Source organism: Martes martes (assembly GCF_963455335.1).
Source record: "Martes martes genome assembly, chromosome: 7".
NCBI classification, from domain to species: Eukaryota; Metazoa; Chordata; class Mammalia; order Carnivora; family Mustelidae; genus Martes; species Martes martes.
The window spans coordinates 69,257,722-69,486,526 of NC_137894.1; the positions used below are offsets into that span (position 1 = coordinate 69,257,722).

Genomic DNA, 228,805 nt, shown 5'->3' on the forward strand with positions numbered 1-228,805 from the left:
AGGTTTTAGGGCAATACTGGGAGCTTAATATCTTGTTTCCCCTGATATTGGGATTTTAGTTTTATGGGGACCCTGTGGTAGTTGTCCTCTCACGCTTTCGGGGGCTTTCTGGAGGAGGGGGCTGCTGCATTGCTTTTCAGTCAGTCTGGCTTGGGTTGAGTCCTTCTTCCCCCATCAAGGGGCTGGGCTCTGTGGAAACTGGTCTTTTAGGCTTTTGTTCTCTGGAGGTTTTTTCCCTTTGGAAGCTTTTTGTGGCTTTTCAAAGGTTTAGAGGAAAGCAAACTGCACACAGACCTCCCTCTGCTCCCCTCTGGGTGGTCCAGAACACACAGACTCCCCCTCTGCAAACGCCACTGAGCTGTGCAACCTCCTACAGGCAGTGCACGTCCCCAGCCACCATCTCAGTATCACCCGAAAAGCGCCTGCTTGTCTCTGCACCCCTGGGCCACTAAAACCATGAGCGATATTGGTCCAGGCAGCCCGTTTCCAGTGGCTGCCTTTGCTGGGACAGCTGTTTGGGGTCCAGACTGTCCGAGAGATCCCAACCAGAGATAGTGTGCTGAGATTTTCAAGCCTGGGCTGGGAGTGTTCAGACTCTAGGCCAGTCCTAGAGAAACCCCGGCTAGTGCCCACATGGAGCTCTCTCAGAGGAGGGTAGGGATTGCAGTTCAGGCCCCGACTGCACAGTGCATGTGCAGAGTGCAAAAGGCTGTGGTTCTAGAGAGCAACAGCTGGTGTCCACATCAGACTCTCACACCAGCTCGCGGGAAGTGTGCCTAGCCCAGCGCTGGGTGGAACGTTGGGGGCTCAGGGACCACAGCCTGGAATCTTCGCAGCACTCTCTCTGGCACAGGTGGTCACTGATGGTGGCCATCCTGGGTCTGTGGGCTTATGCCCTTGCCCATGACGGCCTATTCCTCCAGTTGCCTCTTAAGATCCTTTGCTCTTTTTGAGTGCTTTTAACCAGACTCCAAGTTAATGCTGGTCCCCAGTCACAGGGCACTCTCGTATTGGGGTATTACTTTCCAATGGGTCACTTCTGGTGGCTCCCTCTGCCTTCTGTTTACCCTCCGATATCAGTCCAATCGTACCCAGTATGCTTTACCTCTTCACTGGAGTCTTCTGTCCCCCGTAAATATCCAGAAGTGTATAATCCTACATCTCAGGCGATTTCATGGGTGTTTAGAGTGTTCTCATAGATTATTAGCTCACTTTAGGGGACTGGTTGAAACAGGGTCTCCTACTTCTCTGCCATCTTGCCCCCCTCCTGTCCTTTCTTTTATTAATGTATTGTATCACATTGATTGATTTTGTGGATGTTGAACCAAACTTGCAGCCCAGGAATAAATCCCACTTGGTCATGATGAATAATCTTTTAATGTACTGTTGGATCCTATTGGCTAGTATTTTGCTGAGAATTTTTGCATCCACATAATTCTCCTTTTTGGTGGGGTCTTTGGTTTGGGGATCAAGGTGATGCTGGCCTCATAAAATGAGTTTGGCAGTTTTCCTTCCAGTTCTATTTTTTGGAACAGTTTCAGGAGAATAGGTATTAATTCTTCTTTAAATGGTTGGTAGAATTCCCCTGGGAAGCCGTCTGGCCCTGGGCTCTTGTTTGTTGGGAGATTTTTGATGATTGCTTCAATCTCCTTGCTGGTTATGGGTCTGATCAGGTTTTCTATTTCTTCCTGGTTCAGTTTTGGTTGTTTATATGTCTCTAGGAATGCATCCATTTCTTCCAGATTGTCTAATTTGTTGGCATATAGTTGCTCATAATATGTTCTTATAATGTTTGAATTTTTTTGGTGTTGGTTGTGATCCCTCCTCTTTCATTCATGATTTTATTTATTTGGGTCCTTTCTCTTTTCTTTTTGATAAGTCTGGCCAGGGGTTTATCAGTCTTATTAATTCTTTCAAAGAACCAGCTCCTAGTTTCTTTGATTTGTTCTACTGTTCTTTGGTTTCTATTTCATTGATATCTGCTCTGATCTTTATGATTTCTCCTGCTGGGTTTAGGCTTTCTTTGCTGTTCTTTCTCTAGTTCCTTTAGGTGCGGGGTTAGGTTGTATACTTGAGATCTTTCTTGTTTCTTGAAAGAGACTTGTATTGCTATATACTTACATCTTAGGACCACCTTTGCTGCATCCCAAAGGGTTTGAACAGTTGTGTTTTCATTTTCATTTGTTTCCATGCATTTTATTTTTTTTTTTTAAAGATTTTATTTATTTGTCAGAGAGAGACACAGCAAAAGAGGGAACACAAGCAGGGGGAATGGGAGAGGGAGAAGCAGGCTTCCTGCTGAGCATGCAGCCCAATGTGGGGCATGATCCCAGAACCCTGGGATCATGACCTCTGCCAAAAACAGATGCTTAATGATTGAGTCACCCAGGGGCCCCTGTTTCCATGAATTTTTTTTAGTTCTTTAATTTTCTGGTTGACCCATTCATTCTTTAGTAGGATGCTCTTTAGCCTCCATATATTTGAGTTCTTTCCAACTTTCTTCTTTTGATTGAGTTCTGGTTTCAAAGCATTATGTTCTGAAAATAAGCAGGGAATGATCCCAGTCTTTTGGTATTGATTGAGACCTGATTTTTGACCCAGTATGTGATCTATTCTGGAGAATGTTCCATGTGCATTAGAGAAGAATGTGTATTCTGTTGCTTTGGGATGGAATGTTCTGAATATATCTGTGAAGTCCATCTGGTCCAGTGTGTCATTTAAAGTCCTTATTTCCTTGTTGATCTTTTGCTTAGATGATCTGTCCATTTCAGCGAAGGGATTGTTAAAGTTCCCTACTATTATTGTATTATTGCTGACGTGTTTCTTTGATTTGGGTATTAATTGATTTATATAATTGGCTGCTCCCATGTTAGGGGCACAGATATTTAAAATTGATAGATCTTGTTGGATCCTTTAAGTATGATATAGTGCCCTTCCTCATCTCTTAATTTAGTCTTTGGCTTAAAAATCTAATTTGTCTGATAAAAGGTTGCCTCTCCAGCTTTCTTTAGTTGCCCATTAGCATGGTAAATGGTCCCTCCCACCCCACTTTAAATCTGGAGGTGTCTTTGGGTCTAAAATGAGTCTCTTATAGGTAGCATATTGATGGTCTTGGTTTTTTTATCCAATCTTATACCCTGTATCTTTTTATTGGGATATTTAGCCCATTTACATTCAGGATAACTATTGAAAGATATAAATGTATTGCTATTGCATTGCTTGTAAGGTGACTGATACCGCATATTGTCTCTGTTGTCTATGTTACCTTTGAGTCCTCTCTTTCCTTAGAGGATCCCTTTCAATATTTTTTGTAGGACTGGTTTGGTGATTGCAAATTCTTTTAGTTTCTGTTTGTTCTAGAAGCTTTTTATTTATTCTTCTATTTTCAGTGACAGCCTAGCTAGATGAAGTATTCTTGGCTGCATATTTTTCTCATTTATTACCCTCCTTTCGGCACTTTGCATATACCATGCAATTCCCTTCTGGCCTGCAAAGTTTCTGCTGCAAAATTGCCTCCTAGCCTTATGGGTTTTCCTTTCTATGGACCTGTCTTCTTTTCTCTTGATGCTTTTAGTATTTTTTTTTTAATCATTACTTTCTGCCATTTTAATTACTATGTGTCTTGGTGTGGCACTCCTGAGCTGATTTTGTATGGGGTTGGGGAATCTATTTGCCTCCTAGATCTGGATAACTATTTCCTTACTTAGATTAGCAAAGTTTTCAGCTACTATTTCTTTAATCTTCTATCCCTTTTCTCTCTCTTTTTCTGGCATCACTATAATGTGAATGTTATTATATTTAATGGAGTCACTGAATTTCCTGTCTATTCTTGTTTTGCATAATTCTTTTTTCTCCCATTTGCTTAGCTTGATTAATTTCCATTACTCTGTCTTCCAGGTCATGAATTCATTTCTCTACTTCATCTAGCCTGCTATTTATTCCATCAAGTGTATTTTTAATTTCATATTGTGTTTTTCATCTCTGATTGGTTCTTTTTTTATCTCTTTGTTAAGGGTCTCACTGATGTCCTCCAGTATTTTTCTCAAGGCCAGTGAGTATTTTTATGGTCATTACTTTAAATTCTTTATCAGGCAATATTTACTTATAACTGTTTCACTTAGGTCTCTTTCTATGGTTTTGTCCTTTTCTTTCATTGGGACAAATTTTTTTGTCTCTTCATTTTGTCTCTGTGTCTGTTTCTGTGTGTTATGAAAGTTAGCTAAGTCTCCTGCTCTTAAAGTTTAATGCTCTTATGAAGAAGAAGTCCTATGGTGTCCTGCAGTGCAGTGTCTCCTGTTTTCCAGGGACTGGTGTTTCAGGAAGTGTTTCCTATGTTAGTGTCGCATGTGATGTGCTGTTGAGTCCTGGCTGCTTTTTCCTTTAGTCCAGTCATCTGCAGAGGTTCTCTTTGCCTGTTGTAGGCAGTGTTTGGTCTCTGGCCAGGTGAGGTGTATTTTAATAAGGTGTGTACTTGAAAAATGAGATCAAAGTGCAGGTTAGAGAGGTAGGGCTTGGTGTAAGCAAGGTGGTGAACTTTGATGCTGTGCTAGTACCAGCAGGTGACTATTTATGCTGGGGGACAAGGGAGGGAAATTATGCATCCAGCTCCTTTGTTCCTGGAGGGGTCTCCTTGTGATTCCTGCCTCTTGGGACCACATTCTGAGGTGAATAAATCGCTGCCCCTCCCTTCTGCCCTCAGCATATTTCAATCTGCTGCTTCCAGGTTGAATTTTCACTACTGTTTATTGTGTTGTCCCTTTAAGTGCAGGGACTCCACTTCCTAAATGCCTTTGGGGCTCTCCCAGATCTGAGCCTGATTTTTAAAATTCCAGGCTTTAAATCCCACAGTTGTAAGAACTTGCAAGATTTGGCCTCTCTCATTTTCAAAGCCAAATGAAATCAGAATTTGTCTTCCCAGTGTGATAGTCTATTTATCAGCCTTCTCTGCTCCACCAGCATCCTTGAGATGGATGGCCACGGTCTGTTTCACTCCCAAACTGCATCTTTGCCCTCCCTACCTTCTTTGATGTGGTCTCTTCTCTACCTTTAGTTGTGGAGTTTGTTCTACCAGTCTTCTCATCATTTTCTGGATTATTTATGCTGATGTGAGTGTTACCTAGTTGCATCCATGGGATGAGGTGAGCTTAGGGTCCTCCTACTCCACCATCTGCCCTTAGGATCCCAGACTTTAATTATATTTTTTACTCTCATTCTGTGTAAGAACCACAGAACACATATATTGAGTGGCTTAATGGTTTTCTTTAACTCACTGAGGCTGTTTACTTGGTTCCAGTGTTCATTTCCTTTGGGAATTTCTAATATATTTTCACATTCAGTACTGTTTTCTTCTGCAATGCTTAATCTGTGAATCCCATCCAGTGTGTTTTCCATCTCAGGCATTGTAGTCTGTAGTTCATTTCTAGAAGCTTCGATTTTTAAAACATGCTTTATTCTGTCCAGTTAACCTGTCCAAAGCTCTTCTTGCACATACAGTATGTATTTAAAACAACTAACTTATTACTCTTTTCTGTCACCTGTGTTATTTCTGGACCATTTTCTGATGGATTGAATTTGCTCAGTTGGCTCATATTATCCTACTTCTTTTCATGCTTGGTAATTTTTATCAAATGTCAAACATTTGAATTTTACCCTGCTGGTTCTTGTATTACTATAAATATTCTGGGACTGTGTTCTGAGTTTTAGTTTATTTGGAAATTGCTTAACCCTTTCCTTCTAGATTTCTTGGGTGGGACTGCAGCGATGTCTTTCACTAATTTTGTCCCATTACTGCAGCAAAACTCTTATGAGTACCTAATGCCCTAAGAATTATGAGGTTTGTTGGTTGGTTATAGAGTATGAGCTATTTCTAGTTTAGTGTGATTTGATTGTTTCTCTCATCCCGTCTGGTGGTTCTTTGCCTGACCACCAGTAGTTTTCTCCTACAGATGGCACTGATTCATGTTCAGCTGAATACACGAAAAGGCATTTCTGAGACCTCTCTCGCCCTCTTCTCAGCCCACTCTATCTTGTGTTCCCCAGATGTCGCAGTTCTATTTGGTAACTCAGAGAGACCATCAAGCTTTGCCTGGTTTTCTCTCCTTGTTTGTGGCCTGGACAATTTCCTCAGGTAATAAGTTGGGACTATAATAATGCTCACCTCTGAGGGATCCTTGTCCTCCACTGCCTGATGTCCTATGTCTTGAGAACTATTGTTTTGTACCTACTTACCAAGTAAGCAGGTAAATCTTACTGCTTTGACAGTAGAAAGTTCCCTTTTTGAAATCTCTCAGAGCACTTAGGCTTGAAATCTCCTACCCTGGGTGGGTAGTTGGGTCAGTGTTGTTTTGTTTTGTTTTGTTTTGTTTTGTTTAGGGATTGGGGTAATAAAATCTCACAAGCTTTTTCCCTTTTCCCTCTGGCTCTTATCATTGTGTATATTCTCCTTTACTCTGGAGCAACATAGGAGCCAGGACTCGGATTTGAGTTGTGGGTAAGAAGTCAGTCAAAGGTTTTTGTTTTGTTTTTTGTCTGCTTCAAGTGTTAAGCTTTTGTGTACACATAGCTTAAGTTAAAGAATCTCCCGTGAAGTTCAAAGATCCGCCAGGTAATATATGCCTAGCTTATGTTTCTGTGAGGAGCTACAGAGAATCTGTGGAGAGGACTGCAGGACATCTGTGGGGCATGTTTACAATACAATGTAGGGTTAAGTGGGTGTGAACTCTGGAGTCAAACTAATTTAGAATCCTTATACTGCTGAGTAATATTATTTCTTTAAGTCTCAACTATTTTTCATTTGAAAAATAGGGATTTTTAAAAATGCATTATTTCTAACAAGGGACACAATGCCTCATAGGTTTGTTTTGGGAGTGAGATAATCTCTATGTAAGTTGCTTAGCCCAGGGCTAGTGTACAGTAAATAATCCATAAACAATCATTTCCCTGGAGAAAGTACCATCATAACTGCATCACAATAGCCTCTAAAAGCTCCAGAGGAGCCTAAATAAGTACTCAGGGTACATAACATTGACTCATGCAAATTTAACTTTATATAAATTATACCATGGCACAGTAAAATTTTAGTTATAGAAACAGTTTGTCATTTATAGAAACACAAAGTAGAACTTCCAGTTTCAGCCTGAATGTATAGAGCTTGGAAGTCATCATTCCTGTCCTTATCTTAGGAAAAAAGCACAGAATATAAAAATCAACATATTTTCTTAGATCCATTAGAGGATGTGAAAGCCCAGGGAAAACTACCACTCCAAACACTGAAGAGACCTGCAGATACAGGTAATGACAGCCAACTTCGAGGAGAAGCTGCTAGAGCCAGTCACTGGTAGGAACACTTAAAAGGTAATGAAGAAATTCCTGGAGACTGAGTGGGGACCAGCTTGCAAGCTAAAAACTCCTGGAGCCCAGTCTTAAGGGACTCCACGTTTGTGGGTTTTGCCACCAGAAGCCCATCAACTTCTTAAGGTAAGGAGAGGAACAAGAATAAGACTGTGTTATACTTCTTTTCGGAACCATGGACAGAAGAAAGGAGTGGAGTGAAATATTTAAAGCGTTGGGGCAGTGGGGGGGTGGAATTCTGTAGAATTCTGTATCCCATAAAGTTATCCTTCCAAAGTGAAGTAAGGAATTCCTCAGATCAGTAAAAACAGACTCTTTCGCCAGCAGGCCTGCCTTACAAGAAATGTTAAAAGAAGTTCTTCAGAGAGATGGAAAATTATATGGGTCAGAAACATCTGTATCAAGAATGAAAGAGCATTAGAAAAGATATAAGTGAAGGTAAAATGAAATTTTTCCTTTTCATGTTCATAATTGATCTAATAGGTAACTTTTCGAAGTAATAATGGTGGCAATGTACTGGGATTATAGACAAGGAAATAAATGACAGCAGTGTTAGAGTGATGGGAGGGAGCAACTGGGAATACTGTGTTATAATGTATCTGCACTCTGTGATGCGTAAGGTGACCTGAAAGTAGCTCAAGTTAGTTTTAGAAGTACACTGCAAACTCTAGGGCAACCGCTTAAAGTACTTCTTAAAAAGTGTAATTGATACAATAATAGAAAATAAAAATGGAATAATGTAAAATGTTCAAAATCAGAAGGCAAAAAGAATGATGAAAGAGCAACAAAGAAACTTATGAACATAGTAGATGTTAATACAACTATATCAATAATCACTTTAAATGCAAACAGTGTAAATAAACCAGTAAGACAGTCAGCTAGGATTAAACAAACACCAACATCCACTTAAAATATAAATCATAGATCAATTAAAAGAAATAGAAAACAGAACCATGTTAACACCAATCAAAAGAAAGCTAAAGCAGCTTTATTAATTTCAGACAAAGCTGACTTTATAACAAGTAAAATGATAAGAATAAAGAGAAACATGACATGCTAAAGGAGTCCATAATCCTTTATGAATGTGCCTAACAGCACAGCATCTAAATATAGGAGGCAAAAAATAACTGGAGGGAAAGGAGAAATTGCTAAATCCATGACTAAATTAGAAGCTTCACCCTTTTATCAGTAAGTGACAGAAAATCAGTAAGAATAGAGTTGAACTTAACAGCACCACCAATACTGGATCTAATTGACACTTAAAAATTAAATTACCTAATAGGGCGACTGGGTGGCTCAGTGGGTTAAAGCCTCTGCCTTCGGATCAGGTCATGATCCCAGGGTCCTGGGATCAACGCCTGCATCCAGCTCTCTGCTCGGCCAGGAGCCTGCTTCCTCCTCTCTCTACCTGCCTCTCTGCCTACTTGTGATCCCTATCTGTCAAATGAATAAATAAAATCTTTAAAAAAAAATTAAATTACCTAACAACAGAATACACATTCTTTTCAAGTAAGTATGGAACATTTACTAAGATAAATTTTGGTTTGTAAATCACACCTTAATAAATGGCAGCGTACAGGGGCACCTGGGTGGCTCAGTGGGTTAAAGCCTCTGTCTTCGGCTCAGGTCATGATCCCAGGGTCCTGGGATTGAGCCCCTCATCGGGCTCTCTGCTCAGCGGGGAGCCTGCTCCCCCGCCCCTCTGCCTGCATCTCTGCCTACTTGTGATCTCTGCCTGTCCAAAAAAAAAAAAAAAAAAAACTTAAAAAAAATAAATAAATGGCAGCATACAGAGATCAAGCAGAGGATGCTCTCAGACTAAAATGAAGTTAGATTACAAGTCAGTGACAAAGACAGCTGAGAAATTCTAACATATTTGAGTTTAAACACACTTCTAAATTCCACAAGTCAATGAAGTCTCAAAAGAGAGTAAATAATTTTGAACTCAATGAAAATGAAAACACAATTTATCAAACTTTGTGGGGCTTGGCAAAAGCACTGTTTTTAGAGAGAAATTTACATACTGAATGTATTTATTAAAAAGAAGAAAGATCTAAGATCAATTATCTAAGTTTCTACTTTAGGAAACTACAATAAGAACAAATCAAAAGTAGCAGAAAAATAAAAATTTGCATAGAAGTCAATGAAATTAAACAGGAAATCAACAGAGAAAGTAAAATCAAAAGCTGGCTCTTTGAAAAGTTTAGTTAAAATGATAAGCCTGTAGGGGCACCTGGCTGGCTCAGTGGAGTGTGCAACTCTTGATCTTGGAGTTTCATGACTCCAAGTCCCAGGTCAGGTGTAGAGATTACTTTAAAAAATCTTTTTTTAAAAGAAAATGATAAACCTGCACTAGGCTAACCAAGAAAATTAAAAAGACATAAACTACTAATATCAGAAACAAGAAAGGGGTCATCATTACTCATCCCATGTACATTAAAAATAATTTTAATAACCTATGCCCACAAATTTGATAATTTAGATGAAATGGACCAATTCTTTGAAAGATATGATATGCCAGAACTCATAAAATGATAAAGAAGTATCTATTTAATAGGCTTATATCTATTAAAGAAATAGAATCAACAATAACCTTCCAAAAGGAGGCCCCAGGCTCAGATGGTTTCATTGGTGAATACTACCAAATATTTGAAGAAATGAGACCTATATAAAATCATTGAGAAAACTGAAGTAGAGTTAGTTCCTAACTCATTCTATGAACCCAGTCTTAACCTAATACCAAAACCAGCTAAAGATATTACAAGACAGGAAAACTACAGACTGATTTCTCTATTTAGCAGAGAGGCAAAAAATCTTCAATAAAATATTAGCAAACTGAATCCAGAAAGGGATACAAAGAATTATAAACTATGGTTGAGATTTCTTCTAGTTTTTTGTAAGACTGGTTCAATGTTTAAAAATCAATTAATGTAATCTATCATATTAGTAGGCTAAAGAAGAAAGATCACAGATAAATCAGTAGGTGCAGAAAATGCTTCAAGGTTTACCATAAAGCAACAGTAATCAAGACCATATGGTACCAGCAAAAGAACAGACGAACAGATCAGTGGATTAGAGTCTAGAAATGGGTCTACACCAATGTAGTCAACTGATCTTTGACAAAGGAGCAAAGATAATTCAGTGGAGAAAGATTAGTCTTTCCAAAAAATAGTGTGAGAACAATTGGACATTCAGAAGCAGAAAAATCAATTTAGACACAGGTCTTTAGCAACAGTTAATTCAAAATGGATCATAGACCTAAATATAAAATCTGAAACTCTGGAAGATGAGAAAGCAGGGAATCTCGTTGACATTTTTTTATGCGTTTTTACACATAACAGCAAAAGTACAATCCATGAAAGCAAAACATGAGTTGGAATTTATTAAAATTAAAAGCTTATGCTCTGCAAAAGACCCCATTCGGGGAATGAAAAACTAAGCCCCAGACTGGAAGAAAATACAGGCTAAACACATATCTGGTAAAATAACTTGCATTCTAGATACAGACAACTCTTCAAAACTCAGTAGTAAGAGAACCACCCAATTGAAAAGTGGGCAAAAGAGCTAAAGAGACACCTCGTCAAAGAAAATATACAGATGAGAAAAAGTTTAACATCCTGTATCATTAGGGAATCGCAAATTGAAACAATGAGATGCCGGCTAAAATCCCAGACACTGACAATACCAAATACAGATGATGTCAAACAGGACCTCTCAGAATTCAGGAACTCCCAACGGAATTCCTTCACTGCTGGTAAGAATACAAATTGGTGCAGTCACTTTGGGAAGTGTCTTACCATAAGATCAAGCAATCTCTTGGGTATTTACCCAACAAAGTTAAAAACTTAGGTCTACACACAAACCTGCAGGCAAATATCTATAGCTCCCTTATTCATTAACTGCGAAAGACTGGAAGCAATCAAGATGTCCTTGAAAGGTGAAAGGACAAACCAGGATATTCATAGATGGAATATTCAGTGACTTTAAAAAAATGAGTTAGCAAGCAAAAAAAAAAGATATAAAAGAACTTTAATGCACATTGCGCAGTGAAAGAGGACAATCTGAAATGGCTGCATCGAGTAGGATTCCAACTATAGGACATTCCAGGGAAGGCAGTAGAAAGATCCGTGGTTACCAGGGATTGGGGGAAACGGGAAGAAAGAATAGGTGAACACAGGGGACTTGCGGGGCAACAAGACTATTCTGTATGATTCTGTAATGGACACACAAATCTGCTAAAACCCACTGACTGGTACAGCACAAAGGTGAAGTGTAATATAATCCACAGACTTTAGTGAATGCATCAGTACTGGTTCATTAGTAGGAACAAATATCACACGAATGCAAAATGTTAGTAAGGGAAACGGAGTGGGGAAGGGAGTAATGGAAACTCTAGTATTGATTGGCTCACTTTTTTTTTTTTTGGAAACCTAAAACTTGTAAAAATGTATTAGAAACTTTTTAAAAACTAAAAATTGTGACGTATGGCAGATGACTGTAAAGCAATAGCTCAAAGAAGGTGGCAGCTACTGCAAAAGTCTGAATTTCAGTTTCAGAATTCTATTCTCTTGCAGATGGACTGAATTGGCTGGTACTACTTTAGGAAAACAGATACAAAGGTGGAGAAGAGGCAACACGCACAGGATACCATATACTAACTATATACACTGTGGTAAGTGTATGTATATATTTGCAATTTTTATCAAATTTGTGTTTCTATGTATGCAGACATCTTCCTTCCCTCACCTTGACTCCACTTAAGCACTATTCCCAGCTCAGCTCCTTCACCGGGGTCAGCAGCAAAATCATCATTTAATTCAGTAAGCGAGAAAAGGTACGGTCACGTTAGCTCTTACCCAACTACATCCCAATGCTGAGTGCCTTCTGTCAGGCTCACCACTGTGTCCCATTTTCTAGAATGATTTCAGCTACAGAAAAGTACTCAGTAAATATCTGTGAATAAAGGAACAGCCTAGTGTCTTAAAAATTCTTTTAACAGGGGCGCCTGGGTGGCTCAGTCGTTAAGCGTCTGCCTTCAGCTCGGGTCATGATCCCAGGGTCCTGGGATCGAGCCCCACATGGGGCTCCCTGCTCAGCGGGAAGCCTGCTTCTCCCTCTTTCACTCCCGTGCTTGTGTTCCCTCTCTCGCTGTCTCTCCCTCTCTCTCTGATAAATAAATAAAATCTTAAAAAAAAAAAATTCTTTTAACGGTCAAACATTTACTCACATTTAAAGTAAGTGGTTAAAAATACTGTTAAAGAAGGCCAGACCAAACTAAGGTAAAACTCTAACAAATAACATTTATTTTTCTTTTACATATGTATTTCACAGCCCAAACATCACATCGCCTCCAGAGAAAGGTGCTTTTATGCCATTATATTTTTACTATTTACCACACAGGCATTAAACATTCTCATTAACATGATGAGATAATTTGCTGGTAAACATTTAAACACACAGACATTGGTTTCAATATCTCAAGAACATTTTTTGGTCATAACCAAGGAGGTACATCAAAATATGACAACATTGGCTAATAATTTATAAGCAAATAATATTTTAACTCTGCATAGTTTATACAATAGGCTGTGGTAATAAATAATATCACCGATCTCATCAACTATTAACTGGCCACAAAAAGCCTAACATTCATTTAAATTATGATATGAAATGCTCTATTGGTGTAGTTTCAACATAGCCTTAAATGTGGGGGGTGTTTAACCCTGAAAGAAAAAGTACTAAACTGGTATGTTCGGTCAACTACAAATATGTCATGTTCACATATTACATTCCTAACATGAAGGCAGATATTTAAATAGAAAAACTAGCAGTCCAAAAAATGTGAGTGTGCAAATCGTAAGGAAAAACGTTGCATTTAAATTTGCACTCATTTGCAAGTTACAGTACTAGCTCAGTAAAAACACTAACAGGAAAAATAATCAGCAGGAAAGAATGGAAATGACCTCTCCCAGCACAGAACTGGTCCCTGCACGCTGCGCCACAGCTCAGAAAGGGCTTCTGGTGATCTAGACCTTCTCACACCCTGTGACTATCCTTCCCTGAACACAGGAGCCTGCGGGCATGCTTTCATCAGTGGTAAGACTAGGAAGAAAAACCTGAATCAGCAACATTTTCCTCCTCAATTTGGTATAAAGGTCCTTTCCATTATTATAACTTACTAACATGCTTTCTAACCTCAAATGCTTTCTGAATCAGGTTTACTAAATGCTGTAAAGAATAGCTACCCTTCATACAACACTAGGGTTTTGTTTTGTTTTAAAGTATGTCAGCGTGAAAATAAGGTACATGCAGTCAGTCTACCAACCTGTATGGGCAACTCTCAGCTGGGGTCAGTCTCAGATTCTACAACAGGGATTCTCTCCATTGTTTTCAGTGTGTGAACAGCTGCTTAAGAAGCAGAAATGCCTATTCGTTAAGACAGTGTATTTTCATTGAAATGTTCATAAAGCCCCAACCTTTAAGTCTACAGAATGTCGAGAATTCTGTTGGGGATGTTAAAAGCATTGGGCAACACCCTGGTTTTTAGCGTGCCATCGGCCCCACAGGAGAAGATCCGGTTGCCTGGGATGATGTCGATCTGCATGACGCCAGCCCCGAGGTTTCTGAATATGGACTGCTTAGCGTGCTCATTTTTGAACGAATGAATCAGGCCATGGCCTGTCAGTCTCCAAACCTGGTGGAAAGGATAGTAAAAACACAAAGGGTAAGGTCGCTAGATAAGAGAAAGAAAGAGACGAAAGATCAACTAGTGCAGTGGGGTTTCTGTTCCCCAGTCTTGACAGCACACCTAGATAATATCCAGCACCTTCCAACTTCTTGTACTGACTCACCTTTATGTTACCTTCTGCTGACCCTGTAGTAAAATACTCCTCACAGGGGTCCAGAGCCAGAGCCTTAATAGCGGAGTCATGTGCCTGGAATGTGTGAATCAGCTGTCTCTGCCTGATGTCAAAAATGCAGATGCAGCCTTTCCTACCTCCAGAGATTAGGAGCTGCTGCTTGGGCGCATACTGAAGGACCGTGGCGCCATGATCGTGGCATGTGAAACCTGAAGAAGGAAAACACCAGATGTCTTGCCCAGACAACGGCTATCCTGACAATTCTGGTAATGTTTAAATGCACATTTAAGTAACACAGAAATTACTGTCAAATTTTTCATTTCAATTTCTGTAATCATGACCCAAGTATTAAAAAAGATCCAATGACAGAAAAAAAAAAGGTTCTTATCCATAATCTCAATATGAAAACACATGCAGGAAGTTTAAAGGTTACGCTGCCTTGCAAGAAGCCTGTAGAAGCGAAAAGTGCAGAGGAGACCAAACTTCTCAATGATCCACTCAGCCCCACCTTAATGCCCACCAGAACAGGTTTCTGTCCTCTCCCGGTTCCTGTCCATACAGCCTCATCAGAAGTTCTTGTCAGGTAAGTCACAAATTCAACCACAGTTATGTGAAAATGACCAGCTACAAGGTAAGGAGTTAGCCTTCCCAGGATTCTCTGCATTTCAATGCCATTAAAGCCTTAAACCCAGTATGTGGTACACCTTGAACTGTTATTCAAAGAAAAACCATTTGCAGAGAAATAACTATACTTATTTCAAAAGACTGAAAAATCTTTCTATAAAAGAATCCACCTAGCTATGTTTAGCCGAAATATACTGGAGTGTGGAGCCTTCTCTCAAGACCACTGTTGAAAAAGGGATCTTTGGGACACCAGCTGGGAAAATTGTCTTAAAGGATGTATTTAAATGGCATAGTTTGCATTTCTTGTTCTTGTAAGGTTAGCTTTTATTTTATAGTTAGGTGTAATTCTTTAAAATACCTCCTTCCTTTCTACTGAGCTCAACTTTACAACTAATTGCTTAAAAGCCTTGTTAGTAGCGCCAATCTCCATATAATATTTTCCAAATAGAATATAAAGACTATTCTATGCTAGCTGGATAGTTACCTCAGCAAAATAGCCAGATATTCATTTATAACCCATGAGTAAACACTCACTGGTTGGAATAAAACCGGGAAAGCATTCCTTCATAGTGTATTAAAAATCATAGACCTTAACTCACTTACCATGAATGAGGCTGTTTCCAGGGGATATCAATGTGTCCCACAGGCATACATTTCTTACAAAGAAAACACAACAATGGTTTATGATGTGCTTTTTGTTACTGGCTTCAAGTCAAATATTTTTACTCATTGCATCTTACTATCTTTTTTGTTCACTCATATTTAGAAAGCAATGATTCTCAGCTAGGATGAGGGCAGAAGCTGGGGATACCTCTCTTCTAACATTTTATCCTTTTTGAACCGCACATTTCTGTCTCACATGGCCCCACGTGTCTCTGCCATCTCATCCCCCAAACCCTCATCTTTTCCATTACCACTCTTAATGCTATCTCTAATGCTTCTGACCCCCAGGGGTAACCACGCCAGGAAATGACAGGTGTTATTCATGGCATGTGTTGCCAATGAAAGCAGTGTCAGGTCCAAGACAGTATCTAGCGTGGTGATGGTTACAGAGTCTCAATAACCTGACCTGAGAACAGGGAGTGGGGGGGAAGCTTTACCATAAATACACCTGCTTATTGAGAGCCTAAATTACAAGTACTTGTTTTTCTCTTCTTGATAAGGAAAACTACTGAGATAAGAATTATGTAACAAAGTTTTGTATTTATGAGGTAGAAAAACCCAGTACTAAGTAAAAAAGACCATACTTTGCAGCAAGAATACCTTTCTGCTTAAAATGTGCTTATTTCTTATTATGATTCTGTCAACCTACCTATTATCATTGGACTGTCCAGATGTGGCAACTAGACTTGAAGAGGTAATAAATGCGAAGTCACTTGTGGCTTTACTGTGGCACTGCCAACTCTACAAGAAACAAAGGGCAAGTGATATTACCTAGAAGCCCAGACAAGCTGGAACCATGCACACACACAGTTCTGCTAGCAGTAGATGCGTGAACTAAGAACTGTTGTTAAACATCCAGAATAGAGAGTATGTGATAAGAAAATTAGCTATTATTTGCATATTATTTAGCTAATACCCAGTATTAGCTAAATATTTATATTTTAAAACTAGAGTAGTAAAAACATGGAATTAAAAGTTTTTTTATTTTTAGATTATCTAACAAAGGATAGGATGAACTTAACTAAGCATTTAATTACATTAAGGGCCCAAACTCAGTGTTAATGATTTCAAATACCTTTAATAAGCTTTACTTAATAATATAAATCATAATAAACAATAATAACCCAAGGAGGAAAATTCCTACATGCCCATCTTGTGGTCTTAGACTATAGTGTGAAGAACTCAAGTCCAATTAACTTTGTAACCTAAATGCAAACAATGACCTTTCCTTACCATCTCTTTCTTTCCACATGAAGACCTTTAGCAATAATAAAAAGGTCAAAAGTGGTCCTGCAAATTATCTACAGAGTTAGGGCTGCCCCAAACCACTCCTAAGGATGTTCCACAGCCGTAGGAAATGATTTATGGAGCCAGGGAGGACTCTGCTTGTTGGATCAAGTGAATGAATGGAAATTTGGAGGCAAAGACCCAGGAGAGTGTCCAGGTATGAGTGAAGCTGATTCAAAATCCCTTCCATTTTTATAAAGATGTTATGATAGTCTACAGGGCACTAATTTAAGAGAAATATCTTGTATACATATTTAAAAACATATATAGTCTAGAAAACTAAAACCAACAGACATGAAGCCTAAAGTTCTGCACAAGACAGCACTACCTCCCAGCCCTACCTGAGCCCCCACCAAGTGAAGATATGTTTTGTCTGCATCAACAGATGTTTTAATAGGGTTTGGATTAATGAATGAAGTGACCTATTGGGATTGGTTAATTTAGTAAGAAAAATGCTGGAGCAAATTAGAATACACAGTACCTGTTAGCATTTCATGTTGATTCATTTTAGGTACTACATTAAAAACCTATCAAGAAGTTAGAGTTTTCAAAGAAGTAGGACCACGTACAGGAAAGCCCTTGAACATTTTCAAATATAATGGTTATCCTTCAAGTTCTGAAAAAGCAATCTTTTCAGTTTAAATGAGGGCAATAATAGGTGCTGAGTTGTGCTGCTGGGCAGAGATGCCCCCTTCTCAACAGATCCAATGAGGGAATGTCCAATGAGATTTAGTGTCTGAAACAGACACTTTACAACAAAGCAACCTCTTTACATGCTCTGGGAATGCTGAATGTACTCACCATGTAAGGCTTAGGATTTGATGCCGTCTGGTTTACTTGCCAGATACTCAGAAAACCCTCTCCGTCCGCAACACCACACTGTAAGAATGGCATAAATGTTAAACACAGCTCCTGAGTGAGCAAACCGAAGGTGAAGTCATTGATGAAGTCACTCAAACCTCACTTAACATTCTGCCTACACCTGTTTCTATTACTGTAGTTTCTACGCAAGTCAGGCACTATAAATATCCTACAACCTTTTAAATGCTTTTCCATACCTATTTCATTTTCCTCCAAACGTCTCTAAGATAATTTAGTAAGAAACTGGAAGGTTTCTCTCAGGTGCTTGACTGTGCTTATACGTACCACCAGCACACACACTCAACAGAAAGCGCTCTTTATCATCACGGTGTTCGGTATCTTTAAATGGATAACTGATCCATACACAATTCTGAAGACCTGTGCTTTACTGGGAGCTGAGAGGGGTGTCCAAGCAGACACCAATCAACTGCCTGCCCAGCTTAAATCCAGGTCACTGGTTTGCAGGTGTAGTTTTACTAACCATCTACTCATAAATATCTTTTTCAGATGAATTTAGGAGTGAGCCCCACGAGCCAACCTTGTTGCCTTGTGAATTAAAATATAATCTGGTAACTCTTGCATTGCCCGCCTGGCGGAAACAGACAAGTTGCTGAGGTCGGGTCCACTCAAACATTCGCACACTGCCATCCTGAGCTCCTGTGAGATCTGAAACACAAAAAGAAAAGCAGAAAATAATAAATGAAAAAGCTACAGAGTTCCAACATTTCCCATTCTATTAATGAATTTCCAAATGATAGAGGCCATTTACAATGCTCTGGGTCACAAGTAAAACACTTACAGTACTGATGGACTGGGTGGGAGGTCATTCTCTTAACATTATGTAGATTCCTTTTCATAAGCTTTAAAAGAAGATAAAAGACAAATTCATTGTGTGCATCAGAGAAGAGGACACGGGAGAAGATGCTTCAGCCCAACTCTAATTCTCATAACCTTTACTCTCTTACGGCTGGATTATTACTAACATACACCCTGGACCACTTCACATAGGACAATTGTCTGAACAGGCTGCGGAAGCAGTCCCTCACTGGCATACAAACCAGGCAGATACCAAGCAGCTTCACTGAGTGATTAAGGAACTCTTCTCCAAGTGTCCTCCCTGAGCACAATGAGGAATATCTGCAGATTCTTTGGGGCAAAACATGAGAACGGGACCCTTCAACTACAGTGACTAGCAAAAACGTGATAGACACATTTCTTCAAACACCTGCAGTAGACATAACTCCTCTTTGTCTCTGCTTCACCCCTTGGTGCTGTTTGCTCATCTATAAAATGATAATGGGAGACGACAAAAGCACCACCATATAGGGTTGCTACAACAGAAGGCACGTACCTGACACAAGAGAGTCATGCTATCTTAGCTACTATTATTACAGGGTGCTAACTAGTCACTGTCCCTGATCTTTAGGATTGTTCTTAGGTCAGAGTGATTTTAACTTACTTTTGGGTGAGTCCATATCCGGAAACCATCCCTAATGGTGAATAACTTACCACACCAGCTCCAGTGCTGGTCTGCCCACTGCCCAGCCAGGGCAGAGATGATGGTGGGTGCGCCTGACTTGCTGAGTAGGACGTTGCACTGGGTTGATAAAGCGTTGTTGTGGAACCACGATAATCAATATCATCTGAACTGTGAAAGACATTCGTGCGTTACTGTGCAAGTCCCATTTTCTCTTAAGCATCTCTGTAATTGGAATTTGTGTTATGTACCCACAGGTCTTCACTTAAAAGAGTGAATAAATATCCATAAGAAAAATGTAGGTGTAATTCCTAACCCTAGGCTACTTTAGTACTGATCAGTTTCTTCCCTCTAGACAAAATGTATAAATTTAATGTTGTCTGGGGGCAATTTTACTGCTGCACAAGTTGGAACAAATGTATGTTTTGAAAGATTTAAACACAAATATTCTTTTTATCACGTATAGAAAAAATAAGGTCTTTCTAATACAGTTATCCCATGTATCAGAGTCTATATTTTAAAGAAATCTCAGTTTCAAGATTTCTTCAAGTGAGGTATTAGTGATCATCACATAAAAATGTTAAAGTAATTTTTATGATGGACTGTATCATATTACATGGTTACATCAACTCTGTAGTAATATAAGCTGACCTCAACTCTGTAGTAATATCATATGCTAACAAAACAGAAAACCCAACACAACAAGGAAAGAGGCTGTGATGCACCATTTCCCAACCACATAAAATGTCCAAGAGTCTGGAGAAAAGCAAGAGGGAGGGCAAACATGGAGGAGAAACCCCAAAATAGGACAGTGTTGCACAACACTGATGGTGCAGTATCTATAGTGTCACTGAAAAGTAAAGTTGTCTATATTGTTATCTGTAAAAATTTGCTTGTCAGGTGATAAGAAACACTAATCAGTCTAATTAATATATTGGTATATTCTACTTTTTGCTTGAATTGTCCAAATCAGCCAAATTTACTGAATACTATGTAGTTCCTGACATTTCTTGGGGGTTAAATGTCAAAGCTGTAGTTATGGCATTAGGCTTTGGAAGGGGGGAATATTCTGACTCCAACACTATGAAGAGTTCCATGTCTAATGGAAGAAGTATGGGTAATTTGTTCATTGATGTAAGAATTTTATTGGCAGCTAAACCAATTATGTCTCCTACCCAAATAAAGGGAGAGACATATATACTTTTGAAGATAATTCAAATCATGTGCATAACCATTTAATGGGTTCTTAAAACCTCTTTTTAAATGGACTACACAAGACAGACTAACCTTTTGGATTCTCTGTCATATTCTTCTCCAATCCATATATATGACTGACAGGCCAACAGAGAGGTAACATCGAGTTCTTGTACATCATGTGTTGAAGCCAAGACAATTTCATTACAGTTCGCCTGTAAAGCAGAGTCAGTAATTTAAGCAATTTCACTAAAAAAAAAAAAAAAAAGTACAATCTTTATAATGACTAATAAATGACTTTATAATGACTTTTACCTTATTAATGGAAAATGCCATGATCATATCCGATTCCTTATGAATGATTTTCGCCTTCCCACCTGGATAGCCCAGATCAGCTTCAACCTACAAAATGTTTATCAGCAGTTTCAGCTGTCATGTAGCAATGTGTGACACACACACACATTCCACAAAATTTAAAAGGACAAGAAGAAAATGTAACAGCAGCAGTAGCAAGAAAAAAGGTACCAGTAATTTTAGTATGTTGAGACTTAGCTTTGCAATTAGCTTAAATTCTCTGATGTCCTGTAATCACCCCAATTAAAAGATGTGATAAGAGGATGATACTGATTAACGGCCATCACGAAAGATGGGTAGCATAGTTTTCATTAGTATTTGTAAGAGTAGTATGCCACTTGCGTCTCTTCCAAAAGTGTGCGGACGCTGCGGTAAGAATGTGCATGCATCAGCAGGCACAGAGTGGAGGAAAAAGACAGTAAGATAAAGGAGTCATGTAAGAAATAAACATTTTAAAATAGGGTGCTAAGACAGGAATAAGGAAAGTTGGAAAGAACAGTTAGAAAGGGACAAAGGAGATGGATGAGAAGAAGGTGCGCTGGCTTAGGGTCAAAGGTGAGGGGCAGGAAAGAAGATGCAGACGCAGAAGGTCCTCCTTTCAAGGAGGAAAGATAAAACCACCATGTCTAAGAACAGATGGAAAGGGGAAGATGTGAAGATGCAGCGGGAAGGAAAGAGAAGCATCAATGCTTAGGAAGAGCAAGTTGGGGACGGTGGAGAATTTCCTACCCGAGGCCACTGAGGTGTATGGGAGCATTGAGTATTCTGATTAGCCAACATGGTTAGTATTAGAGATGAAGGTTAGCTCCTTGAACTCTGAGAACGAGTGAGGTCCAAGAGCATTGGATACTACCTTGCTGCGGGAATCTTCCACTATGCAGTTTTGTTTGACCTGTTCCACATGTTCTTCTACAGACTAAGTAACACCACACCGTCACAAACACAAAACACATGCATGAAACGAAATCATAAAGAGAATGAAAAATTTCACATTGAAATGGTCAATCCATAACTTAAAGATGGTAAAAAATTAATGTGTAAACTTTCCTTTTAAAAGCACAAAATCAAGAAAGAAAAACTGAGTGAATTTAGAATTTTTAGGATTAGCTTGTCAATTCATGGAATTTATCAAATTCACAAGTACCAAAGTCCTATTTAGTGATTTAAAAAGATGAACCACTCTTACTGAGTGGACAGTTTTGATAATTGTTCCATATTTCTGAACTCAGTGACCAGTTTTTATTTTGTCTGAACAGCTTTAACACTTTTTCAATTTTTTCCTTTAATGAAAAATTTTCAGCAGATGTGTGCTATTCAGTACAACAGCCATTAACCATATATGACCATTTAAAGAAAATTCAGTCACACTAGGTGCATTTCAATTGCCCCATAACCACATGTGGCTGCTATTATATAAAACAAAAATTTTCATTATCACAGAAAGTTCTATTGGATAGCACTGGACAAGATAGTAATTCCATTCAGTAATTTGAAATTCAAAAGGTACAAAAGGGTACACAATAAAAATTCTTCCTCCCATTCCAACTCCCACCATGTACTTCCCATCTGTGGAGCCAACAAATGCTTACACAGCATTTTAAGAAATGTTCAATTTATCTTTATCCCATCCCCCTCTTCATGGAGATCCTCCCTCTGCTGGTAGAAAATTTGAAAACACACAGCGTGGGCTGCTGATCCCAAAAACACAGAGACAAAGGGGCATAAAGAGGGAGAGGCTTAGTTGAAAAAGAGAAACCTGAGAGAACAGATCTTGAAGGACAAAACTGAGGGTCCCGGCAACCTAGACCCCTGGCTTCCCACAGCACTCCAGGCTCTGAGAATACAACCAAACCACCACTACAAACCATATGAAAATTAAAATATATTTTCAGTGAAACATTACATTTTATCATTTGAAGAACTAAACACTCAAAAAAAATTGATCCTTCAGTGAACTGGCTTTCTGGGAATAAATAAGAGAGTCCTAACTGAGCAAGTGTCTTTTATGTTAAATCTATTTTTTAGATTTCTAGATCTTATTCTATGGAATTTGGACTCAGCATCACTACAAGAAATACTGTAAACAGTAGACTGAATGAAAGAGAAGAATTTGGTTCTGTGATTTCTTAACAAACCCTAATAAACACACCAATGATTTCAATATCATCTGGATCTTGTTATCAAAAAAAGCTTCTAAGACTCCAAAGAATTACCACAGCTCATTTCCCCTACTTCTTCATTTAGGTACATAATTTTAAATCCATACAGAAAATAAATGACTATTCACAAGGGCTGACCACAATTACCATCTAGATATGGGCGACTCATGAAAACAATGAGTTGGGTAGGTTCTGCCAATCCAAGTACGGGGGGAAAACAGAGACACAGTTATACATTTTAACTTGGGAAAATGAACCATGTAAGTTTTTGCTTTCCTAAGTGAAATATAATTCACTACTCTTTTCTCAGAGATTTTATTTGCCAAATCTTTAATCTCATTTGATACTCTACTCTGAGCACTGACTTTCACCTCACTGAGTAGCCAAATGGACTGATATGCTCATATAACAGATCTGTGCACCCCTCATTTTATAAGGAAGAGATAACTTTAGGTTCTCAAGTTCCAGGCTCTCAAATTCCTGATTCGTCTTGAACTCTGTATTGCATTACATTGTTAATTTATAATTAGCCTAAAAATCGCTGTGCAATGCAGGACCTCTGCCTCACTTTGTAAAAGCAAATTTCCTTCATCTCTGTATTTTTGTAGTTTATTCTCTGTCACAAAATTATTCTGAATTTCTTGCTTCTAAAGTTTATCCTGTTCATTTCTAAGTGCTAAATATGTTAGATGCTTTTAAAGGGCTATGTTAGCTTTCCAATTAAATGATATTCAAAAATTATAATATAGGGTATAGTCATTTATATATTAAATTACTCAAATCATCCATCACAATATTTATTATTTGTAAACACCCAACAGCAAGTATTGCACAGGAAGGACCAATTTTCACTTGGTTATACATGATTTACCAAGGGACCCATGTTGCTTCACTGTTCTAAAATGAAAATTATAAGATTTTATCTTGTAAAAGAAAGACACTGTAGTTTGGCAAACTATTACCCATAAGGTATGAAAGATAATATGTTCCAACCAAAAAGTAAATCAAGCACTGACTTCATTAGAAACGTTAAAACTAAACAAAAACTACAACAGAAAATTTTTTTTTCAAAATACCTCACTCTGTTTTCTTTTCTTCGTGAAAATATATCTAATAAATGTCTCTTGAAGGACTTCTTGTTTAACAAGGAAATGCCAGAGTCGTTTGACTGGGAGTGCAGAAGAATCCCGGGATCTATTAGAAAAAATTTACATATTTTCTTTTACTCTGTAGAAAATATTCTTCATATTTACAGAAACTTAAAAAAAAAAACCCTCCACTATCTATTGCAAATAAGTTCTATCGCTAAGCTCAACAAAGTTTCATAATTTATTTCTCTTAATTTTTAGTTCTTTTATTTTTTTTATTTTAGTTTTTTAAAAGATTTTATTTATTTACTTGACAGGTGGAGATCACAAGTAGGCAGGAAAGCAGGCAGAGAGAGAGGGAGAAGCAGGCTCCCCGCTGAGCAGAGAGCCCGATGTGGGGCTCGATCCTAGGACCCTGGGATCATGACCTGAGCCGAAGGCAGAGGCTTTAACCCATTGAACCACCCAGGTGCCCCAATTTTTAGTTCTTTTAAAAATCATTCCTTCGGGGCGCCTGGGTGGCTCAGTGGGTTAAAGCCTCTGCCTTCAACTCGGGTCATGATCCCAGGGTCCTGGGATCGAGCCCCACATCGGGCTCTCTGCTCAGCGGGCTTCCTCCTCTCTCTCTGCCTGCCTCTCTGCCTACTTGTGATCTCTGTCTGTCAAATAAATAAATAAAATCTAAAAAAAAAAAATCATTCCTTCATCTAGCAATTAATTCTCTAATTACAGTTTCTCTGAATGAACAGGTTGAGCTGAGAGTCAAAAGAAGTTCTTATTATTCTCTTTTTAAATTATACTGTAGGGTTGGTTCTGTTGGTTACATAAATCACCAATAAATATAAAGTCATAGATTTCATTTTTAATAGTCCAACTGAAAAACCTTGCTCTTTCAAGCTTATCAGCAATACTCTGAATTATGGGACAGGTGCCTCACAAAAAGCATGCTGCTTCTCCAAAGGACAGGCAGGAGGGCAGGTAGAAGTTCAAAACATCAGTAAAAAACCTTAATGTATTTACTGTTAAATTACTGCCAAAATGTCAGTAGCACCTTGTTTGTATATGGGGATTATTATTCCAAAATATTTCCATAAAAGTTCTTAAAATAATGGCAAAAATATAATAAATGGTTTTTTTCTGATTATAAAAGCAATAAGTCTATTGAATTCACAGGTAATGCTGTGAAAAATATTTCTATCCAGATTTCTAATGTTTTCCTTATCACATACTGCTAGAAAGAGAACTGCAGTTTCAGAGTTATGGATGTTTTTATATAAACATAATATGGGTACATTTTGCCAAACTATCTTTTGGGCAAGTTAAACCAGGCTATATTCTCATGAGTATTATGACAGTACCCTTACTTGAATGGAGTATTTTCCGGCTCTAGCATTGCTTTATTTCGAAGAACAGCTGGTCCGGCTCCCACTGAAAGGTCAGTTGGGTATGTGTTGATATAGTTAGGGGGTGGACCTTCAAACTGATCCATTTTCTCTTGCAAGATCTGTTCCCAGTTCTCCAAGTTTTTAATCACAGCAATACCTAATGGTGATGTCACAGGCAACTCTAAAAGGTGATAGAAAATGTCATCTTATTTTGATTTAAAAAAATGGTGACTGTCATCCACATATTTTAAAAATCTGAATTTTTAGAGCCAACACCTCTGAAAACACAAATAAACCTGAAAATGTTAATCTTATACCATTTGGACTCTTAGTGCTTTTAACAAAACAGAAGGCCCACTCTCTAAAATGAACTGAGAAAATGCGTAGCTTCTCTAGTCTGATTTCTTGTTTTTTCTTTCAATCCTATGGGTAAACAGTGGTTCTTGCTATGAATTAAAATCATAGACTGGGGTCTAAGAAACACAAGACCTCATAAAATCTTTAATTTTTAGTACCTAATGCTCTTTTATGTAGATTTTCATGAAGAGAAACTTGATGCTACTTTATTATATTTAAGAATATTAATTACTTACCAGAGAATTCCAACCCAGCAATGGGAAAGAAATTCTTGACATTGTGAAGTACTAGCTTAACCATTGTCAAATGCAGAAGAGCCCAGCTGTTCAAGGAAAACAAACAAACAAACAAATTCTCCTTCACTGAAAATAACACCGAGAAGCACAGTAATGATTCCTGTCAATTGTTTAGCCCAATCTCCAACCCAGAAAAAAAAAGCTGTTTTTTTTTCTGACAACTTGAACCTTTGTAGTCTCCGAAAATAGAAAATATTAACAATATATCACACTTACAATATCTGAAAATTACCTAATGGAAAAAGATTTACCACACAGTCACATGGAATCTAAGAGCATATCAATGAATATATATTAAGGTCTAATAGCACAGAGACAAATTATGTATTTTTCTCACTAAAAGTGTTTGTTTCCACTCTATATAGAAGCTACTCTTTAAAACTAGATGTTAAAGAAATACTCTATTGTTGAGAAATTTACCTCAAAGATACAGAATTAGTAACCTGAAAATATTAGTCAGTTCTTATATAAATTCATGAAAATATTACTTAAAATTACGAACATCAGGATTTTTTTATTAAAAAAAAGAGTGAACCTTTTTTTACCTATAAGAATTTGGATCTTGGTGCTCTTGTATTTGTGTATCTGAGAAAAAAGCATCATCTTCTTCTTCATCACTATGAATGCTTTCATCAGAATCATATATAACACCGCTATCAGACAAAGGGAGAAATGGCTGCAAGAAAAGGTAAAGTTATTTTTAAATATATAGTTGGGTTGTCTTTGCCCTAACCTAATATTGAATATTTTAAGTGCTCTCTAAGCAAATATTTCCTTTCACAAGTGATACTAGACCTAGAGAGGTCAAGAAAACTAGGCAAAACTCTCAGATTCCATAAAATAACTGACAGCTAGCTACACAGAAATACTTCTACAGGGGTGCCTGGGTGGCTCAGTGGGTTAAAACCTCTGCCTTTGGCTCGGGTCATGGTCTCAGGGTCCTGGGATTGAGCCCCGCATCGGGCTCTCTGCTCAGCAGGGGGCCTGCTTTCTCCTCTCTCTCCGCCTGCCTCTCTACTTGTGATCTGTCAAATAAATAAATAAAATCTTTAAAAAAAAAGAAATTCTTCTACAGTATTAATTATAATAGCCAGGTTATGCAAGCAACCTCAATGTCACTGATAGATGAATATATAAAGAAGATATGCACACACAGAGAGAAATATTACTCAGACATGAAAAAGAATGAGATCTTGCCAGTTGTGACAACATGGATGACCTGCAGGACATTATGCTAAGTGAAATGAATCAGAGAAAACAAATACTAGATGATTCATTTATATATAGAATCTAAAAAACAAACTGGGGTGCTGGGTGGCTCAGAGAGTTAAGTGGCTGACTTGGGCTCAGGTCATGATCTCAGGGTCCTCCGCTTGAGCCCCACTCAGCAGGGAGTCTGCTTCTCCCTCTGCCCCTCCCTCTGCTCATGTGCACTTTCATTCTCTCTCTAAAATAAATAAAATCTTTTTAAAAAAATAAATAAAAATAAAAAACAAATGAAGAACAGAAACAGAATCATACAGAGAAAAAAACTGGTGGTTGCCAGAGGGGTGGGAGATGGGCAACATAGGTGAGGGGTAAAGAGGTACAAACTTCCAGTTATAAAATAAATAATACACAGGGATGAAAAGTGCACCATAAGGGAATATAGTCAAAATACTGTAAAAATGTGTATGGTGACAGCTGATGACTATACTTACTGCGGTGAGCACAACACAGTGTGTACAACTGCGGAATCACTGTGTTGCACACCTGAAACTAGTATAACATCCTATGTCAACTACACTTCAATAAAAAATAAGACGCATGTCACAGAAATATTAAAAATCAAGTGTTTTTCTTAAGTATCAACATAACTAGTTAGAAAAGTCTAAAGAAACATAAATACCAAAGGAGAAACTTTATGAAAACTGTCAGAGAGCTATAGTGAAGGAAATCTAATTCTAAATTCTAAAAGCTATATATGGACACTGAGACATGTAAAACTATAATTCATAAAAAAAAACTATAATTCTTTACAAAGCAATTTATAGGTTTTAAGTTAATTGTAATAAAAATCTCCCTGGGGGGGGGGGCACCTGGGTGGCTCAGTTGGTTAAGCATCTGCCTTTGGCTCAGGTCATGATCCCAGGGTCCTGGGATCGAGTCCCGGATGGGGCTCCTTGCTCAGTGGGAAGATTGCTTCTTCCTCTGCCCCCTCCCCACACTTGTGCTTGTTCTGTCTGATGAAAAAAATCTTTAAAAAATAAAAAAATTTAAAAAAATCCACCCACCTCCTCTTGCTCTAATTTCATGGTGACTAAAAGAACTACTGATAATGACATGAAAGGAACCTAGATGGCAGATACAAGTACTCCAGTCACTAGAAAACCATGACGCTGATTACATGTTAATAAATCTGACTTCTTTTTATTTTTTTTTAAGATTTTATTTATTTATTTGACAGACAGAGATCACAAGTAGGCAGAGAGGCAGGCAGAGAGAGAGGAGGAAGCAGGCTCCCTGTTGAGCAGAGAGCCCAATGCGGGACTCGATCCCAGGACCCTGGGATCATGACCTGAGCCAAAAGCAGAAGCTTTAACCCACTGAGCCACCCAGGTTCCCAATAAATCTGACTTCTGTTTTAGACCTAAATCCCATATAATTTTCATTTGTTTCATCCATATCAAGTATTTGATCATCATCAAGTATCTGATCATCTCTGAATGACTATTCAGTTTCTGGACTTGAGAAATTAAATATCCCAATTATAGTTGTTCAGGGCGCCTGGCTGGCTCAGTCGGTTAAGCATCTGCCTTTGGTGCAGGTCATGATCCTCGGGTCCTGTGATTGAGTCCTGCATCAGGCTCTGCACTCAGTGGCAAGTCTGCTACTCCCTCTCTCTCTGCCCCTCTCCTCCCACTCATGCTCTCTTGCTGGCTGCTCTCTCTCAAATAAAAAAAATCTTTGAAAAAACAGAAATAAAAAGCAGTATTCAAACCACAAGCTGCCTCGTCATTCCTATGTGGTGCTTACATAAGAATTAATATAATAAACACATACAAAGCTTGTGCTCCTCACACCCCTTACCTTTGCAACAAAATAATCCCACATACTAAGTTCAGGAGGAATAAATTTTTCTTTGTAAGATGGTCTCTCTGCAGGCACTGGTGGTGGGGTAGCATCTTTTACAGGTCTTCCAGGGACAAGCATTCGCATGTTAAATCTCCTACGGTGTTTATCTATGTCTTCAGAAGGAACAGGAGGTGCTGAATAAAGACAGAAGAGGAAAAAAACCCAGCATTTATTTTCCCATTATTAATTCAAAGAGTTAATGTCCACTTTTCAGCCTACTCTTGCGATGTTTTAATTTAGACTAAATGACTTCTATCTGTGCTTCTGAACTTTCTATTTTCCAGCCATCATGGCAGAGATGCAGAGGAAGGCAGAGCATCAAAGGATATCTTGCCATGAAGCAGCCTGTGCGCTGCACAAAATAGGGATTAAAGTATTTGTATGTACAATGCATCAAATAAATGGCATATTCATTAATGCTGGAGAGATTATTTCTGGCCATGCTGTTCAAGAAAGATTCACTGAAGATGTAGGGTGTAAAGCACGCCTTTAAAAAAGAAGGCAGAAGCTCAATGTGAAAAGAAGGAACAACAGAAACCAGTGACTAAAGGTTTGGATGAATGAGGATAACAGAGAATAAACTAGAGTAAGCACTATAAAGAAAGTTATTTAAAATGGAGCCAGGAGGACACTGAGGAAGTGGGGTTTATGCATGTCCTGCCCCCAGTTCTCATAACTGCCAGTGAACTCCACTAAAAGTCAAGGCATCTGCTGCATTTAGAATGGACATAAATGGACTTTTCACGTAGCATTAGTCCTAGCAACTAATCACCTACATATTAGGGTAACGTAGCTTTACCAGCACCAATCACATCTCCTTCAAAACAACTTATGTACATTCCCTCTTTCCTCCTTAAAAACTGTAGCCCCCTTGTCCTCCAGAGCATGTTTTCAATTTCGGTCAACTCTGTGTCTCCCAGACTACAATTCCAAAGAACAGAAATAAACGCACACATTTTATTTTGCAGCTTGCAATTCTGTCTTTCTTTTTTACCTAGTTGACAAGAAGTAAACTACTTTTGCCCAACAGGCAGTGGGGAGGGGAATAACAAGAACAGTCAGAGTCAGGACAGACCAGGGCTGCGGATGTGAAGCTGGGAGCTTATTCTATGGGCGATCCTCACTAACACTTCCTGAGCTAGTCAGAGGGTGAGGCACGGTTTGCTCCGTCAACCAGAGAGAAGATGGAGGATGATCACCTCAGGAGGGCGAACTAGTACGGTGGGCGGTCAAGACTGAGAAGCGTTAGATAAAAGGAACACATAAAGCAAACACCTAATTGTACAGGGGAAGGCCAGAAAGTAGAAGTCAACCCACTCCTCTCTTAAAACTCATTACAGGAAATCATAATTCTAAAATATTTTATTTATTTGAGAGAGAGAGAGAACACACAAGTAGTGGGGAGGGGCAGAGGGAGAATCAGAGTCCTCCTTGATGAGTAGGGTGTCTGGCTTCTTTCACTTAGCGTATTTTTGAGCTTCCTGCTGGTTGTAGCATATATGAGTGCTTTGCTCCTTTTTAATGGCTGAGTAACACTCCATTTCTGTATATACCACACCTGGTGTATCCACTCATTCTGATGGTAACCCACAACTATCTTTCAAGTGGACTACTTCAATAGCCCCCCTCTTTTATTCTTGTTGTATAGTCTGTTCTCTATACAGCAACCAGAGTAGGCCCAGTGAAAATTTAAATCAGATTAGGTCACTCCTGCCAGTAATTTCCTATCTTTCTTTAAAACAACAACTGAAGTCTTTACCATCATCCACGAAATCCTAAATGACCTTGCCTCCAGCTTGTTGTGTTACCCTATCTCTGTCCAAATTCCCCCAGCTCAAGACAGCCACTCTGGCCTCCTCTGTAGTTCCTGGAAAAGGCCAAACTCATTCATTCCTCCCTTAACCATCTGCCTGAAAGGCTCTGGCCCCTGATACCTGTCTGGCATGATCCCTGACTTCCCCAGAACTCTGCTCAGTCATCAGAAACGTGTTTTATGACCACTCCAGGCTGTTCTTACGTGCTTTACTTCATCACTTGCCACCTACTCTGCTGTATTTTTATCAAAGTTCTTATCATAACTGAAATATTATTTATTTGTTAATTTTCTTACTGTGAATTTCCTTCCACTAGATGTAAGCTCCAAGAAGGTAAGGGATTTGTCTGTGTTATTCACCCCAAAGCCTAGAACACTGCTTGGTATGCAGTAGGTTTTAAGTGAATGCACATAATGTGCACTCAGAGGTTTTAAGTATTAATTCATTCGATGAATGAATTACCATGAAAAAATAATAGAAAATTCAGGAAGAGAAAGAAGTGATTTAAGGGGAAAACTTTCAAATCCAAGGTAGACTATAACAAGGTAGGAAAACTAGATAAAGATGAAGAGTCACCCTCATAAAAATAGTGGGAGTGAAAGCAATGAAAGTGGGTAAGATCTTCCATACTTTGACTTACAGACTTACATTTAATTCAACATTGGGCAGGGGCACCTGGGTGGCTCAGCTGGTTAAGCATCTGACTTTTGATTTTGGCTCAGGTCATGATCTCAAGGTTCGTGAAATCGAGCCCTGCATCAGGCTCCATGCTCAGCATGGGGTCTGCTCAAGATTCTCTGTCCCCCCCCCCCTTCCCCTGTCCCCACACCTCCCCCTTGCTTCGGCACACACATTCTCTCAAACAAAAGAATAAATAAATAAATAAATAAATAAATAAATAAATAAATTTTTAAATAATATTCAACCTTGGGCAGTAAGGACACAGATTAGAACCGTGCCCTTTAAACTCTGTGTCACTGATTCCTCATCTGTAACAGGACAATTTCAAAGGATAAATTGAGATGTTTCAGCACCAAGACGGAAACCTTTCCCATGGCATCGGTCTATACCTCACCATATTCTACCATCTTAAAAAGGGGAATGAAAAATACATTCTAGTACATGAGAGAAGAAAAAAAAGACAGAAAATGGAACTTCAAAAACCATATGCATGACTGGAAAGGCTATGGAAAGGCTATCTTACGCATGACCGTGAACCTAACCTGCAGCAACTGCTGGTATAGTCCATAAAAATTATGAGGATTTATTTAAATCTTCCTTCTCTAAAAACTATCCTTTCCCTTTCTATTCCTTAACAGTCTCCTCACTTACCCTTACTTGTCCTCTATTTCTTTCTTATCTACCTCAAATGTGTCCTGGTTTATCAAAAAATGTTAAACTGAAACTGTATTTTTTATTCAAATATTGAGTTTAGTTATTTACTATTCTAACCAGAGTGATTATAATTTAAACATCACTAAAAAAAAAAAAAAATTCTGGGGGGGGGGAATTAAACATTACTGATTTTCAAAATAAAAATTCTTAAAACATTAAAAAATAATTTACTTTAACACTGGAAATTATTTACATTTATATACATTGTTTGTGTCAAATTTATCTTACCTGAAATATTTTCTGATTGCCTTTGAGGTTTCACAACAAGTTTCACACCCCCTCCAAAAACAGCAGCCCACATTCGATTATTTAATGGGTGGGCTGCAAGTCGAAACAGTTCATTGGAAGAATTTGTAGCTAGAGCATGTATCAATAAACTTAAGTAAACAGCAACAACAGCTTCACACAACAAAATGTTCAATTTTGGCTGATCTTCATCTTGAGCTGAACTCAAGAGATTAATGAGTGAGCTCACACCTGTTAGGGTATATAATAAGAAGTATATCAGCAGAAAGCTCCAGAAGAAAAAAATCCAAATTCGTAACTTAACCAAAATTATGTATCTATATTACATAATATTTATCATATCCATAAACTGAGCAACAAAATAAATGACAGAAATGGATTATAGCCTATGGAATGAGATAAGACCCATTAAGTTTATACTAATAAATGAGTGAATAAATAAAAAGGAGAGAAAGAAAAGCTCTTCCTTATAGTACAATTTCAACTAAAAGTGGAAGGAATGATATAAAATCAGAAAAAATCACCATCCAGTTATCCCCACAGTAATACCTGATTCAGGCAAGAATCATCACTGGATGCTAAAATTAGTGGTAAAAGTATAATATTTTACACAGTCTAAAACTATCTCTTCAAAAGAAACTTATTAATTGCAATGAAAAAGGAGTAGCTTAACAAGTGAGAAATCTGGCAAAAACTACCTTAACAAGTGGTCAAAGTTAACAGCGCCAGTAATGGAACCAATTGACATCACGTGCCTCTTGCTCTTCTGCACTAAGGGCACATAATCTCTTTTGTGCTATCCTTGCTAAAAATACATAACCTGAGTCTAATATTAATAAAAGGCCAGGAAAACCCAAATTGAGGGACATTCTAAAACATAACTGGCTAGTACTCTTCAAAATTGTCAGTCATGAAAGACAAAAAAAAAAAAAAAGAATGAAGAACTAGTTGATATCAGAGGAGACTCATGAGACATTACAAATAAATGTTATAGGGAAGACATGAGTGGGACAACTGGGAAAATTTCTGAAAGATCTATGGTTTAGAAGGACAATACTGTATCAATGTGAAGATGCTGAATTTAAAAACTGTGCTATGGTTATGCAAGAGAATGTCTGTTTTTAGGAAAGATACATTGATATATTGAGATGTAAAAGGGTATCATGTCTGCAACTTACTCTCAAATACTTCAGAAAAAATACATATGTACACACAGTGAGAGAGAGGGATGAATGGTAAACAAGGTACAGCAAAATACTAACATTGGAGAATCTGGGTGAAAGCTATACAAAAATTAAAATGAAGACAATGTTTGCAGAAACTTATGCATAAGTGGATATTAAATACACACTTTGTCACTTATTTCTACTGCCACTCTTCACAACAATCAGTTATAAAGCAAGGAGAGTAAAAACTAAATGACAGAGCAGACCAGGAAAAGGTTTGAAGAAGTGGAGAGAAGGTGTGAATTAACTGATGTGGAGAATGAGAAGGAGAGCTAACCAGAGAAGAGAAGGATTGACAGACAGCATGACAGAAGTGCCACGGAATGGTCATTCTTATCCCCACATAAAAATTTATACTCCAGAATAACTGTAGTCCTTCTGGTACATCTGTGAAAATATCTCTGTGACACTGCTCCCTAATTTAGGATTTCTACGGATAAGGAAGAGGATGTGCTCACCCTTAGGAAAGATGTTAAACCTTGCTTTTTTATGCTGGTCAACACAGCTGGGTTTTGAAGCCTTAACTTTCTGAGTCTTCAGACAACATTACAGTACTTAAGAATTCCTAATCCATGGCAGAAAACATCATCAAAAACAAATAAAAAACCATTCACCAAATCCACAAAGAACAACAATCAGGAAACCAGTTAATAACTTTTAAAAATGGAATTACCAAATAGTAGATTTAAAAAACAAAAACAAACAAACAAGAACACTTAAACTCTCACCAGGCCATTGAGCAGGAGAAGAATTTGGTGTTGCGTGCTCTTCAATACTTTCTGTCCTCAGCCTTCGGCGATCACTTAAAAGAAGGCCCTGATAAGCCATTCCTGTAAACTGGTTTCCTTCTGTTTGACTGCTGATACAAATAAGGTTCAGTAATTTAGCATTCTACCGAAGGTAAAAAAGCAACTGCACTTTATATATATTTCTCTTAAATGATTATAATGACATTTAGTCATTTTTTTTCATGTTTTAAGTTTTTATTTAAATTCTAGTTAGTTGAGGGGCACCTGGCTGGCTCAGTTGATAGAACATCGATTCTTTCCTTTACTTTTTTATTTTAAAGATTTTATTTATTTATTTGACCGACAGAGATCACAAGTAGACAGAGAGGCAGGCAGAGAGAGAGGAAGGGAAGCAGGCTCCACGCTGAGCAGAGAGCCTGACGTGGGGCTCGATCCCAGGACCCTGGGATCATGACCTGAGCCGAGGGCAGAGGCTTTAACCCACTGAGCCACCCAGGCGCCCCGAACATCGATTCTTGATCTCAGTGTCATGAGTTCAAGACCCAGATGGTTGGGCATAGAGGTTACTTTAAGAGGTAAAAAAAGAAGAAGAAGGAGAAAAGAAAAAATTCTAAACAGTTAACACACATTGTGATATTGGTTTGAGGAATATGACCTTCAGTCTTTTAAAAATCTTTTTTTAGATGTCACTTAATAATTGAAAATCTTTTCTAAATTCACCCATTTTTTTTAAACAAAGAAGGAATCTGAGAGTAAGAAGACTACAGTTGGTACTAGACTCCATTAGGAAGTTTCAGGGTACTACTTTCTTGCATTTCTTAGCTCAGCAAAGTTGTGCGAGCTTAACCTTGAATTAAAATATGAACTAAAATCTGGAGACATCATACCTCAGAAGTATCTAGTCCTAAAGCCAAATGTGCCTCAATATTTATTTCCCTCATCTTTGTGGAGCTGGGGAAAATATAAAAGCAAAAAGTAAAGCTAACTCCTTTAAGAGTCAATCATAGCCTAAGGATGAGAAAATACACATTTTAAAAATATTTATTTGAATTCTCATTTGGTGCCATTTTAACCAGTGACTGATATCAAACAAGTTGTTTTTGATCACTGAGATGATCATAGTCAATTAAATAAACTCTTTTTTCCTTATTTACATGCCCAAGTCTTTGTAGTTATTTAGAGGGGTCCTCATTAGACTAAAAGCTGAGTACAGGCCATTTTAAGGGAGTAATACCTTTTGCAATACCAAGTCTTCTCACAAAAAGCTGCTAAATTTACAAGAAAAAATAGAGACTTTTGTTTAATATAAATTTAATGTGATTCTATTTACATTACAAACTTTTCATTTAATATAATTCATTTAAAGCAAGGTTATCCTTCCAAGTCATTCAATCTCTTACTACTTACATTGCCCTCATCATTAAAACGCACAGTATATACTGATAAAGGTAATATGACCTTTAGGAAAATTTTAACCATTACCTCTCATTAATATCAATTCCAAAGACTTTTATATTATATGCAAGTGGGTAAGTGAAACTGATTTTAATAATTCTATGTAAGAAATGTACTTTTGAGTTTTTTTTAAAGTGTTTCCTCTTTAGACTGAAAACCAATTAAACAAATAGGAGCTAATCCAATTCTAAAAGAAATGGTTCTTAAGGAAAAAAATTAGAAAACTTCATATTATAAATTATTTTGAAGAAAAAAGGAAAAATATTAGAAAACTTCATATTATAAATTATTTTGAAGAGAAAAAATTCCTTTAAAATCAAAAAAGACAGTGATGATGATAATTGCCGTTTACTATTTGTAATTTTTTATATGCCTCTGTTGTTACTAGGTGACAGCTAAATTTTTTTCTTAAGATTTTATTCATTTGACAGACAGAGATCACAAGCAGGCAGAGAGGCAGGCAGGGGGCGGGTGGTGGGGGAAGCAGGCTCCCTGCTGAGCAGAGAGCCCGATGTGGGGCTCGATCCCAGGACCCTGAGATCATGACCTGAGCTGAGGGCAGAGGCTTAACCCACTGAGCCACCCAGGTGCCCAGGTGACAGCTAAATTAAACAAAGTTATTTTATTTCTCATTCTCTCTCACCTATTAGAGTATACATGGCAGTCATATTTTGTTTTTTTAACTACCTATTTATTTGTCAGAGAGAGAGCACAAGCAAGGGGAGCAGCAGGCAGAGGGAGAAGGAGGCTCTTCACTGAGCAGGGAGCCCGACGTGGGACTCAATCCCAGGACCCTGAGATCATGACCCGAGCCCAAGGCAGACACTCAACTGACTGAGCCACCCAGGCATCCCCATGGCAGTCATATTTGAGGATTTTTCCATCCCTAGGAAATAGAACTTTGATATAACTCTAGCACAGTTGAATGCTTTTGCTGTATTAATAACTTAGCATGATTTTTTTTTTTTACCTGTAGCTATGACTGTCACATAATGCCTGGTAAATTGATGCAGAAAGTGATGCTGCTAGTGAATGAAGTGTGTGCACCTGAAACCAAACAGCCACAATTACGTTTCATACAGACATTTCTATATAACAGTAATATCTTACCTATTAGAAAATACCCAGCAAACTAGCAATATTATAAATAAGACTAGATCCTAGACTATTAACTCTACTTTAAACCTTCTAAAATAACACTCACCCAACTAAATATGCATGCCCACAACAAAGCTAACTGATTCAGACACATCTTTATCAAATATTTACTCACTGTGAGCCTGAGCAAAGTGCCAATATTCATCTATTACTGGGACTGCTCTACCTGGTAATGGTTAGCTTAAAGATTAATATTCCAAAAAAGCAGAACCAAAATACTACACAATTTTCTGAGCTTTTACTTAAACTGCCTTATAAAATTGCCCTTGATGAAAATAAATACTTGATCTTATCAATAAGATTGAATTAAATGTTTAGATATATCAATCACTGTGTGAAATGGCTGATTTTTCAGAGAGTAAGTAGCTTACTCAGTACTTATGACTAGTGCATACTCTTAGAATTTTAAATTTAGAAAGTTTAAAAATCATCAGTATAAAAACTACATCCTAAAAAATAAACATACTGAATCAACATTTTCAGACTCATAAAGTCTTAAATTTTATGGGACCTGAGAAATAGTTTCATCCTCTTTGAAAGCCTTATCCAAATTTCTAGGAGATGGAAATGTTTACTTAGAATTTATATGTATTTAATGCCTTTTCCATGTGTCCATATTCACCTAACAAATAATTTAAGTAATCTCTGCTAAAACACTAATACAGAATAATTCACGCTATGGATTAGAAGTCTCTAATAGGCTGATGTAACAAAAAAATTGGGGGTCCTTCAGAAGAATGCACTACCAGAGGTCAAACATGCCTTTTAAACAAGAGAAGTAAATACCAAAAATGTTGGGGACTGGAAATGACATCAGCCACTGGAACTGGAAAAGCGTAGCACCAATACACACAGGGTAGCACAGAGGTAGTCTGATCAGTTCCAAATCCTCCCAAGCTTCCTAGCGTTTTCTTCGAATCTACCTGTTCTTGAGTTTTCAGCATAGGGTATGGGGTTTCATTTGGGGGTAGTAAGTCTGTCAAACCCGTTTGCCCCAATAACAGCAGAGCCTCCAACACACATAATTGTCAGGCAAATAGTAGTGAGGATACTTTCTCTGGGATATTTCTGATCAGTCATGGTTCTGCCAAAGATACTCCCCGAGCTTATATTCTCATAATATCCTGGCATACAGTCATTAATATTTCTATATTAATGGTTCATTTAAGAGAAATGGAAGATTTAAAGGAATATTAAGAGGCAAGAATATGGTCTAGAAAACCTTTTAATCAAAAAGTATTTGCCTGTCTCAAATTACTTTTCCATAAAGTCTTCCACTGCCCAGGATTGGGGAAGTAGAAGATGAGGAGCACTTTAAGAAACTTCCTCCAAGTTCAAACCAGAAGACGAGTTTAACATATTTACCTTCTCAGTGCATACAGTATCAACCGATCATAAACTTTACATTACCTTTACATCTCCAACACTGGGATGAGGTGGTGTTTTCATCTGAACAATAGTGTAAAGTATATCGTGGATGTGATTATTTAGGTATAATACAGGGTTAGCTATGACTGTTTTTGTTGAAGCAATACTTGCTGAAAGCAGAGGTAGGGTGGTGGGCAACGGAAGTGGAGACTGGAGTTGCTTCACTGTGGTCTCCTGTGGGTTACAGTGGGTTATTTTTTTTCAGTGCAGTTAAAATGGAGAAAAAAAAATCAGTTAGTAGTTACATGATAAAAATATTGGTGATGAACAACTGAATAAAAGCTGTATGTATTTATTCACTCATTCTACAAAAATTTATTGAGCACCCAACCTGTACCAGTTGCTCTGCGAGATGCAGAAGATAGAAAGATGAGTAGGATACAGCTGTGCTCTCAACTGTTAAACCTACTCATAATCACCAAAGCTCTGATCTCCACAGACCCATACAGAGCATAAACATCCTCCTCCTACGAACCAAGGGGCTAGACATATTTAGGCTAACTGGTATAAAGAGCCATTAAAATCATTAAAATAACCAAGATTGAAAACAAACGTGAAGTTCATACCTGTTGTGATTCTTGTAGCAAAAATTTGAGTTCCATCCTTACCGAGGCCAGACCACCACCCTGGGCCCCGTGAAGGCTACAGTAACTAAGAAACACTCTCAGGAGATCTTGGTTTTTCTGTAACCACAACTTCCGTCTTTCTGCATGTTCCCGTTTTGCCTGCAATCTCCGTCTTTCTATTTGGTGGCGCTCATAGGAACCTATATCTGGTTTTTCCATCATCTCTTCCTGGTCCAGAAGATCGCTCTCTACCTTGGGATGTGTTTTCCTGGCATATTCTTTAATAACTGATTCATGGTTACATATCTCATGCAAGGCAGCGATTTCCTTTTCAAGCCAGTTATAGAGCTGAAATCTGAGTTTTCCACCATCTACTTCATAACCTGTAGCCAGTGTTCTTAGCTCAGTCATAAGGATCTTTAAACAAGCTCTGAATTTTAATTGCTCAGCAATCACGTCGACTTCAGTATCACCTTCCAGACAGTCCTCTTCCTGAGGAGTCAGTAATACATTAGGGTCTGAGGCTTTCTGATCTTGTCTGTCTGTCTCCCTGGCACCTGCACTTTTCATTATTAAACCAGCAGCATCTTCTTCCTCTTCTTCTAAGGCACTGTCATGCTCTTCACCCCAATCAAGATTAAGAGGCTCCTCATCCACTTTTAGTATTGGCTGGCTCCAGTCAAACTGTGAAGAAGTTACACCAGACCAGTCAATGCCAGAACGTCCACTGTCATCACTCATAGTCTTTGATTCTGAAGGTTCACCATCTGTCTTTTTAGGAAACAAGTCAGGCTGACCTTTTTTCGAAGGTAAGGCAGATATTTTGGTAACTTTTGGAATTTTGGAAAGTACCTCCAAGGCTAGAACAGGGCATCCAACTTTAAAATGAGCATTGGCGGTGGTAAAGAATAATTTCCTTTCTATAAGGTTAATTTTATCAACGAAGTTTTTTTCAGTTTTGAGACCTAAGGTTGCCAAAGTTCCTTCAGGGGAGGCAAGGTTTCTTCGAATAAGCAAAGGATGCGTTCGAAGGTAGTTGTAGAAACTAAACACCACTGGGTTACAAGATTTGATGATAACTACAGAAGTAAAACATACAATCACAAGGTATTATGTTAATTTGTACTTAAATTATTAAAGAATAAATATGTCAGCATTTCCTCAAAATAAAGGATACTTAAATATTATTTATATGTTTATTTTTAATATTGCTTCTATTTTTTAAATGGAAAGAAAACACCCCTCCCAAAAAATGTTTAGCTTGTTCCCTAAAAAGGGAGGGAAGAATAGGAATGGAGAGATCAGATTCCAGTAGGAATGGAAAGAAGCTAGATCCCTCTGAAAATACCATGGTTTTATATATTTTATTTCAAAGCCATGTCAATACTTTATATAATTTTCTTTTTAAAGATTTTATTTATTTATTTGATAGGCAGAGATCACAAGTAGGCAGAGAGGCAGGCAGAGAGAGAGGAGGAAGCAGGCTGAGCAGAGAGCCTGATGAAGAGCTCGATCTCAGGAGCCTGGGATCATGACCTGAGCCGAAGGCAGAGGCTTTAACCCACTGAGCCACCCAGGTGCCCCAACATTTTATATAATTTTAACAGAAAAATTAAATTTGAAAAAATCACAAAAAAGCATCAGCAAAATTAAATAAGTGATTCTGTATGTCAAGCTGGTTGCACAACCACACAAAGAGGTACTATAATGTGACTTTAGAATAAGTAATCTGGCTGCACATCCTTACTGGGATATACCATAAAAACAAAAATCACAGCTTAAACTGTCCTCAGTAATCATGTTGCTATGAAAAATTTTTGCATCATTATTCTTAACCTATCATATACATATAACAAATATGTTAAGGCTGTGAGAATTCAAGTTTTTCATTTTAAGACACAAATATGAAATTCAAAAAGAAATCTGTAATCAATGCTGAAATAAAAATTTCAATGTGAACTCACGAATTCTCTGGTTAAAAAAAAAAAATCCTGGCTCCATTCATGAAAACAGCCTAGACACAATGACCAAACCGACAGCAAATGAGGATCTGTATGCCCAGGATGAAGTCTCTGTTATTCCCCATTCAAAGGAACAAGGATTCTTAGAGAGAATGGCCATTTCCAGTCCTGGGGCATGAGATGTACAAGAGGAGCCTAAAACAGCATGCCCTAACAGAAAGCAAAGAAACTATCAAGGAATAACATCAAAAGGATTCAAGAACTTGTAGAGGCTCCCACTGGTTAAAAGAGAGATAATCTGAGCATCCACAATAATAAACCACAATGGATTCAAACACAAGTCTATCTAAATCTGTGAGTTCAAATAACTCAAATAAATATAAAGGCTAATTAGCTGCCTTTGTAGTATGTTAGTGAACCAAATTATTATTTTGAAAACTGATAAAGTAAAAGAATCAAACACTGATGTTTCCTTCACGACGTATACTACTGGATTTTAGAGTAATCAAAGAGCTAAGGGAGACTGTACTTCTAGAGAAGTATTCCAACTCATAAAGAAAGAATAAAATGACACAATTAGAATATCATCATTTTATAAACATTAATGAAATAAAGGATCTATGCAGTGATAACTGATGGCTGTTAATGCAACAAAAAGCAAAACAAGCAAACAATATGTGTTCCCTGACAGAAGTACTCCACACCACCATAAAATATTTCTGCCAAAAATCTAATAAAAGCATCTAGAATCTTAACTACCAATTTGTAGGACATATAGAGAACATGGGGGAGGAGACACATGAAGTGCCACAAAAGGGACAAAACCAACAAATTCTAAAAAGTGAGAAACCATAAAGTAAACATTCTTTAACAAATGTATTACAAGGAACAAGAAAAAGGAAGAAGGGAAAACTGTACATTAAAGTAGACAAAAGAGGGCACCTGGGTGGCTCCATCAGTTAAGCATCTACTTTCAGCTCAGGTCATAATCCTGGTATTGAGTCCCGTGCGGGGCTCCCTGTTCAGCGGGGAGTCTGTTTCTCCCTCTACCACACCCCCTCCCGCTTGGGCTCTCACTCAAATAATATCAATACAATTTTAAAAGAAAATAAAACAAAATAGATAAAAGAGGCACCTCAATCCATTGTAGAATATATGCCTCATCTGAATCTTGATTCAAACAAATTAATTGTATAAGATTTTATGAGACAACCAGGAAAATCTGAACACTGCCCATTTCATGATTACTAATCAAATTTTGTTACAGTGACATGTGTTGTTCTAAGAGTCCTCCTTACATTTTAGAGATTCATTTGAAATATTTATAAAAGAAATGATATGCTGAAATTTGCTTCAAAATAAATCTATGTTGAGAATGGGAGGAGGTAAAAAGGATGGTGTATATATGACACAAAGTCGGTCTAAGTTGATAGCTACTGAAGTTGGGTGATGGATTCACAGACTTTCAGTATATATTATTCACTCTTTTACATATATTTGCAGTTTCCACAATAACTAGTTTTTAAAAATTAACCTAGAAAACAGAAATAAAAAGAACCTTCCTTCTATAAAAATATGCACATTTTATTAAAATTACCTGGGAAACTCAGATACTTATTTTTCTTCTAAAGGTTTAATATCCTTTCCTCTAAAATTTTAATACTATTTATTAAAATATTTCTTCTTTATAAAGAAGAAAGTAAAAATGGGTCCCTAATCTCTTTATCCATGTAGGGGTTTTTTGCATTTAAAAATAATACATAACAAAAATTTTTTTTCAAGTTTTTATTTATATTCTAGTTAACATATAGGGTAATACTGGTTTCAGGAGTAGAATTCAGTGATTCATCACTTATATGTAACACCCAGTGCTTATCACAAGTGCCCTCCAAGTACTAATACTCATCATCCAATTATAACTCAGCAAGGAAAATGCTTGTATGCATTTTGCTTGTATGCAAGGAAAATGCAAAGTAAAAGCTTGAATCTCCCCACACCTATTCTCCAACGGTAACCAGTAACCAGTATTCAGTTCCTTTTTTATTTTTATTTTTATTTTTTTTCAAGAGAGAACTAGAATGAGCATGAGTCAGGAGGGGGGTGGGGGAGAGACAGAGAATCTTAAGCAGGTTCTTAAGCAGCACTGAGCCCAGCACGGGGTTGGATCCCATAACCCTGAGGTCATCATCTGAGCACTTAACTGACTGAGCCACCCAGGCACCCCTGTATGCAGTTTCTTTTGATTTATTCCAGAAAACAACAAAGGGAGAGGAAGAAAGAGAGTAGACCCGGTAGGTAAACACACACACGATTGCGACATGCATATGTAAATAAAATGCAACAAGAATTACGCCACTCTGCATCTCACTTGTTTCACTAAATACTACAGCACATATTAACACATCAATCTGCCTCATTTCTAATGGCATGTTATTTCTGTAGTATGGGTATACTATAATTCATTTGACTATTCTATTGACAAACACTTAGAATATTCCATTTTTAAAAAATTATTGCAAGGAGTGCTAATAAATGCCCTCCAGATGCTTCAAAAAAATCTAAATTATTTGGGATAACTAGAAGTAAAGAAAGCTTATCACACAAGAATAAAGGTCTATGCACTAAACGAGTGCATGCAAAATTTCTACTTAAGAAACAAAACAGGGGAGGAGTCAAGATGGCGGAGAAGTAGCAGCCTGAGACTACATCAGGTAGCAGGAGATCAGCTAGATAGCTTATCAAACCACTGCAAACAACTTCAAATCCAACAAGAGATCAAAGAGAAGAAGAACAGCAATTCTAGAAACAGAAAATCGACCACTTTCTGAAAGGTAGGACCAGTGGAGAAGTGAATCCAAAGCAACAAGAAGGTAGACCACGGGGGAGGGGCCGGCTTCTGGCAAGTGGCGGAGCAACGGAGCACAAAATCGGGACTTTTAAAAGTCTGCTCCACTGAGGGACGTCACTCCAGAGGCTAAACCGGGGTGAAGCCTATGCGGGGTCAGCGTGGCCCCAGGTCCCACAGGGTCACAGAAGGATTGGGGGTGTCTGAGTCCCGCAGAGCTCACAGGTATTAGAGCGGGGAAGCCGGCTACAGAGACAGAGTCGAGGAGTGAGCTCACAACTCGGGGTTACCTTGAGCCGGTCACAGGCTGGGTGAGCTCAGAGTGCAGCCAGAGGCCAGGGAGATGGGAGTGATTGGGCGCTTTTCTCTGAGGGTGCACTGAGGAGTGGGGCCCGAGCTCTCGGCTCCTCCGGACCAGAGATTGGGAGGCCGCCATCTTCATTCCCGTCCTCCCGAACTCTACGGAGAGCGCTCAGGGAACAAAAGCTCCCTAAAGCGAACCCGAGCAGATTACTTAGCCTGGCTCCTGGTAAGGGCGGTGCAATTCTGCCTGCGGCAAAGACACTTCAGAATCACTACAACAGGCCCCTCCCCCAGAAGATCAACAAGAAATCCAGCCAAGACCAAGTTTGCTTACCAAGGAGAGCAGCGGAATTCCAGAGGAGGAGAAAGCAAAGCACGGAACTCAAGGCTTTCTCCCCATGATTCTTTAGTCTTGTAGTTAATTTAATTTTCTTTTTAATTTTCTTTTTTTCTTCAGCTCAATTTTTTTTAACTTTTACCTTTTTCTTTTTTAATGTTTTTTAACTAGTTTATCTTAACAATACCTTTCATAAAAAAATAATCTTTTTGAACCTTCATTATTATAGTCATATTTTATCCTTCATTGTATTTTTTATTTTTTGTATACACATAGGGTTTTTTCTTCTAAAAAATTTGGGGTACAACATCTTCTAATAGATCAAAATATACCCTAAATCTAGCTGCGGGCTTGTTCTAGTATCCAGCCTGAGCAAATTCTCTCAACTTTCTTTTTCTTTATTCTCCCAACCAACTTACTTTATCAACTCCTTTTTTAGAAATTAAAATAATAAATATATTTTTTTCATCTTTATAGGAATATTCCATCCCTTCATTGTGTTTACCCTTATATACGTTTTTCATTCTTTGAAATTTTGGGAGGTAGTTTCTTCTAAGAGACCAAAATACTCCCCAAATTAAGTGGGTGACCCTGTTCTAGTCACCAGTCTAATATATATATATTTTTTTTTCTTTTTTATATTTTTTCTTTATTTTTTTTTCTTTTTTCTGAACTTCTGTTTATCCCCTTTCTCCCTCCGCCCCCCACGATTTGGGGTCTCTTCTGATTTGGTTAAAGCGCATTTTCCTGGGGTCTTTGCCACCCCTTTAGTATTTTATTTGCTCCTTCATATACTCTTATCTGGACAAAATGACAAGGCAGAAAAACTCACCACAAAAAAAAGAACAAGAGGTAGTACCAAAGGCTAGGGACCTAATCAATACGGACATTGGTAATATGTCAGATCTAGAGTTCAGAATGATGATTCTCAAGGTTCTAGCCGGGCTCGAAAAAGGCATGGAAGATATTAGAGAAACCTCTCTGGAGATATAAAAGCCCTTTCTGGAGAAATAAAAGAACTAAAATCTAACCAAGTTGAAATTTAAAAAGCTACTAATGAGGTGCAATCAAAAATGGAGGCTCTTACTGCTAGGATAAATGAGGCAGAAGAAAGAATTAGTGACATAGAAGACCAAATGACAGAGAATAAAGAAGCTGAGCAAAAGAGGGACAAACAGCTACTGGACCATCAGGGGAGAATTCGAGAGATAAGTGACACCATAAGACGAAACAACATTAGAATAATTGGGATTCCAGAAGAAGAAGAAAGAGAGAGGGGAGCAGAAGGTATATTGGAGAGAATTATTGTAGAGAATTTCCCTAATATGGCAAAGGGAACAAGCATCAAAATCCAGGAGGTGCAGAGAACCCCCCTCAAAATCAACAAGAATAGGTCCACACCCCGTCACCTAATAGTAAAATTTACAAGTCTTAGTGGCAAAGAGAAAATCCTGAAAGCAGCCTGGGACAAGAAGTCTGTAACATACAATGGTAAAAATATTAGATTGGCAGCAGACTTATCCACAGAGACCTGGCAGGCCAGAAAGAACTGGCATGATATATTCAGAGTACTAAACGAGAAAAACATGCAGCCAAGAATACTCTATCCAGATAGGCTATCACTGAAAATAGAAGGAGAGATAAAAAGCTTCCAGGACAAACAAAAACTGAAAGAATTTGCAAACACCAAACCAGCTCTACAGGAAATATTGAAAGGGGTCCTCTAAGCAAAGAGAGAGCCTAAAAGTAGTAGAAAGGAACAGAGACAATATAGAGTAATAGTCACCTTACAGGCAATACAATGGCACTAAATTCCTATCTCTCAATACTTACCCTGAATGTTAATGGGCTAAATGCCCCAATCAAAAGACACAGGGTATCAGAATGGATAAAAAAACAAAACCCATCAACATGCTGCCTACAAGAAACTCATTTTAGACCTGAAGACACCTCCAGATTTAAAGTGAGGGGGTGGAAAACAATTTACCATGCTAATGGATATCAGAAGAAAGCTGGGATGGCAATCCTTATATCAGATCAATTAGATTTTATGCCAAAGACTATAATAAGAGATGAGGAAGGACACTATATCATACTCAAAGGGTCTGTCCAACAAGAAGATCTAACAATTTTAAATATCTATGCCCCTAACGGGGGAGCAGCCAACTATATAAACCAATTAATAACAAAATCAAAGAAACACATCAACAATAATACAATAATAGTAGGGGACTTTAACACTCCCCTCACTGAAATGGACAGATCATCCAAGCAAAAGATCAACAAGGAAATAAAGGCCTTAAATGACACACTGGACCAGATGGACATCACAGATATATTCAGAACATTTCATCCCAAAGCAACAGAATACACATTCTTCTCTAGTGCACAGGGAACATTCTCCAGAATAGATCACATCCTGGGTCATAAATCAGGTCTCAACCAATATCAAAAGATTGGGATCATTCCCTGCATATTTTCAGACCACAGTGCTCTGAAGCTAGAACTCAATCACAAGAGGAAATTTGGAAAGAACCCAAACACATGGAGACTAAACAGCATCCTTCTAAAGAATGAATGAGTCAACCAGGAAATTAAAGAAGAATTGAAAAAATTCATGGAAACAAATGATAATGAAAACACAACGGTTCAAAATCTGTGGGACACAGCAAAGGCAGTCCTGAGAGGAAAATATATAGCGGTACAAGCCTTTCTCAAGAAACAAGAAAGGTCTCAAATACACAACCTAACCCTACACCCAAAGGAGCTGGAGAAACAACAAGAAAGAAAGCCTAAACCCAGCAGGAGAAGAGAAATCATAAAGATCAGAGCAGAAATCAATGAAATAGAAACCAAAAAAACAATAGAACAAATCAACGAAACTAGGAGCTGGTTCTTTGAAAGAATTAATAAGATTGATAAACCTTTGGCCAGACTTATCAAAAAGAAAAGAGAAAGGACCCAAATAAATAAAATCATGAATGAAAGATGAAAGATCACAACCAACACCAAAGAAATACAATTATAAGAACATATTATGAGCAACTCTACACCAACAAATTTGACAATCTGGAAGAAATGGATGCATTCCTAGAGACATATAAACTACCACAACTGAACCAGCAAGAAATAGAAAACCTGAACAGACCCATAACCAGTAAGGAGATTGAAACAGTCATCAAAAATCTCCAAACAAACAAAAGCCCCGGGCCAGACGGTTTCCCGGGGGAATTCTAACAAACATTTAAAGAAGAATTAATTCCTATTCTCCTGAAACTGTTCCAAAAAATAGAAATGGAAGGAAAACTTCCAAACTCATTTTATGAGGCCAGCATCACCTTGATCCCAAAACCAGACAAGGATCCCATCAAAAAAGAGAATTACAGACCAATATCCTTGATGAACACAGATGCAAAAATTCTCACCAAAATACTAGCCAATAGGATTCAACAGTACATTAAAAGGATTATTCACCACGACCAAGTGGGATTTATTCCAGGGCTGCAAGGTTGGTTCGACATCCACAAATCAATCAATGTGATACAACACATTAATAAAAGAAAGAACAAGAACCATATGATACTCTCAATAGATGCTGAAAAAGCATTTGACAAAGTACAGCATCCCTTCCTGATCAAAACTCTTCAAAGTGTAGGGATAGAGGGCACATACCTCAATATTATCAAAGCCATCTATGAAAAACCCACAGCAAATATCATTCTCAATGGAGAAAAACTGAAAGCTTTTCTGCTAAGGTCAGGAACACGGCAGGGATGTCCGTTAACACCACTGCTGTTCAGCATAGTACTAGAAGTCCTAGCCTCAGCAATCAGACAACAAAAAGAAATTAAAGGCATCCAAATCGGCAAAGAAGTCAAACTATCACTCTTTGCAGATGATATGATACTATATGTGGAAAACCCAAAAGACTCCACTCCAAAACTGCTAGAACTTGTACAGAAATTCAGTGACGTGTCAGGATATAAAATCAATGCACAGAAATCAGTTGCATTTCTCTATACCAACAACAAGACAGAAGAAAGAGAAATTAAGGAGTCAATCTCATTTACAATTGCACCCAAAACCATAAGATACCTAGGAATAAACCTAACCAAAGAGGCTAAGAATCTATACTCAGAAAACTATAAAGTACTCACGAAAGAAATTGAGGAAGACACAAAGAAATGGAAAAATGTTCCATGCTCCTGGATTGGAAGAACAAATATTGTGAAAATGTCTATGCTACCAAACGCAATCTACACATTTAATGCAATCCCTATCAAAATCCCACCCATTTTTTTCAAAGAAGTGGAACAAATAATCCTAAAATTTATATGGAACCAGAAAAGACCTCGAATAGCCAAAGGAATACTGAAAAAGAAAGCCAAAGTGGGTGGCATCACAATTCCAGACTTCAAGCTCTATTACAAAGCTGTCATCATCAAGACAGTATGGTACTGGCACAAAAACAGACACATAGATCAATGGAACAGAATAGAGAGCCCAGAAATAGACCCTCAACTCTATGGTCAACTAATCTTCAACAAAGCAGGAAAGAATGTCCAATGGAAAAAAGACAGCCTCTTCAATAAATGGAGTTGGGAAAATTGGACAGTCACATGCAGAAGAATGAAATTGGACCATTTCCTTACACCACACACGAAAATAGACTCAAAATGGATGAAGGACCTCAATGTGAGAAAGGAATCCATCAAAATCCTTGAGGAGAACACAGGCAGCAACCTCTTCGACTTCAGCCGTAGCAACTTCTTCCTAGGAACATTGCCAAAGGCAAGGGAAGCAAGGGCAAAAATGAACTATTGGGATTTCATCAAGATCAAAAGCTTTTGCACAGCAAAGGAAACAGTTAACAAAACCAAAAGACGACTGACAGAATGGGAGAAGATATTTGCAAACAACATATCAGATAAAGGGCTAGTGTCCAAAATCTATAGAGAACTTAGCAAACTCAACACCCAAAGAACAAATAATCCAATCAAGAAACAGGCAGAGGACATGAATAGACATTTCTGCAAAGAAGACATCCAGATGGCCAACAGACACATGAAAAAGTGCTCCACATCACTCGGCATCAGGGAAATACAAATCAAAACCACAATGAGATATCACCTCACACCAGTCAGAATGACTAAAATTAACAAGTCAGGAAATGACAGATGCTGGTGAGGCTGCGGAGACAGGGGAACCCTCCTACACTGTTGGTGGGAATGCAAGCTGGTGCAACCACTCTGGAAAACAGCATGGAGATTCCTCAAAAAGTTGTAAATAGAACTACCCTATGACCCAGCGATTGCACTACTGGGTATTTACCCTAAAGATACAAACGTAGTGATCTGAAGGGGCACGTGCACCCGAATGTTTATAGCAGCAATGTCTACAATAGCCAAACTATGGAAGGAACCTAGATGTCCATCAACAGATGAATGGATAAAGAAGATGTGGTATATATACACAATGGAATACTATGCAGCCATCAAAAGAAATGAAACCTTGCCATTTGTGACAACGTGGATGGAACTAGAGGGTACCATGCTTAGTGAAATAAGTCAGTTGGAGAAAGACAACTATCATATGATCTCCCTGATATGAGGAAGTGGAGATGCAACATGGGGGGTTTGGGGGGTAGGAAAAGAATAAATGAAACAAGATGGGATCGGGAGGGAGACAAACCATAAGTGACTCTTAATCTCACAAAACAAACTGAGGGCTGCTGAGGGGAGGGGGCTTGGGAAAGGGGGGTGGGGTGGTAGACACTGGGGACGGTATGTGCTATGGTGAGTGCTGTGAAATGTGTAAACCTGGTGATTCACAGACCTGTACCCCTGGGGATAAAAATTCATTATATGTTTATAAAAAAAACAAAACAAAACAAAAAAAAACACCAGCTGTATGATTATATGGAAAGAGTGAAACAATATGTAAACATTATGTATGCTTAAGTTCAATATAATTGGTTTTTGTTCTGTATTTTTTTTCCTAAATAAACATTCAAGTTCAGAAACAGCCTTCTTTTAAAAAAGAAAAAGAGGGGCACTTGGCTGGCTCAGTTGATAGCATATGACTCTTTTCATATGTGTGAACCCCACCCTGGATGTAGAAATTACTTAAAAATAATATCCTAAAAAAAAAAAAGAGAAACCCAGAAATGTCCTACCTTGATGTTCATCATCCTCCTTTGGGGTCTGCTCCAATAATGTGTCCAAAGCTCGGGTATAATCTTTCATTACCCAATAGGCAAGACTACGCAGGAAAGGATCAGGATGTAATCTTTTGCAATCGAATCCTGAGCCATCCTTCTGGCAACCCAGAATCTTCTGATTTAGGATGGATATATAAGTGGATGACGTCTCAAATTCAGATTCATACAAACGGGCAATAACCATGGCTAGCTGAATATCTTCCATTTTTTCAAGACATACCTATAAATTCAAATATTAGGAAATACTTATTTAATAATAATTACTTAGCAATATGGAATACTCCACTGATATCCTGAAATCTACCATTTATACTCTTACAGTGGTGGGAGGGGTACAGAGGTAGAGACAGTGATTCAAGCAAATGACTACCTGATAGGAGATTAAAGAATAGCTATAAAAAGAATAAGAAGCTAGAACTCAGCAGTTTCTGGCCTAGAAAGATCATTTATAAAATAAGCATAAGACCAATATCAACATCACCTCAGACTTAGGTCAATTTAAATTAATAATACTAATTTAAAATTAAATATACTTATGACATTTTAATTTGTATATTTCAGTTCCTCTTAATTCCCAAATGTCCACATAAACACAACTATTACTATTTTAAAAGAACCTTCTAATTAAGTAACAAATAACATATGAAATAAAGCCATATATTCTATTTTTACTCTGATTTATACTCTAATGTAATTACTCATATAGAAAATTTGATGTCATTCAGGCAATAAAAGCATCTCTCAATCAACATTTCTCTTCTTCTCCTGATTACCTGGAACTTCCTGTTTCAAAATCATAAATATGTGTTATTTTAAAAAATCATACACCAGAGATAATTTTTGAAAATGTGACTAATTCTAAATGTAGAGAATTTCTTTTTGTTGGATATTTCCTTTTTCTTCTATCATGTATTACTTCCAATTATTTCTATTTTTCCCTCACTGGTATGGATTGTTCATAATGACAGTAAGTATCTTAGGGGGAAGATCTCAAAAGTAAACGGTAACATTCATAATTTCTCTCTCTTTTTTAAAGATTTATTTATTTATGAGCGAGAATAAGCGAGCGGGGAAAGGGGGAGGAGGGTCAGAGGGAGGACAATCTCAAGCTGACTGTCCACTGATCATGGAGCCTAACGTGGGACTCGATCTCAGGACCCTGAGATCATGACCTGAACCTAAATCAAGAGCCAGACGCTCAACCAGCTGGGCCACCCAGGTGCCCCTATAACTTCTCTCATAATCAACTGCCAGGTGTATGTATCAAAAAATGCAGTTTTACCTCTTCATTCATTTTTCAATACCTAAGACAACTACATTACAAAACAATACAAATAGCAATTTCAGTTCCTTATCTATGAATTCCATTTAGAAAAAAAAGAACTTAAAGTGGCTGCCTATCTACCCCAGAGAAGGAGCTTGTGACCTATACACACTTCAAATAGTTCAGAATCGTAAGATGGCTAGGAAGAAAATATTCGTTAGTCATTTTTTGATATACATATGCTTGAAATACAATATTCTCTATATAAAAATTTTTGGTTTATGTTTCACCCCTGAATTGATTTATAATTTCGTTTATCACTATACCACTATTTCAGTTCTCTGTATTCTCTGTCTTTATAAACATAGGACAGAAAATTACAATCCAACTGAACATAATTTTTTTTAAAAAAGGCAATTCAGGGCGCCTGGGTGGCTCAGTTGGGTAAGCGACTGCCTTTGGCTCAGGTCATGATTCTGGAGTCCCAGGATTCATGCTCTCTCTTACTCACTCGCTCTCTCAAAATAAATAAATAAAATCTTTTAAAAACAAAAAGGCAATTCAGTATGTAGAATTACATTATAATGAGCTTTACAAATCTGTAACCTAATTTATTACACACAAGTTTTCTGATTTAAAAAAATTTAATTTAGGGGCGCTTCGGTGGCTCAGTAGGTTAAGCCTCTGCCTTCCGCTCAGGTCATGATCCCAGGGTCCTGGGATCGAGCCCCTCATCGGGCTCTCTGTAGTGGGGAGCCTGCTTCTCCCTCTCTCTCTGCCTGCCTGTCTACTTGTGATCTGTCAAATAAACAAATAAAATCTTTTAAAAAATTTAGTTTATAATCCAAGTAGTAAAATAAATTTCAGTATCACAAACTAAAAAAAAAGAAAGAAAGAAAGAAAATCAGTCTACTTTATAACGTGTTCAGGTTTTCAATCTCCTACAAGTATCTCACAGCATGTTTTCTTATTTGTACCTCTATGGCATCTTTCAATGAACCAGCTAACAAGAAAAAAGCAGCAGATTGTTCAAAGCGTTGTTTTCCAAGTAAAGAGAAAGCATTTTTCAAAGCAGCTTTACGCCACCTATCTTCATTAAAGTTGTGGCTAAAAAATGTTGTCATCTTTTCATCATGCTGTGATCTGGAAACAAGAACACAAGTATCAGTGGTTAAGCGAAATCTAAAATATTTTGAATCCTTTGCAGAACATGTGAAAATAACCTCAAACACCCATCTAAAATAACTTCAGTAATAGGTATCTCTTACCAAGCTTCTCTTCACTTGTGGTAAGGAAAGCTCAAACTCCTTGCATATACATAAACAGGACACACTGTTTACTTTTCAAAGTGCTTTTATCAACTTTTTTTTTTTACAACATCCCACCCTTTAGGTTATACTGAACCAATATTATACCCATTTTTTGCAGATAAAGGAACCAGGATACAGAAAAGTAAGCTGATCTGATCACACTCATGTATCTAAGTACTTTCAAAAGCACTGGCATCAGAATATCTGCGCACAATCTTCATCCAGTCAATCATGTTCATTGTTGAGGGAACTTACCTAAACAGACCCCACACTACTGCTTTCTTCTTCATGGAAAGGTAGAACAGCGCAGCGTCCAAAGCATCATTGTTCCTCTGGAAAGAAGCTTTGGCAACCTAAATGGTAAATAAAATAATCTATTAAATTAACTATTTGATAAAAGAATTACAGCCAATTAACCAACAGTTAATGCTTCCCTGCTCTTACATCGCTGATAGTAACCATGGAGATGAGAAAAGTTGGCTCTATTCCACAATCTCCAGTAGCTCTGAGAAACAACTATTTGTATGCCAGTAATTATAATAAAAATAATAATAGCAACTAGCAATTTACTAATTACTTCCACGTACCAGGCACCAGTCTAAGTTCCTTTTATTTATCTTATTAAATTACCACAATCCATGAGGATTATCCCCATTTTACAAAGGCAGCAATGGAGACACAGAGAGGTTAAGTGATCTGCCTAAGGTCACACAGTAAGGGGTAGAAAAGGTATTAGAACCCAGGTAGTAAAAAAAACTGTCTACCACATGAAACAAAAAAGAAGGCAGAATATTCAACAGATGTGATCTTCTTCTTGAAAATTAAATGTTATATTTCTTAATGTTTTATAAAAGCTAAAATGCTAACTTCCATAGTCAATGTGATTTCACAATTTAAAGCTCTCTCAACTCATACTGATACAGACATCTGTGAATAAATAATTATATACACACACGTAAATAACTATAGACAAAAATAAGTGAGTGTTCCAGTGTTTTTTTAAACATACTTTTTTTTTTTAAAGATTTTATTTATTTATTTGACAGAGAGAGCTCACAAGTAGACAGAGAGGCAGGCAGAGAGAGAGAGAGGAGGGAAGCAGGCTCCCCGCTGAGCAGAGAGCCCGATGTGGGGCTTGATCCCAGGACCCCGGGATCATGACCTGAGCCGAAAGCAGAGGCCTTAACCCACTGAGCCACCCAGGCGCCCCTTAAACATACTTTTTAAAGAAACATTCTTTTCTGGTATTTTTCCAATCAAATTTTGACTATTCTAAAGACTGACACCTTTTTTCTGGCATGTAATTAACACAGAAGGTTGAAGCTCCGTTATTTTCAAGAGCTTACAAATTTCAATTCTTAGAAATTCCATGACAAAGAGTCTTAATGAGCACATGATTCATTAATCTCCTCAGAGCTCATAGCCAAAGTTGCTGAATTCATGCAGAACCAATCAACTCAGTGTTAAGTTTAAAAATTAAGCCAATAACATTATTATACATAATTATACTGTTTTGAACACAATTACCATACAGACAGTATATTAATTTTTCAAGGACACTTAGATAACTTCTGCAACTCACTAAGCTGAGAGATAGAACAATAAAAAACAACAGATGTTTTATTAGTTCACAGTGACTAATGGTGAAGCAGAAAACTACCAAGGAATGGGAGACGGGGAAACTGCATCATGAAAATGCTGTATTCTCAATACCTGTTTATTTCCCTTCTTTTTAAATATTTTCTCTGTCTTCAATCATTTAACTTAGTATTTTGATGTTTAATAATTTTTAGAGAAATTTTTATTCATGTTTCGCTAAAGATTTATAATACATATCTCAAGGCAAAAAGTTCATGTATCCCTTTGATGCAATTTTAAGAGATACTTTTCTTGTGGAATTAAATCCTATGTACATATCAGAAATATATGACACAACTGACAGCTGACAATAAATTAAGGAGATCTTTGTAGCCAAAAATCTGAAACATTTCAGAGAAAATATGTCCTCTTTTTTCCATTGCTTCAGAATATAAAAAATTTAATGTAGATACTGTGTCATTTATATGCTGTAACAATTAACTTTCCCTATACACCTGAAGCTACATTACTTGGTTGGTATGAGAATAAATTCCTTCTTACATTTGTGCCTATTTTGAGGAGAGAAACACTGATTATCTTATTGGCAACTTTGCATGTAACAGGAAAATGACACTTCTGTGCTCTCATTTCAAACTGATCCGAGGGCCACAATGAACACCAGAATCTCAGGATGCTGAGATGAAGACTGCACATCGCTAGCTACGCTCAACCTACCAAATGAAAATTGGCCTGGAGGATATGCATTTTAAGTGAGTTTGCCAGATGATTCTTCTGACAATAAAATCTGATGACTACTACTGTAGAGGAATGAATTTCTCTTGGGAGAAATAAACCTGTACTTCACAAATGTAGTATCATTAATTGTACTTCTGGGAATTTTGATGAGCTCCTACAAGTAAATAATGAGAATTCCACCTTTCTAACCCCAGTAGAGTAGAACAGGCACAGACTCAGTCTAACACTTACAAATGCCAGGAGCTTGGGTGGGTTACCTCACCTCTCTAGCCCTAGTCCATCAGGTAGAAATGGAGATGGCCACGCAGGGCCAGTAAGATGATTATATGAAATAAGTTGTGAAGAGCAACTACCACCAACCTGGCACACAGCAGGTGCTCAATAACGGTTTGTTTCTGCAACACTGAAGGAATTTTCAGCTTCCACCAGCAAATTATTGAACAAATTTTTTCTAAAGGGAATCTACCAAGAAAGATTCCAAAAGCCTGTCATAAAAAATTTTATAGCATGTTCAATTTGCTGCCATAGATACATTCTTCAAGTGAACACAAATCAAAACCTTTTATTGAATGGTATTTTAAGTGTACAGAGGAAGTTTGCTATTTATTAACCTAGCCATACAGAGAATCCTTTATATAAGAAATAATTTTTGTATCTATAATGTACCTATCTGATAAGAACTGAAGTTTGTTTTCTAAATTTAGATTTTTGTATTTTCTTTTGTAAATATTGTTACTGAAATACAATCAATATACAGTGTTAAAGCAGTTTCAGGTGTATTAACAGTGATTCGACAATACTACACATTATATAATGCTCACCACAGTAAATGCAGTCACCATCTGTCACAATATAATGCTATTATAATCTTACTGACTATATTCCCTGTGCTGTACTTTTCACATCCATTGCAAACTTCAAGTAATTAAAAAAAAAGATTTTTGAATTTTCTCCAACTAGTTGACACACTTCAACTGAAAAAATATGCGACTCCATAAATATTATAAACTCAGTATATATGGCAAAAGGCAACTGATATACTACACAGGCATTTTATAAAGGTCAAGTTTTTGGAATCTCCAAAAATTATTATATAAGAAATTCTCAAGATCTCAAGATGTGCAAACTAATTCCCCACTACATATTTTCTGGAAGATAATATCTTTTATCCTTTAAAGATTTTTTTTTTAATTGAGCTTCCAATGAAGTAAAGTTACCTTTTCAATACATCTTCGAAGAGTGTTAATATTCCTGACCCACCAACCTATTCCCATAGCTCTTAACTCAGACCACTGAGGGTCCCCTCTCTGAATTGCCGGAATCATATTTATCAGTTCTTCTTCAGCCTCAGAATGAAAAGCCCAGGCAAAATGGCAGGTAGACACACCTAAATTAGAAATACAAAATAATAACCTTTTCAGAACTCTACCAAAAAAGAACAAAACAATTTTTCACATAGTCATGTATTTATTCTTTCATTCTGGAAAGAATTTTCAAGCAGAAAAAAAAAAGTAAAAGAAAGTCATCATTCAAGGACTTTACACTATAAGCTTCTAAATACAAGAGCAATGGCAGAACACACAAAACCAAAAAATCTCTTTTTTCCCAAAGTATTTACTTTTTTTCTCTGCAAAAATATAGACACTAAAACTTAATCACAGGAAAGATATTAGCACATCAAGTCATTTATACGTACACACACCAAACTTATCAACAGTGAAAGCTCTGGTCAAGTCAAAATATCTTGGCCTGTGTCCTTGGGTATTTTTTCACAGCAATGCAGGCCATATCCTCCAGCACTGAAAAGTGAAAACTGCCCCATTCATCCCTCTGGCCAAGGAGCTAAATATCATTTCACAGTAAGGTCTAACCTTCAAGATAGTTGCAGGGAATAACAACAGCCAGGAGACAACATTCCTTTGCCTTTGGCATCTTGGTTAAAAGTAGTTTACAGCTGCCTAATACTGATGGTATATGGCAAATTCTTTTTGTTCTGGTAGAAGACTGACAGGAATCTAGGTTGTATTTAGAGGCAACGCCATCAGACTTGGAAGTACAAGGGAGTTTATCGACAGTTTAACTACTGATAACACTTTGTTCCACTTAGAGCAGGTGGAGAGGAAACACGAGGGAAATGACACACACAAATTGATGACAGATAGTGGGAATGCCAGGAAGTACCCAGAGGAGACTAGAAAAGAGGCCAGACTGTTCAAAGTAGCCATCTGTATGGACCCATTTTGTACCTCATGTCTGAAGTCAATGATAGTCACGTTACAGCACAGGCTTCTCAAGGCTAGAAGACCATCAGTGTTACCACATGTAATTTTTTCATTAACAACTACTATATAGACTTCCAATATAGTTAAAGATTTTCTAATCACTACTGCTTCACAACAGTTCCTTTAGAAGGTATAAAAGGAAAAACTATTATGACCATTTTGAATAATAATCTTAAGTTTTTTTAAATTTCCCATTGCTAACATTTCTATACAATTGTGCCTGAAATCAGAGCATTAAAAAAAAAAAAAAATCAGTGCCACAAGCCTTGACTGCCACCATAAATTTAAGGAAAAATGGTCAAAATTTACTAACACCAATTAGTAGTTTTTCATAACCTAAAAGGCAGATTAATTTTTAAATCTTTGCCTGATTTAAGAAATAATCACTACATCAAATAACTGACACTTTGCTTTAGAAGTTGCTATTACATAGCAATGCACACAGTATACCTTTGCTAAAAGCACATTTATAATATAAAGAATAATATAAAATATATTACATTCTGTATCCTTAAATGAAATGTGATTAAATTTTTGGTATGATTAAGCAGAAACAGAAAACAAACAGGTATGTCAGGGGAATTAGGTTCAGAAGCTTAAAAGAGCAGTGAATGTATTTGGAAGCCTAACTATTTATGTTTATTTTAATATAAGCATTGCATTGTAAGTCATGTACTCACAAGTAAAGCTGATGTTTCGGGAATATGTGCCAGATAATCCAGTAGATTTGCATACTTGTAGCGTACTGCCACACACCCTGATTTGAGATACAAGGATTTATATCAGCCCCCTATTTTACAGATTAAAAAATCATAACTACAGAGTTTAAGGTGACCTGCTCCATAGCTTAATACAAAAAAAAAATACATACATATATATATATATGTATATGTATTAAGGAAAAAAATAACAGGGTGCCTGGGTGGCTCAACGGGTTAAGCCTCTTGCTTTCAGCTCAGGTCATGATCTCAGGGTCTTGGGATTGAGCCCCCACACTGGGCTCCCTGCTCAAGCAGGGAGCCTGCTTCCCGTCCCCCCAGCCTCTCTGCCTACTTGTGATCTCTATCAAATAAATAAAATCTTCAAAAAAAAAAAAAAAAGAAGAAGAAGAAGAAAAAGAACAGGGGCACCAACAGATAGTTATTTACTTATTTATTTTTTGCCTACTAGTAACAGGCTATTCTTTGCAGTTTTCCTCTGTTCTTCTTAGCCTTTCTATCTGTATCCCATCTACTGAACTTTTCCCCTGAAAACTCTTCCTAAGATCATCATTTATAATAGCAGTCACTTATGCCCAGTGTTTTAACTGTTATCAAAGGGAAAATGGAATTTTCAATTCCACAATTGTCAATAAGTGATTCAGTACCATCTATTATTTAAAACTAAAGTTTTAGATACCATTTTTTTAAACCTAACCTCTAGATACCATTTTTTTTAAACCTAACCAAATGGCACAGATTGTTTAAAATGGTAATATCAAGTCCACAATGGGTTAGGTTTTGGAACCATCGAACACTATTTCCAGGAATGTAAATGAGTACAGTGTTTCTGTCTGGGGCAATACTCATCAAGCCTTAGGAAATTTCACTCTTAAATATAGTGAACTGGTGGTTGCTGGAGGGGAGGTGGATGGGCAGATGGGAGAAACAGGACAGGGATTAAGAGTACATTTATCTTGATGAACACTGAAAAATGTACAGAATTGATGATTCATTGTATTGTACACTTGAAACTACACTGTATATTAATTATACTTGAATAAAAAAATACTAAGATACAGTTATGTTCAGAATTTAGAATATTGATCTGGCAACCAAGTGTTGACTGAAACATTAAAAATAAAAACAAACAACTACCTCAAAAAAAAAGAGTTAATAAGAACTTTCAAGCCCTCTGACTCATTAATTCCACTGTTGGAAAAGTAATATGAGGAAATAATCAGATATATACATGAATATTTGTATGCAGAGTTATAAGGTCATTCATTACAGTGATCATTCAAATAGAAAACCAGCCAAATCTGTTTCACAAATAAAGGACTAGATAGATGAAACATAGTTTAGAAACATGATAGAATATCAGACAGCTGTTTAGAATTTTATTTTCAAAGAACATTTATGAGGGTGAAGGGTAAGTGCTATGGGTAAGAACAACAAATTATAAAGCCTGGTATTCTAGTTCCTACAATACTAAAGCATTATTTATGAGGCTGTGTCCAGGAGCCTGGTTTCAAAAGGAACATAGTCTAATGAAGACTGCACTGGACTGGGATTCTAATGCCAACTTATATTAATAAATAGCCCTATATCTTGGGCAGGTCACTTTATAGTTTCAGTTTTTCACTATTTTATTTTTTAAAGGATTTTATTTATTTATTCACAATAGACAGCTCAAGAGAAACAGACAGGGAGGCAGGAAGAGGCAGAGGGAGAAGTAGGCTTCCCACAGAGCAGGGAGCCCGATGTGGGGCTTGATCCCAGGACTCTGGGATCATGACCTGAGTGAAAAGCAGCACTTAACCAACTGAGCCACCCAGGTGTCCCTAGTTTCAGTTTTTTAATCTGTAAATCAGGGGGCTGACATAAATCCTTACACCGCAAATCAGCATGTGTGTCAGTATGCTACAAGTATGCAAATCTACTGGATTGCTATCTGGCACATATTCCCAAAACATCAGCTTTACTTGTGAGTACAGGACTTATAATGCTTATATTAAAATAAACAGAAATAATAAAACATAGGGCAAAATTCACATAATTTTTTTAAAAAAGATATCAGATGTCAAAGAAATTCAGGGCCACTTTTATGGCCTTAGGCATACCAGGTTTACTCCTAAACTACTGCGACTTTAGTGAGTAAAGTCTGAGAAACAGAGAAAAGAGCCAAAGTCACAGAATAGAGCTGAAAGAGGCACAGAAGAAGGGTAAGTGGGCACCATGTGACAGGAAGGTCTTAAGACTAATGATAAGAATGCATACAATGACTTAGCTAATTCTTCTACCCAAATATACATACAAATATTTCATTTCAATATGAAATAAAAATCTTGCAAAGTTTCAAACAAGCAGTTAAATACCTTGATGAAGTAGCTGTACTCGGTATAAAGGAGGCAGCGATGTCAAAAGGCATGTGTGCAAACGCATAGCTAGTAAGTATCTCAAACCACACTCGTCTAGTGTGTCTCTTCCTGCAAAGCAAACAGAAAATATGTTTCAGGAAAAAGGTCACAAACCAATAAAAAATTAGGAAATAAGCATTAAATTCAACAATAACAATTTACACAAAATATACATTTGAGTGTATTCCTTTGTCAACACTTGAATATCTTTATTAAAAAAATGTCTTTGCAAAAAATATTTGTAAATACTAAAACTCCCAAATGAAAAATGAGGAAAATATACAGGTAACAACAGTACTTACAGCTACTCATAATAAATGAAATCTTGAAATCCAATAAAAAAATATATTAACTACAGTGAGCTAGGTACAATCTTAAGAAGTATTTCCTATTTGAAGTCAGACAGATTTAAAACACAGGAATTACATATATAAAATGAAATCACTTGCTTATTATTATTATTAATAAAAAAGATAATATTTTCTAGTCTGGTTAGCTCAACTGATATACAGTACTATGAAAGATTTAAAATCCAATTCCCTAGGCTAGTTTTACAAAGCTAAGTTTGAACCTTAACCTAATTTCACAAACTCACTCCTATTTAAAAGTTGTGCAAAGGTATGAAGTGTGGTGAGTTTAATTAAAATTATAGCCACTGTTGGAGGAAAGCAATCCAAAAGTCTGAACAGCACCCAGCACAGTAACTGCCACTTAGGAAGTACTAAGAATGTTAAATCAAATAATATTTTCTAGAAGAAAACAAAATGTTTTAAATTCTCAAATTATGCCGGGCATAAATTTGGAAAAACGAACATTCCACACAGAGGAAACAAAATGTGCGAAGACCTTGAGACAGGAATGTGTCCAGGGTCTTTCTGGGACACAAGGAGGTCAGTGAAAATGAACGGAGATCACATGGTGCCTGGTGGACCTCCGTAGGGGTCTGGCTTCTACTCTAAAGTGAGATAGTAAGCCACTGGTGTAGGTGGGAGAACAGACTGAGGTGACCAGAACCAAGCAGTGTTGGAGACTTTGTCTATAACCAGGCAGGAAGGGACAGTGACCTGACTGGAATGGCCATAGGAGGAGCGGTGGGTCTGGCTTCTACTCTAAAGTGAGATAGTAAGCCACTGGTGTAGGTGGGAGAACAGACTGAGGTGACCAGAACCAAGCAGTGTTGGAGACTTTGTCTATAACCAGGCAGGAAGGGACAGTGACCTGACTGGAATGGCCATAGGAGGAGCGGTGAGAAATGACTGGATCCTGGATATGGGAGAACTGGTAGCATGTGTCCAAAGACTGGAATATGGGGTGCGAGAGAAAGCAGAGTCAGGAAAGCCTTTAATTCCACTGGGAAGAATTCATTTACTTAGAATCCACTATACTCTGGTTTCTCTTCAGATCACATAAATCTTTCGCCTTTTACTTAGAATCCACTGACTGAGACGTGCAACATACTTAAACTCGGAGCTTCAGTTTCCCACCTGTGAAATGGAGACATTAATTCCTGCCTTAGCCATCTCATGAAAGGGCACCGCGACCAGGATGAGCCATTTTGATACTGCCCTGCCAATCATATAGTTCTGAATCAGAAAGTTTAAAACATTTTTCATGGATTGTGGCCTATTTTCTTGATACCTCAGAGTAAAAACTCTAAAGTTTTCAACAAAGGCTTCATTAAGACTATTATGGGGAGAATCCTGCTCTACTGAATACGCCACCTCATAATCATTAGGATTTGTTTTAATTAACATGTTTGGAAAATAGGTCACAGTCAAAAGCTTCTGAAGTCTCTAGTTATTTTAATCTACAAAGAGAAAATCTGGGGGATATATTTTAAGGATAGAAATCTATATGAAGAGATACATTCCAGCTAGCTTTGAGGAATAGTCTTTTCCCCTCAAATTTAGAAATCTTGTGAAATAGTGAGAGTACGGGTTGGGAGGCAATGAGGTATCCACATAGGAACCCCAGTTCTGCCACTTACTACCTACATGACCTTGTATGTCACTTAATCTCCCTAAGGATCAGTGTCTTCATCTATAAAATTTAGTATAATAACAGCTACCTACCTAGATTGTTGTGACAATTAAGTATGATAAAGTACATAAAGTGCCTGGCATATAGCAACTGTTCACTCCTCCACAATATTTACTGAATGAATGAATGATCAATAATTTTCAGTTTCCTTGGCTAATGCCATCATTTACAAGCAACACCATTACCTTCAACTATCTGCATAAAAGAAAATGGAATCTAGTTTAAGGAGACAGCCAAAAATGTTCTGGTTATAGAGCAAATTAATCAAGACACACATTATAGTAAAATGTATTAAAACCTCTTCCTCAAGAGACGTTTCAGAGAAAATTAGGTAATTGTAAAAAAAAAAAAATTTATATCTACAATGGGAAGATGAACAAGTTGAGATCATGAGATCCCTATAAGCCTCATGGTTCAATAGTAAAATTATCAAGTGAGCCACTATTATTACTAAAAGTAAAATAAAAACTAAAATAAGCCATAGGAGTCACTATGTTTGAAAAAACAAGACTACATAGATCTAAAGTAACACAAAGCTTTCAGTGTAAAATCTCATGTGAGAACGCACACAGATATCACAAATCCATGACGTCATATGTGCAAGTCATAGCCTATCCCAACGGTCTTTTCTTTCACAATTAATCATATTATGATTGTAATTATCTACAAACAGTAATTGTCTACTAGAGAGTTCTTTTCACTGCAAGGTTTCAAGAAAGACTGCAACTTAATATGTGAGTCATTGCATACATTATACAAATGGTTCTATGCATGGTAACCTTGTAAATTTCAGTGGGAATATTTACCTGAGTAACTCTTATCTCTGTTTTCGTCAAGCTCTGTGCTGGTGGTGGCCACAGTATCAGCCAAAGCCACGAGGAACATCTGCTCCAAACGGGTAAGGCCTGGTAGACTTGAGTGCATAAGGTGACTTGAAAGAACCCTAGCATGTTCTTGGCCAAAGTAAGCAGGTCCATACTGAGAAAGATTTATTACTTTTGATTTGCTTTCTCTCTGTTCTGGCTCTAAATCTATATCATCTGTGGTTATATCCTGGATTTGGAACAGCTCTGAATACTGATCTTCTGGTTCACTTTTGGTATGATCTTCAAAGCTCTGGGGTATTTTCGTACTCTCTTCTGAAATTCTGTAGGTTGTGTCCTGATCCGCAGCAAGCAGTGCATATAATGGTAGCGGAGGAATAGAATCTATTTCGGTATAATCTCGAGTGCCATCCTTTCCTATGGTGACCGTATCCTTCGCCGTACTGCCACTTACACTAATGGTTCGGGAAAGATGTCGCTTAGTCCCTTCTCCAGCATCAGCGTCTCTAACTATTGCAACTTCACCTGCAATGCATTTCACTAAATGAGAGAGAATAGCTTTAGCCCTTCGAACTTTCCCTAAATCCATCAATTCTAACAGCTGAGTTGGATGATACTGAGGGAGAGTAGGGGAAAGTACATGTGCGGCCTCAAATAAGCCGCCATCCTGAACCACAGTTGGTGAGCAAAACACATCATCAGCAATAGCTGTGCCTTCAACAATACTTTTTCTTGATAACATATTAGATTTAAAGGCAGAATGATCTTGTATTGCTGTCTCTTCTGCATCAGGACTATCAGCTTCAATGTCTCCAAATTTGACCGCGTGCTTCCACTGTGCATACACGTGCATTTCACAATCCATGCCCACCACCAATATCCCGTCTCTCACCCAGGAGAGAGAAACAGGCAGCGAAGGTGTACCATCCACAGATGACACCAAGTCTATAGATCGAAGAAGAACCCATCTTGACCTAACTCCTTGCTTGATACTACCACCTAGTGGTAAAGTAATGACAGCCACTCCATCCTTACTATTGATTTGCTCAGTCACAATTCCTGAGAGCCGTCCATACATGAAGATATTAGCACCAACCCCCACTGTGAGAATGTGGGAGCCATCTTCTTTTGAAACCCAGTCCAAATGTACTAAATGTTTGATATTTGGAATAAGGTATCTATCCTTGCTCAAAAGCGCATCTGATTTGCTGTACACAAACAGATTACTGTCAACACTGACCCTCGAATCAAGTACACTGCCAACCTTGACCAAATCATCAAGATGAATTGTTTGCTCTAAAACCCATTCTGATCCTCCCGTAGATTCACATTCAAAGATGCAAACATGCATGGAAAATTCTTTAGAAACAAAACCATTGTGGTGGACAGGTTGTTTGTAAGCCACAGCAAGGCGGCCTGTGTATGAACAGCTAACAGCAACGGGTCTTCCCACAATGCTCACTGTACTGCTGTTATCTTCTCCTTCATCATTCATCAAGGGCCATCTCCTCCAATGGTAAGTTTCCTTCTCATCGCTTTGGCACTGCAGGTTGGTTTCCATACTACACTTCCAGAAGCGTACTTTATTGTCAGAACAAGTTGTAACCACTAAATAAGGGGCAAGGCACACCGGATAAATCGAAGAAGAACTCAGATGGCCTTAAAAAAGAAAAAGCAGATAGTCATGATAACAACCACAAAATAAAATGTTAACAATTAAGTTTTACAATGTGATTAAATCCAAAGCCACTATAAGCTTCTTTATTATAATTCTGCAAACCCCCCTTAACTACTGCTTTACACTAAGCATCCATTGGCCAAGATATTATCTATACAAGCTCTGAACAGCCCATTGGTGGAATCAAAATATGCAGTAATAATCACTTAATTGGTTTTTAGGTGATTAAGTTTAAATGAGGTGACTATTCCATGAAATAAAACTCAAACACAGTAAAACAAGGCAACCCGTTATCCCTAAATCTGTTACCTGTTGTAACTTACATATGTCTTCACCACATGCCTCACTGGACTTACAGTCTCCACTTGTCATGACTTTCATCAGAGATGCTTAAGTTTTCACTATAGTTTCCCATTCAAATTCCCCTAACCCGCCCCTGAATAATTCAGACCCTAAATCTGCCCCTACCATCAAAATGTTTTCAGAGAGCTAAACAAACTACTAAGTCTCACCATTTTTAATAAGGGTAATTCAAATACTCATATTTATTCCTGACTGCCAAAGACTGCTCACCAACTATCAACTATAACTCATCCACTGTCAACTATAACGTGAGGAGTAACAGCGATTAGGACTGGGGTCAGAAGACCTGGATTCAGGTTCTAGTCCATTAATAACTCCATAACACTGGGAAAGCCACTTCCACATCTCATCATTTTCCATCTAAATATTAGGGACCATGTTACTACTTCCCTTGGAGTGTTACTGTCAAGTAAAGTATGTACAAAGCCTCTGCAATATATAATTTATTATATATATAATTTATTATATATATAATATATAAACAATATATTATATTATTATATATTATATTATATATTATATATTATATAATTTATTTTATATATATATATACACACATATATATATATTTCTGATAAACCTGGGTATATCTCAAACTTTCCAAACACTTTGAAAGACTAAAAACTCGCCCAGATCTGCACCTGCCTCAAAAGCCCAGAGTAAACGATTAATGTGATCTTTCCAACTCTGAGTTCAAACCTATCTTGCAGATGAATAAAAGAAGCCTCATACTGAAAATCATTCACCAGTCTTGAAGCTACAATTTCATTTCCCAAAAATACTATTCCAGGAACTCTTTAATTATAGTTCTGTAAGTGACAGATCATTTTAAATACAACTGCTCTCCCAACGATCTTACCTGCCTTGTTAAATTCAGTACCATTTAGGCTAGCCAAACTATAATCTTGTATCTTACGTATTTTCCCCACAGTACCTGCCAACTCCTGCTCAAACATATTTAATAAACGTAATATGGGATTAGTACAAAGTGGATGAACTGCCTCAACTTAAAAAAAACTTGAGTGATTTGCCAATGAACACATCTGTTCTTTGCAATTGTACTGCCATATTATTCCTATTTATAAGAAATCATAGTGCAGGCAAGAAACTTCACATTAAAACATATCATTTTCTGTCAGGCTGATTACATTTATCATAGGAAACTTTCCAATAAAGACATGTTTCTAAACAGGTACATCATTACTAGAAAATTACAATTGTCCACATTACACATATTTCAGGAGGGTTCATCCATTTTACCCACTGAAGGCCACTCTGAGCTACAACTGCCCACTCTTCAAGCTACCTTACCTGCAGAAGGTGTTGCTCTTATTACTTCAACTCCTTCTGGGAGATCAAGAGGTTGGCTGTAGACCAGTCTAGAACTCAGAATAAGTTTGCTAGCAGTTTGTAGATTGGCAATTGAGGCAGAGTGTGGCATGGGGCTCACACTAGGAGAGGTTTCTGGAGAAGAGTCTACATTCTTCTGTCCAGGGACTGAAAGTAGACTCTCTGATGAAAAGCCTTCTGAAGGTTTAGCTTTGAAGATAAATTATGAAATACATTACAACCATCACTATATATGTTAGCTAGAATAATACCTTGTCATCATTAAGAAACAGTTTTTTAAAAGTACTTTGGAGACAAGGTCAATTTTCAAACTTGCTGAGTTACCTTGACAGACTTTTTTTCCCCCTTTTATTCTTATCATCACCAACTCCATCAAAGACACTTAACTGCAACATGTAAAAACTAGAAAAAAATCTCAAGTTATTTCCTCCAATGTTTTCAACCTTTAAAAAGCATCAAAAGCTTGGAGTGTCTGGGTGGCTCAGTCGATCAAGCATCTGACTCTTGGTTTCAGCTCAGGTCATGATCTCATGGGTCAGGGGATCCAGCCATTGGTCAGACTCCGTGCTCAGTGGGGAGTCAGCTTGGGGATTCTCTCCCTCTGCCCCTCCGCCCCCCACCCCCCTACTCATGCACTACTCATGCACTAGCACAAAAGTGTGCATTTTCTCTCTCTAAAATAAATAAATACATCTTTATAAAGTACCAAAAGCTTGAGGAGAAACTTGTTACCATGCAGATTCCTGGGCCTCCACCACAGGAAGACTGATTCAGTTGTTTTGGGGTAGACCCCAGAAATCTGCATTAATAAGTTGCCCAGGTGTTTCTGAAACAGAGCATTATGAATCAAACTTTGAGAAACAGCAAGGTATTACCTCACATCATAGAAGAAAGAATTTAAGTTACCTCACGTCATGGCTGAAAGAATTTAAGTTTAGAGAGCTTACTGATTTTCCTATAGTAATATAACTAGCTAGTGGCAAGGAAGACACTAAAATACCAGCCTCCTGACTACCAAGCCCTTCAACAAGATGATTTCAAAAACAAATACAGAAAAATAAAAGTTCTAAACAAATTTAAGATGGTGTTAGCTGACTGGCTTGCAGCCCACGGATAGATATCTGAAATACGCAGATCATGACCTTCCTCAAGGAACTCAAGGCCGCCTTAATGCCTTAATATTTATGTTTTATTAAAGACTAAAAGTAACCTTAACAGCAGTGAGCCCCCCAATGTCCTAAAACCCTTGCTTCAAAATTCCTTAATTCCTCAGAAACGTACATTATCTCTATCACCCCTCCCTCCACAAACTCAGAAGTATATAATCAGTCACCCCTCACAACCCTAGGGCAGCGCTTTCTGCCCATGGGTCCTTTCCTCATGTTATAATAAAATCACCTTTTGTACCACAAAAAAAGGGCGGGGGGGTATGGATATCGATCTGATCTTCCCAAGTGTTCCAGCTTTCACATAAGAGTGGAATATAAATCTCTAAGCAGATTCAGTTATCTGTGCTTCTGCTACATGTGAGGGACACTTTGAATTACATTTATATTTGTGGGCCTGTCTCCCCCCCCATTAGACTATGAATTTATGAAGGGCAAGGATGGTGCTTGCTTTGTATATCTCAAGAAGCATCAGAATAGTAAGAGATACTGAGTAATCCCCTGTTGCTCCTGGTGGATGTTAAATGTATCAATCTACTTTATGTAAACATTTTCCACAAAATGGAATAGGACTACAAACTTCCACAAGTACGCAGCAGAAAGAAGTACTACTCCTGGCCCTATCACTAACTAGATTGTCTCCTCAGTCAAGGCACTTCACCATCTCTGGCTATTTTCTCATCTGCAAAATAAGGTCAAGCTGTATTACTTCTCCTCCTGTAAACCAAGCACTTTCCTAATGTATTATTCTCATGCTAAGAAAGAAAATAAGAGCAGGGGGAAAAAGCAAAGGCCTTAGAGACAGAAAAACCTGATATGAAACTTGGTCCTATGACAAACTAGATGTGGGACTTGATCAAGTTACTTAATATTTATTCCATTAGTAAACTGGGGATAATGTCTGTCTCACATGTTTAAAGCACTTATCTCAGACTACCTTAGAGGTAGTCAATATGTTCCTTTCCCACCTAAATTTAAGTCTATCATTTCATTCTCAGCCCAGATTTTCAACATACTGATAAATTCAAGTATTAGCTGTGAATGACAGCATACACTACACTAAATCTGCTGTGAATGTTAGAACCAAAAGATAGAGCTTTCATAGTTGAAGAGGGCATATTATTTGTTTGCTTCTACTGTCATATTGTTCGTAATCTTTTACTGCTAACAGAAACAGAGTAAGCAAGAAACTCTACACTAAACCTGGATCTAGGGGAATACCAGTGGGAAATTTCCCTCATACACAGTGGGGACAGAAGGTATCACAATCTTCCTGTCCTACCACAAGGATCTATTACTACCTCCATTAATCTCTTCAGGACCTTTCCTGGCTTTGTGTCCAACCCTAGAAAATACTATATTCTCTGGTGAGTTAAAAATTCTCTTCTTGACAAGCTGGTTTTAGATCACTCTACTCTCGCATTTTTGTGAAACAGCATGTAACACCAAGAATGAACTTAAAAGTCTTTGAAAGAACTTTTGGATTCCCACTGCCTCAAGAAAATTAGGCTCACACAGGATGTGCGATGAGAGCTGGGTATTATACACAACTAATGAATCACTGAATACTACATCAAAATCCAATGATGTACTGTATGTTGGCTAATGGTACATGATTTTTTTTTTAAGATTTTTATTTATTTATTTGTCAGAGAGAGAGAGAGAGAGCAAGCGAGAGCGAGCACTGGCAAATGGAAGCAGAGGGAGAAGCAGGCTTCCCACCGAGCAAGGAGCCCGATGTGGGACTCGATCCCAGGACGCCGGGATCATGACCTGAGCCGAAGGCAGCTGCCCAACCAACTGAGCCACCCAGGCATCCCAAATGGTACATGATTTTAAAAAAAGAAGAAGATTAGGCTCAAATGGGCACAGGTAAAAGTTCTATCAAATCATTTGGCTCTTCTAACCTGAGTTCACGGCCCAGTTAGAACTGCTGTTTACAGAGTTATGTGATAATGTGAACTACAAAGGGGACAAAAAATATTAGTTAACTGTATTAAATGTTTAATGTGTATAAAATCAGTTAAATTACATAACCACCAGTAAAAAATAACATCTTTCAAAAACTTAAATATTTTGAGTTAAAAGCAGATTCAGTTTCATAAGGCTATGTAATTCATTTTAACAATTATCTCTCAGAAAGTAAACATCAGTTCTAAAAAGAAGGATCCAAGTTCAACTTCTTTCCTTCATACTACAGATTTTCTAATTTGCTAAGAAATCAGTATGAATGTGTACAGCAAAAACATGGCTAATGTAACTTATAACTGTTAGATTTCTTAATATTCTACAAAAACAGTTTGACTGGGGTGCCTGGGTGGCTCAGTGGGTTGAAGCCTCTGCCTTTGGCTCGGGTCGTGATCCTGGGCTCCTGGAATTGAGCCCCGTGTCGGGCTCTCCACTCGGCGGGGAGCCTGCTTCCTCCTCTCTCTCTGCCTGCCTCTCTGCCTACTTGTGATCTCTGTCTGTCAAATAAATAAATAAAATCTTTAAAAAAAAGAAACAGTTCGACTAATGAGCTTTAGATGCTCAATCATATTTTTATAAATAATAAATCTGCTTTTCTTAGTGATTTTTTAAAAATTTATTTAAATTCAATTAGCCATCATTAGTTTTTGGTGTAGTGTTCAATGATTCATTAGTTGCATATAACAACCAGTGCTCATCACATCATGTGCTCTCCTTAATGCCCATACCCCAGTTACCCCATCCCCCTACCTACTTCCCTTTCCACAGCCCTCAGTTTGTTTCCCAGAATCAAGAGTCTCTCATGGTTTGTCTCCCTCTCTGCTTTCTTCCCATTCATTCTTCCCTCCCTTCCCCTAAGATCCTGTCTTGTTTCTCAAATTCCTCATATCAGTGAGATCATATGATAATTGTCTTTCTCTGATTGACTTATTTCACTTAGCATAATACCCTCTAGTTCCATCCATGTGGATGTAAGGATTCTAAAGCTAAGTACACTATGTCAGATGAAAGCGTGTATTAATCCACAGAAAAGTACCATATTAATTCTATGCGGAAAACAGATTTATAGAGACATAGTGTCTAGAACAAAGTCATAATAAGCATTCAATAAATATTAATTGAACAAATAAATGGATCAGACTTTTAAAAAATGAATCTAATGTGCTTGCAGACTGGTTTGGTTTTAGATTAACCTGTTTCATCAATTATTTATGATCCTGTAATTAAAAGCGTGGCACATCCATTCTTCAATCCAGCAACTCAATTTATAGTTCACTGGATCTTCATTTTAAAGAATTAACCAATCTGAAACAGATTCAGTAAAATGAGTTTATTTCATAACATCTCAGCATAAAATTATAATTACTTACCTAAGCATGCTTGTACAGATTTAAGATGAAGGTGCCACATATGGAGAATAGAGTAATTATTGCTGTCCTTTTCAATTACTACTAGAAAGAACTTTTCTGAAAATGGTGGTGGACGATATCCTATTGTTCAAAAGAAAAGTATATTTAAGTTATAGTTCTATCGGGTGAAAAGAAAGACACTTTCAAAAAACTTCTCTTGATATGTATGCAAGTTGGGAGGAAGAGGGAAAAATAGATATTTAGGAGATTTATGTAATTTTTGTGCCAAAAGTTAGGTAGCTATCAAAAACTAATGGGACTGGGACGCCTGTGTGGCTCAGTCAGTTAAGCTTCTGCCTTCAGCTTGGGTCATGATCCCAGGGTCCCACATCAGGCTCCCTGCTAAGCGGAGAACCTCTTCTCCCTTTGCCTGCTCTGCCCGTTCTGCCTGCAGCTCTGCTTCTGCTCTTTCTGACAAACAAATAAAATCTTAAAAAAAAAAAAAAAGACTAATGGGACTATGTCAAAAGTACACAAAAGCCAACATGAAGGTATACCTATTGGTCAAAGATGAGGAACCTTCAAAAAAAAAAAAAGATGAGGAACCTTCCTACTGTTTTCCACAGTGCCTGTGCCAGTTTACATTCCCATCAACAGTGCATGGGGTTTCTTTTTCTCTACATCCTTGTCAACACTTGTTATTTCTCATGTTTCTTATTTTAGTCATTTTGACAGATGTGAGGTGATATATCATTATGGTTTCTATTTGAATATCCCTGAGGAATGATGTTGAGCAAAAACTTTCTTTAAAAATGAAAACCCACAATAACAACTCATTGGAAATGATCACTGCTAGAGCTCTAATTGTGGTTTCTGAATACCATGCCCCATTAAAAAGAACAGTCTTGAGTGATAACTCCATTCTTGCAAAGGATATCTACAACATGAGCCTAGGAGAACTTACAGTGCTGAAAGAAAGCAAAACAGTAATAATAATAAGGCTGCGTCAGAAGGACTCAGAACCAACTTGAAAGGGTCCTCACTAGCCTCACATAGGACAACGTGAGCACTATAAAGAACAACGACTGAAACTGACTGATATATGCTAAGTACATAAAAACCCATGAGTGATGAGTACCTCTCTGTATCTATACTCTTCTTCAATAAAGAGTTTTTAAAAAATGGATTCATAATGGTAGTCAAAAGAAAGTTAAGCAACAACAATAATATATTCATCAGTAATCCCTGTTGATAACTTGGGCACAAATTCCCTCTTCTGAAATTGGTAATTAAATGGAAGGAACTAAATACTTACCCTGCCTTTCCTAAAAATAACTCTTTATTTCTAAGTAACCAAGTAGCTCTAGTTGATAAGGGAAAACTCTTCTTTACAAATACTTTCCAGCTAATAAGTAAATGAGAACTGATGAAGTTAGGAAATCATAATTTTGCAATCTTTAATGAAATAATGGGTCCAAAAACAACATTAATTGAAGAAACCATGATTGCTTCATGTAGTAGATTGCAGCAAACATTACACTGGAACCACCACCTGAATCTTCTGCATCTTAGCATCACTAAAAACAAGGCATCCTAAGTGATGTTCTTTCTTATGTCCTTCTATGAAGGACACAGCATCACCTAAGAAGTTGAACCTGGATCTAATCAAACCTACATAGGTAATCTGCTGATAGAAGAAAGTGTGAATGACACCATAAGTAACTAGTTAGGCAAATTATTATAAAATAACTTTCTCTAAAATAAGTGGCATGATGAGAGTATAAATGGGCAGTCACTTCAAATTAAAAGACCCTTAATACAAATACGATGTATAGACTTCGGATACAAATCCAAACAATTGAAAATCAAATAACTTTTGACATTTTGAGACAACTGAATAAAGTAAATATGGACTAGTTATTATACAATTCTGAGGAATTTTGTTATTGATCAATGTGATAATGCACTCATTTAAGAAAGTTATTTTTAGAAATGCATGTAGAAGTACACAGGAGTGAAACAACATGATGGCTGGGTTTGTTTGACAATATTTCAGGAAGGGGCACCTGGTGGCTCAGTCAGTTAAGCGGCTGACTCTTGATTTTGGCTCAGGCTATGGTCTTGGGGTCCTGGAATTAAGACCTGCATCAGGTTCCACACTCAGCAGGGAGTAACTTCAGGATTTTCTCTCTCCCTCTGCTCCTCCCCACCTTGCGCGCGCACTCTCTCTCTCTCAAATAAATAAATAAATCTTTTTTTTTTTTAAATGTCAGGAAAAAAGAAAAAGAAAATAGGATAAAGCAAGTAAAACAAAATCTTAAAATTTTCAAAGATTTTATTTACTTATTTGACAGAGACACACAGCAAGAGAGGGAACATAGGCAGGGGGAGTGGGAGAGGGAGAAGCAGGCTCCCACCGAGCAGAGAACCTGATGCAGGGCTTGATCCCAGGACCCTGGGATCATGACCCGAGCTGAAGGCAGACACTTAGTGACTGAGCCACCCAGGAACCCCCAAATCTTAAAATCTTTAAACTATATACTCTGCTTTTGTTCATAATTAGCATTTTTCTTAATTAAAAGAGAAATTAGAAGGGTGTCTGGTAGACCATGAGACTCTTGACTTCAGTGAGTTCAAGCCCCATGCTGATCATGGAGCCTATTTAAAATGAAAAAGCTTTTTTAAATTTAAAAAAATTAAAAGAGTGGGTATTATGGAGGGCATGTATTCCATGGAGCACTGGGTGTGGTGCATAAACAATGAATTCTGTTACGCTGAAAAGAAAAAAAAAAGAAGAAAGAAAAAAAATTAAAAGAGAAATTATTTTTTAATTAAAACTCAGAAAGTACAAAATAAGGCAGGAGCAAGGAAGAAAGAACATTTGCCTGTCAAGTCCTTTAAGAAAGTAGCTATAAACTCAAGAAGAATGTCAAAGAAACTGCACAAAATCTAAAGAAAAACCAAGAAAGGCATTAGGAAATCTTTTGGTCTAATTTTGCAATTACATAAAGAAATTTCAAAAGAAGGAAATAAAAGAGTATTTTTAAATGTAAGTCTTTCAATTAAAAATATTACAGTATTTTTAGTATAGTATATATTATAGTATTATACTACAGTATACTATAGTAAAAATATAGTACTATATATATAGTATTATGTATATATATAGAATTATATATTTTTACAAGCATTGTTTCTAGTAGGTTGGTATTCTTGTTAGAGGTAGAATGATAAACAGTACCTAGGTTTGTGGGAAAGCGAATAAAGTTCAACCCAAATAAAGGTAAAATATTATGGAAAAGCACATTTTAAATATATAAAGCAGTCCTTTTATACTCTACTAATAGTAAAATAAAACCATGTGACAACTGAATAACTTATCAAGAAGAAAAGTATTAATATTAGAAGATGCATGAAAGGAAAAAATTACTAGTGACTGGTGAAGACATGTCAGAGAAGAATTCATTCTTATGAAAAGGCAATTACCTATATAATTTTGGTAGAAATATTGTTCATAAATGACAATACATAATTCTGTAATACAAGTTACATCAAGAAAATTAATTATGTCTATTTAGATACTTACGATCTATAACCAAATTATATAAAATATCTGGAAACCTTCTGTAAACTAAAAACATGTTCATCATATAAAATGAATTCTTAATATAGAACATGTCTTTCCTTCTTTCAAATAGAAAATATTCTATTTGTTCTATATTGACATTTGTTCAACATTTGTTCTAGGCTGACTAAATTCAAATAGAATAGGACTGTCTTATAATTACAAAGTTAGAACTTTTAAAAGGAACATTTTAAGCTAAATAATGAAATTTAAACTAAACATCACATGGGGTCTATCTTGAAAGCTCTTATGAAGAACTACTTTGTTTTGCACGAAAAAAACAAATACTACGTGTCACAGGGGAATACTGTGAGATGGTACCTTTAATTCAGTGTACCTGAGGTTCCTGATACACCATACAAAACAATGTCTTATATTGTATACCCATCAATGGTCTTTAGCAGTGTACTGAGGACTTTTAAAAATTTACACAAAGATTAATTGGTTTGCTTGAGATACCACAGGGAATTTACTACCAATCAAAGTAGTTTAATTTTTTAATTTTTTAAAAATTTTTAAAACAAATTAGGATTCATAAGTAATATTTTCTTGACAACAGTCTTTGTCATTGGTGAAACTGGGTGTAATATTCACCCACATGCCTTCTTCACATACAAACAAGCAATTTTTACAGAACTGTTGTTTTGTGCTAAAAATTGTAAGAGTGATGACTTTTGATATAAAGACCCATACTCAATAACAATTTGGAGTTTGTTTTTAAGATTATAGTGTCAAACTCAAGACTACTTTTTAAAAGTACCTTGTGGGGCACCTGGGTGGCTCAGTGGGTTAAAGCCTCTGCCTTCAGCTCAGGTCATGATCCCAAGATCCTGGGATCGAGCCCAGCATCGGGTTTTCTGCTTAGCAGGGAGCCTGCTTCCTCCTCTCTCTGCCTGCCTCTCTGCCTACTTGTGAGCAGTCTTTGTCAAATAAATTAAAAAAAAAAAAAAAGTACCTTGTGATGGCTGAAAAAATATTTCTGTTTCCTTTTTCTCCATATCTTCCTTATGTGGTTTGTATCCTATAATGAAGTCTTCTTGAAACACATGAAGCAACTGTGTATTTGAGCCACACTACAAATATGAAAAAAATGAAGTTTCATCTTTGAAATTCCCTGTCTTCCACCCACCACCTCCCCAAGAACACAAATGTAGAAGAAATAAATCTAACAATTTCTATTCTTTATCAACTGACAAATTAGAAAGGAAAAAGCAACAAAAAAATGAATCACCTGGGCAGAGAAAACTGCTTTCAGAGATGCTTATAGCCAGCCAATAGCAGAACTGAAGAGCTCTAATAAAAACAAATCAACAGATCTGCTTCTCAAAACACACACACACACACACACACACACACACACACACACACACACACCCCATAAGTAATCTACACCACTTTGAGCTCAAAAATATTAGGTCTCATGACTTGCTGGAGAAGGCTATCCTGACTATGTAATAAGGCAACTAGTATAGGATTCCCTTAGTTTTTCTAATTCCACTTGGGAACCAAAAATAGGAAAACCAGAAACATCCTCAAAGTATTCCCAGTCTATCTAGTGGAAATTGTGAGGGGCCCTATGACAGCCAAAGGGTGACACACCTCTAGATTAATGCATTCACATGTAAGTAACAAAGATTTCTAAATGGATGGAGGAGCCATCATCGTCAGCTGCTACTGATATGCCAGGTGAGTGAGTTTTATTAACACAGAGAAAAAAAGTAAAAACAATACAAATGGCTACTTATAATCACAAAGGGAATGGAAATTCAAGAAAAAACTAAATCCAGACAAAACTTTGGGTGGAAGTGTGTTAAGACAATTAGAGGCTGCCTCACAGATTTCAAGGAAGGGAGGCATGGATGGGTGGGCTAAATCTTATGGAATAAAGGAGGTTAACCTCCTTACAAACTACACAGAAATGAAAGAACCATAATATTAGGTTGACCCACAGAATATTTATGAAAGTTATATGGCATTTTTATGTCTCTCCACATAGAAACCAAAAGTCTCTTCACATGTAGAGGAAAAAGGTCACCTCCCCAAAGGAAAAAATAAATGAGAAGGGAAGGGTGAGGTCTTCATGGATATTGAAACCATACAGCACATTGGGCACAAACCTAGAATGAGTTTTAGCCATTTATCGGTGCTTACAGTTCACGAGCCCTTATGTTAAAGATAGCCACTACTAGAGGGTGGGAAAATCTTGAACAGGTATGAAGTGAAAAGCATGACGCTAAGCAAGAGTGGCCTCTGTTAATATCCCATGGTGAAGAGAAGGAGCTAAAGAGGAGAAGAATTTAATACCCAGCCCATTAAAAATGAAGACCTTTATGGGAATGAAGACAGTCCACTCTTCTGCCATATCCCTATGGAGGAGAATAAGGAAATCACAGGCTAGGGATTTCCTTGGAGGCATTAGTAACGTGAATCTGGCAGCCATATTTCTGTTGCCAAGAGCTGACATTTCTCTACGTTGGTGGAAATTATTACATTTTCCCCAACAGAAAGTACCAGGCACCATGGAAAAAAAATATTACAACTACATTTGTTTTTAAATATGGTTTGCTCAATTTCTTCATTTCCTTGTTTGAAAATATTGGTAACTTCCTCACCAAAACAATCTTTTTTCCTATTTGGAATGAATATATTAGTGCTATCCCTTAGTCCATCAACATGATCCTGAAGAAACAAATATCTTGAGGTCTAGAAAGGGATTTATAAACTCACTGTAGGGAGAAAGGTTCTCCCTCTTTCCTGGGTAGTTGCCAAGGAAGAACAATGACTATACAAAAGACCTAGGATTAGAAAGTAAATGTATACTTTGATCTTACTTTCTTCCACATTTTATGGATATCGTAAAAACATCTAATATTCAGCCTAACAAGGCAATCAGTCTGCAGCTGAACTATCATCTGAGTTGAAATGAGGAATAGTATAAAAAGAGAAACCACAAACCAAGCCCCTATGCAGTTGTAATGTATTTTCCTCCACAGTTTTCCTGACTGAATCGAATGACCTTTAAACAGGAGAAATAAAGCTACAGATACAATTTAGCTGGAGAATAATTCCTAAATCATTAGACTTTCACTGTGGAAATCAAGAGAAGCTGGCTGTATTTACAATTCTCAAACAAGAGAATTATTCTGATCATGAAATATATGCACATAAAGCACTCTGGGATAAAGTATATTAATACCCCCAATTCACAAGCATGTTTTTACTTGGTTGGTTATTGCATCGAGTTCAATAATGCAGCCAGGTCGAGCAGTAGACTGTTGGCTCACAATATTAAACACTTCTCCAATAAGTTTCTGTAAATAAAAAACAGAAGATGTGAATCATCAACAATTTAAGAATCTATTGTCAGTATGATATAGCATCTCAGACATTCAAGGCCCCTCTTAATATTCAATGATTGGCAATGGCGATTCATTCATTTAAAGAATTATTTAAAATTTCTGTACTCACTTTTATTCTCATGTTTAAGATTAACTAAACAGGTAGAAAACTCTCTAATGTCTAGCTAAATAGTATAGAACTTCAAGGCATCTGGTTCTTTTAACATGTCTTCACTTTGCAGTCCTAAAGCTCCACAACAGACCTGGCTGAGGCCCTATGCCCACGTGTATGGTTTGCAGATCTGCAATGCCATGTAGAAGTATGACCCTGCCAGTGAGAAGGTACGAGTGATGGTTGACAGGAAGTAGGACTCTGTATCTTGAGATGAGGATGTTTGAACTAACCCGGTAAGTTTAACTTTGGACACCCAAACTCTCAAACCTTTGTGCTGAAAAAAGCAGTCCCTTCTTCCTCCTTCCAGTCAGGCTTCCCTTGCATAAAAACCTTTCAGTAACTTCACTGGAAGCAGTTACTTCACAAGGAGATGCCCAGTCTCCTCGGCATCACCGCTATTATTTCTTACCACCTGCAGGCCGCTGAGGGGGTCAGGTTCCAGCTTAGCCTAGGGTTATAAATACAAGACTGCCTTTGGGAAAACAGCACATACCCTGGGGTTGTAGCATCTTTCCAATTTGTATCAGCAAGACGCCAGAGACATGGATGGGTTATTAGATCAAGGAGGACAAAATATATGGCTGGGTATGGCTGAATTTATTGTTAGGAGTACATTCAAACAAAATTCGGGATTTAAAGTGTTAGCTCAGACACCTGGAAGTAGTGTCTCCTGGATTTGTTAACTGCAATCTGAATGCAACTGTGGCCTACGGGGGTGAGGTTAAAACACCGGAATACCTCTAACACACCAGGAGTCCTTGCTACTCAAGTGTGGTCAATGAACCAGCAACAACAGCAACACCAGGAAGCTTTTTAGAAATGCAGCTCTCAGGCCCTGAAGCTAATACATCCGCACTGTAACGCCATCTCTAGATGATTCGTGCACTTACTGAAGTTTAGTAAGTACTGACGTGGATAAGTTGTTCTCGGCCTTGGCTGCACACTGAATCACCCGAGGAGCTTCAACAATCATGGCTGCTTAGGTCGTAATTGCAGAGACTGATTTATTGGTCTCGAATACAGTGTGATCACAGGCATTTTACAAACTCCTCAGGTGCTCCTGACGTGCAACCAAGGTTGCAGCCCCCTTGCAGAGGTACCCATTCCAGGTAAGGATTTGCCTTCCCTGCCCACAACTCTGCTGCTAGCACTGACTAAGGCCTTACCAAAAGCCTTACTCAACACTACAGGATCCTACTCAACTTTACCTCCAAAAAAGGAACCCATTTTACAGCAGAAGATAGGGCCAGAATTAGGGTAAAATGAAAAAAGCACTCACCTTGGGCGCAAAATTTAAGGGGGGGGAGGTACCAAAAACTCAATAATCAAGATAAATAATATCTTAATGCAGTATTTTTTTTAAAGATTTATTGGGGCTCCTGGGTGGCTCAGTCAGTTAAGCGTCTGCCTTCAGCTCAGGTCATGGTCCTGGGATTGAGCTTCACATCTGGCTCCCTTCTCAGTGGGGAGTCTGTTCTCCCTCTTCTTCTCCCTCTACCCCTCTCCCCTGCTTGTGCTCTCTCTCTCTCTCTCTCTCTCTCTCTCTCAAATAAAATCATTTAAAAAAAAGATTTATTTGAGGAGAGAGTACAAGCATGCACAAGTGGGGGAGGGGCAGAGGGAGCGGGAAAGGGAGAACCTCAAGTGGACCCCCAGCTGAGCACAGAGCCCCAGGCAGGGCTTGATCTCATGAGCCATGAAATCCTGATCTGAGTTGAAATCAGACGTCAGACATTTAACCAACTGAACCACCCAGGCTCCCAAGGCAATATTTCTTAAAATCAGATTTAATGCAAAAAAATTCATAATGAAAGAAATATCAGAATTTTATATACAGGATTCAATAGTGTCATGGGGTACCTGGCTGGCTCAGTCAGAAGAGCCTGTGACTCTAGGGTTGTGAGTTCAAGCCCTACATTGGGTGTAAAGATTATTTAATTAATAAACTTAAAAACTAAAAAGAAAAATGTCTTGATGAGCCATATTAGAGCCTGAGACAAAAGCAAATCTCAGATATGTTTATATGTATTTTTTAATGATTAATATTTTTTCAGAACATTAATGTGGTTGAAAACTATTGAAAAACTGAAAAGAAAGTATATTAAAACTCATAATCATTATTTTATATTTAAGTTTATTTATACCAAAATGATATTATTATTTTACTTAACTGGCTCTAATGAAAGCAAACATCAATATTTTTTAAATCTACTTTTGCTTGTTTTCATTATAGACTTCTCTGTTTGACAATCTCTTGACCGAGTGACAATCTCAAATAATTTCTTTAATTAATTAATTATTTTTTAGAAAGGGAGGAGGGGAAAGGGCAGAGGGAGAAGGAGAGAGAGAATCTTAAGCAGGTTCCATGCCCAGGATGGACGCAGGGCTCGACCCTGAAATCATGACCTGAGCCAAAATCAAGAGTCAGGTGTTTAACCAACTGAGCCACCCAGGTGCTCCATAAATAATTTTTAATTAACTTCAGCTTATTGAAATTTCTTCTGCAGAACACTGGGACTGCTATTTTTTTTTTAAAGTTCTGCAGTCCACTTCCAAATTTACATAAGACTGCACTGAACAAAATTTGTGAATCAGTTTGAGAAGATCCAAACACAACATTGATTTTATATTACAAATTATGGATCTTGCATGACACTTAAAACTATTTCAGATGAATTTTCATAAGACTTAAACTGTCAAAATACTTAAGAGCCAAGGGAGTGACTGCATTTTGTAAACAAGATTATCCCTCCAGCTAAAAATTCAAAATCTAAAGCACTTTAGTTAATTTTTCATACCTCCATTTTGAATGTGAAATTAATATGCTTGGTAGTCAGAATAAGCCCCCCAAAAATATCCTCATCCTAATTCCCAGGACCTGTGAATATCTTACTTTACATAACAAATGAGATATTGTGGGTGTGATTAAATCAAACAACTGGATATGGAAAATTATGTTGGATTAGGTAGAAGGGCCCACTGTAATTTTAACGGTCCTTACAAGAGGGAGGAAGTATGGTCAGATTCAGAGAAAGAGAAGCAAAGGCCAGAGAAAGAGATTTGAAAATCCTCTGCTACTAACTTTAAAAAGGAGGAAGGAGCCATGAACCAAAAGATGCAGGGGTCTCTAGAAGCTGGAAGAAGCAAGAAAATTGAATCCCCATTCAGAGTCTCCAAAGGGAATATGGCCCTGTCAACACTTTGGTTTTAGAATACCCAACCTCCAAAACGGTAAGATAATAAATGTATTGTTTTAAAGTCACCAGTTCGGTGGTGACAATTTGTCGTATCAGCAGTAGGAAACTAATACGGGTGCCCACAATCTCTTTACTGTTTACTTGATCGGCTTTTTCCAATAAGAATATCACATTGGTAATTCATACATTTCCAGTTTCTCTTTTAATTCACTTTCAGGTTCAGGAAATATATTCACACCTCTTGCTAATAATTTACACCCACCAAACATACTTTCAAAGTCACTTTCTCTCACTATATCCAACAACTCTCAACGGAAAACTGGATTAGCAAAGAAGTAAATTTTGACCACATTATTGAAGTGTTTCCTTTAGTTAAAGCCAGGAAAATAAAATTATAAAAAATTCTGTTTGGGGCACAGATGAAATATTTAAAATTAAAATAATGTTGTGAATTTTAATATACTTACTTCTGATGTTCAACACTTTTCAACTGCTTTAATGTTCTGGGGGGAAAATTAACCATTAAAAAATTACAGGAACATATGTTTCTAGAGTACACATTCTTCCTTTTGCCCCAAGCTTCAATGTGGCTCAACATGGCACTGCTAGGCCTGTCTTTATTTTAAATTTTAGCATTTTGTTCATCAAGGATTTTTCTGCATTAATTTTGATTGTTTAAAATATAGCACTAAAACCGCACAATCGCATAATTCCACCACTAGGTATTTACTTAAAGAAAATAAGAACACTAACGTTTGGGCCACTCTGCCAGGTTTAAGAAGAAAAGAAAAAGAAAAATAAAGCGCTGACAAAGTGTAAGGGAATGCAGAATTTGGTGGTGGGAGAAGGAGACTACGATTATTGAATTTAGGCTCTGTGACTATCTTTAGAAGCAGGGGCTATGACAGCTTTCCTTTATATTGTTTCTTTTTCCCTGATTTCCCTACCATGACAAGTACCAACAATGCAACAACTTCAGGTTCCAAGTAGGACCACAACCTAAACCAGAACAATTAGACAAGAAATAAAAAGCATAAAAACTAGAAAAGACATAAAATTACATGCAGATGGCATGATCTTATATGTAGAAAACCTTAAAAATTCCACACACACATAAAATCGTTAGAAATAATAAACTAATTTAGTGAAGCTATAGGATACAAAAATCACCATTCAAAAATCAGGTGTGTTTCTATATCCTAACAATGACCATAAAGGAAATTAATATTTTCTACTTACTAGAGCATCAAAAAGAATAAAAGACTTAAGAAACTGAGCAAAGAAGATGAAAGACTTGTACACTGAAAACTATAAAACATTGTTAAGAAAAATCAAAGAAGATATAAATAAATGGAAAGACATACTATGCTGTAGATTAGAAGACTTAATATTATTAAAATGTCCCTACTACCAAAGTAATTGACAGATTCAACGTAATTACTATCAAATTCCCAGTGGCATATTTTGCAGAAATTGAAAAAACCATCCTAAAATTCATATGATAACCTGGGAGAAAGCTTCAAGACACTGGTTCTGTCAATAATTTCTCGGATATGACACCATGACAGGCAACAAGATAAAAAATAGACAAATGGACTACATTACACTTAAAAACTTGTGCATATCAAGGAAAACAACTGACAGAGTAAAAAGGCAAACTACAGAATGGAGGAAGTAACAGCAAATTATATATGTGATAAGGGGTTAACATCCAGAACACCAAAGGAACTTCTACAACTCAACAACAACAAAAAAGCAAAAGGACCTGAACAGACATATCTACAAAGAAGCTATACGAATGGCCAACATGCACATGAAAAGGTGTTCAATAGCACTAATCACAAGAGAAATTCAAATCAAAACCACTATGAGGTATCACCTCATACTCATAAGAAGGGCCACTACCAAGAATAGAAAATAACTGCTGGAATGGAAGCAGAGAAGTTGGAACCTTGTGCACTGATGGTGAGAATATACAATGGTATTACCATTATGGAAAACAGTAGGGAGGTTCCCAAAAAAATCCCACTTCTGGGTATATACCCCCCAAAATTAAGAGCAGAATTGTGAAGAGATATTTGTACACCTATATTCATCACAGCATTATTCACAATAGTCAACAGATGGTAGTAATCCAATTGTCCACTGACAGGTGCACAGGTACAGTGGAGTATCATGCAGCTTTCAAAAGGATCTCACCACTTGCTACAACACGGATAAACTTAAGAGGACATGAAACCAAGCACTAGAACAACTGTATCTTCAGTACGATGGATGGAATTTTTTTTATTATTATTCATTTATTTTTTTTAAAGATTTTATTTATTTATTTGACACAAAGAAATCACAAGTAGGCAGAGAGGCAGGCAGAGAGAGAGAGGGGAGGAAGCAGGCTCCCTGCTGAGCAGAGAGCCCAATGCGGGGCTCCATCCCAGGACCCTGAGATCATGACCTGAGCCAAAGGCAGCGGCTTAACCCACTGAGCCACCCAGGTGCCCCTGGATGGAATTTTTTTAAAATTTTAATTAAATTGCTGCCTTCAGGACGCCTCGCTGGCTCAGCTGGTGGAGCATTCGACGCTTGATATCAGGGTTGTGAGTCTGAGCCCCACACTGGATGTGGAGATTACTTAAAAATAAAATTTTTAAATCTCTGCCTTCATAAACAGTTTGCTCAACATAAATCACTTCTTGATGACTCAAAGTCATATTTATGACCATTAACTGTTACTCGTGCCTTTAAAGGTCTAAAAACCTCAAGTTCTGTCTTAATAATAAGAACCAAAGGTACACTGGTATCTGAGAAGGAACATTAGGAATTAATTTCCAAATGTCTTCAAAACAGTTCTAAACTACATTTTGCTACCTAAAACCTCAGTCACTTCACGCTCAGTGTATCTCAAACTTTAGTCATCGACAATACCTCACAAATACCTAACTGCTACTAATGAACCCATTATCACAAAATTGAAACCTTAGAATCATTTCCTTTAGTATTCATATTCAGCAACTACTAAGCCCTACTCTACCCCTTCTCAATATCTGCCAAATCCCACTCTAGCTCAGGTTTATTTTACCACATGCTTTGATGACCTCAATAGATTTCCTGCCATCTCCAATGTTTCCAGTGCCTACCAACTACACTCCATCCTGCAAACTAATCACTTTACTTCCCTATCCAAAAAAAGTTTACTGTCCCCTAAATTCATCTCTTGATTCCAGGATAAAATTCAAATATTTTCAGATGTTTCTTATAGAGGGAAAAAAAAAAAGCGCTAGCCTCTACCCAGCATCTACTAAAAACCCCATTTGAGGAAGAGGACAGCATGTGACAATTTCTTGCCATATTTCAACTTACAATTAGTAGAGGAAGTAACTAGAAGAACATCTGCTCTTAGGAAAAAAACCAAAAAAGATCAGCAGAAATAATGGGAACTTGACAGGGAACAAGCATGTTATGTTAAGAGTTTAAGATCAACAATAAGGGCGAGGTCCTATAGTCTATTGTCCAGAAAGGCAAAAATCTCAGAATTCCTTATAACATATGGCTCTGAAAGTCAAAATGGCTTAGTCAATCAGAGAAAGACAATTATCATATGATCTCACTGATATGAGGAATTTGAGAAACAAGACAGAGGATCATAGGGGAAGGAAGGAAAAATGAAACAAGATGAAACCAGAGAGAGAGACAAACCATAAGAGACTCTTAATCTCAGGAAACAAACAGGTTTGCTGGAGGGGAGGCAGATGGGAGGGATGGGGAAGCTGGGTGATGGACATTGGGGAGGGTATGTGCTATGGTGAGTGCTGTGAATTGTGTAAGACTGACGAATCACACACCTGAACCCTTGAAACAAGTATTACATTATATGTTAATTTTTAAAAATGTCTTAAGAGAGTCTGGAGACTAGAAGGACTTGGAGATTTCTGACTATGTAACTGCAACACAACTAATAAGAAAAAAGCTGGTTAGTATAAGGGGCTGGCTAATGTCCCATGAAAATCCATGTCTACCTGGAATGTCAGAATGACATCTTTTTTTAAAATTTTTTTATTATGTCATGTTAGTCACTATATAGTACATCATTAGTTTTTGATGTAGCATTCCATGATTCATTGTTTGTATGTAACACCCAATGATCCATGCAATATGTGCCCTCCTTAATACCCATCATCAGGCTAACCCATCCCCTCACCCCCCTCCCCTCTCAAACCCACAGTTTAGGGGAGCCTGGGTGGCTTAGTCACTTAAGCAGCTGCCTTCAGCTCAGGTTATGATCCCAGGGTCCTGGGATTGAGTCCCGCATCGGGCGTCTTACTCAGCAGGGAGCCTGCTTCTCCTTCTGCCTGCCTCTCACCCCTGCTTGTGCTGTCTCTCTCTCTCTCTCTGACAAATAAAATCTTAAAAAAAAAAAAAAAAACACCTCAGTTTGTTTCCTAGAGTCCATAGACTCTCATGGTTTGTCTCCCCCTCTGATTCTCCCCTTCATTTTCCCCTTCCTTCTCCTAATGTCCTCCATGTTATTTCTTATGTTCCACAAATAAGTAAAACCATATAATTGTCTTTCACTTAGCATACTCTCCCCCAGTTCCATCCATGTTGATGCAAATGCTGACATCTTATTTTTTCTTTTTTTAAAAGATATTTTATTTATTAATTTGACAGAGAGAGATATAGTGAGAGAAAGAACACAAGCAGGGGGAGTGGGAGAGGGAGAAGCAGGCTTCCCGCTGAGCAGGGAGCCAGATGCTGGGCTCGATCCCAGGACCCTGAGATCATGACATGAGCCAAAGACAGACACTTAATGACTGAGCCACCCAGCCACCTTGACATCTTATTTAGAGGAAGGATATTTGCAGATCTAATCTGTTTAAGATAAGGTCATACTAAATTAGGGTGGGTGTCCTCCTAAGGAGAGGGCACATAGAGACACCCAGAGAGAGAAAGGCCATGTGAAGACAGAGACAGAGACTACAGTGTTGCAGCTTCAAGTCTACAAACACTGAAGACTGGCTGGAGCAACCAGAGGTTAGGAAGAGGCAAGAAAGGATCTTCCCCTAGAGCCTTCAGAAAGAACATAGTCCCACCAACACCTTCATTTCAGATTAAATGTATATGCAAAAAAACAGAGTTGCAAAGTATGTGAAACACAAAACTTCTAGAGCTAAAAGGAGAAATGGACAAATTCACAATTATGGTTGGGAATTTCAACACCCTTCTGATAGAAATTGACAGAACTAGACAGAAAATTAGCAAAGATCTAGAGGAACTCAACACCCCCATTAATGAAAACAAAAGCTAACTGACAATTTTAGAATACCACACCCAACAACAGCAGAAAACGTTCAAGTGCCATGGAATACATACTAAGATAAACAAGATCCTGGGCCATAAAATAAGCCTCAATAAATTTATAAGGATTGGAATCATAGAGTGTGTTCTCCTACCATCATGCAATCAAATTAGAAATCAGTAACAGAATGATAACAGGAAAATCTCTTCCCAGTATTCACTGGGAAGCTAAACAACACCCTTTTAAATAACCCATGAGTCAAGTAAGAATTCTCAAGGAAAATTTAAAAATACAGTGAATAAAATGAAAAAAATACAGTGAATAAAATGAAAACATTACTTATCAAAATGCCAAAGTAGTACTGAAAGGGAAATTTATAGAACTAAACGCATATGTTAGAAAATAAGAAAAGCTTCAAAACAAAACTCTAAGTTACTGTGTCATGAAACCTAGAAAAAGAACCTCCCCTATACCCAAGAAAGGGCAGAAGGAAAAAAATAATAAAAGAGCAGAAATTAATAAAAATGAAAACAAAAACAAAGAGCTTAATGAAACAAAGAGTTCATTCTCTTTAATTAATTCTCTAATAAAATTAACAAATTTGTAGCAAGACTAAAAAGATAAAAAGAGGAAAGGAGCTACTTACCATGTTGATAGCATGTACCCTTCATATAATGTGAAGGAAGGGTACTTCACATCTGGAATATTCTTCCTAAAAACCCATAACTCCAGTCTAACCATGAGAAAAACAGCATACTCAAATCAAAGGAAAATTCTACAAAATGTCTGACCAGTACTACTCAAAACTGTCAAAGTCATGAGAAAATACTGAGGAAGAAAGAAATGAAGAAAACTGAGAAACTGTCCCAGATCGGAGAAGGTTAAGTAAGGATTCATGATGGCTAAATATAATAGGGTTTCTGGATGAGATCTTGGAACACAAATGGGACATTAGCAGAAAAATCTTCTAAATCTTAATAAGTCTAGAGTTCAGCTGGTAATATGAAATGTTAACAATAGAGGAAATTGGCTGTGGGGTGGATGAGAACTGTTCACTGTTGCAACTTTTCTGTAAATCTAAAACTATTCAAAAACTAAAAATTTATTTAAAAAAATTAAATAACTGGGGGCACCTGGGTGGCTCAGTGCGTTAAGCCCCTGCCTTCAGCTTGGGTCATGATCTCAGGGTCCTGGGATCAAGCCCTGCATCAGGCTCTCTGCTCAGCGGGGAGCCTGCTTTCCCCTCTCTCTCTGCCTGCCTCTCTGCCTACTTGTGATCTCTGTCAAATAAATAAAGTTTAAAAAAAATGAAAATAAAAAATAAAAAATTAAGTAACTGAATAAGTTATTATTTTCAGAGTACAGAGATAAAGGAAAAGATGAGCTCATTAACAGAGGCTGATGCTTTAATGTTAATAAAGATGGAGAGAATAAGAACTAATTCCTACTTTGTCTCTGGTCTTCCATTTCAAGAATTTTAGCTAGTTGATGCCTGAATGGCTCAGCTGGTTAAGCAACAGACTCTTGGTTTCAGCTTGGGTCATGTTCTCAGGGTGGTGAGATCAAGCCCTGAGTCAGACTCCTGAGCTGGGCATGGGCCCTGATTAAGATCCTCTCTTTCCTACAAACGTGGTGCTACGAAGGGGCACGTGCACCCGAATGTTTATAGCAGCAATGTCCACAACAGCCAAACTACGGAAAGAACCTAGATGTCCATCAACAGATGAATGGATAAAGAAGATGTGGTATATATATACAATGGAATACTATGCAGCCACCAAAAGAAATGAAATCTTGCCATTTGCGACGATGTGGATGGAACTAGAGGGTATTATGCTTAGCGAAATAAGTCAATCAGAGAAAGACAACTATCATATGATCTCCCTGATGTGAGGAAGTGGAGATGCAATGTGGGGGACTTGGGGGGTAGGAAAAGAAAAAATGAAAGAAGATGGGATCGGGAGGGAGACAAACCATAAAAGACTCAATCTCAAAAAACAGACTGAGAGTTGCTGGGGGGAAGGTGGGACAGGAGAGGGTGGTGGGGATATGGACATTGGGGAGGGTGTGTGCTATGATGAGTACTGTGAAATGTGTAAACCTGGCGATTCACAGACCTGTACCCCTGGGGCTAAAAATACATTATATGTTTATTTAAAAATTTAAAAAAAAAAAAGATTCTCTCTTTCCCTTTCTGCCCCTCTCCCAATATGCACATGCACTCTTGATCTAAAAATTTAAAGAAAAAAAATTTTTTAAATAAAAAAAAGAATTTAGCTTGCAAAAAAACAGAAAAAAAAACCCAAAAATTTTCTACAAAGAATATGTATTACTTTTTAACATTAAAAAATTAACAAATTAATGAAAATAGGTCTAAGAAAAAATGTACATTGGTAAGGGGAAGAGTAGAAGACAGGATAAATTAAGAAATTCCAAGAACGTAGTATCTCAATGCAAAACCACATTGAGATACCACCTTAAACCAGTTAGCATGGCCAAAATCAACAAGACAGTAAACAACAAGTACTGGAGAGGATGTGGAGAAAGGGGAACCCTCTTACACTGTTGGTGGGAATGCAAGTTGGCACAGCCACTTTGGAAAACAGTGTAGAGATTCCTTAAGAAATTAAAAATAGACCCTGCAATTGCACTACTGGGTATTTATCCCAAAGATACTGATGTAGTAAAAAGAAGGGCCATCTGTACCCCAATGTTCATAGCAGCAGTGGCCACAGTCACCAAACTGTGGAAAGAACTAAGATGCCCTTCAACGGATGAATGGATAAAGAAGATATGGTCCATATATACAATGGAGTATTATGCCTCCATCAGAAAGGATGAATACCCAACTTTTATATCAACATGGACGGGACTGGAGGAGATTATGCTGAGTGAAATAAGTCAAGCAGAGAGAGTCAATTATCATGGTTTCACTTACTTGTGGAGCAGAAGAAATAAAACAGAGAACACTGGGAGGTGGAGAGGAGAAGTGAGCTGGGGGAAATCGGAGGGGGAGACAAACCATGAGAGACTGTCAACTCTGAGAAACAAACTGAGGGTTTGGGGGGGGGTGAGGTTGGGGGAATCTGGTGATGGGTATTAAGGAGGGCACATATTGCATGGAGCACTGGGTGTGGTGCATAAACAATGAATTTTGGAACACATGAAAAAAATAAAATTAGATTAATTTAAAAAAAAAGAAATTCCAAGAATGTATCTAACTGCTCTACATAAATTTAAATTTTCTGGAAAAGTAATGCCTGGGTTAGTGGGAAATTTTGCAAATTAGTTCAATGAACTTTAGCAGATGTTCTTGGAGAAATCATAGGAAATGTCGCAACCAAAATACTAGCAATAGTTAAATGTTCCAATTTTCCAAAAGGAAAACAATATAATCCAGGAAGGCAAACTAAAGACCTTGATGTCTATTAAGTACAAGGTTTTTAGTCAACAACAGACATCAGGGTAGGTACATTTAACCTACTATACAGTAAAACAATCATTTAACTTCCTTTTTGACTACAGGATATTTGGCAGGGTGTATTTTATTTCAGCAAAGCGCATGACAAGCTGCCTCATGGAAATCCTAGGGGCAAGCTGAAGAAATATTTCAGACAATAAAAATGGAAAAAGATCTCAAATGTACAATGCTAGGCTCTTTTTTCAGTCCTATCCTGTTTAACACTTTTATAATTGACTCAGACAAAGATGTGGAAACAACATTCATCAAACAGACTGGTGATATAAGTCATAAGGCAATAACGCAAATAACAGAATCTGGAATCAAAAAGAAACTGAAAGACTAAACCTAGCAAGATGAAATGTAATAGTGAAAATAGGCATTCATCTGAGCCACAACTCAAATGCACAAATACAGAATGGCTTACTGGCAGAAAGAAATTTTGGGATATTTAAATGAAAGCTCAGTATGAATCAATTACAAACAAAGAATCAGCATGATTACCAAAAACACAATAGAATCTAATGAAAGGGGTCATAATACTGCTGTATTCTAGTGGTCCTACAACGCCCAGAGTATAAACAAGCTGAAAACTGCTAAGAAGAGTAACCAGGGCCAAATATAAAACAGAATTAGTTTATTGGGGGAGGGAGAGGTTTGGCCTGAGGAAAAAAGTTTCATAGGTTATAAGACAGTCATCTTCAAATATATGAAGTGATCTCACATGTAAGGAATATTAGACTTTTCCTAGATGGAACCAGGGCTAACAAGCAGAATTTAAGGAATACAAATTTAATTTCGGTATAGCAGTGAGGGTAATTCAAAAGCAGCATGAGCTGCATTTAGAGCTGAGGCTCCCCTCTCCGAGGCCAGGGGACAGACTGGCAGGAAAGTGGTAGAGGGGAATGAAGCATCACATGGCTGGTTTAGACTAGATGACCTATAAAGTATCTTCCAAGTCCATGATTTTAAGATGCTACTTCCTCTATGCCAAGCCTCTGGCTTCAGGCCAAGTGGCTGTCCCACCATTCCTGGAACAAGCCTTACTTATACATGCACTTTCCCGTATCCACACTGTGAGGCCACTCTCTCACTCCAGCAAAGAGAAAGGATCTTTCTAAACCCTATCCATCCATCAAAAACAAACCTAAATATTGTCCTTACTGAAGACTTCTAGGCCTACCCTCCTCCGATCTCTCTCCTCTGGATTATGGGATACTTCTGGGGCCATCTGTCTGACAATTAGTTACATACCACCCTCAGACACTGCTTCTGTCTGAAACCGTTGTTTAAGCTTTTATTAATAATTTCTCTCCTCAGCTAAATCTAAAGCTTCTTAAAGACACACACTGAAACTTATACTCTGTATCCCCTTCACTCTGAAGGACACATAGTAGATACTCAAAAATATCTTTGGTTTTCAATACTGGAAACATTTTTGTTAGAACAAGTACTTTATAAAAAGGCATGTTTTCATAGGTAAAGGTAAAATCCACTATTCAATCTGAATAGTAACTAATATACATTGACTTCCGGTTCAGCTACAGAACTACCAGAATAAGATACTGCCACCCACTGATAACATATTCTAACCACAGGATTTTTTTTTTAATGGTCAACAAAGCTCAGAAAAGCTCAAATTTTCCAACCTACACAAAGGGCTTGGTAAAGCTGCCTTAGAGCAAAGAAAGATTAACAGAACCAAACTAGAAAGTGAAAAATGTCCAGCAGAAATCAGGATATTTCTGGATAAAAAGGCATATTTACTTCTTTAAATGTAAAATATACTGGTGTGTGATATTGATTCATGTACCTGGAAACACAAATTAAGAAAGAGCAAATTTGTCAAACAGAGCCCAGAACATGTACGCACTCCCTAAACACCAACCAGAAGTTCCAGACAAAGTAAAAAGAGAATTCCTTATCAGACTAGATATTTTAATAAAGATTAGGAAATACTCACCGAAGATTCAGGATCTGATAATTCATCCAATAATTTCCTTGCATCCACCACAGCTTGATAGAGTCTCAAATTTTTGCCATCAGAAGCAACAAAGCAAGCACTTGCAGAATTGCAGTATGTGCCTGAGAGAGTAAAGGCCTTGCATTATAAATGTAGTTTATTTTTATTGTGGGCTGAAGGATGAGAAACCTATACATAATTTTCTTTTTAGGCACAACCATGGTCCAGAATCATAAATACAAATAAAATTAATGGATATAAAATTATTAACAAAAGAAATCAATAGAAAATATGTCATGAGAGGGGGAAAAATTAAAAACAAATTTCTGGAAATTCTAAACATAAGACTGATGTCTACATTCTCAATACTTGCTAAAAATCCTCCTAATAATAGCAAATATAAAACATTTTGTGTATTTAAAAACAGTTTAAAAGCTTTTATTAATTTCAGAATTAAAATAAACACTTACCAAGACAATAGCTGGGAATAAGAGTCGGAAGCCAAGCAACATTAGAGAAGGCTGATGTATGTAAAGAGTTAATTCGAGCCAATTCTGATACTCCTCCAGTGTAGGACAAAGGTCCTATTGGGTCTACACGCCACAGAATAAGCTCACTATATATTGCATTCGGGTCATGAAATGTACGTGTTGCTGCATTTCTAAGAGGTTGTTTTGAGGAACCTTTTATATGTCTTACAGGATCCATCAATCTACTTACTTTATTGTCTGAGTCCCACTGACAGTCTAATTCAGGAGTCAACAGAGCATTATGATGAGAGGATGTCAGTAACAATGGTAAAACTGAATGACATGCCAAGTCATTGAGGTGAAATCGATGACCACAGTATCTAAATTTGTGAGATACAGTCAGAACCGTGGTAAAGGCAGACTTATCTGCAAAAGTGACTGCCCACTGATTTAAGGAACCATCTATGTGTTTGGAGACCATCATTACTGTAGGAGCTAAAATGTTCATATTTGTAGTGTGTGATCTGAAGTACGACTGTGATCCGTGAGGACTGCCTACAGCCATCATCTCTTGGTGTAACAGAGTGTGAGGAGAATCTTTCGTAGCATTTATGCAGGCATACATCATGATATTTTTACTAAGAGAACTCGCATCACCAGAGGGAAATGCAACAGGAATCCGAGAAGAAAAAGAAACCTGAAAAACACGATATGAATTCAATGTAAGTAGTTTTCCTCCTCTCAGAAAGTCTTCCAAAAACACTTCCATTTTCAAAATATCAAATCTCAGTTTCCTAGAAAAATTATCATTTTCAACTTCTTTCTGGTCTAATTCCTTTCCTCTATTTATATAATATCGTATCTCTATTTGCTGCCCAAAAGAAGCCTGAGAAAAAGAAAAGTTTCAAGTGCCTTATTGTACAGCTAAACGAGCACACCACAAATCTCAATAAAAATAAAGTTCAAGGGGCGCCTGGGTGGCTCAGTGGGTTAAAGCCTCTGCCTTCGGCTCAGGTCATGATCCCAGGGTCCTGGGATCGAGCCCCGCATCGGGCTCTCTGCATCGGGCTCTCTGCATCGGGCTCTCTGCTCAGTGGGGAGCCTGCTTCCTCCTCTCTCTCTGCCTGCTTCTCTGCCTACTTGTGATCTCTGTCTGTCAAATAAATAAAATCTTAAAAAAAAAATAAAGTTCAAAAAGTTAACAGACAAAAGTAGCTAGATTTAGTTAATAAAACCAGGGAGACACACCTGAGTCATATTTTTAGGGTAGTTTTAAGATTATTCAAAATATTGTGAATTCCCAGGAAAAAAGCCAATGTACATATATTCAAATATCCAGTACCACATTTCAAAGCCAAATTCATTTTACTTTGAATTAACCAGGTTTATAAAATCTGTGGTCGTAGATCCCCCCTTGGTAACAAGAATAAGTATTCTCTTCTCAGTTGCTTCTCAAAAACAAAATCTTTTGAATATTTCTGAAAACATGCATCTTTTTTTTTTTTAAAGAAATGTAGTAACTGCTTCATCAGTAAAATATACCTGGACTTGTCTAAATATTCCAGGATTATATTCATCCAAATACTTTACATGCCACACTAGAAAGGTACCATCTACAGGGTGTATAGTAAAAAGCATGTCAGGATTCTTATTCCATTCAGTTAGCAGCATTTCAATCTTCCGATCAAGCAGGACTGTAGGCAGTGGCATTGGTACACTAGGTCGTGAAAAGGTTCTGGGACTTCCCTCTCTTTCTCCATCTTCATGTTCTGACGATCCTGTACCTGCCTCAGATTCTCTATCCAGAGATAATTCTGAATCAGAAAATAAATTTATCAGTACACACTAATTTATCAATACATACTTATAATATCATAAAAATGCAATCACATACTAGACTATCAACAGCATACTATCTTAAGAAACTATAAATCCCTTTTCCAATTTATGGTCGGGGCAGGGAGGGAATAAGAAAAAATAAAAAAAGAAAATCATTTTCTGGTCTGAACTGAAAATTACTATTATTTCTTACTTTTAAAGAAATCAGAATTTCATTCACATTATCATTATCACTAGCAAAACTTGTTCCCCCCAAAAGGACAAGGCTTCCAAAGTAGTATATTACTCAAAGCAGTACATGTAACAAAAGCATATAGAGCTAGATGGTAGACGGTCCATAGTAGATGGTCAGTAAGTGACTGGAAAAGTAAAAAAGAAGAGCAGGAAGGAAGGATTATAAACTAAAAGTGGTATCACAAGAAGCTGCTGACTTGCCAAAAAGAAAAATCTGAACATGCAATACTAACCATGATCTAGTTTCATATGTAAACCCCTCTCTTTTTCCTCCTGTGAACATTCCTCATCTTCTCTATCTCCTTCATCACTTTCATGATCTATCTGCTTTTCAGAAAGTTTTCGTAATTGCTGCATAAATATTTCAGTAGATGATGTAAAATGAAATTCTTTGTTGTTTAACCAATGAACCACAAAGCCCCCATTTCCATCATCAATGTTAAATACAGTGCCAACCAAGACATTTGGAATATCTGTGGGGAAAAAAAGTTAAGATTTCAATATGAATTTCTCGTGTCTTTAAAGAGATTACCCAGTGCTTATAAAGCACTTATAAGTTCATCTTTATAAAGACTAACTCCATACTTACACAGAAAAGGTCAACATAACTCCAGCAGGATTTGTAAAAACTTTAACTGAATTTAATGGTAAAAGTAAATATTAAGAATTAATGGCACATGACTTAAATTACTAATGGAATTAATTTACTAATTTAAAAAACAAATATACCAAATGCATGAACCTTTATTAAATCCTGGTTTGGGGATGGAGGAACAGAAAAATAAAACAGAAAAGCAGCTATAAAAGAACCTTAGATAATTAGAGAAATTTAAGTTTAAATATGAACTGGGTATTAGAGATTATGAAATAACTACTAATTTTCTTAAATATAATACCAATATTGTGATCATGTGAGAGAATTTCCTTACTCTTAGGAGATACTGTCTGAAGTATGTGAGCCTGATCTGCCATGCTATACGTAACTTACTTCAAAAGATTAAGAAAGAATTGTACTCACACATGCCCGCCCCCAACACACACAGGTATATACAGAGAGAATAAAGCAACTGTGGCAAAATGTTAGCAGTTTTTATTCAAAGTAGAAGACATGAATGTTCACCTTACTATTGTTTCAACCTTTCTAAAATGTTTGAAACTAAAAAGCTGGGAGAAAATAATGCCAAAGAAGAACATGGGAAGACAAGCAAACTTCTAAAGTATATTAGCAGGCTTCCTCCAGTTGGGTTAACTGTAATTCACAAAATAGACTAGTTCATGTAAAACAGTAAAGCTAAAAAAATCAATCTCCTTAATCCCAATTAATATTACAAATAATCCATTCAACAGAAAGCAAAAAGTAAAAATGAAAGCAAAACAAAAAACCACTGTCCTCTGCAAAATATGAAAGTCTAAAGATAAAATGCACAGGGTATTTTGGTAGTGTTCTGTTAATATATATCAGTGTTAAATAAAGTTCCAAGTTGTTCTTTTTTTCTAATTCCTGGATGACAGTCCTGGGTTTCTGATAAAAATGAAAAAAATCATATAAAATAGAATTTATAAATTAGGAATACTATAAAACAATACATCCTTTATTCTTGCTAAAAATGTTTCACCTAAACCTTATCGTGAGAAAATATTCAGACAGCAAGATGCTCTAAAAGATAACAGAGAATTTCTTTTTTTTAACAGAGAATTTCTTTGAGAGACTTTTTTTTGACAACTGAGAGGAACTATCATAGATGAGGAGTTTAAAAGAAATGACAATCAAGTGAATAAAAGAAAGAGCCTATATTTAAATATCAACTATATATTAAATATAATCTTATCCATGTTCCTTAAATACAGTAACAGTACTGTAGTAATGGAGGAAACCTCCTATTTTATTATAAGACACACTTGAAATATTTAGATAATGTCATAAAATATTTAGGAGATGAAGGATAATGTTGGTGACAACTTTACTTTCAAATGACACAGCCAAAAATAGGGGAAGAGGAAGCAAAGACATACACAAATGGGCAGAAGGGGAGAATAAAAGCAGGCAGGACAAGATAATAACAACTGGTGAATTTGGGTAAAGGTTTATATGGGTATTTGTTAATCTTTGCTTTCAGCTTTAAAGTAGACTCAAAAAGTTTCCTGAAAAAAAGGTGAAGAAGAGGAAGAGTCCTACAATACAAAATTATTTGCATTTAGCAATCCATTTGGTCAAGCTATGTATTTATATACAGTACAAATACTTTCATGAAATGGTTTTTAAAATAGTATGTAGTAGGTTAAAGTAAAAATAGATTAAACTGGCTAAAAGATGAAGGTTATTTAATAAAGATGTTGAAAGACAAGGCTGACTGGCTACAAGAACATATCCAGTACTTAGACTCAAATATGTGACAGAAAACCTATCCATAAGGGACAATCCTATGATCCTATTCCATTTGATTAGCATAGTGTATACTGTTAAAAAGTCAACCTTTCTAAGAAGTGTTGAATTTACTGCATACTATTACTAATTACACTCCACTTGAAGCTAGATCTTCATTATAGTCAATAACTCACGATAAAGTTCTTTTGAAGAAGTTAAAAATTTACAAAAATCTGAAACCACTAACATTTTGAAAGCAAGTTAATATTATAAAGACAATCTTAGAACAAACAGAATTAGTACATGAGATCAGTAAGTTATGTAACATTTAACCAGGTAGCAAAACACTGTCCAATTGAAATAATGCAAAACACAAATGCAAGGCACATAGGCAATTTTCATTCTAGTAGCTGTATTATAAAAGGTAAAAAAAAAAAAAAAGAAACAAGTGAACTTAATTTTAGTATTTTATTTCAACCTAATATACATAAGATATCATCATTTCAACATGTAATCAATATTAAATAAAATGGTTAATGAGAGATCTTACATTCTTTTACTGTACTAAGTCTTAGAACTCCAGTGTGTACCTTACAGCCTAATTCAATATGGGCTAGCCACATTCATATGCTCAAAGAGCTACACGTAGCTAGCGGCTTCCATACTGGGCAGCCCACATCTAGAGCCACTGTGCCGATGGGGCAAGTGTCCTAAAGATCACTTGTTTGGAATTCTATTTATTGAATAACACCTTTATATAAACAAACATTTCAAAATAAACTCCTCCGCATTCTGAAGCAATATAGTGACTTCCATTTCAATAAATAAGACTGTAACTTTACACAAATATAGTTATATCAGCAATGTAATATGAAATTATCTATATGCCTTTTCATGTTTTTCGTGTACAAAAGAAAACAATGTCCTTAAATAGAAGCTTTCAAATATGCTTTTGCCAACACAGCTTGCTGTGTTTCTTCTCAACCTCACAGGAGGAAAGGAGCAAAAAAGAAAGTATCAGTGTTAGAAGAAAAAAATACCTTTCCCTAAGTGTAGGATAAGAAAGTCTATTTGGTGGGTAGCCTGGGTGGCTTAGCTGGTTAACCCTCCAACAGCTCAGGTCAGGATCTCATATGAGTTGTGAGAATGATCCCCAGGTTGGGCTCCCTGCTCAACAGGGAATCTGCTTGAGATTCTCTCCCTCTGCTCCTTCTCTCTCTGCCTCTCTCAAATAAATAAATAGATCTAAGGGATTAGAAAATAAGATATGCTGAAATACAAGGAAAACTATGAAAAAATATATTTAGATGGTCATTAAGAAAAGTTGAAAAGAAACATTAATGGTGAAAATATAAAAGGGAGGGAAATCAATCTAACTAGGCTGCCACCACTTGTGTTCCCATGTTCAACTAAAGCTCTAATTTACTTAGAACCTTGCTATTTACTAGACAAAACAAGAGTTGCTCAGAAACACTTATTTGCAGTTGTTTCCTGAGAATCACACCGTCTCAATTTAAGAAATGGTACTTTATATCATTTTCCTATTTGAATTAAGAAGTATTTTTAAAGGCAACATGAAATATTAACATAAAATGAAAAACAGATTCTATTAGTAGTCCCACTTTTCTATTTATTTATCTTATTTCAGAGTACTTATAGGAACTAAAACTTTACTGTCCCTTACCTGTGGCAGGATTGATGCTGGCTGCAATGTGGAAATGACACAGCGCATTGGCATGGTGGGAAATGTGTCTCTGAACTTCATGCATTGCCGTCTGGTCAGGCATTAATTCGGTGTGAGTCACAAGAACAGAAGACCTCCTCTGCCCTTTTCTTAAATTTTTCAAATGGTGTATCGTCTAAAATAGAAAAATAATAGCTAAATCCAACTCTGGAAGTCTAATAAATGCTAATCCAAGTACTTCTGATTATTAAGGATTTTATAATTTTCTTCTCTGCAAAATCTCAACATTTTTAAAGGAACTACCTTAACTTCAACTGATAATTCTGATTATATTCTCCATAGTTTCTGCAAATTTTATAGTTCAAAGCAGAAGTAGTTGCTCATCTATATCTATAGAAACTTCTATTAAGATTAGGAGTCCAAAGTCTAGGTTTTTTCAGGACAGCCCACCACTGAGATGAAATTTACTAGTCATAACAGTTAAAAAAAAAAAAAAGCCTGAATCTTCCTACCAGGAAGAAGAGTATTTCTCCCCAAAATTCTCACTAACAACTAAACAGTTACAGCTAAATAATATATTATCTCTGTTATAAAGAAGAAAAATAAGACTACAAAAGTACAGAATAAGGGGAAGCTACATAGGTGAGAGGAGCCATGGAAGTGCCAACCTACGGGATTTATTTAAATTGAGGTATGTCCATAGGATAAAAATTCTCCACTAGCATACCCAATGATCTGAACTATTTTAAAAAGAAGGTATCTCTACACTATAACCCCAACTCACAGCACTCCTTACTCTGTCGCTTAACCCACCCCCAATACCACGTTTTACAATAATTTCTCGTTCTATTTCTTTGTTTCTCACAGTCAGCTAAATAAAATGTGGCAGCCTCTCAGTTCTTTCTGCATTAAAGTAATACATCTGGTCTTTCCTTTCAATTTCCTTTCAATTCCCTCACCTCCTTTCATGTGGAAAACAGTGTCAGATCTATGGAGGCATGTCCTCTACCTCTGGTCTCCCTGCTACAGAGTTGCTTATTTCTTTAATAGGGTTAAGATGGATATACTAGAGACCTGATGCACCACAATGTCTGTGAAATTATTTTCATTTGATCTTTAACATTTATCATTATTTTAAATTATATTGGCAAGGTTGGTGTAACACTGGCTGATTATTTTCTCCGAAGAACAAAATGTATAAATATATACAGAATTACATAGACCTTACAGTTAGGCATTTCGGACAAAAGGATGGCAAAAACCAAGGCAGCTTATAAATCAGACAATTAGGCTTTTTCTATTAAAAACAATTTTAACATTATTAATTAATAACATTACTAAAAAGGTAGCAAAAATTTGTCAAATCACTAATTATATATGTTTACTTACAACTTCTGCTTTTATTTTATGTAGCAATTGGTAATTCAGTTTTACACCTGAAAAGCAATATAACAGGCGCCATGGAGGATACAAAGATGTCTCAAAGCACCTAGTTTCCAAAAGCTCATATGTAATTTGAAGATAAAATGTCACATAAGTATATAAAAATGACTGTAAACATGTAGTAAATTAAGTACTTTGTCTCACTAAATTTCAACAAATGTTAAAATATAATTTTAACTATTCTGACCTCTGCTTTTAATTTCATTTATACTTTAAATTTTGGGGGGGAAATGTATAAACAGTGCCCAATCACAGATAACATCAGAGTAAGCCTACTTCATATAAAACTTTTAAGGAGCACATCTTCAGCCTACACAACCCAAAAAATATTTCTGCTTGCTGGAACAGCAAAATATTTTGGCTATGCATCCATAAAAATGTTAATGTAAAAGTATAGTGTAAAAACATAATTAGTAATGTAGAGAGATGTTTATAACACATTAAGTATAAAAAGCAAGTTATAAAACATTACTGCATAATATGATCTCAATCTTATAAACAAAGAAAAAATACACATACACACATAACTCGAATAGCTGGATTACAAATTCCACATTTTTTCTAATCTAATGTTAGAATAAGCACATATTCTTTCTGTAGCAAGAAGTCACACATGAAAAATTAAGAAAATTAGCAATCTAGGTTTATTTCAATAAATTTCTGATAATTTACGGGTGCCTGGGTGGCGCAGTTGGTTAAGCAACTGCCTTCAGCTCAGGTCATGATCAAGTCCTGCATTGGGTTCCCTGGTCAGCGGGGAGTCTGCTTCTCCCTCTGACCCTCTCCCCTCTCATGCTCTCTCTCTCATTTTCTTTCTCAAATAAATATTTTTCTAAAAACTATAAAAAATTAAAAATAAATTTCTGATAACTTTTAAAAATGTGTTTATCTCATTTTATTACCATAATGGACACAACAGTTTGGATTATAAATAATCTAATTTCATAGGATGCATATTTATCTCATATATATTGCATTTAAAAATTGGAGAAATTAATTTGCCTTTGAAATAGTAAACTATGGAAACTATAAGCAATTATATAAAAGTCGACTTATGTCTGATTCTTTTTTTTTTTTAAAGATTTTATTTATTTGATAGAGAGAGAGATCACAAATAGGCAGAGTGGCAGGCAGAGAGAGAGGAGGAAGCAGGCTCCCTACTAAGCAGAGAGCCCGATGCGGGGCTCAATCCCAGGACCCTGGGATCATGACCTGAGCCGAAGGCAGAGGCTTAGCCCACTGAGCCACCCAGGCGCCCCTTATGTCTGATTCTTAATCAAAACAGTCATTTTTAATTAGAACACATAAATAAGATTTAATCCTCATGAAACAAAAGTAAAACATTTTTAATTACAAAGAGTTTCAGGGTCCTTTATGTGTTGTACTAATCAAAGCTTATTCCTATAGATTTTCATATTTGACACGCAAAATGAAAAAATTAAAATTATACTACTTACCTAGACTACATGTCTGAGATCATTATTGTTGTATTTGGTTTCTAAGGGGCATAAAATGAGTTGTCTTACAAGCACAAAACAAATTAGTAAGAATTATTTGTTATTAATTTCATCATTACTTGTACCAGTTGCACTACCTGCATCCTATCTTATAAATTCCCACCAAACTCACACATCTTCAACATTTATTTACCATTTTATATAATATAGTACCTCAAGAGCATGCTGTATTCTGTCTTTGTGTCTTCCAGCCTGAGTGAGGTTGCTGGCAACACTAGAAGTGGTAGTCTCACAGATCTGCTCACCCAAAAGACAATCTTCTGGTAATACAGTTTCTGCCCAGAGTCGGCAGACGCCATCATGGCATGAAGTTAATAACACGTTACAGACAGAACCTCTAATAACAAAGAGAAGTGAGCAGAAGTTACTATGAATATCAGTACCACTGATGAATTAAAGTTTATTAATATTTGGTTCTTCACGTATAAAAATAGCATTAGTGCACAACTAACAGTATGACCAAGAGCAGTTATTTTTCCAGTAATGGTAAGAGATTTATACAGCCTATTTCACACTCTCACCAAACCCCACTGACTACCTGCTTGTACTTGCAAGATGGCAGGCTGAATAAAGGGCTGCAATCAGTTGTCATAAAACGGAAACAACCTAGCTGTCCCTGACACTTTGATTCATTAAAACTACGCCTTGAATGGCTCAGTTAAATGACAGTATAGTATGCTTCCAACTGCTTAGATGTTATCATGTGTAGAGAAAGAGAGGTCAATAGAAGCTTGAAATCATACACAAGTTATCACTGTGAATGTGAACACCATAAAAACCAGGAAATGGTCTTGACAAAGGAGACAGAAGTTTATGCCTGATTACACACATGCTGCTTGAAAACTAGGTTCAGTGGGAATATTGGTATCTTCGAAACAAACGAAAGAGCAAAAGAAAACCTAATTGTTGCAAATTACAGAATGACGTAAGAAAAGTTCATGAAATATAATTAAACTGCATGGCTTACAGCACTACTTGTATCATCCTGTATCATCCTTCTTATAATCAAAAGATTATAAACAGGTAAGCAAATGAGCATCTTCAAAATAAAACTGCAAGAAGAATATAATTTCAAACTATAAGTCAATTTCCATTAAGTTAAAATAAGCAAAAATGTTACAACACCAAGCAGCTAAAGTGAATTAACTGCTCATTATAAAAGAATAAAAAATCATCCTTCCTTTAAAAAAATAACAAATGTAGAATCCAACTTGGTCAAAGGTATTCTGCAAATGTTTTCAACAGACACAAATAATTTAAGCAGAATAAACTTTTAACTCAGATTCCAAAAATGAATTTCCCATTTACTGAGCACCTCTATAACACATGTTGTATTTCCTATCAGATGTGAACAGTTCACACATGAAATAACTTTCTCTCAAAAATACAGATTTCTAAAAAAAAAAAAAAAAAAACAAAAAAAAAAACAAAAAAACAGATTTCTAAGCAAGCTTTTTTATAACTATATATATGATATAGGAATCATTTGTATGAGCTGTTCTGTAGTTTCTTTAAATACTTTTAAGAGATGTTGAACATTAAGGAAAAACTTACAACAATTAATTCTTTGAAAAGGTTCTGTTGATGGCACTAAGTTAAAAAAACCTGGCCACTTTACTCACTGTGAATGATATGCTTTCTCACCATGTATATTATTGATAGTTTATTACTATGTTTTATTTTCCTTCAGTGTGTGCTTTCAAACTTGCCAACATTTCCTTCCTGGACTCTTTTACTACTGCTGCTACTACTAACAGTATCAGCTAACACAGCCTAAGCCCATACTATGTGTAAAGGCCTGCAGTAAGTATTTACATGCACTAGGATAGTGAGTCTCACTGCAACCCTCCGAGGTAGGTACTGCTACCTAAGAGAAGGAAACTAAGGCACAGAGAATTTAAGAAATGCAGGCAAAAGTTCACAAAGCTAGTAACAACAGCAGGTTTAGAATTCAGGCGGTTAACACCCAGAGCCTATGCTCTTCATTTCCACCAAGTCAACGTACTAAAACGACCTTTGCTTTTTAGAAATATATAGTATTTTTACAAATACATAAGTAAACACACCAAAGTTATGAGACACATTTGTCTAACCTGGGCATATACTTGCTAGTTTTACGCCATGAGAAACCTGCCACAGCTCGGGGATGTGCCAAATAAACAAACGAAAATTGGGTAGACGCCTGTCTCCTTTTCACTTCTTGATGATCCTGAGGTATAATTGAGGATTTCCAGCCAGTCATAGGATACCATACTTTCAAAAGACAATCATCCTGCAAAAATACATATGTCAATATAAAATTAATCTGAACATAACATAATTCAAAGTGTAAGTGATTTAGAGAACCTTTAAAAATTAAGCTATCTGTAAAAACTAACATGTGAGCTTTATATAGCACAAACTCCAAGCGTAATGTTCATTCCCCTAAAGAATACTACTCTTGAAAAATAGTTTTCTCATTATCAATCTCCTCTGCATAATGGTGGTTTTCAAATAGAGACTGAAGCCAAAATCCTTCATTTAAACATGTAGTGGTCACTGCAGAGAAGATTTCGAAATCAGATGCCATTGGATAAAATAAGAAAGAGGCCATGTGATTAGTCACTGTTACATTCTCTCTCCTTTTGTGAAGACATCTCTAAAGGTGAAACCAATCCTTTTTAAATATGAGCTGCTTCTTAGACATTATGTCAGGAATCAGCAAACTTTCCTTGTGAAAGCCAGACAGTATGGAAGGCTTTGTGGACCACACAGTCCCTCCTTGTTTGTTTGTTTGTTTCTTACAACCTTTTAAGAGCATAAAAACCATAGTTCTCTGATCTCCACACTAAATGAAGTGAATGCACTTAGAGAGTTGTCAGGAACCACCTTTATGCCCACTTAAATAAGATATTATAAACTTAACAATAAACAGGCACTGACTTTATCATTTTACTTAGTTCTAAGAATTTTGTTAAAGGCCAAAATAGGAACATCTGGGTGGCTCAGTCAGCTAATCGTCTGCCTTTGGCTCAGGTCATGATCCCAAGGTCCTAGGATCAAGTACCGCATCTGGTTCCTTGCTCGGCAGGGAGCCTGCTTCTCCCTCTGCCTGCTGCTCCCCCTGCTTGTGCTCTCTCTCACTCCCTCGCTCTCTCTAACAAATACATAAATAAAGGAGGGAACATATTGCATGGAGCACTGGATGTGCTGCATAAACAATGAATCTTGGAACACTGAAAAAATAAAATAAAATTTAAAAAAATAAATTAAAAAGGCGAAAATAATTTTAACTTATTTAACAGAAAGCATCTACTTTATAGTGCTTTATCCTCAATAGTGAATAGAGTCTTATGGGAAATAATACAATATCATCCGTGCAAAAATCTCACTCTAAGAAACAATGAAATTATGTAATTATGTATTCCTGGAAAGTGTGTGTAGGTCCAAACACTATCATCTAGACTAGACAAACATTTCTGGGTTTTACCATCTTGGTACTCATTTTCAATTTATATTACACAATGTATGTTTCCACTAAGGTCTCATTTATTTGTATATTTGAATTATACAGCAAATCTCTTTAAGTGCTTAGTCTGAGACAACCACTTAACAATGTACTAGTTGCTTTCTTCCAAGTACCTTCTTCAACTTAGCATTATTTTCACCTAATCTAATTTACTGCATTATACAGCAGTGGTTTCAGGCCACATACTATAAAAACCATAGAGGCACCTCAGAAACCCCTGAGCATTCATAAAGAAAAGGCAGAGAGCCTCCCTGAACATGTGGCAATTCTAGTCCCCTTCTCCTATACCACCAGCAATCCCTCACTCAAATGGAGCAGTCCCATTTTCATCTATTAGTGCCCAAAACTAAAACCACACAAAAGTGAATTAGAAATCGTTAACAGAAAGACAGCTAGAAAATTTCCAAATTAGAAAAGTAAAATTGTCTTTATTCACAAAATCCTAAAGAATCTACAAAAAAAAAATTATACCTGATAACAAGACTGTAAGACTAAAGATCAAAACTCAAACAGCAATTCTCTTTCTACACGTTAGAAAAAATTGGAAATGTAATTTGTTTAAATACCTTTTACATTAGGAAAATAACAAATCAGGAATAAAACATGTATGCTAAAAACTACAAAACATGCTAAGAGAAAGAAAACCTAAATAAAAAGAGAAACATACCACCTTCAGGGATGTGAAATACAAATGTTACTGATTCAATTCTTCCCAAACTGATCTATAAAGATTTAATGTGAACACAGCCAAAAATCACAGCAAGCTTTTTGGTAGAAACTGATTTCCTTATTCTAAAATTTGTATGACATCAAAGAAGCAATACCACCAAAAATACGTATTTTAAAGATTTTATTTATTTGAGAGAGAGAGCATGATTGAATGAGAGGAGTAGACGGAGAGGGACAAGCAGAATGCATGCTGAGCAGGGAGCTCAATGTGGGGCTTGATCCCACAGCTCTGAGACCATGACCTGAGCCAAAAATCAAGAGTCTAAGACACTCAACTGACTAAGCCACCCAGGCATGCCCCCCCCCAAATATATATATATATTTTAAAGATTTTATTTATTTATTTGATAGACAGTGAGAAAGAATGACAGGGGAGAAGGTCAGAGGGAGAAGCAGACTCCTCATGGAGCCGGGAGCCTGATGCAGGACTCGGTCCCGGGATTCCGGGATCGTGACCTGAGCCAAAGGCAGTCGCTTAACCAACTGAGCCACCCAGGCGTCCCCAAAAAAATATTTTTAAAGAAAAAACAAAGTTAGAGGACTTACACCACCCAATTTCAAAACTTACTAGAAAGCTAGGGAAGGTAGGAAAGATGGTGTCCTGACCTTACCTCCTCTGACAGACATGCCAAAGCAACAACTATATGTACAGCAACTCTAAAGACAACTTGAAGACTAGCAGAACAGATCTTCCATAGCTAATCATAGAGAAGGTCACAATGAAAAATGTAGAAAGGGCAGAGACTTGACTAGAAAGAAATGACTTTGAAGAAATACTAGCTGAAAACCTCCCTGACCTGGGGAAAGAAAACAGATATCCAGACCCACGAAACAAAAAAAGTCCCAAACAAGATGAACCCAAGGAGGTCCACACCAAGATATGTAACAATTAAAATGGCAAAAATTAGAGATAAAGAATCATAAAAGCAGCAAATAAAAACAGTTGCATACAAGAGAAACCCAAGGTTATCAGCTGCCTATTTAGCATAAATTTTGCAGACCAAAAGAAAGTGGCATGATATATTCAGAGTGCTGAAAGGGAAAAACCTACAACCAAGAATACTCTACCAGACAAGTTTATTCAGAATTAAAGGAGAGATAAAAATCTTCCCAGACAAATAAAAGTTAAAAAAGAGTTCATGACCACTGAAACAGCCTCACAAGAAACAGTGAGGGAATTCTTTAAGTGGAAAGAAAAGGCTATAATTAGAAAAAAGAAAATTATAGTGGCACATGGGTGGCTCAATCAATTAAGCATCTGACTCCTGGTTTCAGCTCAGGTCATGATTTCAGGGTTATGAGATTGAGCCCCATGTCAGGATCCATGCTGGGTGTGAAGCCTGCCCGGATTCTCTCTATCCCTCTCCCACTGCCCCGCCCACATCCTCTCTCTCAAAAAAACTAAAAACAAAAACCATAACAAGACCAAAAAAAAAAAAAAAAAGAGGATTACACAGTAATAAAGGTTTCAGTCCAACAAGAGAATACAATTGTAACTATCTATGCACCCAATATAGGAGCACTAAATATATAAGGCAAGTATTAACAGACAAAAATGGAGGAATTGACAGTAACACAATAATAGTAGAGGACTTAAATATCCCACTTGTGTTAATGGATAGGTCAGCCAGAAAGAAAATCAATAAGGAAATAGTGGCTTTGAACAACACATTAGACCATATGGACTTAACAGATATATGCAGAACAGTCTACCCAAAACCAGCAAAATACACATTCTTTTCAAGTACACATGGAACATTTTCTAGGACAGATCATGTTAGGCCACAAAACAAGTTTTTTAAATAAATCTGAGAAGACTGAAATATATCAAGCATCTTTTCTGACCACAAGAGTATGAACTAGAAATCAATTACAAAAAAAAAAAAAAAACCTGGGGGGTGGGTTTAAAGAAAAACACAGATTAAACAAAAACAACAGGCCACAAAACCACCAATGGATCAATGAAAAATCAAAGAGGAAATCAAAAAAATACATGGAGACAAATAAAAATGAAATACAACGGTTCAAAATCTGGAGGATGCAGCAAAAGCAGTTCTAAGAGGCAAGTCTAAAAGATACAAGTGTACCTCAAGAAACAATCAAAATCTCTTAACCTTACAACTAAGGAAACTAGAAATAGAAGAACAAAGCCCAAAATGAATGGAAGAAAGGAAATAATAAAGATCAGAGCATAAACAAATGAAATCAAAACTAAAAAAGTATGGTAAAGATCAATTGAGACTAAGATCTGGTTCTTTGAAAAGATATACTTATTAAGCCTTTAGCCAGACTAATCGAAGAAAAAAAAATGACTTAAAATCAGAAATGAAAGAGAAATTACAATCAACACCACAATAATACAAAAAAAATTATAGTTTACCACAAAGAAAACTATATGCCAAGAAATTAAACAACGAAGGAAAAAAATGGATAAATTCCTAGAAACATCAACCTCCTAAGACTGAATCATGAAGAAATGAAAAAATCTGAGCAGACCAATTCTAGTAATTAGGTTGAGCTGGTAATAAAAAAAATACCCAACAAACAAAAGTCCAGTGCCAGATGGCTTCACAGGTGAATTCTACCAAATATTTAATACTTCTCAAAGTAGGGCACCTGGAAGGCTCAGTTGATTAAGCAACTGCCTTCAGCTCAGGTCATGATCCTGGAGTCTCGGTATTGAGTCCCGCACCAGGCTCTCTGTTCAGCGGGGAGTCTGCTTCTCCCTCTGACCCTTCCCCTTCTCATGCTCTCTCTCTCCCTCTCTCTCAAATAAATAAATAAAATCCTTAAAAAATTTTTAAAAAAATACTTCTCAAAGTATTCCAAAAAATAGGAGAGGGAGAAATCCTTCCAAATTCATTCTATGAGGCCAGCCAGCATTACCCCAATACCAAAACCAGACAAAAACACACATACACACTCACAAAGAAAATTACAAAAATAAAATAAAGTTATACAACTCCAGGGGAAAAAATTACAGAACAATAACCCTGATGAATATAGATGCAAAATCCTCAACAAAATCTCATCAAACCAATTTAAAAACAAATTAAAAGGGTCATTCACCAAAATCAAATAGTATTTATTCTAGGGATACAAGGATGGTTTGATTTATGCAAATTAATCAACATGATACATTTCATTAACAAAATGAAGGATAAAATTCCTAAGAGCATCTCAATAGGTGCAGAGAAAGCATGTGCCAAATATCCATTCCTGATAAAAACTTTAAACAAGGGGCGCCTGGGTGGCTCAGTGGGTTAAGCCGCTGCCTTCGGCTCAGGTCATGATCTCAGGGTCCTGGGATCGAGTCCCGCATCGGGCTCTCTGCTCAGCAGGGAGCCTGCTTCCCTCTCTCTCTCTGTCTGCCTCTCTGTCTACTTGTGATCTCTCTGTCAAATAAATAAATAAATAAAAATCTTTAAAAAAAAAAAAAAAAAAAAAAAACTTTAAACAAAGTGGTATATAGGGAACATACCTCAACATTATAAAAGCCGTATATGACAAACCTATAGTTAAAATCATACTCACTGGTAAAAAGCTAAAAGATTTCCCCTAAGATCAGAAACAAAACAAAATGCCCACTCTTGCCATTATTATTCAGCATAGTACTGGAAGTCCTAACCACAGAGATCAGACAAGAAAAAGAAAGGAAAGGAATTTCCAAGTAAAATGTTACTATTTTCAGATGATATACTACTTATAAAAAACCCTAAGAAGACTCTACCAAAAAACTATTAGAATAAATGAATCCAGTTAAGTTGGAGAATACAAAATCAAAATATAGAAGTCTGTTGCATTTCTATACACTAATAATAAAAGAACAGAGAAACTAAGAAAATAATCCCATTAACAACTGCATCAAAAAGAATAAAATACCCAGGAATAAATTAATCAAAAAGGTGAAAGACCTGCACACTGAAAACTGTAAGACCCTGATGAAAGAAATCAAAGAAGATACAAACAAATGGAAAGATACACCATGTTCATGGATTGGAAGAATACTGTTAAAATGTCTACACAACCTAAAACAATCTAGATTCAATGAAATCTTTATCAAAATATCAATACTTTTTTTCACTGAATTAAAACAAAAGATCCTAAAATTTATATGGACCTGCAAAAGACTCTGAATAGTCAAAGCAATCTTGAGAAAGTCTATAAATCTGTCAAGACTCACTTAACTTAAAATATACATTTTATTTATATAAAATATATTAAAGTATATATCAAGATATTAATATATTTATTAATGTAGTATATTAAGTATATATAAAGAATATTAACAAAGTTAATATTAACAAAGTTAATATGCTATATTAATATGTTAATTATATTAATACCTTTTATATAATTACATAAAATATAACTATATAAAATTAATGTATTAGTTATATAGTTAATATATATAGTTATATGTTTAATATAGTTAATGTGTTATATTAATATAATGTATTGAGTATATTTATATAAAAATATTTGGTGTATATTAAGATACACACTTAAAATATACATTTTATCTTAACTATATTTCAATAAATTAATTATAAAAAGGAAACAGGACAAGATTTATGTACAAGGCTGTTCATTTTTCATAGCAATAGGAAAATCAGAACCACTTAATGTTCATTAATAGTTATCTAATTAAGTTAAAATATAGTACATTCATTCATATAATGAAAAATTATGTCACCGTTAAAAAGAATACACATTTAAAGAATATGACCTAATTTGAGTATGTGTGCATATATGTGTGGTTTACAAAGACATCAAAAGTCTGAAAGAATATATATTGAACAGAAAACAGTGACCTGACCTTTTTTATTGGAAGACTATCTGGCAGGGGATTTTCATTTTCTCTGCATGTTTTTTATCATAAATACATATCTTATTTAAAAAGCAAAGATATTTCCACTTTAAAGAAGGAAGAAGTTTAAGAAGTCAATCCTTAAATAACCAAAACATTGAATCTAGGAACAGAGAAGTACTTTCAAGAGGAGGAAAAGCTTCTGGAAACATTCTGTAGGCTTCTCCTTTCCTTCCTGCCAACATCAACCTCCTCAAAAATTCTTATCCAAGCCCTAAAATTATGATTTTACTCAAAATCATAATCCTCTATTAAGAAAAAAATTTTCCGAAGAAAATAGTATTTTATTTTTTAATTTTTTTAAAAGACTTTATTTCTTTAGAGTTAAAGAGAATGCAAACAGGGAGGGAAGGAGAGGGCGAGGGGGAGGAAGGAAGAAAGAATCTCAAGGACTCTCACTCGGACTCTGCATAGAGTGCAAAGCCCGATGCAGGGCTTGATCTCAGGGCCCTCAGATGATAATATGAGCTGAAACCAAGAGTCAGATGCTTAACCAACTAAGCCACCCAGGCACTCCAAGAAAAGAGTGTTTTAAATAATTTTTAAATTTTATAAAATAACCAAGTGTTTTAGAAAATGTTCAGATATAAACTTCATAAATGAACAATTTAAATAAATACAGCAAGCGAAACTGAAAAAAACAATTCTTTTTTTTTTTTTTTTTTTTCAAATATTTTATTTATTTATCTGACAGACAGAGGTCACAAGTAGGCAGAGAGGCAGGCAGAGAGAGAGAAGGAGGAAGCAGGCTCCCCGCGGAGCAGAGAACCCGATGCGGGACTCGATCCCAGGACCCCGGGATCATGACCTGAGCCGAAGGCAGCGGCTTAACCCACTGAGCCACCCAGGCGTCCCTGAAAAAAACAATTCTTGAGTTGAAGATGTAATCAGGTATACCTTGTGGTGGAAAAGGCTCTTGAACAAATAAGATTTTAAAGCTCAGATAAAAAGTTAAAATACTATTTCTTAAGATTTTATTTATTTATTTGACAGAGAGAAAGAGAGCACAGGCAGCGGAAGCACCAGAGGGAGAAGGAGAAGCAAGCTCCTTACTGAGCAGAGGGCCTGATGTGGGACTCAATCCCAGGACCCTGAGATCATGACCCGAGCCAAAGGCAGATGCTTAGCCAAATGAGCCACCCAGGTGCCCCAAAAGTTAAAATACTATTAAGCCCAAGAAAATTCAATTTACCACACTTATAAAAAATAGATCTTACCAGCAAAAGTGCTCAATGAATGGAAACATTAAAAATCCTGAAGGTAACTGAATGGGTGCCACAACACCTTAACTGAAATCCTGTCATACATAGCAGAAACGGTGAAAATGACTTCTAGTGGTAGATGACACACTTACCATCTGCTTCATCAAGTCAGACAAACTTGGCTTTATTAACAGAGGCAGAACAGATTGTGGTGGGGGGTGGGTGGTGGGGGAAATGCCAACATTACAAAGTTATTCTCTGTTCTTTTTTCAAGATCTTAATTAGACGTGGTATCTTCTGAAAAATGTGAGGAAATAAGCTTTTTAAACCTGTGATGCATTTTATTAACCTCCAAAGTATCCTTACCAGTAAGGCATTCTTTTCTTTCCATTTGAATTACAGAACACTTAGCTCTTAGGAGAACTGAAGAATTTTAATGCAAGGAAAACATGACTATTACTTGTGGAAAAAATACTCAATAGTCCATTGCTAAAGCTACTGTAATAAAAATTCAAAGAAAGATACTGAGCATTATGGAACAGGTAAACAGAACCACCTTCAAGGAGCTTAAAATCTAGATATCCCATTTAAGAAGATGTAGTTTTAGCCTTATTACTCAGTTGTGTACTTATTACTTAGTTACTACTTATTACTCAGTTTCTACTCAGTAGAAAGGCATCTTTTGGATTCATTAGAGATGAGAGTTCAAATTCAGTAGATGTTCCAACAATGAACACTGATCATCTTACATGGGTCAGTAATAGTTTTTAATGTACCACATGACCCTGTCAAAAGACCATACATCCTAAAGCAGTCTCGAAGTTCAGCCAGTTGTGACACAGAGCTGAGGCAAATATAACACACTGAGTAAGCAAAGACAGATAATTAGATACATTAAGATTAATGGGGGAGTATTCCAAAAAAATAAAAGATGAAGGAAAATTCATTCTTATGAAGCCAGCATTACCCTGAACACCAAATCCAGATAAAGACACTACAAAAAAAGAAAACTACAGGCCACTAATCTCTGATGAACACAGATGTAAAAATCCTCAACAAAATATTAGCAAACCAAATCCAAGACTACATTTAAAAAGTCATTCACCCCAATCAAGTGGAATTTATCCCAGGGATGCAAAGGTGGTTTAATATTCACAAATCAATGTGATATATCACATTAACAAGAGAAACAACAAAAACCATATGATAATCTCAAGAAATGCACAAAGAGCATTTTGACAAAGAATAATATGCATTCATGATAAAAACCCTCAACAAAGTCGGTCTGGAAGGAACATACCTCAACAAAAAAAGGCTGTACGTGAAAAAATAAGTAAGTAAAGGCTGCATATGAAAAACCGACAGCTAACATCATGCTCAACAGTGAAAACCTGAGAGATCTTCCTCTAAGATCAGGAACAAGACAAGGATGTCCACTCTCACTTTTATTCAACATAATACTATAAGTCCTAGCCACAGCAATCAGACAAGAAAAAGAAATAAAAGGTATTCAAATTGGTAAGAAAGAAGTAAAATTTTCACTATTCGCAGATGACTTGATACTATCTATAGAAAACCCTACAAAGTCTATCAAAAAAGCTACTAAACTGATAAATGGATTCAGTAAAATCACAGCATACAAAATTAATATACAGAAATTTGTTGCATTCCCATATTATTAATAATGAGGTAGCAGAAAAAGAAATTAAGAAAACAATCCCATTTACAATTGCACCAAAAAGAATAAAATACATAAGAATAAACTTAACCAAGAGGTGAAATAACCATACTCTGAAAATTATAAAACACTGATAGAAAAACCGGGGTGGCTCAGCTAAGCGTCAGCCTTCAGCTCAGATCATCATTTCAGGGTCCTGGAGTTGAGTCCTGTACTGGGCTCCTTGCTCAGCAGGGAGCCTGCTTCTCTCTCTGCCTGCTGCTCCCCCTGCCTTGTACTCTCTCTGTGACAAATAAATAAATAAAATCTTTTTTAAAAAAACCCAAAACAAAAAAACACTGACAAAAAAATCTGAAGGTGACACAAACAAATGGAAAGATATTTCATGCTCGTGAACTGGAAGAATTAATGTTGTCAAAATGTCCACAGTACCCAATGCAATCTCAAATTTTATGCAATCCCTATCAAAATAACATCTTTCACAGAACTAGAAAACCTAACATTTGCATGAAACCACAAAAAGATCCTGAATAGCTAAAGCAATCCTGAAAGAGAAGAAGAAAGCTGGAGGTATTGCAATTCCAGATTTTGAGATACACTACAAAGGTGTAGTAATTAAAACAGTACAGTACTGACACAAAAACAGACACATAGGTCAATGGAAAAGAATGGAGAGTCCAGAAATAAACCCATGCTTTTATGGTCAATTAATCTATAACAAAGGAGGCAAGCATATACAATGGAAAAAAAGACCATCTCTTCACCAATCAGAGCTAGTAAAACTGGACAGTTACATGCAAAAGAATAAAATAGGACCACTTTCTTGTAGCCTACACAAAAATAAACTCAAATGGATTAAAGACCTAAATGTGAAACATGAAACCACAAAACTCCTCAAAGAAAACATAGGCAGAAATTTCTTTGACATCAACCATAGAAACATTTTCTAGATTCGTATCCTAAGGCAAGGGAAACAAAAGCAAAAATTAAACTATTAAAACTATACCTAAATAAAAAGCTTTTGCACAGTGAAAGAAACCATCAACAAACAAAAAAAGGCAACCTACCAAATGACATATGCAAATACAGATCTGATAAGGAGGCAATATCCAAACATATAAAGAAGTTATACAACTCAACACACACAAAAAAACCCAAATAATCCAATTTAAAAATAGGCAGAGGACATGCCATATGCATTTTTCCAAAGAAGACATACAGATGGCAAACAGACACATGAAAAAAATGTTCATCACGAATCATCAGGAAAGGCAAATCGAAACCGCAAGAGGTATCACTTTACACCTGCCAGAACAGCTAAAATAAAAAACACAGAAATGAGAAGTGCTGGTGAGGATGTAGAGAAAAAGGAACTCTTGTGCACTGTTGTTGAAAGTGCAAACTGGTGCAGCCACTCTTGAAAAGAGTATGCAGGGTCCTCAAAAATTAAAAATAGAATTACCATATAATCCAGTAATTCCACTGGTAGGCACTTACCCAAAGAAAAGAAAAACACGGGCGCCTGGGTGGCTTAGTGGGTTAAGCCTCTGCCTTTGGCTCAGGTCATGATCTCAGGGTCCTGGGATCGAGTCCCACATCAGGCTCTCTGCTTGGCAGGGAGCCTGCTTCCTCCTCTCTCTCTCTGCCTGCCTCTCTGCCTACTTGTGATCTCGCTCTGTCAAATAAATAAATAAAATCTTAAAAAAAAAAAAGAAAAGAAAAACACTAATTCAAAAAGATATATGCACCACTATATTTACTGCAAGAATCACCAAGATACAGAAGCAACCTAAATATCCATCAATGGATGAATGGATAAAGAATATGTGGTGTACACACAAACACACACACACACAGGAATATTATTCATCATAAAAAAAAGTTAATTTTTGACATTTGCAAGAACACAGATGGACCTAGAGGGTATAATACTAAGGGAAATAAGTCAGTCAGAGAAAGACAAATACCATATGATCTCACTCATATGTGGAATTTAAGTAACAAAGAAAAAAAAAAAGAAAAAAACAAAAGACTCTTAAACATAGAGTACAAACTTGTGGTTGCCAGAGAGGAGGTGGGTGGGGGAATAAGTGTAACAGGTAAAGGAAATTATGTTTATTGAATGATGAGCACTGAGTAATACATGGAATTGCAGAATCACTGTATCGTACAACTGAAGCTAATGTAACACCGTGTGTTAATAATACTTCAATAAAAAAAGAGTATGTGAAGGAAATTAATGACAAGAAGAAAAGAATCTACAAAAAAATACTTTTTATAAATAATTTCAGCAGTTCCTTTGTCTCATTTAGAGAAGGGTAGGCATCTTGGAATATGTATTAATGTACTATTCTTAATTCAATTCAATTACATGCATTTTAATATATATTTTATAAGAATTATATTTATTTTGATCATGTCCAGATACAGATCCATTAAACAGCCAAATTTCACTCTGAGCAAATTCAATGGATTTCAGACTGTTTCAGACGTAAAATTAGTCTGTAACATACAAATGGATAATGATGTGCTATTAACTGCTTATATACTACAGAATGGTCACATGATTCATTCAAATTAACATAGTGAATGCTGGTATGCACTGTATAAACTGCTGGTGATATAGTTGGGACAGAGGAAGGAAGAGACAACAAAATATATTTCCTAGTTGCACAGAGCTTATACTCTAGAAGAGAAGACAACAATAAATAAAGATAGAAATAACTATTTTAGAGTCCATAGTCTCTCATGGTTCACCTCCCCTTCCAATTTCCTGAGGGTTTTGAAGAGGCGGGGGTGGGAGGTTGGGGGAACCAGGTGGTGGGTATTAGGGAGGGCACAGATTGCATGGAGCACTGGGTGTGGTGAAAAAACAATGAATACTGTTACGCTGAAAATAAATAAAAGTTAAAAAAAAAAGAAATAACTATTTTAATACAATTATGATAAATGCTACAAACAAAAAGCATACTGTGAGAGCATTTCCTACAGAGGTCTGATCTCGTCTGGAAGGTTTCCTTAAAAAAAGTGATATTTAAACTGACAGCTGAAAGATATACAGAAGATGGCCAAGCAAAGAATAGAGAAGGATTCTTCCCTAGAGAGCACACAAAGGCCTGAAAGCAGTCAAGAGTCTGGCATGATATTCAAGGCTCTAAAAAGCCATCAGCATGACAGGTGGGAACAAGCTGGGGCTACCCAGTGCCATATCCTACAGTCTTACCACACTAAGGATTGTGATCTTTACCTAGGAGCAACAGGAGTCATGAAAGCATTATGAAAGTAATACATTTGGGGGCCCTGGCCCCTGTGAAAACACAGGATTAGAGGATGGTTTCAGACTCCTCTCAGGTTCCAGAGGCAAGAAGATGCTAACTTGGCTTAGAGGCAGCGAAGGAGCAGAGAAATGGACTTTACCCCTAAGATCTCAGCTTCGTTCTATGATCTTGAAGATGGTAGAATCCTACAATTCTAAAAGTGTTTAAGTTTGTATTTTAATCTATGCACATACAGGTAGGACCATCCTTTCTATACATACCTAAAGTGTCTTCCCCATGTTATAGGTCATTTGACGTAATTAACTGTTGCCTCCTTCTTGAATTTTTTTTCCCTTCTGATTTCTCTTGTGTCATATTCTCCTGTTTTCCATCTATCTTAGTGGCCACTGCTTCTCAGTGGCTTCTCCCCATTTTTTCCTCCACTTCTTAATGTTCGAGAATTCTGGAATTTCATCCTAAAACCCATTCCCTTCTCCAGCATACATTTTCTCCCTTGTTAATTTCACCCAGCCCCTTAACTTTAAACACCATCTTTTGCCTAATGAATTCAAACTTGGAATCCTTAACTCTGACCTCTCCAGGGAACTCATCTTACTCTATTTGATTTCTTAACCAAAATGCATACTTTGATCTAGCCACTACACTCCAGCATTCTGCTGTATTTTAACAAGACTTGCTAATTCCTATCCCAGAGCATCTACACTTGGTGTCCCATTGGCCAAAAATACCTTTTCTTCTGAACTTCATACAGTTGACCCCTTCCAATTATTCAGTTCTCAAAGCTACTTCCCCAGAAAAGTATTCTCTAAAGATCATCCACTCTAATAGACACAAAGTCACACTACTATATCATCCTGTTTTAATTTTCTGAATAGTATTTATTCATACATGATTTTTTTGTCTTTCCTCATTATAGATCAAGTTGCATGCACACAGCAGCCTTGTCTATCCTCTTCATCACAAGACTGCCAACACAGAGAACAGCTCAGGGCGTGCGGTGTTCAAAAAAATATTTGCTCAATACATGAAGGTTGTTAATTTCAAGTAAAATTTCAAATTACTCTTTCTTTAAAAATGCACTATGAAATAGAGAAAGACAAATTTTATATGTGTATGCATATATAAAATATACATAAATATGAGAGTCTATCATGATGTGAATACAACTATGAGAAGATTCTTGTATGCTTTTATGAATTACTGGAGTTCTGAAGTGCATTTTCTTTGATAAATTTTCTATGATAAAAGGTACATCGGGCAATATATATGTCAAAATACATGTTTTAAGGAAGACCTGACTGTATACAATAGTGCCATTAGTTTTATTTGAAAGAGGGCAGTGGAAAACATGCTTTGAATGCAGCATAGCCTGCACAACAGAGCCCAAGCTGATGTCAGGGCAATGACCAACTGGGACTATTACACAGCTGCATTCCAGTATGAACCAGAGTAGCTCTCTGATCACACTGAACGGGTCCTACAGTAAACTATCACAGCCTCGCCTATGAGAGATTCATTAAATCAAAGCAATGACCAACCTTACTAATCATCTGTGAGTATATGGTAACCCTAAGAAATGTGAGTAACAAAAAGAACAAATCCATAGGTATGGCAGGTTTTTTCATGGTTAAGTTTTAGGAGTAGTGGGATGCTAGTTTTTAAAGATCAAAGCTTTAAAAGTGACTGTCTAGTTTTAGAGACCAAAGGTGAGAATAATACTCTTTTTTAAACTTTTCTTCCTGTGATTCTGATAAGTTTTCCTTTTATTTTATTTTTTTTTTAAATTTTATTTATTTATTCGACGGAGAGATCACAAGTAGGCAGAGAGGCAGGCAGAGAGAGAGGGGAAAGCAGGCTCCCCGCTGAGCAGAGAGCCCGATGTGGGGCTCAATCCCAGGACCCTGAGATCATGACCCAAGCTGAAGGCAGAGGCTTAACCCACTGAGCCACTCAGGCGCCCCAAGTTTTCCTTTTATTAACCATGCTTTTCAGACATTATGGAAAATTCTTGCATCTCTACATTCTACCCAGAAATATTAAATATTAGGGTTTTATTAACTTGTAGGTGATTTAATTGGCTTATCAAGTTTTTCGGCATTTGTTTTTAAAATCTTTTTCTTTCAATTTATTTATCATTATTTATTTCTCTCAATTATCCTTTGGTTCCTTACTAACTACCCTGCCAAATCATTTAGATAGCTCTGTTATCCGTGAGGGGAAAGAAGAGGAGAAAAGAGAAGAAGATGGGAGAAAGAGAAAGTAGGGCAAAGGGAGAGGGAGAAAAAGCCCAAATGGCAAGGAACTACTGGCAGCCTTTAGGTCCTGAAGGAGGCCTCCAACCAAGAATCAGGAAAAGGTCAAGCCCTCAGTCATATAGCTGCCAAGAAATGAACTCTGCCAATATCCTGAGTGAGCTTGGAAAAGGATTCTGCCCTAGTCAAGTCTCTGGATGAGAATTCAGTCCAGCTGGTGCCTTTACCACAGCCCTTACTTAGAATCCCAACCTGAGCACCTATCCAAGCCACATCCAGACACCTAACCCACACAAGCCGAGATAGTAAATGTGTGGTTTTAAGCCGCTGGCTGCGGTCATTTGTTATGCAGTAACAGAAAAATAGTACAGACTCCTAGTGATAAGTGTTAGGAGCAAAATTAAGACAGGAAAAGGAAGTAAAAAGTATAGTGGGAGGTGGGATGCAATTTTTAAAAACGTTTTTGAGAAGAGCCTCAGTGAGGGGCACCTGGGTGGCTCAGTGGGTTGGGCCTCTGCCTTTGGCTCGGGTTGTGATCTCAGGGTCCTGGGATTGAGCCCCGAGTCAGGCTCTCTGCTCGCAGGGAGCCTGCTTCCCTCTCTCTCTGCCTGCCTCTCTGCCTACTGGTGATCTCTCTGTCAAATAAATAATAAATAAAAAATCTTTAAAAAAAAAAAAAAAAAGAGCCTCACTGAGAAGGTGACACTGAAGACATCAAAGGGAAAAGCCATTCAGGTCTCTGGGGGGACAGGTTTCTGGGTAGAGGGAAAACAAATGCAAAAGCCACTTTTAGAAAAAATCACAATGGGTATGTGGCTAAAGTCAGATTCCCAAGGAGGAGAGTAACAGGAGATAAGGTCAAAGAAGCGATGGGAAATGTAGCAAGCATGAGGCAGGCCCAGAAAACCATCATAAAGACTTGAGTTTTAATGATTGAAATGGGAAAACTTCTGACAGTTTTGAACAGACAAATGGCATTATCTGACGTACATTTTGAAAAGAACACTCTAGCCACTGGTTTGAAAATATACTGTACAGGAACATAGCATAAGTTGGGAGAAACAATAAAGAATTTAATACAATAAAGAAGTAATAACTGATGGAGGCTTCAAATAGATTGTAACAATGGAGGGGTACAGAAGTGAGCAGACTGTGGATGTATTTTGAAGGTAGAGCCATTGGGGGGGGTGGGGGTAGGGGGCAGAGATCAGGAGTTCTGTTTTAGACATGTTTACTTGAAGACACATATTAGTTTTAGGTACATATGTGTGTGTGTGTGTGTGTGTATGTGTGTGTGTGTACACACACACACAATCATCCTGGAGCTCAGAGGAGAGGTACAGGCAAAAGATGAAGCCATGAGATAAATGACATAGCCAAAGAAGTGAGTATGGTCAGAGGAGACGTCTAAGAAATAAGCCCTAGGGAACTCCAACATTTAGAAGTAGGGGAGTAAGGGTGCAATCAGCAAACTAATGAGGGGCAGCCAGAGAGTTAAAAAGCAAATCAAGAGTGACCTGTGTCCTGGAAGTAAACTAAAGAAAGTGTTCAAGGGGGAGGAAGTAACCAACTGTGTTAACTCATGCCATTAGGTTAGTAAGAACTAACCACAGGATTCGGTAACAGGAACTTGCTAATGACACTTTCAGAAGAGCGGTAGTGAGTATGCAAAACAGAAGATGAGAAGAAAAACCGGGAGACAGCAACTATATGCAACTCTTTGAAGGTGCCATAAGGAGGACAAGGAAATGTGACCTGAGAGGAGGTCAAAAGAGGATTTTCTTATTGTGGCTGTTTGTTTCAGAATGGGAATGGACAAGATTATAGCATGTTTGCTGCATTAATGAGCTTGGGCTGCCATCACAAAATACTATAGTCTGGGTGGCTTAAACAAATGTGTTTTCTCACAGTTCTGAGGCCTGGAGGCTGAGATGAAGTTGCCAGTGCGGCTAGATTGCTGAGAGCTCTGTTGCTGGCTTGCAGATGACTGACTACCTTCTTGCCGTGTCTTCATGTCGCAGAAAGAGAGCAAGCTCTCCAGTGTTTCTCCTTGTAAAAGTACTCACTATTCCTACGAGGGCCATGCTCATGACACCTGATCTAACCTCAAGTACCTTCCCAAAGCTCCATACCCAAATACCATCACATCCGGGGTTAGGGCTTCAACATATAAATGAGGGTTGGAGGGCTATGTTCAGTCCATAGTGTACACCAGGTGTGATTACCCAGTGGAGAAGGGAAAATTCATGGAGAAGAGAGGAGACAACTGCAATAGTGATGTCTCTGAGTAAGCAAGAACAAATGGGAGCTGGCAAACAAGTGAAAGAAATGGCCTTGTACAAAAGCACAGACAGTGGGGTGCCTGGTTGGCTCAGTCGGTTGACTGTCTGACTCTTGGTTTCAGTTCAGTTCATGATCTTAGGGTTGTGAGATTGAGCCCTGTGTCAAGGTTTTCTCTCTCCCTCTCCCTCTGCCCTCCACCCCGCCCCCTGCTCCCATGCTTGCTCGTTTGCTCTCTCAAAAAATAAAAATAAAAAAAAATAAAATAAAAACACAGACAGTTCACCCATGGCAACACAAAGGAAGGTAGGACATACAGACCCAGATATCAGGAAGTGAACACATATAGGTAGGTGGTAGAAGCTTACCAAAGTTCTCTTCCAACTGCATCTATTTTCTCAGGCAAGAACCCATAGTAAACAAATGCTGAAGCAGCCAACTGGACTGTCACAAGGGAATCTGCCAATACCCCATGGCACAGAGCTGCGGTCTTAAACAGCTACACAGAGACAATGCACGAGGCCATGGAAGGTGAGAAGTCACATCAGAGGCACCCACATAACCGCAAGAAAGCCACCAAGGAATATCCCTAAGTGAAAGGGTGAAATTGAGGGAGGAAGAAAACCTCTGAAAAGGGATATGGTAAGGAAGGGTCTGAGTGGAGGAAGGAGGTTTCACTGGGCATTTACAACCACAAGGCAGGCCCCATGAGACCCAAACTCACACTACCTGCATGGCACAGCAACTTCCAAGTTGAGAATTTAGTTTGAGTTGGCTTTGCCCCCCCCCCCCCCAGGTACCTGGCAGAAGCTAAGAGGCGCCACTCTCAACCACAGCCTCAGAGAATCCTCACAAACACACTTGTAATAAACATTTTCTCTATGAAATACAGAGTGAGTTGGTATGGTGTTTTGCCACCCAATACAGCCGGGCTAAAACCCCAGATCTGCCTTTTGACTAGTTCTAACTTCTCCAGAAGTCCTCAAGCTGCATGTCCTCTTCTGTAGATCAAAGAGAATACTGCCTGTCCTACAGGCTTTGTGCATGCACAGGATCTGGTACATAACACTCAATCATTAGTAGCTGCTGTCATAACAGTAGTAGTAATCATCTTAACTATAAATTATTTGCAAGTTTTACTTAATAATGAAAAATAAAAGTTGTCGGGGCGCCTGGGTGGCTCAGTGGGTTGAAGCCTCTGCCTTCGGCTCAGGTCATGATCCCAAGGTCCTGGGATTGAGCCCTGGATCAGGCTCTCTGCTCAGCAGGGAGCCTGCTTTCCTTCCTCTCTCTCCACCTGCCTCTTTGCCTGCTTGTGATCTCTGTCTGTCAAATAAATAAATAAAATCTTTTTAAAAAATAAATAAATAAGAATAAAAGTTGTCACCACCAACAAAGTACTCCTAAACCATCTACCCTCACCTCCAACATAACTGAACTCAAGTCTAATCCATTCTCTTGAAAACTCATGGATCAAAGAAGGAATCACAACAAAAACTAGAAAAATGTATGCTTAGAATAATTATGAAAATAATACATACCAAAACATGGAGTTAAAAAAAACCTTGAGAGATAAAGCGAAGCTTAGAGGGAAATTTACAGTGTTAAGTGTATATGCTACAAATAAAAAAGGCTAAACATCCATCTAAAAAAGTCTGAAAAAAAAAAACAGAAGAGCAACTGAACACAAAACAGAAAAACAAACATATAATACATACGTCTACAAAACCAATAGTTCTTCAAAAAGACTTACAAAACTGATAAACCCTTTGTGAGATGAATCAAGAAAAAGAAGGCACAAATACCAAAAATAAAAACGAAATCACATGTTTTACAGATATTAGAAAGACAAAATGTTCTGCACAATTTTATGCCAGTAAATTTGAAAATTTAGATAAAACTGGCAAATTCTAGATAGCTTACCAAAACTGAAATAAAAAAGAAATATAAAATATAAATAGCCCTGTAACTATTTAAAAGCCTAAATCTACAAAGAAAACTCATGATCCAGATGGCTTCAGCAGCAAATATTTGAGAATAAAAATACATCAATCTTTGAGATTGGTTTATTATTTGTAATGAATGTATACTAACATATTTTAAAAATAGAGGAAATTGGGTGTGGGGTATATGGAAACTCTACTATCTTCACAATCTTTCTGTATATATAAAACTATTCTAACATAAGTTTATTAAAAAATTAAATATCCTACACTTTAAAAAAAATAAATCTTGCATAAACTCTTTCATAACAGTAGATAAAAGGGAACTTTCCAATCCATTTTATGAGGCCAGCATGATACTGATATCAAAATCTGTCAAAGACATTACAAAAAAAGGAAAAATTATTTGCCAAAACTCACACTAAGAGATCTCACAAATCCTAAACAAAATATTAGCAAACCAGATCCAGCAAGGGTAATACATTACAATCAAGCTGGAGTTATTCCAGAAACACAAGGTTTATTTAATACTTGAAAATAAGTCCATCTTATTGAAAGAGTAAAAATGATAACCTCATTAGATTCAGGGAAAATACTTCCTAAAATTCAACATCATTTGTGATTTAAAAAAAAAACAAAAAACAAAAAAAAACCCTCTAACAACTATAAATAAGGAAATGTCTTTTGAGAAAGAACAACTACAGTAAACAACTGCAGTAACATCATAATTAGAGGTAAAGAGTGAAAGGTATCCTTTTGAAATTGGGAACAAGAAAAAGACAACTACTCTCACTACTTTTATTCAACATTATACTAGAGGTCCTAGATACTGTAATTTAAAAAGGAAAGGAAAAGATATACAACAATTGAGAGTTAGAAAAGATGAAATAAAACTCTCATTATTCACAGATAAATGCACATAGAAAACCAAAGGAATCTACAGAGGGTTTATTAGAATCAGTGACTGTATTAAGACTGCTAGGTTTAAACCCAATATACAAAAATTAATTGCTTTTCTAACTACCACTAAAAATTACGAAATGAAATTTACATAATGATGCCATTTATAACACTAAAAACATCAAATACCTAGGAATGAATCTAATAAATGCTTAGGGCCTCTACAAAAAATACTGTAAAATACTGAGAAAAATAAGAAGTTTCAAAATAAATGAAGGGCTAAATTGCATTCATGATGGGAACTCAATTGTAAAGATGCCAATTCTCCCCAAACTGACCTATTGAGTCAATACAGTCACAAGAGATTTTTGTTAGTTTTTTTTAAAACTTATCAGGCTTGGGGTGCCTGGTGGCTCAGTCTGTAAAGCACCTGCTTTGACTCAGGTCATGATCTCAGGGTCCTGGGATTGAGCCCCGCATTCACTGAGCTCCCTACCCAGCAGGGAGTCTGCTTCTATTTCCGTCTCTGCCCCTCCCCACTGCTTGTGTGTGCTCTCTCTCAAAAATAAATAAATAAAACTTTTAAATAAATAAATAAATAAAACTTATCAGGCTCATCCTAAAATTTACATGAAAATACAAAGGGCCTTGGCAAGGATGTGGAGAAAAAGGAACCCTCGTGCACTGGTGGTGGAATGAAAACAGACATAGCCACGAAAACAGTGTGAAGTGCCTCAAAATATTAAAAACAGAAATACCATATGATCCAGTAATTCCACTACTGGGTACTTACCGAAACACTAGTTTGAAAACACAAAAGGCCAAGCATAGATAAGATAATCTTAAAGATGGGAGGGACTTGCTCTACCAAATACCAAGGCAATTTAAAAGCTATAGCAATTAAGACTGGTGGCTGGTGTAAGAAAAGGCCAGTGAGAGGAAAATAACCCAGAAACAGACCCACACAAATATGGACATTGGGTTCTATGACAAAAGTGGTAGTACACAGCAATGAAGAAAGAAGACACTTCAATAAATTGTGTTGGACAACTGGATATCCATATAGAATAAAAAAATCAAAGGACCTCTCCCTCAAACCATATCCAAAAATTATTCCACATGAATAAATGTGGAAGACCAAAACAAAAAACAAAAAAAAAAAAACCAGAGGTGTCCAGATTTTAGGTCTTGGGTTCTTTACCCGAGGCCCCCTAAGTCAAGGGGCCGATGGATAGAATGCAAGATTTATAAGATACTTTTGATATATACCCTGTTTCCTCTCATGTCTTAGCATTTTAGTGTGCCGGTTCTAACCGATAGCATCTATCTATCTTTGCCTGAGGTTTTCCAGGAGTTGCTTTTGACTGCTGAGAATTAATGCCCTGCCCTAACTAGCCCCCAACCAATAACCGATGTGTCTGAGGGACATGTGTGAGGAGCATGATGTTGTGAGGAACACTGGCTCCCAGAGGTACTCAGATCCAAGCTTGTTAATCACTTGCATGATAATGTACCCTTTCTCAAGCACCCTCACTTCTCTGCCTCAAATCCAGGACATTTCTTGGTGATCATTCCTCCTATTATTTACTTATACCGGAACCCTTGTCTTGGGATCTGCTTCCTGAGAAAGCCCAACTAAGACCCAGGGTTACCATGAACCTGAGTGGTGAAAAACAATTATTTCTCTATTTTCATAACTGCTAACTGAAGGAAATGCTAAATTTCAGTTATGAATATGAGCAACAAACCAAAGTAGTGTTAGTGGCACCTAGTCTCTATCCCTCACAGAAATCACAAATGTTTTAGTATTCCATGACAGCTGCTGTGAATGTCTCAAAATGTTTCTGACACTCCTTGCTACTTTGAAATTGTTAGTTATTTGTTCACTACTGAACTGCACATGGCTGCAGTCTGTCTATATTGTTGTGCATTCTTCCTGTCTGTACTGTCACCTGTTGAGCAACCACCTCTGGGCCAACTGATTACTCAGCCACAAAACAGTTGAGTGGTCTACAACTAGAGATTAACTCAAAAAGGGTGAATGCTGGTGTTCTTAGAAAACCTCTTCTTGCCTAGTAGTATAATATAAAAGTTTTAATTCCATATACAATTAAGTATAATTAAAATTTTACGTTGTGATTTTTAAATGTAATTTTATTACTGAAGCATTAACCAAGAAGTACATAATAGCAATTATCACAAATTTATTTTTTAATACCTTGAAGTTGTATTTCAATAACTTTATGGTATAATTTTATAAGTTCAAAACCTTGAAAAATTAAACATTGTATTTTTTGGGAATGTATACATGTGAACCAAAAAAGAAAGAAATAAGACATAAAATGCAGGATTCTGGTTGTCTGGGTGGGAGAGAAAAAAGAAGATGCAAGCAGAAAGATAAGGAACCCATCAGTTTATGTTCTTTGTCCCAAATCAGGGAGTAGGTAAATGTGTATTATTATACTATATACAGTATATGAAATATATATTCTATATATAGATAGAGAGGTATTCTATGTATTTCAAATATATTCCTTTAGACTGATGAAATATTTTATAACTTAAAATGAAGACTCATATTGGGGCGCCTGTGTGGCTCAGTGGTTAAGCCTCTGCCTTCGGCTCAGGTCACGATCTCAGGGTCCTGGGATCAAGCCCCACATCTGGCTCTCTGTTCAGCAGGGAGCCTTCTTCCCCCTCTCTCTCTGATCGCCTCTCTGCCTACTTGTGATCTCTGTCTCTCTCTCTGCCAAATAAATAAATAAAACCTTTTAAAAAAATAAAATTTTTTTTTAAAATGAAGATTCATAGAATAAGAAAAAATTCTTGAAAATTAAAAATGTGATAGCAGGAAAAAATTATTTCAAAGCTAAAGCTGGGCGATGGGTATTAAGGAGGGCACCTGTGGTGATGAACAATGGGTATTATTATATACAACTAGCAAATTGTTGAACACTACATCAAAAACTAATGATGTACTATATGTTGGCTAACTGAGCATAATAAAAAAAAAAGTTAAACTTGAAAAATCCCCCAGAATTTAAACAAAAAGGTGAGGAAATGAAAGATTGGAAGAGGAGAGAAAAGATAAATTAGAGGATCAGTAAAAAACAATCCACATCTGAGTAAGGGAAAATCCAGAAAGAGAAAAAAGAGAACATGAAGGGAAGGAAATAACACCAAAAAAGTAATACAAAATAATCTCCTGAATGAAGGACATGAGTTTTCAGATTAAACAAGCCCACAAAACTGTCTGAACACAAAAGTCTTTCCCTTAGAGGTATACACTGAGGTATTTATACATGACTGACCATACCACAACATCATCTTGAAATTTCAGAACACCAGGGAAAAGGGGAAGATTTTTTAAACCTCTACAAGCTGGAGATGGGGGGAGTGCAGTCCTAACAGCACTGTACTTCTCAAGTAGCAATACTGATAGCTAGAGGGCCACAGAGCTAGGATGTAAAAAATTCTCAGAGAAAATTTTCAACCCAATTCTATGCCCAGCCAAATCAAGCACAAACGAAGAATAATTGTTTAGGCTTTGCAATGCCTTAAAATTTTTTTTGCCCATTCACCCTTCTCAGGAACCGACTTAACAGGGTATCTCCATCAGAGCAAAGAAAGAAGATAAATGATGCTAAGAAACAGGGCAAAGAGAATCTCCTGAGGTTGGTAAAAGAAAATTCAAAAATGATAGCTCTGCTATTTTAGGTTTGGAGAGCAACTAAGCCAGAGTGGGGCAAAGAGAACACACATTTTCAGGACACCTCCTAGGTGGGATTACATTACCCAGAGGAGATCCAAAGATGGCCAGAGGTCTGCAGATGAATTAGGTATATAGAAAATGAAGCAAAGAATAAAAAAAAAGTAACTGGTAACTCCAAAGTAATTATTCTACAAAGAGTTTCTACACAATCTTAATAATGTGAACATTTACCCAAGTATTATAGCCATCCTACAGTAGGAAGATGGGAGGAAGGAAAGTGAACATGTGTATGTGGCACAAGTGGAGACGGGGACAGCAGCTAGAGGACTCAAGTCTCAGCTTCCATAGTACAGAGGCAAGAGAGGATACATAAAACTGAAAGGAAAAAAAGTTAAGAAATGGGATCATAAAAAAAAAGAAAGAAAGAAATGGGATCATAAGCAAGTTATTTTAGGAACTTGAAAGGAAATACCAAAATACAGTTTGATGAGTAACTGCCTCTAGGACACAGGAATTAAGAACGGAGTGAAAGGAGTGCTTCTTTGCATTGTGAGTCTAGTAGTACTATTTTGCTTTTTAAATTACTTACATTTACTATTCTTTAAACATAAAAACTAATTTTATAAAATATAAAGTTTAAAGAATGGTCAAATAATAATAATAACAACAGCAGCAGCAGTTCTTTATTTCCCCAAGTGCCTCCTACCTATGGGCAACATACCAGACCTTTCACAAATACTATCACTATTCCTCAGGCCAGCTTTGCAAAGTAGGATTATCCCAATTTTACAGAAGAGAAAACTGAAAATGAGAACGAAAAAGGAACGTTTTTAATTGTTTTATGTTTTCTTTGGTTCTTTACCTTTCCAGCAGTAGCAAAATATTCACCATCAGGGGACCATTCCATCAAATGTACAGATACTGAGGTTCTAAAAAAAAAAAAAAAAGTTAAAGAGTCAAAATTTTGAAAGTCTGAAACACTGTATATATAAATGATCAAAATAAGATTTTCCTAACAAGAGAGTTTTCTAAAAACAAAAAATTTCACCTCCCCCAAAATACAAATTAATTAATAAAACTAATCTGAATTTCACTTTGGAGAGCCAAAGAAGAATGCAATCAACATGCAAAAAAGATATGTTTCCCTATATGTCCCACCCACATCTTCAATGTAACATGTTAAAAACTGAGCTCACCATCCTCCCTGGCTGATTGGTCCCCTTCACATAATCCATAATGTCAACTGCACAGCCATTCTTCCACTTAAGTGTGGCTGGTAATTTTCATCACATCTTCCCCTTCCACATCCCCATCCATATCTCATCCATTAATGAGTAATTCCCATATGTCAATTTTATCTACCCAAATTCTGAGGTTATAACTATGAAAATGTTTTTGCTTTTTTTAAACAATCAACTACAACACAGACTGAAGGATAACAGTATAATGGATTTTGGTTAGAAAAAGTCCACTTTCTAGGCTTCTAAATGTAATGGTACTATCAAAAAATAGAGATCACTGTGAAAGGGAATATATTTTAGGAAGCTTTTTAAAATTAATGAACAGAACAACATGGATACGAACTTGCACTGCCAGATGCACTTCCAATCATTTAAAACTGGAGGAATTTTATTATCGATTTCTTCCTCCTCTTCCAGAATGTCATCTCCTGGAGGAGCCCACAACTGAATAGAATCAGTTGCGGTCAACAATCTGTTATCTGAAATTTAAAGAAAGTCCTGATGAATAAGCAAGGATTATCTGGAGAAAGAAATGCATATGTGGGCTTGTATTTAGGTCTATGAACTTTTCTGTGAAAAATAATAAGCAATACTACCTATGAAAAATACTTGGGGCATATCCATTTCAAATCCCAGAATCCACTACCAGAGAGAGAGCAGTTCTCAGCAGAGACTTGAGAACAAAAAAGAAAAGCTTACTGGCAAAGAGCTAAAGGGCTATTGTATATCAGGTAAATCTTAAAAAAAAAAAAAAAAAAGTACAATAAAGAAACAACCCCAAAAACTTCTGATATATAAACACAGAATGTTCTCAGGATTTAAAACTTAAGATTAATGCGACTTGTTTTTCTATATGTAATATAAAAATTACCTTTATTAATCATGAATGTAAAAAGGAGCAACAGCTATTATCATTAGAAGTGTCTAATCTTTCAAATTTAAAGACAATAATTTCCTAAAACACAAATAATAAAATGAGATAGGGGTTTTTTTAGCCCTATTTCTAGTTTTATTTCTTACTAAATGCAGTAACAGTAAAGGACAGCACATGTTAACTAAGGAAACAAATCATCACTGTTTCTTGGAATAAGGCATTCAAAGGCAGGGGGGAAAGCACAGAAATAACAGTAAATTAAGCACTGTACAAAGCAGTACATACCAAGAAATAAAATACATACTCATCCACCAGCAAAAAGAAAATACACTACTGATCACTTTCTTATTAATGAGAGATCATATCACATTTAATCATACATTTAAAACCAATATTTACTCTTCATAGTTCCTAAATATAATCACAAAATACCTTGAGGGTCCCATGCTAAATTGTACGTCACAGAGCTCAAAAAAAACTGCCCAGTTTTAAGCCACTGACACTTCAATTGCTGAAACAAAGAAAAAAGAAAAACATAACTTTTTAAAGTAATATCCACAATACTACCATTTTACCATTTTCTTAAGACCTTATGATCTAAAGCAAAAATGTAAATATTTATTTTCAAAATATTGTTTCTAAAATAACTTCGGATAGTTCCACTTATTATCTATCCTACCATATCAAGCTACTTGCCACGCCCAAACAAAGCATATTCTCTCAGGCTTCCTTCCACGTCTATAAACACATTCGCACACTTGGGATATGCTGTTTCTCTCCTCTTCACCTGCAAATTGCTATGCTGCCATCAAGACCCAGCCAAATCATCTCCTCTGCAGGGGGGCCTCTTCTGATATCCCAGCAGCACTGAGACCACTCTACACGCTACCATTCTAACAGTGGTAACACTAGAGTTTTACCCATTCATATGTCTGACTCTCCTATTAAACTCCAACTCTTCGGGGCAGTAATTACCCATAATAAGCTTTGTGTCCTGAGCGCTGTAATGGCTGGAACATATGCAGACACTCAATAAATGTTTGTGAAAACAAACTAAATGCACATTAGAAAGCAATGCAAATTATCATAATTCTATGGACTCAATGTCTAAAATAAACTGGAAATATCTCCCAAAGTCAGCAAATTTGAACCATACAATATATACAGTCCCTAAACCTATATGACATATGTTGTATTCATTTGAATAACTTCCATCCTTTTTCTTACCATTTTCATACTAAAAGGTAGAAAGAAGATTTAAAGTGTAAGAGTCAAAGACCTTTGCAATGAAATAGAGTGAAAAAAAGTTTAGGTATTTCTTTGTAGCACATAAATATAAAATGTCCTTTTGTGAAATATAGTGCAATGTAAAGCCATGTCACCTTAGGCAAGTTATAGATCAACTGCTTGACAAGTAATAATAGTTTAACACACAGCAACTCCCTCTCTTTATATTTTCTGAATACTTCACAAATACTTCATTCAAGGTAATTTGACTATCAAGATGCAGAATTTTAAAATAACTACAAAACCTGAATTTCATTATCCAAAAATAATTTTATATTTTTTAATATAATGCTTTTTTAACCCTTCCACTGTTGATCAAACAAAAGTCAAATACTGCTTTAAATACTGCTCAACAGATCTATTTTAGAGTAATAATCAAATCAGTCCTTAAAACTACAAACATCCTTAATATTCTTTCCTTTAGTATTTCTCACAGTGCAATATGTGGGCCAACTCCAGAGCAGAAATTTTGAGGGTGAGGTCTGGAATCTGAATTTTAATATGTACCCTAGGTGACTCTTAATCACTCTCAAATCTGATATCCACTTACTCATACTATCATATTTTAATTTGTACTTTTTTTGAAATATGAAATAATCAAATGCATAATTTTAAAAAAATATCAAATCTACTTTTTTAATGCATTTAAGAACACACTTTTTAAAAATTACTGGTAAATATATACTCCTGGCATTCAGATTTCACACTGGCATTTTCGACTATTTGTGAGTATAACAGAGTCTTAATGCATGTGATTTTTAAAAGGATTGATGATTCTAACCATATAAGGTTTTCTGAATTTTAAGTAAAATAAAATATAGCACCCAGAATGAATCTGAATAGTTCTCAGTGTGATATGCTAGATCACTTAGCTGATAGGTGACTCTACCTAAGTTCCTAACTCCTTCATTAAATAAAAATTTAGAAGCATCTGTTACGTTCCAGATCCTGTTCTAAGTACTTCAGATTCATCAGTGACCAAAAGAAACAAAGCCCCATACATACCCTCCCATGGAGCTTACACTCTCAACAATAAATAACAAATATAACAAGATAAGCGGTATGGAAAAAAATTTAAAATAGGAGGATGGGGATTAAAATAAAGGTGGCAGAAGCAAATGGCACTTTTTAAAATGGGTGGACCCCCAATGAGAGGGTATTATTGAGCAAAGATTTATAGGATCTGCAGGAGCTGGCTCTAAAGCTGTCTAGAGAAAGAAACACTCTAGATAAGAGAAAAAACAGTGCAAAGACCCTAAGATGGGAAATCACTGTTCAAAGAGCAGTAAAAATGCCACTGTGGCTGGAGTGACATCAGAGAGGACAAAAATAATAGGAGTTGAGCTCTGAGAGGTGGTAAGGGGGTACTAGAGGGAAGGAAGACTACAGTCTATTTAAAGGTTTTTTGGCTTTGAGTCTATGAGAAATATGGAATTTAAAGCAGAGAACTGTATCATGACCTGCTGTTGAGAATAGAGAAGGGGAAGGGGGAAATAAAACATATCAGAGACTACTCTAGTAATATAGACAAGAAATGATAGTAGTTCAACTAAGGTTGATCCCAACTAGCAAGGTAAATCTCAATTAGCAATACTGTAGAAAACTAGGTTGCCTAAATGTTTAAGTATATTCCTGGTAGATGTAAAAGATCTTCCCATAAAGCACCAGACCATCTTCCCATGGATATTCCAGACTACCTTCAGCACTGGCTCCTAAGGAGCTCTTCACTGCTATCAACTGGACTCTAAACTTAACTCCAAAAAATTTCTACTACTATTTAATACTTACACAATTTCTCTTATGAGAATTTATACCCAACGGCTCAAAAATACAAACAGCATTACCATATGAAGCTGCAATCTAAAAAGAAATGAACAAATCATTAACATTTAGGAAAAGAAAATAAAGACAACATCCTTTCACAATAATGTATAAACTAATTACATATAATACAATCCCAAGACAATATTTATGATTTATTCCATTCCACACATAAAACTAAAAAAGTACTGGACTTATGAATCTCTTCTCTGGGTACGCCTGGGTGGCTCAGTCATTTAAGTGTCTGCCTTCAACTCAGGTCATGGTTCCAGGGTTCTGGGATCCAGCCCCTCATCGGGCTCTCTGCTCAGCAGGGAGCCTGCTTCCCCCCTCTCTCTCTGCCTGCCTCTCTGCCTACTTGTGATCGCTGTCAAATAAATAAAAAAATAAAATCTTTAAAAAAAAATTTCTAGAACACTAAAAGTATTTAAATTATTACAATTATTACAAGAAAAGTTCATTTTTATATTATACAGACTTTTAACTCTTCTGTGCAACACTGGCTTTACTGAACTGCTAGAGTATACCACAAGTATGCTATATTTACTTTATGTATAACCACAATTTGATATATATTACATTTGCTGTATATTTGGGGGAAGACGAGATGTACATATGATGAAATGTGAACTATTTCAAAATAGACCTTCTGTCTAAAAGTATGAATGAAAGAACCTTAAGAGTCTTCACTCAACAAATAAACATTCATTAAATTAACAGAAGTTTTAAAAAGCAGCTGTTATATGCTAAATATTATATTAGACACAAGTTGCTAAATTTCTTGATAAAAATGTATTGTTAGGGGCACCTGGGTGGTTCAGTGGGTTAAACCTCTGCCTTCAGCTCAGGTCATGATCTCAGGGTCCTGGGATCGAGCCCCACATCGGGCTCTCTGCTCAGCCAGGAGCCTGCTTCCCCCGTCTCTCTCTGCCTGCCTCTCTGCCTACTTGTGATCTCTGTCAAATAAATAAATAAAATCTTTTTAAAAAATTATTTTTAATTTTTAAAAAAATTTTGATGTTATAATTTGGGTGAGATAAGGAATGCTACACAGAGAAGATAAAGGCTGACTTCCCTATTATTGGCTTAATAGTTGCTAGAATTATCAACTGGCAGAATATCAATGTGCACTGGGCTGTGAGGTCTACAAATCTTTCAAGAGTATATACACAGGTAATTAATCACATTATCAGCTTAATGGCACCTTACAATTTGTAGACATCTTATCACTTTATCCACACCTTCCAATACCCATCTAAGGTATATTAATAACAAATTATAGGTAACCCTAATATAAAAAGATAAGAATACATTAAAAGATGACATTTAATAAGGTAATTAGATCCCTTACTCTTCCATGTTGGTTAGAACACTCCACACAGCTGACTTGGATGTTTCCATGCTTAGCACCAGGAATGATCTGCACACACTCAAAGTCACTTGCCAAAATAACAATATCACAGCCTGATCCATATGCCTAAAAGAGAAAAGTTTTACAGTAAGTGAGATATAAAACTTGTGAATTATACCTTACATTTTGTTGCCACAATACTTTGACACATTTTACAAAAATAGCTAATGTAAAAATATTAAGATATCCATTTCTAAGTAAGACATTAAAAGTTACATGAAAAATAAAATTCACATTAAAAAAAATAAGATTATGACACCCCATGTGTTATCTTTCAACAACCAGTACTAAGAAAGAAAAGATTCTTCTAGTTCTTAAACACTGCACCCTCTGTCCCTGCAAGTCATAAATCTGTCTGTTCTGAGGTTCCCTCCAAAGCTCATCTTAGTAAACCCTAAAGAATAAAACCTCCATCTGAGGGTAATAAAGCAGTGAAGGCTGCAGTTGTATTTCCAAAGTTCAAACCAGGCTTGAGAAAGATCAAGAAAGAAATCAAATGTGTTTTCCAACACAAATCCACGTAGCTTAAAGAGCTAGTGAAATAGACATGAACCCCCAAAGCAGAATTACATGCACTAAAGCAAAGATTAAACTTAAACTCACCAACTGTCTCAACCTATTAAGAGGTGATGGAAAGGAAACCAACCCAAAGTGGCTTCACACACACAAAAATTAATTAAAATAAATTTAATTTTAAGATGAACTGATTTGTATAGAAAGTTAACAAATATAACTACACAGTCTGCAAAATGGAACACAAAATTAAGTTCCTGGAAAATTTCCTTGTTCACAGTAAAACCAAATGTTTCTTCCTATTGCCACACTTCTTGATGTATGCTATTCCTGTTTCGCAACATTGTGAATTTTATTAAGACATAAGGGGCAGAGAGTGAGGACACTTTTTCTTTTTCTCTGGAACTCAACTTATGACTAAATATTCCAAACAACCTAACAATCCAATTCTCAAATGAAAAAGCCCCATTAAAAGCTACATGGGGTGCTTGGGTGGTTCAGTGGGTCAAGCCTCTGCCTTTGGCCTAGTCATGATCTCAGGGTCCTGGGATCGAGCACTACATCCGGCTCTCTGTTCAGCAGGGAGCCTGCTTCCCCACCTCTCTCTTTGCCTGCCTCTCCACCTACTTGTGATCTCTCCCTCTGTAAAATAAATAAATAAACTCTTTTTTTTTTAAAGCTACATATATATACATGTATGTATATATACCAAAAAAATAATTTAAAAATAATTTATTCCACCACCTCCACAACTTTAAGCAATACAGTCCTGTCCTACAAAAATAGACCTCCAAAAGCCAGGGCTGACAAGCGAAAACATAACCTCTAAAGAGATCCACATACAGCTGCTAAGGAAAGAGGGAAATGAGGACAAAGAGCAGGTAGGAAGAAAAACACTACTTCTACTGGTTACTAAAACTTCCAACATTGCCAAAATCCTGCTGTAACTGCTATCAACCATCTTCAACTCATGTATTTATAAATACAAGAAAGTTCATCGAAAGAAAAACAAAGAATTTCAAGCAAGGGAAATACAGAAAAAAAAATCACTTATGGGAGGAAATAACTATATTCTTACAGACAAGGCAGATTTGCTATATCATGCATTCAAGAAAGCTAAACTAAAAGGGAAAATTGAGGAGCGAGACAAGATGGTGGAGGAGTAGGGAACCTTGTTGCCACTGCTGGTTCCCTGAATTGAGCTGGATATCTATCAAGCCATCCTGAACACCCACGAAATCAGCATGAGATGTAAGAATATCTATCTAGATTTCTACACGCAGGAAAAACCACCGGGGGTGAGTGGTGGCTTCTGACACTCCAAATTTTCCTCAGGTTCATCTTGCCTGAGTCGTGGTTGATATTCTGGACTCTGTACATTCCCTCAAACATCCCTCAAGAGAATGACTAGAAGGAGGAACTCCAAACCAAGGAAAGAACCAGAGACAATGGCCTCTGCCACAGACTTAATGGATATGGATCTAAGGAAGATGTCAGAAAAAGACTTCAGAGCAACATTTATAAAGTTGCTATATAGGCTTGAGAAAACTATTAGCAACAGTATAGAATCTCTAAAGGCAGAATGTAGAGCTACTGTCGCCTACATTAAAAATGCTATGAAGGAGGGACGCCTGGGTGGCTCAGTTGGTTAGGCGGCTGCCTTCGGCTCAGGTCATGATCCCAGCGTCCTGGGATCGAGTCCCACATCGGGCTCCTTGCTCAGCAGGGAGCCTGCTTCTCCCTCTGCCTCTGCCTGCCTCTCTGTCTGCCTGTGCTCACTCTCTCTGACAAATAAATAAATAAAATCTTTAAAAAAAAAAAATGCTATGAAGGAGATGCCATCTAAACTAGATACTCTGAATGCCAGGGTAAATAAGAAAGAAGAACGAATTAGTGATCTAGAAGATAAGGTGATAGGAAGGAAGGAAGTCAAGAATGATAGAGATAAACAACTACAAACTCATAAGATCAGAAGTAGAGAGATCAATGACACCATGAAACTTACCAAAGTCAGAATTATTGGGATCCTTAAGGGGTGGAGAGAGAGAGAGGACGAGGATGTATACTTGAGCAAACCATAGCTGAGAACTTACCTACTCTGGGGAAGAAAAGAAGGACCCGTGTCCAAGAGGCAGAGAGAACTCCTCCCAAGATCAATAAAAATAGACCAATGCCCCAGTATATAATAGTAAAACTTGCTAATCTTAGAGCCAAGGCAGCTATCCTGAGAGCAGCTGGGGGAAGAGATGTTTTACCTATGGAGGGAGGAATGTCAGAATAACATTAGACCTGTCCACAGAGACCTGGCAAGACATAATCTGGATACTAAATGAGATGAACATGCAACCAAGAATACTTTATTGAGCAAGGCTGTCATTCAGAATGGATGGAAAGACTAAGAGCTTCCAGGACAGGCAGCAAGTGAAAGGATATGTGACCACCAAGGCAGCCAAGGGGGAGAGGGGCTCTATAAAAGAAAAAAGACCCCAAGAGTAATATAGACCAGAAAGTAAGAGATAATCTACGAAACAGGGACTTCACAGGCAATATGATGGCACTAAATTCATATCTTTCAATAGTCTCAACGTGAACAGCCTGAAAAATTAAATGGCACAGGGTTTCAGACTGGATAAAAAAGACAGGACCCATCCATATGCTGCCTACAAGAGACTCATTCTAAACCTAAAGACACCTCTAGATTGAAAGTAAGGAGATGGAGAACCATTTATCATGCAAATGGACCTCAAAGAAAGCTGGGGTAGTAACTCTCATATCAGACAAATTGGATTTTTAAACCAAAGACTGTAGTAAGAGATGTAAGGAAACACTATTATCATACTTAAAGGGTCTATCCCACAGAAAAATCTAACAATTATAATTATCTCTGCCCCCAACATGAGAGCAGCTAACTATATAAGCCAACTGTTAACCAAAATAAAGAATCATATTGGTAATAATACATTAATAGTAGGAGACCTCTCAGCAACAGAGAGGTTATCTAAGCAGGAGATTAACAAAGAAATAAGAGCTTTGAATGACACAGTGGACCAGATGGACTTTGTAGATACATACAGAACATTCCACCCTAAAATAACATAACACTCATTCTTCTTGAATACACATGGAACTTCCTCCAGAATAGATAACATACTTGGTCACAAATCAGGTCTCAACCAATACCAAAAGACTGAGATTATTCCCAGCATGTTATCAGACCACAGTGCCTTGGAACTGGAATTCAATCACAAGAAAAAATTTCGAAGGAATTGAAACATGTGGAAGTTAAAGAACATCCTACTAAAAAATGACTAGGTCAACCAGGAAATTAAGGAAGAACTTAAACAAGTCATGGAAACTAATGAGAATGAAAACACATTGGTCCAGAACCTATGGGATACTGCAAAGGCAGTCCTTTCAACAATGTGGCAGGATACAAATCAAAATCACAATGAGATATCACCTTACACCAGTTAAAATGGCAAAAATTAACAAGACAGGAAACAACAAGTGTTGGCGAGGATGTGGAAGAAGGGGAGCCCTCTTACACTGTTGGTGGGAATGCAAGCTGGTACAGTCACTCTGGAAAACAGGATGGAGGTTCCTCAAGACATTAAAAAGAGAGCTACCCTATGACCCAGCAATTGCACTACTAGGTATTTATTCCAAAAATACAGGTATAGTGAAAAGAAGGGGTACATGCACTCCAGTGTTCATAACAGCAATGTCCACAATAGCCAAACTGCAGAAGGAGCTGAGAGGCCCTTCAACAGATGAATGGATAGAAAAAGATGTGATTCATATATACAATGGACTATTACTCAGCCATCAGAAAGAATGAATACCTACCATTTGCATCGACATGGATGGAACTGGAGGGGATTATGCTAAGTCAAATAAATCAAGCAGAGAAACAATTACATGGTTTCACTCATATGTAGACTATAAGGAATAGCGCAGAGAACCATAGGGGAAGGGATGGAAAACTGAAGGGGGAGAAATTAGGGAGGGAGATGAACCATGAGAGACTATGGACTCTGGGAAACAAACTGAAGGTTTCAGAGGGGAGGGAGGGGGGGAGATGGGGTCACCGGGTGATGGGCACTAAGGAAGGCACGTTTTGTGATGAACACTGGGTGTTACATGCAACTAGTGAATCACTGAACACTGCATCAAAAACTAAAGATGTACTATACAGTGGCTAACTGAACATAATTAAAAAAGTGAAAAAAAAAATAAAAGGGAATTTTGTGTGTAGGAAAGAAATGTTTCACCCTGCTAATTTTTAAATTATTATTAATCTTCATCATAAAAAAAAGGAAAAAATTCTGTAACTATGTATGGTGACAGATGTTAACTAGAATTATTGTGATCATTTTGCAAGGGTATACAAATAATGAATTATTATGTTGTACACCTGAAACTAACATGTTTTATGTCAATTATACCTCAATAGAAGAATGTATATTAAAATGACAAAAATAATCCTACCTTTGAACAATATTTCAAAATTTCCAAAGTGCCTTAGAGAATTATTGCAGCGAATTGAACTGATGAAAAGAGCATAAATTTTAGTTTGAAATCATGTATGCAGGGTTTTCAATTTGGGTTCTGCCATACTAAGTGAAAGTTACTCAAGCTGTCTGAGAATTTCCTTGTGGTAAAATGGAAGTAAAACAAGGGCCTCATAATTAGTCAAGACTGAATCACATGCATTCTATAACTGAAGGCTCACAAGATTTTAATGATTTATATAAACACGTGTTTAATACCTGTCACGTTCCCACCACAAAGGAACATCCATCAAAGCAAGTAACCATGTCCTGTTTACGGCTTCACTCCCACCACCTAGCATAAGCAGCCTTCAATAAATATATGTATAACAAATAAATGATCCAAATCTCCCTAATTTCTGGCTACAAAACTCTCAGTACCTGGAAACCTAGTCAAAGAACATGGAGTTCAGACAGATGACATAACTTCCTTGCTAATAATCTGGACAAATTTACAACAGCAGCTATACAAGGAAAGATTTTGGGTAACTTTCCAGCCTAACAGTATCATGGATTTAGAAGACCTACCACAAGGGAATCTACCAAAGCCCTTAATAATTCACCACTTACTGAATACTAACTGTAATGAGGCCATCAGCTAGGTCTTTATGAACACTGTATCTTCACAGGCCACCTTTTCCAGATGGAGAAACTGAAGCCTGGAAAGGGTAAGTAGTTTTCCCAAGTTCATAGACTGAGGATTCATTTGCTTAGAATAAAACTCCTGCTCTTTCCCACTACACCACCCCACCTCTACTCTGTCTTCTTAGAGCTAGAAGGCCCATGTTCATCGTTGTAATCCCAAGTATTTACCACGGCACCTAGCACAGAGTAATTACTCAGTGAAAACCAACTGCTAAGAAGGTTTATACAAAAGCTGTAATTACTCAAGAGATTCCCAGTCTCTCAATTTTAGGATGAAAGCAACTGTGTCTCCATTCTTTTTTCAGAATTCAGTCTCACTAGAGAAAGAATTTATAGTGCAGGAGGAAAAGAGGGTACTCACTGAAACTACACATAAATACTAAAATGAACTCAGGGAATATGGAGTGGGCTCCTTTGTACTAGGTAAATGAAGTATCGTTGATTTATCAGGGTATAAACTACTCCACAGGATCATTACTAGAAAGCAGGAAAAGGGGCAGCAAGTCTTTTCTGCAGGAAATGGAATCCCTTAACTAGGTTCTTCTTCCCTTGGGTTCTTGGTAGAACCACTCCTGTCCTACAGCACTGCATACCAGCGTCCTGCACTTACAACAGTACTGATCTATAAAATGTTTTATCTCAAAGTCAAGGGTATGCTTTGGCCCCAACACACAGATAAGGCCTAAGAGAAAGCATCTTAGAAAAACACACTTTCTTTCCATTCATGTGGGAGGATTTCTTCCATGGAAGGACTGAACGGTCCTTATGGTAAAGAATAACCAGGGGCACCTGGGTGGCTCAGGGGGTTAAAGCCTCTGTCTTCAGCTCAGGTCCTGATCCCAGGGTCCTGATCCCGAACCCCGTATCAGGCTCTCTGCTCGGGGGAGAGCCTGCTTTCCCCTCTCTCTCTCTCTCTGCCTACCTCTCTGCCTACTTGTGATCTCTGCCAAATAAATAAATAAAATCTTTAAAAAAATAACCAGCTGATAATAGTCACAACAAGAGATAATTCTGTAGCTCAGGCCCTCATGTCAAAGACATGCTTTAAATATATTCATCTTCACTTGTTTTAACCTTAGTTTTGGACAATAAATCCATCCTTTTAGGAAAGAGAAAAATAGTCTGTGCTTTCAGCATTGAAACTAAGAGTTTTCAACATGGAGTCTGATGGGTAGAAGTCATAGATGGTCTCAGAAGGTCTCTGAACTCCTGGAAACTATATTTAAAGTCATGTGAATGTGCCTGGTTTCCTGAATTCACAGATCTCATTTGTTTGTCTAAAAGAATCTCTTCCTTAGATAAAGTGCGTGGTGTGTCATATTATCTATCCCACAATAATTCTATGGAAGCTAAAATCTTGAGTATTTTTTTAAAAGATTTTATTTATTTATTTGACAGAGAGTGAGAGAGGAAACACAATCAGGGAGAGTGGGAGAAGGAGAAGGAGACTCCTCACTGAACAAGGACCCCAATGTGGGGCTCAATCCTAGTACCCCGGGAACATGACCTAAGCCGAAGGCAGATGTTTAATGACTGAGCCACTCAGGTGCCCCCAAACTTGAGTATTTGTTATTACCAAGATTCTTCTCTGTTTTTTAGTTGCGATATCCAAAAATTTCATTAGAAGAGACTTGCCGATTAGCTGAGCCTGAAATACAAAGTCACCCCCCCTTCTTTTACCTTATCAAAATTTCACTTGAGGAAAAAAATTAAATATCATCTTCTAAAGTCATAAAGTACTCTGAATTAAAATACTACCATTATCGTAATAAAGATATTGCTACCTTCTCTAGAGGGCTTCATGTCATTGTGATTATGTGTATCTTAAGAGACATAACACAATCACTGCCCTAACTTCAGTTTTATATATAACTGCCTTCACTACATTATTTTCAGAAAAGCAAACTCGTACTCATATCCCACAAACTTTTCGAATTATTCAGATTTCCTTTAAGTCTTAGATAAATGAAGGTGTAAAGAAATACTTTTTAAAAAAAAATCCTACACAAACATAACTTTTCCTAGGAGAAAATAAAATACAAATAGATGAATTCAGATCTCTCTCTTTACATTGTTTTATCCACTTCACTAATGACCATCTCCTTTCACTTTGTTTTCTATTGCTCAGCTTTCTGTTCTTACTGGTTGGCTAATTACATAAATTCACTTAAATTCTTCATTGCTGTTGTGATCTTTGCTCTATAACAAACAAAAAGCTAAAGAAGACAGGGCTGTCTGGCTTTGATGGTCACTTTGTTATACCAGGTTATCTGCAGAAAAAGTCTTAAGAGACCAATCTTGACCTATGAAAAATCTTATAATCAAGAAAATGAAGCAGAGATTAACAAAAATTTCCCAAGAAAACACCCCTCCCCTCTTCATTTTAGTCATGTAATTAAACACCTAACTATTTATGCTCCTCAGGATTAAAAATTAACTTCTAGGTGCGCCTGGCTGGCTCAGTCAGAGGAATGTATGACTCTTGATCTTGGGGTCATGAGGTCAAGCCCCATGTTACTCTTAAAAATAACTTAAAAAAAAATTAACTTCTAAAACAATTAGATTTTCTTTTTGAATGGGTCCCTTATTAGCCAGAATTTTCATTTATCAGTTATCCATAAAAACCACCTACAAGTTAAATAAATCATTTTAAATGTTTAATTTTAATATTTTCAACAATAAATTTTATTTTCTTATAGAAAAGGCAACATTTGCTAATTTAAAACCCAAACAGGAAAATTAGTTCACCCTACCCTTGACCACTCCTCCTCATTCCCAAGGAGAAATCACTTCAGTTACCTATGAGCCCTTCCTGATATGTTTAGTGTACATATAAGTGTATCTATATGTAAACATTTTTTTTTACCTAAAGGAATTATACTATACATAATTCTGCAACTTGTTTTCCACTTAATTAACAATTTATCTTGAAGAACTTTCTTGAGCAGCACAGAAAGAATGGTCTCATTCTTCTTAATAGGTGCAGAATCTTCCATTTCTTGGCTTTGCCATAATTAATCTAGGTTGTCTCCAGTATTTCACTACCATAAAAAAATGTACTTTAGTGAACACCTGTTTATGATACTACATATATGTATACCCAAAGGATAAATTCTAAGACATAATTTGCTGGGTGAGTGATTAAAATCAGTAACTACTGCAAACTGCCCTCCAAAAAGATTATATTCCCCATATGTAGAAAAATACCTGTTTCTCCTCTTCCTCACTGATAATTATCGAATGTTTTTATCTTTCCAATCCAACAAAACCTGGCATCTCCATTTTTTTTAATGAGATGACTCAGATATAAGGCCACTTTTTTTTTTTTTTTTAGATTTTATTTATTTATTTGACAGAGAAGACACAGTGAGAGAGGGAACATGAGCAGGGGGAGTGGGAAAGGGAGAAGCAGGCTTCCTGCCAAGCAAGGAGCCTGACAGGGTGCTCGATCCCAGGACCCTGGGGTCATGACCTGAGCCAAAGGCTTAACAACTGAGCCACCCAGGCGCCATTCCTTGTTGTTTTAATTTGTATTTTTACTAGGAAGAAAGTTAGGCATCTTTTCATATATTTATCAACCACTTATATTTCCTTCTCTGAAAACCAACTATTCCTGCTATTGGTCATCTTTCTAACTTAAAGTTAATTAGCCAACATATAATACATCATTAGTTTCAGATGTAGAATTCAGTTATTCATCAGCTGCATATAACACCCAGTGCTCATCACATCACATGCCCTCTGTAATGCCCATCACCCAATTACCATATACCCCCTATATCCCCTTCAGGAACCCTCAGTTTGTTTCCTATAGTTAAGAGTCTCTCATGATTTGTCTCCCTCTGTAATGTCTTCCCAGTTTTCCCTCCCTTCCCCTGTGATCCTCTGTGCCATTTCTTATATTTCACATATGAGTGAAACCATATGATAATTATCTTTCTCTGACTGACTTATTTCACTCAGCATAATACCCTCCAGTTCCATTCACACTGATGTAAATGGTAAAATTTCATCACTTTTTGATGGTTGAGTAATATTCCTGTGTGTGTGTGTGTGTGTAACAGCACATCTTCTTTATTCATTCATCTGTTGATGGACATCTGGGCTCTTTCCATAGTTTGGTTATTGTGGACATAGCCGCTATAAACACTGGGGTGCTGGTGTCCCTTCAGATCACTACATTTGTACCTTTGGGGTATATACCTAGTACTGTACTTGGTGGGTCACAGGGTAGCTCTATTCTCAACTTCTTGAGGATATTGGTCCATTTTTTTTTACTAAGTCTTTAGTACTGTTGCTCTGAATGATTTATAAGAGCTCTTTATAGATTAAGGATACTCATCCTTTGTCATTCATAGCTAAAAATTTTTTTAAAAATGAACAAAATACCTGAACTAAAAATATATTAGGCAAAGAACAATCATTATCTTTTCATTGAAATAGTATATTTATGTAATACACAATTCCAATTTGAAAAGTTTAATAAATAGATCACAATAGGCCATGGACTATTTTAAAAGCCCAGTTTATGTATTACCAGCTAACTATACATTTACATATAAAAAATACACAAAAATTAATGAGATTTTTCAAAATAAAATTGAAGTCTACAAAAATAACAGTACTTATCAGCAATATATTCAATCAACCTCATTTGTCTTCCTACAGGTTTCTATACCTAAAATCAAAGCCTTAACTATTATCAACTACTGCCCACCACCACTATGCCCCGAAAGAGATAAGCCTTCAGCCGATCAGACAGAAGTCCACACTACATTTAGAAAAGGGGAGAGGGTAGTACTTGAGCAAACAGCCCTTCTTTCCACATGACTAAGAAAAGACTTTACTAATATGATTCAATCATCCTAACAGTCTAAAGTCCACTCAAGAATGCTGAATGAGGAAAAAAAAAATGCTGAATGAGTAGAATAAATGAGAAGGAAACTAAATAGTATGCAAAAAGCTTACAGCAAAAAAATTACCCCAGATCAAGAGACAGGTGAAACGACATCAGAAATAATATAATAATAACTACATGTGCAATAACCAAAGGGAATTGCTCCTTTTAGAAACAACTCACATCAGGAAATGCAAAATTAACAGACTACTTATAGTAGTAGAAAAAAGGCAAGCTGCAAGTAGTATACTGAGTGAAACATAAAAATTAATAATATATAGGGGCGCCTGGGTGGCTCCGTGGGTTAAAGCCTCGGCTCAGGTCATGATCCCAGAGTCCTGGGATCGAGCCCCACATCGGGCTCTCTGCTCAGCGGGGAGCCTGCTTCTTCCTCTCTCTCTGCCTGCCTCTCTGCCTGCTTGTGATCTCTGTCTGTCAAATAAATAAATAAAATCTTTAAAAAAAATTAATAATATATAAAAACAAAAATCTGTGGCTGAAAAAATAGAAGAAAACTTAATACTACAAGTGAAAAAAAAGAAATGCTACAAGTGTTTGTGATTAAATGGTAAGAGACAAAATAATTCATTTTAATTTCTTCCTAACAACCCAAAGAAGCAACAGATCTGAAAGTAAAACTTTAATTAAAACTTTAAATTTAAAAAAGAACAATCTTAAGTATCAGTCAGGAAGTAGCCAATTTTGATAATTTACTGACAAAATAGATGGAGCTATATAACAAACCTCTAAACATGAAGCTAAAGAGGAACAGACACCTGCAGTACAAACTAAGCTTATTTCTATAACCCTGAACAAAGAACAAAAACAGGGGTTTTTAAAAATTTACTGATGCTAGTAAATAATCTGAGAAGCAAATGAGACCTTGTAAAGAGAAATATGCAATAATTAATTACTTTCCTCTAATTAACTATTACAAAATCAGGTCTATCTCGAGCTTGCATGCATTTTCACTAAAAAGTAGGTCTGGAGGTAGAAATCAAAAATCATCTCTTCTAAATATGTCAGTGCTAAGAACAGACCATTCAAAGTATTATTTATCAAAAATTTCTAAGGGAAATCACAGCGGTATTGGTAAAAGTCCCATGGACAGGCCAACATGTATAAAAACCAAGAGCCACCTTTCAGCTTCAGATTTGTTCTCTAATCCCTGGGATATGTAACAATTTGTTTCATAAAGAATAAAGACGTAAAAGACTACTTTTTAAATGGCTACTTTTAAAGAAATAAAAATTTTTTTACATTAAATTATAAGAAATGCTGAAAATAAGTGACTCTTATTTTGTCACTTATATTACATTTTGTTCCTTAATTTGTTAATACATTTTACATTTAAAGAATTCTAAAGTTGGCAGCTCTTTCTGCCCACAGGTTCTGCCCCCATGCAGAACTGTTTAAAAAAAAAAAGGAATTTTAAAGTTATTAGTATGTTAAGTAATATGTACCAATATTAATATGTAATATTTGATGACTTCTACTTATTTTGTAACTACTGGAAATTTCCATTCATTTAACCTAAGTACTGATATTTTGAGGGAGATGGCCCTGACAGTGTTCTAAAAAATATTTCCCAAATGATATGATTAAACTATTAAATTATAATTAAACTCTCAAGTACTGTCAATATGATGGAAAGAATATATTCCTGAGAATGTAGAGGTGCTAATACTACGACAATCTCTATAGATATTTCCTTCACCAGTCAAATGAAAGATTGTGACTAGATCGCTTCTGAGGCCCCTTGCAATTTTTAAGCTGTAATTCTGTGCATAAACTTGCAGTCCTGATGAAAAGAGAAAATAATCCAGTGTACACTATTCTGCATAGAGCCCCAGCTAAATGTTCTTTATGTTGTAATTCCTTTCCTTACTCACAGCTGACAGGATGTGAGGATGGTCCAAAGTAATGAACAGTGGCTATCAGCCAGCTGAAGGAGATGGCCTAGGTCAAGCAAAGTCTTCTCTGAAGAATTTAAAACAAAAGACCCAGAATTAGCATGAAAAGTTAAGCTGAAAAGTCATAAATGTTCAGGGACAAATCAGCAACTTGAAACTGAAACCAACAGTTTAAGAAGTGAATGGATCAGATATCCAAAGATAGAACTCATGAAAAAATAAGTATATAAAACCTCTAAGAGAAGGCAGTCTTGATTCCACCAGCTTTTTAGTCTCATCACCCTGAAGCCCAACTGCCCCTCCTTGATGGTTCATTGACATAAAACTTGCTTTTACTTCAGTTCATCTGTCCCTTGCCTTAACTAGAATCAAAACCGGTACAAAGATTGGGAATATGCAGAGCAGGGCTTCAAAGGAAATGTGGAATTGGCTATGATTAGGGGATTAGAGTAGGGAATGCAATGAGGATCCTAGTTTGGAAAGCTAGCAAAACAGGATATATAAAAGAGATAGTTACTTAAAGTAGTCACCTATGATCCTCCAGGACCTAGAATATGCCAGGCATACATCCTTTTATTGTGCTTTGGCTTTACTGCATTTCACAGAAACTGTTTTTTACAAACTGAAGGTTTGTGGCAGCCCTGCATCGAGCAAATCTATTGATGCCATTTTTCCAAGAGCATGTGCTCACTTACAGCTGTGTCATATTTGGCAATTCCCACAGTATTTCAAGCTTTTTCATTATTATTATATTTGGCATGGGACCTGTGATCAGTGATCTTTAATATTATTGTAATTTTTCTGGAGTACAATAACCAAGTCCATATAAGACAGCAAACTTAATAAATGTTGTATGTGTTGACTGCTCCACTGAGCAGCCATTCCCCCGCCTGTCTCCCTCTCCTTGGGCCTCCCTGTTCCCTGAGACACAATATTACAATGAGGCTAATGAATAACCCAATGATGACCTCCAAGTGTCCAAATGGAAGAAAGAGTTGTGCATCTCTCACTTTAAATCAAAAGCTAGAAATGATTAAGCTTAGTGAGGAAGGTATGTCTAGAGCCAAGATAGGCCAAAAGGCAGACCTCTTGTGTCAAACAGCTAGCCAAGTTGTGGATGCAAAGGAAAAGTTCTTGAAGGAAATTACAAGTGTTACTCTAGTGAACACATGAATGATAAGGAAGTGATATGCTGGTATGGAGAAAGTTTTAGTGGTCTGGATAGAAGATCAAAGAAGCCAAAACATTCCCTTGAACCAAAGCCTAATTCAGGGCAAAGCCCTGACTGTCTTTAATTCTACAAAGGCTGAGAGAGGTGAGGAAGCTCCAGAAGTAAGTGCGGAGCTCGCAGAGGCTAGGTCATGAAATTTAAGGAAAGAAGCCATCTCCATGACTTAAAAGTCCAAGGCAAAGCAGCAAGTGCTGATGTGGAAGCAGCATCAAGTCATCCAGAAGATCGAGCAACCATCATTAATGAAGATGGCTCCTTATGTTGGAAGATGCTGTTTAGGACTTTCATAGCTAAAGAGAAGTCAATGTCCAGCTTCAAGGCTTCAAAGGACAGGCTGACTCTCTTGCTAGGGGCTAATGTAGCTGGTGACTTTCAGGTGAACCCAATGCTCATTGACCATTATGAAAACCCCAAGGCCCTTAAAAAATGAAGCTCAGTCTACTCTGCTCACATCTTCTTTATCCATTCATCTATTCATGGACACTTGGGTTGCCTCCATATCTTGGCAATTCTAAATAATGCTGCAGTAAACATACAAGTCCATATATCTTTCCAAATTAGTGTTCTCATTTTCTTTGGGTAAAATACCTAGCAGCAGAATTACTAGATCATATGGTAATTCTGTTTTTAAGTTTGTTTTTGATCATTTTTTATTTAAACTCAATTAACATACAATGTATTATTGGCTTCAGAGGTACAGGCCTCTGATTCATCATCTTATGTAATACCCAGTGCTCATTATATCATGTGCCCTCCTTAATGTCCATTACCCAGTTACCCTATCCCTTTACCCCCTTCCTCTCCAGCAACTCTCAGTTTGTTTCCTATGATTGAGAATCTCTTTATGGTTTATCTCCTTCTCTGGTTTTGTCTTGTTTAATTTTTTCCTCTATTCCCCTATGATCTTCTCTTTTGCTTCTTAAATTCCACACTTAGTAAGATCATATGGTAATTGTCTTTCTCTTATTGACTTATTTTGCTTAGCATAATACCCTCTAGTTCTGTACACATCATTAAAAATGGCAATATTTCATTTTTTATGGCCGCATAATGTTCCTCTGTGTGTGTGTGTGTGTGTGTGTGTGTGTGTGTGTGTGTACACACCACATCTTCTTTATCCATACATCTGATCATAGACATCTGGGCTCTTCCCACAGTTTGGCTATTGTGGACATTGCTGCTAAAAGCATTGGGGTGCAGGTGCCCCTTCAGATCACTATCTTTTTATCTTTGGGGTAAATACCCAGTCATAGGATAGCTCTATTTTCAACTTTTTTGAGGAACATCCTTACTGTTTTCCACAATGACAGTACCAATTTACATTCCTACCAAAAATGCACAAGGACTCCTTTTTCTCCACATCTTTGCCAACACTTGTTATTTCTTCTCTTTTTGATTTTAGCTATTCTGGCAGGTATGATACCTTATTGTGGTATAGACTTCTGTTTCCCTGATGATTAATGATGCTGATCATTTTTCATGTGTTTGTTGGCCATCTGTATGCGTTCTTTGGAAAAATATCTATTCAGGTCCTTTGCCCGTTTTTTAAACATATTTTCTTTGGTGTTGAGTGTATATATGAAAAACTCAAAGCTAACATCATACTCAATGGTAAAAACCTGAGCGCTTTTCCTCTAAGATCAGAAACAAGTCAAGGGTGTCTACTGTTGCCATTTTTATCCAACTAGTATGGAAGCTCTGGCCACAGTAATCAGACAAGAAAAAGAAATAAAAGGTAACCATATTGGAGAGGAAGAGATTAAACTGTCACTATTTGCAGATGACATGATAACTTACATAACAAACCCTAAAGACTCCACCAAAAAACTACTAGAAATAGTAAATAAACTCGGTGAAGTTACAGAATACAAAATAAATACCCAGAAATCAGTTGTTTCTATACACTAATAACAAAGTAACAGAAAGAGAAAATAAGAAAACAATCTCATTTACAACTGTACCAAAGACAATAAAATACCTAGAAATAAACTTACACAAGATGAAAGACCTGTACTTGGGAAACTATAAAAAACTGATGAAAGAACTGGACATGACACAAATAGAAAGATACTCCATTCTCATGGATTGGAAGAATTAATATTGTTAACATGTCCATACTACCCAAAGCAATCTATAGATTCAAGGAACTCCCTATCAAAATACCAACATTTTTCACAGAACTAGGACAAATAATCTTAAAACATATAGAGAACATAAAAGACCCAGAATAGCCAAAACAATTCTGAAAAAGAAGAAAGATGGAGGTATCAGAATCCCAGATTTCAAGATGTACTATAAAGATGTAGTAATCAAAACAATATGGTACTGGCACAAAAACAGACACAAAGATCAATGGAACAGAATAGGGAGCCCAGAAATAGACCCATGTTTATATGGTCAGTTAATCTATGATAAAGGAGGCAATAATGTACAATGGCGAAGACAGTCTCTTCAACAAATGGTGTTGAGAAAACGGGACAGCTACATGCAAAAGAATGAAACTGGGAGCACCTGGGTGGTACAGTCATTGAGGCATCTGACTCTCTGTTTCAACTCAGCTCACAATCTCAGGATCATGGGATCAAGCCCTGCATCAGGCTCTATGCTCAACATGGAATCTGCTTAAAATACTTTATCTCTCTCTCTCTGCCCCTGCCCCTCCCCAGACTCTCTTTCTAATAAATAAATCTTTATTTATTTATTTATTTATTTTTAAAAGATTTTATTTATTTATTTGTCAGAGAGAGAGAGAGAGTGAGCATAGGCAGACAGAGTGGCAGAGGGAGAAGCAGACTCCCTGTGGAGCAAGGAGCCTGATGTGGGACTCGATCCCAGGACGCTGGGATCACGACCTGAGCCAAAGGCAACCGCCTAACCAACTGAGCCTCCCAGGCGTCCCAATGAATCTTTATTTAAAAAAAAAAGAATGAAACTAGACCACTATATTATTTTTAAAAAATCCCAAAATCAAAATAGATTAAAGACCAGGACACCTGGGTGGTTCAGTCAGTTAAGTTTCTACCTTCAGCTGAGGTCATAATCCCAGGATTCTGGGATCAAGTCCCACATCAGGCTACCTGCTCATGGGGAGTCTGCTTCTCCCTCTCCCCCCACCACTCATGCTCTCTCTCAAATAATGAATAAAATCCTTGAGAAAAAATAGATTAGGGGCGCCTGGGTGGCTCAGTGGGTTAAAGCCTCTGCCTTCGGCTCAGGTCATGATCTCAGTGTCCTGGGATCGAGCCCCGCATCGGGCTCTCTGCTTGGCCCAGAGCCTGCTTCCTCCCCTCTCTCTGCCTGCCTCTCTGCCTACTTGTCATCTCTGTCAAATAAATAAATAAAATCTTAAAAAAAAAAAGAAAAAGTAAATTAAAGACCTAAATGTGAGACTTGAAACCATTAAACACCTAAAAAGATAAGCATAATTTCCTTGACATTCACCTTAGCAACATTTTTTTAGATGTGTCTCCTAAGGCAAAGGAAACAAAAACAAAAACTATTGAGACCACATAAAAATAAAAAACTTTTGCACAGCAAAGGAAACAATCAACAAAACAAAAGACAACCTGCCAAACAGAAGAAAATATTTACAAACAATATATCTGAAAAGGTATTAATACCCAAAATAAATTAATACCCAATATATATAAAATATATATAAAACCAATAAGTTTTCTATATTGCCTTCTAAAATCTTTATTATTCTATATTTCACATCAACATCTATAATCTGCCTGGAGTTCTTCTTTGTATATGGAGTACATAGGGGCCAAGTTTTACTTCTTTCCTATATAGATAAGATGTCCCAGCACCACTGATCAAAGAAAAAAAAAATCAACTCTTCTGTACTACTCTACTATGTCATCCTTGACAAAAATCAAACATCAATAACCATGTAAGTCTGTTTCTGGTGCTCCATTTTATTACTTTGGGGTATCTGTTCTGAGGCTGCCACCACACTATCTTAATGGTCAAGACTTTTAAGTCTTGAGCTGGTCAAAGTAGTACTCTTATTTTAGTGTTAAGATTTCCTTATCTATTCCTAGCCCCAACTATTTCCATAAAATGTAGCATAATTCTCTCAAGTTTCACAGAATCCTCTTAACAATGCTGACTGGTAATATATTAAGGCTATGAATAAACTTGGAAAGAATTGATGTATTTACGATAGTGAATCTTGTAGTCCATAAATATGGAATTCATCTCCCTGAAGTTTTATTAATTTTTTTAAAGATTTTATTTATTTATTTGACAGATACACATCACAAGTAGGCAGAGAGGCAGACAGAGAGAGAGAGGAGGAAGCAGACTCCCTGCTGAGCAGAAAGCCTGATGTGGGGCTCGATCCCAGGACCCTGGAATCATGGCCCGAGTCGAAGGCAGAGGCTTTAACCCACTGAGCCACCCAGGTGCCCCTGAAGTTTTATTAATTTGACCACAAAAGTCTTCTACATGTTTCATTATACTTATTGCTAGGTCCCTGATATTTTTTAATGGTATGAAAAGCGGTATTCATAGTTCAAGTTCAAAGTAAGAAATGCAATAAATTATGTCTCTCCCACCGAATGCAGCCAGAAAACAGAATGCATGAAACTACCCTGTGAGGACTCTGAAAAGTAAATGATAGCAGGTGAATTAGGAAAAAATATCAAAATTTGAAGTCCACTGTACCAGAACAGTTTAAAGTCAGGATGAAACCAAGAAGCAAAAAAAAAAAAAAAAAAAAAAAAGAGCTCCAAAAGAACCATTTACTTTTGGCTGAAGAAGTAGGGTAAGAGACTTCGTTTTCAAAGAGAGGGATGAAGAATTCCCTATTTATCCTTCATTTTTCCTTTCTCCATTTTCTCACATCCCAGTCCCCACGCAATCCCACAGCTCCCATACGAGAAGCTATGATTCCAAGAGAGTGAGGTAAACCCCCACTGTTTTTCTTCTTTCCCTGTCCTAATGCTACTTGGCACTGAACACAGGTACATTCCCAGGAAGTACAGTGCAGAATAACTAGAGTCTCAACTTTGCAACAAAGAAACCAAAAAGGGGAGCCCCAAAAACCAGAAAGTACCAGGGAAATCACAGAAAGAGAAGAGCTCAGAAGAACGAGCCTATAAACTTTGTTTATAAACTCCTGGGCTCATTCCCAGGCAACAAATGCATGGGTCATACCTTGTAAACAAAAGAGCAAAAACCTGAAGAACTGAACTACAGGAGAGGCCACTGACCAAGTCCTTTACTGGCCACTAGGTGGAACATACACTGGGTATATTTAACTAGGACTGCAAAGGCTTTAAAAATGGAACTGACATTGAAACCCACAGAAGGCTGGTCAGAATTTTCCGCCTGAATCCAAACAGGCAGACTGCCTGCTAAAACCAAAAAAAAAAAAAAAAAAAAAAAAAAAAATCAACATTCTCTATAGGATTTACACAAGATCCAAAGTTTCATAACATAATTCTTTTAAAAGTCCAAGTTACAATCCAAAATTATTCAGCAATACAAAGAACTAAGAAAATCTCGAACACCTGGGTATCTCAGTCAGTTAAGCATCCAACTCTTGATTTCGGCTCAGGTCATGATCTCAGGGTTATGAGATCAAGCCCTGCATCCGGCTCCACGACGGGCATTCAGCCTGCTTAACATTCTCTCTCTCCCTCTCCCTCAGTCCCCCACCACACTCATACACTCTCTAAAAACAAACAAACAAAAAAACCCCCAACTCACAATGGAAAAAAACAATCAACAGACCCATATGTTGACATTATCAGACAAAAACATGAAAGTGGCCAAAATAAAAATGCTCAAAGAGATACAGGTCAACACTCTCAAATCAGTAATCTAAGCTTCCATCCTAATCAATCAGAAAAGGAAAGCAAAACAAATTCAAAGCATGCAGAAGGCAGGAAATAATAAAGAGCAGAAATCAATGAAATTGACAACAGAAAAATCATAGAAAATATGAATGAATCAAAATCTGATTATTTGAAAAAGAACAATAAAACATATAAATCTCTAGAAGGACAAAGAAAAAGAGAGAAGAAACAAATATGACAAAGAAATGGATGAAAAAGACTAATTCCTCTAGAACCAGAAACTATAAAAACACACCTAAGATGAAATATATCACCTGAAAAGTCCTTTAACTATTAAATCAAATGTGTCGTTCCAAACCTCCTGAAAAGAAAACTCCAAGCCCAGATGTTTCACTGGAAAAATTCTCCTAACATTTAAAGAATAAATGACATGAACTCTACATGACCTCTGGCAGAAAACAGAAAAGGAATACCTCTAAACTCATTTTATAAAACCAGCATTACAATGATACCAAAAACAAACAAACAAACAAATAACGCAAAGAAAAAAAAAAACTATAGGGGCGTCTGGCTCAGTGGGTTGAGCGTCTGCCTTCAGCTCAGGTCATGATCTTGGGGTCCTGGGATCAATCCCTGCATCAGGCTCCCTGCTCATCAGAGTCCACTACTCCTTCTCCCTCTGCTTCCCACTTGTGCGTTCACTCTCTTTCTCTCAAATAAATAAAATCTTTAAAAAAAAAAACACTATAGATCAACATCCGTAATAAACATAATGCAAAAAACCTCAATAAAATACTAGCAAACTAAATCTAACCATACATAAAAAAAGGATAATATACCGGTAATACAAAGCTAATTCAATTTGCAAAAGTCAATTGATGTAATCCACCACATTAACAGTCTAAAGAAGAAAAACCACATGACCATATTAATCAGTGAAGAAAATAACATCTGACAATATTCAAGACCCCTCCATAATAAAAAAAAAATTTTCTTGGCAAAAAAACAAATAGAAGGAAACTTGCTCAAACTTATAAAGGACATCTACAAAAACAAACAAAACCTAGTACTAGTCAGTACAGTAAGTGCAATGAAGCAAATTAGACATGACTGAAATAGGATTAGCAAATGCATTAGAAGAAACTATCCAGAGTGCTGCAGAGGAAGATAAAAAGAAAATACAGAGGAAAGGATATTAGACACAAAAATAAAGTGATAAGGTCCAATATGTTTAGTCTCATAAGGTCAATGGGGTAGAGGCAATTTTTGAGGAGATATTAGCTGAAATTTTTCCATATCTGATAAAATACATCAATTCACAGACTCAAAAATCTCAAAAGCCCCAAACAGAATTGAAAAAAAATATACACACAACTAGACACAACATAGTAAAACTTCAGAAAGACGAAGAAAAAAATCTTTAAAACTGCTAGAGAAAAAAATACAACTTTTAAAGAAGCAGTAGGCTGGTAACTGACTTCTCAACAGAAACAGTAAGAGGCCACCTTTAAGGTGGTGAAAAGAAAATACTGTCATAATCTACCTAGCAAAAGTATCTCTCAAGAACAAAACAAAACAGACATTTTCATTCAAAAAAAAAAAAAAATGACATTACAACACCAACAGATCCACACCAAAGGAAATTCTAAAGTTTCTCCAGGGAATGTGAAAGATGCAGGAAGGAATGAAGAGTAAGGTAATAATAAATACAGAGGTAAATGTAAATAACAACTGACTATATCAAATAATAATAAAGTCTTACAGAATTTATAAACATGAATAGACTTATCACAGGAGGACAGATTACAAGCAGGAAGAAAGTAAAAAACAATACAAAGAGTGCTTGTATTGTTTGAAGGACTATAAAGCCTCAGCCAACTTTGGCAAGTTAAATGGTAACTTAAGGATGCTATCGTAATTTCTAAGGTAAAAGCAGAGTATATAACTTCAGGAAAAATTTTACAGGGAAAAAATGGAATGAAAAAAAAATATTCGGGGCATCTCAGTGGCTCAGTTCATTTAGCATCTGCCTTCGGCTCAGGTCATGATCTCAGGGTCCCAGGATCAAACCCCACGTTGGGCTCCCCGCTCAGTGGGGAACTACCTCCATCCTCTCTCTCTGCCCTTCCCCTAGCTCATGCTCCTTTGTGTGTGTGTGTGTGTGTGTGTGTGTGTGTGTCTTGCACTCTTGCCCTCTCAGATAAATAAAATCTTTAAAAAAAATAGCTTTGTAATAAGCAAATACAGTAAGTCTTAAGAATATGAAATTTACATTCTTATTCTGCATGTATTAGAAAGAAAGACTGAAATGAGCTAAACATTTATCTCAATAAGTTAGGGAGAAAATAGCAAAATAAATCCAAATAATGTAGAAAGAAGGAAATAATTTAAAAATAAGAATTGGGGCGCCTGGGTGGCTCAATGGGTTAAAGCCTCTGCCTTCAGCTCGGGTCATGATCTCAGGGTCCTGGGATCGAGCCCCACATCGGGCTCTCCGCTCAGAAGGGAGCCTGCTTCCCCCTCTCTCTCTGCCTGCCTCTCTGCCTGCTTGTGATCTCTGTCAAATAAATAAAAAAATTTTTTAAAAAAAATTCAAAATAAGAATTAATGAAATAGATAATATGTAATAAAACTAGTAAATGTAGAAGTAGTTTATTTTAAAAGAATAAATTTTAAAAGTGAATAAATTTCCATTAAAGAAGAAGAGAAGGAACAAATAATAAATGGCAGTAAGAAGAAAAGAAGCAATATACCAGATGCTGGAGACCTTAAAAAGATAGTTAAGAGGTTGCTGCAAACAATTTTATACAAAAAATTTGAAAATCTACACAAGGAATAAATCCTTGGAAAAATAACGATCTAAAACTTATTCTGGAAAAAAAGGACAGATAAACATTCTCACATGAGGTCTAGGTCCAATTTACCAAAATGTTAGGAGGGGTTATCTCTGGATTATACCATTACAAATGATTTTATCTTTCTCCTGTATTGTTCAAATAATCTACAAGGCCATATGAATGAACACGGGTTCCAGTATTAATTCTGCCTTAGATCTAGCTGTGTCTTTGATTAAATCCTTTAATTCTCAGATCTAAAATTCTTGTACTACATCAAACTGTGAAATATTTCACGTACCAATTTAACATACAAGATTGACATTAATACCACCATTTCAAAAAGAAAAAAAACGGTGTTTTTTTTTCCTATATACCAACCACATACAACTGACACTATTAAATACTGCCAGAAAGAAAGGCTACAGCTCAGTTTCTCTATAACTAAAGTCAGCACTTTGGTAGATGACCCCCAGTTTAACTAGTTTATATCTTAAAACAACATACACCAACTCCTCTTATATAGCAGTGCACATTTATATAACTGGTTGACCTTACAGGGCAGGCACAATGCCTATGTCCTCAAATATTTTTTGAGTAAAGGATAACCATGAAGTTATGCTAATCTACTGGGGAATGGAAACTTCCCTTACTTTCCTTTTTATTTTCTATTATTTCAACTTCATCTGAATTATGAGTTCTTTATAATGCAATTATTACATTAATGATTTTTTAAAACAAAAAAATTGTGTTCTTTTATGGTTTTTGTTTGCTTTTTTGTTTTTAATGGCCAAATTGGGCTTTTGATTTTTATCTAAATTTTATAAAATTTTTCCAGCATAAAATTATGCTACCCATATTTGAATGCTCCATTTGTCTACATATTGGAATATTATTCAAATGACTTTCTAAAGAGAATCTTGCTTCTACCCAATACTCCTTTGGCTGAGTTTAGCACCACCAAGTAGGGCAGCCACCTCTACAATGTCTTTGCAGGCTCCCCAGTTTTCAACTCCAGGCCTGGCTCAACTGATTGTTAACACATGCAACTCTTAAAATGCAGAATCAACACACTCCAAGGATTAGGCTAATTTCCAATTTTTTTATGTAATGAGGTCTTCTAAGAGCATAATTAAGGAAAAAGGGAGAACTGCTTGATAAGCACTGTCAATTCTTTCAATACATATTATACATCCTTAGATTAAACCAGACCAGAGACATCTGTGTGGCTCAGTCAGTTAAGTGTCTGCCTCTGGCTCAGATCATGATCTAAGAGTCCTGGGATGGAGTCCCCCATCAGGTTCCTTGCTCAGCAGGGAGCTTGGTTCTCCCCCTGCTTGTATGCTCACTCTGACAAATAAATAAATAAACTCTTTTTAAATAAATAAATAAACAAGCAAACAAACCAGACCAGCAAAGCTTTGCACCTGGATAGTAATTATCAGCTCTCCCTGCTCCCATCCTATAAAATGCCATCGAGCTAAATAAAAAGATACTATAAAAAACAGTATTATAAGGGTGCCTGGGTGACTCAGTCAGTTAAGTACCTGCCTTCTGTTTGGGTCATGATCCCGGGGTCCTGTGATTGAGCCCCTGGGATTGAGCGTCAGGCTCTTCTCCCGCTCCCTCTGCTGCACACCCTGCTTGTGCTCGCTCCTGCTCTCTCTGTCAAATAAATAAAATCTTTAGGAAAAAACACTGTTATAAAAGTGGTCACTATGGGGGCGCCTGGGTGGCTCAGTGGGTTAAGCCTCTGCCTTCAGCTCAGGTCATGATCTCAGGGTCCTGAGATCGAGCCCCGCATCGGGCTCTCTGCTCAGCAGGGAGCCTGCTTCCTCCTCTCTCTCTGCCTGCCTCTCTGACTACTTGTGATCTCTCTGTCAAATAAATAAAATTAAAATCTTAAAAAAAAAAAAAGTGGTCACTATGTTTACTATAAATATGTTCTGTATTACACTAATAAGTGCCCTTTCCATACACTATTGTACTGGGTACTTCTTGCACCCAATAAATTTTTGTTCTAGGTGCTAAAGAAATAAAACTAAAGGGCATTTAAGGCACTCAGGTATTTTCTCTGAGTGAAAAAAAGAAGCCATTTAAAAGTTTTAAACATGGAACTAACAAGATTTGATTATATTTTAACAGGATCATTCTGACTACTACTGAGAATAAACTGAAGGAAGATAAGGCTGGAGGCAAACAAGACAGGAAGACCTGTTAAGAACCTACTGCCATAATCCTAGAGATGATGGTGTCTTGGATCAGGGTGGTAGCAGTACAGATAAGAAATGGTCAGATTCTGGGGCACCTGGGTGGCTCAGCGGGTTAAGCGGCTGCCTTTGGCTCAGGTCATGATCCCAGGGTTCTGGGATCAAGTCCCGCATCGGGCTCCCTGGTCAGTGGAGAGCCTGCTTCTCCCTCTCCCTCTGCCTGCTGCTCTGCCTACTTGTGCTCTCTCCCTGTCAAATAAACATATGAAATCTAAAAAAAAAAAAAAAAAAAAAAAAAAAGAAAGAAATGGTGAGATTGTGGATGCATCTTGAATGTATAGCCAACATAATTTGCCAATATTAGATATGAGGTGTAAATGAAAGAAAGGAGTGAAAGATTCCAAGTGAACTGAAAAGAAAAAAAAGAGAAGTAGCCATTTACTGATTTAGGGAAGGCTGGAGAAGGAGAATGTTATGAGGACAGGGATTCTGAGATAGCTATTAGATATTCAAGAGGGAGATGACAAAGTCATAGCTAGATATAGATGTTTGGAATCAGGCTGAGAGGGAGCAGGTAAAACTAGAGGAAATCCAAGAGAGCTGTTGAAGAAAGTATTTCAATAAGAAAGAAAAAGCAGGGCACGTGGGTGGCTCAGTGGGTTAAGCCTCTGCCTTCGGCTCAGGTCATGATATCAGGGTCCTGGGATTGAGGCCCACATCAGGCTCTCTGCTCAGCAGGGAGCCTGCTTCCCCCCTCTCTGTCTCTGACTCCCTCTCTGCCTACTTGTGACCTCTCCCTCTCTGTCAAATAAATAAATAAAAATCTAAAAAAAAAAAAAAAAGAAAGAAAGAAAAAGCAATTTTACGGGAGAGAAAAATAGAAACTGCTAACACAATGCCCTTGAGTAGATAAAAGATAGGAACTAGGGTATCAATCAAGATTTCTCAAAACTTCTGGGGCGCCTGGGTGGCTCAGTGGGTTAAAGCCTCTGCCTTGGCTCGGGTCATGATCTCAGGGTCCTGGGATCGAGCCCCGCGTCGGGCTCTCTGCTCCGTGGAGAGCCTGCTTTCTCCTCTCTCTCTGCCTGCCTCTCTGCCTACTTGTGATCTCTGTCTGTCAAATAAATAAGTAAAATCTTAAAAAAAAAAAAAAAAAGATTTCTCAAAACTTCCACAGTATTGACATGGGGGGGAGGGGGCTGTCCTTTGCATTGTATGACATTTATCAGGATCTGTAGCCTTTCTGCCGTAGATGCCTGTCCGCCCCCAACAACCCTGTCACAACAATCAAAAATGTCTCCAGATATGTCTCCAAGTATCCCCTAGAGAGCAAAATCACTCCCAGTTTAAAACCACAAGAATAAATGGACGAAATGGCCTTTGCTGGAAATACTGACAATTCATGTACATTAAAGGCATGAAAGAAGATGCAATGGGCAGAGTACAGTATAATTTGAGTATCTCCCTCTGATTAGATCCTCGTTAAGTATACACACAGTCAAGGCCAGAGAAAACAAGGAATTGCTAACATATCACAAAACTGAAGTCATTACTCCAAGGAAAATGTTAGTATTTTGTTCTTGAACTACAACTAACATATAAGATATGTCTATCTTTGAATTGAATCTAAGCCAAAACTTCTATGTGTTTTTGGGTCCATCCACGCCCCCTTCCATAATGCCTACATAGTCTCAAGCTTCCTGGGTCTCTCTTAAAATCACAGGATGAAAACACAATGACTTAGCACAAATTAAATTAAATGTACTAGGGGCGCCTGGCTGGCTCAGACAGTAGAGCACGCAACTCTTGATCTTGGGGTCTTGAGTTCAAGCCCCATGTTAGGTATGGAGCCTAATTTAAATTAAAAATTAATTAATTAAATGTTACTATTTCTGAGAAGCCTCACTTTTTAGAGGGGGCAGCCCTAATGGGACATCTTCAATGACAATCTAAGAGGATATTATTTATGGGTCTCAAATCATTCCACCAAATTACCATGTAGTATTTAAAGAAGTCTCACTCTATCCACTGACACTTTTGTACCTACTGACTTCTCTACCAGAGAGACATAAGATAACCATCTTATTCTCCAGGTGCTTAGAATGGGAGGAGAGGGGGGTACTGAACAAGCCCTTAGCAATCATGAAATGAGAAGGTTTGAGAATAGAAAAGCCCAGGCAACTGGGTTCACATATATACATCAAGTTCCAGGATAACAGGAGCTATGTCTAAGAGAAAGAAAATACAGTCATAACACCTGTGTAAGTTGCACTTGCTTCCTCAATAACCGGTTCTATATCCTGTTACATAATGAATTACAGTTTCAGAGCAAATATATAAAAGGACTCTATAAATTTAAGAAGACTGAAAACCCTAAAATTTCTATTAAAATATTTGGCTTCCAAACTTGTTTTAAAAATTAACCCACAAGCCTGAAGAGCCTTATTAAATGTGAATTACAGATATTTTCTATCATTATCCCCTTTTAAATACTGCTTTGCTTTCTATCATAGTAGGAAATTAAATTGCTCAGGCATGACTTGTTTTTCCACTGTGCCATTGCGGTTGTAACCCAACACCCTGTGCTCTTTTTGATAATTAAATACTCAGACTCCGATTTGTTCTAAAAACTTCCCAAGACCCAAGGTAAGATACTGATTGTAATTCCTAAAGTCATCTTTTAAATATCCCAAATCCTAAGAACATAAAGCAAAGGAGTAAGTATATCTAGAGCCTGGAAAGCCTCAACACAACCACAATGGCCCCATCTTCCACTTCATACTGTACTGTGATGGTCCCAGGCTACTACCACCTACCATATGCTGAAGATACAATCATGAATACATGCCACCTTCTCAACCGTGGGCCCAAAGAAGACACACAACTTCATAAACATTCTGCATGGCGTCTTCTCTGAGCCAGAAGAGAGGTCAAACTCCCTAAGTGTAAAGTCAGATAAAAATCCTATACATATCAGTGGAGGGGCAATATACAACAGACTCCAGAGCTATTACTTTACCACAATCACTGTATGTTTCCAGTCCATTTTCCCTATTGCCTCTTGGAAATCTCTAGAGAACTCCATATAATGTTCATTTAAGGTCTAAATGCTTTAAAAGATCCTAAGTTAAGAACTTTGTGTTATAGATGAAAAACCTAAAAATAAGTTTGAGTTATCCAGGGTCATAGAAGTAGTTGGTCTCTAACTTCTCATCTCTAAGGAGGCATTATTTGAGACTTGTACCAGAGTTTCTGGGTAGCTTCTAAGAGTCTCACCTCTATAAGGCAGAAGGCTAACAATCTGTAAGTAAAAACTTACACAACCTCATATTTACCTACGGGCTCACACTAAACGAGAGCCCGCAAACTCTGAAGATGTCGATTTAGATAAACAAGAAGTTACTTTCCAGGAACAAACAAGCCAACTTCTCTTAGAAAACAACTCCATTCTAAATTCTTAACTATTGCTTTTTCCTTTACTATCAGCACAGGTTGTAATAGCTGTATGAGTTGTTTTGTGCACTGATAACCGACAAGCACAGAAGCATTTTTCTGTCCAACTTCCCGTTCTCCTGTCCAAATGTGATCTCTTATTCTTGAATTCCCACAAAGAATATGAGTGCCTCACAACACCACACAGCCAGTGGGCTATGGTTAGGTACATGTCTTAACTCTCCAGGGAGATTACCAGGTTCCTATACTTCTTTAATAAGTTCCCTAAGATCAGTATTATGTGTTTTTGTTCTTCTGTTGTTACCACTGTTGTTCATCTCCACAGAGCCTGACACACCTATGTGCTCAAGAAACCTGTGCTAAATGTATAAACAGGTTGATCATTTCAAAGTTTGATGTTGCCCTAATTCTAGGACTGGAATGTTATTATACCACAGTAGAATTAAAATGTATCTAAATTCCAGAAAAAGAGGTCATATAACAGTAACTTCTAACTTTTAAATGAATGTTTTTTCATTCGTTACTACCCTTCTGGTGATGCTCTAAGGAAAAAAAAATAAAAGTTAGGAAATGCCAGAACACATTTTCCTAAAAAGTTATGGGTTGCAAATTATATTTTTCAGCATTCTGTTAGTGTTTTCTTATTTAATAAGGAAGTCTTGTGTTTTTTTTTATTGCTTTGTGAAGGAACAATTACCCAATAATTTGTCCTTTATATTACATTATTCCTTGGCTTTTGTTGTTCTTGCCACTCAGAAAGGCCTAATACCTGTCTTTACAACTGTCAATCTTACGTGAAATCTTTTATCTTCCCAATTATATGTGATCTCTTTCATCTGCCTTACATCATAGCTATGCACATCATTTTTAATCTCTACCAGTAGGTGATAAACCGAGTGGTAATGACTAATTTTTGTAAACTTTAATAAATGTGTTGAATTCCTATCAGACTGGAATAACATCAACTGCCCTTATACATCTGAAAATACAGTCTGTACCCCTTAAGGCCAAAATGTGAAAAAAATTAATTATATTAATTGTATTAATAAGGTACTATCATTATTTTAATTGATATTTTAATACTTACAGAAATTTTTTTAATACTAAAGACTATTTTTCAGGAAAGCAATAAAAACATAAATAAGGAAAATTTACACTATCTGTTACATTAAGTCTTAAAACATTCACTTATAGATAAGAAGTAGTTGGGAATATCTCAATGGCAAAATGAAGTACAACAAAGCTCATACATAGTTAAAAAAAAAAATCAGCTCCTTGGCCTATCTGGGTCCTGATCTATTACAGGATAACAGTATCCCCATAACTTAGCTAACACACTGAAAAGAATAGAATGATCAAAAGGTGATATATACAACCACGTTTATAACATCACAATTGTTTTTAAAAACCACTACGTGCCCAAATGGAAGTGAAAACCATCATAGCATGTGTTAGCACTATAGATACACACCACTGGGACTGTCCACTACAAACTGTACCATCATGACAACATAGCACCGACTGGGACGCGGTGACATAAGCAGTCATTCAGAAGCCAGATGATCACACCACCCACTACCTACCACGCACAGTGGAATATATATAACACACTGTTTTTCAATTACGATATCATAAACGCTTCAAATTCCTTTAAGAATAGTTCCTTCTTAAAAAAACTTAAAATTATAGACTCTGAAATAAATGATCTACCCTATTTTGAAAAGATCCTCAGGTTATCATGAAAGATAGCATTAGCTAAAAACCACTGTCTGGCTGCAAGACAGTCAGTCTTTCTTACTACACTGGCCACATCTATGTCTTCCAAACACACGCACACACCCTCCAAAGCAAGCACTCTGGTAGGAAAAATACATACTACAGAGAATAGCCTACCAGATGTGAAGTCACAGGACCTCCATTCCAGTCCTGGCTGGTCCCTTTTTCAGTCATCTGACTCAGAACTAAAGTTTTTTATCTGATTGCTATACAAATCAAATGGCACGCTCTACGTAAAGGAGCTCTACTTTTGTGGGGTTTTTTATTTTTTCTGTATTACTGTAGGCATTCAAATAATTGTTAGCTGAGTCTAGAATACTTGAATACAGCTTGTTCTCATTTTTTTTAAGAGAATCTGTTCTTCTTCAAGTCCAAAAGGTCATTTCTAGTTCATGGCAAAATTATAACTGCATCAGTGCCCTCAAAACTAAAATATTAAAAGGAGATGGTGTGCAACAAGGGTCTGTAAATGCCAAAGGGCCAAAACAATCAGAATCATAGGCAAGAATCCTAAACCAAGTAAATTTTGAGTCATATTCGAGAAAATAAAAAAGCAAGAATTCTCGTGTTGCAACATGAACATGTAGGATATGGGGCACCTGGGTGGTTCCGTAGGTTAAACATCGGACTCCTGCTTTTGGCTCACATCATGATCTCAGGGTTGTGAGATGGAGCCCAAATACATCTGACTCCACACTCAGTGGGGAGTTTGCTTCTCTCCCCCTCTCTCTGCCCCTCCCCCAACTTGTTCTCTCTCTCTCTCTTAAATAAATCTTTTAAGATGTAGGATCAAGGGGCACCTGGGTGGCTCAGTGGGTTAAAGTCTCTGCCTTCATCTCGGGTTGTGATCCCAGAGTCCTGGGATCAAGCCCCGCATCGGGCTCTCTGCTCGGCAGGGAGCCTGCCTCTCCTCTCTCTGTGCCTGCCTCTCTGCCTACTTGTGATTTCTGTCAAATAAATAAATAAAAATCTAAAAAAAAAAAAGGATGTAGGATCGAGTAAAATGATCAGTAGGTCTATAGCAGAGGGGCTAAGATGAGGAGAACATATAATCAAATATAAAGTCAAAGATGGTAGAACATCTGACAAGTTTAAGTTTCATAACACATCCATTAGGAACAACTTAATAGTCCTGAGCCAAGAATGATATGGTGAAATGGTATTTGAGAAAAACTATCCCAGCAGCTGTGTGGAGGATAAACTGATCAGGGAGGAGTATAAGGGAAACCAGTTTAGAAGTGTTTATGTTAAGTAATACAATTTAGGTTCTACAATAAGGTGATAACTAAGATGATGAAAAGGGATAAATCTGGGACAGCTAGGTGGCTCAGTAGGTTAAGCATCCACCTTTGATTCAGGTCATGATCCCAGGGTCCCGGGTTGGAGTCCTGCATCAGGGCTCCTTGCTCAGTGGGGAACCTTTTTCTCCCTCTGCTTCTGCCCCTCCCCCTGCTTGTGCTCGAGTGTGCTCTCTCACTCTCTGACAAATGAATAAATAAAACCAAAAGAAAGAAATAAAACCAAAAGAAAGAAAGAGAGAGAGAGAAAGAGAGAAGGGATAAATCTCATACACACCGCAGAGAGTCAATTACCTTTGGTGATAGGTTGAATTAGGGAGGTGGTAAAAGACTTGAAAATGATTTCAAGGATCTGGTCATGGGTGGCCTACAGCATAACCACACCTGCGCAATGCTAACAGTTCTTGCACTAGCTTTTCCAGACTGCACTTGAACTTGTTTAGCTCTATTCAACATTCCCACAATGAGATACTGCTCCACTTTAGATGAAAACAAAAAACTACCACCACTATGATAGTGTGGAAATACCCCATAACCTAAGGTTCCAGACATCTTGATGCAGGAAGCCTACTCTTCCAAGCTAGAAAACTTCCTCCCCACCTACACAACTGGGGAAAGGGGAATTTCTTCTATGCCCCAAATTGTCTCTATACACTTGAAGTCCAAGCTTAACTCTGTATGGATTTTTAGGTCACATGGATGCAAAACACAAATGACACCACTGATAGGGTCATGTGTAACAATATAAGTCAGGCAAATTATATCCTTAAAGGTTCATTCTAAACTGAAACAAAGCCAAGTTGATTACATTTAAAAAATTAAAATCACCAAAAGGCAACCTTATGGGGTTATTTTTAATGTATCATAATGATAAATTCTGTTCCAGAATGCACTGTGCTACATAATGATTCTGCAGTTTTGCTGGAGGTTTTCTTATTTCTGCAGCTTTAAAAACATGCTGTTGGAAAGCAGACATCAAAGTGTCTTCCTTGTCTTAAAAGCATGCCATTATGCTATTTCCAGTTTTATCAAGTATAAGTTATCAATAACATTGTGTATTTAATCAAGATCTTATTGCTTACAGTGCCTTCGAAGGAGGACCCAGTATAAATTTAATACAGAAAAGGAACTCAGGTTGATCCATGGGAGTCTATCTATGGGTAGAAAGAAGCTCTAGGGCTTAGTTTGAATTAGCTATACCAACAACATCCATTCTCCAAAAGGACTGATCCGTCCAAGCTCATTCAGAAAACATGTCTTTTTCATGGAGATCTGAAAGGTTCTAACACGTTATTGTTTACACACACTTTACTCGCACAAACAACAGCAACAACAAAAAACACTTACAAAATTTTCGCATTGCCTTAGTTTAAAAAGAAATAAACCAGCCTACCTTGCAAACGGATTAAATATTACCTAGGAAGGATACCAAACTGATCTCGTGATAAATAGCTTTCCAGGCCACTGTCACTCTAACCCTTTCATTTAGATTTTTCGGGGGCAAAGAATGAAATTTTTTATTTCCTTGCTGGAATTAAGATTCTGCATTAGGAGATAAAGAAGGTCGGATCCTATCGGGTTTAAAGCCACAGGCTCCAGCGCTCCTCGCTGCCCTAACGCGGCGGGCAGGGGGAGCCAGGTGCAGCATTGCCTCCATGCTCCGAGACGAGACCAAGACTTCGCCTCCACGCCGAGAGCAGGTGCGAAACGGACGCTCAGGGTTTCGGCGACTGCAACCATCTTCCTCCACCGCAGACCCGAGGCCGCCCTAGGAGAGGAACCTTCTAGTCCAGTCATCCCCGGGGGCCCGTTTGCTGAGGGCGGACAGTGCGGTGGATTCCTAATCCTTTTCCCTGAAGGGTAATTTCCTACACCAGCCGCAGGACTCACAGTCCCACGCCCGCCCCCCGAAACTGAGCTGCAAAGGGGGCGCAGGTGGGGCCCACGAGCCCCTCACTGCCTCCCCGGAGAGGCGTGGGCCGGGAAGGGGATCTCGGCCCCGGGTCTCTCCCCCTTGAGCTCCCGACGCCGCTCACCGTGAAGGGGACATCCCCGACGCTGCCCACGGAGTAGCAGTTGTCTCCAGGGTTGACAGCCCCGGTGAGGACCTGATGCAGATGCATCTCCGGAGCCCGGACTGGCAAGGGACTGCGCGAGAGGAGCGACGAGCCCCGCGCCTGACCGAGAGAGCGCTTCTCCCTCCGCCTCCCTCGGGACCCACCCCGCGGCGGCTCCGGCTTAACGCCTCGCCCCGCTCTTGCCTTCCCCCTTCCTTGTCCCTGCCATGGGAGCTCCTCGACCGCTGCCGCCGCCCGGATCGCCGCTCGGCTGCGGAAATGCCCGGATGCTCCCACTGCCTGCTGCACCGGCGCACAAATGCGGGAGGAGCGCAAGGATGCGTGTGAGGCGGAGGCGGGGGGGCGCCGGGGTAGCGCGTGAGCCGGGAGCGTGCCGGAAAGGACGCTCCGCCCGAGGGAGAAGGGCGGTGCACGCGCCCACCCTCGAGGGAGCTACAGTAGAGTGGGAGGGTAAATCCCTCCTCCAGCTGCTGGGCTCTTAGCTCAGTCCCGCTTCCCCGCCCCGCGTTTGCGCGTGCGCGCGCAGTGGTTTCCAGGGCAATTGCGCGCGCCGCGTGGACCCTGGTCCCGGGATTGCGCGCGCAGACGTGCGGGAGTTCCCTCGGAGCCTCCCGGCTGCGGCCAGTGGGGGCGGGGCACGCAGCCGTCCTTCTCTGGGGACACGCCTGGGTTCTGTCGTACGCTCCCGAGTACACTGTGAGATGGTCCGGGCAGTTGACCTCAGGAGGACGCCAGTCACCGGGAAATTCCACCTCGGAAAATCTTAGATCCCGTAGGGCTATTTGACAGTACCAAGCGTAAGGTATTTAATTTTACGTAAACAATAAAGACATCTTGCAACTACTTGGAGAAGCCATACTCCCCTGACAGCAGATTATTTTGCTCCCACCTTTTGTCATGGATGTTCTAGATAGCGAAAGGGCCCCCTAGAGACAGGTGACTGCTCTAGACTCTTTTCCACGCGTGATGTCACGGAATCGCAGAATCGTCTGATTTTTCCAGACTATACGCTAAACTTTCAGTGAGGATACAGGACTCAGATCCCTGCTCCAGGTAAATCCATCACCAATTTTTGAATCTATACTGCGTATAAGTCACTAGGGCAAGGGAACAGAAAGGATTCCAAAACACAGCTATCTAAAAAAAAAACCAGGCAGGACGCCAAAAGTGTTGTGATTGAGACACAAAAGTCTATGCGCCACTGAGAAGGAAGAATGCTTTTGACTAAGGAGATGGATGGGTGAAGTGTAATGGAGACGATGACGTAAACTCGGAGTAAAATTCTGGCAGTTTGAGACAGACAAGAAACTCTGCATTCAAATAGAGAAAATAGCATGAGCTGAGGCTTAGAGGTATAAAATGACAAGATGTGTTAGGGAACAAAGATTAGATTAATGTTTGGAGGAGATGATATATAGGGTGGGGAAAGGAGAAGATACTTCGCAAGGAAAAGGTATCCAAGAGGTAGCTTGTGGCCTGCCTGAATAAGAGTCTTGAATGCTCCCTTAAGAAGCTTGGGTTTCATTCTGCATGCAGTGGAGACTCCATCATACGTTTCCGAGCAGAAACTTCTACAGAGCTCCTTCAGGAAGATGACTTTGTAGCACTGTGAAGGATAATTAGAAGGGTGGGGAGATAGGAGGCAAAGGCCTGGCAGAGTTTGGTAGTATGTTTGATGGAGAAAAAAAGAAGGAGGAGTCAAAGATAATTCTCAACAACCGGGGATCTTTTCCTTTTCCTTTCTGTTTAGTGCCATAATTTACCCCCAGTCACCCAGACTAGAAACGCAGAGCCACTTTTGACTCCTTCCTCTCCTGCCCAAACCTAAGGGTCCCTTATCAAGATCCCTAACTCATGACCCTGAGCATTCCCTTCCCTCCACAGCCACCCCTCCCCCCGCCCCGCGCCGTTATTTACTTTCATTTCAGCCCCCATCATTTCTCATTTAATTACCATAATGGCTTCCTAACTAGTCTGACTGCCTTCCATCTCTGCTCTCCAACACACTGCAGCCAGAGAAACCTTTTTAAAGGAAAAAATTCCTCCACTTAAAATCTCTACTCCTTACAGGTTGAAGTCTAAACTCCTTAGTTTGGCTGATAAACCCATTCATTCTGGCTTCTGGGGAATCTTCCTGTTTTATCTCAGGATGTTCCCTCATATCCACCATTCTCCAGCCTCACTGAGCTATCTGCCGTTTCCAGAACATACTATGTTGTTTTATGCTTCCTTGTCTTGGTTCATGCTTTCTGCTCTGTCTGGAATGCTCTTCCTCCCCTTATTGACCCGATAAACCACAGTTTAGTTTAAAAGTCACCTATTCAGTAAAGCCTTCCTTATCTACCCCCAAATACCTTGAGGCGTCCTCCTCTTGAAACACACATATCACTTATTGTTTTGTGTCTGTTTCTGTCACTAGAGTCTTATGTTTTAAGTCAGGATCAGTAGCTTATTTTCTGTTTCCCACCACCTGAATCATAGCACAGTTGGCCCTTGAACAATGCAGGGATTAGGTAAATGGAGCCCCATGTTGTGCATGAAGTATCATGAAGGCAAATATTGGTGCTGTGTCTTGGTACTAGCAACTGAAAAGCATGCCACATATCAAATAAATTTGGGAGAATATATATATATATATATATATATATATATACACACATATATATACAGCAAATATCAGTAAAAATTGGTGTAAAGCAAGCCGAATTAAATACAACAGATTTAAATAAATTTATAAGAAGGTTTAGGGGCACCTGGATGGATCAGTCAGTTAAGCATCTGCCTTCTGCTCAGGTCATGATCCCAGGGTCCTGGGATTGAGCCCTACATCAGGCTCCCTGCTCAGCGGGGAGTCTGCTTCTCCCTCTGCCACTTCTCCCCAACTCGTGTTCTCTCTTGCTTGCTCGTGCTCTCTCTCAAATAAATAACTAACATCTTAAAAAAAAAAAGAAAAGAAGGTATAGTACATGTAGACAAACATTTCAGTAAAAACTGGAACAAAACATACAGCAAAATAATACTGTCAATAGCATTATAACTCGCTGTTATTTAAAACATTTCACAATTGGCTCTAGTTTTACAGCATTCCATGAAGTTTTGAGCCATTACACAGTCGTAAAATTGTAAGCCTCTTCCTTCTTCCTTTTGGTATCAACTCAAAATCTGGAGCCTGCATCTACTTGTTCCTCTTTTCCCTTCTGAGTCCTTTACATGACTTTTTTTTTTAAGATTTTATTTATCTCTTTGAGAGAGAAAGAGCACGAGCTGGGTGGAGGGGCAAAGGGAGAGGGAGAGCAGGGAACCCAACACAAGCTCAGGATCCTAAGATCATGTCCTGAGCCAAAGGCTTGACTGAGTCACTGACGTGCCTCCGTTTTTATTTTTGTTTTTTAAGATTTATTTATTTAGGGTGCCCAGTGGCTCAGCCGGTTAAACGTCTGACTTCTGCTCAGGTCATGATCCCAGGCGTCCTGGGATCGAGCCCCATATTGGGCTCCCTGCTTGTCTGGGAGTCTGTATCTCTCTCTCCTTTCACCACTCCCCATGTTCATGCTCTCTCTCACATGTGTGTGCTTGCTCTCTGTCTCTCTCTCTCTATTTATTTATTTATTTATTTGAGAGAGAGCAGGTGTGCACGAGCAGGGAAGAGGGGAAGAGGGGGAGGGAGAGAGAGAATCTCAAGCAGACTCTGCACGGACCATGGAACACGATGCCAACTCAATCCCAGGACCTGAGATCATGACCTGAGCCAAAATCAAGAGCCGATCACTTAACTGACTGAGCCACCCAGGTGCCCCTAAATGACTTCTTGATAGCAACATCTCAGGTTAGCAACTGGCAGGTTAATTCTCCTAGCATTACAGCTGAGCCTTTTCTTGTCTCTCTGACCAACCAAAACTCCTTCCAGACTAATATGGCATGTTTCCTTAGTAGCCCACCCAACCACATTTTAACTGTCCACAATTCATTTCTTCCTCATTCATCCAACCTTCTGTGAAGACCTAAAAATAAAGTAGGAATTTTTTTTCTTCTGATCTGGAAGTGATTTTCTTCTAAAAAGTAGAAAAGTATCACCAACAGAACATACTAATAAAACTATAAAGTATGATTTCTCACATCCACAAGTTTTAATTGTAACAAATGTTGTGCCTTTGGGATTGGGCTTAATGGAACACTGGATGACAGAGGGACTTAGTTTCCCAGCAGTAATCACATACTCCTCTGTGCTAGTTATCTATTACTGTGTAACAAATTACCGCTAGAAGCAGTGGCTAACTTCAAAAAAAAAAAAAAAAAAAACCACACCCACACCCACAGAGTTTCTGCGCATCAGGAATTCAGTAGTGGCTTAGTTTAGGGTTCTAGTTCAAAGTCTCTCAAAATTTCAGCTAGGCATGGGGTACCTGGGTGGCTCAGTGAGTTAAAGCCCTGCCTTTGGCTCAGGTCATGATATCAGGATCCTGGGATCAAGCCCCGCATCAGGTTCTCTGCTCAGCAGGGAGAGAACCGGCCTCTCTGCCTACTTGTGATCTGTCAAATAAATAAATAAAAATCTTTAAAAAAAAATTTTCAGCTAGGCACTAAAGAAACTAGACACAAAAGACCACATATTGCATGATTCCATTTAGATTAAGTTTTCTGAAAAGGCAAATACATAGACACAGAAAATACATTAGCAGATGCCTGGGGCTGGTAGTGGAAAGGGAAGTAACTGCTAATGGGCATGGCGTTTCTTTTGGCATGATGGAAATATTCTAAATTTAGATTGTGGTCATAATTGCACATGTCTGCAAATTTACTAGAAATCATTGAATTATACACTTAAAATTATTGAATTTTATGGTAACTAAACTATAACCTCAAAAAAAAAAAATCTATCTTAAAAAGGAGTGTCAGCCAGAGCTACAGTCACCTGGAAGCTGGACTGAAACAAAAAGACCTTCTTCCAAGATAGCACACTGTCGTGGCTGGCAAGTTGATCCTAGTGGCCGGTTGGAGGCCTCAGTTCCCCACTATGTGGTCCTCTCCATAGAGGTGCATGAGTGCACTCAAGACATAGCAATTGGCTTCCCCAAGAATAAGTAATCCAAGGGAGAGAGCAAGGTGGAAACTGCAATATCTTTTATAACCTAGCCTCAGAAGTCACACATCACTACTTCTACCACGTTTTGCTGGATACACAGGCTAGCCATGATTTAGGGAGAATATTTCCCAGGAGAGTGAGTCCCAGGGAATGAGAATCACTGGGAGACTTCTTGGAGAATTAACTGCCACACCACAGAACTGAAAGATTTTATCTACAAGCATCAAAGGGCATCATCTCTGTCATTCTTATTCCTACCTACAGAGATCACTGGAATTTCTACTCAAACATCTAGAGTGCCATAATGCTAATCTCCGATATATCTGTTGTTATCAGTTCTTTAATGGTGAACTAGCTATATGTTTTCAATACTGAATTTCCCAAGTGAGTACATTTATTTTTTTCAGGGATCTAATACCCATGTTTTTGTTTATGCATTTGTTTTATTTCTTAGATTCCACATATGAGTGAGATTGTATGGTGTAAGTGTGATGCTTTCTGTTTCTAATACCCATGTTTCTGAATGTTTCCTCTAGTTGTGGAGACCTTATAATTATCTAACAGATGTCTAGCACTTTAAGCTGTTGCTTTCTTCAGTTGTTAGCAGTTACTACAGGGACCTATAGCCTTGAAATAGGCACTCTGACTCCCTATTACCAGTTCCTTTTGCAAAGTCTATTACACTAAACCTGAAATGGATGCAATAGCAATGCCTTCACTGCCTTTTTTTTTTAATTTTTGTAAGATATATTTACTTATTTTAGAGAAAGAGAAAGAGCATGGAGGGGGAGAGAGAGACAATCTCAAGCAGACTGTTCGGAGAGCACAGAGCCCAACATGGGATTCGATCTCACAACCCAAGAGGTCATGACCTGATCTGAAACCGAGAATCAGATGCGCGACAAACTGAGCCACCCAGGCACCCCTGCCTTTAATTGCTTTTGAGTCATGAGTTATTGCGGTAATGTATTTTAATCTAAAATATCAAGGGAATGATGTTATTTCAGTCATCTATTGCCATGTAACAAACTACTCTGAGACTTAGTGGCTTAAAACAATAATGATTTATCATTTCTTATGCTCTGTGCATTGGATTGAGACTTCTGCTGGTTTCACTCAGGCTCACTCATGAGGTTGCATTCAGCTGAAGGGGTCACCTGGGGTAAAAGGTACAAGGTGGCATAATGGCTGGGAGTTGATGCTAATTGTTAGCTGGAGTGCCTTGGTTTCCCTTCATGTGGCCTCTCATCCTCCATAGGCTAGACAGACTTCCATACCGGTCTTAGGCCCACACAAACAGCTACTTCCACCATGTTCCTTGGTCAAAACAAGTCACATGGTCATCATGATTCAAGAGATAAAGGAAATAAATTCCATCTTTCAATGGGAGGAACAGAAAAGTCACAATGGCCAAGGATATAGAAGGAATTGTAGCCGTCTTTGCAAACAGTCTTTATCACAGATCCAGACTCTACCTCTGATCATCTCCATGGCCACCAATTTATTATTTTTGCTTTGTTTGAATTAGGACTGCACTTATAGGATGAAAATTTTTATATATTTTCTATGATGTTTGCAATGTTGTGGTTTATAAGAAATATATATTTGGTCTTCATCTGCAGTTCTCGGCTCACAGCTCCCCAAATCCTTGGAATTTCCTAGGTACTGAAAGGGATAAAAAGTATCTTTTGTTATGTTAAGGAGGTGACTTTTGAACCCCACCTAAGGATGGGGACCAATTGCCAAGGAAACCAAGCCTGTGATTAGAGCATTGGAAAGTTCAGTCCTACCCCTCCCCCTACCCTACCTCCAGGAACAGGGGAGGGGCTTGAGATTGGATCAGCCTATGGCCAATGACTTAGTCAATCACAACTATTAATGAAGCTTCCATAAAAAACTCAAAGAAAGCAGATTCCTGGTCCTTTTCTGGAGAGCTCCCAAGCTTGGGGAATCAGAACACTTCCGAGTACCATCAAGCTGCCCCCCACCCAGCTCCACAACAACAGGTGCACTCTTATTTGTAACCTTGCCCTATGTATCTCTTCATCTAAGGGTTGATTTGTATCTTTTGTCATATCCTTTAATAAACTGGAAATGTAAATATTTCCCTGAATTCTGTGAGTCCCTCTAACAAGTTAATCTGACCTAAGGAGGAAGTCAGTGGAATCTTTAATCAGTAGCCGGTTGGTTGAGAAGCACAGGGAACAGCCTGGGGCTTGCAACTGGCATCTGAAGTCGGGAGAGAAGGGCAGTCTTTCAGGACAACCCTTAACCTGTAGGTAGAATCTGATACTATCTCTGGGTACATAGTATAAGAATAGTATAAGAATGAAGTTGAATTCTTAGATGCCCCGCTGGTGTCTGAGAACTGCTTGATGTTGGCAAGGTGGGGCATTGGAATTGAATCCAGGAACCCTAAAAGAATGTCTTTCTCTGCTAGAGCCTGCATCAAATTACTGTCTTCTTGGTGACTGCTACTTAGAATCTTAGCTATTTAACTCACACCTTAAGCTTTTTAGCTTTTTGTCTCTAATATGGAGATGCTGAACAGAGGGCAATTTTTAAACACTTTTTTTGAGGAAGCAGAAATGAATCTTCCAAGCAGATGAATAAGATAAGTTTTGATCTAGTTGGATTCTTTTGTTGCTAGGATCTGAGAAGATTGATCATCTTAGAAGAGTTGTAGCAAATGGCTCCTATCTTTGCAAGCACTATTTATGATCGTATTATGAAAAGTAAGATGCTCTACAAATATAAGTGATTTTCTTAAATACCAATGTTTAGTGGTTTCATAAACATTGAAGTGAGAGCCTAAGGGGGAACTGATTTTTTAAAAAAATATTTTGTCACTCTAAATAATGATTATGTGGAGTAGATTAGATATGACATGAACTGAACCCTGCTTGTTTTTCCATCTTCATCTTTCAGTATTCCTGACCTTTAAATACGGTGCAACTACACTGAAGTGCTAGTAATTCCTCTGATCGTTCGGCTTCTGGAAACTTGTTGCTTCCCCTACGTAGGATTTCCCTTACCACCATCACCACCACCGCTACCACGCCTTCTGCCTGACTAATTTCTACTCTTTCTTAAAAGTTCAGTTCAAAAGCCCCCATCTCTCGAGAGGTTTGCTCACTGTGAATTAGATCCCAGTTAGGCATTCTTACAGGTATTTCCTTCCCACATTTGTCTGGAGGACAGGGACTCTGTCTTGATGACAGTTGATTGCCTTCTCCCTTAACTGCTCTCTCCTCATTAGAATCTCCAGCTTGTAGCTGGGATACAGATGCCTAGAACAAAGACATTTCTCAGCCGTGTGTTACTCTTTGTTCATGTTGCTAAGTTCTGACAAATGAGATGTTAGCAGAAGATGGAATGCATAGCCGTTTTTGGAAATTTTTTTAAAAAACTAGCTATTAGGGGCACCTGGGTGGCTCAGTGGGTTAAAGCCTCTGCCTTCAGCTCAGGTCATGACCCCAGGGTCCTGGGATTGGGACCCCGGCTCTCTGCTTGGCGGGGAGCCTGCTTCCTCCTCTCTCTCTCTGCCTGCCTCTCTGCCTGCTTATGATCTCTGTCTGTCAAGTAAATAAATAAAATCTTTAAAAGAAAAAGTAGCTATCATACTCTTTATGCCTCATCCTTCCTCGATCCTATTTCTCTAAAATATAGATGTGATGGCTGGAGCAACATCTTAGAACACAAGGATGGAACTCATTCTTAGGGATGCCACAGTACAAAGTTGGAAGCTTTCCACTAAGTCCCAGAATCATGAAGTGTCCTTACCGACGTCTACATCTAGATTTTTACATGAAAGAGAAATAAATTTCTGACTTGTTTAAGCCACCATTTTTTGTGTCTTTGTTAGAATTGTTCCTAATCCTAATTCATTTTTAGCTTCCTTTTTTTTTTTTTTTTTAATTTCTAAAGACTGGCAAAGTGCCTGGAACAGGGTAGGAACTCAAGAAATGTTTATTAAGCCAAGTAGTTATTAACTGTATTGGGAGTACATAATGTAAATTGAGTTAGTAAAAATCACAAATATTTTAGAACTCACATACCTTCCCAGGGCCTCAGAAAACAAAATTCTGCTTCCTCTGGGAAGTGGCAGATGGTAGTTATGGAGATAGAAGGCTAGTGGCATTAAGATGAGAGATAAGAACTAAACAATAGTTGGAATTAGTTATCAAAGCTAGGTATGGCCTACCAAGTAATAAACAGACCATTCTATGCCTCTAGAGAAATGAATTAGTTTTGCTGGCATGGTGCTTGAGAAAAATAAAATTTTAAATAAGGAGTAATAAATTAATCTTGTCCTAGATTCACAAAATAAAATGAACTTCATGTTCTTACTGCTGAGAGATGAAGCACTGTGGTATTGAGATCACCAAGTACAGTACTCTTAGGCTTGGCTAAGATGGTCAGAGGACTGGACCTCATAACATCACACCCCTAAAGAGATGTGACAGGGGACAGGAATCAATACTTTTGTATGGAGTCCCCCTCCTATAAGAAAAACTTCGTATTTGGGGGCAGAAACGAGAAAGTTCAGGAGGGTCTGGCTCCAATGGTAATGGTAGTGATGGCATGTGTGCACTTGTGTGGGGTGTGCTGACATGGACCGGGTATTAACAAAAAATCCTGAAGTTCTAACTGACTCTCCTTTTAGTCTAGTTCTAGATGTTGCAAGCACATTTGTACAGGCATATTGCTGTGATCACATATGAAGCAAGACTATAAAAAATGTTCAAGATTTATTAAGGTTTTATTGTATTTTTTAAAAAATAGATTGTCAAAAAGAATCACTGTATCAATGGATGACTGGAAAAATAAATTAAAAAATGGATAAATAAATAATTAATCAGCCATAATAAGGAATGAAGTACTGATACATGCTGTAACAAGAGTTATATGCCAGACATGAAGGTTGCATATTGTATGATTCTATTTATACCAAATATCCAGAATATGTAAATTCACAGAGACAGAAAACAGATTAGTGGTTGCCAGGAGCTGGGAATGGAAGAAATGAGTAGTAAGTATTTAATGGGTACTAGGTCTCCTTATGTGGTGATTAAAATGTTTTTTGAACTATATGCCTTTGTTCACTTTTCATTGTTCACATGTTCTATGAATTTCACTTCAATTTAAAAAAGAAAAAGAAACAGCCATACTTTGTGAATTAAAAACAAGCTAGGACAAAGAAAAAAATCTGGAAAGTATTTTAACAGGTCCTGTGTCTAGTTGGTGGAATTATGAACAAGTTTAGTTTTAATCTTCTTGGACATTTGTTTCCAATTTTTCCACAATGAATATATATACATTGGTTTTATACTAAGAAAAAGTATACATAATGATTTTAACTTTTTAAACAAAGAGTGGCCTTTCAAGTCTATGAAGAGGTTAAATTAAGAAACTAGGAAATCATGCTCATGATTAATATGTAATCCATGTCAGGGCACCTGGGTGGCTCAGTGGGTTAGAGCCTTTTCCTTCGGCTCAGGTCATGATCTCAGGGTCCTGGGATCGAGCCCCACATCACTTCTCTGCTCAGCAGAGGGCCTGCTTCCCTTCCTCTCTCTCTGCCTGCCTTTCTGCCTGCTTGTGATCTCTGTCTGTCGAATAAATAAATAAATCTTAAAAAAAAAAACCAGATTTGTTATTAAAAAAATATGTAATCCATGTCAGTTTTCCTATTACAGAATTAGATTTTATATGAGAATATAAGAGATTGGTGGAATATATTTTATTATTTTTAAAATCCAATCATTTGCACGTACTTACATACAAAATTTCAAATATGAATGCAAATGCCATGTCTAAATTTGTTTTAAAATTTCAGTGGGTTTTATACACTGAATAAGTCTACACAGAGTATGTGCTGGGATACCTAGAGGGGTCAGATGCCTACTGGGCCTTTGACCTTGGAGCTGATGATGACTTTCATAACCCTACAACAGCATCAGGAGGTTCAACCCTGAAATCTCACCATCTTTGAAAAGTGGTTGAGGAGCCAGTGGTAGTTCTAAGGCTCATACCTCTTAAACAGTGGGGGCCAGAGATAGATCTACCATATCTATAGTTGCTTATGCCTATTGATTTTTCTTAGCTCACTCCTCTCCCCCAAATACAACCACATATCAATTCAACTTTCTCTTCAAACCCAGCTTAAAAATGAACTCCTGGGTAAAATCTTCCCTCCCCAGTGGTATCAAATAAATTGATCCCACCTTATGATACCACAAATCTTTGTGCCTCCATAATAGGATTTATCACATTATTTCTATTAAACTATACTTTTTGAAAAGTTAAAAAGCACTGTGTCTATGCAAATACAAAATGAAACTGTGCCAAAGATCTTACTCAACTCATTAATGAGGAAACCAGTAAGATGTTAAAACTAGTTCAAATGAGAATTTGACTTACAGATTTATAGTCTCTATCTGACAAAACTTATTTGCATTGCTATGCCCATGAATTCTTTGTATGCTATCCGCACTCTAAAATTTAACTTCTACTTTCATAATTTTAAAATAACCTCAGGGTGCCTGGCCAGTTCAGTTGGTTGAACAAGTGACTCTTGATCCCCAGCTTATAAGTTTGAGCTCCACATTGGGTGTAGAGATTACTTAAAAATAAAATCTTGGGGCGCCTGGGTGACTCAGTGAGTTAAGCCTCTGCCTTCAGCTCAGGTCATGGTCTCAGGGTCCTGGGATCGAGCCCCTCATTGGGCTCTCTCCTCAGCAGGGAGCCTGCTTCCCCTCTCTCTGCCTGCCTCTCTGCCTACTTGTGATCTCTGTCTGTCAAATAAATAAAATCTTTAAAAATATAAAAATAAAATCTTATTTTTTTATTTATTATTTTTTAAGATTTTATTTATTTATTTGACACAGAGAGAGAGAGAGTGATAAAGGAAATATAAGCAGAAGAAGCCAGAGAGGGAGAAGCAGGCTTCCCGCTGAGCAGGGAGCCTGATGTGGGGCTCGATCCCAAGACACCGCGATCATGACCTGAGCCAAAGGCAGATGCTTAACAACTGAGCCACCCAGGCACCCAAAAATAAAATCTTAAAAAAAACCAAAACCCTCATCAATAGCAAATCAATCAAATAGAATCAGATAATCCTCAAAGTTCCCTCAGGCAATGCCTAATACTTCACTGAAGGGACATCCAATCATTTCTTTTGCCCATTTCCAAATATTACATAATATTTCCTGATGCTTTATAGCTTGGATATCTATTTCTGCTAGAATATGAACTCTAAGCTTCATCTTCAGAAACTGGTTTGATACTGAACTCCTTCAGGGGAGTCTGGCTGGCTCAGTTGGTAGATCGAGTGACTCTTGATCTTGGGGTTGTGAGTTTGAGCCCCATGTTGGGTGTAGAGATTATATAAAAATTAAATCTGAAAAAGAAAATTTAAAAGCCTGAGCTCCATACCAGGCTACGAGCAAGACTCTAGAGGATAAAAATATACCAAGGTAGGGGCACCTGGGTGGCTCAGTGGGTTAAAGCCTCTGCCTTCGGCTCGGGTCATGATCTCAGGGTCCTGGGATCGAGCCCCGCATTGGGCTCTCTGCTCGGCGGGGAGCCTGCTTCCCCCTCTCTCTATGCCTGCCTCTCAGCCTACTTGAGATCTCTCTCTGTCAAATAAATAAATAAAATCTTAAAAAAAAATACCAAGGTAGAAAAATAGCTTTTCTGATCACAAGGACATACTTAGTACATATTAAAGGTACATAAACAAATCATTTATATACAATATATAAGAGCTGTGACTTAGGGAATTTAACGTGTGACGCTCACATAATGGAATAGTGAGAGAACTGGGGGAGAACACAATTAGGATTATTCTTAAGAAAAAGATGATCCCACATATACCCTAAGGCCAAACCCACTCATGACTTACTGAGAATGCTGTTCGACCACACACACACAGAGTTTTGAATGCCACTCACTATTGGTATGTCAGGAACAGGAAGACTAAATTATGCCACAAAGAAGAGAAAATATCAATGAGAGTGAATATTTACTGAGCACATTACCCTTCATGCTTGCCAGCACCTAATTACCTACATATTTTATAGATCCCTTTATATAAATGAGGTTATGTTGTTATGTCCTTAGACGTCCAGACTGATGTTCTGTACAATTAGCATTTGTTCACTCGAATTGGCTCCTTCTTCCAAAGCCCTGTCTGCCTCTCACCTAAAGGTTTCTTCACCTGCTATAGTATGATTGAGCTTTTGCACACCTGTACTCCTTATTCCAAGCTGGCTGAGTGACTTTCACACTGATGTGAGTTGAGGACATGAGGAGTACCAGGTCCAAAGCTAGCAGGCCACACACTTTTTGTTTAGATAGACATGTGAACTGTAACTTTACTAACCATGTTTCTAACACACATTGGATGGTTTTAAATTTTAAATAACACTGGCTACCTGTGGAGAGAACTCTAAGTTAGGGAAGTCATAATATAATTCCCTAACACTCTTTCAGTTAAAGAGTAAAATCACATTACTTTTATGAAACCAAAACATAATTATTAGAGCTTTGGCTATTGGCCTGTGGACAATAATTTCTGTGGGACACTTACTACCCATTGACAAGTCATAAAATCAAACCTGGCTTCAGATTCGCCCCACTTCACACTTCCAGTAAGGTGTTTTCTCTGCATTATCAACCTCTCATAGCTTTGTATTTCTTGTTGGTTTTAATTTTTGAGTGAGTTTTTGTAGTAGGTGATCACTGGCTAGCTTTAGAACCCTTTTCTTGCTCTTGTTTTTTAATAGTTTTCTCTTAGAGTCTAGCTAAAACATTAGCAGGGATTTATGAAATTAATTGTGCATATAGGAGCAAAGTAATGTTATTTTGAGATTATCTCATATGGAACTTGATGCTATTAATGTGATGAGATCCTGCCTGAACCCTAAAAGGAACCAGTGTGGTGAGCCGAACACCCTGGGATAATCACGCCATTTTTTTTTTTAAGATTTTTATTTTTTAATTTACTTGAAAGAGACCACAAGTAGGCAGAGAGGCAGGCAGAGAGAGCAGGGGAAGCAGGCTCCCTGCCGAGCAGAGAGCCCGACATGGGGCTCAATCCCAGGACCCCAGGATCACAACCCAAGCCGAAGGCAGAGGCTTAACCAACTGAGCCACCCAGGCGCGCCAATCATGCCATTTTTGTAATAAACTATCCACACCTGTGGTACATAATCCTCCAGTACAACCGGGTTGTTTTTGCCTTCGACTTCCCCCCCACCCCTCAAACATCTCAGCCAAACCGGAATTATGTGAAAGAAGTGGGTCTAGGTAAGGGATTATTCTGGATTCTATCATCTAGTTCACTGGGTTCACAACATTTCTATTCACTTTGTGGTTCACTGTTCTGGTTTCTCCCCAAGTGAGAATCTGAGTGTGCTGAGAAGAAATTTACATTCCTCATTCCTTTATCAGGAGCCACAAGATAACTCTGAAAGATTAAAGAAGATTCTGTTTACTACTCTACTCTAAAATGCTACCAATTCTAAGACTTTCAATTATTTTATAGACCAACAGAAAGAACAAAAGCTGCCAATTAAACTACCATATTACATTCTTATTACCAGGGATATTTATTTTAAATTTATTGAAAGTTTTCTTGATTTTTATCAAATTTAGCTCTCTTGGGCTATACACACAAAGAAAGAGAGAAAAGGAAAGAAAGAAAGAGAAGGAAAAAAGAAATATAAACAAAGTAAATGGGTCAAAATTTCCTAAACTCACTCATATTCAGGCTTCAACTCTACTGAATCACTTTTCAGCTCGGAATTGTCAGCATTAGGTCTCTCCCCACCGTATCATTCTCTGAACAATCAAAAGCACAAATGCCACAGAATTCCTAAAGAATGTTTCATTATTGTCTCTGGGATTTTCTCCAAGCTTCTGACACCCGTTCTAAATAATCGACATACGTGCATAGGCAATGACAACTCTGTCATGTTGGTTGCCCGAGCATCAGTGGCAAGAGGAAGCAAGAGGAACATAGGGCTCTTGTTCCTTAATGTCTGTCCATTGACTGATGCTGTCCTCCTTGCAGAAGCAGCTGGAAAGCCTGTTAAAATTCAACATGTGGGTCCCACTCCTAGAGATTCTGATTATTAAGTAAGCTGATATGGAGTTCCCCTGAGGTTTCTAATGAACAAAATCCGAAGTGGGAAACAATGTAGCACAAAGACTAGTGAAATATACTCGGTTCAAATCCTAGATCTACCACAGGCTTATTATGTGATCTTTAGCACATCAACCATGGCATACCTAATGTTCCAATCTTTAAAATAGGGGTCATCGTAGCACCTATCTTGTCTTGTTGTGAGAATTAAATAAATTACCACATATAAAACACGTAGGACATTATAAAGCACAAAATAAGTGCTAGGTAAGTATTTCAGGTTAAATTTAATGATAATAACAAAAATAATAATTATTATTAAATTTCACCTAACAAATTCATTTGACTCACTCAGGAGACACTATAAAGCCTAGTGAGAGTACTCGTGAAAATTATCAAAAGACCACTTATTGAACATTTACCACGGAGTAAGTGCTCAAAAAATGGCATCTCTTATATTGTGTGTTTGGAAAATTCAACAGAAGTTTATAATAAAGGTATAATCTGGTTCCTGCCTCCTAATTAAATTAGCAGAAAAGGTGTCCATGTCACTGAGCCCTCTCAGGCAAACACTATATATCTTTTATAATGATAAAACTTCACTTAATAAAACATGTGAGCATAATGCACAATTCCAATGTTCTTAAAAAAAAAGGGTCAATTTCCACTTCTGGATCCAGTGTTGCTCTAGGCAGGGACTTTGTTTTTTGCTTTGGGTGGGGAGTGTTTTGTTTTTGCTCACTTCTATGTTGTTTTATTTTCATTTCATCTGTGGTGTTTCCTTTATTTCTCTTAAATGTACCTCACAATCATCAAGGAATATCCCCTGATTGTAGTTTGCCGTAGTTGGGTAAACAAGCCTCCATTCATTCTGCTTTGTTGTAATTTTATATGTGTCTTATTTATTCTCCATTCATTCAACAAACTTTATTTGAGTTCCTCATTGGGACCTCAGTTAGCAGCTAAGGCTATACAAAGTCTCTGTACTTACTGAGTCTGCAGTCTATGGGCACCATAAACTGGATTATTACCGTCTAGGCCCAACACTAAAATAAGCACTTAATTTTTGGCTGGGACATCTGGGTGGCTCAGTTGGTTAAGTGACAAACTCTTGATTTTGGCTCGGATCTCATGGGTTGTGAGATCAAGACCAACAAAGGCTCTGCCCTCAGCACAGGGTCTTCTTGTCCCTCTTCCTCCCCCTCTGCTCCTCTGCTTACTTGTGTTCTCTCTCTCTCAAATAAATAAATTAATACAGTCTAATTTTTGTCTGAAGCAGCAAAACTCCCCTGTTTTTTTCTCTAAAGATGTATAAAATGAGACCTTCCTGCTAGTTCTTAAGTCACCCCAGCTCAGGCTAACAACCAGATACTACTAAATGAGACTTAGACAACTCCAAGATCTGTTACCACCTTAAACAAATGACTAACAATATCTTTGCGCTTCGCACTGCACGTTTGTAATAAATACCAGAAATGGAAATTTCTCCAACTCCACTTTTCTATGATTCAACATTTAGACATTAGAGAACCAATGATCTTAAAAATAGGAGTGGACCTGGGGCACCTGGGTGACTCAGTGGGTTAAAGCTTCTGCCTTCGGCTCGGGTCATGATCCCGGCTCCTGGGATGGAGTCCCGCATCGGGCTTTCTGCTCAGCAGGGAGCCTGCTTCCTCCTCTCTCTCTGCCTGCCTCTCTGCCTACTTGTGATCTCTGTCTGTCAAATAAATAAATAAAATCTTAAAAAAAAATATGAGTGGACCTGTTTCATTGATGTAATGTGGAAGTCAGAACACAGGGTTTAAAATCAGGACTTAGGTTCAGATAGTGCCTCTGCCACTTATTATGTCACTTTAGGTGGGTTACTTCTCTGATCTTCAATGTTTTCATCTGAATAATGAGAATAAAACTCTACTTTTGATAATGTGATTGTAAGGATTGAATAGAATAATACACGTCTGTGTTTAAGATCTAGCACACAATAGTTGCTCAATAAAAGTAACCATTTTACCTATTTACTAGCACTACTGCTACACCATAGTTGGAAATTTTGAAGTCTTTTTTTTTTCATAATATTAACACACAAAGACATTTTGAACAACAACAAAAAAAACCCCAGTAGTTATATCTTTCTACCCCCACCTCTCACCCCTCATTACATTCTTATCCTGTACATTGTGTGGTAGTTCAAAGCCAGTCTTTTGGTAAGAAATAATTAGAGTTAGTCAGAAATAAAGTATGAACCAAAAAATAGGATGACCATATAATCCAGCAATTCATTTCTGGGTATTTATCTCAAGAAAATGAAAACACTAACTTGAAAAGGTTTATGCACCCCCATGGTCACTGCCACATTATTTACAATAGTCAAGATAGGGAAACAACCCAAGTGTGCACTGATGGGTGAATAGATAAGTTGTAACACACACACACACACAGACACACACACCCAGAGAATATTATTCAGCCGTAAAAAGAATGAAATCTTGCTATTTGCAACAATATGAAATGACCTCAAGGGCATTATGCTAAGTGAAATAAGTCAGAAAAATACAAATACCAAGTGATCTTTCCTATATGTGAAATCTAAACACAAAACAAAAACCCCAAGGTCATAGTAACAGAGAACAGATTAGTGGTTGTTAGACTTGCAAACAACAGACATCCAGAAGAGAGATCTTTCCATCTGGGTTTATTCAGAAAAGGATATTGAAGAACTATAAAAATGAAAGCAAATAAATCACCACTGGTTATGTCAGATCAAAATGCCAATCAAATTCAAAATGGACTCTTCACTTATGTATTCTATTTTGAGACACTCCATGCCTTATAAATTACATTGCAGGTAAAGACCTATTTTAGCCTTACACAGTTACCTTATTTTTGAAAAAACCTAAACATTTCTTTCCACAGAAATCCTACCACTTTATTGTTAGGTATAAAATCTCCTAATTTTCAGAAAGGAATATAGGTATTTTGTTTTTCATATTGTTTTCCAAAGACTTCTGGGGAAGACCGCAGAGTAGGATGGTCCTAAACTGATCTCATCCCATATATACAACTAGATAACAGCTACATCAATGTAAATAGCCCAGAAAGTACCCCGAAGACTGGCAGAACAGACTCTCCACAGTTAAACATAGAGGAGAGGCCACATTGAAAACAGTTGGGTACCAAGCCGACCTGTGAGACTGTCGGCAGAAGGGAGAGCCACCACAAGCGTGGAGAAGGAAGAGAAATAGTTCCACACTAGCACCTCAGGCATGCGGGACCCACACTGAGAACATGAATCCCCATAACATTTGGCTTTGAAAACCAGAGGGGCTTCACTTTGCAAGTTTTTTTTTTTTCTTTCAGTGTTCCGAAATTCATGGTTTATACATCACACCCCATTGCTCTATGCAATACATGCCCTCCTTAATACCCACCACAAGTGTTGTGTTTTTTTTAAGATTTTATTTATTTATTTGACAGAGAGAGACACAGCGAGAGAGGGAACACAAGCAGGGGGTGGGGGAGGAGAGGGAGAAGCAGGCTCCCTGGGGAACAGGGAGCCCCATGCGGGCCTCCATCCCAGGACCCTGGGATCATGACCTGAGTGGAAGGCAGATGCTTAACGACTGAGCTACCCAGGCACCCTTTAGCTTTGCAAGTTCTTGTGATCAGTGCGCCTTAACACTTGGAACTTTAAAAATCAGTGGGCTAGGCTCTGGGAGAACCAGAGGGCAATAGGAAATTGAGTCCCTACCCTTACAGAGACTGCACAACAAACAGCTCTTCTGAGGATAGAAGGGGCAGTTTGAAAAACACCTGAGGTATACAGGAAGGAGATTTATTTACTAATCTCAGATCATATACTGAGGGACAGGGATGTTTGGAGAGTTCTATTTTTTATAAGTGTGGTAAATTAAATTTTCTTGGGCTTAATAGTATTTTAACCTGGATGGCACAGTTAGTTAAGCATCTGCTTTTGGCTCATGTCATGATCCCAGGGTCCTGGGATGGAATCCCGCATCAGCCTCCTTGCTCAGTAAGGAGCCTGCTTCTCCCTCTGCCTGCTGTTCCCCCTGCCTGTGCGCACTCTCTCTCTCTGTCAAATGAATAAACAAAATCTTTTTTTTTAAGATTTTATCTATTTATTTGACAGAGAGAGATCACAAGTAGGCAGAGAGGCAGGCAGAGAGAGAGGAGGAAGCAGGCTCCCCACTGAACAGAGAGCCCGATGTGGGGCTCGATTCCAGGACCCTGAGATCATGACCAGAGCTGAAGGCAGATGCTTAACCCACTGAGCCACCCAGGCGCCCCCAAAATCTTTTTTTTTTAATGGTAATAGATATACAAGAAATAAAGAAAAGGTATCCAAATATATGAATAAAGAAAGCAAAGAAACCAGGAAAGAAGAGAGCAAAAGAAGAAAGGAACAGAGAAGTCAACCATAAAACAAGTAACAAAATGTCAGTAAGTACTTATCTATCAGTACTTATTTTGAATGTCAATGGACCACATGCCCCAATCAAAAGACACAGGATGACGGAATAGATAAAAAAAGCAATACTCATCTATATGCTGCCTACAAGAGACTCATTTCAGACCTAAAGACATACACAGACTGAAAGTGAAAGTGAAGAGGTATCATGAAAATGAAAGTGAAAAGAAAGCCGGGGTAGCAATACTTACATCAGATAAACTTAACTTTGAAACAAAAATTATAACAGAAGACAAAGAAGGACACTACATTATCATAAAGGGAACAGTCCAACAAGAAGATATGATGATTGCATATATTTATGCACCCAACATGGGAGCACCCAAATACATAAATCACCTTTTAACAAACATTAAAGAAGTAATCAATAGTAATGCGATAATAGTAGAGTACATTAGCACCCCACTTGAACTGATGGACAGATCATCTAAACAGAAAATCAACAAGGAACAGCGGCTTTGAATGACACACTGGACCAGGTGGATCTAATAGACACATTCAGAACATTCCATCCTAAAGCAGCAGAATACACATTCTTTTCAAGTGCACATGGAACGTTCTCCAGAATAGATTACATGGTAGGCCACAAAACAAGTCTTAACAAATTCTAAAAGACTGAGGTTATACCACACATCTTTTCTGACCACAAAACTATGAAACTGGGAGTCAACCACAAGAAAAAAAAATCTGGAAAGAAATCAAATACATGGAGATTAAATAACATACCACTAAACAATGAATGTGTCAACCAAGAAATCAAAGAAGAAATTAAAAAAATACAAGGAGACAAATGAAAATGAAAACACAAATGTCCAAAATCTTCGGGATACAGCAAAAGCTGTACTAAGAGAGAAGTTTATAGCAATACAGGCCTACCTCAAGGAGCAAGAAAAATCTCAAATAAACAACCTAACCTTATATCTAAGGGAGCTAGAAAAAGGGAAAAAACCCCAACCAGAAGAAGGAAGGAAATAATAAATATTGGAGTAGAAATAAACAAAATAGAAACTAAAAACAAAAAACAGACCAGTGCAGGACGCCTGGGTGGCACAGTCAGTTAAGCAGCTGCCTTTGGTTTAGGTCATGATCCCAGGGTCCTGGGATTGAGTCCTGATTCGGGATCTCTGCTCGGCAGGGAGTCTGCTTCTCCCTCTGCCTCTGCCTGCCGCTCCCCCTGCTTGTTCTCTCTTTCTCTCTTTCTCCCCCCGTCAAATAAATTTTTTAAAAAAGCAAAAAAACAAACCAATGAAACCAGGAACTGGTTCTTTGAAAGGATCATGAACCTGATAAACATTTAGCCAGACTCATTAAAAAAAAAAAAAAAGGAGTCAGATAAACAAAATTAAAAATTAAACAATAGAAATAACAACTGACAACTGACTCCTCAAAAATACAAAGGATTACAAGAAAATATTATGAAAAATTATATGTCAACAAATCAGAAAACAACAACAACAAAAAAATGGATAAATTCCTAGAAACATACAACCTACCGAAACTGAATCAGGAAGAAATAGGAAATTTGAACAGACTGATTACCAACAATGAAACTGAATCAGTAATCAAAAAACTCCCAACAAACAAAAGCCAAAGACCAGATGGCTTTGCAGGTGAATTCTACTGAAATTTAAATAACAGTTAATACCTATTCTCAAACTATTCCTCAAAAAAATAGAGGAAGGAAAGCTTCCAAACCTATTCTATGAGGCTAGCATTACCCTGATCCCAAAACCATATGAAGACACCACCAAAAAAAAAAAGAAAAGAAAAGAAAAAAGAAAAAAGAAAGAAAAGAAAAGAAAGAAAGGAAAAAAAGAGAGAGAGAAAGAAATACAGGCTAATATCTCTGATGAACACATATGCAAAAATGTTTAAAATAATTAGCAAACTGAATCCAAGAGTAATTTTTAAAAAATCATTCACCATGATCAAGTAGGATTTATTCCAGGGATGCAAGCATGATTTAATATTTGCAAATCAATCAATGTGATAAATCACATCAATAAGAGAAAGGACAAAAGCCATATGATCATTTCGATGGATGCAGAAAAGGCATTTGGCAGAATACAACATCCATTTATGATAAAAACTCTCAACAAAGTAGGTTTAGAAGGAAGATGCCTCAGCATATGAAGGCCATCTCTGAAAAACCCAGAACTAACTTCATACTCAAGGATGAAAAACTAAGAGCTTTTCCCCTGGTTATCAGGAAGAGGATAACTCTCATCACCATTCTCACCACTTTTATCTAACATAGTCCTGGAAGTCCTAGTCACAGAAATTAGACAAGAAAAAGGAATAAAATGTATCCAAATCAGTAAGGAGGAAGTAAAACTTTCACTATTTGCAGATAACATGATACTATATATATAAAACCCTAAAGACTCCCCCAAAGAACTATTAGAACTGATAAAAGAATTCAATAGGGTCACAGGATATAAAATCAATATACAGAAATCTGTTGCATTTCTATACACAGAATAACAAAACAGCAGAAAGAGAAATTAAGAAAACAATCCCATTTACAAATTGCATCAAAAAGAATAAAATACCTAGAAATAAACAAAGAGGTGAAAGACCTCTACTCTGAAAACTATAAAACACCGATGAAAGAAATTGAAGGTGACACAAACACATAGAAAGATATTCCATGCTCATGGATTAGGAGAACAAATATTGTTAAAATGTTGATACTACCCAAAGCCATCTATGGGTTCAATCCAATCCCTATCAAAATATCAACAGCATTGGGCGCCTGGGTGGCTCAGTGGGTTAAAGCCTCTGCTTTCGGCTCAGGTCATGATCTCAGGGTCCTGGGATCGAGCCCCACATCGGGCTCTCTGCTCAGCAGGGAGCCTGCTTCCTCCTCTCTCTCTGCCTGCCTCTCTGCCTGCTTGTGATCTCTGTCTGTCAAATAAATAAATAAAATATTTAAAAAAAAAATATCAACAGCATTTTTCACAGAACAAACAATCCTGGAACAAATAATCCCAAAATGTGAATGGAACACAAAAGACCCCAAATAGTCAAAGCAATCTTGAAAAAGAAGAAGAAAGCTGGAAGGATCAGAATCCCAGATTTCAAGAGTACATACTAGAACTCTCTACTTAGGTGGTCATGAATCTCTCTATATATTAAGTGGCATAGGGGCCTGGGAACTAGAGCTCTACCTTACATGATTGTGGGTGGTAAAGATAATGTACCTTATGTGAATAGGGTGGCCCCAAACACTCTACCTGATATGTTTGTAGAGATCCAGGAATGTCTACCTCAGGAGATTGAAGGTGCCAAGAAAACTCTATTTGGGAGGCCAAGAAACCATACCTTAGTGACTGTGTGGGGCTTAGGCAATTCTCCCTTAGGTGTTATGAGGCCTCAAGAAACACTACCTTAGAAATTTTAGATCTGGAAACTCTAGAGAAGTGATTGTGGGGGCCCAATGAGATCTGCTTTAGATGATGTGGTGGCCCAGCTACTTCTAGTTTAGGTAACTGAGGGGCCCAGGAGACTGAACCTGAGGTGCTTTTGTGGAGCCTGGACACACTACTTTGGGAGAATATTGGGGGCCCACAAAACTCTACCTTAGGAATACTGGAGAACCAGGACATACTTGATTAATTGTTGGGGCCCAAGAAATTCACCTTAGGCAAATGTTGGGGATCCAGACAACTCCAGCTTAGGATATTTCATGGCGGGGGGGGGGGGGGAGAAAAGGGCAGAAAACTAGACCTTAGGCAATTGCAGGTGGCCAGGAAACTTGACCTTAGGTCTTTGAAGGAGTCAGAAAGTAAACCTTAGTGATTTTTGCAACACTCCCCTCCCCAAATTCTACCCCTGGAAATATTGATGGTCCTGGAATTTCTCCCTTAGATGTTTTAGGGACCCAAGAATGTGTACCTCAGGCAATTTGGGTAGCCCAGGGACCTGTCACTTAGGGGATAGTGGGGGCCAGAGTCCCTATGTTTATTGCAGCATTATTTATAATAGCCAAAATATGGAAGTAATTCAGTGTTCATCAATAGATGAATGAATAGAGAAGCCATGGTATATATGCACAATGGAATATTACTCAGTCATAAAAAATGAGATCTTGCCATTTGCAACAACATGGATGGATCTAGAGGGTATAATTCTAAGTGAAATAAGTCATCAGAGAAAGACAAGTACAATATGATTTCACTCACCTGTGGAATTTAAGAACAAGCAAATGAACAGGAAAAAAGAGACAAATTAACAGACACTTAAATGTAGAAAACAAACTGATGGCTGCCATGGGGAGGTGGGTGGGGGCATGTGTGAAATAGCTGATGGGGATTAAAAAGTACACTTATCATGATGAGCACTGAGTAATGTCTAGAATTGTTGAATCACTGTATTGTACACCTGAAACTAATATAATGCTGTATGTTAATCATTAGGATTTAAAAGAACAAATAATGTTTCTTAAAGATTTTATTTGTTTATTTTAGAGAGAGAGTGGGGGGACAGGGAGGAGCAGAGTGGGAGGGAGAGGGAGATGGAGAAAGAATCTGAAGCAGACTCCCCACTGAGCATGGAGCCCCATGTGGGCTTGATCCCACAACCAAGAGATCATGACCTGAGCTGAAACCAAGAGTTGGACGCTTAACCAACTGAGCCACCCAGGCACCCCAAACAAATAACATTTTTAAAAATAAAACATAAATGTTATCTCACAAATGTAGATTTAGGAGACTACATGACAGACACAATCATGTTCTTTTGCTGCACTCTAGTGCTTATAAAATGCAGAGGTAGGGATGCCTTGGTGGTTCATCTGCCCTCAGTTCACCTGCCCTCAGGTACCTGGGATCAAGTCCTTCATTGGGCTCCTTGCTCCGCAGGGAGTCTGCTTCTCCCTCCACCTACTGTACCCCCTGCTTGTGCTCTCTCTCTCTCTGGCAAATAAATAAATAAAATCTCATTTTTTTAAAAAAAGAATAAATGAGGAGGTAGTTCAGCTAACTTTTTGTAGGCAAGTGATGAAATTCAGGGCTCAAGGTTTATATATAGGTCAGTAGGAATAAAATGTTGCTGCTTATAAGCATATCAAGTCACAGTGACCTAGTTTCTTTTGTTTGGTTTTTGGGGGTTTTTTGCTTATCTTTTTCATGATTTAAGGTTTTCAGGCATTGAAAAAAAAAAAGACAGAGAAAAGCAAAGGCGGGAAGGTTTAAGACAGAGAGAGTGAGATTAAAATGGTACCAGGGTCAGAATGATGTGGCCGTGAGCCAAGGAATGTGGGCAGCCTCTAGAAGGTGAAAAAATCAAGGAACAAATTCTCCCCTAGAGCCTCCAGAAAGAATATAGTCTTTGATTTGAGCCCCACAAGAAGCCTTTCAAAATTCAGGTCTTCTGAGCTTTAAAAAAATTAAGTTCTGAACAATTAAAGACAGTGATGTACCCCCAAACCTTAGAAATAAGGTTTCCTCTGAAAATGAAATTATAAAAGAGAACATGTAATAAGTAAGATCAACTACCTATGGAGATCATTTACACTAAATAGTGAGGTCTTTGGGTCTAACACCCTTGTAGATAACTTGGTTTCCCAATTATATACAGAAAGAAAGAATATACTCATGCAGCTGTTTTTTTGTGATTACATAAATAGGGGGGTTTTTGAATTGGTGTGTATGTGAGTTGATCCTTCTAAACTCAGTCACCAAGTTGGCATAAAGGGCAAGTTTCTGGCCTGTGAAGCACTCTACAGAGGTTCACGAGATACTTATAGCCCTGGGAAACCAATTCATGAGTGGCTGGCTAATATTTCCACTAACCATGATGATGGTGATGATGATGGTGATGATGATGATGATGATGGTGATGATGGTGGTGGTGGTGGTGGTGATGATGATGATGATTATAGCTACTATGTGCCAGGTGCTGTGTTAAGTGCTTTATAAAAATCTCATCATCACTATGGCAATTCCCTTGTATAGATTAGGAAAACAGGGTTTAGAGATGTTAAGAGACTTGCCTAAGGTGACATATCTGTGAGCTAGGAGTCAAATTTGGTCTAACTCGGAAGCAAAAGCACCTGATTACTATTCTTGTTTGCTTCCCTGGAAAAAAAGTTCTTTGCATGGTTAACGATTTTCTCTAGGACATTTCTGTCTAATCCATAAAAAAGCAAACACATTTTATGACTCAAACTTGTTTCTTAGTGGGAGGTGCCAAGAGGTTTAACGCAGACAAATGTTATCTTAATTTTCTAAACAGAACAGTGGGATACCAAAAACTACACACTAATAAACCTGGAAAAGTCCTTAATGGATCGTGAAACATCTTGTGGCAATTGATTAAAGGAGTACATCTATTAGGAGCCAGCGAGTGCTCACTGAGAACAAATCATGTCAGATTTACTTAACGTCTATTTTCAATAGTGTAATTAATGCCATAGACAAATTTTATTTTCTTTCAGTGAGAATTCTGACAAAATCTTTACTGGATTATCACATCTAAATAAAGTCCCAGCTGCCTCTACAAAATGGCAGATCCCTTGGTAAATTCACCATCATCGAAAGTCTGATTTTCAGCCTAATCAGCTCAGAAACTCAATCTCTTCATGATTTCAAAATCCCTAAGAAACTAATAATTAAAACCAGATACTTGTTGGGGCACCAGATACTTGTTGGGGCACCTGCCTTCGGCTCAGATTATGATCTCGGGGTCCTGGGATCGATCCCCCATCGGACTCTCCGCTCAGCAGGGAGCCTGCTCCCCACCCCCCACCCCCACCTGCCTTTCTGCCTACTTGTGATCTCTCTGTCAAATAAATAAATAAAATCTTAAAAAAAAAAGATACTTGTTAAAATGTTTACAGTATTATGTGGAAATATATTTACATAAAGAAAAAAACACACATCTTCAGTGTATAGCTTCGTTGAATTTTTTTAAAGGTATACACTTATATAACCATCAATCAGATTAAAATAGAGATTATTTCCATAATTCCAGAAGATTTCCTCATTCCCCTTTCCGGGCAACATCTCCACCTTCCAGAGACTATCCCTATTCTGATTTACCTGTTCTCGAACTTTACATAAATGGGATTACACAGTATGTATTCTTTTGTATCTGGCTTCTTATTCACATTCTGCTTTGAAATTCCTTCATACTGTTTCATATACCAACAGCTCATCATTTTTCTTATAGCTAAGCATTGCTCCACTGTATTAATATAACAGTTTATAGAATTTATTAATGAACATACCCTCTGTCAGAACATCGATGTCCATATACTTTGTTGAAACACATGCCATTTTATTAATTTTCAGTTAGAAATGTAATGGGCTGGTGGCCCAGACAGAGGGGTCAACCTGACCAAACTATTTCTTCCCTGCGGGTTCATTACATGGGAAGCTGAATTTTAAAGAAGTGTCTGTACGAGTCTGGAATCAAATAGAACAAAGGGAGTTTGTTAGATGATTCAAATATCCAACTCTCAGCAGAGTTATTTTGTCAAGAAGCCTGACATAAGCCTGGCTGAATAGGACCAATATTTTACTGCAGGGATTTTCCTTTGTTTCTGCACAGCCGATTCCATACCCTTAATACTGACACAACCTCTCTGAAGACAATTCAATCTCAGGCATCTCCCTCTTGAAGAATATGCTTTGAGTATCTCAGCTGCTGATTTTCAGTTGAATTTTCTGAAGTCCCCCTTTTCCCACCACTCCCAGTTCTTATGTGGGGGACTTCCCTGTTACTCTGGCCAAAAAGATCACCTACAGGATGTATCCTGTAGGTGTGGGTCAGTGGTGCTCCAGCCACCTGGAGGAGTCCTGGGGAGTCAGTACCCCTCTCTGCCTTACTCTGAAAGGTTTGGAGGGAGATAATAAGTGTCACCAAATATGCAGATGGCCAGGATGACTGATGAGGGAAATAACAAAATCATATGCAAAATAATTTAAACAGACTAAAGCACAGAGCCAAACCAACAACATAAACATAGAGAACTAGACATAGGTTTAAAAAAAAAAAATCAACCGCAACTACAGTTTTGGAGAAATCTGATTCGTCAAAATTTCCTTTTGACTATCAGGTTTTGTAAAAACTGCAGTATTAATAGGAGCATAATTTTATTTTACTCCGCATTGATTCAGACTGTATCAGGCAATACTTATCAATTCTAGCTACCATAATTTAAGAGAAATTCTAATTTTAATAAAATTCATAAAGAGACAACCAGCTACGGGTTCTGCATCAAATTCTAATGTGTATGGGGACTTTTTCCCCACACCACCAAGCAATTCTCTGACACCCGCTGCGTGTCCTCCAAGTTGACTCAGTTCTGACACTATCTGCCTGGAGATAGTGGCAGGTCCCAGAGGTTAAGGGCTTGGTGTTACAGGACTGTGCCTCCCACCCCACTTCAGAGGCTAACTGCACCTCTTGGTGGTCCCCTGTGCTTCTGACTGTACAGCTATTAATCAGAGGTTCCCACAAACCCCTCCTTGGATTCTGTTCATTTGCTCGAGCCATTCCCAGGACTCAGGAAAGCAGTTTGCTCAATAGATTGCCAGTTTATTTAAAAAGATTGCAATTCAGGCACAGCCAGATGGAAGAGAGGCACGGGGCAAGGAACGGGGGAAGGGTGCCCAGCTTCCATGCCCTGAATGCCACCACTCTCCCCAATCTCCACATTTCACCAAACCAGAAGCTCTGGGCTTTAGGGAGCTCTCCCGAGTCGTCAGCATTAGATTCAAAGTCCATACCAGAAGTCAGGGCGGAGTGGAACTGAAAATTCCAGTCCTCTAATCACACGACTGGGTCCCCAGGGCAATCTGCCCCCACCCTTAGGCTCTGCCCAAAAGTTACCTCATTAACATCACAAAAGACACTTCTGTCACTCTTTTTTTAAAGCTTATCAAAATGTTTTATTTTTAAAAGTTTTTATTTAAATTCCACTTAGTTAACATACAATATAAGATTAGTTTCAGGTGTACAATATAGTGATTCAACACTTGCATACATCACCCTGTGCCCATCACAGCAAGGACACTCCTTCATCCACATTGCCTACTTCATCCATACCCCTTACTCACCTCCCCTCTAGTAACCAGCAGTTTGTTCTCCATAGTTAAAGAGTCTATTTCTGGGTTTGCTTCTCAATCTTTTTTTCTCCCCTTGCTCGTTTGTTTTGTCTCTTAAATCCCACATAGGAACGAAATCATATGATATTTGTCTTTCTTTCACTTTTTTCGCTTAGCATAATACTCTCTAGCTCCATCCACGTTGTTGCAAATGGCAAGATTTTATTCTTTTTTATCACTAATATTCCATTATATATAAACCATATCTTCTCTATCCATTCATTAGTCAACGGACGCTTGGGCTGTTTCCACAATTTGGCTGTTGTAGATAGTTATAAACATGGGGAACATGTATTCCTTTGAATTAGTATTTTTGCATTCTTTGGGTAAATATCCAGTAGTGCAACTGCTAGATTATAGAGTAGCTCTATTTTTAACTTTCTGAGTAATTTCCATACTGTTTTCCACAGTGGCTGCACCAGTTTACATTTCCACCCACCAATCCCTGAGGTAAAATATTGGTCCTATTCAATCAGCCTTATGGTAAGCTTCTTGACAGATACCAACAGATAAACACTGTTGGCTTTCTCCATATCCTCACCTTGTATAGTTTTAGTCAGTGAGACAGTTGTGAGGTGATAGCGTATTGTAGTTTTGAGTTGCAGTTCCCTGATGATGAGGGCTGTTGAACATCTTTTCATGTGCCTATTGGCCATTTGGATGTCTTCTTTGGAGAAATGTTTGTTCATGTCTTCTGCCCATATTTTAATTGGATTATTCATTTTGGGAGTGTTGAATTTTCTAAGCTCTTTATGTATTTTGGATATTAACCACTTATTAGATATGTCATTTGCAAATATCTTCTCCTATTCTGTAGGTTCCCTTTTAGTTTTATTGACTATTTCCTTCTCTGTGCAGAAACTTTTTATTTTGATGAAGTCTCAATAGTTTTTTTTTTTTTTTACTTTTGTTTCCTTTACCTTCTTAGACATATCTAGAAAGAAGTTGCTACAGCCAATGTCAAAGAAGTTCCTTGCTGTGCTCTCCTCTAGGATTTTTATGGTTTGAAAATTTATATTTAGGTCTTTCATCCATTTTGCATTTATTTTTTATATATGGTGCAAGAAAGTGGCTGAGTTTCACTCTTTTGCATGTTGTTGTTCAGTTTTCCCAACACCATTTGTTGAAGAGACTTTTTCCCATTGGATATTCTTTCCTGCTTTGTGGAAGATTAATTGACCATTAATTGGGTTCATTTCTGGGTTTTCTATGCTGGTCCGTTGATCTATGTGTTTATTTTTGTGCTAATACCATGCTGTTTTGATCACCACAGCTTTGTAATATAACATGAAGTCTGGAATTGTGATGCCTCAAACTGTGTTTTTGTTTTTCAAGATTGCTTTGGCTATTCAGGGTCTTTTGTGGCTCCATATAAATTTTAGGGCTGTTCGTTCTAGTTCTGTGGAAAATGTTATTGGTATTTTGATAGGGATTGCATTAAGTATGCAGATTGCTTTGGGTATCTCTATCACTCTTATCACTGAAGAAATTCTGAAGAGTTTTTAAAGTTTTGGGCCAGGAATAAGAATGAAAACAAAATATGTATTTCTTATTACAAATCACAATAACCCACTGGCACTAAATTACTCAGTCAACAAATACTCAAGTATTTACTTTGTAGCAGGCACTGTCATACGGGTGGAAGTACAGAAGTGAAGAAAAAGACTAAGGCTTTGCTTCATGGTGCTTACATTACAGAAGCAAGATAGAAAATAAGCAAATAAAAATATATGTTGGGTTCAGAGAAGTTTGATGAAGAAAAATTAAGCAAAGGCAAAGGAGAAGAGAGAAAAGAAGGCAATTTGAGATACAGTGGCCAAAGGAGAGCTCTCCAAAGAGTGACATTTGAACAGAGACCTGAGTAACACAAAGTGGGGTTCAGCAAACCGGGCTGTGGGCCAGATTTGACTGGCTGCCTGTTTTTGTACAGCTCAAGAGCTAAGAATGATTTTTTTTTTTTTTTTTTTTTTACTTTTCAAATGGCTTAAAATTTTTTAAAGGAAGAGTTGTATCTCGCGATGTGTGAAAATTATATGCAATTCAAATTTAAATATTCAAAAATATTTACTGGAATACATTCACACCCATTCATTTACATATGGTCTATGATTGCTTGTGTCACAGTGGAGTTGAATGGTTGCCACAGAGAAGATATGGCCCACAAAGCCTAAAATTCTTATTATTTGGCCCTTGATGGGAAATGTCGACCCCGGATATGAGAGGGCAAGCTCTGCCAATATCCAGGGGAGGAATGTTCTGGCAGAGACAATGGCAAGAGCAAAGGCCAGGACTGTGGTTGGCTTATGTCCAAAGAGAGGCACAGAAGGCACTGGAGGGGAGGAAGCAAGAAGGGGGCTACTAGGAAATGGTAGAAAATGAGATCAGAAAGGAAACTACTGGCCAGATCTTCATGCACTATGGATTTAAGTGAGATGGGAAGCCATTTAAGGGGTTTAAAAAAGAATGACATGATCCGTTGGATGGTTGGATGACAGACTGGAGGGCAGTGGTTCTTAGCCTAGGACCCATGAATGGGAAAACGGGGGCATCTATATTGTCACCAAATTGTTGCTGCATTTTAACACTATTCAGTTATGAATATAGCCAACAAAACACAGCACCTTCGTCACCAATAGAAATCACAAATATTTTCGTCATATCAGAGCTGTTGAAATTATCTTGAAATATCACTTAATAATATCACAGAGAAATCTTTACTACACATTTTACCATATCTTATTTACTGCATTAATGAAGAACTTTACATGTATTATTACATGTATTATTACATTATTACATTATTACATGTATTATTACATCACAAATTTGGTTTCTTAGATATTTTAATAATGGTGTTTCATTGTAATATGTTTCCTGGTTACACCGTGTTTTACTTCATGTATTTAAAAACACCTTTCTGGATTCCATGTGCCTATCTGACTGCCAAAGAGGTCTGGGGCCCCAAAAAGGCTAGGGATGGAAGCAAGAGAAGCATTAGAAGGATCGAGTTAGAGAAGACAGTATTAGGTGGGTGTAGGATAGCTACTTTAATCTATCTGGCACATAGTAAGCACTGAACATATGTTAATGACTATTGTTGCTATTAACATATTAGCAGATACTGTTATGGTCTTTTAGCTGTGTGTGATACATGCTACTTTGTGATTTGCCTTTTTCCCTAAAAAATATATGACAAACATCATTCCTTGTCACTACATATTTTTAATACTACTTTAATGGTCAAAGAGTAGTTAATTGTGTCTGGTATTAGTGCGGTGGGCATCCTTGCAATAGACACCTTTGCTGTAAGCATTTTGCCACATTTTTGCTGCATAACTAATTAGCCATAGGCAGTTTTGCCATAAAAGGTAAAATAACTGGTTAACAGTTTCATTTCTTCATTGATGAGTCAACCACCTTTGACAGAGTTAATGTGTAGAAGCTAGTTATCAGTTCGGTTTCATTTCCCCATTAATAACGTTCCCATTTTTGGGGTCCCTGGGTGGCTCAGTGGGTTAAAGCTTCTGCCTTCGGCTCAGGTCATGATCCCAGGGTCCTGGGATCCAGCCCCACATAGGGCTCTCTGCTCAGCAGGGAGCCTGCTTCCCCCTCTCTCTCTGCCTGCGTCTCTGACTACTTGTGATCTCGGTCAAATAAATAAAAAAAAAAATCTTAAAAAAAAAATAACATTCCCATTTTTATATTATATAAATCTTAGCTAGCCCTCATAATTAATGGCCTTTCTAAACAGTTGCCAGCCCTCATAATAATCTATAAAGTGATGTGTACACATAGTGGTCTTAAGATAGTGGATGATAATGGCTATGTTTATTGATTTGATGGAAAACATTCAAAGTGGGAAATAAGAGTATAAAGACAGAGCACATCTCATACAACACTAGAAAATGACAACATGGACGTTACAATAGTTATAAGGCTCAGTTACAAATGCGCTACAGCATTAGCATTTCTTCTAAGTTTCCCATAGAACTTTAGAACGTCTATCAACGAACATGTGAAAATATGCCAAGAACAAACAACAGTATGGAAAGCGTTCATGATGCAATAATACAAAGATTTTTATTTTTCCTGATTTTATCTTTCATATTAAAATTGCATTATGGCCAAGTAGGTATGTGGCAAAAATGTTTGTGGCAAAAATGTTTGCAGCAAAAATGCTTTCAGCAAAGATGACCACAACAAAGTTGCTTGCTGTGAAAATACATGGAATTATTACTTATAAAGATGTATCATTTATTCAATTAATCTTCAATCACTGGAAATTTACATTTTTTTGTTTTTTGTTATAAAACAAACAGGAAAACCACCAGAATTAAATATTTGCAACATTGTTATATTTTTGTGCAGCTATGATTATTTCCTTAGAATAGATTCTAAAATTAGAATCAGGACACATTCTCAGCCTACTAGATGTACAAGTCAGTCTCTTGAAGATTTCCATTTCAGTTTCCCTCCTATTTGAGATTTCATCTTTCCACCTTGGCTCACATATACATGAGCAACTGTCTGAGTTAACCCTCCTAATTCAACTCAGTTGTCCAAAGTTTCCTTAGTTCCACTCCCACACATTTTGTCTGGCCTATTCTGACTTTTCCATACTGAATGAAAACAGGAATCAAAACTAAATTCCTATGATCCACTTGGTGGCGGTATTTCCTAAGTATTGGGTAGAATATCCAGGCGAAAATTAGTTACCTTCTGTTATTTCAAGAGTACTTTCCATGTAAACCCAATCCTATAAAGTGATGTCCAATGTCACCTGAATGGAAAGAGGTAGGATTGCTACAGCAAATACTTACTAGGTCAGTACAGCTGTAAGGTAATTCTAGAAGTTTTCCTCGAGGGTTGCTTCAACAAATAGCTTGTTTTAAAAATTTTATGTTAATTTTTCTCATTAAAAAATATCAGATTGCAGAAATTCTTTTAAATAGAGAAAAGAAATCACATTTTTTTTACTAATAGAAACTGTTAGCATGTTATTATATTTCTTTCTGGTCCTTTTTCCTCTAAGCATATTTTTTATGGTTGCAATAAAATTATACATAAAATTGACTTCTACTTTCCTCCTAACATTAATCACATTGAAAAATTAATATATTGAAATAAAGCATATAAAAATGTTAATAACACTTGTTTCCAGGAGAGGTGGTTATGGATTCTATTGGTATTTGCTTCTTTAAACAATTTTGTATTTTCTACTTTTAAAATCAGAAAAAAATATTAATCCTAAAAATCCTATTTGGTTCCATTTGCATTCTATATATGCCAGCATTTCTACCTCTAGGTGTATCCCCAACAGAAAAACATGTAAATGTGTTTCAAAAGGCAGGAACTAAATTGTTTATAGCAATATTATTTCAACTCTCAGTTGATGACCTTGCTTCCTATTTACTGAGAAAACTGAAGCAGTTACAAGAGAACGTCCAAAGCCGGGTACCATCTCCCATCCCACCAGCCCCCACCCCCTGCCAGTGCATTCACATGCCCAGCCTTCCCACCTGCACCCTCCACTGTAGACAGAGTGATCATGCCGTGACCAGCCTGTCTGCTGTCCCCTAATTAGATCTTAACCCTCTCACTTATTCAATAACATAGTTTCCAGCAATCAATTCTTTCCTCTCTGTCCCACAACTTTTTTTTTTTTTTTTTGCTTTCTACTGGATTATTCCCATCAACATACAAATAAATACATTATATTTGTCCCATCTTACAGGATCTCTCTTAATCCCAACTCCCTCTCCAGTTTCTACTCCTCTTCCTCTGTCCTTTTACAAGAAAACTCAGTAGAAATATGCCTAACTCATTGTTTCCAATTTCTCTCCTCCTGTTGCCTGTTGAACCTGTCCAGTCAGGTTTGATCCCAGCACTCAAACTGAGACTGTTCTCAAGGACACCAAAGCCCTCCATGCTACTAAATCCTGAGTTAGTTTCCCTGACCTTGTCTTATTGGACCCACCAACAGTTGTTTAAGTTGATCACTCTCTCTCTCTTCCTTGGAATATTTTCTTCACTTGGTTCCCAGGACACCATTTGCTTGGCTTGCTCCCTATCCTTCCGGCTGTCCCTTCTGAATCTCCTTTTCTCCTTCTCCTTTATTTTACTTCTAACCGTTTAAAGGCTCCAGGGTTGCGCTGGGTCTCTTCTCTTTTCAACCCACCCTCACTGAGATGATGATTTCATTTAGTTTCATGGCTTTGAATGCCATTCTTATTTAATTGACTTCCAAATGTACATCTCCAGCTGAGGCCTCTCCTCTGAGCTCAAGACTCATATATCCAGCAGCTGGCTAGACACCTCCATTTGGATAATTACTAGGCATTTCAAGCTTAACATGTCTAAAACTGAGCTCCTGAAAGCCACTCACCACCACCACTACCACCACCACCACCACCATACACACACACGCACACACACCTGTTTCCCTTGTGATTTTTCCCAGCTCCACTAATGACAGTTCCATCCTTCCAGGTGCTTAAGTCATTTTGACATCTTTCTCACACCCCACATCTGGTTAATCATCATGTTCTGTTGGCTCTAGAATTTGATCATTTCCCACACCTTCCACTGTTCCCACACAGGTGTGGGCCACCATCAGCTCCCTAGCAGATTACTCAAATAGCTTCACTTCTCTTCCTCTTTCTATTCTTTCCCCACTTCAGTCTGTTTTCAAGGTAACAACTGAAGTGACCCTTTTATTTTAAAATAGTCAGATTCTATCCCTTCTCTGCTCAAAAATTTCTGATGGCTCCCCCTTTGGAACAAAACCCCAACTCCTTGCTGTGACCTACAGGATCTTATCTTTATTAACTCTCCCACTTCTTTCCTTCCCTTCTACTCCTCTCTCTCTTGCTCACTCTCCTGCAACCACACTGGCCTGTTTGCTACGTTGAAACAGACCAGGTACAATCCTACCCCAGGACCTTTTCACATACACTTTCCTCTGGGGGTATCCCCCAGATATCCACAGGACTAGCTCCCTCATTTCCTTCTCAGGTCTTCACTCAAAATTCACCTTCTCATTGAAACCCTTCAGTCACACCCCTACACATCTTATCCCTCTTTCTGCTTTCTTTCTTCTCCTAAGTACCAGTTACTTTCTAAAGATGTATATTTTCTTATCTATTTTATTTATTTATTTTTCTCTCCAGTTGAACGTCGGCTCCATGAAGCCAGGATCTTTTTTTATTTTGTTCACTGACTGTTTTGTTTACTGAGACTTTGTTCTAAAGCATAGAACACTAATGCACATGGTTTATGCTAAAAAAAATGCTTACTAAGTTAACAACTGTATAAATTGGGGAGTGGGAAGAAGGAGAGGAGGGATTGGACAAATAGAATGAAAATGACTGGTAGGCTGTGGGGTGTGAGGTTGGAGTCACATCTGACCCTCAGTGCCTCAGTGGACGCTTGGCTAACATCCTCTGAGAAACAGGAGGAATGAGGCTAGAAGAAGTTTGAGTAGTTTCATTTGGGACCTGAGGTGCTTGTGGGTCATTCAGGTGCAAGTAGGCATCTGGAAATGAGGTCAGAGAAGTGGTCAGGGTTGGAAATACAGAAGATAACCTTAAAGTCTAGAAATATAAAGAAGATTCTGTCAAGTAATATAGTATCAGTAACCAATATATTACATATTTACCCATATGTCTGTTGTATAATCTTAATAAATATTGGGTGAATGAAATGAGTTCCTTCTGGGAGGTTGCTTAGAATGGCTAAGCCTATGCAGATAGCTGTCATTATAAGTTTTCTAAGAATTAACCAAATGTAAGCCTATCTTTGTTACTTTGTCTTCTTTCATGCTGACATAAATGATTATAATAAATATTTGAAGTATTAAGGACAGCCACAGAGACAGTAAAGCAAATTCCAGGCAGTCTCATAAACACAAACAATACATAGAATTCTATTATTCAACAAAAGGTTGCAAAATGCCTTTAATTAAACATTTCCCTATGGAATTAATTTAAAGATAATGTTCATAAGTACTATAGAAAGTTAGATCTTCATTTTGTAATCTGAGTTGTAGTACCATCTCAGGCCTTCCTTGCGTATGTGTACTGAGGGAAGGTGGTCTGGTATTTGTAGGTCCTAAGCCTCAAGAAAGCCCAAATCATCTCTCTCACTGCCTTGAACACACCCACCCCCAACTTCCTCACTTCTTGAATTGTTCCTGCCATATTACCTTAGCTACATTTCTCTACACTATAACAACTAATCCACATGACTAAGCTCCATGAGGATAGGGAACACGTTTTGTTCACCACCATACACTCAGCATCAGCACATAGTATGTGCTCAATTAATATTCAGATATCCTTCAGAGAGAGAAATTCTACTTGAAACATAATCTAAGTTGTTACACAGTGTGACAGATACTATTGATTGCCATCTGGTAGCCATTCCTCCCCCAACTTCTTTGCTAGCAAACCCCCATCCTTTTTTTTAACTTCCGGTTCTCTGATAGTGAATATTTTTGGTCTACACTGGTAGTTCATATCTTTAAGCACTCATTTGAATTACTTGAAGGACACTTTCTAAAAATAGAGATGCCTGGGCCCACCCCCAAAGCTTATTTTTCATTGGCTAAGATGAGGCCCAGGCATTTTCTAAAACTTTTAATAAATTGAGATGTAATTCACATACCATAAGATTTATTCTTTTAAATTGCACAGTTTAGTGTTTTTAGGATGTGCACATCATTTTACAACCATCAATGCTATCTAATTCCAGAACATTATCATCATGTCTAAAGAAACCCTGTGTCCATTAGAAATCACTCCCAATCTCCCCCTTTTCCAAGTCCCTGGCAACCACTAACCTACTTCCTATCTCTATGGATTTGCCTATTCTGGACCTTTCATATCAAGGGAATTATATATGTGGCCTTTTCATTCTTGTTTACCTAGCAAAGTATTTTCAAGGCTCATCCATATTTTTATGTCAGTACTTGATGCATTTTTATGACCAAATAATACACTCTGTATAAGTCATTATGTGCAGCCCCTATTTGAGAAGCGGGGAGTTAGGCTCCCTCTCCTTGAAGGTAGAGATCTGCATGGATTATATTGAATTCTTCTGCAAGAGAAAAATTTGTCTCATCTCTCCCATTTATTTATTTATTTCTCAATTAATTGTTTATATCAGTTTGGACTCACAGACACTTATTTTATACTTCTGATTATAATCCAATACTACTTTATTTTGTTGCTCAAATTGTTCCAGCTTTGGCCAGTAGAGCTCTTTCAGTTGGTTCTTAAGTCCCTTTGCTGTACCCCATCAATGTAGACTTTTTTTGTTTGTTTCTTTGATTTGAGCATTTTCTTGCTTTCTAGTGCCATAAAATGCTCCAGGCTTATCTTATATATTTCCTGCTCCAGTTTTAGAATCCCCTGCTTCTCCAAGAAGCCGTTTTCTTTGACTGAAGAATGGCATTGGAAAACCAGACCCGAGCATGAGGCATGCCCATCAACACCAGAGTATCATTTCTTCTACATCCTATATATGTCATCTTAAATGTCTTGGTGGTTTCTTCTTTAAAAAGGTAAAACAAAGTGGTGTCTGGGTGGCTCAGTCGTTATGCATCTGCCTCTGGCTCTAGTCATGGTCCCAACGTCCTGGGATTGAGCCCCCTGGGCAGGCTCCCTGCTTAGCTGGGAGCCTGCTTCTCTCTCCCCAGCTCCCCTTGCTTGTGTTCCCTCTCTAGCACTGTCTCTCTCTGTCAAACAGATAAATAACTAATCTTTAAAAAATAATAATAGAAATAAAGTTAAAAAGTAAAACAAAATAAGCGAAGTTGATCTTAATAATATATCTTATTCAACACAATATATCCAACACATCATCAAAAACTGATTGAGACTTTTGCATTTTAATTTTTCATACAGAGGCTTTGACATCTAGTGTGTCTTCTACATTTACAGCACATCTCAATTTGGAGGAACCATATTCAAAGTGCTCAGTAGTCACATGTGGCTAGTGGCCACTGTACTGACTAGTGCAGGCCTATAGTTTTCCAGCTTTTCATATGGTCTATTATACATTTTAATCTACAAATAGTCTACCACAGAGCTATTCTCTCTCTAATTCATTTTGAATTAATTTTTTGTTTATGTGAGATAAGGGCTAAGATTTTATTTTTTTGATACTCATACCCAGTTGTTTCTGGGTCATTTGTTAAAAAGAGTTTAATTTTTCTATTGAATTATCTTGGCACCTTGGGTCTTTTGCTGGATACATTATTCTATTCCATGATATTTCTCTATCCTTAAGGCAATATCACACTGTCTTGATTATATAACTTTATAGTAAGTCTCAAACTCAGGAGGTGTAAGAAGTCCAACTTCGCTTTTCCAAGATGATTTTGGCTATTTGTTCCCTTGCATTTCCAAATAAATTTTCTCCTACTGAGCTGGGAGCCTGATGCAGGACTCAATTCCAGGACCCCAGGATCATGACCCAAGCAAAAGGCAGTTGCTTAACTGACTGAGCCACCCAGGTGCCCCAACAGTACTGATTCTTCTAATTCATAAACATGTTCTTCCTCTCCACTTACTCAGGTCATTTAAAATTTCTTTCTGTAATATGCTGCAGTTTCAGCAGAGGGGTCTTGTACATTTCATTAGATATATTCTGAGGTATTCGCTGTTTTTTGAAGCTATTATAAATTGTATTTAATTTTTTTCATTTTAAGAAGAACAAAGCTGAAGACATCATTCTCCCTATTGTCCAATTATGTTACAAAGTTATAGTATTCAAAATAGTATGATATTGACATAAAAACAGATACATATATGATGCAACAGAACAGAAACCTAGAAATAAGCCCACACATATATGGTCAATTACTTTATGACAAAGGAGACAAGAATATAGATAGGGAAAGGACAGTCTCTACTGTAAATGGTGTTGGGAAAGCTGGACAGCCACACGCAAAAGAATGAAACAAGACCATTATCTCACACCACATACAAAAATTAACTCAAAATAGATGAAATCATTGAATGTAAAACTTGAAACCATAAAAACCCTAGAAGAAAACATAGGCAGTAAGTTTCTTGATATCAGTCTTGATGATGATTTCTTTCATTTGACACTAAAAACAAAGGAGATTAAAGCCAAAATAAACAAGTGGAGTTATATCTAACTAAAAAGCATGGCAGTGGAAACCATCAACAAAATGAAAGGGCAACCCACTGAATGGGAGAAAATATTTGTAATTCATATATCTGATAAGGAATTAATATCCAAAAAATATAAAGAACTCATAAAACTCAACAGCAAAAAAACACAACCTGACTAAAAAATGGGCAGAGGATCTAAATAAACATTTCTCCAAATAAGACATACAAATGGTCAACAGGTACGTGGAAAGACGCTCATCACTCATCATCAGAAAAATACCACAAAACCACAAGGAGATATCTGCTCCAGTCAGAATGGATAGTATCAAAAAGACAAGAAATAACAAGTGTTGGCGAGGACGTAGAGAAAAGGGAACCCTCCTGTGCTCTTGGTGAATGTAACTTAGTGCAGCCACTATGGAAAACAGTATGGAGGTTCCTCAAACAATTAAAAACAACACTATTGTACCATCCAGCAATTCTACTTCTGGGTATTTATCAGACAAAATGAAAATATTAACTCAGAAAGATATCTGCACCCTCATGTTCGCTGCAGCATTATTTATAATAGCCAAGATATGGAAACAAGGAAATGTCCATCAATGGATGAATGGATAAAGAAAATATACAATGTAATATTAGCCATAAAAAAGAATGAAATCTTGCTACGTCCAACATCCTTGAAGGCATCCCGCTAAGTGAAATAAGCCAGGAGAAAGATAAATACTCTATAATCTCACTCATATGTGGAATCCTAAAAAAGAAAAAACAAACAGAACAAATAAACAATCCCTCCCTGCCAAGCAAGCTCAGTACACAGAAAACAGATTAGTGATTGCCAGAGGCAGAGAGTGGGGGGTGGATTAAAGGGATGAAGGGAGTCTTGCCTTTCAAGAGACTCTATTAAGAAAATGAAAAAGCAAGGTATTGACTAGAAAAAAAAAAATATTGGGGAGCAATCAAATCACAAATCAGGATGGATAATTTTACAAAAACAATTGGCCTGGTTTCTTTACAAGTCAAAGACATGAAAAAAGAAGTAGTATAAAAAGGATCCTCTCATTATAAGAGTCTTTTTTTTTTTAAAGATTTTATTTATTTATTAGATAGACAGAGATGACAGGTAGGCAGAGAGGCAGGCACAGAGAAAGGAAGGAAAGCAGGCTCCCCACTGAGCAGAGAGCCCGATGTGGGGCTCGATCCCAGGACCCTGGGATCATGACCTGAGCCAAAGGCAGAGGCTTTAGCCCACTGAGCCACCCAGGTGCCCCCCCCCTTTTTTTTAAGATTTTATTTATTTATTTGGGGGAAAGAGAGGGCACAGCGTGAAGAGCCTAGGGAGAGGGACAAGCAGATTCTGCACTGAGTGCAGAGCCCAAAGGAGGGCTAGATTGATGACCCTGAGATCATGACCTGAGCTGAAATCAAGAGTCAGATCTTAACCCCTTGAGCCACCCAGGCACCCCAATAAGCGGTAGTTCTGTATCATGGTAACAAATAACTAGCAGAACTAGTTTAGTCCATTTAGTCAATCAATGACCATTTGCCTCAGTCTAGTTTGTAATCTAGTTCTCTGCCACAGTCTCTTGGTTCTGAGAGTCAGTCAGTTGAGTTACTCCAAAGAAGAGGGTTCCAAATACCAACCAATCAGCAACAGCCTCATTGGAGTAACTTCTGCATCTCAAAAACCCAATCCCTGCCTGGAAACATCCACCGATCTCCAAACTCCACACTCCTCTAAACCTTCCATAAGATCAGCAATCTATTCTACCCAGATAGACTGTCCCTGTGCAGTATACCACTTGTTTACTTAAGTAATAGATAATGCGTTTCAAATGTTGAGTAATGGTCTCATCCTTTGACCGTACATAAGAAAATGTCTTCATATTGCAGAGATGCTTACTGAAGTGCTTAGATATAAAATACAACGATGAGGGGCGCCTGGGTGGCTCAGTGGGTTAAAGCCTCTGCCTTCGGCTCAGGTCATGATCCCAGGGTCCTGGGATCGAACCCCGCATTGGGCTCTCTGCTCAGCGGGGAGCCTGTTTCCCCCCATCTCTCTGCCTGCCTCTCTGCCTACTTGTGATCTCTGACTGTCAAATAAATAAATAAAATCTTAAAAAAAAATACAATGATGACTGTTGTTTGCTTTGATATACTCTAGCAAAACAAAACAAACAAAAAAAAACAAGAAACACCAAAAAAAAAAACAACACCCACCAGCGAATATGGCAAAATGTTAATAGTTAAAACTAGATGGATGGACATATCAGGATTCATTATTACTATTCTCCTCATACATCTGTATGTATGAAAATTTTCATTATAGAAACACTTGTTGAAAACCAGCATATCTCCTTTTTGCAGAATAAAAATAAGAACAAAAGAAAGAGAAAAAAATAACATTGGCCAGGGCATGTGCATTGCTCAGTGGGTTAAACATCTGCCTTTGGCTCAGGTCATGATCTCAGGGCCACTGGACCAAGCCCCACGTTGGGCTCTCTGTTCAAAGGGAGCCTGCTTCTCCCTCTCCCTGCCACTCCTCCTGCTTGTACTCTCTGTTGAATAAATAAGTAGAATCCTTGGAAAAAAAAAAAAAAGCATTGTTCAGTACAATTTTTATATTTTTTAAAGATTTTCAAAATTTATTTATTTGAGACACAGAGAGAGCAATAAGTGAGAGAGATCATGAACAAGAGACAGCATGAGTGAATGAGAGCATGTGAGGGGGGAGCAGAGGGAGAGAGAGAAGCAGACTCCCTGCTGAGCAGGGAGCCCAATGCGGGGTTCCATCCCAGGACCCCAGGATCATGACCTGAACCAAAGGCAGTTGCTTAACCGATTGAGCCACCCAGGCGCCCCACAATTTTTATATTTAATAAATAATCAGAGAAAATGAAAACAAACCACATGGTACCTCAAATGTGGAGATTACCCTTTCTTCTCTATCCAGTCCTCGTCGTGCTCTAAAGCCCTTAGGAACTCCCTCATATTTGCAGATAACCCCAAGAAAACCATGGCCCTACAGAGGAAACTCCTTCAGCTTCTTCCATTTGTCTATTACATTTTTGTCTTTATCCTTGTTCCTTCACCTTCACCTCTTTTTTACTTATCTCACTTATTCCTGCCTTAGAGGAAAATAACATACTTCTTCCTTTCCACAGCTAACTCCTTTGTGCAAATGATTCTATTCCTTCTAGTCCCTACTCTTGGGTTTTCTTGGCCTCCTTCATCAATTTAAAATTGTGCTTAAGACAAAGGTTCTCTTTGGATAAATACCTAGTGTTGCAATTGCTGGGTCATAGGGTAGCTCTATTTTTAGCTTTTTGAAGAACCTCCCTACTGTTTTCCACAGTGGCTGCACCAGTTTGCATTCCCACCAACAGTGTAAGAGCGTTCCTCTTTCTCCACATCCGCATCTAAAGGTTACAAAAATAGATTTGAAGGGACACACGCACCCCAGTGTTTATAGCAGCAATGTCCACAAGAGCCAAAATATGGGAACAGCCTAGATGTCCATCGACCAATGAATAGAAAATATGTGGTGTATGTATATAATAGAATGTTATGCAGCCATCCAAAAAACTGAAATCTTGCCATTTGCAACCATGTGGATGGAATTAGAGGGTATTATGCTAAGCGATATAAATCAGTCAGAGAAAGATGATTATCATATATGGTTTCACTCATATGTGGAATTTAAGAAACAAAACGGGTGAACATAGGGGAAGGGAAGGAAAAAGAAAATAAGATAGAAATAGAGAGGGAGGCAAACCGTAAGAGACTCTTAACTATAGGAAACAAAAGGAGGCTTGCAGGTGATGGGCATCAAAGAAGGCACTTGTTAGGATGAGCACTGGGTGTTATATGCAAGTGAGGCAACCACTAAATTCTACCCCTGAAACTAACATTGCACTGTTTGCTAACTAACTAGAATTTACATAAAAGTTTGAAAGAATAAAAAAGACAAAGGCTCCCAAACTTGGTTTATAGTGCTCCAGTGTTTTCAGTGACTTTTTCACAATGCCTCTGGAGATAGTGAATAGTTCAATTTATTAAATAATTAGGTCTAAATAACTTCATAAGTTTTAATACTAACAACTTAGTAGTTCTTTGAAAACATAATAAACATATGTAAAATAAAAATATTTTTACTTAATTTTTAAGTATTTGCAATTAATCACTGATGAGATGAGTGCACCTGTTGGGCACTGCACAATTTCCCAAACCTTGAAACTGGATTGCATGCTACCATGGTTATTTCCTATTGTACAATGATTTTAATGTGGTACTTGGTTTTTATCACAGCTGTGCTGAAAACCCAGATTCCCAAGGATATGACATCACCGAACTGAATGTAGCTCAGTTTAATTTTGAAATGGTTAACCATCTGGAGCTACCGGTTAGTGTGTTATCTGACAGATGTATTGCTATATTTTCTTTAAAATTTAAAATATTCTGTGAGTTCTGTTGGGCACCTTGGTGCAAAGCTGGTGCTGACTAGTAGCTCAAGGCAGTTAACATGTTTTGTCTCTTTTTAAATTAAGAACATTGTAAACCTTCCCATACTTTTAAAGATAAAATATAAACTCCTTGCCATGACCTACAAGGTCTTGAATAATCTGATCCCCGCCAACATCTTCAATCTCACCTCTTGGACTTTCCCTCTCGTTCACTCTGCTCCAGCCACACGGGCCTCCTTTCTCTTTCTCAAGCTCACCCAGCTCCTTCCCATCTCAGGGGGGAATCTTCCATTTTCAGTTTTATACTTCTAATGCCTAGAAGAATTTTCCACATACCAACTCTGGCTCAGTTAGGTTCTATCTTTTTTTTTTTTTTTTTTACTTTCAAACTTTCTCTGTCCTTACTTAAATTATGTATTTGGGAGCAGTGAATAGTTGGGTTGTTTTTTTTTTTTTAATCCAGTCTGATCATCTTTGTTTTCTATTGGAGAACATAGCCCATTTGCATCCTCTTCTGGTTGTTCTCTCTGCAGCAGCATTGACCACTCCCCAGTGACTCCATCGCACTCTTGACTTTGTTTATCATCCGCTATAGACGTATTTTGGTGCCGTAAGCTTAGAACATGTTCGTATCGTGGTGGGACCTCTAGCTCTGCACTTTCATTCCAGGACATGAACTGGCACAGCTTCAGTAGAGGACACAACCAACAGGAGACAACCTAATAAGGAGGGAGCCAGGGAAATAAATCTCCTGACTCCACTCTCCTCTCTTCCTCTCATCTCCTGCCAGTGGCCCCTTATGGCTGATGACAAGGGGGCCACTCACACAGTCCTCTGAAGTCAGTCTTCTTGGGCACAAGGTTGGGTGGACTGTGGATGTGGCAGGAGGGAGGAAATGGAAGATATCTACTTTGTCTCTTCTTCTTTCATGGGGCTCCACTCTCAGGCCCCTTCCTATCATTCCCAGAATATGACAAGATTTCTTCCCACTCAGGGATTTTGCAACTTGCTCTCCCTTCTGTCTGGAATGTTCCTTCTGCCAGCTCCTTCTTATCCCAGTTAGTGTCCCCTCAGTACACAGTATAGGTGTTCTTGGAATCCATTCCTATATCCAGCAGACTAGCAGTAACTTTACCCAAACATGATCATGAAGCTCTTAAATTATGAACCATTTAAATTATATAATGAACTAAACCCATTGTATCTCCCACTCGACTTCCCTTTATTAGACTTCCAGAAATGCCAATAGCTATTCATCCAGCATTTAACATTCAGGGAAGTTTGGTGGGAGGTTGGAGTACAAAGACAAAGCTCTACCAATTGTGTTTGAAAACTTCTTTAAATTTTACAAAAGCTTATGGCTATGTGAACAATAGCTAGGACTTTTCCTGGGCACTTGGAAGGGGCTTGTACAAGTAGAATTCATTAGCTTCACCATAAATCTGTCTTTGAATGTAACAAACAATGGCTTGACCAGAAGTGGGATAAAATAGCCATTTGTCTATGATTTGCCTCTGCCCCTGTTGAGAAAATCTGACTGTGTACCTCTGCTTTCTAGATCATCTAAATGATAAGAAATTCCAGAAATGAGATAGAGATCTTTGAGTGAATAAGACAAGACTGGCAACTGGACTGTGGAACACTAGATCAACGTGTCAGGAAATTGAGAACTAATTCCTTTTTTCCTACTGTTATCTGTTGGCTTTTGCTGGAATTTCAAGAATACAATGCTTCTAAACTTTATATATGGATAAAGTTGCCATATTTTGCGGTCACAGTATAGGGATCATAATACGATAAAGGACTTTTCCTGTTTTTAAATTTAAAACTTGAAAAGTTTTAAAAAAGTGCTTGAAAAGTTTTACCTAGGTATGGATATTAAATATTTGCTTATATATATTTTCAATCCCCTTTGTTTAAAAAAGGATAATGTTCTATAAAATGCAATACAAAATTCAATGATATTTGGGTTGTCATTTTGTAATCTATGTGTTTACTGTAGAAGTTGATAGCCCCTACAGCTTAATATAGAACTCAGAATTGCTAAAAATTATTTATATTCCTTAATTTATTCAAATATCTCTTGGAAAACTCTTTGGATAATTCTTTTTGGTTATCATCACAGATTTTACAATTTCCTGGCTCTGAAAGTTTATATAATGAAAATTTTCATATGGAGAAGACAGGAACTAGTAAAATGGACCCCTATATATACATCCAGATTTGACAATAGTCAACATTTTGCCATATAGGCTTTGTCTATTTCTGATTTCTTATTTTTAATTAATTTATTTTTTAAGATTATATATTTTTAAGTAATCTCTATACCCAGTGTAGGTTTAAACTTACAACCCCAAGATCAAGAGTCATGCACTACACAGACTGAGCCAGCCAGGTGCCCCTGGTTTTTAAAAAGTAGATCGCAGACATCATGATATTTCGCTCAGTGGCGAGCTCTAATAATTAAGGGTATATAACCATAATCCCTAACAAAATTAACAATATTCCTTTTACCATAAAATACTGATTCCATATCTAAATTTTCCAATTATATTAAAAATGTCCTTTCTGGTTGGTTTGCTGAAAATAACATCTACTCAAGGCCCACGCATTGCATTTGTTACATCTCTTAAGTCTTATGAAATCTGGCACTTTTTCCATCCACACTTTTCCTTCCATGACAGCAATTTCTTGAGAGGGCTAGAAGAGTTGTCTGGTAGGATTTGCCACCTTCTGGTCTCATTACTTCTTCATGGAAACAGAATTTATTCTTGGAATTAAAGGTATCCTGGAATTTAGGTCTAAAGTCTTGATTAGATTCAAATAAACCTTTTTTAGGGGGTCAAGACTAATTCAAAGTGACTTCAAATTGCATCATAAGAGAATATCCATATGTTTGATTGTTACACTATTTGTGGTATTAAGATTTACCCCTAGATCTGGATAATGTCATCCTGATTCTTTTGTTTTCTCTTAGTTTTATTTAAACAGAATTCACATTTCATACCATTTACTTAAAGTGTGAAATTTAATAGTTTTTAGTACATCCACATAGTTGTATAACCATCACCATAATCATTTTTAGAAAATGTTCATCATTCCAAAGAGAAATCTCATACCTACTACCAGTCACCTCCAATTCCCAACTGCCATCCCCACCATACCCAGACAAACACTAACCTACTTTCTGTCTCTATAGATTTGTCTATTCAAAACATTGCAAGTACATTCAAACAATCACACAATATGTCGTGATGTCCTGATTCTGGAATTGTAAAATTGCAACCTGACTGCTGAAGAAGGTCCAGAGGGAGATGCAATCTTGCTGGCCTTAAAGATGGAAGAAGTGAACCACGAGCCATGGAATATGGTGGCTTCTAGAAGCAGGAATAGGCAAGGAAAGGATTCTCCCCTAGAGCCTCCAAAAAGAAGGCAACTCTGCTGATAATCTTGATTTTAGCCCAGTGAAACCCATGGCATAATTCTGACCTAAAGAACTATAAGGTAATAAATTTTGTGAGCTTAAGCCACTAAGTTTTTGGTAATAGGTTAAATAGCAATAAGAAACTAATACACTAGTCAACATTCAGTATTGTCAGTCTTTTCAATCTTTGTTAATTTGAAAGATCAAAAATGATATTTTATAATCATTTTACTTGCATTCTTGATTATTGGTGGTTGTGAACATTGGTGATCTTTTCCCAGTTTTTCAAACTTGTTATAACATTCTGACATTTTTAAAAATATTAATGTTAGGTAGTTAATATATCATTCTCTTCCCTTCTCTTTTCTGTTTTGTCTATGATGTTTAAAGTAGCATTTCTTTTCTCAAGATAATAAAGGTATTCATACAATTTATCATGGTTTCATATTTAAATCTTTGATCCATGTATAGTTTATTTCAATGGAGGTATGAGGAATATATCCATCATTAAACAAAATGGCTAGCCAATATCCCAACATCACTTAGGTATTAATTATCTAATCCTCAGTGATTTTTGTTTTAAAGAGAGAGAGAGCAGGGGCAGGGACAGAGGGACAGGGAGAGAATCTTAAGCAGGTTCCACAAGTGTGGAGCCCAACACAGGGCTGAATCTCACAACCCTGAGATCATGACTTGAACTAAAATCAAGAGTCAGACACTTAACCAGCTGAGCCACCCAGGTTCCTCTAATCCCCACTGATTTGAAATGCCACTTTTATCATATGCTAAATCACCATATTGCAGGGAAACCGATTAGAAAGCTATTGCAATGGTTCTGCTTCTGAACCAGGGTATTCTATTCCTGCTCAGGGTCAAAATGTCTTAGTTACTGTAGCTTTATAATATCTAGTAAGAAATTCCCCTTCTTTCACTTTCAGAATTTTTTTGGTTATTCGTGTACTTGTTCATTTATTCAAAAATATACTTATTGGATGCTTACTAGAAACCAGACTCCATTCCAGGTGTTGGAATTTTTTTAAAAAGACAAAGTTTCTGCTCTTAGGGTGCTTGCATAATCTGGAAGAGGAGATGGACAATAAAACATATTTATTAAAAGTTGTGATAAATGCTAAGAAAGAAAGAGGTGTGCTAGAAGATAAGTGAGTGAGGACACTGGTCAGAGAAGGCCTGTCTGAGGAGGGGACAGTGACTGGGATGAGAAGGAGCTGGCAGAAGGAACATTCCAGACAGAAGGGAGAGCAAGTTGCAAAATCCCTGAGTGGGAAGAAATCTTGTCATATTCTGGGAATGATAGGAAGGGGCCTGAGAGCGGAGCCCCATGAAAGAAGAAGAGACAAAGTAGATATCTTCCATTTCCTCCCTCCTGCCACATCCACAGTCCACCCAACCTTGTGCCCAAGAAGACTGACTTCAAGGACTGTGTGAATGGCCCCCTTGTCATCAGCCATAAGGGGCCACTGGCAGGAGATGAGAGGAAGAGAGGAGAGTGGAGTCAGGAGATTTATTTCCCTGGCTCCCTCCCTATTAGGTTGTCTCCTGTTGGTTGCGTCCTCTACTGAAGGCTATACCTCCCATCGGCCAGCCTTTTGATAGCGTTCACACCAGGCTCAGGCTCGGTGGTAATGTCTCCCACCTGTGACTAGCTAGGCACAGGGTGCTGCAACTTTCCAGGTTGCCTTGCCCAAACTCCACCTGTACATTTGATCAGACTTGTATTTTCAAAAGATCTGGTTGCTTTAAAGTATAAACTGGAGGGATGGAGATAAAGGGCAAGAGAAAGGGAGCAGAGAGATTAAACAGAGTTAAAATTAGGACTGGCTCGAAAAATCCTGAATGTATGGACACTGAGAAACACAGGACTCTGAATTCCATTCATTTGTTCAATTTTTTCCAATAACTGTTTGTGTGCCAGGCACTATTATAGGCACTCACGATAGAGAAATAAATAAATTTCATCATATGTTTAAATGAGATAAGTGGCAAGGAATAATGAAAAAGTAGAGCAAGGTAATAAGGTTGAGAATACAGGAGTGACAGAAGTGGATGCAATTTTTTTTTTTTTTTAGATTTTGTTTTAGATTTTTTATTTTATTATTTATTTGAGAGAAAGAAAGAGAGAGAGAGAGAGAGAGAGAGAGAAGGAGAGCACAGGCCAGGGGGAGAGGCAGATGCAGAGGGAGAGAGAGAAGCAGACTGCCTGCTGAGCAAGGAGCCGGATGCAGGGCTTGATCCCAGGACCCCGGGGATCTTGACCTGAGCTGAAGGCAGACGCTTAACCAACAGAGTCACCCAGGCGTCCCATGGGTGCAATTTTAAATAAGCCATCACTGAGAAGGTGACATTTGAGCTAAGGTTTGTTGGGGGTGGGGGGTGAAAACTATTCCCGGTAGAGGAGGAGATCACGGTAAATGAACCAATAAGAAGAATGTCTGGCCAAGTCAAGAGCAGCAGAGGCCAGTGTAACAGGTGCTCAGGGGCCTGGCGACGAGTGGAAAAAAATGAAGTCGGAGAGGTCATAGGAATCATGTCACTCGAGGCCTTTTGGGGGATTTGTTTGGAAGAGAGGCAGTAGAGCAGAGGTAACTGCTTTCCTGTGCGGGTCAACCCACCCTCTGCTTTGGGGGAGGTGTGCACTTGAACCTTCTCCCACAGCCTCCTCCTAGTCGCTGTTCCCAGATGGATGGGAGAGGAAATCCAGTAATCACTCTTAGTTTCTCAGAATGCATTCGTCCTGTCTAATTGTTTCTGTGCAGTGGCTAGCAAGAAATGCTGACCTAATTCTCTAGTATCTGGAAAATGTTGACATCCTAGGAGAAAAAGAACAGAAATTGCACTGCTAACACTGCAGCAGCATTTATAGCTAAATCGGGTGGGGTCCCCAAGGCAGCAAGCAGCATGTCTCCAGGGATGGTTGGAAGATGGGCTTTGGAGCACCGGAGAAAACCAATTGATTTTCTGTTCCACGGAGGAAGATGTTTAATTGTGTTTTCGGAATACCTTTGAGAGAAATGAGAAAGGAAAACAGTTTTTCTTACTACTCTCTCTACCAGTGGGCCGCAAATTTTAAAACAACCCTCTTCTTTCTAAAGCTTTTTATTATGACAAATGTCCAGCATATACAAAACTAAAGAGGGTAATATATTCAATCTCCATATAATCAATACCCAGATTAGATAATTATCTATGAATGGCCAATCTTATTTTTTCTCTTTGGCTAGCTATATGTTTTTTCTGTGGTATTTTAAAGCATATTTCACACATCAGTGTGTGCTGAGCATTTACTACATATCAGAAACTATTCTAGATGCTCTGAATATAGCAATGGGAAAAAATATATAGACGAAAAAATCTCCGTCTGTAAAAATCTCTCACAGTTTAGGGGGAAGAGAGATGATAACTAAAATCAATAAGTGAAATGGACGGTATATTAGACGATAAGTGGAATGGAGAAGCATAAGGCAGGGGAAAGGGAGCGCAGAAGCAGGGGTTACAACTTTAAATAAAGGGTCAGGGCACATGTGGTGAACATTGGGATACACTGCTCAGATCCCATTTTAGGACCAAAGGCCTTATTCTCACAGATGCTGGAAAGAGCCATCTCATCCAGGGTCATGACTCCTTCTGGGGATGCCTACACCCAACGACTGATCTGAGCAGGATTATAAAGGCCTCCACCTCTCTCCCCAACCGAGGCCGCTCTGAAGGATCACCTCCTTTAGAACTTCAGAACTCCTTGTAGAATTGACTAACGCTTCCACTCAGACTGTTGCAGCTCAACTACTCCCTCTGGCAAATCCCGCATCCTCCCCATTCTGTCACTCCCATGGATACTGATTCAATAGCATACAGGTATCCCCTGCTTTTCCAAAGTTCACATTATGCCGGTTCACTTTTATAAAAGACCTACATTTGTACCCGGTTTTGCTAACTGAAAGAAATCCAAAGAGGATTTTTTGCTTTCACACACACACACACACACAGCTGGAGAGTGAAATTAGCATTCAACATTCCTTTTGCAAATCCATTATAGATGCAGCACCACCTGAGCAGGGCACCACGAAGCTCCTTCCCCAGGAATACACTCAGCATCTCCGCATCAAGCTGCCACAGCTTTGAAATGTGTGAGCATCTGTGCTTTATCTTAATTTATCTTGTGTATCCATTAGCAAGATGTGTCTTAAGGTATCAGAAAAGCCTCAAAGAGGTTATTTCTGGGGTCTGGGAATGCTCAAAAAAAATTTTCATATAAATTAATGGTACCTGCGTCTTTGTTTTATGCCATTTCAGGTTATGAAAGTTTTTGTAGGAATGCTCTACTTTCAGAGAGCAGGGGAAACCTCTACCCAAATGAACTTCCTGCTGCTAATCTCCATTTCAGTGTCTGCTTCTTAGGGAACCCCACCTGAGAAGTAGGCCTTTCTAAGAACACGACTTCTTAGATACATATGCTATATGTAAGGGATTGAGCCCTGGGCATATCTGGAGGAAGAGAATTCCAGGAATGGAGCAGAGCAGGTGCAAAGGCCCTGAGGCAGAAGTGGGCCCGCTGTGTCAGAGGAACAGCAAGGAATCTTATGCATTTAGATTAGAAGGAATAAAGGGTGAATAATAAAAGATGAGATCAAAGATCTGGTGGAGAGCCAAATAGTGTAGAGACATATATAAAGGGCATTTATGGACTTGGCTCTTTCTCAGAGTAAAGTAGAGAGCTTGAGAATTTCCTAAAAGATCTCTCTCATTCCCTTTCTCTCTCAGGCTGCTTCAAAAGACTCAGCTCTCTAGGCAAGATTTCCAGTTGTCCTCACCTCCTTCCAGATGCATGAGTCAGATAAATGGATTAAACCACATGCAACAAGGAAGCCTCCAGCCATACTTAGAAGGGGCGCTAACCCATCATTACCAGACATACGAGAACCCAGTTGTAAGTGATGTTCTAGTTCCACTGGACCCAAGTCCCACCAGTCCCTGGGCCTCCATTTTTTTCCTAGAGAAAGTCTTAGGAAGCCCCTCTAGGCAACCCAACATGAATCATGGCAAGAAACAAACAGAACTGGCCATCCCTTTAATTCATTGAAGAGTGGACTACCTGTGTCTCAATGTTGATTCCTCAGTCCCTTGAATAGCTCACAGTCAAACAGAGGCTGATACAACATGGGAGAAACTGTTTTTACTGTCCATGGTTAAGCTGACCTACAGAGAGATCTCTTGGAATATTCTCACCCAGGCCCTAGATAAGGGCCTATGGGATATATTTCATCATAGAGCCTGACATTTAGAAGATTTAGACCCTCTTAGAATCCATAGATGAGAATTTAAAATGGGAAATCTTCTGCACAGTGGATCCTTCTCTCTTGTTCATAAAGAAGAATGGAGAGCTAAAGCCTGCCATGAGTTCTATGGCGACATAGAGACGAGTTGAGACGAGTGCCCCCTTCCACAGATCCCTGGCCAGTCCATTTTATTCCTTTAATTCACTTGGCACAACCAGGCAAACCAGAAAAAGAACTGCATAAAAAGTCATGGTGTTGGGGCTCCTGCGTGGCTCAGTCATTGAGCATCTGGCTTCGGCTCAGGTCATGATCCCAGTGTCCTGGGATCCAGCCCTGCATCAGGCTCCCCACTCGGCGGGAAGCCTGCTTTTCCCTCTCCCACTCCCGCTGCTTGTGATCTCGCTCTGTCTCTCTCTGTCAAATAAATAAACTCTTAAAAAAAAAAAAAAAAGCTATGGTGTCTATAGGCCATGTCAGGAATTCTTCCAGACTGGCCACCCTCCTTCTTAGTACACTGATTCATCAGTTCTCCAAGTTTCCCTGCCCCTTTCAGCTCAGAGCTCTGGTTCCTTTCTGGATCCCTCAGTTTGGTGACTTGACTTATACTATTTATCACAACTCTAACCATGCCTTCCTTTAGGCCATGATTCTTGTTCTTTGTCTATTATCTCCACTCATGGTAACTGTGGGTCAGAAAAAACTCATGTTCAAGCCCACCACACCTAATGAGAGAGGGATTCTAATTTCTGTCGCACTGAATAGTTAGAAGAGACCCAGATGGTGATGAATTTATGGAGCCTAATTACCTAGGCCACGGCCACTGATTCCTTTAGTGCCATCCTCCTAATGCACACCTTGCACAGCCTCCTGGACATCATAAGGCGGTGAGTGGGTACCCATCTCAACCTTGTCTTCTAGCTGACCTCAGAGTCCTGGCAGGATGACTCTGATGTACCTGCTATTTTGCACAAACTTGGGAAGAGCGTCTCCTAGCAGTGAGAGGGCAAGCTTCTGGTGTATAACCTCTCCTCCTGGGAAACCTAGATGACCTACTCAACATTTCTCAGGATTTGAAGTAGCTCACTCAAGGCCAGCCTGACTAACACACTGGCTAAGAAAGTCGAGAGTGGCCTTGACTCATGCAAGCTGCATGTGCCTTGCACAGCTAATATCTTTTGAAGATCCACAAGGGAGACCATGTCATTAATATTTTAGCAAATCCTCCAAGGCTGGACCCTACAGAAACGAATCCCAGTTTGTACCCTTTATCTGTCTTACCTTCAAGCCCCATACCACCACCATTCAACAAGAAGAACGTGTTGAATATTCCTAATTCCTAATTTTCAGTCCCCAAAAGGCTAGCTTCAGGGCCTGGTAGGGTAGAGGGTGTGTACTAACCTGAGGAGTTCTTGGGCAGCTATAGCCCTCTGAAGCCTGCCTCTGGCCACCTAGCAGTTTTGCCCCTGGAAAGAGAGGAGATGGGCAGGGATTATGGGGAGAAATGGTGCAGGCTACATGAGGTAGACCTGTGGCTTGGAAAAATGTGACAAGTCTCATGTAAGAGAGCTGCTATAGATAGATTCATAAGATAGAATTCTATTCAACGGACATTTATTGAGCTCTCTACCATACTCTTTCTAGGCACTGAGTTAAAAAGATGAATCCTGACCAGCCTCTTCTCCCAAGTGGGGGTCACAATAAAAAGACATAAATAATGACAATGCACTGTGGAAATCTGTGGAAATTGTTTAGAATGGGATTCAGGTAGTAGCAGAGTGTCAGAGAAGACAAAAAATAAAAAATAGGGGTGCCTGGGTGGCTCAGTGGGTTAAGCCTCTGCCTTCTGCTTAGGTCATGATCTCAGGGTCCTGGGATCGAGCCCCACATTGGGCTCTCTGCTCAGTCAGGATCGGGCTCTCTGTTCAGCAGGGAGCCTGTTTCCTGCCCCCCTGCCTGCTTCTGCCTGCTTGTGATCTCTCTCTCCATGTCAAATAAATAAAATAAAATCTTTTTTTAAAAAAACCCAAAAACAAAAAACAAAAAACCTCCAACTAGATTTTAATTTTCTCTTAGCTGATCTTATCACAACTTAAGTCTTCTATCCTGAAAAAAAAAATTCATTACAATTATCTGAAACATCATGAAGTATACAGTATGTAATCCATTAGTTACATAGATTATATTAGTTTTTTTTTCTAATTGTAAAACCGATACATACTTATGTTGAAATTCAAGGAATTCAGAATTACCTAATTAATAAAGAAAAACTCTTACATGAAAACCACTGTAAATATTGTAGGAAATAAATTTTTCAGATAACTCTCTATGTGTGCATATACATATAACATACTTATGCACAATTTTTATAATAGGAATACTTTTTTTTTCATTCCCATGACTTCATTTTCCTTTATTATTTTAGTCTTTTTATTTGCTCATTTTCATTACCCTTGGTTATTATTTTTTTAAGCTTTTATTTATTTATTTATTTGACAGAGAGAGAGAGAGAGAGAGACAGCAAGAGAGGGAACACAAGCAGGGGGAGGGGGAGAGGGAAAAGCAGGCTTCCTGTTGACCAGGGAGCCCCATGCAGGGCTCTGTGCAGGGCTCCTTCCCAGGACCCTGGGATCATGACCTGAGCCACAAGGCAGAGGCTTAACTACAGAGCCACCAGTTGTCCCTATCCTTAGTTACATCAACTTTCCTCTGATAGTGAATTTCCAGATTCACATCTACTTCTCTGCTGAGCTGTAACAACAGCTATCTCTAGTTGCTGGTATCCTGTGTCAGTCTCTCTTTAACTGCAACAGATTCATTCCTATAATTCTGTAGCTGTGAGGGCCTTTGCCAGCTCTGCCTCACTATTCTTAGGCCTTTCATGAGCACCTCTTCTGCCAGGCTACTCTTTTGTGTTAAAAAAAAAAAAAGTGCTGGGGCACTTGGGTGGCTCAGTGGGTTAAAGCCTCTGCCTTCAGCTCAGGTCATGATCTCAGGGTCCTGGGATTGAGCCCCACATCGGGCTCTCTGCTCAGCGGGGAGCCCGCTTCCTCCTCTCTCTCTCTCTCTCTCTCTCTCTCTCTGCCTGCCTTTCTGCCTACTTGTGATCTCTGTCTGTCAAATAAATAAATATGATCTAAAAAAAAGAAGTGCTGAGTGGAGATTCATACTGATAGAGGGGCTAAAAGCTCTTTAAGGAACTGGCAGCTCCTGGCACTGTAAGACTATATAATTTTCTGATGTGGAACAACCATCATAGTTTCAGCATTTAAAGACTGAAGGTGAGGGGTGCCTGGGTGGCTCAGTGGGTTAAACCTCTGCCTTCTGCTCAGGTCATGATCTCAGGGTCGTGGGATTTAGTCCAGGTTGGGTTATGATCTCAGGGTTCTGGGATGGAGCCCCTCATCGGGCTCTGCTCAGCAGGGAGCCTACTTCCTCCTCTCTCTCTCTCTGCCTACTTTTGATCTCTCTCTGCCAAATAAATAAATAAAATCTTAAAAACTGAAGGTGAACTGGTAATCCTTATCATCTTATTCATCCATTTAAGCAAATGGATTTCCAGATGCTGTAAGGATGGTTGAGAAAGAAAGAGAGGTAAGACAAGATCCTTTCCTTTGAGGATCTCATAGTTTAGTGGGATAAATAGCTACTGGGATAAATTATATAAGCAGATAATTAGAGTATGAAATACAATTTTATTAAGATATATATAAAATATTTTCTTAGGAAAAAACAGACACCAAAAGCACATATGCCAAAAGTTGGTGGTTATCTCTATCAGATTTTTTCCCCTTTTTGCTTACCTGTATTTTCAGAATTTTCCTTTGATGTGTATCTATTACTTTTGGAATAAGGAAAAAGAAGCATGTTCAAAAGCAGCACAATGGGCTACATGTTAAATTAAAAGTGTGCACAATATTCTAAGGAAGAAACTGACTTGTCTGGGAAACTCAAAGAAAACCTGGCAACATGTATCTTTCCAATCTTATATTGGTATGTGTCTCTCACATGTTAACCAAATGCAATGCATGGCCTTGTTTAGATCCTGATCCAAGCAAACCAACTGTCAAAATATTTATAAGCAAGTGCGGAAGTTTGAGTTCTGATTGGATATTTGATGATACAAAGGTAGTATTATTATTATGACGTATGCTAAATGTATGACAGTAATGTTAGGAAAAAAGAATCCTTATCTCTTAGATAAATATACTGACATAATTATGGATGAAATGAATGAAGCCTGGGATTTTTATGGGTAAATAATCCATTGGGGGTGCCAAGGTTGGGAATATAAAATAAAAAGAGTAGTCATAAGCTAATGACCATTAAAGTTGGGTAATGAACACATGGGTGTCAATTTCAGTATTTTCTCTACTTTTGTGTTTGTTCAACATTTCCTATCATAAAACATGCAATAATTAATAGAATGATTTTTTCAATAATGGATAAAAACATTCTTCAAATATCTCTACCTTTAAGACTCAGCTCAAAAGGCATCTTCTTCACCAGTGAATGAGAACATGACAAGCAATCCATGTGTGTGTTCACTTATACACAAGAAGTACTTACAAATTACCTGTACATTGTATGTTGTCTATTTTGTGATCATCTGTGTCAATGGCACTTGTAATTTCAACATGTATTTTTGATACTATTCAATTTTTTTAAGATTTTATTTATTTGACAGAGACAGAATACAAGCAGGCAGATGGAGAAGCAGGCCCCCTGCTCAGTAGGAGCAGGACCCAGGGATCATGACCTGAGCCAAAGGCAGCTGCTTAACTGACAGAGCCACCCAGGTGCCCCCACTATTCAATGTTTATAGTGTATGTATATAGAATAATAAAATATTTTAATCTTTTTATTATTAAGAAAAGAGATATCTTCTCTTTGGAACCTTGCCTGACCATTCATTCCATTATTTGCGCCCCACCTGAACTCTGCACTTAAAAGAGAGGACCCATAACACACTTCTGTGCTTATTTGTTCACTTATATTTAAATGAAGTCAATGTGTAGGACATGAAAACTACACAGTAAATAGTTGTATTTATTGTTGTCCTTTCTCTTTATTAGGTTATAAGACTAGCAGTGGCCATCTTACTTGTCTTTATATACCCAGCAATTATCTCAATACCTGCTACATGTCGAGTGCTCCATAAACATTTCCTAATGAATAAATGAAACTTAGAATCACTCCATTTAGACCTACACTGTGTCCACCAGAAATATCCATAAGACTGAGGAATGTAAAATAATTCATGCCTTACAGTTTACTCAGTGTTCTACAGCTCATTTGATCAGAAACATAACATATTTCTGGATTCAGTGTCCATTTAACACAGTCACCTTGTGTCCAAATGGCAAAAAAAGGTCAAACACATTTTAAAAAATTTTTGGCAAGCAATGCAATGTGCTAGTAGACATCTCTTTCCTTCATTCTACCCTGAGCCTCTCTCCCAACCGCAAACATATAATGAGGAGAGAGGTGAGTCAGAAACAGGACAAATAAAAGAATGAGGCTGAATGGATGATGGGGAGGGGAGGTACACGCTTCTAGTTATGAAATGAATAAGTCACCAGGATGAAAGGCACAGCATAGGGAATATAATCAATGGTAACTACACTTGTGGTGAGCATAGTGTAATATATAGAGTTGTCAAATTACTATGTTGTACACCTGAAACTAAGTTACACTGTATGTCAACTATATTTTAATCTTAAAAATGGAGGTAATTATTTTAAAAATAGTATGAGATTGAGGAATCAGGTAAGGAGTAGAGTGAGTGTTAGGATTGGCAAAAGGCTATATCATATAATATTCAATAATGTTTCTTAAGTGCTGAAAACATTTCATGACATATTTTAGGCTATGTTAAAATATTCTTAGCATCAAAATGACTTGATCAAAACACGTACCATTTGATCCCCACAATGACATTATGAAGGAAACAGAGACTGTCATCTTTTTTTAATCTTTTTTAAAAATTTTTTTAATTTTTAATTTTTAATTTTTTTAATTTTCAGCATAACAGTATTCATTGTTTTTGCACCACACCCAGTGCTCCATGCAATATGTGCCCTCCCTAATACCCACCACCTGGTTCCCCCAAACTCCCACCCCCTGCCCCTTCAAAACCCTCAGGTTGTTTTTCAGAGTCCATAGTCTCTCATGGTTCACCTCCCCTTCCAATTTCCCTCAACTCCCTTCTCCTCTCCATCTCCCCATGTCCTCCATGTTATTTGTTATGCTCCACAAATAAGTGAAACCATATGATAATTGACTGTCTCTGCTTGACTTATTTCACTCAGCATAATCTCTTCCAGTCCCGTCCATGTTGCTACAAAAGTTGGGTATTCATCCTTTCTGATGGAGGCATAATACTCCATAGTGTATAAGGACCACATCTTCCTTATCCATTCGTCCGTTAAAGGGCATCTTGGTTCTTTCCACAGTTTGGCAACCGTGGCCATTGCTGCTATAAACATTGGGGTACAGATGACCCTACTGGGTATTTACCCCAAAGACTGTCATCTTTTTTAAGATTTTTTTATTTATTTACGTTAGAGAGAGAGAGAGCACAACCAGGGGGAGTGGCAGGCAGAGGAAGCAGAGCAGGCAGAGGGAGAGGCAGGTTCCCGCTGAGCAGGGAATCCGATGCAGGACTTGATCCCAGGACCCTGAGATCATGACCTGAGTTGAAGGGAACCACTTAACTGGCTGAGCCATACAGGTGTCCCTCCGTTATCTCTGTTTTAAAGAAGAGGATCATAAGGAAATTTATCCTTCACCCAGCTGGGATCTTAAATTGTGACTTTTTTTTTTAATGCAGTATACCAGTATACTGGGATAATAATGCTGTGTTATCACTGCCAAGAAACAACTATTTGTTTTGAAATAGCTGTTAGATTGAAAGTACTCTTCAGATTCTAAAGGGAAGTATTTGAGTAACTTCCAAACTCAAAACCCTTTAGAACAAGGGAGATCTGTTTGTCAGTTAGTTAGTTAGTTTGTTTGTTTATAGGTACTCAAATGACTAACTTGC

At 37.7% G+C, this 228,805-nt stretch overlaps 1 protein-coding gene across 8 annotated transcripts; it reads right to left on the reverse strand.

Annotated features, from left to right (window-relative positions):
• Nucleotides 1-12,631: 12,631 nt before the first annotated feature.
• Nucleotides 12,632-168,657, reverse strand: DMXL2 (Dmx like 2; the record flags this gene model as incomplete). Of its 8 annotated transcripts, none has more annotated exons than XM_080809422.1 (44): nt 12,632-14,044; nt 14,202-14,419; nt 15,438-15,490; nt 16,147-16,238; nt 17,586-17,663; nt 18,184-18,311; nt 18,445-18,505; nt 19,155-19,293; nt 20,410-20,531; nt 20,632-20,718; nt 21,524-21,586; nt 23,906-24,023; nt 25,282-25,483; nt 25,896-25,981; nt 26,501-26,631; nt 29,025-29,203; nt 32,507-32,755; nt 34,479-34,606; nt 36,925-37,001; nt 38,523-38,714; nt 39,107-40,185; nt 50,728-50,992; nt 53,014-53,179; nt 53,602-53,699; nt 56,898-57,067; nt 61,039-61,149; nt 63,927-65,603; nt 67,297-67,524; nt 71,840-71,959; nt 76,399-76,516; nt 78,665-78,754; nt 92,870-92,991; nt 93,340-94,036; nt 94,882-95,153; nt 95,646-95,885; nt 99,462-99,636; nt 102,575-102,758; nt 104,515-104,693; nt 129,636-129,702; nt 130,358-130,493; nt 131,321-131,399; nt 133,964-134,035; nt 135,348-135,473; nt 168,571-168,657. In XM_080809422.1, 44 exons carry the CDS (start codon nt 168,655-168,657, stop codon nt 13,835-13,837), a joined length of 9,171 nt encoding a protein of 3,056 aa, XP_080665548.1. The 8 variants fall into 8 exon arrangements, with proteins under 8 accessions (XP_080665548.1, XP_080665547.1, XP_080665550.1 ...); XM_080809421.1 differs by having other exon boundaries at nt 34,479-34,609; XM_080809424.1 differs by lacking the exon at nt 21,524-21,586.
• Nucleotides 168,658-228,805: the final 60,148 nt, after the last annotated feature.